The sequence below is a fragment of the Xyrauchen texanus genome, chromosome 31 (assembly GCF_025860055.1).
Source record: "Xyrauchen texanus isolate HMW12.3.18 chromosome 31, RBS_HiC_50CHRs, whole genome shotgun sequence".
Classification (NCBI taxonomy): Eukaryota; Metazoa; Chordata; class Actinopteri; order Cypriniformes; family Catostomidae; genus Xyrauchen; species Xyrauchen texanus.
In genome coordinates this window covers 18,747,737-18,972,039 of record NC_068306.1, presented here as the reverse complement: position 1 = coordinate 18,972,039, position 224,303 = coordinate 18,747,737, and the positions used below count along the sequence as shown (strand labels likewise).

At 38.9% G+C, this 224,303-nt stretch overlaps 7 protein-coding genes, 1 long non-coding RNA gene, 2 other non-coding genes and 1 pseudogene across 13 annotated transcripts; 5 read left to right on the top strand and 6 right to left on the bottom strand.

The window, feature by feature from the left end:
- Positions 1-25,857: 25,857 nt before the first annotated feature.
- LOC127624741 (serine/threonine-protein kinase TAO1-like) lies at positions 25,858-57,491 on the top strand. Of its 2 annotated transcripts, none has more exons than XM_052099596.1 (21): positions 25,858-26,111; positions 26,259-26,341; positions 35,577-35,824; positions 36,288-36,359; positions 36,987-37,088; positions 37,271-37,316; positions 37,879-37,975; positions 39,746-39,859; positions 39,948-40,039; positions 40,139-40,232; positions 40,326-40,407; positions 41,644-41,811; positions 41,959-42,159; positions 42,628-42,765; positions 45,059-45,295; positions 46,971-47,099; positions 49,119-49,322; positions 49,662-49,901; positions 50,167-50,379; positions 50,500-50,682; positions 54,223-57,491. In XM_052099596.1, the coding sequence occupies exons 3-21, from the start codon at positions 35,693-35,695 to the stop codon at positions 54,754-54,756; spliced, it is 3,078 nt and encodes a 1,025-aa protein (XP_051955556.1). In that variant the 5' UTR covers positions 25,858-26,111; positions 26,259-26,341; positions 35,577-35,692; the 3' UTR covers positions 54,757-57,491. The 2 variants fall into 2 exon arrangements, with proteins under 2 accessions (XP_051955556.1, XP_051955555.1); XM_052099595.1 differs by having other exon boundaries at positions 25,858-26,157.
- Positions 57,492-57,664: 173 nt separating this feature from the next.
- LOC127624743 (protein ABHD15-like) lies at positions 57,665-63,122 on the bottom strand. The gene is made up of 2 exons (XM_052099599.1): positions 61,787-63,122; positions 57,665-61,379 (listed from the first exon to the last, which is right to left on the bottom strand). The coding sequence occupies exons 1-2, from the start codon at positions 62,698-62,700 to the stop codon at positions 60,725-60,727; spliced, it is 1,569 nt and encodes a 522-aa protein (XP_051955559.1). The 5' UTR covers positions 62,701-63,122; the 3' UTR covers positions 57,665-60,724.
- Positions 62,462-78,156, bottom strand: LOC127624742 (coronin-6-like). 2 transcript variants are annotated; one of them, XM_052099598.1, is made up of 11 exons: positions 77,824-78,156; positions 74,961-75,160; positions 71,438-71,560; positions 69,520-69,649; positions 69,147-69,325; positions 68,586-68,705; positions 68,348-68,452; positions 68,122-68,267; positions 67,786-67,843; positions 67,342-67,569; positions 62,462-62,534 (listed from the first exon to the last, which is right to left on the bottom strand). In XM_052099598.1, exons 2-11 carry the CDS (start codon positions 75,156-75,158, stop codon positions 62,499-62,501), a joined length of 1,323 nt encoding a protein of 440 aa, XP_051955558.1. In that variant the 5' UTR covers positions 75,159-75,160; positions 77,824-78,156; the 3' UTR covers positions 62,462-62,498. The 2 variants fall into 2 exon arrangements, with proteins under 2 accessions (XP_051955558.1, XP_051955557.1); XM_052099597.1 differs by lacking the exon at positions 62,462-62,534 and adding an exon at positions 63,304-66,163 and having other exon boundaries at positions 77,824-78,153.
- Positions 78,157-78,565: 409 nt separating this feature from the next.
- LOC127625325 (protein phosphatase Slingshot homolog 1-like) lies at positions 78,566-115,281 on the bottom strand. The gene is made up of 15 exons (XM_052100562.1): positions 115,112-115,281; positions 107,223-107,266; positions 94,447-94,556; positions 94,298-94,362; positions 94,053-94,174; positions 93,880-93,945; positions 93,572-93,637; positions 93,276-93,470; positions 91,622-91,715; positions 91,396-91,524; positions 90,835-90,881; positions 90,516-90,662; positions 89,810-90,010; positions 85,969-86,854; positions 78,566-81,557 (listed from the first exon to the last, which is right to left on the bottom strand). Exons 1-15 carry the CDS (start codon positions 115,172-115,174, stop codon positions 80,289-80,291), a joined length of 3,504 nt encoding a protein of 1,167 aa, XP_051956522.1. The 5' UTR covers positions 115,175-115,281; the 3' UTR covers positions 78,566-80,288.
- A 6,174-nt stretch (positions 115,282-121,455) lies between these two features.
- LOC127625298 (nuclear speckle splicing regulatory protein 1-like) lies at positions 121,456-127,015 on the top strand (annotated as a pseudogene).
- Positions 127,016-127,488: 473 nt separating this feature from the next.
- LOC127625342 (uncharacterized) lies at positions 127,489-128,616 on the bottom strand. Its single transcript, XR_007968278.1, has 5 exons — positions 128,407-128,616; positions 128,236-128,288; positions 128,078-128,133; positions 127,846-127,884; positions 127,489-127,645 (listed from the first exon to the last, which is right to left on the bottom strand). It is a non-coding gene; the product is annotated as an uncharacterized LOC127625342 (long non-coding RNA).
- Positions 127,721-127,795, bottom strand: LOC127625575 (small nucleolar RNA SNORD65). The gene has a single exon (XR_007968310.1). It is a non-coding gene; the product is annotated as a small nucleolar RNA SNORD65 (small nucleolar RNA).
- Positions 127,958-128,031, bottom strand: LOC127625574 (small nucleolar RNA SNORD65). The gene has a single exon (XR_007968309.1). It is a non-coding gene; the product is annotated as a small nucleolar RNA SNORD65 (small nucleolar RNA).
- A 2,898-nt stretch (positions 128,617-131,514) lies between the features above and the next one.
- LOC127625117 (nuclear pore complex protein Nup98-Nup96-like) lies at positions 131,515-166,619 on the top strand. 2 transcript variants are annotated; one of them, XM_052100203.1, is made up of 33 exons: positions 131,515-131,680; positions 134,593-134,699; positions 134,795-134,893; positions 136,375-136,557; positions 136,658-136,794; positions 136,917-137,024; positions 137,187-137,370; positions 137,521-137,699; positions 137,842-137,967; positions 138,092-138,224; positions 138,370-138,462; positions 138,551-138,694; positions 143,803-143,936; positions 144,085-144,275; positions 144,378-144,497; positions 144,829-145,112; positions 145,268-145,381; positions 145,498-145,636; positions 145,740-145,917; positions 146,122-146,271; positions 147,322-147,534; positions 147,626-147,725; positions 157,287-157,704; positions 157,929-158,170; positions 158,571-158,840; positions 159,034-159,191; positions 159,287-159,427; positions 159,742-159,896; positions 160,054-160,275; positions 162,539-162,780; positions 164,558-164,712; positions 164,825-164,936; positions 165,251-166,619. In XM_052100203.1, the coding sequence occupies exons 2-33, from the start codon at positions 134,621-134,623 to the stop codon at positions 165,451-165,453; spliced, it is 5,406 nt and encodes a 1,801-aa protein (XP_051956163.1). In that variant the 5' UTR covers positions 131,515-131,680; positions 134,593-134,620; the 3' UTR covers positions 165,454-166,619. The 2 variants fall into 2 exon arrangements, with proteins under 2 accessions (XP_051956163.1, XP_051956162.1); XM_052100202.1 differs by having other exon boundaries at positions 137,842-137,979; positions 165,251-166,618.
- A 2,179-nt stretch (positions 166,620-168,798) lies between these two features.
- LOC127625401 (neuronal acetylcholine receptor subunit alpha-9) lies at positions 168,799-186,357 on the top strand. Its single transcript, XM_052100685.1, has 5 exons — positions 168,799-168,994; positions 172,652-172,797; positions 174,119-174,273; positions 176,379-176,911; positions 185,645-186,357. The coding sequence occupies exons 1-5, from the start codon at positions 168,934-168,936 to the stop codon at positions 186,346-186,348; spliced, it is 1,599 nt and encodes a 532-aa protein (XP_051956645.1). The 5' UTR covers positions 168,799-168,933; the 3' UTR covers positions 186,349-186,357.
- A 17,222-nt stretch (positions 186,358-203,579) lies between these two features.
- LOC127624881 (olfactory receptor 10C1-like) lies at positions 203,580-204,554 on the top strand. The gene has a single exon (XM_052099833.1). The coding sequence runs from the start codon at positions 203,601-203,603 to the stop codon at positions 204,552-204,554; it is 954 nt and encodes a 317-aa protein (XP_051955793.1). The 5' UTR covers positions 203,580-203,600.
- Positions 204,555-224,303: the final 19,749 nt, after the last annotated feature.

Here is a 224,303-nt window from a genome sequence, read left to right as displayed (position 1 = left end):
TTTTTGCTCTGGTCACTTCAGGGGCTAGGAAAGAACAAAGACACTTTTTTTTTCTTTTTTTTTTTTATTCCACCTTGCGGTTCAGGGCTTCCGTAGAATAGAAACCTAAAACACATTACCTGGGTTTTGATATTGAGAAGAAAGCTTAAGCTGTTATGGAATATACATATTTAAATGCTGTTTTCTAGTAGTATGTTGTTCACCTTTCACCAATTATAGTCACAACATTACAATTCCTACTGTAAATTACTGCTTAAATCAGCTATAATAAATATGAATTACTATGACCTACATTCGGTTGACCACAGGGACATGCACAGACATTTTGGGGGACAGGGACTCAAGTGAAAAAAGAGAGAGAGGGAGGAAGGTAATGCATCGGAACTTGGCAAAGTCTCATCTCCCGACCTGATATTTAGATTTTTAATTCAATAAATATATTTGTTTGACAGGGAAGCTGTGCACAAACAGGAATATATATATATATATATATATATATATATATATATATATATATATATATATATTCATTTATTTAAAAAAAATAAAGCACCCCGGAAAAAAGGCCACTTTCTCTTGAGGCAGGCGCTCAAGCCCCCCGTGATGTCTATGTGTGCACGTGCCTGGTTGACCAGTGAAATGAAAATCGATGGGAAATATTTTGAATTCGAACATCATTTCTGCATCTTAACCAGATTTCTCCACACATTGGACATGATGCAGAAACATATTGAAAACTATCTGACATGCAATACAATTCCAGATTGTCAGTTAATAATGAAAATTTTTGATTTACCTGTTTACCTTTAGCTGATTAGTGGCGATGTGAAATGGGCACAATTCTGTCACATCTGTCACACCCTGTCCAAAAAAATTATTAAATATGTACATATATTCATAATATACATTGAGTGCCATACATGAAGTGCAAAAATCTTCTCCAGATGAAGTGTATTGTAAATCCCACGTCGCAACAGGCCATTATTAGTCTAAGGGAAAGCATCAAATTGGCTTGTTTGCATTCCAGTTACTATCTTTTACTTTTGAGGTTTTAAGTTTAACTATTTAACCCTATTTATCTGTCAAAGATACCTTGCTATTCTGATGGAGGTTGTGGGGGCCGGGTAAACTGTCTACGTAAGTTTCTTTATTCTTAACACTTTTCAGTCTCACACAAAAAGGTTAGATTTTTCAGTATATCAAAAGCACACTGCTGTATACTGTACGTCTCGCTCTCTCCCGTCCGGTGGTCTGGACTGCCCTTTTATCCCTCTCCAGCTCTCACTGCAACACAAAACAGTTAGAGGTGATTTCCCACAGGTGTCACAAATGAGCATTATCATACCCTGTTTTATCATTCATCCTCATAGTCTTTTCATACTTTTCATATTTCCTGTCAAGAAACATTGACAGGCTTGCCTAAAGGAATGGAAGGCAATGAGGATTACCAATAAGAAATCTATTCAGTTGAGGTCACACTTAATCCTAGGTAATTATGGTTCTAGCTTCCCCACTGATCTGTGTAAAATTGTGTACATTGTGTGTTTTCAAAGAGTTGTTGTCTAAGAACCTCAGTTAGATACTGAATTACCTTTACATGTGTTAATCATACATGTGAACTTCATTTAGACAGACAAAGACATCAGCTGATGGGAAATTATTTTATGTTAAACACCAACATTTTATCTTGGCCATGAAGGGTTCATTTTATTGAAGAGGAATCTAATTGTGACACGTTGGCTGATTAAGCCATCTGTGAAACAAGATAAGTAGAATATTCTCCTCAAAACAAAGTCTAGGTATGCCAAAGTCTAAAAATTTGAAAGTAAGTAAAATACGGGACCAAAAATGTTAGCTAAGCACATTAATCTGTGTGTTAGTAAAAGAAAACAACTGCATTTCTTTGGCTCTGTACCTGTACTCTGCACAGTGACAATAAAGTTGAATCTTATCTTTTCCATTTCCATCAGACCGTTGCATCAGGAAAAGCACAGGATTTGACATAAATTATGATAATTCACGGGTCATCATCATTGTTATCACATCTGCTCTATTAGACCCAATTGACCCGCAGCAGCTGTTGTTCGATATTAACTTTTTTATGAAGAAATTAATTAATTAACTCTGATTGTAAACTGCTTTTTAAAATCTCCAAAGTGCTGTCAATGTGACAGACATGAGGTCAAATATGATCTAACAATGATCTTATCTGATCAAGACCACTAATATATGATATAACAGGAGGAACAGATCCCATCTGCACCTCCACAGTGTATGGACTACTGTTTGTGAAAGGATAAGTGAACAAAAATAATGTCATACTGTGGCAGCGGGGGCATTGTCAAGCATCCGTCGAGGGAGAGAGAGAGCGGTAAGGGTGCATACACCTGAGCCAAATTATGACTAACACCTGTCTCTAATTATAGTAAGATTGGGGATAGCGGCATAAAAGGACCAGATCGAGGGAGAGAGACTTGGTCGAGAACTTTACTGTAAAGATGATGAGTTATTGTGTAGCTGACAAATTATTGTGAAGCTGATGAGCTATTGTGAAGATGTAAACCAGAGAAGTGGTCAATTACAAGTTCCCTACTTGTGATCGAAGAATCCAGTTTCCAGTGTCCTTCCTTTTTACACTGATACCGCAACCCGGGATCTGATTTGAAGACGCCCCATGGAGTCCTTCCCGCTGAACGACATCATCAAGTCCCTCACCGACCTACATCACACCCACCAACAGGCTCTGCTTGAACTCCGCCAAGATCAGGAACGCCACTTCCATGAGATCCTTCGAATTCAGGCAGAGGACCGGCAGGTAATTCGGAGCCTCCTCTCCCAAGAGAAAGCTACGGCAGTGACCCCATGCAACAGCAGCCCACTGCCCCTGCCCACGAGTTGAAGATGGGGGCAGAACATAACCCTGAAGCTATCCTTGGCTATCTCAGCGGCTCCGTGATACCTGCCGGAAATGGCTGTGGGCAGGGGACTGCGACGTCGAGAGTGTGGTCGACCAAGTGGTGCTGCAACAGCTGATCCATCAGCTTCGAGAAAAGATGGCGGAGTGGGTTAAGTGCCATCGCTGGGCGTCACTGGAGGAAGTGGTCCAGCTGTCGGAAGACCATATGGCGGCCTGCCCAAGCGCATAGGAGCCCTCCCTCTCGCTCTCCCCTGCCCCTGTGTTTTCTCCTGTCTCTTTCCACTCCCATCTCCCCCCTCCCCAGGCCCTGTTCCTGCACCCCGGAGGCATGGAAACCTGCCGCTGAGGCCGGCTCCTCGTTTGCCCCAGTAACTCCCTTTCCCAGTGACTTCAGGGTCTACCCGCTCTCCCCCCCAGGCAGATGTACCTGCCCCCAAAAATGCGAGTGTAGCGCTTGGGCAGGCCTGCTGGCGTTGCGGGGATACCTGATGCACCACAGGCTGTTCCCGATTGGGCTGGAAGGTACACAATCTGGCCTGAATTTAGAAATGTATTAAAGGGAATATGCATGGATGGGTCCTGCACAAAAGCGATGAGATCTGAAATTTGCAATGCTATGGCTGGGGAGCCGGAGCAGAGGCCATCTTTGTCAGCTCCACTTCAGGATGGTGGGATGGGGGGAGAGGCTGCAGCCCGAAGGGGATTTCCCTTTGGAGCAGTCACGAGACGAAACCCTCAAGCATGCCTTCGACCAAGTGAGAGTGATCGATGGTCAACGACTCCAGCTGAGTGTCGCACTTTCATTTCAGGATGCTCAAACAAAGGAAGATACAACTCAGCTCTTAATACCGCAGAGCCGCCGGGAAATGGTGTTCCAGGCGGCTCATTATAATCCGATGGCAGGTCACTTAGGTGAAAGAAAGACACTGAACCGACCAACAGCCCGTTTTTACTGGCGCCAATGTTCGCAAGTGGTGTGAGGCATGCACGAATGTCAGCTGGAAAAATGCCCCCTTCTGCTGATCAAGGTCCCCTTCAAGAGAACTTGCATGGACATTGTTGGGCCATTACAGTGGTCAGCATGTGGACATCACTTTGTATTAGTTCTAGTGGACTATGCAATGCGATATCCAGAAGCAGTGACTCTGCGCAACATCTCAGCATACAGTGTTGTGGAGGCACTCTTCAAAATAATCTCCCGGGTGAGGATTCCGAAAGAAATCCTCAACGATCAGGGCACAACTTTTATGTCACAGACACTAAGCGAGCTTTACGAATTATTGGGCATTAAGTCAATTTGCACCAGCATTTACCATCCATAAACTGATGGCCTGGAGGAGCGATATAATAAAACCCTTAAGAATATGAGTCATACGTTTGTGCACAATGATGCTAGGAATTGGGAAAAATTGTTCGATCCCCTGTTATTTGCAGTACAGCGAGGTCCCGCAAGCCTCCTCAGGGTTTTCCCCATTCGAGCTGCTATATGGGCGGCGCCCGCGCTGCATCCTTGGTGTCATATGCCAAGCTTGGGAGGAGTGACCTTCAAACAGGAAGAATGAAATTCAAAACATTCTTGATCTTAGAGCAAAACTCCACATCCTGGTTTAACTAACACAGGAGAATTTGCTCCAAGCTCAAATACAACAGAGCCAACTGTATATCAGGGGAACTCGGCTAAGGCAGGCACAGATTTAGCAACCAGAGGCCCCTGGGCACAAAATCTTGGAGGCCCCCTCTCCACTCATTAATTAATTGTATTTTTATTTAATTTTAAATAAACACAGTTAGTGGGGTCTTGGCCCTAAAGGTCGGAGGCCCCCGGGCACCTGCCCAATCGGCCCGGTGGTAAATCTGGTCTTTGGCTTGGTCAGCACTGTATTTGACAAAGGGTTATTGGCAGATTCTCTTGACACCAACTTCCCATGAAAAATGGCTTTCTACACTCCATTCGGATTATACTAATTTGTGACACTTCCGTTGGTTTGTTTGGGGCCCCAGCCACGATTCAGCACCTCATAGACCGAATCCTCAGCTTATGGGGGTATTCGAGCTAGTGAAGACCGAGATCAGGAGTTGAGAATGGTAAGGATCATCACCTGGCATTGATTGTTTCTAACAGCTGTTTCTGATTGCCGTGAGAGTTGGAGACAGAATTAAGAGCAAGCCAGGCGCCAGTGAAGAGAGAGAGAGTCGAGCCTGCATTGTGTGTGTGTTAATGCATCAATCGTGTATGTTGGAAACTTTTGAGTTGGACAAATAAAAATTACATTTGAGTTGGAATCGCCGTCCCCCACTTACGAACTTGTTACAGTGATGCCCAGTACCGTACCACACAATTACTATTTTTAAAAAAGATTATTGGATCTGTTTATGCAAGGGATGTTGCACTGACATATAGTATATTGTGACAGCATCAGCTTCTCTTTGCCTCAATAAAAGACATACCATTCAATGGTTGTGAGGCCATTGTCCTTTTAGCATACTGATACAGTCTGAATCATTTACACATTAAAACATTTTTAAAATAGAAAAAGTTATGCCACAAATATAAACCAGAAATAATTAAGTAAATATGTGAGCAAATTTGTTATACTGACCATGATTACTACTTTAACATGTTGACAGGTCAGATTTCATTACTTCCATTTAGTATAAAAGATGCTCATGCTGGGATAACATGGAACTTTTCACTTAAAGAAGTATACGAATAATATAGTTTGTACTGTAAAATTATGTATTCAATTAGAAAAATGCTAAATTGAAGCATTTTCATTACTGTACTTAGAAATTAAAACCCAACTATACACCACTGTACATGTAGGCTACTCAAACTTATATTGACAAACTTATAATCTTATATTGCATTTTATAGTTGCCAAACAAAAGATTTACATAAAATTTTTATGTGAAATATTCCTTGGCACAATTCCTAGGAACAATGCAAAAAATGTTTGCCATCATGCAACTTTAGGGAGTATGTGGAAGGATTGCCCTGGCGACCACTAAGGGTCGCTATGTACGTTTATTGTTAGCTTGTCTTTCATTTGATTATGTGTTTTGTAGTTCTTTTCCTTGTCTTTGTTAATTGGTTCTTGTGTTTATTAGTTCCAGTTGTTCCTTGTTTTCTCATTAGTTAGTGTATTTAATCCCTGTATTCTCCTGTGTTCTATGTCAGTTCATGTCCTTTGCTGGGTGTATTTAGTGTGAGTTTCTGTTCTTATGTATTAGTATCATCTGAGCCATGTTTCATTTCACCTTTTTTTGAATAAGCTGCATTTGGATTCACACTTCTCTCTCAGAGACTCCACTAAATTACAGAAGAACTGACCACAAATGGATCCAGCAGTAAAACTCTTTTGCATCTGTCTAGGAGCTCGCCCTAGAAGCATAGAGGAATAAGTGGCTGACTTTTGTGACACCATGCCCCATGTTCTCCAGCGTTGGTCCCCATGGTCTCCAGTGTCCGCAGTTCCATCTGGATGGACTAAGCCCCTTGGCGTCCTGTGGTCTCCAGCATCGGTCCCCCGTGGTCTTCAGCATCTGTATATCCATCCGAATCCCCTACTCTGTCTAAGCCCCTTGGTGTGCCGTGGTCTATTGCGTCTGCCCCACATGGTCTTCAGTGTTCGCATATCCATCTGGATCCCCTACTCTGCCTAAGCCCCTTGGTGTCCTGCTTCCCCGTGGTCTTCAGATCCACTTGTTCTCCTCCTGTGGTCTCCTAGTCTGTCTTTTTCACCCATCGTCTTCAGCTCCACTTGTTCTCCTCTTGTTGTCTCCTGGTCTGTCTTTCCAGTGTCGGCATATCCAACTGGATGCCCTACTCCGTCTAAGCCCCTTGGTGTCCCGTGGTCTATTGCGTCTGCCCCACATGGTCTTCAGTGTTCGCATATCCATCTGGATCCCCTACTCTGCCTAAGCCCCTTGGTGTCCTGCTTCCCCGTGGTCTTCAGATCCACTTGTTCTCCTCCTGTGGTCTCCTGGTCTGTCTTTCTCACCCGTGGACATCAGCTCCACTTGATCTACTCATGTAGTTCTTTTCCTTGTCTTTGTTCTTTGGTTCTTGTGTTTATTAGTTCCATGTGAACCTTGTTTTCTCATTAGTTCTTTGTATATTTAATCCCTGTATTATCCTGTGTTCTTTGTCAGTGCTTGTCCTTTGCTGTATGTATTTAGTGTGTTTCTGATCTAGTTTTTGTACTATGTGAGCCTTGCATTTGGATCCACAATCTCGCTCTCAGGGACGCCAAAACATTACAATATGTAACCAAAAGTGTCAAAATGGATAAACATGCAAACACAGTTTCAAGTAAATATTTAAACTCCACCAACCAGACACTTACTATAGCCTATAGAAAATAGTACATTGGCTTAGACCTATCTATTTAAGTAGCTCCATTCTTACACTCCTGCTCAAACCTTAATTAGGTCCCCTGAAGCAAACTTTCTAAAGGGTTAGTTCACCCAAAAAATTAAAATTCTCTAATTTAATCATCCTGTCACGGTAAGTCGCACCCCAGATGTGTATGACAATCTTTCATCTGCTGAACACAATGGAACGCTTTTTAGAAGTGTTTCTCAACTCTTTAGGTCCATACATTGTAAGTGAATGGGTGCCAAAAGTTTGAAGCTCCAAAATCCACTTCAGGGCAAAGTAAAATTACTCCAGACAACTCTGGTGGTTAAATCCATATATTCTTAAGCGATTTGTTAGGTGTGGGTGAGAAACAGATCAATGTTTAATATATTTTCTTACTATAAATCCTCCTCCCTGCTTATTCAGTTTCCACTTCATTGTCAATTTCTCATTCTCCTTCTTGTGTTTTTGCATATTGCATCCTAATGTGCAGGGAGGAGAATGTATGACAAATGACTCAAATATGAATCTATTTCTCACCCCCACCTGTCATATCTTATCAGAGCAAATGGATTTAACCACTGGAGTCACATTAATTACTTTTATGCTCCTTTTATGTGGATTTTGGAGTTTCAAAAATTTGGCACCCATTCACTTGCACTGTGAGGATGTACAGAGCTGAAATATTCTTCTAAATATCTTAATTTGTGTTCTGCAGAAGAAAGAAAGTCACACATCTGGGATGGAATGAGGGTGAGTATATGTTGAGAGAATTTTCACTTTTGGGTGAACTATCCCTTTACTGTACTAAAATTTAGACTCATTGGCAGCAGGTCAATTGGTACCAGGTCAAGTCAATTTTATTTGTATAGCGCCTTTCACAACACACATCGTTTCAAAGCAGCTTTACAGAAGATCAGGCATTAACAGAAGATAAAACTGTAATGTCTATAATGTTGATGAATCATCGTTGTGTAATTAGATAAAATACGATTGTTAATCATGTTTAAAAATAAGTAATTCAATAATAATTTTATTAATAACCCCAGTGAGCAAGCCAAGGGCATCTGTGGCTGTTATGATGTGGGAAGCAGGAGAAAGCAAACGGGAGATTCGGATCTAAGCGCAGTACTTTATTAACAAGCAAAACAGAAATAAACAAACTCAGGAACAAACGAAAAGTCCACGATGGGAAAAAAACTAAACTCAAACACAAAAATACACACAGGTGAACACAGGTTGACAAAACATCCACGAAGGGCAGGGTTACCACGAACGAACACGAGTGACAAAGAGTAAACATCGGCACGGACATGAAACGTCAACGGTCAACCAAGGAAAGGGAAAACAGCGGGGTTTAAATAAACAGACACGATAATGACAAAATAACAAACAGGTGTGGGCAATAACACAGAGGCGGCAGTGAAGAGGATCGGGAATTGTGGGAAGTGCAGTTTATCACACACGGACAGTGAAACTCAGGGCGGACAACAGGGAAAACGTGACATGGAACGGGATGGGTGGAACGGAAAACACGGAGAAGACAACAAGGAAACGTGACAAGTGAGACAGAGAACACAGGGCAGACAACAAGGGATCGTAACAGTGGCAAGGAATACAAAACTTTTGAAGTTCATCCTGGATTAACTGCAGAAGTTCACATAGGTGCAGTTGTCCTTGTTAATTGGCTGATGAAGGGTTTTGTTGGCAATTGTTAGTCTATGCATTCCATATCAAGATCATAGTCCATCAATAGACCGAGGTGATGCAGGCAGAGATCAGGGATGTGAAACGCAGTTCAACCTGGCCTGTAATTTCGGTGAGGTTCGGAGTGGTCCATCCTAAATCCAAGGTTCAGACAATGGCATATGAAGTATCCCATGTCTTATGGTTGGAGTTGGCATCAGTTCATCCTCTGAAGTCCATCATAATAGACTGAAGTGATGTTTGGCTGGCACCGGCTGCATTTAGTCATCATCACACAGAGACACGTAGCAGTGGAGTCCAACACGAAGCAGGAATGGAGCTGGATCCAGCCAGTTCTGTGACCTCGGATAGGAGTCCCGAGGTTGAGACAGGGAAACAAACAAAATAATATAAGCATAGATGACATTCATCTAGTCTTGAAGTCTTTAGAAAACTATCCCACAGAATCACATTTTTTATTTTGTCATTCTCTTATATCATGCTAATTTTGTTTTATATTATTCTTCTGACATGCTTTCATGCACATGGCTTTATCTATTCTCTCATGCCTGTATCTGTTTAATAACTTTGCTTTGTCATAAATTATGAAGAGAACGTGAGGATACAATGGATCAAAATACTTCAGAATGTCTGGACAGGTTTGATCAGTAGCCACAGAGAGCCTTAATTTGAGGTTATTCCCAATGCAAGAGATTCCACAAATTGTCAGTCAAGTGATTATGACATCTTGGATAATCCAGAAATAGATCTTAACAAATTGAGCTTTCTAGATAATTAAAATCAAATGTTTTAATATAAGATTTTATTAACAAAGTATTTCATTACTTTAGAATCCAATTACTTCACCTTTCGTTGTGTCTTACCATTTAGAACAACTCCTTGGCTTGATCTTACTGCACCTCTATGTTGAAGTTTGTAAAGGAGAAAAATATCACCATCTACGGGATGAACCATGGATTGCTAATAATTGTAATACCAGGAGAGTGCAAATGAGACAGAGGCAGCACTCTTTCGCTCTCTCTCTCTCTCTCTCTCTCTCTCTGTGTGTGTTTTACAACACATCAAAGTTTGTATAATGCTTTATATTTCTTTATTTATAGACGTTCTTATCTTGGTAAAGTAGTACAAAATTTCACAACCTTTCTACATTAAAAAGTACTGAAAATCATTCACGGATGTGTGCCGACCCATCTATGTCAACCACAACAAAATACAAAGCTTCAACAAATCAACAAGTTCAACAAACCAGTTTTGCCTGTCTGTCGCATTTTGAAGACAGCCTGGGCATGTTTTCCAAAGGTATATATATACTAGCCATGCCACAGTATATTGTACAGGGAAGCAGAAAGTGAAAGCAAGTAAAGATTTTCGAGCATTGATCTGGGTGGTGTGTAAATTTATGAATTTGCACACTACGACTGCACAGACTCTCACTCTCTTCAGCTCTCACAGTCTACATCTTTACCACAAACCATAGATGAATTATGGACCGGGCCAATGGAGCCAGTGCCCAGGAGCCCTTGACTACCAGGGGCCTGGGGGGCCCTGGGTTGCAAGGTCTCACTGCCCATCAACTTTGAAAACAAATGTTTATGTATGCTTAAATATGTGGGCCCCAGAGCTTATACAAGGCCCCCTCAACAGGGCCCTGTGACTATGAGGGCCCCCATCCCTCTTATAAGAGCCTTTTGCCTTCCTATTTCTAATTAAATATTTTGGAGCAATTCTTTAACCTTATAACAATGCATGTATCATATTTGATACATGACTTTCTAAAGCCTCTACATCATCACAGTGTGAATGAGATTTCTACTGTCTCGTGGTGAAAGTTGTCATGCTGTGCTGAAGTAGAAGACCTTGTAAAGAACCTTTTTTAAAAATAGCTATGTGGGGATTGGGGAGTGGTCGTATATCTGTCTGTGGGCGAGGGAGAGCGGTAAGGCTCGTCACCTAGTCTGTCATTATCACTAACACCTGTGTCTTATAGTGATGGCGGAGGGATACCTGAAAAGGCAGACAGACGCATCAGTCGGCAGAAAGAGACAGCAGAGAGAGAGTTGGCTCTTAGTGACTGCTAATATTGAAGTGAACTCTCATTGACTTGTTTGAGTGATTTGGCCACAAAGAGCCCTTTCTGTTTATGTTTTTTACACTAAAAGAGTAATAAAAATACTCAAGTTGACAGTTTCCACTGCCTCCTGACCCGAAAATACAAACTTTGTTACAAGTTACCTTCATTTTTGATGCACTCATCTTTTTTTATATGAAATCTTTGCTGATTTTGATAAAGTAAAATTAAGAATAACATTTATTTTGTTATATTTCAAAATAATTATTTATTGAATTCAAGCAACATGCTTAAAATTGCATTATTTTGTAGAAACAGGTTTAAACAGGTTTAAAAATATATAATTTTCTGACTATTAATTCACATGTTAGGCTTTATATGGTTACGCTTTATTATTTGTATAAAAGTGCTGCCACAAACAACTAAACATTTCCCAATATTTTGCAGAGAAAGCAAGCAATGACCTTTGGGCTTTGTGCACAGTGATTTAGAATGAAATCTGGAAAGATTTATGAAAAGATGGTTTAGAGCTATTTAGGTGATTCTCACAAAACCTGTCAAGAAAAATTCCTCATCCTATTTTATTTCAAAATCAAATAAAACAAATAAGAAATTATATTTTGCACATAGAACATTTCTATTTCTAGGCCAGTAAGATTTTTAACATTGTGACATTATTTTTATTGTAGTTAAGCACATACTACCCCCCAATTCTAATTACAGCAATCCATTATTATTATTTTTATTTAATTGTACACTATTTAAAAAGCATAGTAGTACCTCTCCCTTGGCATTGCCTTTCGTCTTCACTGATTTTAAATAAAAATAAAATTCATCTTTTTTTTCATCTTTTTTTTTACTGTAAGTAAAAACAAGACTATATTATGGTAATGTAAGGCAGGGTGCCAATGTGTTTGCATTCAAAGGCAAAGAGCAAATGTATGATCTTTGAGAAAATCAACATATAACTTTCTCACAATCAGCAACTCTTCCTGAGGCATCACACCCCACTGAGCAAAGATTGCAAATTCACACCTCATCGTTGCCCTTCCACATCTGTCCCATTCTCTCCTCCTCATCCATTCCCCTTCAGCTCAGAATCACCTAAAAAATCAGCTAAGAGCTGTATGTAACAAAAGTCTATATCTGATGTATACAAATAATGTAACTAGTGTAACATGTTTGGTATCATTTAAAATGTCTCAGTACGTCTGGTATAGTGCTCTTATTCCCAGGTTTGTAAAACTTAATGACAACAAAGTTATAAGGTCTTTGCCAAATGCTTTATAATTCTAGACGTCTGTCCCCATCCCTGCTTGTATGTTAATGAGGTATGTCCCCAGGACTTCCAAACCTAACCACTCCCAAAATTCCCTTTGTTCATGGTTTGGGTATTTAAGGAGATGTGACACATTGCTCGGGGCTCTCTGTAGTCAGACGATCCCACAAAGTTTACTGTGTGTAATTTATATCAGGTGATTGCAATTCTAATTTCTTATGTTTTGATAAAATGTCTAACTTTGACTTATCACTGTCTAATTGGAATTGATGAATTGATTATGTTACCTGGTCAATAAATTGTCAACATTTGATTTGATTCTGACTGACTCTGACATTGTGTTTCCCAAACAGATTAAACAATTCGTATGTTACCGCAAGTCTGCGTCAGATTAGTGACGACTAATATTTGGCATCAATTCAAGTGTACTTGGTTTGCAAAGACAAAAAGGGAATTTCCGTTTAGAACAGCAAACGCTGCTTGACCAATCTAAATTCAGGTGTGTCTTACCTCTGTTTTAATTTGATGTTTCTCCAGATAAGTGTACGTGGGAAACATTTACATTTATGCATTTGGCAGACGCTTTTATCCAAAGCGACTTACAGTGCAATTATTACAGGGACAATCCCCCTGGAGCAACCTGGAGTTAAGAGCCTTGCTCAAGGGCACAATGGTGGTGGCCATGGGGTTCGAACCAGCAAACTTCTGATTAACAGCCCTGTGCTTTAGCCACTATGCCACCACCACTCCTGGAAACCACGCATGGCCAAACTTACATCTGTAATAGTGGCCGTGACCTCTACTGAAGAAAACGTTAAGTTAAATTCAAGTGTATGCAATTCCATGGGGCTATACTGAAGTATCTTTGATTGTGTATACGTGAATGTGACCGATCTCAGGTATATAGCAATTACCTCTGTTTGATGATCCAATACTGGCCGCTTGTGATCGTGAGACCCGCAGTGTAGAGAAAAACACGCGAGGACCTCAAAGCGACATAGTTTCCTAATCTGAACAGGTAAAATATAATTAAAGGAGTTAAAAAGAATAATCAAACATTCGCTCACTTTTAATGATGCTCAGATATCATTAAAACCTTTTTCATTTATGGAGTCAGATGAAATAACCAGGTAATACATAAGAGAAAATGTATTTAATTTAATCGTATTGTGTTGCGTAACAAGAAATACAGTAACGGGCAGAGACCTTCACCCGTATTATTGGAGACCGCCATTGGACCGATAAACGGGCTTACAGTAATGAGAACAATTAAAACCATGGGAGCAGTAAAGTAAAATGTCTGGATACGTTATAGAAAAGAGAATTCGGGGTAAAATGTGCTTAAAGGGATAGTTAAAACATTTATAATTTAAATTTAAATTCTTTCATCAATTACTCACCCTCATGCCATCACAGATGTGTATGATTCTCTTGCTTCTGCTGAACACAAATATATATTTTTAGAAAAATGTCTAAGCTCTGTTGGTCCATTCGATGCAAGTGAATAGGTACCAACATTTTGAGGCTCAAAAATGACATAAAGGCAGCATCAAAATAATCCATGTCTTCAGAAGCGATATGATAGGTGTGGGTGAGAAACAAATCAATGTCCTTTTTTTCTATAAATTCTCCTCCCTGACCAGAAGGTGGCGATATACACAAAGAATGTAAATGCAAGAAGAGGAAGAAAAAGAAGAATGTTACTGGCATTTGAATTGCATACTACCATATTACTCATACTGTTTCTGCCATAGACACATATGGCAGAAGTAGTAAGAGTAGTATGGGTACAGTATGCCATTCCGAACTCAGCCAAAGTGAAAGTGAATGTAGAGATTGATAATGAAAAATTATTTAAATATTGGATATGATTATTTTTATGCTGCCTTTATGTGCATTTTTCTGGCCACCATTCACTTGCATTGCGAGGACCAACAGAGCTGAGATATTCTTCTAAAAACCTTAATTTGTGTTCTGCATAAGAAAGGAAGTCATACACATCTGGGATGGCATGAGAGTGAGAAAATGATGAAAGAATTTTCATGTTTGGGTGAACTATCCCTTCAAGTGTTCTAAAAATAATGTCACAATGCAAAAAAATCTTAATGATATTCTAATTGATAATCTTAATGATAGTGATGTTCTCAATAACACAATGTGAAAAATATATAAATTATTTAAATTGCAAATTATTTATTTATTATAGAATTCCCTTGTTTTTTTTAAAAAATAAATAAATTTAAAAGACTTTAATAATAATCATAAAAAAATGCAATTTTATATTTTCCTTCAATATTGTAAAAACATGAGTGTGTTACATGATGAACATCACCACTGAAAACCATGGGAATAGTAAAAAGTCAAATGTGTTCCGAATATAATCCCACAAGGCACAAAAATAAATCAAACAAAACTTAATTTTCTTTACAAAAAATATAATTAATCTTTTTTAATATCCCAAGACATTGTCTTGACAGATTTACTTAGAATCACCCATTTGTGGTCACCATTTAAGATGCCATGATGATAATGATGATTTTGTCATAACAAATGCTCTAGTCATTTTCTGAAGACCGCTCACCTCAACTTTGTTCCAAAAGTTGTTACTTGTTATACCCCCACCCAGCTGGTAGTGAACGTGCCACCCTCATGCTGGTTGGATTGCAGTAGGAGCAGAGAGAGAGAGAGAGACTGACTTCATGGACACACAAGGAAGTAAATATATAAACAATAAATTGACAGCATGCTGAGTGACTCCAGTCAGGCTTCCTAAGCAACCAATTGGCCCGGTTGCTAGGGTGGGTATAGTCACGTTGGGTTAACCTCCTCATGGTCGCTATAATGTGGTTCTCGCTCTCGGTGAGGCACGTGGTGAGTTGTGCCTGGATGCCGCGGAGAATAGGGTGAGCCTCCACATGCACTAGGTCTTTGCAGTAACTCAACAAGCCACATGACAAGATGTGCGCATTGATGGTCTCAGACACGGAGGCAACTAAGATTTGTCCTCCGCCACTTGGATTGAGGTGGCACTACGCCACCACGAGGACTTAGAGCGCATTGGGAATTGGGCATGCCAAATTGGGGAGAAAAGTGGAGAAAATCCCCAAAAAAGAAAAGAAATAATAATAAACTGACCAATATAAATAAATAAAAAATTCTTACCTCCACAGAAATAACCATGACCATATTGTTAACAAGAATGGAAAAGACCTCCTGCAGCTCTGTCGAAGTCTGGGTCTGTACATTGTCAACGGTAGGATACAAGGAGTCACTTTAGGTAGATTAAAATTTTGCTCACCTCTTGGGAATAGCACAGTAGATTATATGATAACAGACTTACAGAACTAAACCCTCTATCCGATCACAACCAAATTACTGTGTATCTCAAAAGGACAAGAACTAACATTAGCACACAGCCCACTAAGCTGTACATCATCACAACTAAAGATGTCAATCTAGCTGTGAAAGACAGATGCATACAAATCTGCAAAACAGTCACTATTAAAAATGAAAAAACTGACAAAATTATGTACTCAAAAATGACAAAAATTGGTTTGATCAAGATTGTCAAGCAAGTCAAAAAAAGCTCAGAATGTTATCAGAAACACAGAGACACAAACAACACAGAGATTTGCCTTCTTTACTGTGAAACACTAAAACAATACAAACACTCAGAAACAAAAAAGCACAATACACTCAAAAGCAACTGACAATAATTGAGAAGTCTGTCAATATTTTTGGACAAATGGAATAATCTGAAGAAGAAAAAATAAAACTGATCATGAAGAAATTACTATCCAAAATGGAGAAATATGGGAAACCATTTTCAAACACTATTTAATAAAGAAGAAACAGATATAAATTCTAAACGGGGCAGTGGTGGCTCAGTGGTTGAGGCTCAGGGTTACTGACCAGAAGGTCGGGGTTCAAGCCCCAGCACCACTAAGATGCCACTGTTGGGCCCTTGAGCAAGGCACTTAACTCCAGGTTGCTCCGGGGGGATTGTCCCTGTAATGAGTGCACTGTAAGTTGCTTTGGATAAAAGCGTCTGCCAAAATGCATAAATGTAAATGTAAACAACATAAAATAATCAAACAATTGGAAGAACTAGAATTGGTAATTCCCTAATTCCCTGTTACTGAAAAGGAACTTAAAGACAAAATGAAAACCCTGAAGCTCAGAAAAGCATCTGGCCCAATGGGATATTGAATGAAATGCTAAAAAATACCAGCACTAAATTCCAACTGGACATTCTAAAATTATTCAGTATGGTTCTGAATGTAGCCTACAGTAGGTTACTTCCCTGCCATCTGGAATCAAGGACTGGTAACACTCATCGCAACGCCATTTTGTGGTTCGTTCTGCATAACGCAGCGGCTCATTTTAGCTTATCGCAGCACATTCGGCCCGTTTCGCGGCCGACCCACCGGACCCCTCGGTTCTCCCGATGGCCAGTCCTCCCCTGATCGACCCCCTGCTAGCTTTCTCATTGAGCTGTCACCCACATTGAGGAATGAGAATGATAGTCCTATTGTGACAAATTCTCAAAACTGTCTGTTATCATCTCAGTCACAAAGAGTAGTCGAAGAGACAACTGGGTAGGGTATCCTTGTCAAGTGTCCAACTAAGTAAAGCTCAAAACCTGACCAAGACCGATGAGGCAGATGCTGTGCCCACGAGTACTGCTATGCCCATGGATATAATAAGCCCCCCTAGCGTACAACGAGTGGTAGTCAAACATGTAGTGCGGGCTACTGATGCTGTATCAACTCAGTACTTTCCTATTTGCCTGAGGTCGTTTTCGGGGGAAAGTTCAGCTAACGAACCCGACTTTAATACTTGGAGGGCAAGCGTTGATTTTTTGCTTGATGACCCATCCATTTCTGACTTGCCCCGCACCAGAAAAATACTGGACAACCTTTTGCAACCAGCGGCTGATGTTGTAAAGCATATCGGCCCTCAATCATCTCCAGGGGTGTATTTAGAGCTGTTACAGTCTGTTTATGGGTCAGTTGAAGATGGTGATGAGTTATTGGCAAGATATATGACCCTGTTGCAAAACCAGAGGGAGAAACCCTCTAGCTACCTGCATCGGCTGCAAGTCATGCTGAGTGCGACGGAGGGGAGGCATTTCAGAAGCCGAACGTGATCGCAGCTTAGTAAAGCAGTTTTGTAGAGGGTGTTGGGATAACTGTTTGCTTGCAAATTTGCATCTTGAAGAAAGTAAGACCAACCCCCCTTCATTTGCTGAGTTAGTAGTATCTGTTAGGGCTGAGGATGACAAGTAATCTCCCAAAGAGGAGCGCATGCAAAGCCATTTAGGAATAAACAAACTCAGTTCACATCCTTTTAAGTCAAAAGCTACCGCACATCAGCTGTTCACACATGTAAATGAGGTAGAAGGTGAAACAACTGCTGAAATGGATCCGGTGAAAAAAACGATATCGGGCATTCATACGCAGTTGGCTCCTCTGAGGATGTCAGTTTCTAAGAAGGGACAGTCTTCTTGCCAGGAAATATAGGGTTCTCGTCATTAAAAGCGGAATTAAATGAGTTGAGAGCGCAAGTCCAGGCTATGGAGTCAGCCATGCCTAAAAAACTGTACACTGAGTCGAGTTTTTCAGAACTTTCAGAGCTAAGGAAGCAATTAGTTGAGTTAAAAGCTCAAATGGTTACAATGGAAGCACAGAATAGTCCAACATTAAAATCATTTAGTTCCAATGGAAATTCTGACAAGTTGCGGCCTAGACAGATTGAGTTGAATGAGTTCAAGCAGTCACCGATGAGTGGGACAGGCTTACCTCGACCGAGTCCTGGATACTGTTTTCGCTGCGGCGAAGATGGGCACATTGTTACCCACTGTGAAAATGACCCAAACCCTTCCAAAGTGACCAGAAAACGCTGTTGGTTGAGGGAGAAACAAGCCCAATGGGACTTGCAGAACCAAGTGAAATCACAGCAGTTAAACTACAAGCCGTCTCTGCTGTAGGGCATGCAGAGACGGGACTGAGTTTCAATGACCTGAACAGAATGTGAAAAACTTTGACACTTGTTCCAGAGGCAGAAGGTTACCAAGGGGGTTAATTGGTAGGGATGCACTGAAATTTCGGCCAGCGATCCACAGCAGTGCCACAACTAGCGCAGAAACACCACAACTTCAGACGTATCTAGCTGAACTACCCATTGCCAGAAGTGACAATCCCCTTGACTACTGGCGCATAAACAAAGACCGCTTTCCTTTGCTTGTGCGGATTGCGCACAGGTATTTATCGCCCAAGCAACAGCACAGAGAGTGAGAGACTGTTCAGTGCAGCATCTCATGTTCTTGATGAGCTTTCTGAGAGGAGAGACTGTCAGAAAGTTTAGCAACTTTTGTTCTTAAAGAGAAACCGGTCACTTGTAATTAAATAGAAAGTGGTCCAATTTGATGTGTATAGCAATTACATTACACTTGTTCTTCACTTGAGGATACATCTGTCGTTTACAGTTGAGGTTAGATTTAGTTCAATTTCTGCTGTTTTGAACAATAATGTTCACTTAAAGTGTATGTTTACATAAACAGAATAGAGCACTGATCTATATATATTATAGTTATATATAGATTAGTGGAATAGAGGCCCTCTGCCATTCTGTGTTCTGCCTTTTGTTTGAATTAAAATTACTGTTGCATATTTAAACTTTTTGAAAGATGCTAGCTAAGTTCATTACTTGACTGTTGTTTTGCGTATAATAGTTTTCTAAAACTTTACATTATTTGGATAATTGTTAATAAAATCTGTAAAATTTGATTTTTACAGAACTGAATGAAGAATAATATTTAATATAGTTTTAATATATTTTTTGTCCAATTTTGGTATGTTACTTTCAATAAAACTGTGAATTATTTTATTGGTTTGTAGTTTTTCAATTCAGATTCATTAAATTCATGAAATTAATGAAAAAGTATAATATTAATACAATAGGTAAAAAAAAAAAAAGAAGTAAATTTCGGTTTCGGTTTTCGGCCAAGTGCATCCTGGATTTTCGGTTTCGGCCCAGAATTTTTATTTCGGTGCATCCAGCTACATCACAGAGAACTTGGCAGTCAATGGGCCTTCCGAATTGTCTAACTTACCAGGCGGTTTAGTCATCGCCAGTGGTTTGCACACCCTGCCCAGCAAACGTTCCTTTTGTGTGCCTCTGTTGGTTAAAAATGAAACTCATGCTGACATTGTGATTTCTCCTAAGACTGTGTAAGCTGAAATGTATTCTGTTCAGCAAGTGATGGAGGTTCCTAAAAGAAGTGACTCCTCACAAGCCCGAGGGGAATCAACAGAAACACAAATAGACATTGATTTTGGTGACTCACCTTTGCCGACAGAATGGAAGAGTCGGATATCTGCCTTGCTGAATGCGATGCCTGAAGTTTTTGCCTTACATGATATGGACTATGGCCATACCGACAAGGTGAAACATTGCATTAAGCTCAGCGATGAGACTCCTTTTAAACATAGACCCAGACCGATACATCCTCAAGATGTTAGTGCAGTCAGGAGGCACTTGCAGGAGTTGTTGAATGCTGGAGTCTGAATCTCCTTTTGCCTCTCCCATTGTTGTGGTGAGGAAGAAAGATAACTCTGTGCGGCTTTGTATCGATTTCAGGAAGCTGAACGCGCAGACTATTAAGGATGCCTATGCTCTTCCAAATCTTGAAGAGGCGTTTTCGGTGCTTACGGGCTCCAAATGGTTCTCTGTTCTCGACCTGAAATCAGGATACTATCAAATCGAAATGGATGAACAGGATAAGACAAAGATGGCTTTTGTGTGTCCCATGGGTTTCTGGGAGTTTAATCGGATGCCGCAAGGGATAACAAATGCTCCCAGTACTTTTCAGCGGCTAATGGAGCGTTGTATGGGGAGCTTGAACCGGAGTGAGGTTCTGGTCTTCATCGATGATCTAATTGTATTTTCAGAAACCCTTGAGGAGCATGAACACCGTCTACTACAAGTCCTTAATCGGTTGAAAGATAATGGCTTAAAACTCTCTCCTGAGAAATGTTAATTTTTTCAGACGTCCGTACAGTATCTGGGCCATGTTGTATCCCAACATGGTGTGAGTACTGATCCAAGTAAAATAGAAGCTGTAAAAACCTGGCCGAAACCACAGAATCTAAAAGAGTGAAAGTCATTTTTAGGATTTGTCAGACATTATCGAAGATTTGTACAGGACTTTTCAAAAATTGTTAGACCCCTAAATTATATCACAGCAGGGTATCCCCCAGTTATGATGAGAACCAAGTGTAAGGAAGTAAATCGTCCCTACTTCAACCCAAAAGAGCCAATAGGGGATAGATGGACTGCTGAATGCCAACAAGCGTTTGAAACCATAGTGGATAAACTGACAACTGCTCCAATTTTGGGCTATGCTGACCCAAGCTACCTTACCTCTTGCATACTGATGCCAGCACCACCAGGCTCGGTGCTGCTTTGTATCAAGAGCAGGAGGGAAGGTTGAGAGCCCATTGCATATGCCAGTCATGGTTTGACTTGGAGTGAAGCGAAGTATCCAGCTCATAAGCTGGAGTTTTTGGCGCTGAAGTGGGCAGTCACCGTTAAATTTAGTGACTATTTGTATGGGAGCGAATTTACTGTGGTGACTGATAGTAACCCCCTAACGTACGTCCTGACTTCAGCAAAACTTGACGCCACTAGCTACAGGTGGTTGTCTAGTCTGTCCACTTTCTATTTCAAAATCCAGTATCGAGCAGGTGCTCAGAATCAGGATGCAGATGGATTGTCTTGATGTCCAAATGGTCATCTCATGGAGGATTTGGAGTTCCAGAAGGAACGGGAACGCATAAAGCAATTCACGTTAAATCATCTGGGTGAGGCTGAACAGGGACAGCAGGTTATGCTTTCTGAGGTAGTGAAAGCCATCTGTGAGAGGCATCAGATTTACCAATCTTCTCCTGTAGCCTTGGTTGAGTCCTTAGCTGTGACTACAGATGCATTACATCAAGCATTTATGGATGAGTGTGTCCATGGCCTACCTGTGATTCCTAGATTGTCTGAGAATGATTTAGTGCGTAGACAGAGGGAAGACCCTGAAATAAGGGAGGTCATTGAATACCTAGAGTCAAATAATAAACTGCTCAGTTTGAAAGGGAAGACACTGGACATGGTTTTGTGGCTTAAGGAATGGAGTAGGTTTGAAATGAGAAATGGGTTATTGTATCGGAAACTTCTGGATCATGGAAAAGTACAAAGACAGCTAGCGTTGCCTAGAGATCTCAGAGAGATGGTACTTACCTGTTTGCACAATGATATGGGTCACCTTGGAGTGGAGAGGACTCTTGACCTTCTTCATTCTCTGTTTTTTGGCCACGAATGGCCAATGCCGTGGAAAGGAAGATCAAGAATGTTAGTGGTGTGTCAGAAGAATGTCCCCAGTACAGAAGGCTGCTCCATTGGTAAACATACAGACCAACAGACCATTAGAGTTAGTCTGTATGGACTTCCTGTCAGTAGAACCCGACAGTAGCAACACGAAAGACATCTTGGTAATCACTGACCACTTCACGAAGTATGCCGTCGCAATTCCCACTCGAAATCAAAAAGCTCAGACGGTTGCCATGTGCCTTTGGGCTACACAGTCACCAAGGGCCAGATTTTGAGTCTCACACCATCCGGGAATTGTGTAAGATAGCTGGCATTCATAAAGTAAGAACAACGCCATAACATCCTAGGGGAAACCCTGTAGAGCGATTTAATAGGACACAGCTGCAAATGCTGGGTACCTTGGAGAACAAACAGAAAGCTCATTTGAAAGAGTATGTCAAGCCGCTGGTACATGCGTATAATTGCACCAGAACTGATGTTACGGGCTACTCTCCTTATGAGCTAATGTTTAGAAGGCAGCCTCGGTTGCCCCTTGATATTGCTTTTGGGATCTTAAACGATGAACCGTATCAATCTCATTCAAAATATGTAACCTCTCTAAACAATAGGTTAGAAGAAAGCTACAAATTGGCTTTGGAAAATAGCATGAAAGTAGCCGAGAGGAATAAAAAGAGGTTTGAGAGGAATGTGGTGGTTTCTGTTTTGGAAGTAGGCGATAGAGTTTTAGTCCGGAATGTCCGGTTGAGGGGAAAACAAAAACTGGCGGACAAATGGGAATCAGATGTTTACATTGTGTTAAAGAAAGTACAAGATGTTCCTGTGTATACCATTTGTCCGTACTCTGCACCGTGACCTGCTCTTACCTTGTGGGGTTTTACCCGGTGTTGAGGCAGACAAAACTACTTTACCTAAGGTGCATCAGAAATGTCAAACTGGGCCTCAGTCTTGTATGGAACATGCTGATGAGGCAGGAAATTCAAATGATGAGGAAAATTCTGAAAGTGATTCTTATTGTTTTGTACCCAGAGAAAATGTAGAAGTGGTTACTCGGTACATACCGCATGAGAGTTCTTCCCATCATTTGGGGAGTCCCCCAATCACAGACACAGTTGAGGTAGCAGGTACCAGCCAGACAAACGTCAATTCTCTGAAAGAAAAATGGCTTAAAGCTAGTGATGTAATCAGGCAATCATGTGATTGAGTGAATAAGAACTTACCTGTGAGTGATGGAGTGGGATCTGAAATTGTGGAAATTGAGCCTGGGGGATGTAGAACAAACAATGCTGTAAGAGTGTCCTGGGAGGAGGAAAGTAATGACTCATTGGATGAGTATTCTGAAACAGAAGTACTGTATCCAGTCGAGAAATTGAAGGTTGTTCAGATTGAGAATGATGACCCCAAGCCAGAGATGGTTCCTGGGGATCATCATTCAGGTGATGGGATGCCAGAAAAAGAGAACTCACTGAATGAGGGTGTTAGACGTTCTGCAAGGCAGATCAAACCCCCAAAGAAATTTCATTATCCCCATTTAGGGAATCCTTTAATTTCAGTGGTTCAGTCCTTATTACAAGGATTAAGTGCTGCCTTTACTCAATCAGAGGAAAATTCCGATTTTATTTTGAATCAGAGTGCTATGGTACCGGGCGACCCCTTGTCAGTGATGACAACACAGCCATTTGCATGCACGAGGATGTGCATAAGATCAAAGGGGGAGGGTGTAACCCTGGTTACAAAAAGTATTAAGATGTTACAAACAGTATTAAGATGGATATGTAAATGAGCAGAAGGTAATTATTTTTTATGAGCAGTAAGACAGCAAATTAAAATATGTTGTACTTTGGAGAACTGACCAATGATATTTGAGAATGGTGTTTAGCGCATTTTTCATTTCCTTAAGTAGCACGCGATTGAGTTTTTCCTTCTTTTTCACTCGGCGGAACAGAAGAGAGCAGATGTGTTTCATTGCACTCTGAAGATATTAGAAATGTTATTAGTCAAATAGCAATATTTGTTTAATATTGAAGTGATATTTATTTAGACACGATTTAACATGTGAAATGGAAGATTTAGTGTTAAAAAAAAAGAATTTTATTTAGTTGCTCAGATTGACGCAGCTGCTGAGAAGAAGCCTTGTTAACTATGGAAAGCCAGGCAGTCCAAATATACGCAAATTTTAACTGCCTGGCGCATAGCGTGTTACTAACGCATTAAACAGTTGTGTTATGAAGAACGAAAGAGTATGTAATGAGAGTGTAACTTTCAGGAGATGTTTGAGCAAAAGATTAATTGAAATCTGAGTTCTTTCGGAGTTAAAATATTCAAGTACATCAGTGGAATTGGAGAGTTAAAACTGTTATTTCATGTACTAATCTGTTGTTTAAATGTTCATATAACTGAAATGTAAAATGAAAGAGTTGCATTTAATTAATGGTGAATTTACGATATGAGGCCACAGGTAATGAACGCATGCTTCAATGTCCATATGTAAAATACAACGGCCATTTTTGATATTGTTGTGAACTGCGGTAATAGATGTTTATATATCATTAAAAAAAACACATTACTAATGATGGCTCTGTGACCTTGTATTCAAATTCAAATTCCCGTGTCCTGGAGGGAGTTGGGACTGGCGAGCCACAAGCATCTAAAATCAAGCTTTAATTGAGTGACATTGTTGTTGCCGAGTTGGACGGTAGGAAATTGAACCAACAACACATACACCTGTATTTCTCTGGTTCTTTTGGAGGATCAAAATCAGAGGAAAGACTGAGTGGGGAAAAAAAGCAATACAGTTGTTCTATGGTTTCAGCCATATTCACAAAGTTGTGAATTAAGAATTAAAAGACTGAGTCACAGAACTTATTTTAAAACTGGGAACTAAGTTTATGTAAAAAAAAAAAAAAAAAAGGGAAATCATATGTGAAATTATTCAGATTTAATTTGTGTTTCTTTTATTAGTATTGTTGTTTATGTCATTTTATTTTATTTTTATTTCCACAAATTGAAACGGGGAAACGTATTGCATATATTGAAAGAAATACCAAACAAGTGAATTTACCTGCTAAGATAAGTTTGTTTTTTGAGTAAATTTGTTATTCAAAAGTTAAACTCAAGAGGTTCATTGGAGTGGGTTCACATGTATCTCTATATATTAAAATAAAACTAATAAGAGAATAATACCTAGAAGAAATCAAATTCAAAGGGTAATACAACTGGCATTAAAAAAAAATATTCTATATATTTATTACATTTTTTACACAAACTTGTGTTTTTTTGTTCATTTTTTCTACTTCCATGTTATGCATTCCAGTAATGTGGTATAAATAAGGTTCAAATATATATATATATCAGCTGAACCTAATACAATGTCTGAGTGAGTCATTATTATTGTGAGCTCCTTATTTTCAGTAGGCGAATCTCATCTTCTGATAGAGCTGGTCCATATTCAGACCGTTTGTGTATGCAGTAAATTGTGTAAAGGGTTACAAAGAGCTGCATTTTCAAACAGAATGCACAAAACTAAACATTCACAGCACATTTAATAATTCAATAATCTGAAAAACTGCCCTTTCTGTTAAGAGAACACAAAAACTGCTGTGTGATAGCAGCACAATATGTGTCTGTCTGACACAATATGAGGAACAGTGAGCGAACTGACTTTTGTCTGTGGTTTATTTTATTTATTATAATTTTTTACCATGGCTCTTTCTTATTCTTACTAGTTGTTTCTTCTTCTTTCCTCCTATATATATATATATATATATATATATATATATATATATATATATATATATATATATATATATATATATATATATAATTTGTATTATTTAACATTACCATTATACCGTATTTGTCAATACATTGTAGATTTCTTTATTTTCTCCCTTCTTATTATATATGGTTTTGCACCGTCTTCGTCTTGCAGTCTTATTTGTATATAAAGCTCAGTATAAAGCTATTGCTTTGGCAATACGAATGTACAAATGTTTGTCATGCCAATAAAGCACTTCAAAATTAAAACTGAAACTGAGTGAGAGAGACTGCGAGAGAGAGAGCGAGAGAGAGAGGGAGTGAGAGTGAGAGATGATGAATGAAAATAAAATCACTGCCCGGCCACTCAGAGCACAACAGACGCGCTACGCATGAATAACTTTTACGGCCGGGCCGACATTGAGCTCTGTGGAGCGAAACAGAGGGACTGTCACGTCTCGGGTGTTTACAGACAGCTCTCATGGTGCTGGTTAGCGAGCTACCCACATCATTCTCCCGTGTTTTCCACGAAGGAAAGGAGGTGAAAACTACCCGCCGCCATTTTTTGGAAGTGACTGACTGGGAGTGGGGAGTTAGCTGTAAACTGGATAGATTTGAAGGGCCCCAGCTGATATCGTTTATATTCCCCGTGAGTCATCATCTTTAGCGCTGTCAGTGCCGACGGGTTGGACGCTGTAAATACACCAACTCTTCCTCAATATTCGAGCTGCCGAGGGAATAGACGCAGGAGATTGTGTTAACAAATAACTCCTGTATTCTCACTGTTTCCTCCCAGGCTAACTGGTGTGGGCTAAGTTAGCCACATTAGCACATTGAGGTTTTCTCTCGGAGTGCTCTCAAACCTGGCCTGGTGGACGGGTAAGTTCAACTACACCCTCAAACGAGCCGTTTATCTGCGCTCTTCACGACCGTGCCGATGTCTCGTTTCAGTCGTGTCGTTATTTTGTCGTACTAAGAAAACTTGGCTAACATTCCACTAACTGCTCAGCTAGCAGCACAGCTCGCTCATTTCACATACAGAAGTAGGGTTTGGGCTTTGGTCCATAACTTTTTGTGTGAAACGACCAAAATAACAATTGATTGTCATTAATGATAGGGAATTCTGCTACTAGGTAGCTAGTTTATTTTGTGCACATGACATTTCTCTTCCACCACGCAGGGTTACTATAATCGTGTATTATAGTGATTTATTAATGTAAATTAACGTTGACAGTCAAAAAATTGAGAGTCGAATATACTGTCGGGAATTTAACCAACTAGTTAAATGTTTAAACTTAGTCAACTTATATAGCCCATGTAATGCTTTGAAAGATTGAATCAAGAGTTGGGGGAATTGTACATTAGTTATGCTAAATAAATCACACTTAAGTTTAACTACGAATCCGTTATCGTCGTAATTAGTAAGACATTGTTCATGGTCGCGTATTATTACAATGACACTCTCTCTAATCCAACATCATTTTCTAAATAAAATCAAGCGAAATGGCCTTGTGTATTGTCATCATTATTTTATTAAAATATATATCAAATGGCTATTATGATAAGCAAACAGTTCGCTAAAGCCCTGTTTTATCAAATTGGGTATTCGCTGTATTAATTGCCGCTCGCCGCATTCCTCATCTCTGTGTTGACATTGCGTAACGAACACACCGGACTGGCTAACAGCCTCTGCTTTGCCCTGCACACTTCCCTAGACCTATATTACAAAGCATAATTTATTATAGTTACCTGGCCTTTTGACTATACAGCTCGCTCCTTCTCTCAATTACCCCGTGTAATAGATATTTTTTAAACACCGTCGTCTCTGATCACAGAGGCATAGCCTGAATATCGATCGTAGTAGAGCTGTTAAGGAGGACAGCGCTGCTCTTCCCTTTCTTTGTGAATGTGGATCTGCTGATCAATCGGCGTGTGTATATGTATTCATTCATGTTACATTTAACGCTTTCAAAATGTCCTACAAATGTGCAAGTTACAAATTCTCCAAGGCATATTATACTGTGATTGAAGGATGGATACGTGGCTTATAATTATCTTTTGTTCTTTGCAAGGTGCATGTGGTTGTTTTTATTCATGCTAAAATCTAACAATCATTTCTAATATAATTAACATGAATGATAAAGCTGTGCTATCCAGTGAGTTTTCAAGGATGTGATGACTACCTGAAATAACAATTTTAGGGACAAATTTAGCATGTTTTACTTGTTTACCTAAGTGGAAAATTGGCATAGGAATTATGCAACATTATATCATACCTTCCCAGACTGTCATTTTTGTACAACTATAATTTATGGTTGTTTATAGTGACCCGATGTTAATATTTATATGTTTAATTAGAAAAAATGTATGAGCCACATCTCCTAGGCAAATGCCTTCTATATTGGTGAATGTTTATAACTCACCCATATACAAATATTCAAGTTGCATATCACATAAGTGCTATGTAAGTATAAAAAAAAAACTCTAAAGGAGTTCATTTTGTGATAACCAACTGACCGTACATTGTCCCGCTTATTACATGGCTACTAACCAAATACATCAAAATAAAATATTTTGGTTCAAATTATGTAATTTGAGGATAAATCGCTGAACAGCTGAAAACAACCTTTAGTTTGCGTTGGCGTTCTGTTGTTGTTTTATTTTGTGAAAATGACCGTCTGACTCCTCATTATCCTGATTATTACAAGACTACTTGCCAAATGAACAAATAAAAGGAAACTAAACATTAATTTGAGATTAAATAATTATTTTTAGCTTACTTGTAAAGATGGTGATCCTAGTAGTAGTAAAGATGGCTTTCAGTACTTGGATGAGTGGTCTGCCATGTGGATATGCGGTTGTTACTGGGAAATATCAGGCCTCAAGATGGCGCCATTGACCAATCAGAATTGCTATTCAAGAGAGCTGTGTAATAAATGGTGGTATTGCCAAATCTACTCCGTTTAGTCTTTCAGGCAAGCATTTTCAAACTTGATTAATTGCAACATTCTCCTTTTGAGCTCAATACTTTCTGCCAACATTTTAATAATCAATTTGCACTCACAGTCACATCTTAAATGTTCTACTATACTGTAATGAAAATTGGAGTCACAGTGCTTTAAATATCAGAGATCAAAATACACCCTTAGCTAATCTATACCACAAACACATTTTTGACTACATGTCATGTTAGAATTGCATTGTATTTGCCTACCTTTAAGACTATGTTTGCACTAGTAACACAACAATTATTTCAGGCTTTTGTTTGATAATATGGCATTGCCCTGTTTAACTGTCTTGTTCCAAATATGAGTGTCAGGACAAACCACTTTGCTTTGAATGTTAACATATAAACTTCCATTTAATTGGCATGCAATGCAAATTTAATAACAATTATGAAATGCTCTTGGAGTTTAGTGACACACTGGGAAATAACAGAAATATCTGAACTTGATAAGTGTGTGAGAATGTGACCTTTGAAAAATTAAACTGTATGCCTGGACCAGGAAGGAGGAACCTTCTGTCATGAGAACAATTTAACAGCACAGATCTTGATCAATAAAGGAGAATTCCAGTAAAGGACTGTCATGCTCTTTCACACAGACAAACTCGAAAGAACAAGTCTGTTATTGTTTTGACTTCTGTTTACAGCTGAATTATGACTTCACAAGCTGAGCGAAAACATTATCTCATTAACTATTGCACTATTACTATCAAACAATAACAATGTGTAGACAGACAATGCTACCAGAACCCTTATCTTCTGAAAGTGTATTCAACCTACAAGCAAATCTAGTGCTGACTGGTTGAGGAAACATTCAATGCAAGCATGTATACAATCAGTCAGAATACCATGGATATTTAAAATGCAAATGAGGTGCACTGGAATGCCAAATAATTAACTTGAACTCTCAGCAAGTCTCCACCTTATCTTTGACTCTTCAGAGTCTGTTGTTTCTATTTTCTCTGCAATATAATGCCTTGCTCTAGTTTGTTAGATTTGGTTTCCAAACAGACCAGCAGAAAATGTTGTGTCAGTTATGAAGTAGTTTGAGAGGCTGTTTTCAAAGTGTTACTCTTTGGAAGTCTGATATTTGTCAGTCAACAATTTCTTATGCTGTTGAAATGCGCTTGCAACTTACTGTTAGAGCTGTTGGGAAGAAGTCCGTGTTCTCGGCTGCTCACAATCATCAAGCTGCATTCATTCATATAACGTGACCGTGGGCAGCTGAGTAAATTACATGCTCCAATAAAAAATATATATGATTTTTGAACACGCTTGCCTCATATTTGGCCTGAAAGATTGCAGAATGTTTCTATAAAAGCTGCTCCAATGTTGAGAAATTGACTCTGTTGGGTGGCAGTGATTTAACCGCGGTGTAAATTCCTTGCAGAGGTTAAGACCTGACAAAGCCAAACCCTAAATCCACACTGTTTATTGAAGATTAAGTGCCAACAGATCTCTCTAGCTCACTTTTAAAAAGTGTGTTGAAGGGAATTCTTACATGGCTAACCAGAGATCATGGCCAAGTTTCTGTCTGTGTCACACTAGTTAGTCTGTCTCTCCGATCTTGTGGTTTTTGCATTACATACAGGCAGCACAATGGAAAGTTGCTTAAGCAAGACTCCGTTATGATGCAAGGTACAGGTTGAGACGTAGTATGGACTGCTCGTTAAACACAATTATTTTTCACATTTCTCAAAGTTATGCCTGCTCAACCTTACTTAATGCTTTTTGTGTACAGCCACCAAGCCCATTACCCTGCAACATATAGAGGAAAGGCAGAAGTATACTTGGTGCATCTGTGATGGTGATCGCTCTGCGCACAGTATGCATGATGTAAATTTCATCATAATCCAGTCTGTGGGGCCAGATTTTCTCGACTTGCGGATGTAGTCATCGTCTGTGCATGCGCCGGCCACTGATTCTACTAAAAGAGTATCACAAAGAAGATGTAGTGGTATACGTCAAACATGTTCGTATTCGCTCGTGGTCAGAAAAGTATACTCACAAGTGCAACGTGGTCGACCAGGTGCAAGGCGATCTGGAACATGCAAAAATGAAGTATACCTGGGCCTTAAGAGCTAATTACCATATATTGTGCTGAGCAGACATTCTTCAGTTACTATAACTCTCACTTCCATTTAGATCTGAAATGCATAAAATGAAATGCAATTCTTTACATTTTTCCAATTTATCAAAGCTTAAATACAGTTTTATTTTTTTGATCACCAGCATCTATAAAATGTTAAGTGATATTTATGTATGAAAATTATGTATGCACTTGAAGTTGGATTAAAAACATTATAAATATTTTAGTAGTCTCTGGTGTATAACCAAATTCTTTATTGGTTTATGTCTGAAGTGCTGGTTTCTGTTTGGTCCCAGAGGAGCATCTTTAATGAGTAATTCAGCAATTTTTCTGAAAGGCTACATGTTATCTCCACAGAATAGGCAGATGTTATCTGATATCCCTGAAGGAAGTATTTTTTTTTTTTATGAAAAAAGTCAATGAACTCAACACAGTTAATTAGACCTGCTCAGCCAAAGTCTTATATACTGTGTGACAATATTGTGCCCTGTGGGGTTAGTTTATCTGCCCTCAAAAAAGTCATTACTAAAGTCGAAACCTTTGGGTTTATGTTGTGAAATATTGGCTGCTTTTGCAATTAGCAAATCACACAACATCATACTTAGACTGCCAAGTGTAAATAGATTTTTTTCTCTCCTTTTCTCCCCAATTTGGCATGCCTAATTCCCAATGCGATTTAGGTCCTCGTGGTAAATAGTTAATCACCTCAATCTGGGTGGCGGAGGAAGAAAATCAGTTGCCTCTGTGTCTGAGACAGTCAATCCGTGCATCTTAACACGTGGCTTGTTGAGCACGTTGTTAGGGGTATAACAGTTAAGACCCGGACCAGATATGGAGAAAGAAAACCAGGAGTCGAGAAATTCAATTAAAGAATCAAAATTTACTGAAGAATAGTTTGCAGTGAAATTGGTAGAGCCAGCGACAAAGTCTCACGAGGAGATCGAAAGCTAACTCGTACCTTACACAAAATCTTACATCAATTATACCATTTGCAAGGACGTACATTCCATTATTTTACTCCTGATTGGCTAAAAGAACATAAAGTCACAACATATAGATAGTTAAATGGCCTATCAACATTAATCAGCGCACTTGTCGTCCACGCCTGAGATTTACATCTGAAGTGACCTTGCAGATGGTCGGGCGTCTTCGAGTCGGCCTGGTGTGCATCCCTGGTTCAAAACCTAGGTAGAAGGTCAAACGCACACACAAAACACTGACGAACGACAGTCCTTCTCTGGGCACAAGAGAGCCAGAGCACACATTATCAGGCCATTTAAACCAAAACAGAGAGATAAAATATTCACTCCTCGGGCAGAGGAGAGGGTTGAAATAACATACATTTCTTCCCTAAAGAAATAATAAGAGAAAATCACACTTCTACTATTCAGGTATTATTACATAGGACTTTAAATCATATAATTAGTCATGGAAAGGTAACAATCAAACACATAATACATCTGGAACACATGTTTAACGCATTCCCCCTGATCCCCTCCCCTGAGAGGCGGAGAGCGTCACAAATAAGCTTATCCCCCAAAAGACCTTCAGCCGACGTGCAGGACAGAGAGACTCTGGAATGTTCCTAAAAGAGACTAATTAACATTCAACACACATATGATTCAAAGTATATTTCAATTATGCATAAGAAAATAGAATTAATTATGTGATCATGCAAATAGTTAATTCATCACTTTATTAAAGAAGTTAAGCAACAGAATATAGATAGATATTGATATAAAAGGATATATATATGTATTGATATATCTGAAGAGACAAGTGATTTTTGACCCTCACCCTTCAACGTTATCGTAGAGACATAGCTTGTGTGGGGGCTTCACGCTATTCTCCGTGGCGTCCAAGCACAACTCGCCACGTGCCCCACAGAGAGCGAGAACCATATTTTAGCGACCACTAAGAGGTTAACCCAACTTGACTACCTACCCTAGAAGCGGGCCAATTGGTTGCTTAGGAAGCCTGACTTGTTCTGTCAGCCAATAGTCCACCTTGCCTCATGTGAATCTGGGGGGAGACGAGGGGAGGCATTGGGAGAGGGAAAGAAAAACTTGCTCGCCAGCTCCTGGACGCGCTGTTGCCCTGTCCTCAACCACTCCTCCACCCTCTGGGGTACGCCAGCTTGCTCCTCTCCCGACGGACAGCAGTGAGTCCTACGGCCCCTGGCGGACAGAACCACTCCTCCCCTTTTCAGCAGATGGCTACAGTTCCTCTGGCTCTCGCCGGCCGGCAGAGACCCCACCGTCCCAAGGCAGACAGCCGCGGTTGCTTCCCTGGCGGATGGCAGCAGCGAGGACTGCGCGACAGCGCATCCCTCCTCCCTCCTGGGTTTCTGCGATGGGCAAGGAGGTGGCGGAAACTGGCTGAACAGTAAACATAATCATTAATGATATAAATGAACTTAAAACAACATAAAGCAAAATGGCACAGACACGCATGCTACGCAGCTGTGTGCGTCTCTCTCGAACCGGCATCTACAGCTGCCCCTTATCTCGATCAGCTTATTCAGCAATGGCCGTGCTTCATCACGGCCCGGCCCAGCCACGCCCCCCCTCCTCGTCACAAACAAAGAGTTTTAAAGGATACATGATGCGTGTTTGTTCATACAGTGTGGTCCAAAATTTCAAGCTCCAAAAAAAGGACATCAAGGCAGCAGAAAGATAAGTCATGCGTCTCAAATGGTTTAATCCATGTCTTTTAAAGTGATGAAATCTATTTTGAGTGAGAAACAGACCAAAATGTAACTGCAGATTTTTAGATTAATAGTAAAAAAGCAGCTACACGTTGGTCTGTTTCTCACCCAAAACCAATAATTTAACTTCAGAAGACATGGATTCTGTGGATTTTGGGTAAACTATTCCTTTAATTAAAAATCTCACAAATCTGGTTTATTTTAAAATTGCACAGTTTGTCATTAGCAACCATGTGAAACTGACTCTCTCATACAATGTTCCACACTACCTTTGAAGTTTTGCTGAAACAGCGGTCACATATTAGGCTATATTATTGACCACTCTCTTCATCTTGGTCTTCTAGGTGTCAAAGATTTACCCTTTGTTTTATTTTATAGCTCAAGAGGAGAAAATAAATAAAATCCAAGCCTGCCAAACCGTTACGCATTTGGTAGTCACCCTCCTCAACCTGTCTTGTGACTCTAGCTTCCTTTCTGTGTTACATTTCTGAAGTAATAGACATTACTTGCTTGAGTGTTTAAAAAAAAAGTCTTGAATAGCTAAATCTGTTGTTTACCCATAGCTGTGGTGAGCAGGATTCCTTAAGACTCTTAAGAGGAAATGTTGTTATGATTTTGTCTATGCTCTTCTCAGTAGATCTGATGACCATGTGCTAAGAAATGACAGCAGTAAAGCAGAAAATAAAAGGAGATTTATCCTACACAAATGCTTTAGTTTAATTCAGTATTGTGCCAGACACACTGGACCATTCTTCATTTTAGGGACTCTAATATTGTGCTCTCATCATATTTGAAAGCACTTTCCTTAAAAGCATAGAAAGTGGTTCACACATTTTCATGTTTGTATAAGTAAAAGTCCACTCAGATTTATGCTGCTATAGTGCCCTTGTTCAGTAGTATGGTAAAGATAGTGGAGGGATGTCTAGCACCATTCCTGCTTCGTGTTGGACTCCACTGCTACGTGTCTCTGTGTGATGATGACTAATTGCAGCCGGTGCCAGCCAAACATCACTTCAGTCTATTATGATGGACTTCAGAGGATGAACTGATGCCAACTCCAACCATAAGACATGGGATACTTCATATGCCATTGTCTGAACCTTGGATTTAGGATGGACCACTCCGAACCTCACTGAAATTACCGGCCAGGTTGAACTGCATTTCACATCCCTGATCTCTGCCTGGATCAACTCGGTCTATTGATGGACTATGATCTTGAAATGGAATGCATAGACTAACAATTGCCAACAAAAGCCTTCATCAGCAAATTAACAAGGACAATTACACCTATGTGAACTTCTGCAGTTAATCCAGGATGGACTTCAAAGACATTAGTCATTAATCTTACAGTTCAAACAAAATCGATGTTTAAACACTGACCCTTAACACTTACTTAGTTTAATAATTTTAAACCATGACTTTAACTATACATAAGTAATATTTACATTATATTCATGATGTTAGCCAGAGGGGAATTGTCCCCCACAGTGAGTCTGGTTTCTCCCAACAAGGTTATTTTTCTCCATTAATCAACATCTTATGGAGTTTTGTGTTCCTTGCCACAGTCGCTTTCAGCTTGCTCACTGGGGTTATTAATATAATTATAATTTAATTACTTTTAAACACGATTAACAATCGTATTTTATCTAATTACACAACGATGATTCGACATTATAGACATTACAGTTTTATCGTCTGTTAATGCCTGATCTTCTGTAAAGCTGCTTTGAAATGATGTGTGTTGTGAAAGGCGCTATACAAATAACATTTACTTGACTTGGATGGATTTGCCATTGAACTGTAAGAACTCCTGCATAGGTTCTGTAGTGGTCTTCACAGACACCTGTTCCCCCCCAATTTCACAGTATAGTTCAGTTACAGTATAGTTCAGTCATTCATTCTTAGGAGCGTCCATCCAGCTAATCGTCTATAATGGTTTATGAATACACCCACACTTTGACGGCTTGGTAACACATCGATTTAATTCCCTCCAAACCTGAAAAAGCCAGAAGATGCGATAAGAATGCAGCAGAACAGGTCAATGAGAAAGCTGGCAGCACGTCAGCTGTCATACTTTTAAAGCTGTTTTATTTACAGTTTATAGACAGAAAAGGTGAGGTCCTATTTGGAATCAGTATCCTGAGCTGAGGTTATGACCGTTACTGTGATCCAATTAGTTAAGAGTAGCCAGACCTTTGACTTAAACAGCTTAAATTGACAATGAGGAGCCGGGTAACTGACACAAAGCAATCAATGACAAACCACAAACCTTTCATTATTTACATGTGTGTTGACATTTGTGTTTCTACTGCAGGTTTCAATGCATATACTGCCTCCCTCTGGCAGATGAGTAACCAGCAGGGCCTGACGCGTCGCAGTCGCACAGCCAGATAGTCCTCTGGGAGTGCGGCGGGTCCCCTGGCTCGCAGCATGCCCACCACCAACCGGGCAGGGAGCCTGAAGGACCCCGATATCGCAGAGCTCTTCTTCAAGGAGGACCCCGAGAAGCTCTTCACAGACCTTCGTGAGATCGGTCATGGCAGTTTCGGTGCTGTTTATTTTGTACGTATTTCATGTGTCGTCTGTTGTTATCCATTGAGGGTCTTGAACATATGCAAATTCAACTGCGCTTGAGGTATGAACAGGGCAAAAATTTGCATGTGTACTTTAAGCAATAAAGACACAAATATCATTTTCATTTGGGGGAGAACTATTCAATATGTTAGATTAAATATTACCTAACATAAATTAGCATGGAATAAAAAGTAGCTAGTTTAAAAAAAAAAGTTTCTATATAACTCTAAGTTCTAAATTCTATTCCGACTTGTCCCAAACTTTGGTAACATGTTTGTAACTTGTTCAAAGAATTTTGAAATGTTTAAATAATTTTAAAATAAACTTCTCAGCTGTGCAAACAATTTCTTTTTTTTTTTTGTTACAAATTTCAAGAAATTTCTGTACTCTTTTCAAGTGCCAACAAAATGTTTTGTTAAATTGTGAAATATCTGATGTATTCCCTGCTCAGGCCCGAGATGTGCGGACTGCAGAGGTGGTGGCCATCAAAAAGATGTCCTATAGTGGGAAACAGTCCAATGAGGTCAGTTTTCCTGAATTCCATTGTCATTACACAGTCATGCAACTGTTGTTGTGGATTCAACAGTTCTCTGCATTTTGAGTTTTGACATTATGATTGAAATTCAATCAAGTAATGTTTTCTGTGTGCTGTCCCTTATTATAATTGGTTCAGAACCAATAACAACTGTGATATGTATACATCACAGGCAATCCAATCTCATTTCACTAACAATGGCTTGGCTCAGCATCATACAATCCTTCTTATGCAACAATTAAAAAATCCATTGCTGCAGTCACATTTAATCTCTCGTGTAACACCTCATATTGAAGCAAAGGCCATTCATAGTTTAGTGGGTGGCTGTGTTTTCCCATTTAATTTCAGATTAGCAGTAATCGTATTAGATGTAATCTATGTTTATGCTTCAGAAGCTCTTAGGACTAACTTTCTTTTTCAGACCTTTGTTAGTGAGTCGATATGTCCAGTCTGCTTGTCCATATGTGAGTCGATATGTCCATATATGTGGAAACTGATCTGCCTATTGGAATTCATTGCACACTTCGAAAGAGCTGTATATTAATGGAATGAGGGGCACTTATTTTCAAGATAATTGCTCATTTTTTGGTTTTATTTAATCTTCTCTTTACTTAGAAATGGCAGGATATCATTAAGGAAGTCAAATTCCTCCAGAGAATACAACACCCAAACAGCATAGAATATAAAGGATGCTACCTGCGGGAACACACAGCATGGGTAAGATCTCTCTCTCTCTCTCTCTCTCTCCTCTCTCTCTCTCTCTCTCCTCTCTCTCTCTCTCTCTCTCTCTCTCTCTCTGGTGAAGCATCATAATGAGTATTTCAACAACAACTGTATCCTTTGTCCATTTACCCCAACACTACTAAATATTTATGAAATATTTAATTTTCCTTCCTCAGCTTGTTATGGAGTATTGTTTGGGGTCAGCCTCTGATCTCCTTGAAGGTGAGATACCATTCTGTTTTTTATGAAACGTGTATTAATATTTTCTTCAAAAAGGTGGGTTTGCTAATTTATTTTCAAGCATCAATTATGCTCAACGCATAAGTGAATCCTGAATACTAAGCTATAATATTTTGATTTATGCTATTATATTTCAAGTTGACTGTTAGACTTAAAAGGATTATTTACCCAGCCATATGTTGTTACAAACCCCTATGACTTTCTTTCTCCATCAAACACAGAAGGAGAAAAACAAAAGACTAAATTGGTCAAAATATAACTTTTTTTTCTAAATGTTTGGAGCTATAATATCTGTACAGTCTAATCTCTTTTTCTACATTTGTTATTTTTTTCTGCACCTGTACCCAACTTGTGTTGGGATGTGCACACTTACCTGATATTTGTTTACGCGCAGACTGACAGCCACCATTTGATTTCATTGTTTGGAAAAAAGATGCAATGAAAGTGAATGGTGACCGAGACTAACATATTCTAATATCTCCTTTTAAATGATTGATTTGTCAGTTTGGTGACCATACACCCATTATTATATTTTTATCCTTAGTTCACAAAAAGCCTCTTCAGGAAATTGAGATTGCAGCAATTACCCATGGTGCTTTGCAGGGCCTTGCCTACCTTCATTCCCATAACATGATTCACAGGTTAGTGCTTTTTTCACTATCCAATTCAATTGCGTGCGTGTGTGCGTGTGTGTGTGCACCATTGAGTCTACTTGGTATTTTTTGGCTTATGAACATGCTTTGTAAATTCACTGTATCATGAGTAGTGTTTGGAATTGATAACAGTTCAAGTATTAAATCTACAGCACCACAGCAAAATAAATGGTTTTAGCTGAGCTGCCAGTCTGAATTAATTGTGATGCGTGCAAAAGACGGTGCTGCAAAATAATTCAAAGCTGTCTATTGCATTGTTCTTGCTGGCTGCACACACACAATATACCTTCTGTACGAACAGTGTAGTTCGATTCACAAACAAATGAGCCGGTTCTTGTAATGAAGCAGACAAAAAAGTGCTTCCTCAAAAGCACTTAAGAGTCATTAGCTGGTTTTCCACTATCGGGCCAGTGCGAGCCAGAGCTATTAACTGGTCAGCTGGGGCCAGTAACCTCGTACCTCGAGCTGCGAGACCAAAATTGATCAGCATTCCCTCCATTGGGCTCTCAACTAACAGCGGTTAGTTGTTAACCATTGTGCATCTTAACAGATTTGTACTGTGTCTGCAATTTTTTCAGTGGAGATGCAGGTGTGTGATGTCACACAAACATGTTGGGATCCAGAGGTGTACAAAATTAATGATAAACATTCACTTTTATTAAATAATATCAATGAGTCATAGGTCCTACAATACAAGATATTAAAGCTAGTTTAACAAATGTTTGCCGAGACCAGTGTACAAACACTGTAAATTAAACCATTTTAATGAGCGTACAACTGTAGCACAAATGTTTGTTTAGCAGCATTGTTTATCAGTTGGGTTGCTAGGAGATGTATGGAGACAGTTGAAGCCCCTGCTAAACTTACGGGAGCATTGCAGTTTTGTTTGTTTAAATGTCATCTTCTGAGCATGATGGCAATGGAATGCATTTATGGTCAGAGATATCAAGTAGGAATATCCCACATATTGAATGGAACATAGCATGAGCATCTCGCTAAATGCTGCCTCTGACATTGACCCTGCCTCAATCCCCAGTTGGCCCTCTGTGGCCCAAGGGTAATGGGCAAAGGCGCTTGCCTGTTGGCCCCGAGGAGGCACGATGAAACCCTGAAGTGACCGTGGTAATCCAACTGGCCCTGGCACACATTAGCATGCCCTCATTTGACACAACGGTTGAAACGCTATTAATATTATTAATGCAATCCCTTATCATGAGGTTTTACTGAACTTTGTTTGGATACTGCACTGCCTGTTGTTGTCAAAGAAAGCCACCCCACTTTTTTTTTTTTTTTTTTTTCTTTTCTCTCTAATTCCCAATGCTCTCATAAGTGCGTAGTGACTCTCCTCAATCTGGGTGGCGGCGGACGACTCTCAGTTGCCTCCGTGTCTGAGACCATCTATCCACGCATCCCATCACGTGGCTAGTTGGGTGCGTTACCACGGAGACATAGCGTGTGTGGAGGCTTCACAATACTCTCCACGTCATCGACGCCCAACTTGCCACACGCCCCACCGAGATTGAGAACCATTATACCATTATAGTGACCACGAGGAGGTTACCCCATGTGACTCTACCCTCCCTAGCAACCGGGCAAATTTTGGTTGCTTAGGAGACCTGGCTGAAGTCACTCAGCAATCCCTGGATTTGAACTCATGACTCCTAAGGGTGGTAGTCAGCTTATTTGCTCGCTGAGCTACCCAGGCACCCAAACCACCCCACTTTTGACTATTCTGTGTACGTCATCTTCTCTACTTAGGGATATTAAAGCTGGGAACATCCTGCTGACCGAGCCTGGACAAGTCAAACTGGCAGACTTCGGTTCTGCCTCCATCGCCTCTCCAGCCAACTCTTTTGTGGGGACACCATATTGGTATGCACACTGATTGTCTTTGTACCATATAAGAACTAAATTAACACTGCGTTGTGCATCTCTAATACAACTTTCCGCTTGCACACAGGATGGCCCCTGAAGTGATTCTAGCCATGGATGAGGGACAGTATGATGGAAAGATTGATGTCTGGTCTCTTGGTATTACCTGCATAGAACTAGGTGATGATGCACAAGTGCTGCTCTACATTAAATCAATTATGCATTTATTTAATGTTGTGAAAGGCTACGTCTTACTTTTGGTTCTCCCTGTTGCTCTAGCGGAAAGGAAGCCCCCTCTTTTTAACATGAATGCGATGAGTGCCTTATACCACATAGCGCAGAATGAGAGCCCCACGCTGCAGTCAAGTGAATGGTGATTCCTCATATACTTGTAAAAAAATCTGTTTGTATTAGTGTGCAGTCCTCAGTCATTGATTAAACCTGCCGTGTTATTCTTTATCTCCAGGACGGATTATTTGAGAAATTTTGTGGAATCTTGCCTTCAGAAAATCCCCCAAGACAGACCACACTCTGATGATTTGTTGCAGGTGTTTTCTTTAAACTTTCAAAGTTTAAAGTATAGTTCACCCACATATAAAAATTGTCTTTATTTACTCAAACTAATGTTGTTCCAAACCTTTACACTGTTACTTTTTCGGAGGAACATAACTTCTCAAAGAATCTTAACATAGATATTTTCCATACAGTTCATAGCGACCATGTTCATGTCACTCATGTGCTATAAGTCTTCTGATGCCAGACCGAAATTTAGGCCATTATTCACTGAAAATCTTCCCCTCCACCGATACACTGATATATATCATTCACATGTTTTCTTATCTACATGTGTTTGAAATCATTTACACCAATCAGTATTGATTCTCGCATTAATCATGAACAAATGCAAGTGTGCCAGTTCAAAATGACGAATGGAAAATTAAATTTGAGAGCTGCAGTGAACGGGAAGACTTTAAATTATAGGAATGTTCCGGGTTCAATACAAGTTATGCTCAGTCTTCAGCATTTGTGGCATATTCATTAATTTGGACTCATTCCTCCTTTTCTTTAAAAAGAGCTAAAATCGAGGTTGCAGTGAGGCAATTACAATCAAAGTGAATGTGGCCAATTTTTGGAGGGTTTAAACAGAAATTTGAAGTCTAAAATTTTATAAAAGCACTTGTATGAATTATTTTGTTAAAACGTGTATTATTTCAGCTGTAAGGTTGTTTAAATTGTAATTTTTACAGTTGTTTAGGGTTTGTTGACATTACATCATCATATAATATAATTGTAATATAGTTGTAAAATTGGCTATAAATTTACACAGAAAAGGTTAGTAATTTTGTCATGCTAAAATCATGTTAACAAACATCCTTTGTCTTGTGGCTATACTTTTTAAACATTGAGTATTTTATTGTTATGAAATTCCATTATAAGTGCCTCACTGTAACCCCTATTTTTGCCTTCTTTAATAAAAGAAAAAAGAAAAAGAGGAACTAGTCAAAATTACTTTTGTGGTAATCAACATTATGCCTCTAATGCCGTCGATTGAGCATAACTTCCTTTTAAAAATGAATGCTTCATTAAGAGTTTCAAAAAACCTTTTGTGTTTCACAGAAAAAATAACTGCATTTGGGTTTGGAATGACATGGTGAAAGTAAATATTGACAGATTTGTAATTTGTGGACAAACTTTGTGTCACTTTTTTTATTTTTCACAGTAATCAACGGGAATACTTTCTCCGCTAACATCCTTGTTTTCTACTTGATCTGTTGAAATCATAGCATGCCTTCATCCAGCGAGAGAGGCCAGAATCTGTCCTGATTGACTTAATTTTGCGGACAAAAGACGCTGTCCGAGAGTTGGACAACCTGCAGTACCGCAAGATGAAAAAGATCCTCTTTCAGGAGGCCCACAATGGTCCGACAACCGAGACCCAGGAGGGAGATGAGGTCAGATCTCAAACCTTTCCTAGTATAAGAATTTTAACTAGAGGTCAACAATATGGGTCAGTAATTTTAACATTGTCTGGAGGTACAGAATTGTTTTGTTGTATTTGTACTGATTGACCACTGAACATCCTTTATCTGTGTATTTAGGAGCCGGAGCATGGTGCTGGGCGTACAGGCACAGTGAGCAGTGTAGGCAGTAACCAGTCCATTCCCAGCATGTCCATCAGCGCAAGCTCTCAGAGCAGCTCTGTGAACAGCCTTCCAGATGCTGCTGATGACAAGAGTGACCTCGACCTGGAGAAGGACCACACTGTGATGTCTAACAGTTCGGTTATACATCTCAAGCCTGTATGTTTATATACCTCTTCTTAAGTTAAAGTGTCATTTTCTTTTGTTAAAATACATGTTTTAATACTTAAAATAGTCTTAACCCATCTTAATATGCAAGGAAATTTATACGAAAGCCATCTGTAGGATTATTTCCCAAACACTGTGGCTCTGTGGTGCTATCAAAACATTGCGCTGTTTAAGCATCCTGACGACAAAGCAGCAATGGCTCCGCCCAATGGCATGAATGGGGCGGGGCTATCTGTTTGTGCAACAACTGGCAAACGGGGGAGTGTTGGGGAAATCTGTTAGAAAACAATTTATTATTGCAGTTCCATTTGTTGACGCTAGTGGTGCAGAAATTACACAGCTTTAAAACTTCAGCCTTTCAAAGGTTGCTCTTCCAGTACACACCAAATCAGAGATGCTCTACATCTCAGTAAAAATCTTTATGCCTGATATACATTTTCTTGCTCTTGTGAACTTCAGGAAGGAGAGGAAGTTTACCATGAGGATCCTGAGACATGTCCTGATCCTACAGATGCCCTGGCAGCACCTGCCCAGCCCCCACAACGCAAGCACCATCGCAACCGCGAGCACTTTGCCACAATTCGCACAGCGTCTCTGGTAGGTCACTGACTCCCATTTACCTGGTGTTCTTACTTGAGTACACAGAAAAGATATATAAAAAAATATGCAAAATATTTGCTGTATTCACAAGATCTATTGTTGGGTCACTTTTGCTTAGTTTTTAATTTTTATTTGGTTAAAAAATTATTGTTTCAACACATTCCATAAGTCTTGGATTTTTGCATTTGTGTGCTTTTGAGTTGGTTTTAAATTTTATCCTAAATTCAGATTTGTTTTCTTCTTGAAAATGGGTTATCGGATCGCTATCGGATTGCATTCAACCACATAAAATGACAGGTGTAAATGCACTCAAGTAATCTGATCAAGATGGCATTAATTAAAACCACATTCAGAGTTGGTCAGGGATGGATTCTGACCACATTCAAAGGTGTAAATGCGAATGTGTTTTCGTTATCCAGATACAAACAAGTAATTAATTATATGACACTACATTCCTCCTTTGTTAAAGCATTGTGTTGCAAGTTCTTGCCTGTTTATTCTGCCATTGAAACATGAAGAACACAACAGACACTGCATGCCATCTTGCAGTCTTGTTAACCAAACAACAATGTCCCATGGATTATTGAAATACACTTGGAAAATCTTATCTCTCTCCTGTTTTAAAATCACTATATGGCTCCCATAACACTCACCTGATACCAGGCTTCTCTTGCAAGTTTCAGAAGAGAAGCATGCAGTTAAAGTCAGAAGTTTACATACACTAAGTTAACTGTGCCTTTACGCAGCTTGGAAAATTCCAGAAAATTAGGTCAAGCCTTTAGGCAATTAGCCAATTAGCTTCTTGCTAATTGGAGTCAATTTGAGGTGTACCTTTTAGATGTATTTTAAGGCCTACATTCAAACACTGTGCCTCTTTGCTTGACATCATGGGAAAATCAAAAGAAATCAGCCAAGACCTCAGAATTTGTTTTGGACCTCCACAATTCTGGTAATCCTAGGGAGCAATTTCCAAATGCCTGAAGGTACCACGTTCATCTGTACAAACAATAGTACGCAAGTATAAATCCCATGGGACCATGCAGCCATTATACCGCTCATGAAGGAGACTCATTCTGTCTCCTAGAGATGAACATAGTTTGAGTCGAAAAGTGCAAATCAATCACAGAACAACAGCAAAGGACCTTTTGAAGACGTTGGAGGAAATGGGTAGACCAGTATCTATATCCACATTAAAACTAGTCCAGTATTGGCATAACCTGAAAGACTGCTCAGCAAGAAAAAAGCCACTGCTCCAAAACTGCCATAAAAAAAGCCAGACTACAGTTTGCAAGTGCACATTGGGACAAAGATCTTACTTTTTGGAGAAATGTCCACTGGTCTGATGAAACAAAAATGGAACAGTTTGGCCATAATGACCATCGTTATGTTTGGAGGAAAAAGTGTGAGGTTTGCAAGCCGAAGAACACCATCCCAACCGTGAAGCATGTGGGTGGCAGCATCATGTTGTGGGGGTGCTTTGCTGCAGGAGGGACTGGTGTGTTTCACAAAATAGATGTCATCATGAGGAAGGAATATTATGTGGATATATTGAAGCAACATCTCAAGCTACCAAATACTAATAAAGTGAATGTAAAATTCTGACCCACTGGGAATGTGATGAAAGAAATAAAAGCTGAAAAAAATAATTCTCTCTACTATTATTCTGACATTTCACATTCTTAAACTAAAATATTGATCCTAACTGACCGAAGACAGGGAATGTTTTCCACGGTTAAATGTCAGGAATTGTGAAACTAAGTTTAAATGTATTTGGCTAGGTATATGTGAACTTCTGACTTCAACTGTATTTAGCACTTACCAAATGTAGAGCGCAAGATGGATATGATAAAAATTTGCGGTGCGAAATTTGGCTTTGGTGGCAGCCAAAATATTTTCAATGAAGAAAAATCTCTGACTGTCCAGGTGATGGAAAGCATTTTAATTATCCATCAATGTTTTAAAAAATTGTTAAAGGAGATTTTTCAGTTACCACAGCCTCTTGTAATATGCAAGTAGTTTTTTCAATTTTGCACTGGTGACTTTGATTAATCTCTATCCGATCACTGTGGAGACACATTTTACTGCAAGGTGTAAATTCAATCCAGCCATAAAAATATCCAGTTTCTATCCGGATATGAAACGCATGTTAATGCAAGGTGTAAATGCCCAGTCTCAAGTTCTTGAAATATTCAACATTCATACAAAGTTTCTTTGATGCCATCTAATCATTTTTGTTTACTCTTCCCTTTTCCTCTATTTCCTTGTATGTTTCTCCTCTTCGGTTCTTCAGGTGACACGGCAGATGCAGGAACACGAGCAGGACTCTGAGCTGAGGGAGCAGATGTCTGGTTACAAGCGCATGAGACGGCAGCACCAGAAGCACCTTATGGCTCTGGAGAACAAGCTGAAAGCAGAGATGGATGAGCACAGGCTGAGACTGGACAAAGAGCTGGAGGCCCAGAGAAACAGCTTTGCCGCAGAGATGGAAAAATTGGTGAAAAAAAACCAAACAGCCATGGAAAAAGATGTAAGCACACACAAGACATGGCATATGGTCTTCCCATACCCAAATGCACACAATTGTTGGGCAGGTTCATTAACAAAGATACTATTGATACGGTGATACTGTTTCATGGTATACCACGGTTTTAAAAAGAGACTGTTATCAAACCGTTGACATTTATAATTCACGGAATTACTGAATTTTTTTCTGTGTAAAATCCAAGTAAAGAATGAAAGATTCCATTGTAAATATCAGTTAATTTAAGAGAATTTGCATAATTTTTACACATCATATAAACGTAATCAAATAACTCTCTAAATTGCGACGTACCTCTCCTTTTTCATTGAACCGTCACTTCATTTTAAAAGCCACGTGCACTGACTGCACGGCAGAGTCTCTGACTGAAATGTCAAAGCCTGAACCTTTATTTCCCTCCGCCAAGCTGCTGAAGTATGCCGTGTCGGAATATTATGGTTATTTCTAAGACCCACAAGGCATAATCAATCTTGATGATCACACAATTTGTAAACTTTGTTGAAAAAAAGTGTAATCTTAATCAGAGCTGATCAAGATCGGATCAAGAGCGCATGTACAGGATGGGATATGTCTTTTGCACTCGTTGTTTGGTGGAATCATAGCTCAACCAGATCACCCATGAGTGATCACCCACAACAGTGGCATGAAACGCGAACACCAGCGAAGTGGTAGGTCTACTGCATCTAAACATTTGAAAGTTTTTAAATCACTTGCCAGTCACAAGTCAGACATTTGTGGATATGTGAGACAAACAGCCTATGCTGAAAATGATTAAAATTCTGTTTTTAATTCTATATATTGTGTGAAAATATGCAAAGAGCGTAGAGATGTAGGCACAAAACAGTTGAAAAATTAGTGGTTTTAACCCTTTCCCCGCAAAACACTGAATTTTCCGTGTTTTATGAAAAAACGCTTCCCCGCCAAACACGGAATTTTCCGGGTTTCCGTGTTTTAGGTGTTATACAGTAAGGAAGACCCCTCCGCATGTTTTGAAAGAGTACGCAACTCTTTGATCAAAGAAACAGACTGCGATCGTCTCAAACATGAAGAAGTGGAGTATGAGAAGCTCAAAATATCAGACGTAAACATGCCTTTTTCTCAGCTTTTTGTCTGAAATGTTGTTTTTTGACAAAACCTACCTCTGTTCAAGTCGCAATAAAAAAAGAACAAATGAAGATAAAATAAAATCGTTTTTTTTTGCCTAAAAGCAGAGGTCCAGATCTTTATTTTGATATATAGCATCTTCATATATTCATGGAAGAAAATATTCTGCGGGCCATTAAAGTTTAGCGATAATCGTCAAAAACCCTGGCGGTGGCTGGCAACTTTTTTTTAAAAACGCTGGCGGGGAAAGAGTTAATGTAATCATAAAGGGGGAGATCAAGATGACATGGGGATTTTTTTTCCTGACTAGTTTCATGGCTGACCCAATGGGTCAGGTCCCACCACAGAAATTAATACATTTTTTGATAAATATTTGTATTATGTGTCATTTTATCTTTAAAAAAAAATTATTTACAATGTTTTCAGTATGCTATAATAGCTTGCCCAATCGGGAAAGTTATAGTTCCGTCATCTGGCATGAAACTCTCTTACATTGGCAACTTTGTTGTGGAGCCTTTTGTTTGTCTTTCTTACATTTTATGAATGTTTTGCCCCGAAGGCCAAGTTATTTTCAACTGATGAGAAGAAGTTCCAACAGCACATTCAGGCCCAGCAGAAGAAAGAGCTCAGTAGCTTCCTGGAGTCACAGAAACGAGAGTACAAGCTACGCAAAGAGCAACTGAAAGAGGTATGTGCACGTAAGAAGTGTTTAGGTATAGCTTTTTGTTCGCCTAATAATTCACACTGGATAGTTCACCCAAAAAATGTAATTCCCATAATTTCACTTCATTATCACTTGCCTTGTGACCTGGTGCTCCATCATGCTGGAAAATGCATGGATCATCACCAAATTGCTCCTGGATCGTTGGGAGAAGTTGCTCTTGTAGGACATTTTGATGCCATTCTTTATTCATGGAAGTGTTTTTGGGCAGAATTGTGAGAGAGCCCACTCCCTTAGATGAAAAGCAACCCCACACATGGATGGTCTCAGGATGCTTCACTGTTGGCACGACACAGAACTCATGGTAATGTTCACCTTTTCTTCTCCGGACTATCGATTTTCCAGATGTCCCAAACAGTCGGAAGGGGGCTTCATCAGTGAAAATATCTTTGCACCAGTCTTCTGCGGTCCAATCCTTGTACTTCCTTCAGAATTTCAGTCTGTCCTTTATGTTTTTCTTGGAAAGAAGTGGCTTCTTTGCTGCCCTTCAAGACACCAGGCCATTGTCCATAAGTCTTCGCCTCACTGTGCGTGCAGATGCACTCACACCAACCTGTGGTCCTGGTGCTTGCTGGACACTGGGATGTCCTGAAGCCTCCTTCTCTCCTTGAAGTTCTTGATGATCCAGTAAATGATTCTTTCAGGTGCAATATTCTCCTTGCATGTGAGGCCATTTTGATGCAAAGCGATGATGGCTGCACGTCTTTCTTTAGAGGTAACCATTGCTAACAAAACACAGTGATTGGAAGCACTTCTTCCCTCCTTTTTTAGAAATCAGTCTGCTCTCATATTTCAAGCAGAACGATAGTGATTTCACATGACTAGTACACACTTTCCCAGGTGCTGCTGATACGATTCGTGAAATAATGTTAGCAGGTAATTTTGTGCCAAGGCCAAAAACAGTGAAATTTGGGTTTTTGTGATAGTAAATTTTTTTGGGCAATGATTTGAAATGCATCCGATCACTCTGCACAATAATCTAGAAACACTGTGAATCAACACCACAAGAACTGAAGCAGAAAACTTTGCGAAACACAAAATGTATGTCACTGCCAATACTTTTGGCCACGGCTGTACAGAGAAAAAGTAAAATTTTGGTCTGTTCTCTCAAAAAATTGACTGGATTCCTTCAGTAGACATAGACATTTTATGCACCGATCACTGCTGCTGTAAGGCCCAAATAGCTAAACATTTTATTTCTGCTTTTAACTTAGGCAGTTCCCTAACAAATTAGCCATTGTTTACTTGTCTGTGAGCTTGCTTGTGTGAATAATCCAATGTTATATCATAGATGTCCAGAACAAAATATGCCATCCAGCAGGAAAAGCATGCTAAACAAATCATCTGAATAATGTTATCAACTATCGATGATAAAACGTCATACATCACTGCAAAGGGTAGGATCTCCGCATTCTAATGACATTTAGGCAGAGATATTTGATTAAGAAATGGGGGTGGTGCATGAACTGAAAGTTAGACTGATTGTGGGGGGACTGATTAGTCCACAAAATGGTTAGCTTTTAAATTTGAGTGTGAAAAATTGCTGGTGGCAGCCCAAAAATGGTTCAGATTTTGTATTACATTTATGCGTCTTTATTTGCATTTTGGAGATTCAAAGTTCTGGTTACCATTCACATTGCATTGTGTGGACCTACAGAGCTGAGATATTCTTCTAAAAATCTTTTTTTGTGTTCTGCAGAAGATAGAAACATTGCAGCGGTTGAATGACAGGAAGAACTTTCAGCGTAGAGTTCCATGGTTTCACCAGACTTGCGCTTGGAGTCAAAAATCAGATAGTCCTGCCCACTGTCATGTGTATATGTCATTATAATGGATGCTATGCCCCTGAATGTAGCCCTAGTACTTGTAAAATAAAAACAAGTATGCTGTATAAAAGTAGACTACGATGGAAATTTTGCAACTCTGGGTAAAGAGTGTTTCTAATGCAACCTCTGCTCTCCATTATTTTTTTCACACTGTGCTCAGGAACTCAATGAGAACCAGTCCACCCCTAAGAAGGAGAAGCAGGAGTGGCTTTCAAAGCAGAAGGAGAACTTTCAGCACTACCAGGCAGAGGAGGAGGCCAACCTGCTCCGCCGACAGCGGCAATACCTGGAGCTTGAGTGTCGCCGGTTTAAACGCCGAATTGTTATTGCGAGACACAATGTGGAGCAGGACCTTGTACGGGAGGTAATGTCACTTTTCTAATGATTGGAAAATGTTTATTTTGCTCAGATTATTGTGATGAACTACACCTGTGGTTACTCTGCTAGAACACCTGTGTGAAATTGAGGGAGACTGAATCACCTTGAGAACAAGTTAAAAGTAATTGAAATAAGTGCTCAGAAAAGTGAAGTTAGGACTAGAATATTTTTTTTTCGCTGTTGCCATGTGACTCTAAGGGTGACATAGAAAGTGTCCAAATGCATCAGTAGACATAAATGTTCCCTTTCAATTGTATTGCACCTTTCGTTTCTGCTCTCCAGTTCATTTAGACATTTTAACTCTGTCTGTACTTTCTTGATTCAGGAGCTCAATAAGCGTCAGACACAGAAAGATCTTGAACACGCCATGCTGCTACGCCATCATGAATCCATGCAGGAGTTGGAGGTGAGGCAGCTGGGTACCATTCAGAAGATGCGTACAGAGCTGATCCGCTTGCAGCACCAGACGGAGCTCACCAACCAGTTGGAGTACAACAAACGCAGAGAGCGAGAGCTGCGCAGAAAACATGTCATGGAGGTCCGACAACAGCCCAAGAGTCTTAAGGTATGTGGCACAATAAAGGGCCAGTGTCTTGTGGTTATGCTGAAAAACCCTTACATTTGTTTTTTAAAGGCACTTACTCATCCTCATGTTGTTCCAAGCCAGTATGCATTTCTTTATTCTGTAGTGCATACTTTTTTGTGTGTACTAGTTTAGTGTACACTATAGAGTTAATGCAAGTAACTCTTGCATTAACTCTATAGTGTTATTTTTTTCATTTCCTGATGTTCTCATGGCTCTCGCCTGCCTCTTCTGTTATCTGTACTAGTCCAAAGAGCTGCAGATCAAGAAGCAGTTCCAAGACACATGTAAGATTCAGACACGACAGTTTAAGGCTCTGCGTAACCAACTTCTGGAGACCACACCCAAGACTGACCACAAGCTCATGCTGAAGAGATTGAAGGAGGAGCAGACCAGAAAATTAGCCATCCTCGCTGAGCAGTACGACCATTCCATCAATGACATGCTGTCCACACAAGCTGTGAGTGTCCTATCTTTACTGGAAAAGTGCTAACTATTTATGTAAATTTTACAGGTTTCAAGAATGCATTCTACATCTTTTAATGCTAAATGTAACCTCACATTCTGTCTTGCTCTTCAGTTGCGTTTGGATGAGGCTCAAGAGGCTGAGTGTCAGGTGCTAAAGATGCAGCTGCAACAGGAGCTGGAGTTACTGAATGCCTATCAGAGCAAGATCAAGATGCAGACTGACGCGCAGCACGACCGTGAGAGGAAAGAGTTGGAGCAAAGGGTCTCGCTGCGAAGAGCTCTACTTGAGCAGAAGGTATTTATCTGATAAATGTAAATCTAAGTATCCCTCTACCTGAGACCAATTTATATTTAAAGGACTGATCCCAGTTGCAGAAACACCTGAATTATAAATCTAAGGGGACTATCATTCTCATGGATCCTTTAAAAGCCCTAAAATGTCTTAAATCCAGTTTTCCAAAATTGGAGGTAATAACGTCTTTAATATTTGAAAAAAGTCTGGAATATCATTTTAAGAGGTCTTCAATTTGTGAGCGGAAATACAGTAATCATCATATGACCTAATATGATTATAAAACATAAAAATAATACAATTTAATTAAATAAATGCATTTGCTGCATCCTTCAGAGTCAAAACTTGGGACTGTTGTATTTTCTCCAAACACGTGTGGGCTTGTGGGTGTTTTCAGCTGTTGCTGAGCAGTTCGCAATCATTAGGCCTTATCGGAAATATACTTCCTTTAACTGCGAGCACTTACACAGACATGCATGCTTCGACTGCTGTGAGATACAGGATTATTTCTCTTCAGGAGTTTAGACACAGAAAAATTTATTTATTTTCCTTCATACTGAAGTTATACAAATGCAGATATCTCCTGACCACACGCATGTTTTTTGAAGTGCATTCAATGTTGTTGTTGTTGTTGTTGTTGTTTACACCTTTGTCTCCTGTTGTTTAATGGTTATTACATCTTGCAATTCTTTGTGAAATCAACAGCTCAACGATGAAAGTTGCCACCTCGTGGACCCACTTATAGACCATTTCAAGCATGTAAACAATGACGAAGGAATTAGAACGCAACTATTCCTGAAGTACTTCCGATATCATTATACATTAACACTTGCACATGAGCGTACGCCATTCTGTTATATGTCCTATTATTTGTAAGTCTATTTATACTCTAACCTTGTTTTACAGTGGGTACGGAAAGTATTCAGACCCCCTTAAATTTTTCACTCTTTGTTATATTGCAGCCATTTGCTAAAATCATTTAAGTTCATTTTTTTCCTCATTATTGTACACACAGCACCCCATATTGACAGAAAAACACAGAATTGTTGACATTTTTGCACATTTATTAAAAAAGAAAAACTGAAATATCACATGGTCCTAAGTATTCAGACCCTTTGCTGTGACACTCATATATTTAACTCAGGTGCTGTCCATTTCTTCTGATCATCCTTGAGATGGTTCTACACCTTCAATTGAGTCCAGCTGTGTTTGATTATACTGATTGGACTTGATTAGGAAAGCCACACACCTGTCTATATAAGACCTTACAGCTCACAGTGCATGTCAGAGCAAATGAGAATCATGAGGTCAAAGGAACTGCCTGAAGAGCTCAGAGACAGAATTGTGGCAAGGCACAAATCTGGCCAAGGTTACAAAAAAATGTCTGCTGCCCTTAAGGTTCATAAGAGCACAATGGCCTCCATAATCCTTAAATGGAAGACGTTTGGGACGACCAGAACCCTTCCTAGAGCTGGCCGTCTGGCCAAACTGAGCTATCGGGGGAGAAGAGCCTTGGTGAGAGAGGTAAAGAAGAACCCAAAGATCACTGTGGCTGAGCTCCAGAGATGCAGTTGGGAGATGGGAGAAAGTTGTAGTAAGTCAACCATCACTGCAGCCATCCACCAGTCTGGGCTTTATGGCAGAGTGGCCCGACGGAAGCCTCTCCTCTGTGCAAGACACATGAAAGCCCGCATGGAGTTTGCTAAAAAACACCTGAAGGACTCCAAGATGGTGATAAATAAGATTCTCTGGTCTGATGAGACCAAGATAGAACTTTTTGGCCTTAATTCTAAGCGGTATGTGTGGAGAAAACCAGGCACTGCTCATCACCTGTCCAATACAGTCTCAACAGTGAAGCATGGTGGTGGCAGCATCATGCTGTGGGGGTGTTTTTCAGCTGCAGGGACAGGACGACTGGTTGCAATCGAGGGAAAGATGAATGCGGCCAAGTACAGGGATATCCTGGACGAAAACCTTCTCCAGAGTGCTCTGGACCTCAGACTGTGCCGAAGGTTCACCTTCCAACAAGACAATGACCCTAAGCACACCGCTAAAATAACGAAGGAGTGGCTTCACAACAACTCCGGGACTGTTCTTGAATGGCCCAGCCAGAGCCCTGACTTAAACCCAATTGAGCATCTCTGGAGAGACCTGAAAATGGCTGTCCACCAACGTTTACCATCCAACCTGACAGAACTGGAGAGGATCTGCAAGGAGGAATGGCAGAGGATACCCAAATCCAGATGTGAAAAACTTGTTGCATCTGTCCCAAAAAGACTCATGGCTGTATTAGATCAAAAGGGTGCTTCTACTAAATACTGAACAAAGGGTCTGAATTCTTAGGACCATGTGATATTTCAGTTTTTCTTTTTTAATAAATGTGCAAAAATGTCAACAATTCTGTGTTTTTCTGTCAATATGGGGTGCTGTGTGTACAATAATGAGGAAAAAAAATGAACTTAAATGATTTCAGCAAATGGCTGCAATATAACAAAGAGTGAAAAATGTAAGGGGGTCTGAATACTTTCCATACCCACTGTATATTCTGTCTCATTGTAATGTTCTGTGTGCACTTGTTTCTCCTATCACCAAAATTTTTTTCTTGTGTATTTGAGAACACTTGGAAAAATGTACAATTAGTTGATATGAATATTGTTCACCTGCCAGACATAAGATGCATGCTACAGTTGTTAGCTATACATATCCAGCTGTCTTGCTTCACTGAAGCTGTATGTGCATCCATTTGTCGTTGCTTTTTCAGAGATCTAATCACTTGAATTTCCATTAGTTCCAGGCATCCAGCCACTGAACATTATGGTCCAAATTTGAATGACATTTTATGACAATCGTGTTAGTGTTGCTACCGTTAATCGTGTTAAAATCACTATGAATGAAGAACCTCCCGCTGTTGTTTTCATTCCATTCAGAAGTGATCATCCATATTCCCTTTTTAGATGCAACCATCCACTGTGAGAGCTTTGAAAGACTATAAGGTGCGGGGCTCAAAAATAAGGGTCATTCGGAACTCACTTTAAGTCAGTGTTATTGGAAAATCTGTTTGAAGTGATCTTAAAATATAACTATCATGATCGTTCTCCCTTTAAAGTGCCTTTTGGAGTGCGATATATCCCATATAAGTTCGACAACTAGCAGGAAATGTTCAAAAAACAAAATGATGTCTCTTCCTTAAACTGGCTTGAAATGGTCTGTAAGTGCAACTAATACTACACATTCAGATATGCGCAGTTAGAAAAATCAAGCCGCATGCGTTCAGTGCTCAAACACTCTGCTGATGACGAAATGTGCATCACGCATCCTTTACACAGACGCCTAGCATTCGCATATGACCAAAGTATATTTTGGGCTTTAATCTCATGATGTGTTGTAAATGCTTAAATCAGTTCTACAAAGTTAATAAGATATTTCAATTGAAACTTTGTCTGTTTTCAGATGAATAATAGTATTAATAATGCACTTGGAAGTTTGTCTAGCATGCTGGTTTGTGTGTTTTCCCTTAAAAGTATCTTTGTCTTTTCTTATTAGATTGAAGAGGAGATGGTTGCTCTTCAGAATGAGCGCTCCGAGCGCATCCGTAGTCTCTTGGAGAAACAGGCTCGGGAGAGCGAAGCTTTCGACTCTGAAAGCATGCGTCTGGGCTTCAGCACAATGGTGCTTTCCAGCTTGGCTTCGTCTGATGGCCACAGCCACAGCTTCCCTGGGGCTCAGAGTAGCTGGGGCTCCCAGCATGGTGCAAGCTCTCAGGGTTCACACTGGGGAGGTGGCTCAATCAGCGGAGGGCACCATGGTGGCAGCCAGCATGGTCACCATCACTACCACCCAGGCCAGAGCAGCTCTATCCAGCAGCCCTGGGGTCACTGCCTGTCTTCGGGCGGGCCGCCTCCCTGGGGGCACCATGGATCTGAGGGCAGTCAGCGCCAGAGTGGGGGAGGTGGTGGGCTACGGAACAGTACCCAGGTGGTAAGGCGCCCCTCAGGGGGCCGCAGTGAGCAGGGGATGAGTAGGAGCGCCAGCATCGCCTCTCAGATTTCCAATGGCTCGCACCTGTCCTTCACGTAAGACCGCCTGCTGCTCTCCCACAACACCCATCTTACAATGACCCTGAATGCCATAGGGGAAGGGATACAGGGGCACCATGGTCAAAGGAGGACCTGGAGGGTAAAAAACATTCTGCTTGCAGTCCTCTCTTTTCTACCCACTCCTTTATTTTTGTCTCCTGAAATTTTTTTTATATTCCTAGTAAGCACAAGAAGTAATCCATTGTAGTTCCACTTATAAGAATGTCAGCCAGAAGGGCATGTATAAGGTTCTGGATGGTTTTTCGTTTTGTGGTGATATGAATTAATATGATGAATTTAGAGAGGTTTCTGTTTTAGTTTGATATGATAAAGTTAGTGATGGTGAGATTGAATATATGAATGCTGTGCATTGCCTCTCACTGGTGAGAGGAAGAACTCTGGAGATTGTATGTAAGGATTTTTATCATGATCTTATTAGCAGGTAGTTTTGGCTGTTTGTTTGTTGTCAGAGAGAGTGTGTGTAGAGTATTTATCATTTCCTTCCTTAGAAATATAGATACAAAAGAAAACAATTGCAGTTATATGGAATATATACATGTGTGTATATAGACAGTATACTGTATATACAGTTGAAGCCAGAAGTTTACATACACTTAGGTTGAAGTCATTGAATCTGTGGAGTGGTTAAAAAATTAGTTTTAATGTTAGCAAACTATAGTTTTGGCAAGTTGTTTAGAACATCTACTACGTGCATGACACAAACAGACAGATTGTTTAACTTTTAATTGAATATCACAATTCCAGTGGGTCATAAGTTTACATACACTAAGTTAACTGTGCCTTTAAGTACCTTGGAAATTTCCTGAAAATGATGTCAAGCCTTTAGGCAATTAGCCAATTAGCTTCTGATAGGAGGTGTACTGAATTGGAGGTGTATTCCTCTGGATGTATTTTAAGGCCTACCTTCAAACTCAGTGCCTCTTTGCTTGACATCATGGGAAATTCTAAAGAAATCAGCCAAGACCTCAGAAAAAAGTTGTGGGAGCAATTTACAAATGGCTGAAGGTACCACGTTCATCTGTGCAAACATTAGTATGCAAGTATATACACTGTTACCACGTAGCCATCATACCGCTCTGGAAGGAAATGCATTCTGTCTCCTTGAGATGAACATAGTTTGGTACGAAAAGTCAAAAATAAATCCCAGAACAACTGCAAAGGACCTTGTGAAGATGCTGGTGGAAATTGGTAGACAAGTATCTATATCCGCAGTAAAATTAGTCCTATATCGGCATAACCTGAAAGACTGCTCAGCAAGGAAGAAGCCACTGCTTCAAAACCACCATAAAAAAGCCAGACTACAGTTTGCAAGTGCACATGGGGACAAAGATCTTACTTTTTGGATAAATGTCCTCTGGTCTAATGAAGCAAAAATTTTACTGTTTGGCCATAATGACCATCATTATGTTTGGAGGAAAAAGTGTGAGGCTTTCAAGCCGAAGAACACCATCCCAACTGTGAAGCATGTGGGTGGCAGCATCATGTTGTGGGGGTGCTTTGCTGCTGGAAGAACTGGTGTGTTTCACAAAATAGATGGCATCATGAGGAAGGAACATTATGTGGATATATTGAAGACATCGGCCAGGAAGTTAAAGCTTGGTCACAAATGGGTCTTCCAAATGGATAAAGACCCCAAGCATACCTCCAAAGCTGTGGCAAAATGGCTTAAGGACAAGAAAGTCAAGGTATTGGAGAGCAATCTCAAAGCCCTGACCTCAATACGATAGAAACTTTGTGGGCAGAACTGAAGCGTGTGCGAGCAAGGGGGCCTACAAACCTGACTCCGTTACACCAGTTCTGTCTGGAGGAATGGGACAAAATTCCAGCTACTTATTGTGAAAAGCTTGTGGATGGTTACCCAATACGTTTGCCCCAAATTAAACTATTTAAAGGCAAGGCTACCAAATACTAACAAAGTGTATTTTGTTAGTAACTTCTGACCCACTGGGAATGTGATGAAAGAGATATTAGCTGAAATTAATAATTCTCTACAATTATTCTGACATTTTTCCATTCTTAAAAAAAGGAGTGATCATAACTGAGCTAAGACAGGGAATGTTTTCTACGACTAAATGTCAGGAATTGTGAATAACTGAGTTTAAATGTATTTGGCTAAGGTGTATGTAAACTTCTGACTTCAACTGTACATGTGTGTATATATACAGTATATATACACAACACACATAGATTATATAAACTAGGTTGGATACCAGAATGTGAAAGAATCAAGCTTTTCAGTGCACTTGATTTTGTTTAGTTTAGCTTAATCTTTTAAAAATACAGAAGGTGATATTAATTAACACAAAGCACTAATGTTTTAAAATGTGTTAAACAGTATGCTTTACCTTTTTTGTGCCACAATACATATTAGCTGTGAAAATATACTGTGAAATTCCAAGACATTAGCAACCAGAATTATATATTTTGAATGATTATTTTATGATGGCTGTAATTGATAAGAATGAGTAAGGGGCCCATGTATGTCACCTTGCATTGCCATCCTTCCACAGGTCCAGATAGCCAAAAACACAAGTCTGGGTGGGGATGGAGAGTAGGGTGCCATTTTGCTTTTAAAACTTAAGAATAAAGCCTAAAATACTGTTGTTTAATCCCAGTGAATGTATTGACAAATCTTGGCCAAAAGCACATGGATGGTTTTAAGATAGGTGAGAGACAAAAGATACAATGTGGAGATATTTTAGAGGATTTGTAAACTCAGAAAATAATGTAAAAAAAAAAAATATATATATATATATATATATATATATATATATATATATATATATATATATATATATATATATATATGTGTTTTTTTTATCTTAAAGATTTGTTTTTTATTTCTTGTTTTAATTTTTTTTACTTTGGTGAAATATGACCCTCTTTTTTTTTTTTTTTTTTACGAGATTCACCTGAATAGAGTGGGGAAAAAACAGCAGGATTTTGCATATTTACATGAATGTAAAAGCATGCTGGCATACCTCCTGAATAACAGTATGGAAAGAGATGTTCCAGTATATTAATGTTAATTTTAGTCATTTGATTTAGAGATGCCAAAGTTAACAATCGCAACTATGCAAGAGAAGAATAGCCTGTCCTGTTCACTTTTGTGTTTTGACCTCTTTATTCTGCAAACTTTCATTGCAAACCTGAGCTTAATGTCACAGAAAAGCACTTTACCATCCCTTTCTAAACTTCCTCTTTATTGAACACTACAATCCCATGTGAGCAGTTCTTCTGAATCTCTGGTGCCCCCTCCTCCCCTTTCTCTGGCTGGGTTTCACAAGAGTGTGTTGTGTGGATTTTAAGGGTGGGGAGGTCTGGGTTGGGCAGGCTTGAGACCACTGAATGTTTTTGCCGGGCGGGTGGGTGCCGCTGCTGTTGTCCCTGCAATGCCTTTGTCTCTTCCACGTCCACCCCAGAGCCCTGGTGACTGCTGCCTGACCTCCACCCTCCAACTGAACACTTACCACAGCATGTAGAAAAAGTGAGAAAACTACAAGGGAAAAGGTCAGAAATAGATACTAAAACATTGTTAAGGTGGAAGGGTATATAGTCAGGAGACTGCTTTAAGTGGGATGTATAGGAACAAGTTTGTGTATATTGTATATTTAGAAATTTAAATACATGAATAAATGGACAGTCAAACCCAAGTTAAATTAGACAAAAAGGTAATTGCTTGAACGTGAAGAAAAAGAAAAAAAAACAACTTGGTTTGTAATATTGCTTATTTAAAAAGGAAAAAAATATATATATACACAGTATATACACAAAGCATATTCTCAGAGGTGTCAAGCAAAGCCAAACCCCCTGCAATTAGACTTCTCTTTATCTGGACCGTTCCATCATCATCTCTTTGCTTCTTGTGCTCTTTGCTTTCAAAGGTGTAAATTACAATATTCACCAGTTCCAGTACTCATGTTCTGTTATCTCTGAAATTGTGAAATTTCATCTTCTGAAATGTAAGTCATTTTTTTAGTTTCATTCAAAGCATGTAACTGCCAACATGCCGATCACAGAATGGATTCAAGGACCTTGGTGCAGTAGCCTTTCAGATTTAACATTCTGATTTATATTGGACTACATCCTGTTTGAGAGAGTGAATCATGCTCTTGGTCATATAGAGCACAATTGTCCTCCCTTAACCATCTTGCTTGGCACACTGCTGGTATATGCATGGAATTACAGATTACATGAATTGCCATGAAGCTTTCTCAGTCTACGACTATAAGCAACTGAGCCAGTCTTGGGCCAAATGTAACAAATTATCATGGCCATGACATCTTCTGAAACATGCCAATTATTTAGTCAGATTCTTTAAGTACTTTAATTGAATCACTGGACCCAAGGAGCAGCCATAGTCTCAAAATGTCATAACAGCAGCTTTGCTTTTTGAAAGTGACATTCAGGTCACAGTCATTCTCCTATAGTTTATGCCTGAATGACAAAGCAGGATCATACAGTATGTTTGAAGAGAGAGAGAGAGATGTGCCCATATAAAAGAGAGTCGATTTCTTTGAAAGACCTTATCATCCTTTTTATTGACCCTTTAAAGCATGAAAATAGTGGGATGAGTTATAAATGGTGGTACATCTCTTTACCTTGTGTTTACCAGTATTCCATCTGTTTTGTTTTGATGGCCATTGTCTCCTTTTTCCTGCTTCAACATTACCATAACAATCCATCTATAACCTGTATTAAAATGTATAGATTGTGAAAAAACTGAATGTTGGAGAGATTACAAAAATTGTTCTAACCAAACAAAAATAAAATCTTATAACAAGTTAATTAAATTGTACAAAACAAATCTGAAAACTTAAAGGGGACAAATGTAATGTTTTGTTTGTAATTACTCCTTTTGTTGGCAGAGGGCTACTGAACAAACAATCAACTGTAATAAAGTAATTTTAGTACATCTTGGTCCTGTTTATTTTATTTTTTTTCATTTGTAAGTTTATAAATTGTGTGCATATAAATAATGTAAACCTAAAATGTGTAGTTAATGCAAATTATTTCTTTTCTGTGCTTCTACTTCCTGATTGAGGTTCAGGTTGATTACCAGTATTGATTCCTTTGATAATTTTCAAACAAAAATCTTCAGGATAAGATAACGAATTCAAAAGCTCTTTTTTTGTGGTATTGTCTTCACTAAAACATCAATGCATGTAGTGAGTTCCCCAGCATGCTCCTAGTGATTTGTTTGTTGAAGGAAAACGTAATCACTAAAAATAGCATCTAATGGTAATCAACATGATTAAGCCCCTGCCAGTCAGTGTTTTTTGTCTATCAATAAGCATCCTCTTACTAGGAGATCCAGAACATTTTGCTCCTTCCTAATGTATACAATGAAATAAGCCCAGGTTTTCTCCTGAACAAACTGAAGAACAAAGGTGAACAAAGTTTACATTGCACTACACACAGCATCGTTTTATCATTTGTTTGTTGAGATGACTTCACATAAGGCGGTCAACTGTAGAGTCAGTCGAGTGGATGACACATCAGGAGGTAAGCTGTTGATGCTGCCTTAAATTTGATCAAGCTGGCTATGAAACTGGTTCAATAGTGTACTTTCCCTTTCAACTGTTATGCATTTTTAACGTTAATATAGTAACCCAGCTAGCAATTGTACAATTGTAAATAAAGAACATCACTTTCAAACCATACATGTAATTAGTTTTAACCAATCATCAATGCTTTTTAACTAGCCAAATTCGAACACAAGAACAATGTGTTCGTCATTTTTTTTTTCTAGTGAAGTTACAGAAGCCAAAAAGAGCTTTATCTTAATCCTTCTGTGTTGTTCTCCTCCTCACTCCTTTAAACATCAAAGGACTGATTATTTTCTCCTTTTGTTTCATATGTTTCTTAAAGACTTTTTGTGACTTTGGTAGCAGGAAGCTCACCAAATTGGAATCTCATGCTCCTAGAACACCACCTATTGCTCTCACTCAGCGAGTGTAGGATCTGTTCCAAGTAAAATCCTCTTGCTCTTCTTCAAATGTTAATATATCAGAGGGAGTTGAGATCTGTCGTCTTCGTGAACTTAAGATGGGCCTTTCTTTCTTCAACAAGGTTGATCTCCTTCTTCTGGAAAACACCGCACTGGAGCTATGCCTCAGGCTGTGAAATCCATCCTTGAACCCATTCCTCTCCTCTACTCCAATGAATTCAGCAACCACCTGGAAATATTCTAGCACTGCAGAATGACTCCAGGAAGTCGTACCTCCATGTTTATTCTCATGCATAAAGCTGCAATGACCTCCCTTGTCTGTTAGGGCCAGCAGAAAGTAAGGGCTATTTTGAAAAAGTGCTTCAGGTAGAGTGAAAATAGGTGGCACAAGAGGGTCATCTTTGCTACACAAACAGAGCACTGGCACAGCCACTTCATCTGCATCTCGCAGAGGTTCATTCCTCTCCCAGTAACTTGCCCAGTCCAGCTTAATTGATAGTCTTGAATTATCCTTTCCAGTGTGGTCCACTGTTTTGGACATGTTGTGATATGAATGCTTAGCAGTACAGAACATTAATTCTTCCATATCTTGCAAGGATTTGCAGTGTAGAATTTTTGAAACATCCATCACGGAGCTCAAAGCAGTTGCATACCTGTAGACCAGGTCAAATGTTCACAATGTTACAATGGCTTAACTTGGTTTGCTGTTTTCCATTGCTGTCACTAATTAAGTTTAGCAGGTTTTTGCATAGTCGACCGAAAGGTCCTGCTACTTTTAAATTATATGAACGTTGCTTATAAATGTTGCTTTAAACTAAAGTAATTGATGTTGGATTAGGTCATAGAGAGTTACTGCAAAGATTAGTTCCAACCCAAATCAAATGATTTGCCAAGTGATTTGCCTGTAATTATCAACTAATCCTGTATATCTTGAAAAGCTCATTCAGGTGTTTGATTAGGGGTGGAACTAAAATACGCAGGACATTCTCCTTCTAGGGCTTGACTTGAATATCTCTGACTTACAACATGCATTCGGCTGAATGTGTGCCTAATTGCCTACCTGTTTATTTGAATCTTCCGGTAAATGAGGGCCATCCAGTGATAGATCCACGGTAGTTTGTACTCAAACCAGAGTTGTCCATGAAACACAGGAGAGATGCAAGCAGCAGCCATCAGGTAGGATGATGAGCCACATTCCCCCAGATATGACAGCAGCAAGCCAGATCCGGAGCCCTCACTGATTGCCAGCAGAGTTGAGGATGGATGGTGGCTCCGCAAGTATGCTATAGCCTGCATAAGATCAGATGGATTTCCAAATTCCTGGTAGCGTGGAGTGGTCAGAGGGCAGCCACCATGACCACGACGATGGAACACTACAGGATAAAAACCCTGCTGCAAAGCCTGGTGGCACAATCTGAGCAAGTGCGGTGTCATTAGGCCCAAAGCATTGGGAATAAGAATGACAATCGCTGGATTGCTAGAGTGTAAGCCAAGAACTCTTCCTCCTGGATGAAGTACCTTTTTGGCCTGAGCCTGTTGGTCCATTAGACAAACAGCCCAGTCTAGGGCCACAATGCCTCCATCCTGGAGCAGAAGGTGGTCTCTTGTAAAGCGAACTCCTCCTTGTACTTCAGTGCCTTCCTTTGTGGGCCACATGAGATTGGTGATTATCTGAAGATGAGGGTCACTCTGAGGCCATGTTGCCAGTGGAGGCTGTGTTAAAGCATAACAGTACCTCTTCAGGTGGTTGGCCAGGGCTGTAGGTTTACAGATCAGTTTGACCTTTGCCTGCTGTTCTTCAAATGACTCTGGAACCAAGTATGGGAGTTTCAGAAGTCTACAAACCATAATCCACATACAGTGACCGAACCGTTGAACAGTTCTCTCTGCAAGGCGACGAATCCAGTTGCATTGAAGCAGAATGTTAATCAGGAACAGAATCAGAGAAGGAAGCAGGAAGAAGTAGTCCCACATTTCTATAATGTAAAAAGACTTGCTCACAAATCTCTTGCCAGCAGGCCTAAGTCAAGCTGGACAGTGAGCACTCCTTAGTACTAAGGTAAGCAATGGTTTTCTCTGCAGTGAGCAAATGGAACTCGAAAGATCTTTAAACCACATGTTCTGTCCAACTTTCACTAGTGAGTCCACCTAAATGGACTTGAACCTCCTCCGCTACACATTGTAAACATGATTGGTCCGCCCTCCCCTCCAGAAATCGATAACAATTATTTTATCCACTGACTGTTTTTAGCTATAGTAAGCAGTCTAATTACCAACTAATGGAGTTTTTTTTCTCCATTTGAGTGTCAGAGATTTGAACAATTCTTTCTGCTACTGCCATCAGACCCCAATTCAGGTGCAGTAGAGGTGGAATACATTGAAGATTGACCATTGTCAGCCCACCATCGATATCTGAAAGGTAAGAGACCTTGAGGATATTGCACCTAAACCATTCCCCTTTGCTCCTGGGTTGTTTATATACCAGAAAAGAGTTGAGGAAAGGACCTGTTGAATATGTGCACACTGCATAGGAATAAAAGATCTAGTCGCAGGCAGATAACTCATGGCAAATGGTAGGTGTGTGTATAGTTTTATCAGCAAGTGACAATGCATGCAACAATGGAAAACATTTTCGTACAAAAAAAGGTTTTATTCAAACCATAATACTCACAAATTATCCTCTACATAAAACAGAAAATAATGTCTTTTGGTTTTGTTATTGTAATTTTTCATGTTTCATGTTTTTTTTTCTAGAATATTATTTACATTTTTGAAATGTTGCACAGAAGCCACATGATTTTTAATTGTGTTGGTCAAAGCTGGAAGGGCAAGGGTGTGTAAAGTGACAGGTAATCAGCATTGTAAGAGCCAATAATGCAAGCACTCCTCACAGAAGAGGGACATTTGGGGACATGCTCTCTATGCAAACATTCTTTTGTCATTTTGTCCAGTTAGATTTGATTATTCTATTTGGATTATACAAACATGTGGAAATTAATTGTAAAAGTTTGCTCTAAAGCTATAGACAACTGGCATAAAGAAATAGTTCACACAAAAATGAAAAAGATTGTCATTATCCATTCCCCATATTTCATTCCAAAACTGTATTCTTTTTCTTCACATTTACATTAGGTTGTCAAGCTCCAAAAAGTGCAAAAAAAAGTACCAAAATAGTGGAAGTTGAAGTACCAAAATAGTCAAGTTGAAGTTGTTATTTGCTGAAAATCTTCCACCGCTCTCAAATCTCATAGCATTTAATTCAAAACATTCAAGTGTGTTGCAACATGATAAAGCATAAGACAATTTACAGCAATGCTCTTTGATGTCAAACCAGCAGCGGTGCCTTGAGGCAGGTTTGAGCATGCATGCGCAAATGAGATATAATTATGAGACTTAAAATAAAAAGTCTACTTGGAATATATCTTATGGACCACTTTTTTGGTACTTCATATTACTATAATTTTTCACATTCACTTTCATTGTATAGAAAAGAGTTGTTTGGACATTCTGCTAAACAACTAATTTTGCGGTCAACTGAAAAAGAACAAGACAACCATACAGTTTTCAAACTACATAAAGGTGAGTACATTATGTCAGAATTTTCATTTTTAGGTGAATTATTCCTTTAAGATGAAATGGCAATAACTGACGTAAAGTACTCTTACAGAGTTTCCTAATGTCCTGACAAATCATAGTCATGTCATAGATCTTACTTAGACAGAATTGATCAAATAAGTGCAACTGCAGCAACATATACTTCTATCTGATCCCAGGTCCTGGGGCCTCATGTATAAATCTCTGCTTCGATTTCTTCCTAAAAGTGTGTGTAAGCACAAAAGTCAGATTTTGCATATGCACAATACAAAATCACATTTATAAAACTATGTACGCCAGAGCCTGCGCATAGTTCCCTTATAAATCCCAGCTAGTGGAAGATTGTGCGTACACGTGCACGATTCATTCCCCACCCCGTCTCCTCCCCAAAATAACCTCATCTGCATACAATTACCACACGTGTTTCACCATCCAGACACGTGATTACTGTGTTTAACGGTACGAGAAACTGTATTGTAAGAAATAAGACTTTAAATGTCACATGTGTGCCCAAAGGTTAGATGCTGCACCATGAAGAAACATTATTTATTAAGATATTAACTTGTTTTCAAAGAATATATCTTGAATATCCCTTGGAAACTGTCTCTATCTTTGCAGACATAAATCTAACTTAAGCAATTTTGCTTCTCAGAAAACCTTTTAAGTTATTTTATTGAGAAGTTAAATATTAAGTAATGGAAACAAAACTAAAATTATTAAAATTCTTTGTGCAGAATTGTCTGCTATCATCGTATTACTAAGATTTTATATTTGACTGGTATTTTATATATATAAAAAAACAGCTGAACGGCAAATTTTCTTTTCATAATGTTTTTATCAGACTAGAATGAGGGTTTCATTGCGATGAGGGTCTTTTTTTAATTAGATACATACAAATAATATAGCCTACTATTGGCTTAACTACATACCTTTTTATTCTAAATGTGAATTAAATGAAAATCACAGTTTAAAATCTGTCTGTTCTGTTCATTATTTGTCCAGCTGGAGTCGCCAATTCACGCACACACCAGTAGAGTGCGTACGCACAGTCAAGAGTGTCCAGACTGTGCACACATATTTAAAGGCAAGTTTATTTTATATAAATCATAATATGTTCATGGGAAATTGCTCAGATGATTAATTTTGTGCATACACAACGTTTATACATCAGGCTCCAGGTCTTAACTATGAGGTATGTTCACATAGAGACTATGACTTTTAACAAACACACAAAGCTGCAGCACAATTACTTTTTTCTCCATTTCATGGTTGCAAAGCTGCAAGCATTTGTAATTCATCAAATCAAGGCGGCCTTTACCTACCTATTACAAAGTTTACATAAAGGCCTCTTGATTAACTTACAATTCCTTAAATACTTAAGGAATAGTGCTAATATTGTGTTCTACAACACAATATAACCAAATCTACTATAAAGTACCAGGAAAAACATTATTAGTGCCTATTGCTAAATTAATCTCCTTCTGCTCTGAAATGTTCCCAAAATCAGTAACTATAAGGAAACTATTAACATTTAGAAAGGCTTTGTGAAGTTAAATGGCGGTGCAGCCATGGAACTAAAGTTACAGTGTTGTTTATGATAAAACGAGTCATAGCTGGGGTGAATTGGGGTGGGATGGCCTATCAGTGCTCATAATTTATTTGTGAGGTTTAGCAGTGAATTGGGCAGTGTGCATAGGCTGAATTAGCTTTATTGATGCGGTCAGACTGTTCCATTAGTGTACTTGGAGAGCTTATTCTCTAAGTCACATATTCGCTTCTCCTGAGAAAGAACGGTGGCCTTCAGACTTTGGATCTCCTCAACAAGCTTCTCCAACAACTGAGGCTAGCGATTAAAAGAGATAGAGAATGGGGAGGAAAAAGGAAAGATGGAAAGAAAAGAGTGACAGGAGTGGTTGAGAATGGAGAGGGAGTAAAGCAAGAGTTGAATCAGGAAAAGGTAAGAACTGCTTTGCTTCTAATGAAAAGTCTATGGCACTTTCCACGAATAAGGTACAAAATTGGGTCTCAAAATTGCGTAAAAAAGGGTAGAGCTTTTTTCTTTTTCAATAAATGGACGATGAAAGGATGTGCTTAAACTCCCCAAAAAGGAAACATTTTTTGATTGTAAATCTTAGGAGGTCAAACTAAATACGATATGAGCTGTTTAAATTTCTGGGGTCTGCCAATTTTGCAGCCTTGTTACTAAAATGTGGAACATGTCGAAATACATTTTGAGACCACGATTGGTGTAATTTCTAGATCTAACATTAAGTAAACATCCAGGGTTACACATTTGGCCTAAATTAATCTGTCACTCACCTAGGGGCTAGCTAATTTGGGACCAAATGTTGGTTTGTAGTTATTGATAAAGTTTTCATGTCCAAAAATTGAAAGAAAAATATTTGTTTGATCATTTTTTTGTCTTACAGTAACTTGGGTAACCGTGTTGACAAATGCAGTCAACACTAACTTTAAAATTCAACAGTCGAAAAGGTCCAAATGATGTCACATGTTGGATGTTGTAATTTGAATAAATGTTACATTTGCAATGTAAAAATGTGGAAAATTATTTATTGAAATGAAAAGTTTTTTTTTTCTTTTTACTACAATGAATTCATCTGAATTAAGCCGCATATTAAAAGTTGAAAAGAATGAATATTGCTTCAAAAGAATATACCAAAATGATTATAGTTGTATCATTTTAATTGTGGGTACAGTTGAGAAGGTCTAGACCACTGAGCTGGAACAGGCCAAAATCACCACTTTAAAAGAAGGAAACAAATATGTGATGTTTTTAAAACTAGCTACTTATAATGTTATGTTAGACAATAGTTTAATATGTCTAATAGTTCTCATAACAAAAAACAAGGGATTTCTGCCCATTAATTTTTTTTAAAGCAATGGGACACCAAAGTGTACCATATTCACCGAAAGTGCCCTTTATCTGAAGTGAAGTGATGAAGGAACAAAAGCTTGGAAAGGAAAAAAGTAGACCAGGGATAAGCAGGATGTTGTACTCACTGGCAAACTGCTTCCTTCTACTGCAGACATGCTTCTACGTGTTGTGGGCCTGGTTTCCAGAACATTCTTCTTGGCCACCTTAAGCTCTCTGCTCTTTGGAGGAACATAACCATCTCTCATAGACACTAGTATGGGGTCTGTATCTCGTCCTTCTAACCATTCTTCAGGTTCCAGTGCTGGCTCTGGACCTGCTGTATCTGGGTACAGGTCATCCTGGAACAAGTCCGACTGGCATCACAAAAACAGGAAGAGAAAGAATCGATTGAGTGAGCAGATGTAATGAAAGCAATCTCAAATGTAATGGACAACTTCCAAACAACTTCCTCAACATATCATTTTCTGAAACAATTGTTTCCTCAAAAACAATACTCTGAAAAGCAATATTCAGAAATGTTGTTGGAATGCTGATTTAGTCATTTAACATTCAAACATTAATTTTCTTACCTTTCTGGGTACTGTCATCATGATAGGCTCACACTTTCGCTCATGGAGTTTATATAATCTATTTGAGGAGAATAAAAGGCAGTTTGTTTACAACCCCCAGTGAGCAATTTAAAGGTGACCGTGGCAACTATCTGCAGACTGGTTTTTATTTCTTGCAGCTAAAAATTAGAGCTGTCAGTATAATATAATATAATATTTGTTCTTATAGTCGACCCCCACCCCTCCCAGGCTTTATTGGTGTCCCCAGATTGAAGTTCCTCAATTGAAAACCCTACTTGCACAGATTTATGCATAAATATTCTAAATCAACCACTATAACTGATCAAACTAGCTGACCTGGCAATTTCACACTTGCTGACATCCACTCCTCTCTTGGGCATGAAGCCCATTCCTCTCTGTGGCTCCTTGCTACTGAATGTGCTGATGTAATGCACATATGGAGGCTCCTCTGTGATCTCAAAATAGCGAATACTGCTGTCGCCCTGCAGAGACAATAAAGGAGAAAAATTGGAGAAAACTTTACAGAGTATAAAACAATCAAAGATGAAACATGGAGTCATACCTTGCCACTCAGATACACAATGTTGGTGTCGGGATCATAAAAAGGCGATAAAACTCCATTACTAGTGTCCAACTCCAGTAATGCAATGGGCTCTTCAAAATTAGTCTAAAATATCAGAAATTAACACAGGAATTAAAATTTCAATCATCAGTTATTTGAAATGACAGCAGGATGTTGAAATCTAAATATGGAGATAAGATCAAAACATTAAATGAGTAAACCAATTTTGCTCATTTACCGGATCCCACAGACCAAGCTCTCTCTGGCTCATCCTGGTGAAACCTGTAGTGAAAATGTTGCCCTCTCTGGTAAAGATAGCTCTCATCGGCCGGATACCCTCATGTGGGGCGAGTCTCTCCTACAGGAGACAAAAGAAAGGTTTATTTCAGTTCAGTTCAACCACTTGAAATCCCTGTTAATCTTTACTCTAAATGTTTTCTTTTATTTTAGCATTTATATTTTTTTCCATTTTATTGTCATGGATAAAAGGAGACAGGCATGAACAAGATCAAGCTTATGTCATTTCCCGATCTAATTCATCCCTATTTGCGTCACCAGTGAAAGCACCATCTACCAGGTCATGTCTCAGAACATGTTTTAGCATGTTTTAAAGTAGTCTGTTTAATTTGTTGTTTTGTCTAGCTTTTTATAGAACACAAGAACGTGTTTGGTCTGAATGGCCCTTAAGGGATAATATCAAATAACATGATCTCTTGAGTAATTGTCACAGTTTACAAGTGCACCAGCACACGATGGGTTCTTTCGTAATACATACATAGTACAAAATCCTAATGCTTACCGCCACCACCTCGCCTTTGCGGGGATCACACACTCTGAGGTGCCGGTCCTTGCAGGTGGTGCAGAATAAGCTGCCGTTGTAGTTCCAGCTGATGTTGTAGATGAGGTCGGGATGGTCATCCATAGTGATCAGGGGTTCTCCAGTGCCCACGTTCCAGATGATGATCAGATTATCACTGCCTGTGATACAAAGCACGTGGGTCAAAAGACTTGAAACCGCTTCTAATTTGCAGAATCTCCAATGAAAAAAATTAAACCTCCATTTAGAGTCAGTTTGTCATTCAGTGATAATTTTATTTTCATCCATTCGTATTGTACTATACAGTATACAATTGTTATAAAAGAGCAGTGGCAGAAAAGAGACCAATCTTTACCTGCAGTGAGGAGTATGTTACGGGCAGTTGGGTGCCATTTTACAATGCCCACCCGTTTAGAGTGGCCCTCCAACACTACAATGGGTTCACTGATGGGACGAGAGGGGGTGTGGTCAGGGATCTGCCATACCTATGTAACAAACAAGTGTATGTTAAAGGCGTCATGACATGAGTCATCACATTTTCCTTGATCTTTTGTACATTATACTATGAAAACATACTGTAAGTTTCAGGACTGAAAACTTCCTCCTCAATAGAAAAATAACATTTATTTGAACCAGGCTCCAGAAACAGGCCATTTGGAATTTGTGATGTCACAAGAACCAAATAGATCTGCATATCTGCATAGACATCAATGCCTGTTTTTGGTCATTGCACTCTTGGCCCCGCCCACTGGTGCTCACAGTCAGTCATGCAGGTGAAGAGGAGAGAGATGGGCCTGTCGTGGGAGTTCATCTATGCCAAATGGGACTTGCACAGGACACCTTCATGTCATCTGGATTTAAACATTTTTCTACACTAGATCAATGGCTTTGACCATTATCATTCATTTCTCACCACTTTTTAAAAGACACCATGTCAAGTTCTAACTAAAAGGAGACCTCCATTCTGTTTCATTCAGCTGTGCTGTTTCTTTGCTGTTTTGAAGGCATCCTGGATCATTTTTGAACCCATATGTGCAATTTTTAGTGTTTTGTAAACATACACTAGATGGACATCTTTGATCATTTTGATGTATTTCTGGCAATGTGTGCCGCATTTTCAGAGTGCAACTTTTAAAAATGTGTCTCATTCAGAACACTTTAGAGTGGAGTGTATGTGTTTTAGCTGTTATCAGCATGGATTGCTTTTGAACCAGTTAATACACGATTAAAGCTTTACAGAGGAACTGTTATTGAATGAGCATTATTAAAGATGAGGCAGTTAAAAAGTCTTTTGGACTCAAGCAAAACAAAAGTTAAACAGTTTAATTCACAAATATTTAACTGTTTAATAGTTAATCTGCCACTGTGCTTAATGTATTCGGATGCAATGTATTGGGTTTCTTTAAAAGTCACTTTAAGTAAGCATCTGTTATAACATACACAATTATCTGCATCTGCTAAAAACAGGGTTAATAGCTATATGGAAATCTGACAAATCGAAACTTTTTTTAATTAGTGAATTAATTTAGGATATATTGTATTAATCATTATAATTTGTGTGCTGTGGTCAGTTGATACATATACTGCATGCTTATTATCATGCTTTATTTCTTATATAAGATTGCTTTACGATTTACTAATGAATCCCATTGGATGACTGAAGATAGCATGAATAAAAGCCTCATGCTGTCTTATATAAGTCACATAATTTCACACATAGGTTGATGATCTCTTTGTTTAAATGCTCTGGGGACCAGTGTACTATAAATTCCTCAAGGTCATTGAAGTGGCTTATTGTTACTGATTCAAAAAATGTTATATGAGACTCTTACCATTTGTAATGTAATACAGCTGGCAAATAAGCATAATCAGCCTACCAATTAAAGTGTTTGGGTAAACTTATAGATATATAGTGGTTTCCAGTATGCTCCTTTGGTGTCGACAGAACACGGAGGCATTGCCAGCACAGATGACAGCTGCTGTTAACTTACCTCATCTAGCAAAAGTCCTGCTTATCTGTACATCACAGGTTTATGACAGTTAACGTGCAATACTAGCTCTCACCCCGCAGCCAAACCATTAGAGCTCGTCATCACTCATCACCCTTCTTAAGACTATTGTCTCTGTGATCTTTTCCTCCAGTGTGAGTAGGTGTGCATGGAGACATGCTTCACTTGTTTTTTAAAAAATGGCAACTTAAACATATTTATTACTTCATAGTTTGTAAGTGTCAAGCAGTGGAAATGTACATGAATGACTGCCATAATGATTACCATGGCAGTGGTGTCCTCAGAGCAGCTGGCCAGGATGTTGTCATTGTGAGGACACCAGTCAATGTCCAAAACAGGCCCAGAGTGTCCAACCACTAGGGGGTAGTTTTTGTCCACTCGACCCATCTATAGGAAAATAAAAGAAGGAATGCTTATGTTGAGTATTGTTTGTAACACATACATATTGATCATCATCCATATATGGTCAAAAGATCTCTTGTGAAAATGCATTTATTCTGCATTTTTCTAATCATATAAATTTTTCTTCATTTCAAATCATATTACTAGCATAAAGATTTGAGAGAAGAGCTCAACTGAAAAATGAACATTAATTTCAACATTTCTTTATACTTGGTGTGTCCCCCTTTTGCTTTATTGACAGCAGGCACATGAGCTGTCATGAACAGCAAAACCTGGTTTTGTCAAGCAAAACTTGATCCATGTTCACCCACATGATTTGAGAATGGAAAATGTGACCTTTTGTACAAATGATGATGTCACAAATTACCTTATTTGATTAGTGACCTAGAAATGGAGCACAATCCTAAATAATTCTTATTTGATTCACATCATAACATTTCTTTGTTTTTAATTTGTCAATATCCTAAATCTCTGTTGATTTCCAGGTTTGAATTAGATTTTGAATTTGAACATGAACACAGACTTTTGGACTCCACTAAATGTGTACTTTTTGTAATCAAAAACTGATGATATTGTGGCATAGTTTATGACAAACATTCTCATCTCACAATTGTATGTCCATTAATCAGAAAGTCATGGTCCTGGTTAATGATGTAACTCATGTTTTTGTTATCCATATTCAGCTGGGGTGAACACGCGTTGGCTCTATCTGCAGCTACTCCACCTCCAGCCCCTCCTACAATCCTGGTGTTTATTTATAAACCTGTGATGAGGCTTTGAAAAGGGAGTTTTTATTTTGGCCGGCCTGAGATTGAGCACAGGGGAGATGGCTAGCTAGGTATTTATAGCATGTCTATCCAGACTCCGTGCAATGAGTCGACAGTGAAGCCATTAACTCACGAACCCTTAAAGGATCAAGACAAGTTCACAAAAAGGGATCCAATGAGGTGATAAATTGCAATGGATCAATGTGATATTTTTCAATGGGTCTGATGGTCACATGCATCAGGAATAGCTAGAACAGGAGTGCCCAAACTTTATCCTACGAAGATCCAAAATCAAGCTTCATAATGCAAGTAAATGTTACATTATATCAAACTGTATTATATTAAAATATAAAAGTTGTCCTAGTTCCCCTCCTTTATGATTGCATAAAAAACATAACTCCGCAATCTGCTTAACTAATTCAGTGAAGAGCTGTGTCAATGGAGTTTCTTTTCTTCCTCTTGTCATATATGGCAAGGTGGGCCTCTGGCCCTGGTTTGGGCATCTCCAAGCCAGAATAAACAATATGTTGTTTTGTATGTCAAATGGATGTGCACAATTGATTAGAATTCCAATACATCCAAAACAGCTGACATACATCCTTTTATCATGTATTATCCTACATCAAAATCCTATTTATATTGTATCTACTGGAACACCTACACTCACCTAAAGGATTATTAGGAACACCTGTTCAATTTCTCATTAATGCAATTATCTAATCAACCAATCACATGGCAGTTGCTTCAATGCATTTAGGGGTGTGGTCCTGGTCAAGACAATCTCCTGAACTCCAAACTGAATGTCAGAATGGGAAAGAAAGGTGATTTAAGCCATTTTGAGCGTGGCATGGTTGTTGGTGCCAGACGGGCCGGTCTGAGTATTTCACAATCTGCTCAGTTACTGGGATTTTCACGCACAACCATTTCTAGGGTTTACAAAGAATGGTGTGAAAAGGGAAAAACATCCAGTATGCGGCAGTCCTGTGGGCGAAAATGCCTTGTTGATGCTAGAGGCCAGAGGAGAATGGGCCGACTGATTCAAGCTGATAGAAGAGCAACTTTGCCTGAAATAACCACTCGTTACAACCGAGGTATGCAACTAAGCATTTGTGAAGCCACAACACGCACAACCTTGAGGCTGATGGGCTACAACAGCAGAAGACCCCACCGGGTACCACTCATCTCCACTACAAATAGGAAAAAGAGGCTACAATTTGCAAGAGCTCACCAAAATTGGACAGTTGAAAACTGGAAAAATGTTGCCTGGTCTGATGAGTCTCGATTTCTGTTGAGACATTCAGATGGTAGAGTCAGAATTTGGCGTAAACAGAATGAGAACATGGATCCATCATGCCTTGTTACCACTGTGCAGGCTGGTGGTGGTGGTGTAATGGTGTGAGGGCTGTTTTCTTGGCACACTTTAGGCCCCTTAGTGCCAATTGGGCATCGTTTAAATGCCACGGCCTACCTGAGCATTGTTTCTGACCATGTCCATCCCTTTATGGCCACCATGTACCCATCCTCTGATGGCTACTTCCAGCAGGATAATGCACCATGTTACAAAGCTCGAATCATTTCAAATTGGTTTCTTGAACATGACAATGAGTTCACTGTACTAAAATGGCCCCCACAGTCACCAGATCTCAACCCAATAGAGCATCTTTGGGATGTGGTGGAACGGGAGCTTCGTGCCCTGGATGTGCATCCCACAAATCTCCATCAACTGCAAGATGCTATCCTATCAATATGGGCCAACATTTCTAAAGAATGCTTTCAGCACCTTGTTGAATCAATGCCACGTAGAATCAAGGCAGTTCTGAAGGCGAAAGGGGGTCAAACACAGTATTAGTATGGTGTTCCTAATAATCCTTTAGGTGAGTGTATTTTAGCAAGGAGTCTATTATAGAAAAGATGTTCCTTAGTACTTGTAAATAGAGTAAAGGGCAAGATTGAGAACAAAGGCACTAGATCACAGAACTAAGATGTATATTATATGACAATATCATGTACTATATATGTTAGTCCTGTGATCTATATTAGGAAACAGGGATTTCCAAATCACATTTAAATATCCTAATTTGTGAGCTCTGGATATTTCCATGTGTGTATGTGAATGTGATGAAACACTAAGGTGCATAAGATAAGTTAACTAACATATATAAGAAACGACAAACCATTCCATTGCTACACACTCTGTTGCAGTCTGTCACAGTAGTTACAGACAGCATATGCAAGTTGTGTACCCGGTTTCTATGGAGTTCGCTTCTGTGCCCCTATGAGGGTGAAATGGAAGCCTTTTGGGGGATGGGCACCCTTACCCCCAACATCCATGTCTGAGATTCATAAATAAAGCCAAAAGACAAAGAATAGACATGATTTGTTTGGCATACTCATTGAATGTTTGACAGATATTACTCATATCAGCTTATTAGTAATTAAATTAGCTATGAATGTTTAAGACATCAGATCCCACAAATCTCCATGGGTATTCCCAACGCTTTTAACATAGCAGTATCCCAAAGCCCACCGTATAGGATCAAAAATGGTGTTGTTATACCTTGATAAGGTGCGTGTCATTGTACTGTATTTTCAGGCAGTTTAGCCCACAATCCACTTACCTTTGAAAGAGGCATAACCAAGAAAGCTCCGCCTCCACTGGACTCCACTATAACTGCCAAAAACTTTGGATTAACTGCACAGAAGGAGCTGTCCCACGTCACCTTGGAAACCCGTATATCGTCATAACTCTGCTCTGCCTTCGCCGCCTGCCCAAAAACATGCCTGAACTTACTCTGGCGCACAATGCTGCGACTCATTGCTGTGAAAAAGAGAGAGAAGATAGAAAAAGGCTGTTTAATATATACATACATGCATATAAATTACATAATTATAATATATTACATTAAGAATGATTAGCGTGCATTTGATATTAAAGCTGTTTTTGCACAGCACCTTCCAGTCTAGAGACAACTTGGTGCCCAGAAGCTAAATTTATTTAAAGAATGTAGAAAGCAACATGCCGTTTAGACTAGACACTGAACATATTCAAATGTACCTAAACTGATGCAAAGCCTGAAGACATTCACAAGCCTCAGAAGCATAATGGCTGCATTGTACATTTAAAATCTGTTCTCAATGAATCAATGCTTATAGGAATCATAAGCAAGAGCATTTGTTTTACACAGTATTACTAACATTAGACTTTTATTGCAAGATCAAAATAATTTTTAACCAAATAATGTGTTTCAAAGTCTTCAAGTCAGAAATCACTGACACACTGAATCACTGGATTTACTGAATTTACTGCTGGTGAAGCAGAAGTTTTAATCCAAACTTTATTGATGAATATCGTAACGCATTTGAATCATTATTTGATAGGCATACATTTTGGATCAGGACTAATTTGGCTGGAAAAGACTATTCTAGATATAGGTGCCTGGTCCATGGCACATTACGTTTTTAAAATGATTGTCATTTGTAGAGATTATATCTCCTCATCTTAAAAATAAATGTACTTATTAAATGTATATTTGAAGTAATAACTTGTACTGTAAAAGAGACACATGTGTGGTTGCTGAGGCACTAACCCTTATTTTAAATTCATTAAAAAAAAAAAAACATAGAAAATTGTTCAATTTATATATGTAAGTTATTATGAACCAACATTTGCAGTTAATTAAAAAATTGCTATTCAAATTGAAATATCAAATTGTATCTAAATGTTTCTTATTTTAGGAAAAAAAAATACTATATAAGTTTATAAATGAGTTTCATTTAAAAAAATCTAAAACTTTTTTTGGACTGGCACTGCTTTATTAATGTCAGTAAGAGCTTCTTTTTTATATTTGGTCCTCCTGAGACTGGCCTGTTTACACAGAACTCATCTTGTTCACACTTTAAACACATTATATTATTATTTTGGGGAGTCTTGGTTCAATAGCTCAGTTCACCTTCACATAGTAAAACAAATTTAGTTGAATAACAGCTGAAGAAACATTATAATAAAATAATTAACTATTGTGGTAAAGTACTATACATTATAGTGCCATTGTATTATATCATTTTATAAATTGTATTCTTATATATTTTACTACTTTGCCTTGTTGTCATACTAGAGAGTATTATTATATTATATTATATTATGTGGAAGCTTTGAAAGATGATTTACGCAAACAAATAGACCCACATTCTGCATCAATAACACAACAGCACCCTAAATAGCTCCTATTAAACAATACAGACAGAGCTAAAAAACTAAATTTGCAAAAAATACAAATATATATATTTAAGCAATATCACACGAGCAAGAGTGCGATATGGCCTTATATCAGCACTGCTGTGATTTGGCCGAGGCATGAGGCCGCAGGACGAGTGCAGAAGGTAATTACAGCAGTGCTGATATCGGGCCATATAGCACAATTGTGAGTGTGATATTACTTATATACAACAGTTCAATGAACAAGTACGTTTAAAAACAATAGTACAGTCATAAAAATGCATTTGTGTTTGAAACTACTTTCTTATGTGATGAATCAGAATCTGATGTTGCTGGTTCAAAACAAATGATGTGTCCAAGCCTCTGTTAGTATTTCAAAAAGTTCACTTTACATCACCAACTGGCTCATATTACACACAAAAATTATCTTTTGCCACCACCTGCTGGTTAACATATGTAATTTCAAAAATAAAGCTAGTAACTCCTAACAGATACAATTTAGTTTGGAACAGCATAAACCTGGAGTGATACACACAGAGAAGCCTCCGAGTGCTGATGCTGTCACACCATCAGTGCTCATGAAACGTCTCTCGTCCAATCAGATTCGAGGACCGGAACTAACTGTGGTGTGTGTGTGTGTGTGTGTGTGTGTGTGTGTGTATATATATATATATATATATATATATATATATATATATATATATATATATAAATATAAAGAACAGTTACCATTTACTTCAGTTTGGCAAAAACTTTTATTGATAAACACTGACATTTGTCTATGTCACATCGGCATTCAGTGTAACAGTGGTTTATTTGAGGCTTGTTCTACCCATACTAGTTAAACCGCCTTGAGAATGCAGTATTGTACACAACGCTGCTGTCCCATGTGAGAAGGCACCCTTGCTTATGTCTCAGACGCGGTCACTTTCCTAATATAGTCATGCCAAACTGCCCCATGCCACGCGTGCCCCACACCAGACGTAATCCTTTAAACGAATGAAAAAAAAAAAAATAAGAAAAGATTGTCTTCTTAAAATGAAACACTCGATACTACAACTACACGCGCACACTTGGCGTCAAACCATCAATATGCAAAGCATGCTCTACTTTGATACATTATTGTGATGTCATATGGAACCCGCCAAACAAAGTTCATGAATAAAACAGAACTTCCAAAACACGCGCGTGTCGTCACAATGCAGCAGCATTCCATACGGTCATTCAAAAGAAATGCATAACTGTCAATCAAATGAATCACTTACCTCTGTATTTTGGGAAATATACACTGATTCGATCTTAAAATATCCTCTTCCCCTTTCCCGAGTCGGTTAACCGGTCCTCTCTCGACCCCTCCGCTTTTACAAGTATTCGTTGGCGGTCTCCGTTATTCCAGGTCAGAAACCTTAGTACGGCTCGCAGAACTAATACGCGAATTCTTCTACCTACCGAGTTGCTCCTGAGCACCAAGCGAGAGAAAATAGAGATGGCTTTGAGGGGACTGGAGAGGAGGGTTTATGGGCGGGATGGGGGTTCAAGGCGATCTTGTCTATTTTAGAAACGGCTGTCGGTGTCGGACTATTTCTCTCGGTTAAGGTATAGAAACATATCTCAGTTTCTGTGGTTAAAAACAAACAATCAATCCTAGTACAGATATTTTGAGGTATTCATATGACTATCCCATTGCCGCTCGTTTATTGATAGGGTACATTTAGTTTGCTGTAGCTTTATGTTTTAGGCTATGTACTCTTAATACTACACTATGCATTTTTTGTCAGGTGCTAAAGATAAGCTAAATGTGGTAACATCTAAATTAACTTTTTTATTCAAGCCAAAATTATTTAATGTGACTGAATCAACATGACTGCAGTAGGTTGCAACCATTTAAAAAATATTTTTTAAAGTGACAGTTCACCGCAAAAATAAAATTATGTCATGATTTACTCATCCTCACAGAAGTGTGCAAGCGAATTATTTAGATTAATAAAATAGGTCCCCGTTGTGCTTTTAAAATTGTTTTAATTGTCACAGTTTAAGCATGATAAAGAGAAAATATTTTTCCAGTCTTACAATGAACAGAGAGACACATTCTGTTTTTTCTTTTTTTGCACTGTACAACATACAACATTACAAGAAACTCTAAATGCATACTCTGCAAGCATGCTTCCAGAACACACAGTTAAAAAACAAACATGTAAAACAATGGTAAAAAGTGCATATTAAAATCCCCTACATTTTTTTAAAATCTTTAACAAAACACAAAATGCTGAAGGAAGAAACTGCACCGGAATTTAAAATGGATAGAAAATGTGCGCACACCCACACTGAAGTATACATATCATACACATCCACAAAATATACATATGCACACTGAGGCCCATAAACTCTACATTCTACAAGTACCACAGAATTGACTTCATTCTCATTAGACCCACATGCATACACATAATAATCTCACATATGTAATAATTCTACACTTACATATTCATTTCAGAATGCATTTAAACATGTACTCCTCTATAGCTTTTTCAGTCCTCAACACACACACACACACACACACACACACACACACACACACACACACACACACACACACACACACACACACACACACACACACACACACACACACACACACACACACACACACACACACCCTTCATAATCTATACCAATTCAGCAGAGAGCATTTTGTTGTATCTGTTCATAAATTGATAAGTAAAGGAAAAAGTGGCAAATTTACTACCATTATTGTATGCAACAAGCAACTTGATAGACATTGTGCAAAAAGTACATCAGTCAAATGAATTTATCGTTATTCCAGAGCAGCGGATTTTCTACTCAAATGATTTGTCAAGATTTCAGGACTATTATTCTATGGACCATCAACCCTACAAAAACATTCAATCTCTTGTGTCCTAAAAAGTCAGCACACTATGAATCTTCCTTGCAATTGTAAGGCTCACTGAGGTATGCATGGCAAGTGGTTAATCAATGACTCACACTGGCAGGCATAAACACACACAGTATGTTTACATGCACATTAAAAGTTAAATTTCAGTTGGATTAAAACAATAAATCTTCTTGTAAGTGCTTCAGTCAATATTTGGGAAGTCGTACTAGCTGACTTAGATAATGCAATTGTACCTTGGCTTTGTCCAGCATACACGTTAATCAGACCACATCTGGCCTCGCCATTGTGCACATGCATATTTAACACTTCCTAAGCCATGGTCGAAAATTAAGAGGGGCTCAGGGCAAAAATGCCCCCAAAATTCAAAATGCTGGGGCAAAAAAAAAAATTAAATAAGAAAAAGCCATCTACTTTTCTGTTTTCTTCTATTTATTATTTGTAACACCTAAAACAGTTCTTAATGTTCGATTATTAATTTATAGGGTAATAGGTAATAAATTCTCAATCTTGAAAATTTGTGTTAATTAACTGATTAAAAGTAATCAAATAAGACACAATGTGTTTTAAATGGTAAGAAAAAATGCCCCAAAAAATGTAATCTAGGGGCAAATATCACCCCTTAAAAAAAGGTTAAGCTCTGACACTGTCCACAGCTGACGTTCTTCCTTCAAATTTTCGATTATGCATAGGCAAGTCATGTATACTTAAACAGATGAAGACTGTACCTAGACTACGCAAAAATCTGCTGTAGCCCGATTATAAAAGTGCATGTAAACCTACTGACTCAGACATACAGGAATAAAAACAGAGTAAAAGTCACATAGTGTGGTAAGGGTTAACGGTTTGCTTTTTTAGCCTCTGTAAGGGATGTGTTCTCCCGTACTGTTGGCGTGTTGCCACAGATATCAATGCATCCTGTGCGTTATCCCACCCCTGACACTGATTGGACGATGGGGAGAGTGGCATTGGCATGACATCACAGTCACTACGTTCTGCCTCTTCAGTCTTACAATCCTCGGTGTGTCCATGCATCATCGATCCAGAGGAAGAAACAGGTGATGTGGATGAAGAAGGGAGATCGGGATTGCAAAGGGGAACAACTCGCTTCTTTTTTGAGGTATCATCACTATAGAAATGGGGCCGTGGCTTATTGATGGAAGTAGTGAGTAAGGCGGGACTCATATCGAGCTCGCTTAGGTCAATGGGAGAGAGCTCCAATGACCCAAGCTTGGCCAATGAGGCCGATCGCTTCATCTTTGAGGGTGGTGTCAGCCCGGCCTGACGGATCCGAGCCTCCACCTCTTTGGTCCTCTCTCGCTCAGCCCGGCCCTTTCTCTGCTCCCTTCTCAACCAAGGGTGGCTAAGCCTTTTGTCTAAGAGGCCACTCAACTTCCAGAGGAACGCCCCGAGCTCTTTCAGGGTCTCCCAAGTTTCCCTCATGTCCTTAGGACAGTGACTAGAAGAACAATCTGAGTCTGTGCAACTCTCCTGCTCCGTGAATCCCTCCAGCTGAAGAACCCCAGATGAAGATGAGCTTTGCCTTGAGTGGATGAGGCTCATATCGGACCTGAAAAAGCCGGTGTGCTTGTGCTCTCCCTCCCTGAGTCTTCTCTCACTCTCACTTCCTGTTCTCTCCTCATCGGCTAAACGTTCTTCTTTCTCCATCTTCTCCACATTGTTCTGAGGCTGGTGATAGTTACTTGACACAGTGCTTGGATCAGGTGTGAGGTGTGTGTGGGGTGAGGTCTCCTCAGTTCTCTCTATGGTGCTGGTGTTGACGGGAGAGCATCGCAAGGAACACATGGGGGCCGAGGACGCCTGTGCCATTGACGAGACCTTCTGCTTGATCTTCTGCTCAAGCTCTCTAGTCGCTCGGCGCACAGTTCCCTTTGGCCAGTTGCTTTGCATGTCTTTCCCGTGATCCACCATCTCCATTTCAGCTTCCATTGATGTGTCTTGACCTAACTCCTCTTCCTCACTGCTACAGTACATAGGTTGGCTGGTAGGAGTGGGGGGAGGGGTTATAATGTGCTGTATGCACTCCATATCTGGAACTATATTATGGACTGAGACACTGCAGCTCTCCTGTAGCAAAAACAGAAAGGTATTTTTATTTGCGTTTAATATACAACTCAATTGTTTCATAACTTACATGTGAAGTGTGTAATTTCTTTGTGACTAATGGTACAAAACGTAATAGCAAAAATAGAGATTTTTTTTAATTTTCTGTACAAAACAAACAAACTGTAAAACATGATGGTAGAGTGTTCTAAGTTGCAGGAACATAGTTATGCAGTTGGTAATGTGGCCTGAGTAATTGTTAATATGTTGCTATGCAGGCACTAAGATTTTCTGAGTGGTTGCTGAAGGGTAGGGTATTATTTGTAATACTTTAGCACAGTCAACGCCATAAGCTTTCACAAACAACACACACAAACGTAGATGGTATGCGCAGACTGTATTGATAATACAATTTCCATCACAGGGAACCCAAGTATATTTAGGACTTTACTAGTGGTCACAAGTCAGAAAATCCCACCACAAGACTCAATGATATTCTGTTCCCTAAATATGGCTTGGATCCCACCTTCAATGCAAGTCTGCATTTTTTTACCCCACAATCTGCCTTGTTTGGAGCAACAGTTAGTTCCACACCAAACTCTCACCAATGGTTGGACCAGAAGTTGTCATGTCAGGCAGCTCAAACAAACAGACCAGTTTAAAGTGCCACAGTGTTAACTCTCTTTAGTAAGTCGGCCTATTAATCTAGGGTAGGAGAAAGTATTTGTATAAAAAAAAAAAAATTACACACTTCACCTTTAACTCGAATTGTGCAACTGCAGGCAACTGATCAAAACACCATGAGAGAGATGAAGGATCCCATGCAACATTTCTTATCAACAGTGGTTGGAACTCAAAACATGGTTGAGGTGAGACACGATATGGAACAGAACCTGATTTTAATGGAGTTTGACACTTACTCTTAGTAACATTATTCCCTTGCTGCGGGATGATAATATAATGTTAACACATATATATGCATAGTTTTGTTCATAATTACATTAAACTGTCTAAAATAAATACAGTATATAAAACATTCTAAAAACTAAATGCAGTGCCTTGAAAAAGTATTGAGTCCCAACCCCTTTTTCACACAACTGATTTTCACAACCTGAAACTTTTTATATATATATATATATATATATATATATATATATATATAACAATTTAAAACTGAAATGTCAAAAGTTAATAAATATTCATCCCCACACAAAAGTCATTTGGACAAGTCTCTGTAAATTGTGATGGAGCAATATTAACTCATTCCTCCTTGCAAATTGCTCAAGCTGTACAAGGTTAGTTATGTTGTGGCAGTGAACAGCAAATTTGATGTCCCTTCAGAGATGTTTGATGGGCTAAGATCAGAACACTAAGTCACTCAAGGACATCACTTTTCCTCATTTTAAGCCACTCCAGTGTTGCTTTGGCAATGTTTTGGGTTGTTGTTCTGCTGAAACACAAACTTCCTCATTAGTTTACACTTTCTGGCAGAGGTAGTAGGATTTATCCAAAATCTTCACGTATGGTGCAGCGTTCATTTTATCAAATTATCAGCGCACATAGCTTAGATTACCACACATTGCTTATTGTTTGTGCAAATAAGCTTAACTTTAGATTCTGTTTACACCAGGTATCTGTTTCGGGCAATCCCATCACAAAACATTTTGTGAGTTTATCACTTAAAAAGCATTTGGATGTTGTTAAAAACACATGTTACCACAATACATGTGTAAATGCTATTCCATCTTGATGTGTCATGGACAAGAGGGAAGGACCGCCTACTCACCTGTCAATCAACCACTGTGCTAAAACAAGAGTTTTTGATTTTACTGGTTACGTGCAGCTTTCGAAAGAAATAAATTTGAAAAAGTGCATACATATTAGGGATGTGCAAAACAACCAATTTTCATAATCGACTAGTTGTTCAGTTGTTTTAACTACTAGTTGGCGTTAAGGATAATAATGTATAATTAGGGTCCAGAATGTTCACGTGACCCCGATCAGAAACGTTTCAGGAGGTGCATATACAGACTAAGTGCAGCACTTAAACATGATAAGTAATAGATATTCAACAAAAATATAGGCTAAGTAACAACTGTATAACATTTTATTGCACAAAACTATTAATGTAGGAGAAGTAAGAAATAACAAAGGTCCAATACAGAGTGGCACAAAACTGCTTATGCGCATCCTGAACGCAAAATGGCACACTTCAATATAACCGGAGTGCTTCAGGGTGATCCTCGCCGCACATTCAAAAGCGCAGAACTGCAAGATAGTGAGGGGGGTACACATCTAGTTCTCGATATCAAGCAGTTAAATTTTTTTTTACTGCAACTTTTATTAAAGCAGTGTCAAACAGAATCAGCAAAAGACTTTTATCTGTTTAAAACACTGCACAAATGCATAAACATTACTCACAGCAGAGGATTTAATGTACGACAGTGATCATCTTAATGTGTGGTTTGAAACTTTGGTTGAAACAGCAGCGGTGCATAAATGGACAAAAGCATAAAAAGAGACAACTTCTTAGAGGTTTTACTGTGCTGACTATTTACTTTTTTTAAGCACAGCAAGCTATAATCACGCACAAACACTCTCAAGTAAAAAAAATAAATAATCTCTCAAGTAATTAGAGAATATCACCTCCCTTTAAAACCACCACCACTAAAAATATTAATGCTTGTAGTCGACCCCACAAATCGACTAGTTAGTTTTTGGAAGACTAGTCGAATAATCCATAATTCACATAAATTTGGACTCGTCCAAAAATATATCAGAGGGTTCTACTCTTAACATCACATTTGAATTTAGATTAAAATTCAAGCCTATTTGGAATAAATAGTGCAGCGATTGATTTCATGCTTTCTTTTCTTGACCTAACGTAGTGAAATCGGAACACAAGTGATCACAGGAGATGCATGTTTTAGGTGTAAAAAGCGATGCAATTTATGGATCACTTGTGGTCAGATAATCGGAGATGGATCTTAATACCAGGTGTAAACAGGACCTTAGTCTCATCAGACCACAAGACCTTCTTTCACGTCTTGTAGCATCAAAGTTTTTTAAAGGCTTCTTCTTTGGCACTCTTCCATAAAGACCATTTTTGTATAATAGCTTGAAGATTGTGCTCCTAGGGACATCATTTTCAGTGGGAGCCAATGACTTCTGTCTGACAAATGCCAGTTTAGGAGGGCGGCCTGCCATTGGCAAAGTGGCTTTGGTTCCATATTTCATCCTTTAAATAAAGGACTGAACTGAGCTCCAAGGTATGTGCAGTGCCTTTGAAACAGCCTTGTATCCTTCTCCAGATTTGTACTCCTTCACAATTATATCCCTCTTATCCCTTGTTTCGTCTTCATTTTGGCTTGTTCAGTGGTAAATCCGACCGTACATTTTGACCTTATAGAAAGGAAAAGTATGCTCATGAGGTATTTCAAAACAGAAGATCCACTAATTTCCTAAAGAGCTGGACACCATCAACAAATTGGATACATTTTTAAGTATCGGTGGGAATTCAGGCAACTCTAAAACTTTATTTCCTTAGTTATGGCACTGTCCATTGAGTAGCAGCGCAGGAAACACAGTCAGAGTATTTTAGTACAGTGTTTCGCACAAATACATACAATTAAATAAATGTCTTGAAAATAAGTTAGTTTCTTTATTAAAAAATATCTTTGACCTGAGCAAGGTTAGCCTTAAAGTTATTAAGCATATGAATATCTTTAAATGTCATTGTTTATGTTTTAGATTTTGTAAACAATTCTTTAATGGCTTTGGCCATTTCTTTTTTCATTTCCGATTTGATTTGTCATGATGTTCAACAGCTGATTTATATTTAAAAATAAACTTTAGATATATATTCAATTAGAATCTGACACAATTTTGAAAACAGAATTGGGGGCTGAATACTTTACCAAGGCACAGTAAGCTCAAGTTTATGGAGAGAATAACACATAAAGAGTACTACACTTTTGTGTATTTGTGCAAAGAAATTCAAGAAATGAAAGAAGAATTATCGCATTCTAGCTTCTTGTAGCATTATTATTATATAATATATATAGTACATGAAAAAGATTTTTGCTAAAGGGATTGTTCACCCATAAACAAATATTCTATCATTTAATTATTTTACTGTACTTCTTTTTTTCTCAATTATTTACTCACCCTCATGTCGTTTAAAACATATCTTTCTTCCGTGAAATAAAAAAGGAGATTAGGAATATTAGAACGTTCACTTTCGTTGTATTGAAAAAAGATCAATGGTGACTGAGGCTAACATTTTGCCAAACATCCACATTTGTTTTTAATGAAAATAAATTACCCCTGGTTTGAAACAACATAAGGGTGAGCAATTTTCTTTTCTTTTTCCCCCTGAGTTTTTAGTATAACTTCCGGCCTGACGGATCTGTATAACTTCTCAAAAATAACATACCTTTTTCTGCTCTTCCTCTTTAATGGGGTAGTCTGGAACTAGGCGCTTTGTCTCTACACTTGGACTTTTGTCCCGAGGTGTCTGCAGCGCTGTCTGTTCAGTCCCATGTGTTTGCCCCTCCTGAGAAAGGCCCTGAAACTTCTCTCTGGCACTGAAGAAGTCAATGTGGTCTGTGCTTAGAGTTGGGTGGGTGGTAGAAAGCCCCGCTCTGTGTAATGTGGCACTAGGTTGGTGGTCTTTGTCACTGGTGTGGCTTAGCCCTGCACAGTCCGTTTCTGTGTTAGGCACTTGCTGGCTGAGATCCTGCAGCCCTGAAGAACCCAGGGCCTGTGTGCATGGCTCAGGGGTTCTACTCCTAACATTCACAGGCAAAAGGACCATAGTACCAGGCTTCTCCAAAGGCACAAGATTGGACACCTCAGGCTGCTCTGGGAGCACTTGCTTGACCTTTGCATTTGAGAGAAGCCTGGGGGATGTGGGAGGATGGTGTATAGCGGCTGGTGGATGAGGATGACCCAACGAGACTGTCTCTGCAATAGTGACGGATGTGAGATCAGATCTGGCCTCCGGCATCATGGTGGCAGCCTTAGGTCTGGGGAGGGAAGGGTCCTTAAAGGGTTCATGGAGGTGTTCATTTGGGTCCCCCAGACCATTGTAAATATGGGTGTCTGGCCAAGGTGTGGTGTTAGGATCTGCCTGGTTATTAGTTTCTGTGATATTGGCTGAGGGTGTAAGAGTCTGCAGTAGTTCCTGTATTGAGGTTGAGGTCTGGCTGATGGTTTGGTTGCGAGAAATAGAGTGACCCAGAGACTGACACAGCGGCTCATGGTGCTCAGACAGGTCACTATCTGAGTGGGAACGCCACAACTTATTGTGCCTCTGTTTGCTATTATGGAGAAAAGAAAAAGGTAAAAAACAAAAGTATGTATATGAACGATTAAAAGAGAAAGCACTAAAAAGCCTTTTGTTTACACAACTAACCATCAACACAACAATACATATTTTTACATATTTGTTTTAAGAAAATGTGGTTGGTTTGCCTGTGCAAATGTCGGCGTGACATTACAATGTGGTGTTGTTTGGCCACCAGGGCGTTGCTATGCCATTGCTAGTGTTTTCTGGGTGGTTGCTTACTGGACAAAGTCATTAAAGCCCTGAACTTGGAGACCTGTATTCTGGTTCCTAGATATGGATTGGTATCCTCCAATGTAATTCTATGGTATTTTTTTTTTTTTTTTCTGGTTTTATTACTATTAAGATGAATGTCTGATCACAAAAAAAGCATACCTCTCCTCAATGATTTGAGGTGTCATACATGTCCAACGTACAAATTATGGGGATGAGTCAATAGCAGTGTTGGGAGTAATCTGATTACAAAACAATTTATGTAATTAAAAAAAATCTATGTATTTAAACTGTAATCTAATAACTATAATTCAAAAAGTAGTGTAAATCATTACGTTTTAAATTCTATTAATCAGATTACAGTTAGTGGCTTTCAATTAAGTTAATTAATTTTAAGTACATTACTTGGGTTAAACATTTCTAAAATGGTAATATTTATGTAAAATTTTAAACATTAATTATGTTCATGTATATGTCTGTTTGCATTTCTGGAGAAACATGCAGTGCAGAGTATATGACTTGTGTGTGCCAATTAACAAGGAGGAAACTAACATTCTTTTTAATTTATTGAGCAAAAAAACAAACTGTTCTGGGAAGTGTTTTACAAAGTAACTTCAAAGTAAATTCATTACAAATGTGATTACTTTATCAAGTAATCAGTAAACAGATTACAGTTTTATATAAGTAGTTAGTAATCACATAACATATTTCTGTAGAACAGCAAAGAGTCACAACACATGTAGCTTATTTCACACCTCTGCTCTAATCAGACATGTGAGACAGTTATAAGTGTAACAACACATTATTTACAGTGCACAGACGACAGCTTGTGATTTATCACTGCAACACGACAGTGAAATGTCAACTGCTGTATGAAGAACTACAAATTACTGACTGTCATCCTGTTTTTGTGAAATTCTTAAAGGGGCCATTAACTTGTCATGAAAAACTGAATTATGATGTTTTTAATTTTGTTGTACAATAAACCTTGACTAGCAAGTGGATTTCAGGGTAAAATATGCTACATGTGTAGAATATGACTTCTTTAAAGAATGTCACTGCTTGAGTGGTTTTGTTAGATCTAAAAATGTAAATATGCCTATTTAGATATTTCTATATGCAGAATGTGCAAAGCGCAGTGTTGATCATGCATAACCACACACACGATGTCACAACCTTACAAACGGAAGCACATCAAAGACACAGTCCTCCAGTGGAATGTGGTCGAACAGCCATTGTGACTTTTTAATGAGTACAATCAAATTACCATGTCTACCATGTCATTAAAATTTGGGTTAAAACAAGTCTGCGGTCATGAGCGTGAGTGGCATACCTGCCTGTTTAAATGTGTACGCACACAGGAATTCCAAATAAAGCATGGCTACACCAGTTTTTATCGTTAATTAAATCTAAAAAATTAAAACTAAATGCTTTTTTTTGTGTGAAATAAAAACTAACATAATAATGACTAATTTAATAGCCCAGATTAACTTTAGATTTAGTTTTTGATTCACAGTATATTATAAAATCTGATACAACCATCATTAAAATTAAATATTTAATTATATATAAATAGTAATACATTAAAATTCTATATATTTTAATAACTATGTTAAAACATGTCAATATTTTTTTAAAGTTATTGGTTAACACTTTCAAAATAAAAATACAACTAAAACAAATGCTACATGTACTGAAAAGCTAAAATTAAAGTAAAAAAAACTTGATACAAATTTAAAAAAATAAACATTAAAAGCACTAATTTCAAATAAAACAGAAATAAAAATGAATTAATAAATCCAAAACTACTATAACCCTGGACAACACAAATCTCTCAAATTTACTTAAAGCTGGCGTCACACTAGCCGACTCAAACCAACTCAATTTTGGCCAAGGGTGCACATTTACAGACTGTTTTGCCGAGCTCTCACTCTCTTCTTTCTGAGGTATGAAACACTTACAGATTAAGAAAGGTGAAGGGGTGACAGACAGACTCCCCCAACTCTCTCTCTCTCTCTCTCACTCTCGGAGTTCCCATCACATGAAACTTACCAAAATAACAACAGGAATTCCGCGTGAATATAAACAATTATAACAGTAATTTAAGATGAGATTCATGGAGTTCCTTTACCTTGTAAATGTGTGTGATTGGGTATTTATCCCCTCGAGGCTTGCCGTAGGACGTGTGTCTCCATATGCAGCCTTTACTATGTACTTGTTCAACAAACTCAAGACTGTTCTGCCTCTGCTTTATGATTTATTCGTAATTTTATTGTATGAGAACCTCAGTAAAAATGCTCGGTGACAGAATCACTATGGGTTACAATCGTTGTTTGTGATATGTAGCTGAGAGATATCACTGATGAAAACGATCAGATCAGCATGACATTTGTCAGTTCTTCAGTAAAATAAGCTCATTTGTCTCTTGACTAGACCGCAAAAGTCCAGCACAATGACTTTCTAGCAGGTTTGATCTGCTTTTCCAATTCTCAGAGCCATCAACTCAGCTGGGAGTCCCACCGGTCAAGGGATAAACGACCTTCCACTGGCAGATGCTAATCTGAGCTCTGTCTCTCATCTACTGGCTGGCAATCACATAAATAATGGTTACGCCTGAAAAAATAGCTGGAAAAATCATCTCAACAGCAACCGAAACACTAGGATCCTGCCAAATCCTTCTTAAACCAATAAGCATAAATGCAAAACAGACATTTACCTGGCCACCAGGATGCCCTGATATTCCTCCAGTTGCCTCATAAATGAAGGGTTAGGCTTTGTGACAGCCCGTCGCTCTTTAACATATTCAAAGGCCTGTTCCATATCCCAGCCATACTCCTTCATAGCATAGGCAATCACAGTGGAGGCTGAACGGCTGACTCCCATCTTACAATGCACTAGACACTTTGCTCCTGCTTTCCTGTAGGCATCAGAATAGTATTGTGTTAAAAGATAGTAGTACTAGTACTGTCATATGACATTTGTAAAACTATAAGCCAACACAAAGACTAACAATTAAACTGAATGAAGATTTTACATGAAACCAATGAGGAGAGAAAGAAATACTTTTCTGATGGAAAGCTGGCACATTGTTATTAATTAAGCCTGAAATTATGGCATGTTGGCATATACCGTGCAAAGGTATAACTGTATCAGCCGGTAGAGACATTTAAACGTTAAAACCACGGTATTTCTGTGACATGAGCAAAAAACTATAGTCTACACTGCAAACTCATATCATGCTTTGAGTAATTTTAAATGTAATTTATAGAATGAGATTTATAAGGCCAGCCCTACCGGAAATATGGTTATTTTATGCAAAGTTCTTGAAAGGCGCACATTTCAACCAAAATCTTTTTTTAATGACAGCTATCCCCAGCTTCTGACAAGTGCAAAGAAAGCATAATAAGGCTATTCACACTCACTTGGCTCTAGAAATAAACTTGTAAGTATCATTCCAGTAAGCCAGAAGGTCTGTGGCCTCTTCATCATAAACACGGATATTATGGTACTCAAACAGTCCTGGAAAGAAATTATCGATCTCCCGTGTCACATTAAGGATGTATTGCACCCTAATGTTACACACACAAAGACAGCATTAAATATCAGTATAATCATTCAAACAATATACATATTTCTAAGAAAATAAAAAGATAACATTACTGTATGACTAAAGTAGTGTGACAAAAAAATGTAGCTTCTTTTTTTGGTATTCACAGACCAGAAGATCAGAACAAAACTTACCCACTGTTTTGCAGTTCTTCCAGATTAGATGCATTCCATTCAGAACCCTGTAATTAAAACACAGTCTGACAATTACTGACAGGACATTGTAGCCCAAACATTGTAAGCAAAACTTAAAGCAATGTGATAATGTGACAAGCAGAGAGAAAATAGTTGTGCTACTATGTAACTGGAAAAAAAAACTCTAAATATAAACTAGACTTTTACAAATTCTACAGATGTATGATGCTAAGGTGATGTGTGTGGTTGCAAGGGCATTGCAATTCATTTGCCAAGGTGTTCTGAATGGTATATATTGGATCTGGTTTTTGGTGAGTTGCTTTGTGGTTGCTAAGGTGTTCCGGGTGGTCATTGGGGCACTGCTAGGTAACAATAGCAATAGCACACCTCTCCTCAACAAGCCGCATGATTTGAGGAATCATTCTTGTTCATAGCACAAACAGGATGGGTTATGTTGCAAAGTTTAATCCTTAAGATTAGTGGTTTACTCAATTCCCCAACCCCAAGTTTTAGAGCATTAGTAATAGTGATGCATAAAAATATATGAGTTAAATCCCTCACCAGGTAAACATGCTCAAATATCTCCGTTGGCCTGTCCATTTGACCCAAGATGACGATCATCTCATTATCGATGTACTCTTTAAACTCCCGTAGGTTACACACCATCTGCATTTCCAGCTCAGTGCGGATCTAAACAGGTAAAGTGCATGAGATGAATACATCTGAGATTCATCTGAATAAATGTATCCTTCAGGAGGTGATTTGTAGAATGTGTATGTATTCCCACCTCTTTTGAAGTCACATTCTCAAGGTCTTTCTGCATCATAATCTCTCTCAAACGAGTCTTTATGAGTCTCTCTGTTCTCTCTCGCTCAGTTGGCCTGTAGAAACAAAGTGAAAATGAGTTGACATTTATGTAGGTATTTTAAATCCACCAAGCCCAATGACAAAAAAGAATGAAAAGAATGAATGATGCCAAAAAAATGGCTTTTCACACCTAGCTCGTTTGGAGCATTTATTTGGAACCTGGTGCATTTTCTCCATTAGTTCGGTTCGTTTAGGCATTTAAGAACACAGCAATTGCACTCGGATCTGCACCAAAATAATTTGTCCGAGACCTCTTGGACAAGGTGGTCTCGGACGACTGCAAACGAACCCTTGAGCGGTTCACTTGTGATGAGAATGCAATCTAACCAACGAACCAACAAACCAAACAATATCCCTATAAAACCTGATTGATCTTTGCAGAAGACAGCTGTAAGTCAGCACGTCACTGTAAACATCATCAAAACATGCATATACCGGTAGCCGTTTGGAGATTTAGATATAATTGCAATTTAAAAATTTGAGTCATTTTATAATCCCTAAGGTAATTTTAGTATGATCGGTTCTCTCTTCTGGATAGCATGCTGCAGAACACAAGTAGGTTGGCATTAGCAACCTTTTGACAGATAAAATCATTGTGCTGTGTGTGTGTGTGTGTGTGTGTGTGTGTGGTGTGTGTGTGCAAGTGAGACAAGGAGAATTGTGACCACGGGAAAAGGCACTTTTCATGTTCGAGTATTGTTTATGTCAAAGTTACGCAAAATGTCATGTGAACATCGCACAGGATATAAACAAATTCATACTACGTGTGTAATTTTTACTCACATTTGCTCGCATATGAGACCCGTTTTCCCATTGTCGAATAATGTTTTTTCAGCAAATAAGCTCAACCTTGCTAACAGTATCAAACGTGACATTAAATAGCACCTTGAGCTGACCGTGCAATTGCAGAGATCTTACCTGCAATGATGCGCAATTCACGGCACATAACCAAACGCTATTCTTGCGTGCCGCGATGCGATGAGGGGGGAGTTTTCAAGTTATATCATATCTAGCATACCCATCTCAAACGGTAAGCCATTTATTCAATATGTATATGCTTAATATAACATCTACAAAACATGTACAAATATAACATGTTTATTGTTTTACAAAAACATACATTGTGTGAATGTTATCTGTGTGTTAAGAGAGGGGGCACACAAAAGGACGTTGAATGCTTGGAGTGGTACATAACTGTAAAATGTTTGATAACCATTGCAATAACTGATAGCTATTTCAGCATATGTGTACATTGGTTCCAATGTGAATTCACAAACTTGCCAGTAAATCTGTGCAAGGCAGGCAAATTTGGTAATCCCTGAGCTCTGCTAAATTAAAGCAAACCGAGAAGGGAGCCATTCTTAGCCCTCACATTGTTAACTCTCCTTTATCAATCCATTCTCAAGTATTCATCCCTCTTTCACACCAATAAATTTGTCGTATTACAGAATACACCTTCCATCTAGATCAAACGGAATGCAGAATTTTTCTGAGGCAGGAATTCTTGGGGATCCCTTTTCAGAAACAAACGAAAATAGCGCAGAAAATGTGAAAGGAAAACTCTCCATACTCACACATCAGAGAAGAGTACGGGGGAGTCTGCACGGAGGGACTGCACATCCTGCATGGCGTTCCACTCATTGATGCGGGCTTGATCGGAGGACACGCGGCTCTGGTAGTAACTCACCCAGGTCAGGAAGAGACTGCCCGGAAAGTAGTTGTGACAGTGAGCCACCTCACAGGCCTTATGAAGAGACTGCAGGGAAGACCTGATGGAAAGAGATGCTCTTGAAACATGCCACTATACTAGAAAACAGCGAACCAAGGTAACAATCAAATGTAGAGTTGAAGAGGAAACAGAAGTGCCTACCACATGGCTTGGACTGAGACTGGCTTGAATATGTGCATCTTGTTATCTGTGGACACACTGAAACCCCTGTAAAGAAGAAATAGAGATGAAATAGATAATAGATACAGAGAACATAACTAGTCTTTAGCATACCCAAAGATGCTGCTACAAACATTAGGCAGCAAAGAGAGACATCAGAGACACTATTTGTTGTGAATGGCCCCATAGAAGGTAGCTGCCTACACAACAGAAGACAGCAAGGCAGCTCCCTAGGGTTTGGTACAGAGCTAGAGAGAACTACCTGCTACAAACAGATTTGTCACACTTACCCGTCTCCATCCAGGTGAATCCGTGTGTCACTCCAAAGGGGAAGCACCATGCCTATGGAACAGGAACTTCAACACACACAAACATGATTTGTTTTTATTTGATTTGATTTACAGACCTAACAAAACAGTACAGGGATCAATTTACTCTGTCTACAACATCAACAAACACAAACCTGTCGGAGGGGTTGAAGTCCATGCCCAGAACCACACTTTCCTCTGTGTCCTGTCTGCCATTAGTGGAGACCACAACCATGTAGCGGGTGCACTGAATGAAGGCACTCTCCAACCGTACAGCCTATAGGGAGGGTAAAGAGTTCATTTAGAAATACTCAGTACATAATATATCAATAACATGACTGGATTTGAATAGATTAAGACTTCTGTACAAGTAAGTGAGTGATTGAGTGCATGTGCTTACCAGACGGATGTTGTCCTCTGGCCGCAGTAAAGTGAACATGGTCTGTAGGTGCTGCTGAAGGTCACCTGTACACATGGAAGAAAAGTGGAAAAGAGGTCAAATAATTTATGAATCAAACATATTTATGCTTTACTTTGTGTAATCCTTACCTGCATGTTTACTGCGCTGTCCTGTGATTCTTGCGGAGCAGGAAGTGGAGCCATTTCCACGTGGAAGGAAAAGGGCAGCACCTTTTACTGTTAGGAAGCTCTCACTGATGCTGTGAAGGGGAGAGAAAGAGTTTGAATAGGAATTTATATTTTAAATATTGCATTTAGTTTCTTCCAGACCAATATATTGGTTTTACCGAATTTGGAACAATCGGTTATCTAATAAAATCTATGCCAATGCTGGAGGATTCTACAGTTAGCATATTAGTTCCACAGTATAAAAGCAGAAATAATTACTCAAACCTTGAGGGGATTTGTGGAATATAAATCTTTCATCATTGACCATATTCTCCCATATTTTTATTTTCACTTCAATGCATATTTTGCAGTTTTAAACATACAATCATGTGCTCTAAACTGAAGTGTGAGCATGCTAAAAAAAAACTATATTATACAGAAATATCAGCACATACATTGTATCTACAACTTTAACTGTGAATAATAATTAAACTTATTCCTCATTAAACCTTATCTGATGAAATTTTACATCTTCTGAATACAGTATATGGGCTATAAAAAGCTTAATTTGGTAATTACTTACACACGCCATTCCAAAATAAGAGTCCCTGAAGTGTTTTGGGCTAATTTATAGTTAAAAGTGCAGCATTATGCACCAAATCTCTTATTTGTATCATGCTTAGTATTGGGATTTTGGTTGCACAACAAACTTTCCCAGGATTTTATTCATTTAAGACTCTTATCTCATGTTTGTGCTGAAAAGACTAAGTTTTTTTAACCATTCTATAAATAAAAACAATGAACCGGTTATCAACATTTTAGTTATCAATATCGACAAAATTCACAATCAGTAGACCTCTAGTTACTTCATTTAATCTATTTACATTATACTTGTTTGTTTTGCACAATTTAAAAAAATAAACAAACAAATAAACAAATTGGGAAATTCAAATATACATTGTGGTGCTAAGTTTGGGCAAAAGTTGCCACTACAATTCTGGGGTGTTCATGGCTATTAAGTTACTACGGTGTTGCTAGGGTGTTCTGGGTGGTGACCAAGTTAAAAGAGCCCACATCCAAGTCTCTATGATATTCTGGTCTCTAGATATGACCCTCCTTCAATGTAAGTCAATGTGACATTTTTGCTTATTTTATCGTCCGCCAGGCAAAAATAGTTATGTTTAAGCTTTGAAAATGCAATAATGCATAATACAGTAATGTAGAAAATTAAATGTGTAAAGCATATTTCTCAACAAGCAGTATGATTTGATGGAACACGTGGAATGAGTTTACTAGGGGGTTTGTTAATATCCCTAACTCTAAGAATGAACGATAGTAATAGTGATGTTTACCTTAGCAAGCACCACTAATGCGATTGTTACATGTCAATAAAGCACATTAGACAGAGCAAGAAAGAGAATTATCTTAATTTGTACTTCCTTGCGATAAGAAAGCAAATTATCTTTCAATTAGCCAGAAAAATACAATCAGACTAACTATGTCTATTATGTGAGAGGACCGAAATGTTATCTTTTCAATACATTCCAATGTGTTTTACATCCCGAGTGGAACTTGAGACACTAGGAATATGGGAGGATTCCTTTTTAGGGGCATTAGCTCACACACTGACAACTCTGTGCAGGACGCAAACAAGAACACTCTGTTCCAATGTGGCCCTGTTTCCCCATCACTGCGACAGCTGTGGGATCTGTGTGTGTTTCTATTCTTTGAATAATTCTAGGCAACGGATCCCCTTCAAATCAATGACATTCAAACTGTGCACACTGTTAAACAAGAGGAGAGTATGAATAGCAGAAAGATCAAAGTGAGAGAGGCACGGATTAATTTAGCCTGTGTGTGCCTGCTGTTCTGAATTATGTGCAAAACCATATGTCTTATTATGAGGGTGTTATTGAAGTATGACTTAAAAGTGTGAGAATGAATTATTGTGGGAATGTGTACATGTGACTGAGTGCATGTATGTGCAAAGTCTCTTGCATCTATTCAAGGTTCTGTTGTTGATCATGAACCGGAAATGCATTCTTTTTTATAACTACTATAAAGTAATCTATAAAAAGGCTAAAAGCTATTTAAAGCTCCAAGTCCCAGTTTTTGGATTCTGATTATGGCCTCTGAAAGGCATGAAATAAAAACTACCGTTTATTTGTGTTCATATGGTTTCCCCACATAAAATGTTTAGGCTAATAGATATGAGGTGCATTCCACTCAACAGCTCCCTCATTCCATGTCAATTCCCAAAATTCCTTCAAGTCTTGATACTCTGGGAAAAACAATTTTTAAATTGTGAAAACTATTCCCAGAATGTCCACCACAGTAACTGACAAACTCTTGAAACATGCTCCAAAACGCAGAGCTACTGCCCAAAAACATTCAGAGTAGCACATAAATAAGCCCATCATAAACATAAATTTGACATGGGTCAAGAACAGTCTAACCACACTTGAATCTCGTCGCACTGTCCATAGAAATACAAACACAGATGTTTTCAGTTCAGCAGCGGTTTATGTAAAACAGCAGGAAGAGGGAAAGATGAGATGACATGTGTACTGGTGAACCATATACTTCCACAAAGTTTTATCTGCTGACTTATATCAACCAACACAGTCTGCAGATTTTAAGAAATGTTCCAGATTCAAAAAAGTTGTTTGTCGATTCGATCTGTAATATCTATGAATACTACGTTAAAAAAATCATCTGAGGAAGCCATTTTGTTTCTTTATGTGTTGGCTCCGCCTAGCGGAAGGTAAACTATAGGTTTGGGGTTTGTTTGTTGCACTAATGGGGAATGTGGTCTAAAATGAATTGTATTCCAAAATTCAACTACCTGCTACAGTCACTCCCTATAGATGCCCTAGGCTTACCAAAGATTTTGTTATTATTTTTATGCGTTCAGTCTCAGACATTTGGCTCATTGGTTGCTTCTACCAGAGAGAGCCCCTCCCTGGTTTTGTATTGAACAGGAAGTTCTTGCCCCTATTTTGCTATTGCAAAGCCGTTCTAACAAACTAATCAGAGAAGTTAAATTACACCCCGTTACCTCGCATTTACACTCGGTATGGACAAAAGTGTCCACAGTGTTTAATTCGGACATTTATTTAAATGTTGCCTCGAGCTTATGGCTCAACCCCAAATTATGTATTAATAAGTCCCCTTTCTGCTGGTCGGAGTGTATTGTGAGGGAGGTTACTACAGTCGGTGACCTATATGAGAGTGGAATGTTGAGATCCTTTGATCAACATTTTGGGATTCCCAGATCAGTTCTTTAGATATTTACAGCTACGACACCTGCTATGTACTATTTTTGGGAGTAGCATACACCCCCCTAAAGCGGCTTTTGGAAAAGGTCTTGAGGCATCAGTGTATTACTCCCTGCTAATTCAGAGTCTGGGGATGGAGTTTCAACTTCTCTCAAGAGATTATTTGGTATTGGAGGAGGGAGAGTTATTTTTGTGTCTATAATCATGTATATATATATATATATACACTTTTATGTGACCACAGGTATGTTTGTTGGGGGTCAGGGTGGTTGTGGGGTTTAAATGTTTGATTGATTCCATATATATATTTCTTTTTTTTTTTTGCTCTTGTATATATGTTTTGAAGGAATCAATAAAAATTTTATTATTATACAAAATTATACAAATTGTGCTTCTGCTTTATAGTGTGTGTAATATGAGTGTAACGATATTGTGTGGTCTGCGCTATGCTTGAACGGAATGAATGCTTTGCATTAGCATAATGATAAAAATGTGTGTTGCATAGACTTCATGTTTATGACATGGTGGTGGAGTGATGCAGGTGTAAAACTACGCTTGTTGACTGCTTAATTTCTACAGGACAGGACACAAACACCAGGTTTATAGTTTTAACCTGTCTGGTGCCCAACAATTTGCTCTTGCTACTTTGAGTAGTTCTAACAAAACCGCTCCCGCTGTAAATTTTACTGGATTTCAAATCGACAAAGCATTTGCATAGTGTGTTTACTTCCTTAAATTAGCCAAGCATCCTTTTTTACAGGAAGCAACACAATCAGTTACCACAGTGATAAAAAGTTAAAATTGAAAGCAAAAGAATTGGAGATTGGACTGCCTGAGTGTGTGATAGAAAGAGACACACCGAGAAAGCAAGAAAAACAGAAAGAGGGTGCAGTCCAAATAATGATTTAACTTTGAGTAAATGTTGCATACTCTCATTTTAAATCTACAATATAACAATGGTAGTGTAGTATAGTAACAATTAGTAAAAATTACGCATCCGCATGGTTGCAAATAAAAATATGACAGGATGTACATCTGATTTTAGAAACAAAATGGAAACATCTTATCAAAGATGCATTTTTAATAAATGTAAAGGGTTAAGGACTAATATAAGGCAAATCAAGGGTCTTTCCACTTAATAGAAGTTATCTATAAAATAAGGAGTATTTTTAAAATGTAAACATTCTAGCTCAGGTATGCGGTTGTGACGTCGTCGACGCACATAATTGTTGACGTGCTTGCAGGTTACATTTGAAATGACAGAATTGCACATGCAATTCAACCAATTACACACCCTCACACCATCCCAGATGTGTATGACTTTCTTTAGCAGAACACAAAGAAAGATTTTTAGAAGAATATCTCAGTTCTGTAGTTCCATTCGATGCAAGTGAATGGTAATCAGATATTTGTAGTTCCAAAAATCACAAAGGAAACATGACTCCAGTGGTTAAATCCATATATTCAGAAGCAATATAATAGAGGTGGGTGAGAAACAGACCAACATGGAAGTCTTTTTTTTCTCTAAATCTTCACTTTAACTTATAGTTCAATATACTGGGCTGGGTGATATGGCCAAAATTGTTATCACGATAATCTTTTTCATATTGTTTGATATCGATTTTTATCACGATATACATTTACACATTGCACTTTTTTTTTTATTTCAAAGTTGACGGAAGAAAATATAAATTCTAAACAGTCAAAATAGTCTCTACAAAACTACACAGGGGGTCCAGAGAAGGCCAAAGCAGTGGGGTCGGCGGGATCTTTTACCAATTTTACCATCTTTTACATTTTATCAATTGAAAATGAATGTTAAAAGATCATCTGTTTGTTCTGAAGCATAGTGACAGCAGTCCAGTATTTGTTGGAATATTTTTATATTACAATTAAATATTTTTTATATTTCTTTAGATTCAGATACCCAAGTATGGGCATAGAAGCCCTTGTGACTGTGGAATGATGCTGAATGTGGGTTCAGGGGTGTCCCGAGAGAATTTAAATGTTTTTTTTTATTTTAATTTTATGTAAAAAACATTTGTATATTTTCATTAAAGTGAGAGACTAGGCTACCAACTAGTAATTTTAGTCTTTCCTTATCCATTCCAGACATCCAATTAATTTTCACAAAATCAGAACAGAAATCGATTTGTTTATTCGATTTGTTTATTATTAAAGGCTCGTAACATGCTGATTAATAAAGATACATTTAGAAGGGAAAAACATTATGGTCTAAAAGGTGCTTTGAAACCACGTTAACTCATGCAGCGCTTCATGTCTACACACATGCAGGGAAAAGAGTCAACGTGTGCGGAGCGGGATAGGGCAGAAATTATGCATGTTTGGTACTAACTAGAGAACAATATTCAAGATTACAGCGCAGAAAGATCAGAGCTGTTGTCCACATCACTGTTGTGCTGTCGCGCTCTTCATTAGAGACGATGAGAGGGCGCAACCGTTGTCATGAAGACTTGCGGTGCGGATGGAATCAATCCGGTGTCCGACGTAGCCTAATTGTTATCAAGGCAGCTAGCATTAGCAAGTTCATCCAGTCTGACACTACGTTAACACTGGCGCGTTGTGAGCGTTTTCAATTCATTCCTATGAAAGCCGAGCGTCATGCTCACAAGGTGGATCGTAGGATTGGCAGCGGTGCGGAGCAAGCTCTCTCCTAGCGCTGGGAGTGCCTTTGAGCGGATTTTGTCTGCCCCAGTGGAAACGCAGCGTGAGAAAGCCGAACTGCTTGTGTTTTAGCGACACCCAGTAAATATTGAAAATTCCTCAAAAGCTTATTGTGGATTTTCTTTATCGTGATATATATAGATAACATGTTATCGCCCAGCCCTACCTGTGACTATTTCATATAAATATACACACAATATTAAGGGTGTTTTTTTAACATGCTATTTGCAAAGAAAGTGCTAGCTAAGATCAATTCGGAAAAACATTTGTTTTCATCTGGATAATCTGGCCCCTGCAAGAAATGGACAGGGTGGGGCTTTCCCATGGGTCACGCTTGCCCTTTATCCTACCCAGCTTCCCTTGTTGTGATTGAGCTACTGACATCCTAAACCAGAGTGAAACACAAGGCCCTTGTAAACATTTAGGTTGCCTATCACCTGACTATGTGCTATGGCATTGGCAATGTATGTAAAACAGTCCAGGTTGCTGGGGTGACATGTCGACAAATTTATATTATAATCCAGATTGTAATCCATTGCCTAATTTTCTGATGTACACACATCACATACACAAATGCAAACATGAATACACAGCTATCAATTTACAAAATCAGTCTTTCCTCATATGTACAGTATAATCAATATAGAACCAAGTAGGTCAAGGTCTCTTTTGCCATAATTTACAAAGGTTTTACAAACTGGCTTTATTACCATGTCTGCTAAAGATAAAGGTACATCAGAGATATGTGGTTTGAAATTGCTAACATGCGTGAACAGAAAACGAGGACTAAAATTTCCCTGAATTTGAGCATGGATCAATATTCATATGTTTTCTACTATGGTATTGGTACAGCAATCTATAATTTGCATAGTTGTATGAAAGAGTTTGTTCAGAAATTGTGGGAATAATACATAAAATCCAAAAAATAAAAGAAAATGTGTTTGTTAATATCCAACAGTCTCTAGATCAATTTGAAAAGGATCTACCTTAGGCTGTCTCATTTGGAAGGCTACATCCTCCAGAGGTCGCATTTGTCGGCCGCATACGTCATCGAGGCTTTCTCGTTTAATTTTTTTTTTGGCCTTTCTTTTTCTTATTTTTATCTATTGTCAATGTCTTTTATGTATATACACTTACATTTATACAATTGTTAACCTTTTTTTTATTCCCAATAAAAAAAAATTATAAAAATAAATAAATGAAATGAGACGACATATGCGGCCGACAAATGCGACCTCCGGAGGACGCATCCTTCCAAACGAGACACAGCCTTAGCCTTAAGCACGCACCACTCTAGCTGATTTTTCCTGTGATTTTCAGGTGTGAGCTCCATTTACATAATCGTAGGCCAGGCACAGGGAGGCAAATCGCAAATTAGTGTCTGCCAGCGGTAGGTCATTAATCACTTGACCATCAGGACTCCCTGTTGAGTTAAAGGAATGTTCCGGGTTCAATACAAGTTAAGCTCAATCGACAGCATTTGCGGCATAATGTTGATTAACACAAAAATGTATTTTGAATCATCCCTCCTTTTCTTAAAAAAAAAGAAAGAAAAGCAGAACTCTTGGTTGGAACACTTACAATGGAAGTGAATTGGGGTCAATTTTTTTTTATGTTAAAATACTCTTCATAAGTATAGCCAAAAGACAAAGGATGTGCGTGTAAATGTGATTTTTAGTGTGATAAAATCACTTACAAACATTTTCTGTTGAAGCTAATTTTACCACATTGTTTCCATGATGATGTTATGTCAACAAACCTGGAACTCATAACATTCCTTTAAATCAATGGCTTCAAAAACTGAAAAATCACATCAGGCTAGCTTAAAAAAAATCTTTCTGTTGCCGGGGCAGTGTCTTGTGTTCTCATCACGTGACCGATGAGCTTCTTCTTTTATTGAAGAACGGACAAACCATCAAGCTGATATGAATGTTGTCATCGCACTCAGCTGCATATCATCACATACCCAACAGTAATCCATAGTGATTCTGTCACCACGTGTCTTTTCCGAAATTTTACAGATTCATTTATTAAATCCTCAAGAAAAAGTCCTCTTCTGCAAGACCGCTGAAGGTGTCCTTTGGTATCTGACATCAAGACATTAGCAGCAGATCCTTCATGTCCTGTTAGTTGCGAGGTGTATAGGGATACTTTTATGCCAACTGTTTCGAACATACTGTTTCGAACATCAAGAAACTAATAAAAATATAAACAGAGTATGAATAAAAACAATCTGATACTGAACGTTGCAAAACATTTTTAATCTATCCCCGTCTGATCCACCCTCTACACTCAATCTCTGTTTTGCTTTTAAATGCAATGCTCTACTCAACCTTCAGGTGCCCTATGGCATTAGCCCCTGTCACACATGCAACCAGGTTAATTACAGGAAAATCTTTGGGTTGCCTTTACTGGTAAATGTACCACATGCGCTATTCACATATACTACGACTTTGCGTCTTTCCCGTTTTGCAAGTAGCATTCACACATCAGCACCAAATGCCGTTAAACTCTGTGACGTTGTTTGCCAGAGATTACATCTACAAGGCTGTGCCGGACATGTAGGCTGTTTTGTATTGTTGTGCACTGGAACCTTCTGTCATCAAGACAAATTCCTTGCATGTGTAAGCATACTTGGCAATAAAGCTGATTCTGATTCTTTTTGAAAACATGGTATTATTTGTAGTATTATTTTGTATCTGAATGTATACAGTAAGAAATGTTGGTGATGTTTTAAATTTATTGGCAAATGTTTACATTTTGCAGTTGGTCGAGACTCAACGACAGCGTATGTGACGACTTCAAATAAGACCAATGAATAACAGAGAATAAATGCTGTCATTAGAATCTGAAGAAGATGCTAACTGCTGCTGAAAAGCAGTTGTGCATTTATTGCTACAAAGAAGTCTGCATGTTCCTGAAGGAGGCTGGAGATTTTATCATAGGTAACGGAATCGCTTACTGTTCCTTTAAGCTGTTGACAAATTTCTTCCTTTGCTCAGATGAAGAGAAGCACTCTAGTTTCACTATCTGACCAATTTCTTTATACACTCACCTAAAGGATTATTAGGAACATCATACTAATACTGTGTTTGACCCCCTTTCGCCTTCAGAACTGCCTTAATTCTACGTGGCATTGATTCAACAAGGTGCTGAAAGCATTCTTTAGAAATGTTGGCCCGTATTGATAGGATAGCATCTTGCAGTTGATGGAGATTTGTGGGATGCACATCCAGGGCATGAAGCTCCCGTTCCACCACATCCCAAAGATGCTCTATTGGGTTGAGATCTGGTGACTGTGGGGGCCATTTTAGTACAGTGAACTCATTGTCATGTTCAAGAAACCAATTTGAAATGATTCAAGCTTTGTGACATGGTGCATTATCCTGCTGGAAGTAGCCATCAGAGGATGGGTACATGGTGGCCATAAAGGGATGGACATGGTCAGAAACAATGCTCAGGTAGGCCGTGGCATTTAAACGATGCCCAATTGGCACTAAGGGGCCTAAAGTGTGCCAAGAAAACATCCCCCACACCATTACACCACCACCACCAGCCTGCACAGTGGTAACAAGGCATGATGGATCCATGTTCTCATTCTGTTTACGCCAAATTCTGACTCTACCATCTGAATGTCTCAACAGAAATCGAGACTCATCAGACCAGGCAACATTTTTCCAGTCTTCAACTGTCCAATTTTGGTGAGCTCTTGCAAATTGTAGCCTCTTTTTCCTATTTGTAGTGGAGATGAGTGGTACCCGGTGGGGTCTTCTACTGTTGTAGCCCATCCGCCTCAAGGTTGTGCGTGTTGTGGCTTCACAAATGCTTTGCTGCATACCTCGGTTGTAACGAATGGTTATTTCAGGCAAAGTTGCTCTTCTATTAGCTTGAATCAGTCTGCCCATTCTCCTCTGACCTCTAGCATCAACAAGGCATTTTTGCCCACAGGACTGCCGCAGACTGGATGTTTTTCCCTTTTCACACCATTCTTTGTAAACCCTAGAAATGGTTGTGCGTGAAAATCCCAGTAACTGAGCAGATTGTGAAATACTCAGACCGGCCTGTCTGGCACCAACAACCATGCCACGCTCAAAATTGCTTAAATCACCTTTCTTTCCCATTCTGACATTCAGTTTGGAGTTCAGGAGATTGTCTTGACCAGGACCACACCCCTAAATGCATTGAAGCAACTGCCAAGTGATTGGTTGATTAGATAATTGCATTAATGAGAAATTGAACAGGTGTTCCTAATAATCCTTTAGGTGAGTGTATATAGAATATACTGGCCTGTTCAAAGTACAACAAAACTCCAAGAATATGTCTACATGCCATTTAAGAAATCAATATTATTTTGGAAATAACATGACCAATAGTGAACACAAAGACATAAACCAAATAGAATTAAGCATAAATAGTAATACCAGTGGTCTGGGGTTTTCCCCAATGGAAATATATTTTTATATTAAACTGTTTTATTAACATAATTACAATAATGTAAATATGCAGGATGTAAATCTGCTGGGAGTGAAGATAAACAAGCAAATAAGCAGATTTATGTGTAGGCAATATATTTATATAATTATACAGCATATATGCAAGCCACCCATAGCCAAGGGGCCACTCTTGGGATTTTTAAATTGCAAAAAGGAAGTATTAGTTAGACACCAATTTACAAATGGTCAAATGTCATTAGTTAAAATTTTAAGAGAAATTTTAAAAGAAATCTGGGCCAATGTTTTGATATTGTTTTGATATTCTACTTTTGATTATGAAAGAAATGGGAAGTACTGCAGGAAGATCTAAAACAACAATAATTTATGGAAACCTGAGTAAAGGCGAAACTGGTTAAACCTGCTGGTTCAGTGTGTCTATGAGTCAACACAAGAGGATAGGCTGCATTGTGTTGTCTCAAAATGACTGTCAAACTTTACATTATGAAATCACTGCCTCTCAGACCTGGCCTTTTATGATGTCACTGCCTTAATGGAAATAGTTCCCATAGAAATCACAGCTGTATCTCAATGATCAGTGCATTTAAAGAGGTTTGATATTTGATTACTAATTCAATGACACCGACATATGAGAACTTCCCATTATTTGTAGTATCGATACTCTGAAATACAATGGAAGTTTACTCTGACTAATCCTCATTTTAAGGATATCCGTTTAAAACATTTCCAGGTCACATTTCAACCCCAAGTAAATATAAAAATAAGAAATACTTTTTGCCAAGAAAATAAAGCCTTTTTAACACTATTTTCATTGTAGTGCAGTAATTTTTACTATAATAGAATGATTTTTATTTAAATAAGCATACACTAAAAGCAGTACAACAAATATCATAATATAAGGAATTTACAATAAAAATAATATATATTTTTCTACTTAAGGTAATAAAGAAAAAAATATCCACACTACGTTAGTTTATTTCTTTTTTAGTAAATAATTTTTCTTACAGAAAAGATTATAATTGTCAAAATAAATTAAAATAAAATAAGATAATGGATAAATTATTTCTTTGATATAGATAGTGAATTCTTTATAGATTGTCACACCCAAGGTAATCACTTGGAAGAGTGCAGTGATTCTATTATTTTATTTTACAGTACTAGGACATGTTCTTGACAGGCTTCGTGAGATTCACCTCAAAGCTTTTTAACAGGCAAACTGCATGACATGAGCACAAGGGCTGGTGAGATCACAGTTTAAGGATAATATTTTAGCCTTTTAATTTTTAGGAGATTTTTAACACAACTACTGTGAGCTCTGACAGGGTTTCCACTCTTTTCAACCAATGATTTTCCATGATACCATAATTTCCATGCCCAAACATTTAGCCTTTCATTCTGAAAATGGTAATGAAATTACATAATCGCAAGTTTGTATGATAACAGTTCAACTGAAAACCATTTAATTTCAAATTGAATCCATTTGAACACATTGCATGAATCCTAAAATTAGTGGGGATTAGCGGCACATAATTGTCTCTAATTGATCAGGTATTCGAAAAAACATTATATATTTTAAAATCTTCACTATGTGTTTTTAATCCAGCATACGTAACGCAACGTAATAGGACAGAGCATAATAAATACAAATATTTTAACTATTATTTAAGATCTGTGATACCATCTGCTGATCATTTTATCTGGTAACATTGTTACCATAAGGGAAAGATGATTTGTTACACAATTTTATGACATTGTGAATGTAAGAGCTTTCATTAATATATTACTCCATTAAAGCATCAACATGTTGCCATTACATTAGAATTTATGGACCTTTTGACAAGGAGGAAATCCTTGCTCTAGTTACTTTGTAAAGCTTAGCTTTTGTGACATGAGCACAGAAATGAAGTCTTTTGTAACGTCTTGACATTATAAAGTGATTTATGACATTATGATAGATAGCATGTAGCAGTTATAATCAGTACAATGTTTTGCTATAGCCTCAGATCACAGCGGCCATCCATCATTCCAGTTAAAAATTGTTACAGGAAGCCTATTTAGATTACAGCATTACAGTACTATAAAGTATGCATCCAACCATCGCACAATTACAGTTTCTCATTCTCACTCATGGATTCAGTTACATCACTGGCTGAGGAACTAATGCTCAAATTCTATGTTTTGCACTGCGTGTTGTGCACTGCCCAGTGTTAACTGCATTCAAATTATGTATTATTGATGCTATCACTTCCTGACTACTGATTTTTATGACATCATGGTTCCATTGAGAAAGGCTTGAGAAACATAAAAACAAAAAAAGAATGATTTTAAAATCACATTGTCTTACCTTCTGGGCTGAGATCGGCGGTCATCTTCCCCACTGCCAGACTCCTTATGAAAAAGCAAACATAAAAGATTTATTGTTATTGGTCTGTGTCATAAAATATTAAATCTGTTTGTAACTCTAAGGCTAAACAAATAAAGAAAATGCATTCAATGAAACGGCAATGTAAATTGAATGATTAGCATAAAATCAATCATAGACATATAAATGCGTGCATAGATGTTAAACCTCCCTGTATGATCGAATGGAATTTGTTGTGTTTTTTAATGCAAATTCTTTTGCAAAGCTATGTCAGATGGCTGCCACAATAGTCCTATCTAAACAGCACAACCGCTGTGTTTTCCCATGTCACTGGACACTACTGTACAAATTGATAAACTACTCTACTATACAGGTGCAGTCATTGTTTCAAACATTTTTGTTTGGGTAAGATCCTGTTCCATCCACCCACTATTGATCTGTCAAATAAATCAAGTGGCTACAAGATGTTGTCAATGATCAATAAATTCTAGCCTTGGCTTATTAGACCATTGAGATGCTGCTCTATTTTCTAAGCATGCATGCAACTATATATTTAGGACTGTTAAAAGTAATCTTATTAAAAAAAATTCACACTAAAAATCAAATGAACATATTGATATACACCGATGAGCCAAAACATTATGACCTAATATTCTGTTGGTCCAGCACTTGCAACCAAAACAGCGCCGACCCGCCGAGGGACTCTACAAGACCCCTGAAGTTATCTGACATCAAGACATTAGCAGCAGATCCTTCATGTCCTGTTAGTTGCGAGGTGTATGGGGATATTTTTATGCCAACTGTTTCAAACATAACTTTTCAAGAAACTAATACAAATATAAACAGAGCATGAATAAAAACAATCTGATACTGAAAATAAATAAATTCAAAGGCAAATTGTACACTTAGTCTTCAAATAAACTGCATACTTTGTTAACGAAATTCTCTACTCGAGTTCGCTGATCTGGACTTATGAATGCACTTCTCACATTTTCAGTCATAATTCCAAAGTTATATTTACGCTCCTGGAATTTTCATTCGCAGTTCTGGCACAATACTCTTGTGTGGGTGGGACAAAGATGAGTTCTCATAGGCTTGTGAGATTTTAAGTGACAGTTCTTTGACCTGGAAGTAGAGTTAACCTGGAAGGGGGTTCTGGTTCAGGTTTTGCGTGTAAAAGTGTGATCATCTGTTAGCGGTTTCACAATTAATTAGTGTTTAATGATATATTTAGGCTTTTGGTTTTGTATTTTATCTGAATTTTTTCCAACGACTATTTTGTCGCGATAAGTTTTGAGGAACAACACGGACAAATGCCTTAATCGTCATCAGCAGGACAATCGAGGCAGCCTGAGGTAAGTCAGTTTAATTAAACAAGCTAATAAATAAATATATGTTATTGCTTTTCAGTCAGAGAGCTAGTCGGAGCATCCTTCAGATGACAGAGAAAATATTTTTCTGAAATAGTTTTGCATGGTCTTTTACTAATAATAATGTAGACTTCAGTAAGCATGTTTTTTACCCCCACATATACATACAAACACACACACACACACACACACACACACACACACACACACACACACACACACACACACACACACACACACACACATACACAGTACTGTGCAAAAGTTTTAGGCACTTGCAAAACATTTTGTATAGTGAGGATGTCTTAAAAAATAATAATAATGCCATCGGTATTTTTCATTTATCAATTAACATCATACAAATCCAGTAAACATAAAAGAAGCAACATCAATATTTGGTGTGACAACCTCTGCCTTCAAAACTGCACCAATTCTCCGAAGTACACCTGGACACGTGGTTGTTGGCAAACAGGATATACCAAGCTTCTTGGATAATTTGCCACAGTTTTTCTATCTATTTAAGTCTCAATTGCTTTTGCCTCTTCGTGTAATCTCAGACTGACTCGATGTTTAATGGGGGGCTCTGTGGGGCAATGCCATCTGTTGTGGGGCTCCTTGTTCTTCTGTTCTATTATATTCTATTTACAAAAGGAATGTTTAGGATTCTTACATTTATGTTTCATATTGACACACTAAAGCTGAAGATATACAGCGTTGATTATGGCACGCATTCGTTGTGGTATAGTTTCGACAACCTTATGCAATGTCACAACATTTATTTCGGTCCAGAGTTGCATAAATTTTCAGGAGAGTCAAACCACTCCGTAAAGTCTTCCCAAAGACTTTCAATAGGGTTAAGGTCAGGACTCTGTGATGGCCAATTAATGTTTGAGAATGATTCCTCATGCTCCCTGAACCACTCTTTCACAATTTAATCCCAATTAATCTTGACAACGTCATCCTGGAATATGGCCGTGCAATCAGGGAATAGAAACACCCATGTGATAACCTGGTCATTCAGTACATTCAGATAGTCAGCTGACTTCATTTTATTGCTGCATAACTTTGCTGAGCCTAGACCTGATCATTTGAAGCAACCCCATATCATCACACTGCCTCCAGAGGCTTGTACAGTGGGCAATATGCATGACGGGTGCATTGCTTCATGCGCTTTCTTTCTTACCCTGAAGCGCCCATTGCTTTGGTATAGGGTAAATCTGAACTCATCAGACCACATTACCTTTTTCCATTGCTCCACAGTCCAATATTTATGCTCCCTAGCCAATTTAAGTCATTTTTTTCCAATTAGCCTCAAAAAGTGTCTTTCTTGTGGCCACACAGCTGTTTAGTCCTAATCCTGTAAGCTCTAGTTGCATTGTGCATATGTAAGAGCTCTTACTTTCACTATTAATCATAGCCATGAGTTCTGCTCGATTTTGTTACGATGTGACTTCAAGCATTTTAGTGATCTCCGATCACAATCATTCAAGATTACTTCCGCGAAGCTGATGGCTAGGCAGTGTGTGTGTGTGTGCATATATATATATATATATATATATATATATATATATATATATATATATATATATATATATATATATATATATATATATGTGTGATTTAGATATAATGAACCATGGTTTTTACAAAAGTAACTATGGTATTACTGGTAAAACCATAGTAACCACAACATTTTTATTTTATTACTATACAGCTTTCGTTTACATTATGATTTGGGTTTGACTATGAATATCATGGTTAAAACATGGCTATTATAGTAAAATCATGGTAAATGTTGTGGTTACTATGGTTTACTACAAATACCAAAGTTCGACAATGGTTACGGTTACAAAACCAGTTAATTTATTGTAAGTGAACAAAACATAATACAATTAAAAAAAGCCCTCCCTGTCTTAAATGGGCACATTAGTGAGCAGAACTGGTTAAGGCAGATTGGTCCTGGTTTAGCTCAGTAGTTGACCTGGTTATCCTTATTATTACATTCTTGATTATATTGTGTTTACTTGTTCATTAGTTTTCAGGACATAATTTTAACCAGATTATTATATTTGTATGGATTGAGCATGCAAAGATGAAATAAGAGTTCTGTCTCATACAACATTCTTTCTTCTATGAAACACAAAAGGCAGAATGTTTGTTTCAGTACATTATTTTTCATACAATGAAAGTGAATGGGAGCAGGGGCAGTCAGTCTCAAACATTCTGCCTTTCATTTCCTTTTGTGTTCCATGAAAGAAAGTAAGTTAAGCATATAGGCTTGAAATTAAATTAGGCTATAAGAAATTACATAATTCTTATTTTTGAGGGATAAACCAATTATTTTACAATTTTTGAGAGTAGCCACATCCACATTATAGAAAATTGTTTTAGAATTATTATTATTATTATTTTTTTAATTTGTTAAAATCAGTTTGTAGTGTTTTACTACAATCTCTTTCCCTTTAACAGTTTTTCATTGCCCCTTATCAGACTAGAATCTTGCTATTCTGCACTGATTAATGAATCCTGGAGCTCCAGACTCTATTATACTGTGATATTATGCAGATGTTCTAGAGTCAAACAAACAAAATTCACAAGCAGTTACACTTTATTAGTCTACACACCGGACTCTGACTCTCTGACTCTCTCTCTCTCTTATATATATATGCTAGTCTCTGGCTATAGCATTCCATCAAATAAATGTTAATGCCTGATATTGCACTCAGTACCACATACTATAGAATGCATGATTGGAAAGGAAACTGCTTGTTACAGACACATCACTAGGAAGGACCCTTGCATCAGGCACATTCCAAGTGCACAAGCAGTTACACTTTAATAGTCTACACACCGGACTCTCTCTCTCTCCATCTATCTATATGCTAGTCTCTGGCTATAGCATTCCATCAAATAAATGTTAATGCCTGATATTGCACTCAGTAACACATACTGCAGAATGTACGCTTGGAAAGGAAACTGCTTGTTACAGATACATCACTAGGAAAGACCCTTGCATCAGGCACATTCCATTTCAAGTTCAGACTACAGTTGCTTGGCATTTCTTACATTAACATACTTTATGCTTATAGAAATACTTGAGACCACTTTGAAGATATAGAAAATTCATAATAGTGTATTTGTTGTTAACAGATATTTGAAAGTAAATATCTGTTAATCTGTTGGTTGTTTTAAAAGAAGGAATATGGAACTTAATCTCTAGACCAGACACAGGTGAGTTTTCAGGATGTTAAATTGTCAACTGATATCTGAACATTAACATGAATGTTAAAACAGTGGTCTATTACTGATGATTGAGGTTAAGGCATTTTAAATTATATTATTAATTATAATATATATATATATATATATATATATATATATATATATATATATATATATATATAATATATGTAATTATTCCAGATTAATTAAATTGTACTAGAAAGTGAAATGTACAGTTCAGGAACACTGAATAAATGCGTTGGTGCCTAATACTTTGGTGTTCTCGTGATCGTTAAATTGTAAATGGTGTAACGCATTAAAAAGCTATATGTGTATTATTTTATGTTTTGTTGTCTGTATATTATGTACAATGTGTATATTATGTAATATGTACATAATTATGTATATTAATACTGTATTATGTGCACATATTATTCTTTAAGTGTTTTGTATTCCGTAAATCTTGTACATTATCTTGTAACTATGAGATGCATTGTTGGTGGAACTGAACTAATAAAGGGATTTTACTTCCATGACAATTATAATCAAGTTAAACAATCACAACAAAATAGACGTGGGAGCAAAATACAGATTAAGTACAAAACAAGTGCCAAAATAGATCACTAAACACTAATTAATTATGAAGCCGCTAACAGATTCTCACACCTTTACAAGCAAAATCTTAACCAGAGCAAATTCTTCCGCTGCTCCAAGGTACAGTTTGTCTCTCATCGGACCACTGTTGGTAGGTACTTACCACTGCTGACCAGGAGCACTCCACAACCTTGTCGTTTCAGAGATGCTCTAAATAAAGTCATCTGGCCGTAACAATTTGGCCCTTGTCAAAGTCACTCAGGTCTTGACTCCTGCATTCAACATGTTGACTACGAAAACTGATTGTTAGCTTACCACCTAATCTACCCAGACTTTTGACATGTGCCCTTGTTAGAAGATGATCAATGTTATTCACTTCAACTGTGAGCGGTCATAATGTATTGGCTCATCAGTGTATCAGTCTATCTATCTATCCATCCATCCATCCATTCTTTCTTTTCAGATTTCCATAAGGGATATTAATTGTTGTAGGAGATGAGATAAACAGCCCTGTACTGAACTTACATTCTTAGGCTGTAAGGTTTTAAAAAGAAACAATTCACATATAAGCATCACTAGTCCAGATGGCACAGAGACAGACATGGTGAGGCATTGTATACGGACAAATTCTTAAGAGGGCTGACATGATATTCTGAAAGTTGGTGATTTGTAACCAAATTACATAACCAACATTATAAGAATCCATGAGCCAAGTCATGTTGCAATAAAGATTATACTCTAAAAGCAAGGGAAGATGGTTATTGTTTATATGAAATAGAGCCATCAGTATGATTGAGACTTGCTATGTTCAGAAATACAATGACAGGACCAATAAGGTTATAACCATCAAAGAATCATTTGAGGTCAAGCAACTCATGGCAAATATAACTCTACATAAACATGTTTTTGCATAAAGACAAATAAAAGCACTGTATTTTGCATTATGGAAATGCATCACTACATGGAATCTGTGTTTGAATCGTTTCGCTTTGAGCAGCAAGTTCGTCACAATGCAGATCTACAAAATATTTGACTATCCATTGCCTATTCAATGTATACTTATCTTCAAACACCATTTTCTTAAAATAGTAAGACTTATTCATGTTAATAAATATTAACGTTTCAGCAGTCACATGCAATATAGTAGCAAATTAAACGTAATGGTTGTAACAAAGTCTGGGTTAACCCCTAATAATAAGTGTATGAGATCAGATTTGTTGTATGCATCCAAACCTGATATTCCTTGGAAATCAAACTTGAAAAAGACTCACAAGGCAGTTTCACTTGAGACTTCTTGCAGAAAACCCATGATACAAGACCTTATATACTAGACACTCAACCAACTTGCCTTTAGGAGATAATACTAAACACTTGTCTGCTGTTACTTACCAGACACTTTTTATTCTATTTGCATTAACATCAGGTTGGAAAGTCTTATTGGATTGTGTTGTACAAGGGGAAAATCTCAGAAAGTGATATTGGCTCTCAGGTCATGGATCGATCCTACCTGAAATCGAACCTGCAACCTATGTAACACTGATCTGGATTTTACCAATGCCACATCCATATAGAATAGCTGCAGTTTTCACTTTTCAGCCACTGAATAATTTATACTTAAATAATTTATTTTATAATGGTAAGGACAGATTTCCCCAAAAAAGTGACCTACAAATGTGACTAGGTCAGGTTAATTTAAAGGAATGGTTCACCAAAAAATGAAAATTCTCTCTTCATATACCTCACCTCATGCCATCCCAGATGTGTATGATTTTCTTCTGCAGAACACAAATTAAGATTTGTTGACGAATGTCTCGGCTCTGTGGGTCCATTCAATGCAAGTGAATGGTGGCCAGAACTTTGAAGCTTCAAAAAGTGCATAAATGTACAGAGAAAAAGGAGTAAAATTTGTATCTGTTTGCACCCAAAACCAATTGGATTGCTTCAGAAGATATTGAGTAACCTAACTGGAGTTGTATGGGTTACTTTTATTATGCATTTATGTGCTTTTGGAGCTTCAAAGTTTTGGTCACCATTCACTTTATCAAACTTCAGATCTGACAAATTCCTCTAAAAATCTGAAAGTCATACACATCTGGGATGGCATGCGAGTGAGTAAATGATGAGAGAATTTTCATTTGAATGTAAAATATACCTTTAAGTAAAAAGGTGTCCCCTGCTATTCTGTCAAGATCTAGTAATTTCACTACCCAACAGAATAAAACAGAAGTGTGTTTACTATTTTTCCTCAGTTTTGAAGGGGGCATCTGTGTTTACTTCCTGGTTCCAACAGGACTTCTGTTGTAAGACCAATCAAATCGTCGCCCTTTTTAAATTTCCATATAACTATTTGATTGAACGTAAAAATGAAGCTTTAATTCATTTGGGCAATGATCACCAAACACTTCCTGGCTGTGGCATGGTATTGCTAATAACCGGTACATTTAGTTTAACAACATCTCAACGACAGGTCTATTACAGTAATATTGTCGAGCCTGAATATATGTCGTACACTCGCCTGATCTCTGATAAGCCATATGGACAATAATGTAATACCAAGTCGATATTTCACGCATGCGTGTTTCTATAGCGTCTAAGGACAAACGGACTATAGGAAACAGCGGAAATGAACCCAAAACTACCGAGACGGTGGAAGGTGTCGGAGAAAAACAAAATGATGCCACTCACCGAAACGCAAGGGCTGGATGTTGCGCTTGGAGTAGGCGACCGCTGCACAGTTACCAACGCCATTCAGGCTCCGGTAAACGGATACCTGAGAGAAACTGGCGGTGGCAAGACAGACATAATTGTGTCAGGGTTTATCAGCTGCAGCTCGACCGTTCACTACTGCTCTCTGTCGCTTCCTCTCTGCGACCAATATGCGCATGCGCATGCGCCGAAACCGCCAGCTGTCAAGATTCAGTGGCCTCGCACGAGCCACTGGTTTACTGTGTTTACAGGACAACAAGCTTGACATTATTGGTTCTTTTATGTTTGAAAACTGTTTTTTTTTTTTTTTTTTTTGCTACAGTTGTCTCATATGTTTTTGTGGTTTAGGCTACCACAAAATATAATAATAATAATAATAGTTAAACCCTGGAGTTCACTTCGGTTCAGTTTATTAATACAGGAATAAAACAAAGGAAAAGAGTACAAAACTATGTTTTCAGGCGCCCATTCAGAAGACTTGATTTTCAATTAGTTTATGTACAGGCTAAGAAAAAAGTTAAACATAAAAAAAAGAGTTTAAAAGAATGCAGTAGTGAGTAAATATGAGAGGAAAAAACGATCGAGAATATCATTTAGAATATCATTTAGAAATTGAATCATGATAAAAGCTATCAACCCTGGTTCCTTGTTTGTTCTTCTGTTAATTTATTTATTTAAAATAAAATAATTGAGATAAAATGAAAACCTGATAAATAACTCGACCAGTTAAGAATGTTTCTCACAAATACAAACAGTAGCTCTGTGTTTTCTCAGACTTTGCAAACAGGAAATGGATAGACAGACAAGCTGTGACTTTTCGGTTTTAACCACCACTCCCACATTGCTGCTTCACAAGTGCCAAGCAAGTGCAGCATGTTATTCTCAAATATGAATAGATAGTTTTCGATTTTGCTTCACTGTTTTTTTTTTTTTTATTCACATAATTCACCATGCCTTGGACCAAGACCTCTTACAAAATTCCTTGTATCAATATCAATGTGCATACTTGCCTACCCCATCATACGCCATACAAACAAACCACTAGACTGTATGGCACATGTAATTTGTCACAACAGGGCAAAAAATTGTCAAAACACGATATCTATAAGATTCTTATTATTCTAATGGTTTTGTCTGTTCTGAAAGACTATTGCCAAATAAATAAAATGCTTGCCTCCAATTTAGAAGATGATACACCGTACTTGATCTGGATGTGGCGCAATCACTGATATATATAGATCAGTGGGTGCAATGCTAAAAAGGTTTGTCGCCATCTAGTGGCAGCACGTGCAATCAGCGTGTGCGTTGACCCGTTCCAGCTATATCGTTTAATTTCATGACCATTTAAATGCATAAAATGTATCATATTGTGATGAAAAGGTATTTACTACTATAATTATTAACAAAATGCGATATCTTTTCAACATAAAAAAAATTAAGCTTCAAAGAATACGCAAATTGTATCCTTTTCCTTGATTGGGAGATTTGGCAGATGGTGAAACACTTACTATTAACACTTATGGCGCTCCAGCTTAAACTCATAAATTACTTTTTATTTGTGTTATAATTAATTTATTCAATATAGAATCAATTCCATGCCACATATATTTGCAAAAATATAAAGTTTTGCAAAACAAAAAATGTATTGAGCAAACAAAAAAAAAAAAAATTTTAAACAAAAATGAAGTATCACAAACGTAAAATAAAGTATCGAGAGAAAAAAGAAAGTTTTGCAAACAAAAATAAAGAATTGCAAAATATAAATAAAATATAGCAAAAACCAAGATGTAATTAATTGCAAAAATCAATGACTGTTGTAAAATAATCTAAAGATCTTTTATCCTTTTTTATCTCTGCAACAGATTTTTAGGCAGCAATGATTTTGCCACACATCTTTTCTTTGCAACGCTCCTTTTAATCTGCATTTCCATCACGTGTGAGCTCGTGATACCGTTTTGCCTTTGCGCTTCAATTTTCTCTGCGTTTCACTTTATGGCACTGTTTTGACGTGGGGGTGGAGTCAGGGATTGGGGCGTGTACAACGGGCTCAGTGATGCCTCTCTGGAAGTTACGTCATTAGCTTGAGACACGGATCAAACATCATGGCTGAGCACAGGCATGCAGGTGGATCTCAGGTATATAAAGTTGATTGTTTAAGGAAACTCATTTTAAAATATTCAATGGGGTATACCCGTCAAGTGAATTTTTAAGACAACGGTTTAATTTTGAAGAAAATGCCTGTACTTTTTGTCAAATTGACAGAGACGTTCTGATCATCTTTTTTCTCGTTTTTCTTCAAATACTTTTTGGGAAAATATGTCTTATTGGTTGAATCAAAGATTCACTCACTGCCCACTTTTGCTAGGAAACATGTTATGTTTGGAGTGCTGTTGGACGAGAAAAGAAATGAATTTCTTATTAATGTAATGTTGATACTGGGCACATTTTTCATTCATAAGTCCAAATGTATGAAGACGAAACCTTATTTTTCTGTATTTAAAAGAGAATTGATTTGTAATTTCTTTCCAGCGTTGGAATGTATGTAAAGTAAAAAGGCCCAGAAATTGGCTGGAATAATAAGAGACCTTGAGCTCTTAAAAGAGGAATAAAGAGACCCCTCTGTATTTGTATTTTTTATTTTATACATTTATTTATTTTAACTGATATGTGCCTTGCTTAATACTCATTTACCTGTACTTACCAATGCCATTGTAGATGTACATTCTGTTTTTTTGTTCTGTTCTTGTTCAATAAAAAAAAAAAAAAAAAATTGTTTCCTTTTATTTAATTAGCATTAAATGTGCTTTAACAGCGTTTGCTTCAGATAAAGAAGTTAGAGATCAGTTAAAGCGGTGGATTTATTAGCCATACTCGCTAACATAGCCAGCATCTGCAGTTTATTCTCTCTCGATTGATTCTTTTATTTTATAGATTATAATTGTCTATACCATAGTATGTTGTCTTCTAAAAAATGTAAACTCCATATTTAAAAATATATAAACAGATGTTACATTATCACTGTTAAAGGAGACAATAAATAGATTACAAATAAAAAGTTAAACGATCGTAACAAATAAGCATCCCAGGAAACGATCTACAAACAATAAAAGAACATCACTTATGTTAATTGTGCAAAAGCAAAACAAATTTAACAGATTGATTCATAAAGAGTAGGTGCTGATAACCTGGTTATATCCTGCTCTACTCGAGGCAGAGAAACAGCAGGAGAAAGCTGTTGTTGTTGCTGCTGACCCTGAGCTGCCTGAATATGACCGAAGCTTTGAGTCAGAACACTAATAAGATTCGTCACGACATCTGGATATTCTCTCTGCTAAATGTGACATTGCAAATCATTACATGAGATGACCTAGATACACGTACATTTACTGTGAGCATTGTAAGAACTTAAGTAGCTTGTGAACAGGTTCGTTGAGCAATGGAGGAGTCAGGAGACAGCGAAGCAGGTTTGAAATCAGCACTTTAATTTCTTTCACGAACATACTACGGTCACCGCCGTAGAAATGTAAACATAAACAAAACAATATCACACTCAGTCTGTGGAGCTTTCTGGATCCACTCCCTCTCGACACTTGGCGTCCCTTTAAATGTCTTTCTCCGTATCACTACAACAAGACACAGGTGTTAGAGATAATTACAAACCAGGTGACAAGCCTTACCGCTCTCTCTCTCTCCCGTAGACTGACACACGACCACGCCCCCATGCCACATAGCTGTATAACCAGTGACATGCGGTGATGTCTTAAAGAGGCTAGGCACTGAGTTATGAAAGCCAGATTACCTGATTTATTGTTTACGTAATAACAGTGAACGTTACGCACAAGCGCGGCATATCAAGAAATGTAAAAATCAGGATGTATATCGTGTACTCTCTCTCTCTCTCTCTCTCTATCACAGACATACGCACTCACACACACAAGCGCGTAAACAGTGAACGTTACGCACAAGCGCGGCATATCAAGAAATGTATATGTATTTTATATATGTTTTATATATAATATATACGATTTTGTTAATATATCTTCATTAGATATTATTATACAAAATTCAGTAGTCAAAACACAGAACTTATAACAGAACATAAGTTGTTTATTTTTTACAACATTATGTGCTTATTTTTTTATGTGCAATCTTCATCTTTATAACAGAAGATACAATACAACAATCCTTTACCTTTTCATTGTGGTAGGTTATATACAGCTTCCTTTGCTCGTCAAGTGCAAGGTCGATCCGAGATTTTCCAAAGATTTTCAGTGTAATTTGACACTGGATGTGAGCTGACGACTTTTCATGCTTGGTTAAAGCTGCTAGCAGGTTGTTCAAATCACAATATCCCGCTGAAGTCCAAACAGTCTGACTGGTTGAAAAAAGCAGGCAGGGATAGCAGTACAGCCGCTGATTGTTAGCACAGCCACATAGCCAATCTTTTCTTACATACCAATCAGTTTGAAATGATCGGATAATTTTTGGGCCCTTTTGCTGTTCTAGTCCATCTAAGGCTGGCGTAGACCTCCCTCTTGCAATTAACTCATATTTGGAATTAAAATCGAGCTTGGAAGTTGGCAAATGTCCAGGAATATCTCGATTTTAATTGGTCCATGTCTGATACGTAACGGAGATGATTACGGGCATAACATATTTACGTCAAAAGTCATAGCAGATTTGTGCTTTTTGCCGTACATGTTAAAGAATACAGGATCGAAGTGCGCATGCGCAACATGGGTTTTCCGCGTGTCGTCTGCAATGAATGGACCGTAAAAGCACTGCTTATTCTACCATTTGTTTTTAGTTGATTATGCGTAACTGCTACATTTGTCATCATAACGTCTAAACAATTGGAATAACACACATATTGCATATATAAATCACAAGAATAAAAAGTAAAAATACAAATACAAGTTTATTATTTAATAAACATTTTATTTTTGAATTTTGGCAGGGTAGGCAGTGCCTAGTTTGCCTACCCAGACCGCACGTCAGTGTGTATAACGCAGGGTTAAGAATATAGGGGATGTGAACATTTTATATTTCAAAACTTTATTTTTAAAGACAGAACACATGCACGTTTGTTACGATCGTTTAACTTTTTATTTGTAATCTATTTATTGTCTCCTTTAACAGTGATAATGTTACATCTAAATATGGAGTTTACATTTTTTTAGAAGACAACATACTATGGTATAGACAATTATAATCTATAAAATAAAAGAATCAATCAATAGTCCAATCAATTGAGAGAGAATAAACTGCAGATGCTGGCTATGTTAGCGAGTATGGATAATAAATCCACCGCTTTAACTGATCTCTAACTTCTTTATCTGAAGCAAATGCTGTTAAAGCACATTTAATGCTAATTAAATAAAAGGAAACAATCAACTTTATATACCTGAGATCCACCTGCATGCGTTTGCTCAGCCATGATGTTTGATCCGTGTCTCAAGCTAATGACATAACTTCCAGAGAGGCATCACTGAGTCCGTTGTACACGCCCCAATCCCCTGACTCCACCCCCACGTCAAAACAGTGCCATAAAGTGAAACGCAGAGAAAATTGAAGCGCAAAGGCAAAACGGTATCACGAGCTCACACGTGATGGAAATGCAGATTAAAAGGAGCATTGCAAAGAAAAAGATGTGTGGCAAAATCATTGCTGCCTAAAAATCTGTTGCAGAGATAAAAAAGGATAAAAGATCTTTAGATTATTTTACAACAGTCATTGATTTTTGCAATTAATTACATCTTGGTTTTTGCTATATTTTATTTATATTTTGCAATTCTTTATTTTTGTTTGCAAAACTTTCTTTTTTCTCTCGATACTTTATTTTACGTTTGTGATACTTAATTTTTGTTTTAATTTTTTTTTTTTTTTTGTTTGCTCAATACATTTTTTGTTTTGCAAAACTTTATTTTATTTTGCAATACTTTATATTTTTGCAAATATATGTGGCATGGAATTGATCCCATAATTCTACGTAAAGTATACTAACATTTTCATACATTACGAACACTCAACAGAAATCTTGCCATTTTCGGTTGTGAATTCAATTGCCGATTCACATACAACACTTATACAACAATGTATACATATAATTAGTGTGGTCATATTTAAACGTTAATACATTATATATATATATATATATATATATATATATATATATATATATATATATATATATATATATATATATATAAATAAATGTGTATTATTTATATATACATAAAAAAATAAAATTCTATTCTTAATCTTACTTTTGTTAGATGTTAAATTATCGAATCTGCGAGTCATCGAAGATTCATTAAAACAAGATGGCGACCTCCAGTAAACAGTAAGTACTCTCAAGCTCATATACTGTAATTCATACACATAGACAATATATTTCTCCTAACGGCTGATATGAAGATTGTACTTTGATAAATAGTATCTTGATAAGAATTTGTCTAGTCAAAAATTGTCCGAACTCCCAGGCTAATGCTGCTATCCCCAATACACATAGTGACATAATCGGCAACAAATAATAACATTGTACAGGCCAACACATGTTGCATTTTACATTTATTGCCTAGATAAAAAGAGAAAAATATGAAACCAGGTCTTGATTAATTGTACAAACCACAGCATGTTGAGCTGAAGATACATTAAAAATTAATGGTAACAATATGATACTTAGAAGTACTCTTATATTAATTTCAGGTATGGGCTCATTTTGCCACAGAAGAGAACATCAAAATCAGCACCTGTCATCCGCCCTTCTGAGTTTGGAGATGATTCTGATGATGAGGTGACGGCTCATATTATTGTCCTTGTCTCTTTGTCTGTAGTTCAATCAAACCTGCACAACATTGTAAAACAATAAAGTCTGTTATATCCTAGACCTCTGTTGGGGAGAGCTTGCAGAAGGAGGCAGTCAAAAAGAAGATGATGAAGCAGGTGGGGATGGAAGACGGGGTAGACAAAGAACATACATGCACAATTACAAGGTTTATGGGGTTGATAACTATGTTGTTTGTATATTTCTTCAGACACGCCTTTAGATGCAAAAGGCACTTGAGGAGGACAGCACTGTGTATGACTATGACAGTGTATACAATGATATACAGAAGCAGAGATTGGAGAGCAATAAGAAAATGCTTGGTGGCACAGAATGCAAAGTACTTTAAAATCAAGCTAAATTCTTTATCCATTCAGTACAGACAAACCAATATCAATGTTAGAGTCATTTATAGTGTAAGTCTAGTATCTGTATAGCTGTTATATTTGAGTATATTTATTATATTGCTTTGCCAAGAGATTTCGTTTTTTTCCTACTAATAGCAATTAAACATCTTTTGGCACTTTTCCACTGCATGTTACAACTCCACTCGCTCTACTTTTATGAGCTTGCTTTTCCACTGCTGTTTAGTGCCGCCTCAACATGGGTGGGATTATAGGCAGATCATCATAGTTGTGACATTTCTACTGCCGTGACATCATCTTAAACGTGACACAAAACAATATCACGACCACTAGCTGTTAGCTACTAGCTCATTGTGCTGTATAAAGTAGTTGTTGCATGGTGATTTTACACAAGTGTAACAGTTAAATTGGCCTGGTTGTTTTAGAAGCAAGCTTCCAGTAGCTGGTCAACTAAATAAAGTGAAGCTTTCAAGCAGAGTATAGAGTTAACGTACCATCCTCCATCGTGGACTCCAGCTGTGGCTGAGTCCAGGGCACTCTCCCTCCCATTGCTCGCCGGTCTAGATCGCGTCCATTTAGTCAATCCACTTCCACTTTTCCTTGATGGTTCTGTAGTCACTTTTAGTTTATTTTTTAACATTTCCTTACACTGTTGGTAGGTCTGGTGGCAGCCGTGTGCAGCTTCCTGAAAGAGACTTCCAGAGAGGAACGTCTGCACCTTGTTTATTGACCACGCTGTGGTTTTGCGCACAGCCATTTCTTTTTACAATTTGAAAGTCGCTTGAACAAATTATACTACCATCGCTGTAGCTAACTTTAAAACTAGCAGGTTGATGTCCTGTGTCACAAATCCAGTGACACTGGTAGTGACGATTCTCTCTGACAATCAGTGGTCTGCAGGGTTTTGACGTCACATTTAGTATCGGCTTGGCTCGCTTGGAACCTCAACCAAGGTGGTACTAAAAAAAGTACCAGGTACTTCGGTACAGTGGAAAACCCCAAAAAAGGGAGCGGAGTTGAGTTGTACCGTGCAGTTGAAAAGCCCCATTTATTAATTGTTTTTATAGCCCTTTACAACAATTTTAACATAAACAATCTTTTTGTTCTTTTAGCCCAAGTACGTAAACCAGCTGATCCGAGTGGTGTAGGAGAGGAAAAAGGAACAAGAGCGACGTGACGAGACGAGAGGGTGATCCAGAAGGAGAGAGACGCGGAGGGTGAGAAGTTTGCAGATAAAGAGGCTTTTGTCACTTCAGCATATCGGCAGAAGCTTAAAGAAAGACAGGAGGAGCTGGAGAGAGAAAGGAGAGAAGCAGAGTTGAAAGGTGAGGTCTTGAAATGCAATGCATTGTTGTTGTTATTATTAATGGAATGTTCTGACTTCAATACAAGTTAAGCACAATCGACAGCATTTATGGCATAATGTTGATTACCACAAAGATGAATTTAAACTCCTTTAAAAAACAAAAATCAAGGTTACAGTGAGGCACTTACAATGAAAGTGAATGTGGCCAATTTTTGGAGGGTTTAAACAGAAATTTGAAGCTCATTTATTATTTGAGCTGTAAAATTGTTTAAATCGTCATTTTAGGGTTTGTTGACATTACATTGTCATAGTAACAAAGTGGTAAAGTTGGCTATACATTTCCACAGAAAAGGTTAGTAAGTGACTATCACACTAAAGTCATGTTTACCTGCATATTAGTTATGTCTTATGGATATACTTTTGAAAAAGTGAGAATTTATACCTTTAAAAATTGGCCCCATTCACCTCCATTGTAAGTGCCTCTCTGTAACCCAGATTTTTGCTTTTTTTAAAGAAAAGGAGGGGCAAGTCAATACATTTTTGTGGTAATCAATATTATGCCACAAGTGCTGTTGATTGAGCTTAACTTGTATTGAACCCGGAATATTCCTTTAATATTAAAGAGGACATTACTGATAAATGTATTTTTCACTTTTAGCTGTCTTGGATGTGAATAAGCAGAAAGATCTCAGTGGATTTTATAGACATCTTCTCAATCAGACAGTTGGAGAGGAGGCAGTGCCTTATCGTTCTGCATTAAGGTGAGGCATACATTGGAGGCTACATTAAATATAGATGTAGGGCTGGGCAATACGGTGATGTAGTGTTGCTATGATATTCAATCTAAAGAGATTTTGCTATATCATGTATATTGCAGTATGTAAATATCATTTGTGCAGCATTTGCATATCTATCAGTGGGCAGGGCTTCACGTGGGACTAAGAGAATTGAAGAGACATGGACAGGGGTTTTTTTGGCATTGAAAATGTCAGTAAAATTCAGCAAATTCAATGACATTCATCTTATGGACATTACTTCATATGCGCTAAATTAGCTTTTTATCTTACGCATGCATCTGTTACACGTTGAGTGTTGCAGTCGCTATCTCTGGAGCACATAAATGTGCACAAGTGCAGCAGGCTTCCTGATATTTATGCTCGAGACAAGAGAGCGCAGAGCGGGATCACACGTGGTTAAGATGACAAAACTTAAGTGATACTTTTGAATTATACTAAAATTCATAGAACTGTGCTGCACTTTGTTTTTCTTTTTCTCACTTTAAAGTGCTATGGAAGAAAATCAAACAGCTAGACAGCCCAACAGTCTAACCACCACTTATGAGGTCAAAAGCAACAACACTGTTATATGTAAAATGTAGGAGTTTTTTAACTAAACATTATAATTTTTATTTTTATTCTGTTGGAATAATATTTGATATTAGGAAACAAACTGGCCATGTTTGCCTTCAGATATTCATTTAACTCTATAAAGATTAAGTGTTTATTTTTTAGGATTTTTTACTGATGTATTATTTTCTTTGTTGCATTGCTTTGAGAAGATGTTGAGTTTCTTGAGGAAAGTTTAGAATAATAATAATATTGGTCAACAACATATCCAACTGAAATGTGACTGAAATTTAACTGAAATTAAAAATAATTTAAAATTAATAGTTTTTTTTTTTTTACTTATGTTTGTCAGGTTCCAAATAAAGAAAAAATTATAAAAGCTTATAAAACTATTCATATTGTGTTTCATATAGATATAAGATTTTTGTCGTATTGCCCACCCCTACAGTATATAGATGGGTGCTAAATAAGCAGCAACTTCAAAAATAAAAGTGAGCAAAAACACCATTATGTACACATAGTGGCATCAATATCAAAGGTAAATGGTCTTTTGATATTTTGGGCCATTTTGTTTTATTAACTGTACCACATGGATGGCAGTTTATCTCTACAGTACGTGTTGAAGTTATGTAAATTGACATGTACATTTGAGAGGGTGTAAGGTGGACGAGAAGCACCACTCAAATAAAAACTATTAGGAGATATTGTAAGGCTCATTATGGCAATAGTTATTTGGGCTAAAAGAGCCAATTGCTTTTTTGATAGTTTTTCTACTTGAGAACATACATGCACATTAACTGGAACAGCCTGAAAATATTTTTATATAAGAATATATATATATATATATATACACACACACACACTGATCAGGGATTTTTATGTAAATCGATATAATATAAATAAAAGTGAGACGTTTTCTTGTTTGCATATATGCCTTTTCACTCATTTAATTGAGACACTCATGTAGACTTGATAAAATGATGAAAGAACAACCTGTTTTTTTTTAGAGAGGAGAAAGCTACAGGAGAGGTCACCAACTCCAGAATCCCCCACAAAACAAAGAGAGAATGAGGCTAAATCCCACAGTGATGAGGACCAGAGTGCCAAAAATGCAAGGTTCACCAAGGCCGCTACAAAAAGCAACCACTCAAAACGGCAATACAGACAAAAGTCTCCTCTTTCAGACAGCGAGGATGAGCGAAAAGGGAACGAAAAGAGGCCAAAGAAAGGAGTCACAAAGAAAGAGACAAGGGAAAAGAGATAGAGAAGACAAGCTCAGTCACCAAAAAGAGGACAGGAACTGCAAAAGAGACAGGGAATGAAATAGGGAGAGAGAAAATGACAGAAGCAGAGAAAGAAAGAAAGAAGACAGAGGCCAGGACCGGAAGAAAAAGAGGACAGAGATAAAGAAGACTGACATGGTAAAAGAGACAAAAGAGAAAGCAGTCCTAAAGACAGAGAACAAAACCGAAAAGAACAAGAGCGAGACAGTCAGGAGAAAATCCCAAAAGACAGTGAATGGAATCAGAAAGGAGAGCAAGAGATGGAGTGGGACAGAGATAGCCATAAAATGGACAACAAAAGGAAAAACAGGGATGAAGAAAAGCAAGAGAGAAGAGTGACAGTGATAAGGATAAAGAAAAGGCTGTGGAAGCTGAAGACAAAAGTCACACAAACCAGGAACCCAGTAAATTTGCAAAACGCAGCTGTGAACAGACTGCAAATTCAGCCAGGGACAGATATCTGGCCCGGCTGCTTGCCCGTTCTGCTGCAAAGCCGTATGTTGAAAAACAGGAAGACTATAGAAGCGATTTGAATTTGAGCTTAAGATATCTTACCACCCCTAATGCACATTGTGTTGACCTCTCCAAGACAGGTTGTAAGGGTTTAGTCAAGGCAATTAATTGGAATGCTTGCCTAAATGTTTATGACTGCATGAATGGCTAATGGGCACATTTTTTGGGAAGATATGGGTTTACAATGTTATTTTCTTGTATATTTAAATGTACAGAATGTGTTAATAAACGAATATGTTGAGAGTCATGGCACAAATTCTTGGTTACGTTGCTCGAGTACATTTTTCCCAACACTACATATCCCTTCTCTGACACACCCATTTTTCTAGGAAAAGGGTCAGTACACACTGCTCTGCTGTGACTGCCACTGGTCTCAATTTTACAATTGCTTATTACCGATCACCCATATTACAATGACTTCAGATATTACACTGTTCATTTGGACAGAGTTGATGTACAGCATCACCATTTTCTCAGAATCATGGTCCAAATCAGTGGCTTCCACTAACTAGAATGACCATTTACATTAATTGCATAATCCCCCCCCATAAAGTAAAATCTGCCCAACATCTTTGTTTTGCACAGCATTCATTGGGGTTTGGATAAAAATAGTGTAAATTAAACATGCCAAATCTCCATGTAAACGATCCCCTACATTTTATTTTATTTTTTTTTTTTAATACCTCCCCCACAAAACATGGACAGAGAAATGTGACGAAGCATTTAAATGAGAACTTTAATTGTTTTTTGAGAACGTTACACAAATACACAAGTATGAAATCCTTAAAAGGACACGCAGAGGAATTTAAATCTAAAAAGGCAGATGACTCCAAGGCTCAAGATGGTTTGTGTCCCAGTTTCCCCTTGTATAAATCTGGTGGGGAAGAAAGAACACAAAGTAGTTATTTGCAGGCCATAAATAACAGAAACCTAAAGATGTTCTTGTTCAGGTCAGAAAACCGTTAATCACCACTGGTCAATCTGCCGGTAATTCCAGCTATAATCAGTTTAGGTTTCATCATAGTATTGAGCTTGGACAATATCTCAAATAAACAATATTCCTGTATAACTCACCGAACTCAATGGGTGACGCCCTTAAAAAAAAAAAAAAACCTGAGAAGACAGACAAACTCGTATAAGTAACGGACCATAAAATGCAGCATGTTACTTTATGGTAATTTAGTGTGCTCAGAAAACCGATCATCACCACTGAAAAATCTGACGGTAATTCCAGCTATTTCAGTTTGGATTTCATCATAACAAATTATGGAAATTCTTATTAGAAGAAGTGAAGGAAAACTATTACCTGCATTTCTGGACGACATTCAGTCACTTAATTGGGGACAAAATGCAACGTGGAATCTGTGGAGCATAATTAAAATACCCTTAAAATAACCGACTTTTCAGAGACACAGAAAAGCTGTGGGATAATAATTTAGATCACGGAATGTTGCAAGAACTCACCCTTCAGATACATTACATTTGCTCAGAGCAGACGGTCACCTTCACAGAAAATCCTTTGAATGTTGAAGAAAATCGTTAATAAATAATTGACCGATAAACGCACTGGATTAAAACATAAACAAGTCACATTGCTCAAATAGATACATGTTTGGTAGTTAGGTGTTTACTTACCTTTGAGTAGTTCATCTGACCACGTGGTTACACTTCACCGTATTCAAGTTATAGAACACAAAACCTCTTTAAGACATCTAGAATAACAAACAATGAGCCAATAACGGCTTTTGTCATTATCAAAATCGTCTATCTTAACTGTTTTTGTTCCACCTATTCTTATTGTTCCACCCATTCTTATTGTGCCACCATATACCACAGAGAGCAGACCTGAAAGAACTTCCGTATGGTCGCCATGTGGCTTATATACGGATCGCTCTATGACGTATATCTTCCTCTTCTTCTGGTATTCGACAGCTGAACAGGATCCGCTAATTGCTGCACTCTATTGGCCTAATATAACTTACATCCTCAAATAATAAATTGTAAAGTTATGTTTCTGGTTAAATATAATCAAAAGCCGTTGTAGCATCTTTGTATCACATAAAATAATTTGGACTTCTCCCTACAAAAAATAAAATCGTGGTTACAGCAATGCACTTACAATGGAAATGAATGCTGCCTTTTCATATATATTAAAGTAGACACTGTTTCAAAAGTATATCCTCAAGACATGAACAGTATACGTAATTATAACGTGATTTGAGTGTGATAAAATCTCTATAACTCCATATAGATAAGGTTAGTAGGCAATTTCATCATACTAAAATCATTATAACACCTACAATGTTTATATTTTGTGTGTGTTTTAGTTAACTTCCATTGTAAGTGCCTGAAAGGGATAGTTCACCCAAAAATGAAAATTCTCTCATTATTTAATGACCCACATGCCATCCCAGATGTGTAGGATTTTCTTTCTTCTGCAGAACACAAATGAAGATAAAATAATACATCAGCTCTGTAGGTCCATACAATGCAAGTGAATGATGGCAAGGGTGAGAAACAGATCAATAAGTCATTTATTATTATTATTATATATCTCCACCTTTGACCAGCCTTGACCAGTAGGTGGCTGAATGTGAAAGCCACTTCCACACCAGAATAAGGAATGAAAGTGAAAGTGCAAATTTATAGTAAAAAAGGACTTATATATCTGTTTCTCACCCACACCTATCATATGTCCTTTTTTGGACCTTCAAATTTCTGGCCACCATTTACTTGTATTGTAAGGATATACAGAGCTGAGATATTCTTCTAAAAACCTTCATATGTGTTCTGCAAAAGACATATACATCTGATAGCATATACGGTTGAGTAAATTATGTGACAGTTTTTAATTTTGGGTGAACTGTCCGTTTAACCACGATTGTAGCTTCTTTTTTAAAAGTGCACTCAGTCATTTTTCCCTCTTTAAAACAATTATAGGCTACACCTTAAGAAATGAACATTTTGCAACATAGCCTAGGCATTAAATCATGAGCACTCACATGAGATGAAGAATCCAGTCCTCTCAATGACCTTATAAAAGCCGTTTTATTCTACATGTAGATGGTCCCCTCATGGGGTCTGCCATATTAGGATCACACGACCAGCCAAATACTGCTCGATTAATGTCAGTGTCCGCCCTGTTATTGGACACCTTCAAATGTGGATTAAATGAATCATTGTTGATAGCGAATTTCAATTTTTTTTACTGTAACTGAAAACTTTTGTGTTTTAATGATGCTACATACAGCACTCTAGGTGTAAGTCCAAGACGACATGCATTATTGGACTTTTAAATAAACGAGGGACAAGTCTAAATAATTGTTTTGTGGTAAACAACATTATGCTGTCGATTGATCTTAACTTGTATTGAACCCAGATCATTCTTTTAATCCAGTATTGGTCCCTCAAAACTGATCATGGAATGTTATCATTTTTACAATAATTTCTCTACATTCATATATTCAAGCAAATATGGTGTATCTCTCTGTTGTTCACCACAAAACCCAATGCTGCATCTCGGATATCTTCTCTATCTAAAGGCTGTGTCATAAACACAATAACTGACATCATAATTCTTAAACATTTGAAGAACTCATAAATCGTTTTGAATATGTGTAGCAATACAAACATCACACACTTTTTAATCCCTTTTAAAACATAAAATCAGACTAAAGAAACATAAATGTTAATATTTAGAAACTAAATGAACATATTAACATCAAGAAAGCTTTTGAACAGGACCTACTTATTCAGTAGTTAGGCCTAATAGTCCTGTAATAATATCTCATAAGCATTATTATTAAAATACATTTGAAACACTATATAAACCATCGCTCTTTAACTAAAAGGACATTTTGTAGATTACCTGGTTGATCCAGAACAATGCCAATGTACAGCTGCGGTCCAAACTAAACTTTGGTCAAGTACTTTATTTTACTGGAGAGCATGGGTGGACACATCCTTATGGAAAGGACTTCTGGAAAGAATTATATATAGGATTATATATACTCCATGAAAAATAAAACTTATAAAATTAACATTACTTTTATGTAAGTTATTTTGTGTAAATAATATCCATCACTCAATTAGTTAAGGCTATTATTTTTAAGATGGTATGGATTAGATGAGATGGATGATATAAAGGTGTTAATCCTTTGTGGACAATTTCATATACACAAAGGCAAGAGTACCGTTTCAAAACCCAACATTAGGCTTTTCAGTTTTGATTTAGAATTATTTTATGACTCCATGTGGTCTGCTTTAGACAAGAAAGCGATCAAAACATCTCTTTTATTAAAAATAATTATTGACTCCTTGGAAAGATAACTGTTCAAGATGTGGTGTTGTTATTTTACATGTGGAACTTTATTCATGTGCTTTAAATTTGTATTCAATTAGTCACATGTTTATTTTATGTCGCGTTATATTCCATGTACTGGTTCAAAATTCAAAATAAAAGCATTAAAAAAAGACTGTGGATTCCAAAACAAATAATTTCCTTCGTTTCAAAACAGTTATTTTATATAAAACAACCCTGATTTCGGAATCGGATACTATCACACTAATACTATTTTTACCATATGTCAGCAGAAGTAGTAAGCCAGTGTAGTACTAGTTACACTGCTACCTACCCTGTGCCTCAAGCGCCAAAGCGAATCAAAAAGAAAATAAAAGCGGAAATTATCACGTGGTACGTGATGACATCAGAGGTCTAAATATGACGCAGGTTGCCATCCGTTAGCTAGCTACGTTGTTTCCCTCCATCAACATTGAGCAGAGTCGTAAAGTCGGTTAGTTCATGTCCAAAACCGACAGCAACGGACTCAAGTTGGCCATAGAAACCGAGTCTTTCGAGTGAAGATCTGTTTACCTGACGTTTGAGAAAGGAAACGCTGCAGAATAAACGGTAAGATTAAGTAAACCAGTTTGTTAGTTTTAATGCGTTGAAACCGATTGCTAGCAGGTTAGCATTAAGCAAGTCATGTGAATTTAAAGCAAAAGTTTGGGTCATATGCCATTTATATTTATTTAAATGTCATTTCAAAATTAAACGTGTTTTAAATGTTAAATATTTGTTTATGAAATAGTAACTTTGATTTTAGCACATGACGGTTACGTTTGTTATTTTGTGGCCCTTCATGTGTTGCTTCCCAGTTGCTTGTTCAGGCTGGTTCTCTCAAGTTTAATCCGGAACAAACCAAAATATTTGTTTACGTAATGACTCATCTCGGAAAGCGGCAACCAGTTAATAATATTAAAAACTTGCCAAACCCAACAGCACCTTCACACATGCCTTAAATCCATGAATTCGTGGTACTGCACAGCTCTGGCGCCCAGCATTGTTTTCAAACGTTATGTCAAACCTGTTATTATCTACACCTCCAGAACAACAGTATGCAAGTTATTCGACAGTATCTGCAACTTGAGAATATAACTGTCATGCAACATGTTCAAGTTTGTGCTCTCTTTTTTCCTTTCGTTTTGGAACACGTTTAGAGTTGCGGTTAGATTTTTATGTAAATTAAATTGTTTCTGTTTAGTTGGATATAGTGTCCAGATAGGTATTACAACCCGATACATTTTTCTTGAGGAATATAATTACTTGTATAAAGACAATAGTTACAAATAACAAGACAAATTTCAGTAGCTTTTAGAAAATGTATGAAAATAAACTTTCTATTTCAGGTTTAAAAAAAAGTAATGAGAACATTAAATGGGTTTACTCTTCAAATATTTTTGAATGTACAATGGCAGCCAAAAGTTTGGAATAATGTAGAGATTTTGCAATTATGGAAAGCAATTGGTACTTTATTTCACCAAAGTGACACAACTGATTACAATGTATAGTCAAGACATTAATAACATGAAAAATGACTCTTCTTCAAAGAGTTCTCATCAAAATATCCTCCACGTGCAGCAATGACAGCTTTGCAGATCCTTGACACTCTAGCTATCAGTTTGTCCAGACTCGGGTGACGTTTCACCCAACTCTTCCTGTAGCACTTGCCATAGATGTGACGGTCTTGTCAGGCACTTCTCACGCACCATACAGTCTAGATGATCCCACAAAAGCTCAATGGGGTTAAGATCCATAACACTTGTTTCCAATTATCTGTTTTCCAATGTCTGTTTCTTTGCCCACTCCAACCTTTTCTTTTTGTTTTTCTGTTTCAAAAGTCACTTTTTTCTGTGCAATTCTTCCCATTTGTCCTGCACCTTTGAGTCTTCTCTTTACTGTTGTATATGAAACTGGTGTCGAGTGGGTAGAATTCAGTGAAGCTGAGGACATGTTAGGAGTCTATTTCTTAAACTAGAGACTCTGATGTACTTATCCTCTTGTTTAGTTGTACATCTGGCCTTCCACATCTCTTTCTGTCCTTGTTAGAGCCAGTTTTCTTTTGTCTTTGAAGACTGTAGCATACACCAGTGTTTCCCAACCACACTAGTGTGCTGTTAAAGGTTGTCAGGTGTGCTGTGGAAAATTATCAAATTCCACAAAATAAATAAATGCATGAAAAAAACAAATTATTTCAGGGATCCAATCTCCTCACCTTTCTGAGAAATTTGCCATTTTGAATGTGCAAAAGTGAGTGATATTTATACGCGTAACATGACTTGCGTCAGCGCTGCAGAATACATTTAAGTCTATGAAGTGATGTCACTTTACACCAAAGTGTTTTTCACACACACGTTTTTGCTTCACCAACAATATCTTTGAGAGTACTAGGCAATAGAAAAGATATATTTAAAAACTTTGAAAAATGTGAATCTTTTAATTAAATATTACCTTATCGTTTATGAATATCAGAGACTCCAGTTATTGAACTAATTTAATTTCACCAAGACAACGCTTAGGCTTAAACATAAACGAGTCATTTTATTACTTTCTGCTATCAAAGCAACTGCAAGCCTTTTTTCTCTCTTCCAAATACATGTTTTCAATGTTTATTGTGCACACGTCCCCTTTTTTTATGTGTTAAACTCCTCTGTGCCCCTCTGTGATGCTTTCTGCAACTTTTGTCATGTGGAGGGCAATGCGGTGCTTGACGCTGGGGTCAGCCTCCAGAACCAAATTAAAACTGCCATGATGAGTCATCTGTCCGAGGCAAAGATGCAAAATCTAATGACAATTGCCTCAGCATCAGTCTCCCTTGATGGGTTTTATTACGCACAGGCGAGCACCCAGTTTAAGTGCACCTGGAGGAAGGTTTAAATTGCCGATCGAGTTCTGTTCAGTTAATTTTGTGCTTGTTTTGTTCATATTTTAAACGTATTTGTTTTTTGTAATATTGTGTTGTTCATATGTCGTGTTTTAGTTGCCTCCGCTGTCACTGCTAGAATGCATAATCTGCTATATGTCCATCCTGTAAGTTCATGATTAAAGATGAAAATGTGAATGAAAATAAAACCTATAAAATGTGTTTTTTTTTTCTTTCATTAAAGTATGAAAATTAAAATGACGTGAAAATGTCATAGATAGATTGTGACGGAAATTTTACAACCCTGTCCGTCTATATGACGGACAGAGTCGTAAATACATCTAAATGATGGACAATAAGAAAGTCAAACGCAAGCACTGTATGTGACTTTTAAAAAAAAAAAAATAATAATTTTTTTTTATCATATCGTTTTTTTTACATCAGTAATGTCCTGACTATACTTCTCGATCAGTTGAAAGTCACTTGGTGAACTAAAGTACCAATTTCCTTCTGAAACAGCTAAATCTGTACATTATTCCAAACTTTTGGCCACCAGTGTATCAATAAATGGATTGATGCACAGTGTTAACTGAAGTGTATTTTGCTCTCTCATGTGTAGACCTATGCAGGCTCTTTAGCAGTGCAAGATGTTCAACAAATCTTTTGGAGCACCCTTTGGGGCAGGGACTGGAGGATTTGGGGCTTCATCGACATTTGGGCAGCAAAGTAAGTTAAATATGCTTTGTGTGTACATGAATGAGATTACCAAGAATGAATAGTGTGCAGTGGAGTGAAAACTTTGAGCAACCTTTAATCCTCAGATGCTGGGTTTGGAGCAGCAGGTGGCTTTGGTTCTTCAGCATTTGGGACAACAAACAACACAGCTGGAGGACTATTTGGAACCACTCAGAATAAGCCTGGTATGTTGACGTTTTCTGCAAATACTTTCCCTCTGAGTGCTGGATTTGTGAAGAATATCAAAGAATTTCTAATATCTAATATCATTTATCTCCTTAAGATTTTCTTTTTTTAAGATACTGGTCTTAATTTATTATGCTTTGTATAGAATATAATTTTAACATCAGACAAATTGTTTACTGACAGTATCTTATGCAGTAAACCTTGTTCTATATTTTTGGTTCAAAATGGCTAATTTACTTACCCTTAGAGGTGCAATATGTAATACATTTACTGTATTCAATTATAAAATTATCATAATATTTAATCAGAGATTTAGGAAACATGCTAAGTTGAAATACTGGCTTCTCCGAAAACAATGCTACAGCCAGTATATTCTACTTTGAAATGTCTGTTCCTGGCCCACTGGCCATTTCCCAATAATATGTTACTATTAAATATTTAGTTTATACATAGGTTTACGTCCTAACTAAGTTTAATGGTGCAACGCACATATTTAGTAGTGCGTAAATTGTGACTTGGTACCCTTTTACACCACAACTAGGCTAAGTTGTAACGTCCTTCAGATTGAGTTATAAAATGCATTTATCTCCTGACCTCCCCGTGCACGTTAACTGTTGTTGTTTCCACCTTCATCTGTTTAGTGGTCGATTACTACTAGCACTTCATGACCGCAAAGCCACCTTGTGGACCCACAAATTAGTGCAAATAATTTCAAGCACATGCACATTCTGCATGTTCAGAGTACGCATGGTTGGAAAAAGTAGGCTGCATGTGTTCAGTGCTTGAGCACTCTGCTGATGACAACATTTGTGTCACGTGTCCTGTACACAGTCACCTAGCCTTTGCGTCTGACCAAATTATACTTCAGCTTTATGCCGTCTCAAACTCGTATGACTTTCTTCAGCTGCTGAACAAAAAGGAAGCTATTTTGATAGAGATTTGGTGTAAAGTTAACACTTACAATAAGGTTCCATTTGTTAACATTAATTAAAGGGATAGTTCACCCAAAAATGAAAATTCTCTCAGTAGTTGTGTTAATCTTATTCAGTTTTGGAAGCGAAATATATACGCATGATCACATTGACGTTGTTACAACACCGAATTGATCTGTGCAAATCTACAGCACTGCAGGTTTATTAGCGAAGAATAGTTTGTTCCTTGCATGTATACCAAGCTTGATTTGTATAGGTTGTGACTCAAGTTGTGAACTCATGTTTGCTGCTGTGCTGAGTGAGTCATCTCAGTAGGTATTTGATCTTGAGATTCATTGAGCTGGTGACAAACGAATCACATTCGCTCAAAGGATTAGATCAACGTTGATTGAATCATGTAGTGACTTGCTGGGGAGACTTTATATCTGAGAATCATTGATTTGAAAGTGTTGTTTCATGATAAACACTGATTCTACACAATTACAGAAATGATTGTTCCCTTCAATGTTGTAAGTTGTCTTTTGAATTTGTTTCTGTCTGTTCTCTAGGTGGCCTTTTTGGCGCAAACACTTTTAGTCAGCCTGTCACATCTTCCACCAGTAGTGGTTTTGGGTTTGGTGCCACCAGTGGTACATCAAATAGCCTCTTTGGAAGCACCAACCCGGGCGGTGGCGGACTGTTTTCCCAGCAGAACAATGCATTTGGCACCAACAAACCTGCCACATTTGGCAGTAAGTGTAGTTATAAATTTGTTGTAAAAAAACCCATCATGAATTAAAACAATATACTTGGACTAAACTGACCTAAGTTACTGTATGATTTTCTTTACAGCGTTTGGTACCAGTACCAGTACTGGTGGATTATTTGGGACAACCAACACAGCATCCAACCCTTTTGGAGGAGCATCAGGCTCTTTGTTTGGGTCAAGTTTCACTGCTGCACCACCTGGCACAACAATCAAATTCAATGTTGGTTTAGACATGTTTATACTTAAAGTTTTCAGCATGAATGGCATCCATTATTCTGAGGTACCTGTCTTTCTTAGAAGTTCTGTTAGATTTTTTACAAAATCTTTTGTGTTGTGTAACAGCCACCAACTGGGAGTGACACAATGGTGAAGTCTGGTGTGACAGCCAACATCAACACAAAACACCAGTGCATCACTGCCATGAAGGAATATGAGAACAAATCCTTGGAGGTAGGAAGGACTCTTACATTGTTTACTTAAGCTGGCAAACACAAACCAAACGGGTTATGTTCACAACAAAGACAAAAATGTGCAACAAATAAATAAGGCTAGTGTATGAGTTTTATTGTAAAGATTTTCAAAGCTCAATAACAACTCTTTCCTTGCACTAAGGAATTGAGGTTTGAGGATTACCAGGCAGGGAGGAAGGGGCCTTCCAACCCCATGGCAGCTGGAACAGGTGGTCTCTTTGGAGCGGCAGCCACAGCCACTCCCAGCACTGGTACCGGACTCTTTGGTGCTTCCGCTCCGAACACTGGCTTCAGCTTCGGCCAGAACAAGACCGCCTTTGGCACCAGTAAATTGTTGCATCTTTTGAAATATAAAAGTCTTAAAACTCACCCAGTTTAGATTTACAGCAGCTGTTTGGGTAATCTTTTTCCAGAAAATATATGAAACTTAAGTATACTGTTTTTCCTATGTTTTGTTTTAACTGTTTGCGCTACAGGCACAGGAGCCTTTAGCACAACCACAGGAGGGTTGTTTGGCCAGCCACAGCAGCAGCAGCAACAACAGCAGCAAGGTTCCAGTCTCTTCAAACCGTTTGGCTCTGCCACCACCACCCAGAACACTGGTTTCTCCTTTGGCAACCCCAATACCATGGGCCAGCCCAATACCAGCAGCATGGTGAGTACCAGCAGGTGTTCTGCATGTCTACATCAGATCCTGTACACTATATACTTGAAATGTTCCACTTAACTGCTCTTGTCTAGCTAGGTTAAATTAACTTATCGATTCTGTGTTTAATCTAACATCTCATACAATTCAGGGTCTCTTTGGCAACACGGCTCCCTCACAGGCTGGAGGACTCTTTGGAAACACTAATACAAGTACCGCCACCGGCTTTGGCACAGGCACAGGACTTTTTGGTCAACCTAATGCCGGCTTTGGGAATGTGGGTACACAGGTGATTTCTGGAGAAGCTAAATTTTTCTTTTGAAGTCCATTGCGAGACTATTTCACCGTATTCAAATATAAGGAACCATTTTTTTCCTACTTTGGTGTCCTTTATTTTGCAGAACCTTTTTGGTAATAAGCCTGCTGGCTTTGGCACCACCACCACTAGTGCACCACCCTTTGGCACAGGCACTGGTCTCTTTGGAAATAAGCCTACACTCACTCTAGGAACTAACACAAACACATCTACCATTGGTGAGTCTTTCTTTTAATAAGTGTAGCTTATCTCCCTTTATTTGCTTCTGCCTGTATTATGTCAAAGCTTGCCAGTATATTATTATTATTCCATTCTAAGCATCAAAAAATATACTGTTATATGTACATGTTCCTGTATTTTAAGGCTTTGGTGCAACTGGTACTGGTGGGAGTCTTTTTGGGAACAAAACTGCTGCAACAGGCCTGGGAACAGGATTGGGAACATTCTTTGGAGGAGGTACAAGTTTTAGAATGTGGAATTTCTTTGTAATTTGTTTTTGTCATAATTAAAATGATAACTTACAAGTATGTTTCCATGTATGTAGCTGTAGGAACTGGGCAGACATCATTGTTTGGAAACAATCAGAACAAGCTAGGCTCCACCCTGGGGTCAGTGGGTATGTTTGGGTCTGGATGTTTCAACACTGGAGCCAGCACTCTGAATTTTGGTGCTCCTCAACAGCCTGTGGGTCAGTGCAAATAAAGAATTTCATTCCTAGAATTTGTTTGATCCATGCTACTAAGTGACTACTTTGTTAGGTACAGACAGTGGGTTGTAGAAAATTGTGCTGCTCTTTTGAACTAAAATAATTTAATACTAAATGTATATGGGGGGCCTGGGTAGCTCAGCGAGTAAACATGCTGACCACCACCCCTTGAGTTGCAATTTCGAATCTAGGGTGTGCTGAGTGACTCCTGTTTGGTCTCCTAAGCATCCAAATTGGCCCGGTTGCTAGGGAGGGTAGAGTCACATGGGGTAACCTCCTTGTGGTCACTATAATGTGTTTCTCGCTCTTGGGTGCGTGGTGAGTTGTGCTTGGATGCAGCGGAAAATAGCGTGAAGCATCCACATGCGCTATGTCTCCTTGGTAACATGCTCAACAAGCCACGTGATAATATTGGGTTGAGGGTCTCGGATGCGGAGACTACTGATATTCGTCCACCGCCACCCGGATTGAGGTGAGTCACTACGCCACCACAAGGACTTAAAAGAGCGCATTGGGGATAGGGCATTCCAAATTGGGGAGAAAAATAAAACCATTTGTGGGAGAAAATAAAAACTATATATATATATATATATTATTAGTTGAAGTCAGAAGTTTGCATACACCTTATACATTTAAACACAATTCCTGACATTTAATCATATAACAAATTCCCTGTCTTAGGTCAGTTAGGTATTTATTGTCAGAATAATAGTAATGAGTGATTTATATCAGGTTTTATTTATTTCATCACATTCCCAGTGGGTCAGAAGTTTACATTGCCTTAAAAATGTTTAACTTGGGTGAAATGTTTTGGGTAGCCTTCCACAAGCTTCTCACAATAATGCTTTTTAAGTTCTGCCCTCAAATGTTCTATTGGATTGAGGTCAGGGCTTTGTGATTGCCACTCCAACCTTGACTTTGGTATGATTTGGATCATTGTCCATTTGGAAGACCCATTTGCAACCAAGCTTTAACTTCCTGGCTGATGTCTTGAGATGTTGCTTCAATATATCCACATCTTTTTCCTTCCTCATGATGCCATTTATTTTGTGAAGTGCACCTGTCCCTCCTGCAGCAAAGCACCCCACAACATGATGCCGCCCCCCCATGCTTCACGTTTGGGATGGTGTTCTTCGGCTTCACCCTTTTTCCTCCAAGCATAAAGATGGTCATTATCGCCAAACAGTTCAAACATTTCACCAAAAATTAAGATCTTTGTTCCACTGTGCACTTGCAAACTGCAGTCTGGCTTTTTTATGGCTGTTTTGAAGCAATGGCTTCTTCCTTGGTAAGCAGCCTTTCAGGTTTTGTTGATATAGGGCTCGTTTTACTGTGGATATAGATGCTTGTCTACCTGTTTCCCCCATCTTCACATGGTCCTTCGCTGTTGATCTGGGATTGATGTTCATCTCTAAGAGACAGAATAAGTCTCCTTCCTGAGCGGTATGGTGGCTGTGTGGTCCAATGGTGTTTATACTTACATACTATTGTTTAAGATGAAAGTGGTACCTTCAGGCATTTGGAAATTGTTCCTAAGGGTGAACCAGACTTGCGGAGGTCCACAATGGTTTTTCTGAGATCTTGGCTGATTTCTTTTTCCCATGATGTTAAGCAAAGAGGCACTGATTTTCAAGATAAGCCTTAATACATCCACAAGTACACCTCCAATTAGACTATCAGAAGCTAATTGCCTAAAGGCTTGACATAATTTTCTGGAATTTTCCAAGCTGCTTCTAGATACATTTAACTTAGTGTGTTTTAACTTCTGACCAACTGAAATTGTGATTTATAGTTGGTTAAAAGTTAAACATTCTGTCTGTAAACAATTGTTGGAAAAATTACTTATGTCATGCACAAAGCAGATGTCCTAAACGTCTTGTCATAAATCTAGTTTGCTAATATGAAATCTGTGCAGTGGTTAAGTTAGTTTTATTGACTTCAACCTAAGTGTATGTAAACTTCTGACTCCAACTGTATACAGCTCTAGAAAAAATTAAGAGACCACTGCAAAATGATCAGTTTATCAGGAGTTAATATTTATAGGTATGTGTTGGAGTAAAATAAATAATTTTGTTTTATTCTATAAAGTAGACAAAATTTCTCCTAAATTCCATATAAAAATATTGTCACAAAAGATGCAGTGTTTTCAGACCTTGAGTAATGCAAAGAAAACAAGTTCATATTCATTTATAAACAACACAATACTAATGTTTTAACTTGGGAAGTGTTCAGAGATCAATATTTGGTGGAATAACCCTGATTTTCAATCACAGCTTTAATGCGTCTTGGCATGCTATCTACCGGTGTTTCACATTGCTGACTTTAAGCCACTCCTGGTGCAAAAAAATCAAGCAGCTTGGATTTGTTTGATGGCTGGTGGCCATCCATCTTCCTCTTGTTTTCAATGGGGTTCAGGTCTGGAGATTTAGCTGGGCATAACAGGTTCTTGATCTGGTGGTCCTCCATCCACACCTTGATTGACCTGGCTGTGTGTCATGGAGCATTGTCCTGCTGGAAAAAACAATCCTCAAAATTGGAAACCTTGTCAAAGCAGAAGGGAGCAAGTTTCTTCCAGGATAACCTTGTACGTCACTGTAACTGTTAAGGAATGGGCAAGGAGGAGGTGGGAACCAGCAGAACGGTCATCAACTGAAGCATAACATAAAAAATACAGACACACACACAGCGGCGCTGTGTGTCTCTGTCAAACTGTTGTCTCCTGCTGATTAGTTGACTCAGCACCTGCTGTGCACCCTCACGGCCTGACCACACCCTCCTCCTCGTCACACTCCCCGGTCCGATTCAGCCCGGGTGCCATCCGGACTGGCCAACGCCGAGAGGAGAGAGAGAGAAACTTGCTCGCCGATCTCTGGACATGCCATCGCCTGGTCCTCAGCCACTCCTCCGCCCTCTGGTTAAATCTAATTCACCATTGATAACATGTATTTAGAAGTGGCTTCCCAGCAGGACAACACCAAACCAAATACTGCCCAAATTAACCCTTAGCTAAACCCAGCCAAAAATTGTTCTTGACCAATCCTATTTTAGCAACCGTTGCCATCCACCATTTTTTTTTGTCAAGCATTTACTTTTTTCCAATGAGAGTCTATGGGAGTGATTGTTTTAAAATACATTTTTATATAAATTATCCAAAAAAAAAAGGCACCTAGATAGAACGCAGTGTTTTCTCTTTCTTAAAAAAAAAAAAAAGAATAATTTAAATCTCAAGAAGAGTATGCTATGGATTAAACTGTAAATTAACAAGCAAGGACACCTCCATTTGCTCCAAGGTAAATTTGTACTAGTAACGTCAATTACTTATGTATTTATTCAGATCTTGGTAAAGTTGATTTTATAAAATAAGATTTCACAGCATCATTGTGAGTGTGATATATGTATGACATTATGAGCAGCTCTGTTCACTTACACTAATGTAATGAGTTGTATAATCCCCCAGCAAATTATGCTTTTTTTTTTTCTTTACCAAGTAACAGTGATAATCGTCTACCTCAATTCTAATTCACAGTCTCCACAGTTTAATGAAATTACGGTGTAATTTATCATTTTCTTTCACAAAAAACATCAGATAAATATGCTATAAAATATCACTTTAGTCCAGCTCACGTAAAAATATGATTAATTCTGTTTAAAAACTGTAAAACGGTAGCCAGAGGGAGTGGAGCTTAGTGAAGTTGTGCTGTCAAATTAAAATTTGAATATTCGTTGAATTTGAGTGTGCAGGTGCAAAAACTACGCATTCGAATTTTGGATGTGTGCCATGCACTGACAAGACTTCAGACTGATTGCATTCTTGTTCTAGAAAATTAGCACAACAAATACAGCTTAATAGAAAGCATGTGTCTCTGTGTTTTTAAGGTCAAAGAAGTTCAGGAAAGGAGTTAAATTTGTCTCAAGATCCTTGTTCTATTCTGTTGTGCTTATAGTGTGAGCCGTTTCATTATCCAGTTCAGCCGAATAGCAGTACTATCTTGGAATATTAATACTATACATACAACTGTAATGAACGAAAAACACTGCTGTATCAAAATTATTAAGCCTGATTCTGGAGTAGTACCACTAAACAACTGAAAAATTATGCCTTCAGAGGCTGTATACGGAGGTAGGATAAAAAAAAAAAACTGATGGTTAAGCCATTAACTGATTAGGCAGCAAGGCATAGAACCATCTATTGAACCCCCCTCATTTGACTTTTTACTTAACGTTTGAGAATATGGACTAAAACTTTTATGTATGTGTTTTTTATTTTGTGCACTTTAGTTTAAAATGGAAAAAACTTTTCTTCTTACAGCCAGGAATGTTCTTTGCAATAATTTAATGTGGTGCAGTATGGTTCATATGTATTTATTGCACCCTCTTGTTTACTAAGGAAACAACATCTATTTAAATGTCATTCAAATCATCTGTTTAGAATTTTTGTTATTTCAGGTAAAATTTCAAAGTTAGTTTCTCAGTCCAGTTGACAGCGAAGGGTCATTTGTAAGTGCATGGCTGCATAAACAGACAGTGAGTGTGCTAGATTGGCCTGCCAGCAGTACTGACCTGTATCCAGTTGAGAATGTGTGGTGGATTATGAAGTGCACAATACTGCAACTAAGGCCCCTTACAATTGTGCAGCTAAAAACCTGCATAATGGATGAATAGGGGGAAATTCTGCTCGCTAAACTTAATCTTATTTCTTCAGTGCCCAAATGCTTTTATAAGTAGTATTTGAAGAAATTATTACACCGTAGTCAACAATTGCCTCTCCCGACTTTTTTTTGGAGTGTCTTGCAACCATCTGATTTTAAATGTGAAGTGTGTAAAATTTACACCGTAAAACATCAAATAGTGTGTTGTTATGGTGCTTTCAATATAGCACAAGGTGAATAGAATTTTCAAATCACTCCTTTTTGTTTTTACTAGCATTTTCCAAACTATCCTAACTTTTTGGAATTGGGTTTCTATCGATATTCAGAAAATATTATTTCTAATGAAAATATTATAAAATGGTGGTAAATGGAAGCATTTTTGCACCCCACTGTAGTCAGTTTTGTTAAATAAATAATTGGTGAACTATGTTTTGTTCTCAGCTCTAACTGACCAGAGTGCAGCAGCTGCTCAACAGGCTGTCCTTCAACAGCAGATCAGTGCATTGGCCTACTCACCTTTTGGGGACTCGCCTCTATTCAGAAATCCACTGTCTGACCCCAAGAAGAAAGAAGAGGTTTGAATAAAACTTATGTGGTCCATATTTGTCTAATGTTGTTTGATTTAGATCAGTGAGTGGTCTGATAAGAGATTGCTTGTTAATTGAAATATTGATTTGATATGGTGCAGTACATGCCTTGCTGACACATCATCTCCCTCATTAGCGTCTGAAGCCCACAAATCCAGCTGCTCAGAAAGCCCTGACGACCCCGACCCAATACAAACTGACCCCTCGTCCTGCCACACGTGTGCGTCCCAAAGCTCTCTCCTCCTCAGGCTCCTCCAAATCTCAGCTTTTTGATGGACTTGATGATGATGATGAACCATCTCTCAACAATGGGGCCTTCATGCCTAGGTAAGAACAGCATGTCACATACATCCATTTTTGTAATAAATGATCCAAAATGAGTGACCCTACTATACTGCACTCACTGTCGTTTGCAATATTTTGTTTTAGGAAGAGCATAAAGAAGCTTGTGTTGAAGAATCTAAACAACAGCAGTCTGTATAACAATTCTGTTAACAGAGAGACTTATGACCTGGCTTCCCCTTCAGAGTACCCACAGAACGGACTCTGGTTTGTTCACTCTAGTTCTCAGCCTTAGGTGTCAAGTAATTATTTATTTTTTAAAGTCAACATGAAATCAATATTTACTTAACATCAATTTGATTGTTTATCAATGGACAAAGGCATCTTTTTTTAGCAAAGTTGCATACAGGTCTGGCTCCATTCTTTTGTAAAAAATGTGTTCCGTTTCCTTCTGAAATGTGTCATGGAAGTAAAATAGTTTGCAAATGCAGGTTTATGTTGACTTTAAAGGTGCAATCAGTTATGCTTTTAATTATTTGGATCAATACATTGAACGATTGTGTAGCATATTAATGAAGTTGCCATTGTCACGCTTCAGTTTGAGTGTGGATGAAGGAGAGACCAGAGAAGTGACAGTGGATAGAAGTGGGGAGGATGATCTGGAGGTCTCAAAGTTTTATACCAACCCAATCACCAAACCTGTTCCACATTCCCAGCCAAGCCCCTTACTACAGGACACCATCACTGAGTTTAAAATGCGGGGAGCTTCCAGCTATCACAATGGCCTGGAAGCCAGCAGTGAGGAAATCTCTCTGGTAGAGGATTCCTTTCAAGAAGAGAGAGATGAGGAACTGGAGGCTCAAAGACTTCCTCACCCTGCTGGTACGTTTGCCTGGGTTGATATAATCAACAGGCTAGTTCCTCCAAATGTAGGCTTTGAATCTTACAAACACTGGTTAGGACTGAAGTTTCTTGCCTTTCTATCAAAGAATTGCCAGTTTGATGTGGTGTTTCTATGGTTTACTGTCCTCTCTCAGGTATAGTTCTTGACCGTGTGGGCTACTATACCATCCCAACCATGGAAGAATTGGGAAAGATGTTGAATGAGAATGGAGAATGTATTGTGGAGAACTTCACTGTTGGCAGGAAAGGTAAAAACATTTGCATGTAGCTTAACACTGGTGATTTTACAAAAAAACATCTGGTATTTCAAATATCAGTCTAATACTGTAAATCATGACTTGTTTGGTATTTATTTGTTTTGCAGGCTATGGGTCGGTTTTCTTCCCAGGTGAGGTGAACCTTACCAACATGAACCTGGATGACATTGTGTACTTCAGACGTAAGGAGATAATTGTGTACCCTGATGACAAAGACAAGCCTCTTGCGGGAGAGGGCCTCAACAGGTAATGGAGCAATTTTGTGTCCTATTCGACCACTCAAGTCGATCTCTTTCAAATCACATTTTTCCTTGTTGATTTAACTTGTGTTGTTGCTTGTAACATGCAGACGAGCAGAGGTCACTTTAGACGGTGTGTGGCCTAATGACAAGACAACATGCTCTCAGATCAAGATTCCTGAGAGATTGATTGAGATGAATTATGAGGGCCGACTGGAGGCTGCCTCACGTAAACAGGGTGCTCGCTTCCTGGAGTACCGGCCTGAAACTGGCTCTTGGGTGTTTGAGGTATACGTGCCTTTCCCCTAGCTGTCTTATAAGTATTTTTTTGTTTAATTTAGTTTTTAATGGTCAACCTTGTATCTTCTCTCACGTTATAACCACATTTTATCTGATTGCTGCTACCAAAATCTGTTTTTCATGGATGAATAAAAATCTTTTTATTAAACTAAAATCATCTTCATTTGGACCTGATGTCTCTCTCTGCTACAGGTGGCCCATTTTTCAAAATATGGCCTACAGGAATCCGATGAAGAAGAAGTTCCCCCGTCTAAGGTCGACCTGAAGAAGCTGAAGACAGGCATTCCCTCTGGGATTCAGCAGCTTCCACTGACCCAGCAGCAGATGCCACCACAGGCTCAGGTAGACTGAGGAACACACCGAGTCTGACACACATTGGTCTCTGAAGGCTACTCGAGTTCACTCATACCTACTGTGCCCCCTACAATCCAGATCAACACTGACAGTGGGGAGAGAGCAATGAGAGTTTTAGTGGTTCAAATGCTAATCTACTGTGACTCCTAGAGCTCGGAAGTTATTGCTATGCTGTGCACACATTTTAAATGCTAGGAGTTGTTTAAAAAGAGAATTATGGTGTTTATTAGGAAACTTTTATCTATGATAATATTTATTCAATAATATTTATACTCTGAAAGGTCACCTTTCTCTTGTTCTCTAGTAAAAATGTGCAGGTGCTTAGCTGGTATAAAAGCTTGAGTGTAAAATCTTGCCATAATTTCAGGAAAGTATTTGTTAAAACAAGTTTCTATAATTATTATTTTATTATTAAACACTGATAATACAAGATTAATTCTCAATACATTTTGAGTGGAGTAAACCAGCCAAGCATAAGTTTTTATTTTTTAATGATGCTTGGATTATTTTATCTTTGCCAAAAATATTAAGAATATTACTACGTAATGAGCTTTGTGCAACACATGCAAAATATTTTAGATCTTTATACTTGGTGATTTTTCAAGAGTAACTTTACATACAGAAAGTGAGAAAGGAATGGTTGATAAGTTATGATCCACAAATATGAACTTGTGGGTTTTTAGAATGTCTTAATTTTATGTCTGGTGGTGATTACAAAAGTTTTTTTTGTGTGTGTGTGTATTTCATTGATAAATAAAAGTACAATAAAGCTAAAATGTGTCCGTCAGATTCATGAGTACACAATGCTTTCAAAGCAATGTTATGAATATGCCACAGCTGGAACTTCAAAGCCTGACAAATTCTTTTCGTCAAATTTGTCAAAGTGAAATTTGATTTGTGTATTTTTTAGCTGTAATTTAACCAGAAATGTAGAAAAACATTTAGGTCTATTAAGGATTATACATGAACAATTAAAACATCATGGAACTCTGCGCACACAGATCAAGATGGAAAACCTGACTTGATATTTTTGTGTAGAGTACTGCAGTTCTTGACCTTCTCAGCCATGTGTCAGAGTTGGACAGCGACATGGCTGACATTACTCAAGAACCCCCAGTGGACAGTGTTTTGGGTGAGGAGGATGGAGAGAGCTGTAACAAACAGAGAGCTGAGGAGACTCCTGAACACGAGCCAGTTTCTGCCTCCAGTCAAATCGCTTCTTCAATGGGCATCAACCCTCATACCCTACAGGTAGAGCACACATCAACTCAATCAAATCAGTTGTCCGTAATCAGTTGTGAAAACTTCACATCCTATGATCTGTGGTTTTTATTCCACACAGATCATGAAGGCATCTCTGTTTACAGAGGATGATGAGTGTGAACCGTTTCAAGAAAATGGCTCCTCAAAAGTCCTGCTTTCTGGAATTGGCCGCACATCAAGTACGCCAGTATAATTGATGCAATTAATTTTGTCTGAGACCTGCACTTTTGGCATACTTGTGGGAAGAATACTTGAACTGTGCATGAGATATTCAAGGAATGTTCTGGGCTCAATAGAAATTAAGCTGAATTGACAGAATTTGTGGCATAATGTTGATTTTTACCATTTTTAGATTTCTCTCGTTTATTAAAAAAAAAAAAAAATTGTTCCAGCAGTCGCTTACAAAGGAAGTTAATGGGGTAAGACAATAAATGTTAAAATGGACATTGTTTCAAAAGTGCAGCCACAAGATGCAAACACTGTGTAGCATGAATTTAGGGAGATAAAATCGCTTGCTAGCCTTATCTTAGTAAAGTTACAGTATATCCAATATTACAACTTGACTCAAATCATGATGAACAGATGGTATCACACTAAAACCATGTTAACACTTATGTTTAGGTCATCTGGCTTTACTTTTAAAACCGTGTGTATTTTTTTGTAATTACGATTTATTTTATTTTTTTTCATTGATTCCTACATTAAATAAAAAACAGCAAAACATATATACATGGAATCAACATTTAAACACCACAATCCCCAACCCCTCCCTGACCCCCAACAAACATCTCTGTGGTCACATGAGTATATACACATGATTAGAGGCACACACACAAAAGTAATAATAAATATAGCTGCGAGCAGCGATGGCGGGCCCAAGCCGGTGGCACCGCCACCCCCGTGCCTTTAGGGTCGCTGTGCACGATGGGCAATAACGTAACCTCGCTTTGACCGTCGAGAAGACGTGTGCTGTAGAGCTCGCATCAGCGTGGGCTCTGCAAAAGTTCGCATGGAGGGCACATATCAACCACAAAGTATGCGTGAGCACCCTTCCGATACCTAAAATGAAAAATGAGACACCCTACGGTCTCATGGAGTTAATGGACACACGAAATAAGTACACAAGACTGAAAATTCATATGAAGTGTGCCATTTGAGACAGGGACAGTGCCTAGGACCGTGAACCACAATAGTCACATCTATGAGGTAATTCAAATGTAGATTAATTTTTGATGTCATAGGTCAATATCTTTTGCAGCACTTAAACGTGTTAATCCAGAAGGCCAGTATTTATCCGGAGGTCTCTGTTCAGGTTTATTAATGTAATTATAATTTACGCACTGCTGAAGTTTCATCGAGATCAGTTAATGTATGCAGAAGTTATAACACACTTCCTTGCTTTTAAGCTGCCTTTATGTGCTTTTTGGAGCTTCAAAGTTCATTTGCAATGTGTTCCACATTCAAACCAAAATATCTGACTTTCTGTTGGTCTGTTTGTTCACTTGAGACATAAGAGGGTGATTTAAAAGCATTTTGAAAGTGACACACTCCCTTCTGCCAGTTGGTGGCGCTATAAGTTTGTCTCACAATAGTCACATCCATGTGACACACTGCTGAAGTTTCATCGAGATCAGTTAATGTATGCAGAAGTTATAACACACTTCCTTGCTTTTATGCTGCCTTTATGTGCTTTTTGGAGCTTCAAAGTTCATTTGCAATGTGTTCCACATTCAAACCAAAATATCTGATTTTCTGTTGGTCTGTTTGTTCACTTGAGACATAAGAGGGTGATTTCAAAGCATTTTGAAAGTGACACACTTCCTTCTGCCAGTTGGTGGCGCTATAACTTTGACTCACAGTAGTCACATCCATGCGACCGGCCTCTTCCCGCAAACACACTGCTGAAGTTTCATCGAGATCAGTTAATGTATGCAGAAGTTATAACACACTCCCTTCTTTTATGTTACTTTTGATGTGCTTTTTGAGCTTCAAAGTTAATTTGAAATGTGTTCCACATTCAAACCAAAATATCTGATTTTCTGTTGGTCTGTTTGTTCACTTGAGACATAAGAGGGTGATTTCAAAGCATTTTGAAAGTGACACACTTCCTTCTGCCAGTTGGTGGCGCTATAACTTTGACTCACAGTAGTCACATCCATGCGACCGGCCTCTTCCCGCAAACACACTGCTGAAGTTTCATCGAGATCAGTTAATGTATGCAGAAGTTATAACACACTCCCTTCTTTTATGTTACTTTTGATGTGCTTTTGGAGCTTCAAAGTTAATTTGAAATGTGTTCCACATTCAAACCAAAATATCTGACTTTCTGTTGGTCTGAGCTAATGACTGTAAATTAGAAAGTTGTTCGGCCCGACGAGATCTAGAAGTGTTCCGAAGTTTCATATTATTACATGCAAGCATGTTTGATATATGGACAAGTGTTTGAATCCCATTCCAGGTGTCGCTGTCGAGCCCCCTGCCACGCCCGGGTACCAGATTCAGCCCGGCCCTGATGGCCGCGGGTTCTGACCTGTGTGCAAAGTTTCAAGAGTTTTCGAGCATGTTAAGGGCCCCAAAAGTCCCAGAAACCTTGAAAAACAATCAAAAAGCAAATGTAAACCCAACAGAGAACCCCCCCTCCCCACACACACACACACACACACACAAAAAAATTTGGCAGGCCCATTCTGTCTGTCAGACAGAGAGACACTGAGAGAAAAAACACAGAAAGGGAGGAGGAGGGGTCACTCAGAAAGAGAAAAATTAAGAAATCCACATTCAAACCACAATATCTGACTTTCTGTTGGTCGGAGCTAATGACTGTAAATTAGAAAGTTGTTCGGCTCGACGAGAACAATATACACGCCGAGTTTTGTAACTGTAGATAGAACTAACTAAGTTATAACACACTTCATGTGTCCATTTTTAGTCATAAATCAATTTCCTCGCCACGGCCAAACCGTTCGAGATATCAAAAATCCGTCCGAATGTAGCATCCTCAATGTCTTGACTTCATGCCGACCGAGTTTGGTGGCGATTGGATTCATTCTCTAGGAGGAATATATATAATTCCAGAGCACGTGTTTCCAAACAACCCATAATAGCCGACTTCCTGTTGGGCTGGCGTAAAACTTAGAGCACGAAAGTTGTTCGGCCCGACGAGACCTACAAGTGTACCGAGTTTCATATCATTACATGCAAGCATGTTTGATATATGGACAAGTGTTCGAATCCCATTCCAGGGGCGCTGTCGAGCCCCCTGCCACGCTCGGTACCTTCTTCGGTCCGACCCTGATGGCCGCGGGTTCCGACCCGTGTGCAAAGTTTCAAGAGTTTTCGAGCACGTTAAGGGCCCCAAAACCTTGAAAAACAAAAATAAAAGCATTTTCACTCCTCAGCAAAATCAGCACCCTCCCCCCAGACACAGAGAGACGTAGGGTCAGTGAGAGAGGGAGAGAAAATTCTCCAGAACATCCACATTCAAACCACGATATCTGACTTTCTGTTGGTCTGAGCTAATGACTGTAAATTAGAAAGTTGTCCGGCTCGATGAGAACAATATAATTCCTGAGTTTTGTGACTGTGGATCAAAGTGTAAAGCAACCCCCCCACTTTTGTCAAAAGGTGGCGCTACTGAGCCCCTGCACCACGCCCGTTTCTGAAACTTTGCACATGTGTACTGGCTAATAAATGTGATGTGTCTGTCGAGTTTCATGCAATTTCAAGTATGCTAAGAGTCTCAAAAGCATCAAAAAAGAATATTCGAGTTTGAAGCGTTGCCGCGTGACAGTATCGAAGATATCAATAATCCTTTCACATGTCTACATCTGCCGTGTGTTTACATTATACACCTAAAGTTTTAAGTAAATCGGGTAAAAATAAGTGGGTGATTTCAAAGCATTTTAAAAGTGACACACTTCCTTCTGCCAGTTGGTGGCGCTTATAACTTTGACTGACAATAGTCACATCCATGCGATCGGCTTCTTCCAGCGATCACGCTGCTGCGGTTTCATGGAGATCAATTAATGTATGCAGAAGTTATAACACACTTCCTGTTTCTCTTTTCGCGCCATCATTTTGTTTCCTCGCCACGGCCAAACCGTTAGAGATATCAAAAATCTGCCGGCAATTTTTCATGCTCAATGTCTTGACATCATGCTGACCGAGTTTGGTGGCGATTGGTGGAATTCTCTGGGAGGAGTATTCCAAATTTCATTGCGTACGTTTTCAAACAACCCTAAATAGACGGTTTCCTGTTGGTCTGGGGTAAAAAGTAAAAGTATGAAGGATATATGAAACGATGAGATCTATACGTGCATCGAAGTTTCATATCATTACATGCAAGCGTGTTTGAGTTATAGACCAAGTTTTCGGACCCTGTTCCAGGGGCGCTGTCGAGCCCCCTGCCACGCTCGGTACCAGCTTCAGCCCGGCCCTGACAGCCGCGGGTTCTGACCCGTGTGCAAAGTTTCAAGAGTTTTTGAGCACGCTAAGAGCCCCAAAAGTGCCCCAATAGTCGTAAAAAAAATAATAATAAATATAGCTGCAAGCAGCGATGGCGGGCCCAAGCCGGTGGCACCGCCACCCCCGTGCCTTTAGGGTTGCTGTGCACGATGGGCAATAACGTAACCTCGCTTTGACTGTCGAGAAGATGTGTGCTGTAGACCTTGCGTCAGTGTGGGCTCTGCAAAAGTGCGCATCGAGGGCACATATCAACCACAAAGTATGCGTGAGCACCCTTCTGATACCTAAAATGAAAAATGAGACACCCTACGGTCTCATGGAGTTAATGGACACATGAAATAAGTACACAAGACTGAAAATTCATATGAAGTGTGCCATTTGGGACAGGGCCTATGACCGTGAACCACAATAGTCACATCTATGAGGTAATTCAAATGTAGAATAATTTTTAATGTCATAGGATGTCATAGGCCAATATCTTTTGCAGCACTTAAATGTGTTAATCCAGAAGGCCAGTATTTATCTGGAGGTCTTTGTACAGGTTTATTAATGTAATTATAATTTACGCTTATGTGTTCCTATGATATGCAATGGAAGTACATTTTTATGTTTAATATGGGTGTATTCACAATACATAGCATACGATATCATATTTTACGATTATTTTTCATTATGTTAAGTAGATCATTAAAGTTAAGATAGTAAATGTATTTATATATTTTGTAGTAGCTAATATAACAAGCAAGTACACTGTGGGAATTATGAATTATACCAATGGAGTCGTATGGATTGCTTTTATGCTCCCATTATTATGCTGTCCTTTTTATTCATAAATTAATTTCTCGCCACGGCCAAAACGTTGGAGATATCAAAAATCCATCCGCAATGTAGCATCCTCAATGTCTTGACTTCATGCTGACCGAGTTTGGTGGCGTATTGGATTAATTCTCTAGGAGGAATATATATAATTCCAGAGCATGTGTTTCCAAACAACCTATAATAGCCGACTTCCTGTTGGGCTGGCGTAAAACTTAGAGCACGAAAGTTGTTCGGCCCGATGAGATCTAGAAGTGTTCCAAGTTTCATATTATTACATGCAAGCATGTTTGATATATGGACCAAGTTTTCAGACCCCGCTCAAGGGGCGCTGTCGAGCCCCCTGCCACGCTCGGGTACCAGCTTCAGCCCGCCCCGATGGCCGCGGGTTCTGACCCGTGTGCAAAGTTTCAAGAGTTTTTGAGCACGTTAAGGGCCCCAAAAGTCCCGGATACCTTGAAAAACAATATCTTAATGCAAATCTCACCCAACAGAAAACCCCTCTCCCTCCCCTCCCTCCCTCCCTCCCCACACACACACACACACACACACAGAATCGCAGGTCTGTCTGTCAGAGAGAGAAAAATTCAGAGAAATCCACATTCAAACCACAATATCTGACTTTCTGTTGGTCAGAGCTAATGACTGTAAATTAGAAAGTTGTTCAGCTCGACAAGAACAATATACACGCCGAGTTTTGTAACTGTAGATAGAACTAACTAAGTTATAACACACTTCATGTGTCCTTTTTTAGTCCTAAATCAATTTCCTCGCCACGGCCAAACCGTACGAGATGTCAAAAATCTGTCCGGAATGTAGCATCCTCAATGTCTTGACTTCATGCCGACCGAGTTTGGTGGCGATTGGATTCATTCTCTAGGAGAAATATATATAATTCCAGAGCATGTGTTTCCAAACAACCTATAATAGCCGACTTCCTGTTGGGCTGGCGTAAAACTTAGAGCACGAAAGTTGTTCGGCCCGATGTGATCTACAAGTGTACCGAGTTTCATATTATTACATGCAGGCATGTTTGATATACGGACAAGTGTTTGAATCCCATTCCAGGGGGCGCTGTCGAGCCCCCCTGCCACGCCCGGGTACCATCTTCGGCCCGGCCCTGATGGCCGCGGGTTCCGACCCGTGTGCAAAGTTTCAAGAGTTTTTGAGCACGTTAAGGGCCCCAAAACCTTGAAAAACAAAAATAAAAGCATTTCACTCATCAGCAAAATCAGCCCCCTCCCCCAGACACAGAGAGACGTAGGGTCAGTGGGAGAGGCAGAGAAAATTCTCCAAAAATCCACATTCAAACCAAAATATCTGACTTTCTGTTGGTCTGAGCTAATGACTGTAAATTAGAAAGTTGTCCGGCTCGATGAGAACAATATAATTACTGAGTTTTGTGACTGTGGGTTAAAGTATAAAACCAACCCCCTCACTTTTGTCAAAAGGTGGCGCTTACTGAGCCCCTGCACCACGCCCGTTTCTGAAACTTTGCACATGTCTACTGGCTAATAAATGTGATGTGTCTGTCGAGTTTCATGCAATTTCAAGTATGCTAAGAGTCTAAAAGCATCAAAAAAGAATATTCGAGTTTGAAGCATTGCCGCTGCAACAGTATCCAAGATATCAATAATCCTTTCACATGTCTACATCTGCCGTGTGTTTACATTACACACCAAAAGTTTTAAGTAAATCGGGTAAAAATAAGAGGGTGATTTCAAAGCATTTTGAAAGTGACACACTTCCTTCTGCCAGTTGGTGGCGCTATAACTTTGACTCACAATAGTCACATCCATGCGATCGGGCTCTTACAGCTGAACAAACTGCTGAAGTTTCATCGAGATCAATTAATGTATGCAGAAGTTATAACACACTTCCTGTTTCTCTTTTCACGCCATCATTTCGCTTCCTCGCCACGGCCAAACCGCTCGAGATATCAAAAATCCGCCGGCAATTTTTCATCCTCAATGTCTTGACTTCATGCTGACCGAAGTTTCGTGGCGATTGGTGGAATTCTCTAGGAGGAGTATTTCAAATTCCATTGCATGCCTTTTCCAAACAACCCTAAATAGACGATTTCCTGTTGGGCTGAGGTAAAAAGTAAAAGTATGAAGGATATATGAAACGATGAGATCTATATGTGTACCGAAGTTTCATATTATTACATGCAAGCGTGTTTGATTTATGGACCAAGTTTTCGGACCCCGTTCCAGGGGGCGCCGTCGAGCCCCCCTGCCACGCCCCGGTACCAGCTTCAGCCCGGCCCTAATGGCCGCGGGTTCTGACCCGTGTGCAAAGTTTCAAGAGTTTTCGAGCACGTTAAGAGCCCCAAAAGTGCCCCAATAGTCGTAAAAAAAATAATAATCATTGTCATCCTAACGAAAACAATAGGGCCTTGCCTTTTCAAGGCTTGGGCCCTAATAATAATAATAATCCTAACGAAAACAATAGGGTCCTACGCACTTTGTGCTTGGGCCCTAATTACATGTCCAGAAACGACAGAGATCTGCCCCCATTCCTCCATAAATTCAGTTTCCCTAGTCTTCTTAAAGACCCCTCTTCAAAGGCTTCCACATCTCCGAGCACCACTTCTGAAATGAAGGCGCTGACCTCCAACCCCTTAAAAGAATCTGTCTGGCAATCATGATGCTGGTTAGGACCCAACTCTAACTGTCTATTCTCAATATTGATGACCACCCCATTGCCCCAATTTTGAGTCTGGGGCAAAATTAAATCCAAGTGCCCAATACGTCACACACACAAGTCTCCGAACCAAAACTCCTGGATCTTAACATCTCCCCTCCTCCAATACCAAGTTTAAATCTTTCTCCCATAATCTCTTGAGAAATGTTGTAGCTCCATCCCCAAACTCAATACACTGATGCCTCATGACCTTTTCCAAAAGCAGTAATCACCACTCCCATAGTATCCACTTTAGGGGGTGTATGCTACTCCCAAAAATAGTACAGAGCAGGTGGAGCAGCAGTAAACATCTAAAGAACCGAGATCTTGGAATCCCAAAATGTTAAACCAGATTTTCAAAATATCTCAATACTTTGCTCTCATATAGGTCACCGAGTGTACTAACCTCCCTCACAATCCACTTTAACTAGCAGAATTGGGATTTATTAATACATGGTTTGGGGTTAAGCCGTAATCTCGAGGCAACATTTAAATAAATGTCCGAATTAAACACACTAGACTCTTTTGTCCATACTGTGTGTAAATGTGAAATAAAGGGTTGTAATTTAAATTCTCCGGTTAGATTGATAGAAAGGCTTTGCACTGGTGAAATAGGGGCAATAACTTCCTGTTCAGTTCAAAACCAGGAAGGGGCTCTCTCAGGTGGAAGTGACCAATGATCCAAATGTCTGAGACCGAACGCATAATAATAAAACAAAATCCTAGGTAGGCCTAGCCCACCTTTATCAGTCGGCCTATGCAGCTTACTGAAATGTAATCTGGGACGTTTCACATATTCAAATGATGGACTTTTAAATAAATTGCTTGAAATAAGAGAGGGGTGACATCTATAGGGAGTGACTGTAGCGGGTAGTTGAATTTTGAAATACAATTAATTTTAATAACATTAACCTTACCAATCATCGATAAATGTAATGAAGCCTACCTGCCCATATCACTCAACTTTTTATTAAGGGGTCAAAATTAACTCGCTAAATCACATAAATTTGCTGAGAATAAAATACCCAAATACTTAATGCCCTGTGTGGATCACTGAAAGGCACCCGGATGAAAAGCCATTATCGGGCAGTATGCTGTCAGAGCTAAAGCTTTGTATTTAGACCAATTAACTCTGTATCTCGAGAACTTAGAAAATGAATGAATAATTCTGTGGAGGCAATATTATTATTATTATTATTATTTTAATAATAAAATAATTTGTGTAAAGCAGAAGCGTATGTGCCGCACCTACCGCCATCATGCCATGAAAATCATCATCCTTTATCGCAAAACCGTGTGTATTTTAATGTTTATGGACTGGCCTCATTCACTATTATTGTAAGTGACTTACTCTAACAGCAAGTCTTATTTGCATGTGGTAATATGCTACAAAAACATATTTGACCACACAATTCTGTCAATTAAATTAATGTGAAATCTGCTTTGCTGCTTGTTTCAAATTGAAGAGGCATCACTCTGTTCATTCATGCTCCTATGCACATGTGGCACTCATGATACAGTGCTTTCAGCTGTTCACAGTACTGTATGTGTGCACTCCACACTAACTCGTGAGTTGGTCTGAGCTTGATTTGCTTTATATCTGTGGTGAAGATTGTTTATAATATGTACTCAGCACTTCAGGTTAATTTTTTTTATGTTTTATGTAATCTTATGTATCTAGCAATCGCAAAATTTGTTAATAACATTATTTTAACCAAGTCATGTAGCCATAGCTTCATGTCTGATAAACAACTTCAATGACTTTGCCCTCACAGTTGGAGGCTTGCTACAGGCCAAGTTCACCTTGGGAGGAGGGCTCTTTTCTCAGTTGACAGAGGCTCCTTTTGGGGGAATCCCTCAGAAGCTTGGTAAAACAGTTGCGTCTGAAGCTCCATGGCCGTCATTTGGCCCCTCCTTCCTGTTGCTCCCCCCTCCCCCAGAACCTATTCTACGGACTGTGGGGGCCCGCAGGCTAGGGGGGCCTGTCCCTCTGGAGAGCTCTATAACTGTGGGCAAAGGTCGTCTGCTGATGGATGCTGCTCTCTTTAAAGGCCGGTCTTTTAGAGTGGGCTGGGGGCCCAATTGGACATTGGTGCACTGTGGAGATCAAATTAGCATCACCGAAGCCATGAAGGAGCAGGCAGCGGAGATCATGGGATTTGGCTTCTTACCCAAACCAACTAAGAGCAAACAGTACGTTTTACATTTCCCGGTTCTGTGAATTATATAAACTTGCAGTTTGTCTGGTTGTCCTTAACATCCAGAAGATTTACCCTTTATAATAGGGTTAGCTTACCTATTGTAGGAAACCATAGTTCTCAAGTTAACCAGTTGTCTTCATGAGGGTTACACGATTGGCCTGCAAGTACCCAAAGTGCAGTAGAATCTTTTCTCAAAATATTTTTCCCATCTTTCAGTGATCCTGGTATGATACAAAGTCTATTTAAAGTGCTTGTGGAGCAGGTTGTGGGCCTAGAACACAAGGAATCAGCAGAGAGCCTGGCTCTATACCACAAACCACTGGAGATCGGGCTGAAGCATAGCACAATCAACACTGAGGAACCTTGTCCCTATATTCAGCCAGCAAGAGGAGTGGATGCTTTGCATGAGTATGCCGAGTGGATTGTGGAGGTCAACAAAGATACAGGAGCAGAAGATGGTATGCATTATTTTTTGTTTTACTTCATACCTCCCAGTTTCTTCTTTTAGTTTGTGTTAGCTTAGAATAAGTTTTATGAGGAAAATAGATGTTTGAATAGTTTAAGCTTAAAAAAAAAAAAACTCTTATATGCTCATTTTAATGTATTTGTTTGAAATAAACAATTCCCAGAACAGGAAAATGTATTGAAAAATCAAAGCCTTGTACTCAAAACTGTTGTATTTTTTTGAATTAGGGTGATGTTTGTGCACATAACCACAGAGATTTGAATAGAATGTGGTTCCCTATAGAGCTAAATGTTTGAGAATTCAAGAATCCCTGCAAATGGCTGTCATCTAAAAGTATTGGTAGTGATTTCAAGCGTATTTATTTAAAAAAAACTTTTGATCACTCTTTTTAGCTGGCTTAGCTCACTGGCGGCAGGTTTGGACTCTGTGTGCTGCTTTGTGGGGTCGTTTGAATGACCAGGAGGTGGAGTCTGAGCAAAATTCAGACTACCAGCAGCAGCTTGAGCGGCGTAGGAGCTTCTCACACTGGCTGTCTGAGAGCGCAGCCAGGTGCATTGAGGAGGAGGTGGGCTTGGCACTGCAGCGCAACCATGTTGAGGCCGTATTCAGTTACCTAACTGGCCACTGCATTAGTAAGGCTTGTGAACTGGCCCAGAAGAGTGGTGAGTGTACAGTTTTTCCTGTTGAGCAATGAGGAGTCCTTTTTGTGCCTTGGTTACATTTGATCATGCTAATTTAAACCTTTGATGTTGCTGCATATTTTTAATGTTTACTTTTTAGTATGTACACATTCTTTATGTTAATTTGCATTATGTACAGCAGTGTGAGTTGTTCTGATATAAAATGTCTCTGTAGGGGACCATCGGCTTTCTCTAATGCTGTCTCAGGCTGTGGGCTCTCAGTATTGTAGAGATCTTTTGGCTCTACAGCTCAGTGATTGGAACAGAATGCAGACAGACTCCTTCATAGAAGAAGAGAGATTACGAATTTTCACTCTGCTTGCAGGCAAGCCAGTAAGTAACTAAAATGCCATAAACCTGGACATCATTGCACTGAGGCTTTGGTTGTTCTTCCCACCTTAACCCTCAAGGTTTTTTTTTTTTTTAAGGTGTGGCAATCAACAGATTCCTGTATAAATGTTTGCTCTGAACTCGATTGGAAGCGGTGTGTTGCTGTTCATCTTTGGTACATGCTGCCTTCCACTGCTTCTGTATCTGATGCTCTCGCCAAATATGAAGCTGCCTTTCAGGTACCTCGCAACACACAATAGTTTTTTTTGGAAGCTATTTGTTTTATTTAGATGTGTTTTCTTCATAAGAAGTAACAATTTTATACTTAGGTTTTTTTTTTTTTTTTTTTTTATCTTTGTAGCCTATGTACAGTATATTTCTATAATACATTACATGTATTCCAATAAATGTAGTAATTAAATGACTTGCCTTGGCTACCTTTATCACTGCAAACAGTACATAGGATACTTTTAGTGATGAAATTATTAATTGGCACAAACATATCACTTCATATAATGAATTATCTGTAGTCATTAATATTTTTTTGTTGCAGGGCTCAGAGGAAGGGAAAAAGTATGCTTGCCATCCTTTACCTCCCTATGTAGATGAAATTGAGTTGTTGGGTTTGGATGAAGAAATGGAGGAGAGCGAATCCAAAAAGCAGCTCTACGATATCTGCTTCCACTTGCTCAAACTTTACAGCGATAGGTTGGTAATCAGTCTCTTCTCTGGTTTCTGGTCTTTCAGTAATTTATTATGTATTTCTAGAATCAGTACCATTCTGCTCCATACTCACCCATTAGAACCCATTTGGTAATATTTGTCTAAGTGATCTAATTCTGCTGTGCTATTTTCCCCTCATCAGACACTACAGCCTACAACAGCTACTAGATCCCAGCACAGTAACGATCGATCGTCTGGATTACCGGCTAAGCTGGCATCTGTGGAACGTGTTGCAGGCTCTGAACTACAACCACTTGTCCACCTCATGCCAGGGCTTGCTTCACACAAGCTATGCCGCCCAACTGGAGAGTGCTGGACTATGGGAGATGGCTATATTTGTGCTGCTACACATACATGACTCTGGGTTAGTGTCTCTTTTTTTAAAATATATATATTTTGCAGAAATCCTGGAGACACTGAACTGAAAATCGAAAATGTTTTTATGTTTTGTCTATCTATCTGTCTGTATACTGTATTTGTATGTTTATACTTTGAAAACGTATTTTTAGTCTGTAGCTTTTGAATAGGTCCTTGAGTAGGTTGTTGTAGGTAAATACATACCTTTTTTTATTTGTTATGTTTTATATTTATATATACAGTTGAAGTCAGAAGTTTACAAACACTTAGGTTGAAACCATTCCACAGATATCGTTTTGGCAAGTTGTTTAGGTGCATCTTTGTTTATTAAACGAGTAATGTTTCCAACAATTGTTTACAGATTGTTTCACTTTTAATTGAATATATCACAATTTCAGTGGGTCAGATATTTACATACACTAGGTTAACTGTGCCTTTTAAGCAGCTTGGAAAATTCCAGAAAATTATGTCAAGCCTTTAGACAATCAGTAAATTAGCTTCTGATAGGAGGTGTACTGAATTGGAGGTGTGCCAGTGGATGTATTTTTAGGCCTAACTTCAGACTCAGTGCCTCTTTGCTTGACATCATGGGAAAACCAAAAGAAATCAATGAAGACTTGATCTCCACAATTCTGATTCATCCTTGGGAGTCAAAAGTAACCGTCAGTATCTGGTGTGGCCACCAGCTGCATTAAGTACTGCATTGCATCTTGTCCTCGTGGACTGCACCAGATTTGCCAGTTCTTGCTGTGAGATGTTACCCCACTCTTCCACCAAGGCATTTGCAAGTTCCCAAACATTTCTAGGATGAATGGCCCTAGCCCTCACCCTCCGATCCAAATCCAATCACTCCAATGGGATTGAGATCCGGGCTCTTCGCTGGCCATGGCAGAACACTGATATTCCTGTCTTGCAGGAAATCACGCACAGAATGAGCAGTATGGCTGGTAGCATTGTCATGCTGGAGGGTCATGTCAAAATGAACCTGCAGGAAGGGTACCACATGAGGGAGGAGGATGTCTTCCCTGTAACACACAGCGTTGAGATTGCCTGCAATGACAACAAGCTCAGTCCGATGATGCTGTGACAGAGTACAGGCCTCTGTGTAATGCTCATTCCTTCAATGATAAACGTGAGTCCGACCATCACCTCTGGTGAGACAAAACCGTGTCTCATCAGTGAAGAGCACTTTTTGCCAGTCCTGTCTGGTCCAGAGAGGGTGGGTTTGTGCCCATAGGCGAAGTTGTTGCCGGTGATGTCTGTCTTACAACAGGCCTACAAACCCTCCGTCCAGCCTCTCTTAGCCTATTGCGGACAGTCTGAGCTCTGATGGAGGGATTGTGCGTTCCTGGTGTAACTTGGGCAGTTGTTGCCTCCATCCTGTACCTGTCCCACAGGTGTGATATTCGGATGCACCGATCCTGTGCAGGTGTTGTTATACTTGGTCTGCCACTGCGTGGAAGATCTGCTGTCCTTCCTGTCTCACTGTAGCTGTGTCTTAGGCATCTCACAGTACGGACATTGCAATTTATTACCCTGGCCACATCTGCAGTCCTCATGCCTCCATGCAGCATGCATAAGGCATGTTCACGCAGATGAGCAGGGACCCTGGTCATCATTCTTTTGGTGTTTTTCAGAGGTCTCTTTAGTGTCCTGTTTTTATAACTGTGACCTTAATTGCCTACAGTCTGTAAGCTGAACATTCCACAGGTGAATGTTCATTAGTTGTTTATGGATCATTGATCAAGAATGGAAAACATTGTTTAAACCCTTTACAATAAAGATCTGAAAAGGTATTTGTATTTTTACAAAATTATCTTTTAAATACAGTGTCCTGAAAAAGGGACATTTTGTTTTTTGCTGAGATATATATATATATATATATATATATATATATATATATATATATATATATATATATATATATATATATATATATATATATATATATATATATATATATACACACACACACACACATTAACTGACTTTTGCCTAAAAAGTAAATAAAGTACTTAGGAATACACAACAAAGATCTAAAGCATACCTTCTTATTCTAATAGCATTTTCTTCATGTTAGTGTTTCAACTGTTTTTCAGGTTTTATGCCAAGATTTTTTGCTATTTTTCTCTTTTTCGGTGGCCAAAATGTAGGTGCATCACTAATGTATAGTTGATGATTGAGGTGTTTGCAAATAGCAATTGTGTTTTATTGCATAACACATTGAAGAGTTTAAATGTAGATGATCTCTATTATGTGACCGTACACAGATGTAGAGAGAGTGCTGTGCGAGAGATTCTCAACTTACATTGCTCCCTGGAGGAGACTGAAGAGTCAATGGAGAAGGAGCGATTTCTTACTGAAAAGTTGCTCATCCCCATCCAGTGGATCCATCAGGCCAAGGCCATCCATGCCTGCAGAGAGGGAGACAAACACAGAGAAGCCTTGCATCTTTATAGGGCCGGCCACTGGAATCAATGCCATCAGCTGGTCATCCAGCACCTGGCCTCAGGTTGGTATGGGCCGAAAACATATTTAAAGTAAAAAAAAAATATTCTGACGTTACTTACCCACGTGTTGTTCCAAATCTGTATGACCTTCTTCCATGGAACACAAAAGGAGATGTTAGGCACTGACAACCTAACTTTTGACTTATGGTAAAAAAAAAAAAAAAAGATGCAACCAATATTCATAATATCTAAATGTTATGTTCCACAGAAGAAAGTAAGTCAAAGGTGTTTGGAACAACATGAGGGAAAATTATGTAAAAGTTTATCACATTTGTATTTTTATTTATTTTTTATTTTTAATTACAAGTAATTATACTTGCAATCAAATGAAAATAGAACAATTAATTTTCTACATAATATTGTATTATTTGTATGATATGAAGTCCTTCTATACAGAACCTCACAGCACAATACAAAAAACAACATTGGAGTTATTTTTGTCAAACATAGTGCTGCATAAGAGAGCTTCACAGATGTGAGAGATTGCTTAAATGTAATACAATTAATATTTAATTATTATTATTAGTTGTATTATTACTGTGAATATTACATAACTATACTGTCGTGAAATATTTCCATTTAAATTGAGCTTTTATTTTGGTGCAATGCATAATCTTTATATTGTACACTTAATATTATGCAAGTTTTTATCATAATTTGTGCTTTATGGTATGCTTGTGTAGGCCCTACATGTGAATAAAAGATAGGTCATTTCACTCACAAAGAACACATACAGTATAATGGAACAGTGATGCATCTTATACAAAATATTATACTCTTATTCACATTTGTATGTTTTTGACATCCATTCAGTGGCACTGCGAAGCACATATAGAGTTGCTACTGAGTGTTGGGTGTGACCCATCACAATAATCAAAATCTGAGTATATTATCCTGTTATGAAGTGATGCAACAAATTACTCTATAGCTATTCAATTATAGCATCTGTTCTGTACGATAATTTGATCAAAATTGTTGCGCTTCATTTTATTTTTTAGATGTGTAAATGCAAACTGAGCGTGCTCATCAGGCACCGATGTGCAAGTGTTTTAAGCGCTCTCTCCTACAGTGTGTCCTCAATCAAATGGTGCTAGGAAGCCCGTGAATAATTTTTCTTCTCTCAATGAAATCAGAATGAACCAATTAATTATACTTCCCAGTTCTACAGAGGATGTTCTGGAAGAGTATGTTCAGTTTCTGCATCTCAGTGCGCGCTCTATAAACAATAAAATGTTCAGCCACTTGCACAACAGCAGCTCTACCCAATAGTTTGATGTGAGGTATTGGGTTCATTTTAACAAGAACAAGTACATGAGTAAAGTATCTAACCTGATGCCAATCCTTTAATAAATGCATCATTCTTTCTGCGTGACACTTCATCCTTGGAAAGGGGTATTCAGAAGTCCCGTTGCCAGTGGATGGAGCTGATGGTGACAGCACAGAACGCACTAGTGGAGACAATGTGCTGTGAATAGTGTATTTAGTGAGTAGAATATGAATTTCATATAATTTCTCAATAGCGGGCCTAATTTTGTTCCATTTCTAAATTCTCTCACGAGTCACATCAGGGCAGTCGGAGGGCCACTTTGAACACCCCTGCACTAGGACTTAATGTGATTTTAATTTGTGCACTGAGTGACATTCGTTCGTCAGATGGAATAATTTTTTGGGTACATGAGTGCGGTATCGGATCAGGACATCCCTAATTTTCATATTTGAGTGAACTATCCCTTTAATGCCTCCCAAAAGCTAACACTCTTCTCATTCCTGTTTTCTTAGATTGCATCATTAATGATAATCATAAGTATCTCCTTGAGTTCCTGGAGGGGTTGGCAGTGCCAGAGCGCAGTGTACAGATTCAGGGCTGGGCCACATCTGGTCGTGTCTACCTGGATTACATCCATGTCATCCAGACTTTGCAAGACATCCAACAGGTATCCCATTGCTCAAGAAACTCTACTATTGCAGCTTTACATGGATAGAAGTTCAGATAATGGAGACCACTATCATATTAACTTCTTCCCTTTTTTGTGTTTAACTATATAGACTGAGAGCCCAGGTTACGAGCTGGAGCGATTACATACTGAGGTGACATCTCTATGTGGTAGGATAGAGCTCCTCCCTGGCTCTAAAGCAAAAGACAGACTTTCCCAATCAGGTCAGATGTTTGTTTGTTTTTGTTTTTTTCCCCAGTGCCTCTTAAGCTTAGAGATAGTTCACCCAGAAATGGTCAATCATTATTTAGTATGACTTCCATTTAGCACAAAAGACAGATATTTGGCAAAATGTTAAGAACTGGCAGCCTCAGTCAGCATTCACTTTTCACTTGTGTTCTATAAAACAAAGTAATACAGTTTTGGAAAAACATGAGGGTGATTTAAATACTGACCATTTTACATTTTGGGTGAACCATTCCATTTAAAACCATGTGTTGATCTGGATTTCTAACCCTGGATCTCTGTTGCTTTATAGAGATGGCCAAACGTGTGGCTAACATCCTCCGGGTGGTATTGAGTCTACAGCAGGGTGGTGAAGGCACCCCAGACCCTCGCCACATCCCTCTTTGTCAGCTCGCCCCACACATTGGACGTCTCCCCATGCCGGAGGACTACGCTTTAGAGGAACTCCGCAGCCTTACTCAGTCTTACCTGCAAGAGTATGTTGTCAGTCACTGAATATCAAGACATGGACAAAGTTTCTTAATCTGTTCTGCAGGGCTATTATGAGACTTGAGTTTGATTGACTTTCTGAACTAAAGTTATATGGCTGTTTCAGGCCATGATTGATGCATATTTAGGCACAATACTTGTAAATAAAGCATTCTCTTGTGTATTTTTTTTCATTAAATTCTAGTTTTTGTAGTCATAGACACGATTTATGTGAGTGTGTCTTTGATAATTAAAGTATCTTTTGAATACTCTTGTCGATTAATATTTTCCTTACCATTTTAGAAGGGACAGTGCCAGATTTGAGATCTTTCCATTTGTCTGTTGGGTTAAAGTTAACATCTGGTGTATTTAAAATTAAAAAATAGCATTGTGTAATGTGTTTAGTTGAGGCTACTTGTTCTCTGGCTCATAACAATTCATTCATCCTATAAAAATGGATTTGGATATTCAGTTTTTTTTTTCCCCTCAATCATGGTGTTTTTAGTCTTATTGTTATGATGTGCACACCAATGAGTTCCAGTGAACTCTGTCATGGGTTGCCTTAGTCTGTATGTTGAAGCATACATTTGTGATGTAAATGTTAAAGGTTACTAAGCCTGATTTAGGATGAGCATTGTTTTTTGGAGATTAAGCATTTGCTATAATCCAAAAAAAAATTTGTTAAAGTTTTGCTAGAATATAAATGCTATTGATATGACAGAGAATTTTATAGAAATATATTTTGGTGTTCAACAATATGTGATTGGCATTTCTTATAAAACTTTAATTAAAGTGACAGAATTTCACAACAACATTAAGTGAACCCTTAATCCTCTCAGGTTTTGTTATACACTACCGGTGTGTGTGTCTGTGTGTATATATATAAAAAAAATTATTCACATTTTAGAATAATAGTAAAGTCATCAAAACTATGGATAACATAAATGGAACCATGGGAATTAAGTTGTGACTAAACAAAATCCAAAATAAATCAAAACAGTTTTATATTTTAGAATCTTCAATGTAGTCACCCTTTGCCTAGAATTTGCAGACATGTACTCTTGACATTTTCTCCAACGTCTTGAGGTATCACCCTGGGATGCTTTTTAAACAGTATTGAAGGAGTTCCCATCTAAGTCAGGCACTTATTGGCTGCTTTTCTTGATTATTTGGTCCAAGTCATCAGTTTTTTTTATTTTATTACTTTTTAGTTTTATAATGAAATAAATTAATATGGTGGCACAATTATATTTTTGTCTACAAAAGTTATTTCAAACATTTAAGCATACGCCTTCAGATCAAAAGATTTTTAAGATCATGAGAAACATTTCAGTCAAGTGTTTCAAAACTCAGTAGTGTGTGTGTGTGTATATATATATATATATATATATATATATATATATATACACACACACACAGGCATGCAAAAGTTTGGGCACCCCTGATCAAAATGTATATTGCTGTGAATAGCTAAGCGAGTAAAAGATGGCCTGATTTCCAAAAGTCATAAAGTTAAAGATGACACATTTAATATTTTAAACAATTAAATTTTTTATATCCATCTTTTACGGTTTCAAAATAACAAAAAAGAAAAAGGGCCTGAAGCAAATGTTTGTTAAACCCTGCATGGTCAGTACTTTGTAACACCCCCTAGCAAGTATCACAGCTTGTAGAAGCTTTTTGTAGCCAGCTAAAAGTCTTTCAATTCTTGTTTGGGGGATTTTTGCCCATTCTTCCTTGCAAAAGGCTTTTAGTTCTGTGAGATTCTTAGGCTGTCTTGCAAGCACTGCTCTTTTCAGGTCTATCCACAGATTTTCGATGATGTTTAGGTCAGGGGATTGTGTCAGCTTGCACCTTTTGAGGTAGCTCCATTGTGGATTGTGAGGTTTGTTTAGGATCATTATCCTGTTGTAGAAGCAATCCTCTTTTCATCTTCAGCTTTTTTACAGATGGTGTGATGTTTGCTTCCAGAATTTGCTCATATTTAATTGAATCCATTCTTTCCTCTACCAGAGAAATTTTCCCCTGTGCCACTGGCATCAACACAAGCCCAAAGCATAATCAAACAGTAGAACAGTGTGCACCGCTACTCCAGAATCTGCTAAATCTTCCTTAAGTTCTTTTGCAGTCAAACAGGTTTTGATTTGCCTTTCTAGCAATCCCCAGTTAATAGGAACTCCACCATTCCTATTAACTGCCATATCTTAATTACATAATTAACTGAGGAAACAGCTACCTGAAAACGCTTTGCTATCTTCTTATAGCCTTCTGCTTTGTGGGTATCAATTATTTTAATTTTCAGAGTGTTAGGCAGCTGCTTAGAGGAGCCCATGGCTGCTGATTATTAGGACAAGATTTGAGGATTCAGAGTATGTATAAAGCTTTGAAATTTGCATCACCTGGCTTTTTCAAATGATGATTGTGAACAAGCCATAGCCCTAACATGCTAATTAAGGTCTGAGACCTTGGTAAAAGTGTGTGTGTGTGTATATATACATATATATAGCTAGTTGCAGTCCTCTACAGTGGTGTGCATATTTCCCTAAATTGTTTATTTTTTAAGAACATTAACCCTAGTTTGTGACAAAATGTGCTTCATAACGAAGTTTCTGTTCTTTGAATTAACTTGAATGGCTTTTATAAAACTGAATAAAATAATTTTAATTTCAGGTCCTACAAGAGAAGTTTCTCTTTGTATAAATATTAAAATAAATTAATATCCCACCCTCAGTGCTATGTATTAGCCTGTATTATTTCTGGTTCCTTTAGGTTATGCAATTTTATGCTTTATCAGCAGTAATATTTACCTCAGAAATTTCTTTATACGGTTGTCCTCATACTTAGTGTTGAGAATGTGAAGTTCACAGACACTATTTAAAGGTATAATTCATCCCAGAATGAAAATTCATAAGTAACTGATCCATGCCATCCAAGATGTCTATGAATTACTTATGATGTCTATCATATCACCTATCATATCACTTCTGAAGACATGGATTTAACCACTGGAGTCATATGGATTAATTTTATGCTGCCTGTATGTGCTTTCAGAGCTTCAAAACTTTGGAACCCTTTCACTTGCATTGTGAGGACCAACAGCTGACATATTCTTCTAAAAATCTTAATTTGTGTTCAGCAGAAGAAAGAAAGTCATACACTTCTCGGATAGCATGAGGGTAGGTAAATTATGAGAGACATTGTTTTTTTTTTTTTTTGGTGTGAACTGTTCCTTTAATATTATTTAACTAGCACACTGCTCCACACTTACACAATTTTTTTTTTTTTTTTTTTTCCTCAAGCTCGAGTATCAATACTCCAGACTCAAGCTTCACACACTGTACTCAATAGGCTGCTGGTTGTATATTTCAAGCGACACTTTGCTCTCTTGCCTCTCTTGTTGCGCGGTGTTTTTACACAGCTTCGATTGCGGGAATCTAACATCAGCAACTGCTGCATCCTGTTTCGTTAGACCGTAAGAATTTCCCTCCTTTTCATTCACGGCATAAAATGAATCCACGTAGCATTTTGGCTTCTCTTCATCTGATTATCACAATTGAGTATATTCCAGGTAAGACTATCTCAGTTTCATGAACGAGTTTATTGAGTAATGCGACGCATTTTGTTTTCTTATGTTGAACAAGGTCATAATTACAGTGTTTGATAACGTTTCATATAGTATATTAATGCTTCTTGCTTAAATGCTATTGTTATATAATCATATAATAAATAAATTGCTTTTTATATTGCAAATTTTGTTCCGCAATGTGGTGTCTGCGTGTTTTTTTTCTTCCGTTTTTTGACACAAATAAAATATAAATATGAATTATAAATATAAAACATTGTTATATTCTCATATGTGGGTAAGATTTAAGATACAAAAAAAAAAAAAAAAAAAAATATATATACGTATATATATATATATATATATATATATATATATATATATATATATATATATATATGCATTTTTAACAAATCTACAACATACTAGCCTACTTTTCTCAATTGTTCTGCATTGCTCACGTCAAGAGAGTCTGCCACTTGAAAACTGAGTATCCCTCCATGGCAAGATATTTTATACTCTTTATACCTAATAAACCCCACAGTAATCTGGAACAAATTTGTATTCAATTTGTAAAGAGACGACAACACTGATCTGACATTATCAATACATGCTCTTCAGATGTGGCATCTTCTTCCTTTATAAAAACGGTGTAATGTTTTTTTTTTTTCAGCATGAGGACAGTGCACTGGAAGCATTTTTTTTAAATGGTTTATTGCAGCTTGGCTGCTTTATGATGGATTGTCAGGATAATAAATGTTCAAAGTGGGATTGCCAAGGAGCAGGAAGAGGTATCTGACCCACTGATAAATAATTAGAGCTTACAATACCCTAGGGGCATGAGACCAGCAGTGCAGTGTCACCTGGAATTTACTTAACTTTTTCAATTATTATCATTAATAATTCAGGAAGGGGACTCCTGAGTATTAACTGTAAGTGGCTAACTTTTAGTCTTGTGTGTGTGGGAGGAATTAGGAGTTCCTTTACCTATGTTTGTGACTGAATGTATGTCAGAAATTCAGTGTGTGCTTGCTTCACAAAATAAGTTTAGCAAAATGTTTGTAATAATGGTTTGTGAATATGCAGTTGCAGTGTGATTCTATTCTGTTACATGTGCAATTACCGCATGTTCATGACATGACATCAGTTCTTTACAAAGCGACTAGTGGCCATTAAGTGGCAAGAACAGGTTATTAAAATAATTTTTCAGGTCTAATACAAGTTAAGCTCAATCAACAGCATTTGTGGCATACATTATTTCGAAAAACATACAGTGAGGCACTCATAGAGTATTCTTCATAATGCTGAAACTTTTAAAGAGCTTCTTGTTTTAGATTTGGACATGTTTTTTTAAAGATAGGTATTCTTTGCAAATCTGACTGCATTGTGGACTGTGATTTACATTCTGAATTAGCTGTAGTGATATCAAATCAAACTATCTCACAATAACATAAGGAGGTCTATAATATCTGAAAAAAGCTATTTCTGATATCATTCCTATTCATCAAAGTGGCATTTGCACAATGTGGTTTGTGTGTTTATGACTAAAACCATCTTCTCGTGTAAGTGGACATCATTTTAAACACATTTTTTCCAAAATACTGTTAATTTCTTTCTGTGTAAAACATAAATTACTGAGTGCACCTTTGAATGTAATTACATTTACTTTCTTCAGTGTAAGCAATTTATTAATTCTTCATAAATTATTTTTAACTGAGGCAGTTATTACTCATATACATCTTACCAAAATAGTTAGTGAAGCATTTGAGAGTTTTCAGAACACTTGAAATTTGGAGTCAATATCAAGCATCTTCGAAATCTTTAGACTGCAGTATCTTTGCTTACAAGAATTTGATACTTTCTGCATACTTGCTCAGTTCATGCTGCAGGACAGCAACTTTACCAGCTGGATTTCACACATCTTTTCACACCACAGCCTCCATTCTTCCCTTCGATTAGAGCCCTGTTTTGTCTGGCTCTTGGAGTGAATCGATGCAGCGGGGAAAGCGCTGACCGCACTCATCCTCATCAACACATCAGGGAACAGTCAAAAGCAATTGAGTAATTTGGATGTGGCAGTAGTTTATGCATGGGTGCACTGGAGGCCAAATATATGGACTGTTCTTTGAAAAGTTACTGCAGTATGCCTTTTCTTGGCACTTGCTGGTGCAGTCTGTTAGCCATTCCATTCATCATAACTGTGGTATCAGGTTACCCTGAGCAGTGAGCAGGCAGCCAAGTTCAATAGAGTTAATAGCCTGGAAATACAGTTTGACACCCAGCTGGTTACAAATAAGCAAATAAAGAACTGAAGGCTGTCCCCATACTTTAGTGATTCACTTTAATACATTGATAGTAACGTGTTTTAAATCTCTTGACATTGTAATGCATGGCACACTAGACTGAATTTTGTCAACAGAACTTTGAATGTTCTGCTGCTTAAATCAGTCTGTGCTTAACAGAATTCTAACCTCTGCCCCATTGACCGAAGCTGGAAGTGTTGTTGAATGCTCCAGTTTGCGGATTAAATGTCCACAGAGTGGCACCAAAAGAGAGTTGTATTTTTGTTTCTAAATGATGTAATACAGTCAACGGGAATGAATATTTTATTAACCATACACACCGGCTTAAACCCCACACCTAAACCTAACCGTCAGTGGAGTATATTTTTTATTTTAGAGCAAAAATGCAACCTACAAATCGTGAACACGATTACTTCCTGTTTCCTGTGGTACCAAAACCCATGTCTTGGGGGTTGTTCATGCTTGAATTAATTCTAAAATGTCTGATGGGGATGGCACTTGTCAGTAATTCAACTAAATGGGGTTGATTTCAGGGAACATGAACTTTCGGAAGCAACATGACAATTTCCTATCTGATAATGGGCACACAGTGTTATTGTAAAATCTGCTAGTTTTAAAGTTAAATACAACTGTCCAGAGCTCTGTATAATGCACAAGAACAAATATTTACAAATACTGTTAAAAAAGTTTGAATAGCCTACAGTATGTTGTTTTATGAATGATGGTGTGCTGGTGTTCCCACCAAGCCTCTTAACTAGCTTAAGACTTCCTTACTTAACCAGAAAGACCATCCTGGTTGACCTGCATCTTTTGCTTACTAATTGTCCTGATCTACCAGCTAGACCAGTACTAACCAGCTTCGAACAACATGGAAATTCATACTGGCCCAAGCTGGTCTTTTCAGTAGGGCAGTAATGCTGCAGTGATTATATTATGATTGTTCAAATGTCAGTGACAGTAATCAGGGGACTAGGGAAATTATTGCAGGGAATATTTTCAATTTCTCCAAGATAATTAAGCCTGTTAAATAGTTTGTGTTGTCATGGTAATTGTGCAGAATAATCATCTTTCCTGATTCTGCAGAGTGATGACATTCTGATGGACTTCTTGCTACAGTAAAATAAACAGTAAATGACTCAAATGCTTAAATGACTCTTTATCAGCCCTGAACACTCACCCAACTATTACATCGCTTGTCACCAAGCTTGTGAAGAATATGAGGACAGGCATTTTTAATCACTGTGTGTTATCTGTGCTTACACTCAGATTGCCACCATTTGAGCACCTTCATTGTTTAATCAACCTGAATGAAACAAATCAGCTTAAATTTCTCTCTCACTCTCTTCTTTCATTCCGACAGTGTGTTTGTGTGCCCAGGGGAGATATGCATACAAGCTGCTGAATGATTTATTTGTGAATTACACCAATGCATTGAGGCCCGTGGAGGACACGGACAACATCATTAACGTCACCTTGCAGATCACTCTCTCCCAGATCATTGATATGGTATGTCTCAAAGTCAATAAAACATTAATTGTCATTCTCTTTATCAGAGTGCGGTTTTGCCCAAGTTTTTTTTGTCTGAGCACAGCATAATCAAATACTCTATTTCATCTACTTTTAAATGTAAAGAAGGTTCTTATATTTTGCCTGGTGGGGCAAAAACACTGCCAGTAAATAAGAACTCTTCACTTACAAATAAGGATGTCCAAGATGATGAAAAGGAAAAATATTTTTAAAATGTAGTTTAAAACACAAGTTTCAAATTTTTGTACATGTTTAGAAATTAAATATTTATATTCATGTTGGTTTCAGAAGTTTTTGACAACAGCTGTTTTTTTATTTAATGGCTCAATTTCAAGAGGTTGGAGTAAAAGGCAAACTATGACTATGAGTTTATACATATTAATCATTATTAAAAATGTTAAAAACATACTTTTGAAGGTAAAACGTTTTATTGGTGTTATGCCAATTGAAAACCTGTACTGAAACCTTAAAATGTCAAATTATCTCATATTTTTCCAAAACTTACTGAGCTTGACACAGTGGGTGCTTCTCATTTCCTAAATTGTGCATCCTCATTACCTCGCTCCTCTGTCTTCAAGCCTGTGATCTGGAAACAAATCAAAGTCCGCTTGGATTACTCCATCCTCGTTTACTTTCCTTACATCCTTTCCTCGTTCCCTAAGCGGTAGTGCAAGGAAACGAGGAAAGGAAGCAAGAAATGGAAACGAGGATGCTCAATTTAAGACACGAGAAGCACCTAGTGATATAATTTCCTTTTTATGGGTCACATTACAAAAAAATGGCTTCCAGCATGTTGACCTGGGTGCCCATTGTACATAGGGCCACTGTTTGTTCCTGACAGGCAGCAAATACCCTAACCCCGCCCCCACCCTAATCCTAACCAGTACCCTGCCAGGAACAATGGATGGCACCTTTCTCCCATCGCGGAAATATATTCCAGTCAGTTATAATAAACACCAAAATCACAAATCAATTAAATGATTTTCTACGTAAAGCTATTGGGTCAAACACGTTTTTTCATGTTCTTCAACTTCATTGATGTTCAGTTTCTGCTTATAAAATATATATTTTTTTGGGCTGTTAAAAATGTCTAACCAACATGCCACAGTGGAAGAATGTTGCCTGAGGTTGTTCCTGACATGCTGCACAGCCTTACAGGCTCCATATGGTTAGGAAAAGGGTAGGGGGCAGAGACTGGGTTGGGGCATCTGCTACCTGACAGCAACAAATCAAGGCACTTTTGTACAGTAGGCATATATTTCTCAATATTGATACTGAAATCCACTCTTTCTTTCTCTAGGATGAAAGAAACCAGATCCTCACAACATACCTATGGATTCGTCAGGTGTGGTTTGATGCCTACCTCACCTGGAATAAGACAGACTATGATGGGCTTGATACCATCCGTATACCTAGTAGTTATGTATGGAGACCTGATATTGTCCTATATAACAAGTAGGTTGGTCTGGTATTGAGTTTCATCGATTCATCCACAACCAGTATGTCATGTTCTATCTATCACTTTGGTGTTGCCAAGGACATAGTCTGTACATGAACTGTGTGTACATCGGTGTGTCCATTTAATTGGGTTGTTATTGCTTCTCATAAGCACTGGACTACAATCTTAATGAATGGTTATATAACCATATGTGGTATTATATCAGTCTAACAGAGCTCTTCATGTTGTAGTCCAAAAAACAGATATTTTTTCTCTGTATTTTTATAATGTCAGTTTTTTATGAGTAAAATAAGATCTTTGACGTTTTGTTCTACAATGTAAATTACACACAGAGGCAAAGTTCTAGCCCAAACCTGCATTTTGAAGACGCCATGTTTTTTTTATAAACATTATGTTGCTAATAAGTTACTATATTAGAACTACTACATTTTCCCACACCATCATATTATGTCTACATGGAAATACCTGCTGCATTGGTGTCATCAAAATATTATTAAATTAATAATTCACCCAAAAATTTAAATGTTTCAAAACCATAGTGGATAGTGATTCACTTTCAAGCTTCAAAAGGGATTCAAACATATCATAATAGTAGTCTATGTGGTCACATTACAAGTCTTCAGAAGGTTTCTGTGAGCAGGGCCGTTGCTCGTAAAGGTGGGGCCTATGGTGATGTCGAATGCTCAAAGCGTTTTCTCGTCGGACAGGGGGTAGGGGCGACGGGGTTGAGAGCATTCCTGTCCCCGTCGATAGTGCTGGGCCACCCCCGCGATAGCTATCTCTCTGTCGGTAGCTATCTTTGGGGGGACCGCACTGGTTGCTCCGGGTGTGGGGGCGTACGACTGATTGCCATGGGATATTTACCAAAATACCTCTTTTTATAGTCCACAGAAGAAAGAAAATTCACATGGTTTTCAAATGACATGAGGATGAATTCGTATATGACAGAACTTTCAATTTTGGAGAACTATGCTTTTAATCCCTTTTAAGAAACACAGGGTGATTTAATTGATGATATTTTTATATACGTACAGCCGTGGCCAAAAGTATTGGCAGTGACATAAATTTTGTGTTTCGCAAAGTTTTCTGCTTCAGTTGTTGTGGTGTTGATTCACATTGTTTTTAGATTATTGTGCAGAGTGATCAGATGCATTTTAAATAATTGCAAAAAGCTTAATTGGCCAAAAAATTTACTTTATCACAAATTTCACTGTTTTTCGTTCCTGGCACAAAATGACCAGCCAACATAATTTCACTAATCATATCAACAGCACCTGGGAAAGTGTCAACAAGTACTAGTCAGGTGAAATCACTATCATTCTGCTTGGATTATAAGAGCAGACTGATTGCTATAAAAGGAAGGAAGAAGTGCTTCCAATCATTGTGTTTTGTTAGCAAAGGTTACCTCTAAAGAAAGAGGTATGCTCCTCCGTCCCCCGGAAGATGGCCGCGGCTGCTCCCTTGGGGTGGATGGTAGCGGCGAGACCTCCACTACGGCGTATCCCTCCTCCTTTCCAGGCTTCGGCACCAGTGTAAAGGGAACAATGGAAAGGAGGAGGCGAAAACCGGCTTGACAATATATAGTAAATAATATTTTAATGTAAATCTGAAACCAAAAGACACAAACACACACATAGGACGGATAGCTGCCCGTAAACGCTCTCTCTCTGTTGCACCTCTATCCGCAGTCTGCCTTTATCCCTCTCGGAGGCTTGATTAGCCAGATAAAGGACTGGGTGTGTAGAATCACAACCCGGCCCCGCCCTCCGCCCTGTCACACATATATTGTAAATTTATCTCAAGGACAAGTCATGCAGAGTTTCATGGTAAGCAAGGTTATAGAATGCAGAAATTTGGTAACTTTGACATTAAAGTATTAGCGGGATGTAGTACTCTTCTGAGAAGTGTACACTTTGTCCTACTACACTACACTATCATGACACTCTTTAAACTTCTTTTCAGCAGACTAAACATGTAGAGGTAATTAGTAATGGTACGTTTAATGAATAATACATTGTTGTAGGTTTTCAATAAGTTAAACATAGTGTTAAACACTAACCTATCATGTAGTCTTTCTTGATTTCCACCTTCTGTCCACCAGTGCAGATGATCAGTTCTCCAGCTCCATGGAGACCAATGTGGTAATCCGCTATGATGGCCAGATTATGTGGGACCAGCCAGCAATAAGCAAGAGCTCCTGCAAGGTGGATGTGTCCTTTTTCCCTTTTGATGCACAGCAGTGCCGCCTTACCTTTGGTTCTTGGACCCACAATGGCAACCAGATGGACCTTCATAATGCTCTGGACAGTGCTGATCTGGCCGACTTTGTGGAGAACGTAGAGTGGAAGGTTCTGGGTATGCCAGCTAAGAAGAACATTATTCTCTATGGCTGCTGCTCAGACCCCTATCCAGATATCACCTACACGCTTCACCTGAAGAGAAGAGCTTCCTTTTATATTTTCAATCTGCTCATACCCTGCATGATGATCTCCTTCCTTGCTCCACTGGGCTTCTACCTGCCAGCTGACTCTGGAGAGAAAGTGTCCTTAGGGGTCACAGTGTTACTGGCCCTTACGGTCTTCCAGCTGTTGGTTGCCGAAAGCATGCCTCCTTCAGAAAATGTGCCACTCATTGGTGAGAAGTAATTTATCATGTTTAGTTATACAGTTACTCCATATCATATCCAGACACAATGCGATAAATTGATAAAAGGTGTTGTTTGATATTGTTTATTTCCTATTTCTTGGAATAATGGTCTGGGCAGCCCCACCATTGTGAAATATCATTGGTCCAAAATCCTTTTCCACATAACTGAATATAAAAATGTATTATGTTCTGATTGGCTATGGTTCATGGAGCTAGAACCATGACTAAAGTATTTACATTTGAATATGGAATATAATAAAAGTTTAGACATTTTTGTGGTATATTTTATAAATTTGTATTTTTAAACACCAGACTTGTTTAGAATTTTTTAAAAGGTGGATTTAGCTGTATATATCCACACGATAAAATAACAAGTTAAAATTTTGAGATTAAGAAGAAATGCAGAACTCCAAATACAAATCTCTCAAATTTAGATATCAGAAATTCAGATCGTAAACAAAATAGGCCAAAGCTCAAGCATCCGTTTTTCACAGGGAAAGGTAGAGGTTATCAAAATAGTTGAAATTAGCTTTTTGGCCAATCACAAAGCTACCAGAATTATCTGCCGCTGTCCAATACAATAAACGGTTGAAGGGAAGTGCAAACCCCCAAAGGAAGGATGAATCTGCGCTGCTCGATTCAAAAGTGCAGCGTGTGCCAATGAACAATGTGTAGTGACTGACTTCAGCGTAAAGCAGGGTTATTTACTGACATTACCCAGTGGTTAGCAGGGGCACAATGCAGTTTTTTTTTTCTTCACTCAAACACCTTTATTGAGAGTTATAAACTTTCTCAAGCCAGATATCAGCATTAATCCTGCCTCTAATTTGAAGAAACATATCGAAGTAAATTTAATATTTCTTCTTACTAGATTCTGTGTCTATAGCGTAGTCTGAAATGTAGCTATCTATCACTGAGATTATTGGGTTGATGTGAGAGATTATTGCAATGCTATCAAAAGGGCTGGGCGATAAATGATCTAGATGTTTATCGGAAAAGAGAGAGATGTTTGAACATGTTTTATGCACAACAATAACGCTCTGTTTGCATTAAGGTAAATTTCGACCCTACATATAAACTGATTTTAATGTAATTGTTTCATACATTACGATTTAAAATGGTAATCAGTGTAATGAAAATAACTTTTTAATATTTTCATTTCTGTTATCATGTCTCCCTTTTATTTTTTGGAATCAGATTCATGTAGTGTTTATCATAGATTAGTGACGTACTTTAAAATTTGGCCTACAGTGTTCAATATAATGGGGCATACGTTTTGCAACTCGGTACTCAATACTCACTACTCATGAGTACTTTTAAATGAGCTACTCTTTTACTCTTACTTGAGTAGTTTTTAGTATATGTACTTTTACTGTACTCACACTAAAGTTTTTGGGAAGTAACAGTACTTCTACTTGAGTATGTATTTTTCAGTACTCTTTCCACCCCTGATCAAACAGAGCTGATTCTGTCTTTCCTGTAACTCCACACAGCTACAAAACTGAGACTCTGTCCAGGGGAGCAGAGGAGTTCAAGTGTACCCACACATAGAGAAATTAAAACATGGCAGATTTACAACAAAGGGTGGAGATATCAAGATTTCCACTAAATAGCCACAATTCAGAATGTTCAAAATTGAATTGCAAAATTACAACTTTTTCCCTTCACATTTTTGGCCCTTAGTTATGCTCAGGGAGTGTGCACACAGGCAACACATTAATAAGATCAACATTTTAATACAGTATATATGTATATATATATATATATATATATATATATATATATATATATATAGTCATTAACCATTTTTATTGCTTCCATATTCAAATGAAAACAAACAGCACATGTGTGGCAGGGCTCCTCGTCCCCCGGCAGATGGCCGCGGCTGCTCTGTTGGGGTGGACGGTAGTGGCGAGAACTCTACTACGGCGTATCCCTCCTCATTCCCGGGTTTCGGCACCAGTGTAAAGGGATCAATGGAAAGGAGGCGAGAACCGGCTTTACAATGTAAATAATGATTTAATATAAAACTTAAACAAAGGACAAACACACACATATGACGGACATGTCCATAAACTATCTCTCTCTCCCGCACGATCCTCTGCAGTCAACCTTTATCCCTCTCAGCGGCTTGATTAGCCTAATACGGGACTGGGTGTGTAGGATCACGACCCGGCCCCGCCCTCCGCCCTGCCACAACATGGATTACAGTGAGCAGTGCAATGGAGTAGACATGCCTGTCTCTCTTCCCCATTCAGTTTCGTTTATTTCTTTAACTACCCCACCGACTTTTTCCTGACACACTACAAAAACGAATAAGATGGCTTTTGAATAACACTATCCATTTGAAATGGCAACTAAAACAGCAAAATCATCTAAGAAAGAAGCAAACATGAGAGCAGAGGCGCCCGTTATGCCAAACGAAGTGAACATGGCGCCACTAACAGATCTGTTGGAAGAGCATAGAGCGACCTTGGTGGCCGGGTTCAAGGCTGCAATTTCAACACTAAAAGTAAAACTTGACTATGCAAGCCACAGTATCTGATCATGGACAGCGACTTACCTCGCTTGAGTCCCATGCGGAATAGCTTGGTGAGTGGGTGGAACATCTAGAAACCTCCCTTGCAGCCTTAACGGAGAGCAACGCGAGGCTTAAAGCCAAGGCCTCGGATTTAGAGGCCCGAAGCAGACATAACAACATAAGGATCATCGCCGTACCAGAGTCGATTGCTTTTTCAAGTTTTTGGTAACCAAGTACTTTCCTCCCCCTTAGAGCTGGATCGGGCACACAGATCCCTCATTGCTAAACCCAAGCCAGGGGAGAGACCAAGAGCAGTTGTGGTCCGTTTTCACCGTTACCAATCAAATGATACAGTCATTCGTGAGGCACGTAAAAAATTAGGGGAACTACAGTTTCAAGGGAAAACAATCACTATCTATGAAGATTATAGCCCCAAGGTAATGGAGCAGCGGCCTCTGTATCGTCAAGTCATAGCCGATTTGTACAAACTGGGACTTCAAACCGGCTCTTTTGTATCTGGCTAGACTCCGTATAACGACCAGAGAAGGGGCAACAAGTGGTTCACTTCGGCAGAGGAGGGCAAGCGGTATTTGGATTCTCAGTGCAGCAGTTCTTTACAACCTGATGTTGACTAACATTTGTGCCATTTGAATTATGTTTAATTGAGCCAAGGAGAGTAGGATTCTCAGCACGTTGTCTCTGAGCAACCCAATGCTGACTGACACCTGTGTTACTGGAACTATGTAAGTTGGGAGTGACTTGATCGTCTTCTCATCATCATTTGTGGGTCGCACAAAAAGATTTTTGTTTTGAGAACATAAAAACTGGGATTACTGTAGTTATAGAATACAGATTACGGTTATTTGTTCAGAAATGCATTTTCCTGCTGTTTGGTTTAGCGAATATTATTTATGCACCTGTTCTGTTTAAACAGGCCTTAGTGTCCTTGGACTGCAATATGAGTTGAATAGTTTTTGTATACCATATTTGTGACTGAACAAGTTTCATTCAAGGTGCTGTTAAAAATGCATTTTGTTACTTAAGGAAATGTAAATGTTATTTACATGCTTTGCAGTAATAATTCTAATTCCGATTTTCTCGTGGCTGGGGGTTACAATGTGTTGTTGGGGAAATATAAGGTTTGCAGTTTGAATAAGAGTAAAAAAAAAAGGAAGTCAAGGTATCCGGAGAGATACGTAACTTCTTCGTTGTAAGTTTTAAGGGAGAGCGGGGGTGAGTATAAGGGATAGTTGACTGTTGTTGGTCTTTTTATGGATCTTGTTTTCTCAGTTTTCTTGTTTCTGTGTTTTTTTTGTCTTCTCCTTCCTCTTCTATCTTTATCACTTTATTGTATTTGTTCCAGACATTTCATGGATCAGGGTACTGCAGTAGTTATACACGATTCAAATGGCTGATAGCACAACAAGATCAAATACAAATATTCGTTTTATCTCTTGGAATGTAAAGGGTTTGAATAATATTGTTAAGACCAAAAATGTTCTTTCACATTTACTGTCCCTCAGAGGAGGCATTCTTTTTTTTACAAGAAACACATCTTCGTACCTCGGATGTTTCTGGCATTAAGTATACATGGGTTGGTCACAGTTTTCACTCCAAATTTGCTGTGAAGGCAAGAAGGGCAGCGATTCTTATGCATAAGAACATTGCTTTTGAACCTGAATTAATGATCTCAGATCCAAATTGTCGTTATGTGATTGTGTCTGGAATTTTACAAACAGTCCCAGTTGTTTTAGCATGCATTTATGTCTCCAATTGAGATAATGACTTGTTTTTTGTAAAGAAAAAAAATCTGTACTCCCTAATCTTGATAGTCATCACATAATTATAGGAGGAGATTTTAATTTGTTGAAAATACAACATTGGACAGGTCTTCTTCAAAACAGAACACGTTGTCCAACTCTGCCAAACTTTTAGAGTCCTATACTAAACAGACCGGTCTGTCAGATCCCTGGAGGTCAAGGTTTCCAACTAGTAAAGTCTTCTCTTTCTTTTCACATGTTCACCGTTCATACTCGCGGATACATTTATTTTTGGGATAATAGACTGATGCACTCTGTCAATTCCTGCGACTATCATAGTATAGTCATCTCTGATCATGCCCCCACTTCTTTGGATTTAAGGTTTCCATAAGCCAGAATTTATTCTAAACAATGTAGATTTAGTTCACATTTACTTTCTGATTACAAATTCAAAGATTTCCTCACATCTCATACAAGTCTATATTTTGAAATAAATTACAATATTTCTATTAGCAGCAACACTGCTTCATTCAGAGTATAACTTACTTCTAACTCACATAGTTGAAAAGCAATTGTTGAGTGCTAGGCAGCTTCTTTTTTTTATTTGGTGAAAAGGCTGGCAAATCAATTGCATTTCAATCTCTAAAATTAAATCTTCTAAGGGTGACATAGTTTCTGACACGGAGGAAATTCATTCAATATTTAAAAAATACTATTTGTACATCTATACTGATCTCTAAAATTAAATCTTCTAAGGGTGACATAGTTTCTGACCCGGAGGAAATTAATTACATTTTTTGAAAATACTATTCGTATCTTTACTCCTTAGAATGTAACTCAAGAATTTGGACTGGCCCAAACCCCTTTGATCAACTAATTTTCCCTAGTGTTAACGATGGCTCCACAAACGATTTGGGCAGGCATGTGTCTACCACAGAAGTACAAGAGGCAATAACTTCACTTCAGAATGGCAAATCTCCTGGCCCTGATGGATTCACCATTTTATAAGACTTTCTCCTTTGTTCTAGCCCCAATTCTATAAAGAGTATATAATGAGGCATTTCTTTCAGGCCGGCTCCCAACAACCATGTCTGAGGCATCTATTTCATTGTTGCTTAAGAAAGATAAAGATTCACTACTTTGCAGTAGCTACAGGCCAAATTCTTTGTTAAATGTGGACTTTAAAATTCTATCTAAGGTTCTTGCCCTTCGCCTTCAGCAAGTGTTGCCTGCTGTTATTTCCCCTGACCAGACAGGTTTTATGATTGGGAGAGATTCTTTTTATAATACCAGAAGACCTTTTAATACTATCCTTTCCCCAAACTCTGACACTGTTGAAGTTGTATTGTCCCTCGATGCTGATAAGGCATTTGACAGTGTTGAGTGGGAGTACTTGTTTTTTATTTTAAATAAATTTGGTTTTAGCTCCAATTTGATATCATGGATTCGATTATTATACTCCTCCCCTGTAGCATCTGTCCACACCAATGCAACACATTCTAGGGCCTTTCCCCTTCATCGAGGCACACGGCAAGTTTGACCTCTTTTGCCTCTATTATTTGCCTTGTCTATTGAGCCACTGTCCATTTGGTTGCGAAGTTAGGAAAAGTTTGAGGGCATTACACGGTTTGAAACCTCTTATAAACTGTCCCTTTATGCAGACAACCTTCTTTTAGTCTCCATATAAACAATGATTTCAGCCTTTAACATTGGTTGGAATTCAGAATTTTGCAAAATGGATACATTAAAGCACCAACTAAATGATTTCCTTTTCTCCATATGTCAACAACAGATGAAATGAGGGACTTGGATATCTATAGAATAAATCTATTCTTGAATAAATAATAGCCAATATAAGATTTTGCCCCTGAATTTCTGTTAAAACAATAATGACTTTAACCTAATTTATCTTTAATCTGTTCGAGACATTTGAACTGCAGATGTTTACTTATCAGTGTAATGTCTCCTCTGTTCTTACCTGAGCTAGCACTAAAGAAAACCTCTTCACCGCATATCTTCTCAAATGGTTCAGCTTCCTGCAGGGAAAGATGCGTTTCTTGAAGAAACACTATATCATATTTCTTATAAATAACCTTCCTTCATTTTATGGGGTGCCCCAACCCATTTACATTCCATGTGAAGAGAGACAATCCACGCATATTAACATTTGACATTTTGACATATGAGAAAAATAGATAGAACTAAATTATAAAACACCATATTCCAACATTAGAGCAAAAATCAAACCCCGATCTTCCCCCAGAACCAAACAAACAGAAAAAAAGAAAAACACATGCATTAACCCCGCGCATGACATCTCCAACTGGCGCCATCCCTCTAAAATGAAATAGTCCATGTATGCCTACAAGTCCCTCCGCGACACCTTTGCCGTCGGATTGCTCAGTCCGGTGATTCTATACAAATTCTTTGAGACAGAATTACTCAACAAAATATAATCTATAAAACAAACTATATCCAATAGGCGGAATAAACACAAAGAACGTGTAGATTCTGTACCGAAGTTGTGCTCCTCTACAAAAAAACTCCAGCCGCTAGGCAGAACCAGCACTAAAATAAAAAATAAATAACATTTAAAAAAGCTGCTCCGTTTCCTCAGAGAGTCAAATCAATGTTCAGTGAGCCGGCCCATTCAACTGCTACATAAGTGCAACAAATGACCTAATCACTCCAATGTCTTGCAATAAATACTCCACAAAATAAACTCCAGCCGATAGGCGGAACCAACACAAAAAGAAACAAAAAAGGCACTCAGTACCTCGAACAGTAAATGTTCAGGCCCACTTGGCTGCAACATGAGTACCACAAAATAACTTAATCACTCCATTGACATTATGAAGTACAATGCTTGCTGTGGGCATGTCAAATTTTTATGGCCATCCTTAGCATCTATTCTGGATTTGGCCAGGAACATCAGTGCAAAAGCGACCTTCCGTTGATGTAAGAGTTTCTTGCATTCCTTGAATCAATCACATTTCTCTCTTGTTGAATTCGCAAAGTCTGGGAACAAGAAAATGCTGTGGTTTTTCCAAGAAAGCCTTCCTTTAAACCTCGCCTCATGTAACACAAGATCTTTATTGGATGATCTCAGAAATTTGGCCAGAATTGATCAGGGCCTGTCTCTCTCAGCAGATTGCCGAGCCGGAACCCTGTGAGCTTGCTCGATTTCCACCTTATGACCTGGTATGTTGAGCAGACTCAACATACCAGAAAAGAGCCCGTCCAGGAATTCCACCATATTCTGAACCTCTGCTCCCTCAGGAATTCCAACAATATGGATGTTATTTCACAGACTACGCTTCTCCATATCCTCCAGCTTCTCCCAGACGTGCTCCAAATCCGCCTTGTTTGCTAGCAGATTATCAGCTAATTCCCCCTCCGTTGACTATAGATAATTGAACCGTTTCTCGACATGCCTCACTCTTGTAACCATATCAGTGAATTTCTCCATGTTAGTGATCGACCGACATATTACAGCAAGATCTTCCAAGTCAGCAACAACCTTAGTCAGCATTGCCGACAAGTTCAACAATTCTCGCCGAATTTCTCGCACTTCACTGGCCAAATCTGCTCCCTGGTCCGTGGTTTTGAATTCTTTGACATATTGTCTGCCTAGAACTGTTATGGAACAGGGTGTATTGAATCTCACCAGTTTATGACAATAATAGTGTTAAAAATAGCAAAGCCGCAACCTCGTCACCAAGCCACGTCCGAACCTCGAACGGCGTCACGTGACTCCGACACGATTCAGTTTTAATCGTCCGGCTTTGACCATACACTGAATTGCAGCACAAGCCAAATTTACATTGTAAAAGTATTGTATTCATTACTGCTTTCATTATGACATGTGATCTCACTTAAAAACCAGTGATGTCTGCCAATTAGTCTGCCATCATTTAGCCATCACAACTGAACTGTGCTCTGTGACTACTTTTGGCTGGGTATAAATACGTCCTGGCGCTTTTATTTCCTAGCCATAAAAGCAAGTTCATGCTGTTTAAATGTTTAATCTGCTTTCTTCAGGATAACACCTCCTTAATATTTTGCTTTGCAATTAACTGGCCAACCAAAGAGATACTTTGCAATTAACCCTCAAGGCATGAAATCAATAAATATGAGATGCACATAAGCTGCTGGACCTGCCACTGTTTTAATGAGCCTTCCTAATGAAACTGTGACTGCCTACAGCTGTGCCTTTTGTTAACAACACTGTAATAATCTCACGATTGGAGTTGTTGCAATGTAGTCGATGTTAACCATTGGGATAATTCACATAAACTTTCCTCTTGAGGTCAGATAATCAATGATTCTCAAGTCACATTGTGCATATTTACAGTATAACCATCTATTCAATGCTGATAGCTTTATAATTAAGTCTTCTGTCTATAGTCCAGCAATTTTACTCTTTCTAACCCTCCACAGGGAAATATTACATTGCCACAATGACCATGGTCACAGCTTCTACTGCCTTGACCATCTTTATTATGAACATCCACCATTGTGGGCCAGAGGCCCAACCTGTTCCTGCCTGGGCACGGCGCTTTATCCTGCACTACCTGGCTCGGATTTGCTTTGTTTATGACGTGGGGCAGAGCTGCCTGACTGCCCATTCAGACAAACCTGCCCAGAAGGGAAAAAACTGCACTGTTAATGGCCAGGCCAGGGGAGAAGACTTTGCTCTGACGGTACAAGGTGTTTCAACAAGTGATGTGTGTCCATTTGAAACAAAGGACAAATTGAATGAAGATGCCAGTCCAACGTTATCTCCAGGGCCAGAAAAGGATTTTCCCAGTGGCTGGACAGATGGTACTAGTGTGAGCATTAACCATGGAGAGATGGAAGAAGCTACAGGAGGGTGTGGAGGGAGATTTGGGAATGGTGGAGATGGTGGAAAAGGATCAGTGAAGAAGAGGGAGATATTTCTTGAAGGTCAGTGTATCTGCCATCATCAAACACTCCTGAGGAATGTTGAGTATATCGCTAACTGTTACTATGACCAGAAGGCCACACAGAGACGGAGCGGGGAGTGGCGGAAAGTTGCCAAAGTCATGGATCGCTTCTTTATGTGGATATTCTTCATCATGGTCTTTCTCATGAGTTTGCTGATTATAGGGAAAGCTGTCTGAAAGGTGGAAATGAAAGGCATCAGGGGCCTCATGCATAAAGGCCACATGGAAAAGTCCACACAAATGGCAGGATTTGTATGCAGAAAAATTGTTAGCTGAACTTATAAAAAGTATTTCTAACGGAAATACTAGTGCTTACAATGCAGCAAAACAATAGTTTTTGCTAAGATTACATTTTAACCTTTGGTTCTGTCTTAATGACATACCTCATCAGATCTGCTTTGCTGTTGTTGTGACAATGTCCTGTTTTTAGTGGGCTGCACACAAAAATAAGCACAAAGTCACTGTGCAGTCTAAAAGTGGCTATACATGGTTAAATATGTGCAAGGAAGACAAGACCAATCATAATTCAGTATTAAAAAAAATTTAAGAAAAAAGACAAATCACAATTCAGAATGCAAACATTAAATTATGTCATTGCAGTCAGCATTCTGTCAGTGCAAATCAAAGGGAGGCTTTTTACTTTTACCTTACATTTCTTAAAAGTATACATTTGACAAAAATCTGTCTGAATTTCTGAAATAATTTGAATGTTGTCTTTATGTTAAGCAATTTGAGCTGAATTAATTGCAGAAGTTTAATACTTAAAGTTAGAGGTTTAGAAAAAACCCTAACCAGAAATTTTAAAGAATATCAATGGAGTTGTCTGCCTTGCAAACACTGTAAAATGAGAATTCTGCATGGCAACCAGATTAAGTCAAATAATAATAATAATTATTATTATTAATATTATTTTACACATTTTGATTTGTGCTTAGGAAGTCTCTTTGGAATGCAAAATTTTTACAAGAGGCCCCTGGAATAGTTAGGAAGGGAATTTAAAATCAGAATTTCTTTTCATTTATTTAGATACTTTATTTATTTTAATTAATCATTAATAGTATCATTTTCGGCATAGACTTTGTTTTTTTTTATAGAAAAGTAAAGTATAGGGTGCTGCCCTATAGAAGTTAGTTGTTTTTCAATTATTAGCAACATTAAACTAATGTTCCACAATATGTTTATTGACCAAAGGGAAAACAAGCAAACAGCCAACCATTTTTTTATTTTTATTTTTAAATGACAGTGAGATACACAGATTTTGTGGAATGTATTATCACTGCTCTGAATTATCAAAACTTTCACAATAAGCCATCAGGTTTGTTTTTAGTGCATAAAGAAAGAGATACATTTATTAAAAGCTTTGGAGGAGGAAGAAAACATCTGTAGCAATCTTTCTTTTTTCTTTGTTTTGATAATACATTGAGAAATTTAACTGGATTTTCAGAGAAGACTGACAAATGGAGCCAAATACACAGTAATGCTGTATGAGCCCTCTATAGCACAGAGTGTTTGAGACACATCCAACAACCTTTTTGCCCCTTACTGCACGTGAGCCTTAGTACTACTACTTGATTTGTATTAATATATTTTACAGTTGTGACCAGGGGCAGACTGGTCATCGGGAGAACCGGGACTTTTCCCGAAGACCCGGCGGCGAAATGGGGCTGAATGGGCCGTGATAAGCTGAAAAGGGCCGCTGTGTTATGCAGAACGGGCCATAAAATTGTGCCGCGAAATGCGGAAGGGGGCAGCGATATGCTGAAAAGGACAGTTTTTATGTAAAATCCTGGGCTGATTTCTCTTCCCAGTCCACCCCTGGTTGTGACCACCTGTAGCTGAAAATCATGTTGTATACTGTATGTACAATGCATTAAATGCTTAGAATTGAATTATAGTATTAGATTATGTTTAGCAATCTGTCTTTGTGTGAGACAGATTATCTTTGAATGAATCATAAAGCTAAAAATATTTGTACACTGTAAACAGTGAGTGTAATAGTGTAACAATATAACACATGCAAGTGTTGCATGGGGAAAATTTGATAAATTTGATACATTTAATGATTGACTCTAAGGGCCCTATTTTAAGAGCTCTAGTATTTAGTGCAGCATTATGCCATAAGTCATAAGCACAAAGTCAATGGGTATTTTGTATTTTCATGAAAGCATGTACTAAGTCTAGGCACAAGTGGTTTGGCAAAATCCTAAATCTGATCATAAATTTTGCTCTACATTATATGGGCTCTATTTTCATGAGGGCGCGAAGCATAATTTTATATTTTGCTATTTTCTTGATTTATTGTAAGTAAATGAAGTGGTGCAAAGCACTATTTGCTATTTTCCTGAGAAATACTGTAGGTCATTGCACTAAGGTCTTGTTCAGACTGTCACTAAAAATCGGATTTTTTGCATATCCAGATTGTATCCAGGTGAGTTTTTGATAGTCTGGACAGCAAAAAAACCCCACATGAAATTGTCTAGGATGTAACCTCCGTTCCCTGATGGAGGGAAGAAAAGACACTAGGGGTCTCTCTTGAGCGCCGAATATACCTCTGATCTATGAAAAAAGGCCAATGAGAAGTTGGCAGACAGAATTTCCATGTCCCGCCCCCGGACATACGGGTATAAAGGCGGGGAAATGCGTCTGTTTCATTCAGGATTTTTCTGAGGAGCCGGGAGGACACAACGTCTCGTTCCCTCCATCAGGGAACGGAGGTTACATCCGTAACCTTGACGTTCCCCGTCTGTCGCTCACTTCGACGTTGTGTCGAAGATGTGACACTTGGAAATTCAAATCACCGAGCCGTGTACTGCTGACACAGGAGCAGGCAGGTACTTGACGTGCCAAAACGACCAGCTGTATCAGACTGCACGTACCCTTGCCCAATGCCCCATAAAGTCGTCGGAAACCCTTATAGTTGCCCTACAGGGGAACAAGGCGACGTTTGCCAAAATGGGAACAGGCCTTTTCTCTCTATGTTTCTCGCATAGAGCCAAATGGCTGGGGCCCTTACAGGCATCATGGGAAGGGGGTCTTACCCAGTTTCCTATTCTTTCAGGGGGAAAAGACCCTGCAGAGACCACACCCGCCCAGAGATGGGAAGGTAAAAGTGGCCAAATACACCACATGGGTTTTAGGCCACATGTGGGAAGTGGCGCAGTGGTAGATCCCGCCTCTTCGGAGGGAGGAGTTGCTACAGACAAGGCGACTGGGGGCAGTGGGAACTGGGTCCACTCGTAAGGAGACCGTACCGCAGAAAAAACACAGAGGCGTAACGTCCACGTAGGAGCCCAAACCTGTGGAGCACCTATTTCAGTACAGGGTAGAAAAAAGCACACGGTATTACCTCAGCCAAGGGAAAAGGCGCTAGGTGCAAGCGATTCACCCGGTCAATCTGTTAGCATGTTACAGAGTTCAACCGGCTCGGACCTGAGAAAACATGGGACGAGACTGACTCAACTAATACCGCATAGGTATTAGGTGTTGCCCAACCCGCTTCTCTGCATATGTCTGCCAGGGAGATGCCTCTGGCCAGTGCCCATGAGGACGCAACACTCCTTGTTGAGTGTGCTCGGACCCGCAAATGGGGGGGGGGGGGCACGGCCTGGGTGCAATATGCCAATGAAATGGCTTCCACCACCCAATGGGAGAGCCTCTGTTTGGAGACAGCGTTCCCTTTCCGCTGTCCACCAAAGCAGACAGAGTGCTGCTCAGAGCATCTAAAGCTCTGCTTGCGGTCCAATTAGGTATGCAAAGCACGTACCGGACACAGCAACGAAGGGGCTGGGTCTGCCTCCTCCCAGGGCAGCACTTGCGGGTTCACGACCTGGTCTCTGAAGGGCGTGGTAGGAACCTTGGGCACGTAGCCCGGCCGTGGTCTTAGGATCACATGTGTGTCTGCTGGACCGAACTCCAGGCAAGTGTCGCTGACAGAGAACACTTGCAGGTCCCCGACCCTCTTGATGGAGGTGAGCGCGATCAGCAGGGCCGTTTTTAAGGAGAGGGCCCTGAGTCCAACTGATTGGAGCGGCTTGAAGGGGGTCTCTGAAGGCCTGAGAGGACCACTGAGAGATCCCAGGAAGGGAACAGGCTTGGCTGGGAGGGATTTAACCTCCGGGCGCCTCTTAGGAATCTGATAATCAAGTTGTGCTTACCAAAATACTTGCCGTCTACTGCGTCGTGGTTGGCTGCGATAGTAGCTACATACACCTTCAAGGTGGATGGGGACAGCCCCCCCTCCAACCTCTCCTGCAGAAATGAGAGCACTGACCTAACTACGCACCTTTGTGGGTCTTCGCCCCGAGAAGAACACCAATTCGCAAACAAGCGCCACTTTAGGGCGTAAAGTTGCCTGGTGGAAGGGGCTCTGGCTTGGTTGATCGTGTCTACAACAGTAGGTGGTAGATCAGCTAGATCTTCCGTGTCCCATCCAGGGGCCAGACATGGAGTTTCCAGAGGTCTGAGTGCGGGTGCCAGAGCGTGCCCAGTCCCTGAGAATGAAGGTCTTTCCTCAGGGGAATTTACCAGGGAGGGGCTGTCGCGAGGATTATGAGGTCCGAGAACCAAACATGTGTGGGCCAATATGGAGCCACTAGAGTGACTTGTTCCTCGTCCTCCCTGAACTTGCATAGCATCTGTGCAAGAAGGCTCACTGGGGGAAATGCGTGCTTGTGCAGCCCCGTGGGCCAGCTGTGTGCCAGTGTGTCTGCCCTGAGGGGAGCCTCTGTTCAGGCATAAAAGAGCGGGCAGTGGGAGGTTTAGCGGGAGGCGAACAGGTCTACCTGAGCCTTGCTGAACCGTTCCCAAATTAGCTGGACCGACTGGGAGTGAAGCCTCCACTCTCCACTGGGCAAGCATTGTCATGACAGCGCGTCCGCTACCACATTGAGGTTGCCGGGGATGTGAGTGGCACGAGACGACGGGCGAGTTGTGACATGTGGCGGGAGCGTACGCCGCCTTGGCGATTTATGTACGCTACTGCGGTGGTGCTGTCTGATTTGATCAAGACGTGTTTGCCCTGAACTAGTGGGAGAAACTTCCCCAGGGCAAAGAAAACAGTCAGCAACTCCAGGCAGTTGATGTGCCAGCGCAGCAGGGCCCCTTTCCAACGGCCCGCAGCTGCGTGCCTGTTGCACACGGCACCCCAACCCATTCTGGAGGTGTTGGTCGTGACCAGGACGCGTCGGGAGACCTGCTGCAAGGGGAATCCTGCCCGCAGAAAGCAGAGGTCTGTCCAGGGTTTGAATGTTTGGCGGCAGGCGGAGGATGCCATATGCCCCAGGAGCTTCTGGAAAAGTTTTAAAGGGACCGTTGTGCCTGGCCTGAAGGCATTTCAGCACTGACTGTGCGCACTCATTGGTGAGGCGCGCTGACAATGAGACTAAGTCTAACTCTGTGCTGTGGCCTTCGTGGCCCTGAGTGTGAGGTCGGTCGCTGAGCGCAGTTCCTGCAGCACATCGGGATCAGGACTACCCTCGTGCAGATCTTTAAGTGCCTTGGCCTGGTGGACTTGCAGGAGGGCCATGGCATGCAGGGCAGAAGCGGCCTGTCCGGTGGTGCTGTAGGCTTTAGGAGTTAATGATGATGTCGTCCTACAGGCCTTGGAGGGGAGTACAGGGCGACCCCGCCAGGTGGCGGCGTTCTCGGGGCACAGGTGGATCGCAACCACCCTATCCACCGCCGTCAAGGGTAGTGAGAGGATGAGCGAGGGGCTTTGTGACGAGCAGAGAGGGGCACTCTACATGCAGTCGTCAGCTCATCATGCACCTCAAGGGACCGGGGGGGCGTGGCTGTGAGTGGCGCGCAGACCCCAGGAACCAATCATCCAGCCGCGATAGCTGTGGGGAGGACGGAGGGTTCCAGCCCATCCCCAATCAGGCGGCGACCCGGGCAAGCATGTCAGACATCTGGGCGTCAACCTCAGCCTGGGCATGCTGGCACGAAGGCGGCAGCCCAGAAGAGTCCTCCGCATCAGATGCCGGACCGCTCTCCGATGCAGCGGCGAGCTCATCCAGCTCGGGGGGCTCCAGAGGATAGGCAGTCTGGCTGTGAGGCGAGACGCTGTTGCCTCGAAGTCTACGAGCGTGCCGGGGGGTGGGGGGTTCGCGGGGACATACCTGCCATCCCCGGATCGCCTCCATCGTCAGCCGCGTCGTCCTCAATCCTGTGGGAAGGAGCGACGCGGGGGCGGCTGGAGTGGCGTTCCTTCGGTTGAAGGAAAGCCGCGACCGCAACGTTGCCATGGTCATGTTTTCGCAATGAGAACATGAACCATCCACAAACGCTGCCTCGGTGTGATCGCAGCCCAGACACACGAGACAGCGCCTGTGGCCGTCTGAAGCGGAGAGCAATCTACCGCATCCAGGAACTACACAGGGGCGGAAAGGCATCTTTACAAAGACGTGTCCTGTAAAGGACGTTCAACGCCGCTGTGTATTGCTCTTTTAGAGAAAATTACTCTTTTATACAACACTCTTTTTAGTAATGTACTGTCGAAGCGCCCATGGGCAAACTGCACTGCTGTGCAGAGAAGGAGAAATCCGCTGATGTGCGCCGTAAATCCAACAGCAGATTCGTTTGTACCTAGACTTAGAGCATGCTTATATGAAAATACAAAAACTTAATGGCCATGCCCACTGACTTTGCACTTAAAACATATGGCATAGTGCTATTAAAAAAAGGTCCCTTAGTGTAAATTTTATAGTGCAGAAATGATATCTGCTGATCTTTTATTGAAAATTAAAGGCATTGGGGTATATGCAATATTATTAGTGGTGAGTTGAGTGGTTTTTATCTATTTGATGAACTTTTAGTATGAGACGTCAACTAGGCATGCACATATATCAACACTCTCCATACAAAACAGGACATTGATGGTAATCAACAAAGATAATTTATATATTTAAAAAACTAAAAGTTGTTTTTCTTGTTTTTATCATTGAATTCAAATGTATTCATGCCACATGTTGGGATCCTAAACACCAACATAGTACTGTGGACAATTATTACAATTAATCTGTAAATAACAAAAGATGGTAATAGAGCAAATCATTGTGATTCTACAGCACAATGCTGATATGTAATAGTAATTTTTTGGTCCTGTTCTCTGTAATCAGTATACAATTATCATTTAAATGTAACAAATTGTACAACTACTTCTGTACAAATTTCTGAAAAAGTATTCGGCCACTATTAGACAGGAATAAATAATAAAATTCAAAGGTTTCTACAGTGTTCCATTTTATGATGTTGCTTAGTGGGACGATTTTCATTTTCACCCAGCATGTACATCCATCAAAATCCACATCAAAGTGCAGATAACCCCTGTGATTCATAGATACATTATCTAAAAATTCCCAAAATGTTTTTACTGGATATTAAAGCCCATCACCTTCAATAATTTGTTCATTAAGGGGTGGTCTAAGATTTATGTAATTAAATTCTGTCATTACATTTGAATCCCCTTCAGTTTAGTTGACCTCAGGTAACAGGAGTGAATTAATGTTGGTAGTTACTGAACATTTAATAACTCAATCAGTCAGAAATGATAGATTTGATGTGGAGGCCTCTTTACCATAAGTCATCAAATCACAACATGAAACATTAATTATTTTCTGCACCCTACCATTTAACCTTTTGCACTGTGTGCTTTCACAGCAATTGTAAGGTTAATTAGCTCTTAGCTTCAATAAAGACCTCAAGAGGAATGGAATAGCTATAAGAACTAAATTTATATTGTACAGCACACAAATTGAGGCTTATCGAATGTGTTGCTTTGCTCATGATGGCAGAGCTTCCCTGAAACTCCCAGATAAGCCTTAAGCATTGAAATTGAAGTCAATTAAAATGTTCATTTAAATGCTAAATATGACCATTCACCTTGAGAGTTGTCTTACCACTAAGACTGCACTTTAAATCTATTGCTTTGCTAGGGAAGCTGGTCTCTGACTTTGCAGTTTGGACATGATTGCAGTGCCACGGTTCTTGCTGACTCACGAGGAGTTGTGATTTAATTAATCAACAGTGTTCATGCATGTTATGGCAGAATAGCTTTGAAGAAGGTCAGCTAGAGGATTTGTCTTCAAAAAGCAGTCTACTTGTCATGTTTGTATAGGATATGCCAATAAAATGTCAAGAAGTGAAAAGTATAAATCATTACTACCATCAATTGCTCGAAAGCACTTTTGTCCAGCAATCTTTACAACATTCTGCATGCCATTACCAGTTTAACTAATCTTATCATGTAAATGACAGTGGACAGGTTTATAGTTTATTCTTCTATGGTACAGATAATTAGTTGGATAATTTACCTAATGATGTTTAATCAATCTAATTAAAGTGCCCTTGATTTAGAATGGTCCTCAATTCAAAATCAACTATGTGCGGGATAGGCTATAGAGCATCTTATTTCGGCCTGAAGTTTTAGAAAGCCTATAAAATTTTGTGTTGAAAAGATCAATATGTTTGTTGTACCCCACCCACATTAGTGTCATAAGTGTTTGCAGTTAGGTTTATTACCTTTTTCAACACAGGATGGTGCTATAGTCATAGTGATTATTCCATGGGACATCATCCTTTATATGTGCAAAACCATTATTAATCAAGGTATAAATTAATAGATCAAGGTATAAATTAAGCCTGAAATTAAGTGTCCCCAACTGAATATCACATACAAAATAATCATTGCTCTTCATATGGTAATATATACCAAAAATATCAGTTTTATAACATATTATAGCAACTTTAATTAAAGAATAGTGAAAAATATTAGTATAAAAATTTGCTTAGTTTTTTCCACATATTTTTCACTCTAAATATAATAATTCTATTTGACTAAAAATATGTATATTCAAATATTTTATGCATCATTTGGGCTTTTTGACTGACTTTTATGGAATAGTCTGTGATAATACAATTTAAAATTAAAACATAAGAAACCTTAATTCTAATCAAGAAAAGAACTTTATGAAAATGTATAATAGTTATCAAATATTACAGTAACAACAAATGATTCAGCTCTGCTCCCAATCTTTCGGAATATGTTTATGTAGGAACATATAAAAAGAGTTGGTCTGTATTTAAGGAACTTATCAGTTTTGATTTGTCCTGTCCTATATCATGTATGTTTGCTGCAGCCAAGCAGAGTGAGAGGCCCATCCATATTGGGTAAAACGCCTCCTTCAGCCAATATCTGAACAACAAAACAGCTGCACAATAAAAGTGCTGCTTTCAGAGCACTGTGACTAACTTTGAGCATTGTGTTACACAATGTTTTTATCTGGTTGTGAAAAAACAGGGGGAAAGAATAAACAGGGGAAAGAAAAAGGAAAATGAAACAAACTATGGGAAAACATAATAAAAACAGATTTCACAGTGTATTTTAAAGAATATAAATATTTTCGAATGTCAATATAACATACAAGACTAAAACCATTTTAAGTAGTTCATTTATTTGTTAAATTTTGTGCTTTTTGAAATCTCTTTAACAAGTTCTCATTTTAAACAGCCTTTCAGAAGAACACGTTAAATTAGGCAGGCTAAAAATAATCTGTATTATCATTTAATTGACACCAATATAATGTCATACAGTGGAATGAAGGATAAAATGTCAAAACATTATATATTCATTACCTTTTTATACAAAGAAATACTGAAAAAACAGTAGCATGGCTCTACAAAAAGACAGAGGGGACTTTTATTATTATTTATGGCCTTTCCAGCCAACCCTGCTGTTGAACACAACATCACCGTGCAGCTGTGTTCGACTACAGTAACGCCCAAAAACGATCAGAAATCTAGGGGTAACCATTGATAACAAACTAAATTTCACAGACCACAAAGACAGCAAGATCATGTAGATTTACACTCTACAACATCAGGAAGATAAGACCCTTCTTATCTGAACATGCCACACAAATGCTTGTTCAGTCACTTGTCACAACTAGACTGGACTACTGTAACGCTCTCTTTGCAGGCCTCCCTGCATGTGCAATTAGACCTCTGCAAATGATCCAGAATGCAGCAGCACGTCTGGTCTTTAATGAACCAAAGAGAGCGCATGTTACACCACTCCTGGTCTCTCTCCACTGTCTACCGGTTGATGCAGGTATCAAATTCAAAACTCTGATGCTGGCATACAGAACAGTCACTGGGTCTGCTCCAACATACCTAAAATCATTTCTGCAGAGCTACACGCCCACTAGAAGCATAAGTTTGGCTACGGAACGTCGACTTGTTGTACCAACACAAATAGGCAACAAAACACTTTCTCGGACTTTCAGCTTCATCTTACCACGTTGGTGGAATGACCTCCCCAACTCCATCCGTGAAGCAGACTCACTCTCTGTCTTCAAAAAACTACTTAAAATGCATCTTTTCTAAGAGCACTTAACTAGTCACTAACAAAAAACAAAAAAAAAAACTCAAATAAACAAATAATAATAATAATTTGCACTTGTATATGTTTTGAATACTATTCTGATGCTAGTGAAACTTTGTAATATGGCACTTTTCTACCACTGTACATCCTTAAGATGATTCGCTTATGTTTTCCTCTTTTGTAAGTCACTTTGGTAAAAGCATCTGCCAAATGAATAAATGTCAATTTAAATGTACTCAAATGCTTACAGGACAGTGGATTGAAACTGAATGTAGATAAATACCATTTTAGGAAAACATAGCTACCTTTCCTTGGCCATGTTATTTCTGCAGCTGGCTTACAGCCAAACCCAAAGCATGTTCTAGCCATGACCCAAGCACCGCCGCCCCATGATGCACAATCCTTGCGCTCTTTTCTATGTCTAGCAGGCTGGTACTCAAAATCCATTCCTAAATATGCAACACTAGTGGAAATTCTTTGCATACTGCTTCGCAAATCCACTGGTTTTCATTGCTCTGATGAGACTCAAGAAGATTTCTATCGAGTGAAACAGATCATTGCTACTAGTCCAGCCCTTGCATTATTTGATCCATCGAGACCTACCATAGTTACTACAGACACATCAGATTACGACATTGGTGCCGTACTTACTCAGTGTCATGGTACAGTGGAAAAGACGGTTGCTTTTGCTTTGAGAACCCTATCTGAGTGTGAATGAAAGTATTCCATAGTGGAAAAAGAAACACATGCATACATTTGGGCAACGAAAAAATAATGTAATTTCACCCTGCGAACTGATCATAGTCAATTAACTACACTGCTGTCCACAAAAGGCACATTGGTCAGTGCGTCTCCTGTGCTTCAATTACAGAATGGAATACAAGCCAGGAAAAGACAATGTTGCCTTTCACGCCTAACTCTTCCTGTTACAGACCATAGTTTAGACCAAGTACCTGACATGGTTGCTGTGCTGTCTCCTGAATTCAGAGCAGTTACTGTGGAAGAACTGAAATCTGCATGTGAGATTTGCCCCCTTCTACAACAAGTCAGGAGTTTCATTGGAAAAGGATGGCCTCGCAATACAAAAACACTGCCATCACACCATTTCACCATCTGCGGAACAAACTAGCTATACAAGGCGGACTCATCATTCGGGGTACACATAGAGTGATCATTCCAGCTGGTATGCACTCCCAAGTTCATGCAGTTAGCTCATGCTACCCACCAAGGAATAGTGCTTTTGAAACAGAGACTTAGTGATTTAGACTGGTGGCCTGCAATGAACTGTCAAATGGAGCAGACTATAAAATCTTGCACTACCTGTCGTCAGCATGACAAAACCGCCATTACTCACACTGCACCCCTTTGCCCACACCAACATCTACCTGGGAGAAATCGATATCGTGGGACCTTTACACAATGCACCGCAAGATTGTCGCTTTGCAGTAACACTCATTGATTATTTCAGCAAATGGCCTGAAATTGCTTTTGCATCTGATGTGACAACTGAGACTGTTGTTAAGTTCTTATCCAGTGTTTTCAACCATGAAGGAACACAGCTTGAACTAGTAACTGGCAATGGTTCACAATTAGTTTCAGCTGAATTTGAGTCATTCCTTGCAAACAATGACGTTAAACACTGTCACAGTTCAGTGTACTACCCTCAAGCAAATGGTGAAATTGAATGCTTTAATAGGGCGTTTAAAGAATATCTTCAAACTGCTAACATTGAAGGAAAAGATTGGAAATCATTTGTGACTTACTATATGTATACATACAGAGCAACTCCATACACTGTGACTAAACTTTCACCTGCTGAACTCTTGCATGGTCGACAAATGAAGACAAAACTTAATGTAAAGGGTAGGTATGGCACCACCCGTTTCCCCCCACAATGTGAAACTCTCCAGTGGGGATGCACCGATTCCACTTTATCTCTTCCGACTCTGGTTCATTAGGGCGATATGGGCGATGCACTGCCAAACGGGAAAAGAAAGGGATTTATTTTTCTAACCAATTCTATCACGGCAACAGTCGTTATCAGTGTTCTAATCTAGATGTCTGATCTGCCAATCAGGCTAAAGTCGTGCTTAATATGGCCCTGCCCCTTTTGGGGCGATTTAAGTCAGATTGAAAATCGCCCCAGAAGTCTCTCATAGACTCTCATGTAAAATATATTTTTTTCAAATATCAGAGCTTTCAATACAATCTCTATAGGTTCCGGGAGGGCTTGTACTTACGCGCTTTCGTCATATGTAATGTAACCATGAACGTAACTAATTAAAAGAGCGGGTAGCAGCGTCAATCAATTCACGTACTACTGTCAAGATGGCTAGCGTTCTGTGCAACTCGATTGTCTCTTTGAAAGAAGTTCCTTTTAGTCTGCGAACAAATCAAGATAAATTGTCAACGAAACAATTAGGACCTCCCAGACAATATGTAATCATTCAACAGGTTTCTACTAAAGGGGGAAAGTCCTACACCCGAGGATTTTCCAAAAGTTGGTACGAACGAAAAACCTGGCTAGCAGGCTGCGACGTAGCCAATGCAGTCTTCTGCTACCCCTGCCTCTTTCACCCTGAAGGCGGCATGGCAGACAGCACCGCTTGGACAGCGACATGTGTAACAGAGATGCACCATCTTTCAGAAAAGATAAAGAAACATGAGCTGTCAAAGACCCACATGGATAGCTGTTTGAGATTGTCTGCTTTGGGGAGAGTGAACATTGCCACTCAACTGGATGAGGGATACAGGCGAGCTGTCCATCGCCACAACGATGAGGTTAGCAAGAACCACCACATCCTCAACCGGCTAATCCAGTGTGTGAAGTTTTGTGGAGTGTTTGAGTTAGCTTTGCAAGGCAAAGATGAAACTGAGGGCTCCACCAACCCTGGTATTTTTCTTGGACTGGTCAACTTTGTGGAACAGTTAGATGAGGTGTTTGATGAGCATCTAAAAAATGCTAAAGTTTTCAAGGGCAGATCAAAGACAATTCAAAATGAGCTACTGGAGAGTATGCTAGCGGTCGTGAGGGAACATATTGTGGAGGAGGTGAAGTCAGCGAATTTCTTAGCCATCCAAGCTGACGAGACCACGGACGGACGGTCTTTTTGCAGACGACGAGAAAGTTAAACTCATTGCGCAAGCTTACAATGGAGCCAGTGTGATGATGGGAGTGAAGGCTGGTGTGCAGCAAAAGGTGCGTGAGCATTTTAAGAATGCCCATTATGTGCATTGCTATGCGCATCAGCTGAATTTGATCATGCAGCAAGCTACTTCTCGCATCAAAAAAGTTAATATTTTCTTTTCCGATCTGAGCGGGATTGCAACTTTCTTTTCCCGGTCACCCAAACAGACCAGCATTCTTGACCAGACTGTTGCACGAAGACTGCCCAGAACTTCATCCACATGGTGGAACTTCAACAGCAGAGTCGTGAACACTGTCTACGAGAATCGAGATGACCTCATACAATGTTTTGAAGCCATCAGGACGGGTTCATTGGGTTCATTTGACCAGCCCACCAGCTACGTGAGGATTCTACATGATGAATTTCATTTTTTTCCTGTGGCTTTTCACAAAATCATGCCCCATGTCGATACTCTGTACCAGAAGCTCGACATCGATGCGGTCTTCATCAAACGTGCCCTTGACAACTTCACAAGCAGTGTGCTGGCTATAAGGTAAGATTAAACAATATAATTCGATCGTTCTCAAAGCAGAGCTTTGTCATTTGTAAATGTATGGATGAAAGGAGACTGCATTTGTGTTAGAAATTACATTATTCTCATTATATATGGCCAGTGGTGTAATCTAGCTTACTTTATAAACTGTATACTGTTCTGAACATCCAAGCTAGGTGAGACACAAAGGCTAACTTTAGGCATCCCTGCCCATTTTAGTGGAACTGAAATCTTTGTACTATACGTCGATAAATTGCATATACCTGTGCATCACATAGACTATAGTACTGTACATAGCCTAAAAACACATTGGTCTGTTTGCCTTCAGGGACTCCTCTCAACAGCAGCTGCAAGTAGCAACAGGAGCCAAAAGACCCAGAACGGCTTTGAGAGAAGAAGAGAAGCAGAGGCTGTCTGAAGAGGTCTGCAACACCATCCTGGATCACACCAAAGCAAGGTTCTCTTTAACTGGCAAGCAGATATGTTTGAAAGGTACTGCCATTCATTTCCTGATGAGGCTCTGAATGCCACTGTGAACGCATACCCCATGCTCAACAAGGCAAAGCTCAAGACAGAACTCTCTCTGATCTATGAGAATCCTGAATTCAAGGGCTGCTGTGGTGCACTGGCACTGTACCAGGTTCTCATGAGCTACAACCTCCAGGAGACATTCTCTGAGACTGTGACAATGTTGAACATCCTCATAACTACTCCCATGACAACAGCTGAAGTTGAGAGATGTTTCTCAACTTTGACACGAGTTAAGACATTCCTGCGAAATTCAATGGGCCAGGAACGTCTGAATGCACTGGCCATGCTTTCCATGGAGAGGGAACTAGTCCTCAAAATGCCTGATTTCCTGATTAACACACACACACACACACACACACACACACACACACACACACACACACACACACACACACACACACACACACACACACACACACACACACACACACACCCACACACACACCCACACACACACACACACCAAATCAGTTCACAGTTGATGTTGTTATAAATAGTTATTTTTCATTCATTCAAAAAAAAGTTATAAAAAAAAAATCTGTTCATGTTCATTTTTACAAATCTATACAATTGGCCAGAATATGGTTGTTCATATTTACAAAGCCATGCAAATAGCTGTGTTTACCTTTCTAGACATTATTTTCAAATGCTGTTTTCAGGCAAAATGTGTATCACTGTTCATGTTCATTTTCACAAATCTATACAAGAGGGCAGAATATGGAAGTCTATACAAATAGCTTATTACCAATAACTTGCATCAATGTTTTCAGTAGCCTCTATCAAAAGCTCCTGCTCGCTTGTTGTGAATTATGCTCTGGTGCACATATTTCCAATTCAACCATGAGGCCTTTTTGAAGTAAGTAATAATGTGTGTATCAGAATTATTTAGTTAAACTTGGCAGCACCTCATTCTGGTTTGGTCTTCAATGTGTAAAGCCAAGATGCACAGACCACACTAGGTCAAGCCTCACTTGTTCATTCACTTATTTGGGACAACGTTACTTTGCTTTTATTAAGTAGCACATTGGTGATATCCTACATTCCAGAAAATGTAGTTCTAAAGATCCACTTCTCTCAACAATTTGTCTACTTGTATTTTCAGCTGATATTTCATTTGTTTATGGAAATGCAGATTTTGTATGCATTGTTGAGGAATGTGAAAGAACACCCTTGATTATTTGTACTGTGATAACTTGGATTGCTTTTGTAAGCCAATACTTTTGAGATCAGTCAATAAATGCTTCTGGTATTGACTTATATGCTGCCCCCGTCTTTATGTTGTTGCTGGACATATCTTTTTAAAAATGTGTCTTGTTTAGCTATTTTACTAGTGTCTAGAAGGCATTTGATATGTGGAATGGGACTATCTTTTTAAGATTTTGGATATTTACGGGTTTGGGAATACATTTACTGGATGGATTAAGTTAGTTTATAAACAGCCATTAGCAGTACTGCAAACTATTGGATTAATTTCAGATTATATTTCTCTTGGTAGGGGAACCTGGCAAGGCAGTTCTCTCTCCCCTTTATTGTTCTGGTGTGCCCTGGAACCATTAGCAGCATTAAATTGGAAGCTCTTGCTCTGACAGCATATTTCCCACCACAGCTTTCCAACCTGGTGCCTTTCAATGGCCCAAGCAAGGCATTAGGATTTAGGCATTCTATTTCCAGCAAATTTGAGAGATATATTTCAAGTTCATTTTGACCCATAATGAAAAGGTTCTCATGTGATGTTAATAGATGGGCTTCAATACATCTGTCTATGGCAGGGAAGGTCAATATTATTAAAATGAATTGTATCCACAAACTCAATTATCTACTGCAGTCCCTTCCTCTAGAAGTTCCTCTTTCTTATTTTAAACAATTTGACATAATATCCAAGTCTTTTATTTGGAATCGTAAATGACATTTGTTGTATTTCAGTAAGTTACATAGACCAATTGACAAAGGAGCTGAGGTTTAGGCCTCCCCAAAATTTAGTTTTATTACTATGCTTTCAATTTTGTGTGCTTCTAATGAAATCTGATCACAGAATAAACAGTCAATGTAACTTTTTTATTAGTGCTTACTAGAAATTGTGCAAAATCTAAAATATTTCTTATAAATCTTTATAAATTTTTTAAAATGTCAAAATCCTAAAACTTTGTTTATTTCTGTTTATAACTGTTTATTGCCAGGTTTAAATTAGATTTAAAATTAACTGAAAACTGAACTAACTTGTCACTTGCAACTTTTAATGATGCACCTTTAGAGGCGTTGCCAAGGTTATAGATTACATCACATCATCATCGAATGAAAATTTTTAATTGGTATGATTTTTTTCTGCTCCAATGTTCTTCTTGAGACAGACAGCATTTAAAGCCCTGGCCATGTTTAATGTTAGCCACATAGGAAAACACAGGCATGAACACACTAGCCTACTGACTTTCAACTGGGTTAGAGACTCTTAACTATGATAGTGTGATGAATAATGAAAATAATTTAAAGTGCTGACTTCACTGATTTTACTCCATATTAACTGCAATTTTAAGGTAAGTGGATTTCTTTACATAAATAATGTTAAAATATACATATATTGTCTGACATTTGTAATATAAAAATATAGAAAATTATCTGGATGTTCATGGCACATTCATAGAAATTAAGAATAAAGTCTAAGTTATTTATTAATGGTAGAACTAGTACATATTGGGGTCTGCATAAACTGTGATTTCTAATGTGGGAGCAGATAATTTAATCTTAATGTTGACCTGTAATGTAAACTGCATAATATTTAGTTTGTACTGCTATTTGCATTTGTTTTCTTAGACCAGGATCTGCAGGCTTACACATCACTACAATGAACACCAGCGGGCCAGTAGAATATTTTATCCTTGATGGACTGAAGGACAAATCCATGCTTCCCATTTTCTTCACTGTCTATGTTTTTGTTCTTAGTGGAAACAGTCTGATCATTTACCTTGTTAGAACTGACCCCAAGCTTAACACCCCTATGTATTTCTTCCTTCATAATTTGTCCTTCTCTGACATTGTATACACATCAGTGACAATCCCCAACATATTATCAGTTTTTCTGACTGAGGTGAAGACCATTTCTAAAACAGGTTGCTTTGTACAGATGTACTTTTTCCTCTCAGCTTCAGTGACAGGACGTGCTTTACTGACTGTTATGGCTTATGACCGATATGTAGCAATCTGCAACCCTCTGCGGTACACAACTATCATGACCAAGCAGGTTTGTCTTCTGTTGATATTTGCATCTTGGTGTTTTGGGGCCGTCACAGTACTGCCTTCAGCTATATGGGCAACTCAGCTGCCTTATTGTGGCCCTAAAATAGTTAAGCACATGTTTTGTGATCACTCATCAGTAGTGATCCTTGCCTGTGCTGACACCAGCAAGAACAGCATTGTGGGTCTATCAGCTGCTCTCTTTGCAATTATCAGTACATTCCTCCTTATCCTAACATCATACATATGCATTGGCAAAGCTATCAGCAGAATGGGCACTGTAGAGCAGCTTAAAGCTTTAGGCACTTGCGTGTCCCACCTGATAGTGGTGTGTATCTCTTATGTGTCAGCTTTGTGTGTGTATATCTCCTATCGAGTAGCTAAATTTGACCCAGATGATCGTATAATCATCGCTGTGATGTATTCTGTGATTACACCCCTGCTGAACCCCATAATTTACAGCTTGAGGAACAAGGAGCTTCAAGATGCCTTGAAGAGAGCATTCAGCAGATTCACTGTTGCCTCAAAAACAACCAGGAAAACAGTGTCCACTATATCACTTTGAAAGCAAAGAGATTAACTAAACACATCTGTTCTTAAATGTAAATAAATGAAGTAAACATGTTATATGACATGACTGAATCAGATTTTTTAAATAATAATTTAACAGGCCTAATCTCTCCCAGAAATGTTGTACTCAATCCATGCCATTATCTAATGAAATTTGATTGCAGATGTAGCAAATTAACTATTATTTGTAATAGCAAGATTGATTGTTATTATATTTTTAATCTTTCATAAATTAAAGGGGCAATATACTTAAAGAAACACGAAGAAGAGAATTTTAATGATTTATTTTATGTTGACATTCAAATGTTACAGTATGTATTTGTGAATGATTTATATGGTTATCAATACAACTCCATGAACCGAAAGCAGCACTCTGTTCATGTCTTGGTAATTTTATTGTGTCTATTTTCCCCTTCTTCAAGGGTGTGACATGAGCTTATAGTTAAAGGTGATTTGGAATGTATTGTAACACTTTACTATAAGGTTATATTTGTTAACATTAGTTAACAATATTAGTTAAGATGAACTAACAATAAACAATACCTGTGCAGCGTTTGTTAATCTTGGTTACTGTTAAGTTCAACATATATAAATAAATTTGTTTAATCAAAGTGGCATCTGTTTACATTAGTTAATGCACAGTGAACTAACAATGAACAATTGTATTTTTATTAACTAACATTAACAAAGATTAAAAAGTGCTGTAAAAATATATTATTAATTAGATTATGATACCTAATGTATTAATGTTAACCAATGGAACCTTATTGTAAAGTGTTACCGAACGTATTTAGTGGAGGATGTGCAAAAACCTACATACATATTTTCCACAATAAGTGTGTGAAGACGATGAGTGCATTTGTTACAACTGTCCTCATGCTGGGTACTGTTGCAGCCCCTGAGACAGTAGTAACATTAAGTAAAAACACAGCTTAAAAAATGTAAAGTGTTAGTTCACACAAAAATTTTAATTCTCTAATCGTTTGCTCATCCTCATGCCATCCTATATATGTATGACTTCCTTTATTCTGCAGAAAACAAGTACAAAGAGTACATCAATTTGTTGAAGAATATCTCATCTCTTTACCGCCATCAGGATTTATGGACAGGGATTTATTCTAATAAAGAGCATTTTCTTACTCTTGATTATTTTTATTTATTAAAAAAAAAAAACACTACTGCACTGCCCTCATCCACACCCACTCCAGCACCGTCCACCACCATCCACCCATCCTTGTGTTACTCACTCACTGTTTAGGGATTCTAGTCTCTCCCTCAGTGTCCCTACTCTGCATGGTGGGGATGCTCGTCTCTTCCTCAGTTTCTGATAGAGGGTGATATCATAGGAAGGGTCTGTTTATTTTCTTGCTGACTTCAGGCCTAAAAAATAATTAGCTTTAGTAATTCCAGCAGGTTGCAATATAATTGCCTCATACAGTAAGTAGGATGGGTATCGTTAGGATTTTATCAATACTATTACTCTGATCAATACTCCTTATCAGTTTGTTTTTTATCAATTATTAAATAATTGATCAAATATATTATTTTTTAAAAGAATGTTGTTTCTAGAGTAGCAACAGTAATGTTTACAACAGCAAAGTCACTATATAAACTCAATATCTCACTGGAAACAAATCTAAAATGTCAATAAAATTATTATATCCAATGGCTGTGAAGAAAGCAGGGAAGGCTGTCATCAAGGGGCTGTGTTTGATGTCAATCAAACTGCGCACATGTGTATCAAGTGTAGGTGGACCTGTCAACGTCTTTGCTGCCTACATAGCGGCGGGAAAAATTGCGATTTATTTTTAAATTTAGATATATGTCATATAGATAGACGTCATATAAATAATTTAGACTTCTCAGCATTGGTAACGTGTCCCAAATTAACATAGCTACTCTTTGTCCCACATTTGGTTTGCTGGGATCTGGTCACCCCTAGTTGGTGTGTGTGTGTGTGTGAAGCACAGCTCCCAAACAGAGTAGAGAGGCTGCAGCAGTATGACTATAATTTACACCAAAACGTTAAAAAGAACCGTCGGAGCTTATCAATACTACGGTCTTTAATAATTTGGCCCATATAATTCCAGGTTTTGGTACCCATCCCTACTTATAAGGGCATTTATATATATATCTATTATCTTATCTAGTTAAGGGAACGTGTTAACGAAATTTAAAGGTTAAGCTAGCTAGCTGCGGTTTTATTTGCTAGTCTACACTAGCTCCTCGCTTTTGCCATGTTCAGCTTCGCCTGTCATACCTAGTGCTTCATGCTTGGCAAGAAATTTGGCCATTGCCTCTCTGCTTCTTTAGTTCACTTTTGCTCTCTGTTTTCTCGCATTTCTTTTTTGTGCCCCTGATTTTTTTGACTCTCTCTAGTCAGTCTCCGCTTTGCACAATGCACATTGTGTGTGTTCCGCACATCTGATTAAGTTAAAATGTGTTTTAAAAATTTATGTATTTATCACGCAAATACATATGCATTCTATTTTCGGTGATGTAAGTCAATAAGTAAATTGTTGTACTTGATCCCATTAAGGGTCAACTATAGACCTTTGGGTGGTTGAGCGGGTCGGCCGCTAATCACAGGGTTGGTGGTTTGATTCCTGGCCCACACAACTCCACATGCCGAAGTGTCCCTGGGCAAGACACTGAACCCCAAGTTGCTCCCAATGGCAGGCTAGTGCCTTGCATGGCAGCTCTGCTGCCATTGGTGAATGAGTGTGACTGTGAATGTGTGTGTGAATGGGACACAGTGTAAAAGCACTTTGGTAACCTCTATGGTTAATAAAAGGCGCTATATATAAGTGCAGACCATTTTACCATATGACTCCAGTGGTTTAATTGATATCTTCTAAAGTGATATGATAGGTGTGGGTGAGAAACATACATTGTCTTTTTATTTTTTTACTATAAATTTTCCTCCCTTCCCAGTAGATGGTGATATGCATGAAAAATGTGAATTGCCAAAAACAAAACAAGAATGTGAAAGTTGAGACTGACAGAAAAAAGTATTTAAATATTGATCTGTTTCTCACACATACCTATTATATTGTTTCTGAAGACATGGATTTAAGAACTGGAGCCATAAAGATTACTTTGAAGCTGCATATATGTGCTTTAGGAACTTTTACATTTTGGTACCCATTCACTTGCTTTGTGAGGAGCTGCAGAGGTGAGATAGTCTTCTAAAAACCTTTATTTGTTTTTAGCAGAAAAAGGTCATACACATCTTGTATGGCATGATGGTAAGCAAATGATGAGAGAATTTTTTTTTTTTTGGGTGAACTATTCCTTTAAAATATACTGATACATTTGATATTCTATGATTGTTTTCAAATATGTATTTCTAATACTTGCAAATGTACTAATTCTAACATGTCCGTTGGAACTCCTCTCTTGAATATGAGGCATCCTGTGACACGCTCATACAAATAACAAACAGTAGATCGGTTGTTCGAAGCCGCAACATTTTTAGAATACTTTTGCATCAATGTTGATTAGGTCATTCAAATATTAAATATTCACATTGTTACAAATGTACTCTTGTTATTTACAGTACTCATTCTGCCCTACCCACCCGTTTTTGTAATTATTTAGCATTTAGACGCCTACAATGTGTAATACTACCTAACAAAGACTACCAGAAAAATGGTGGAGAGTAGGATTTTGATCCAGCAATCAAGTTGGTTCCCTTTTGTAGATCACTCATTGCTTATGTGACGGTCTTAAAAGAGATCTGTCATTGGCTTCTTAATATCATTAATAGTATGAAATCAGTATGATTCACATAATCAAAAGAATTCATGGAACAATACATCAAATCAATTTGATTTATATAACCAAAAAGGAATTTATGGAATAAGTTAGGAAATAAATATAATTTACCCAATGAGTGAAGAATTAACATTCATTTGTTGAATAAAAATGGGATAAAAAATGCTTTCAGTTTGAAACTGAGTAGAAAAAAGTGGATGTAATTCGGATAGTTTCCTGTAGAGGGGGAACTGTGCTCTGTATGGTAATTAAAATAATGTGCTGTGTGCAGGAATCAATACACTTCCATGCGCCAAGAAAACAGCACTGTGTCCGTGATCCAGTTCTTTTAATGTTTTTTTCCCCCCCATCTTCAGGGGTGTAACACACACGTTTTTTCTCGGAAACACTTACAGGTGCTGGTCATATAATTAGAATATCATCAAAAAGTTGATTTATTTCAGTAATTCCATTCAAAAAGTGAAACTTGGATAATGTATACATTCATTCCACACAGACTGATATATTTCAAGTGTTCATTCATTTTAATTGATGATTAAAACTGACAACTAATGAAAAAACCCCAAATCAGTATCTCAGAAAATTAGAATATTGTGAAAAGGTTCAATATTGAAGACACTGGGTGCCACACTCTAATCAGCTAATTAACTCAAAACACCTGCAAAGGCCTTTAAATGGTCTCTCAGTCTAGTTCTGTAGGCTACACAATCATGGGGAAGACTGCTGACTTGACAGCTGTCCAAAAGACGACCATTGACACCTTGCACAAGGAGGGCAAGACACAAAAGGTCATTGCTAAAGAGGCTGGCTGTTCAGAGAGCTCTGTGTCCAAGCACATATATAGAGAGTCGAAGGGAAGGAAAAGATGTGGTAGAAAAAAGTGTACAAGCAATAGGGATAACCGCACCCTGGAGAGGAATGTGAAACAAAACCCATTCAAAAATGTGGGAGAGATTCACAAAGAGTGGACTGCAGCTGGAGTCATTGCTTCAAGAACCACCACGCACAGACGTATGCAAGACATGGGTTTCAGCTGTCACATTCCTTGTGTCAAGCCACTCTTGAACAAGACACGGCGTCAGAACACAAAAAGGATTGGACTGCTGCTGAGTGGTCCAAAGTTGTGTTCTCTCATGAAAGTAAATTTTGCATTTCCTTTGGAAATCAAGGTCCCAGAGTCTGGAGGAAGAGAGGAGAGGCACCGAATGTAAAGTTTCCACAGTCAGTGATGGTTTGGGGTGCCATGTCATCTGCTGGTGTTGGTCCACTGTGTTTTCTGAGGTCCAAGGTCAACGCAGCCGTCTACCAGGAAGTTTTAGAGCTCTTCATGCTTCCTGCTGCTGACCAACTTTATGGAGATGCAGATTTCATTTTCCAACAGGACTTGGCACCTGCACACAGTGCCAAAGCTACCAGTACCTGGTTTAAGGACCATGGTATCCCTGTTCTTAATTGGCCAGCAAACTCACCTGACCTTAACCCTATAGAAAATCTATGGGGTATTGTGAAGAGGAAGATGCGATACGCCAGACCCAACAATGCAGAAGAGCTGAAGGCCACTATCAGAGCAACCTGGGCTCTCATAACACCCGAGCAGTGCCACAGACTGATCGACTCCATGCCACGCCGCATTGCTGCAGTAATTCATGCAAAAGGAGCCCCAACTATGTATTGAGTATTACTTTTCATGTTCATACTTTTCAGTTGGCCAACATTTCTAAAAATCCTTTTTTTGTATTGGTCTTAAGTAATATTCTAATTTTCAGAGATACTGAATTTGGGATTTTCATTAGTTGTCAGTTTTAATCATCACAATTAAATGAAATAAACATTTGAAATATATCAATGCGTACCATATATTGTTTAATAGTGTGTAATGAATGAATATAATATCCAAGTTTCACTTTTTGAATGGAATTACAGAAATAAATCAACTTTTTGATGATATTCTAATTATATGACCAGCACCTGTATATTCTATATCTCTACTTTTAAATCGAATGGCATATATGCTAATCTTATTCTATCTGTTTTCCTGTCTCATACTCGGGACACATATCGCGAGGTTGTCAAATCCAGTTCCGGTCCAGTCCGATGTCCACTCCCACTGCTATGACACTGAATGATCCACTAATTGCAGCCTGTACCAACCAGACAGTGAGGGGCACTTCATCACTGAGTGCATCAATTCAGACTACAACGATGGACTACTGAACTACTGCCAACTCTAACCTTAAGACATTGGATACTTCACTGGCCACTTCCTGAACCTTGGACTTTGGATGGTATTCTTCACTGAAATTAACTGCCACAAGCTTGAACCTCAGACTGCAAGCCTCATGAATTACAAAACTACATGTTAACCTCAATGTTAGGATAGACTTCACCAAAATGATCTGACACAAGCTTCCAGCCAGACTGCGATACACCTCACTGACCTCCACCAGTATAATCTTGGCCATAGGATGGACAACACGCTTCTAAAATTTAAAACATAGAAATAAAGAATGCCAACAAAAGTCTTGATCAGCCAAATAATAAAGGACACTGCATCAACGTGCACTTCTACAGTTAATTCAGGATGGATTTCAAAGACATTTAGTTATTAATTTTACAGTTCATACAAAAACCCTTTTGTTTAAACAATGGCAAACGTTACCTGTTGGAGGGAACTAGACGTTGTGTCGAAGAAGCGACACTAGGGGTCTCTCTTGAGCGTCGAATATGCCTCTGATCTATGAAAAAAGGCCAATGAGAATTAGGCAGACAGTATTTGCATACCCCGCCCTCGGAAATACGGGTATTAATGCAGAGAAATATTAACAATTTGTTTTAAATTGATTCTACATTATTAATACTAATTTAGAACTATGTGTAACACAAATTATTTACTTGAAATTAACCAATTTATTTGAAAGTCAGTAACTGTAATCTGATTTAAAAATATTAAATGTCATGTCATTAATCTTAACTCATTTCATGCTTAATTGGCATACCCAAAAGTAAGATTTTATCATTCTAAAACATAAGCAATAAGGGTCAACTGCATTGTTCCAAATGAAAGAAAACAGTTAAAAATTGAAAGACAATTTATTAGGATCATGCTTAGAGTCTCTCATACTTTAACACTGCTGACAAAAAGTTATTATTAAAAATGATATTTTCAGCTGTACCAGGATAATGTGTTCATAGTACAAAGCAATCCAAAGTTATAGCATTTGGATCCATGTAGGCTATTGTGTCCTTTTATTTATCAGTGTCCAAAAACCTCTCCAAGCAGGTATTCAGATAAAAAAAAAAACACAACAAACAAAAAATATTAAAATGGAACAACTGAAAACTATGAATGCAAACATCTGAAAAATATTAAACTAATATCAACTAAATGCTAATGCTAAAATTCAGCTCTCTTTGGCATCTTATTCCATCACTCAAAAATGTGTGTTGGGTGCCCTCTTGTGCGCAGACTTTGTGTGTGCGTTCTGGTCACATTGGATAATTACATCTAAATATGGACTCACATGCTCTAGACATCCAGTGAGGACGATCTAACACATCTGTGACATGAAAGATCATGTTACAGGGAATCGATCATAGAGAAATTATTGATGCCACTATAGTTTTCATGAATTTGTCTGCTGCTAGTTGTGATATGCAATTTTCACATATAATTCTGTTTATCATACATGTGGTTCCCCGTCTGTCGCTCACTTCGACGTAGTGTCGAATAATGGCTTCAGACGGCCGTTGTCTCATGGGTCTGGGTTGCGATCACACCAAGGCAGCGTTTGTGGATGGTTCATGTTCTCACTGCGAGAACATGACCATGACAACATTGCGGTCGCGGCTCACTTTCAACAGAAAGCACGCCACTCCAGCCGCCCCCCGCATTGCTCCTTCCCACAAGATTGAGGACTGTGTGGCTGGCGATGGAGGCAATCTAGGGACGGCAGCGGGTGCAGCTCCGCCGGGTACGCCCACTCGGACCACCCGCCCCCTGGCATGCTTGTTGCTCGAGGCAACAGCGGCTCACCTTACAGCCAGTCTGCATATCCTCTAGAGCTCGAGGTGGATGAGCTTGCCGCTGCATCGGAGAATGCGGCGTCTGACGCGGATGACTCCCCTGGGCTGCCACCTTCGGGCCAGCACGCCCAGGCTGAGGCACAGATGTCCGATATGCTTGCCCGGGCCACCGCCAGCGTGGGGCTGGACTGGAACCCTCCGTCCTCCCTATAGCCATCGCGGTTGGATGACTGGTTCCTGGGGGCTTCGCGCCGCTCACAGCCCCCCGGTCCCGTTTTTCCCAGAAGTGCATGATGAGCTAACTGCCGGGTGTGCGGAGCAAGGTAAGTGCTTCGAGTCTTTCCTCTGCACCAGAGCCTCAGGACGCATCCGCGCCTCCCGATGCCATACTACCTGCTCCGCCCCGCTGCTCCGCCCTGCCGGGTACGTAAAAAAAAAATCGTCCCTTTGGTGCCCCTAGCATGAATCTTGGATGCGTTGCTTTCACTTCCCAACCCGTCACGCTGGCTGGACCGGACCATTCGACTCGGTTACGCAATTCAGTTTGCCAGGCCCCCGCCCCCCTTCGCGGGCGTCCGCTTCTCCGCAGTACACGGTGAACATGCCAAATCCTTGCGCACGGAAATCGCTACTCTTCTACTCAAAGACGCGATAGAGCCTGTCCCTCCAAACAAGATGAAGGGTTTCTACAGCCCTTCATCGTACCCAAGAAAGGCGGCGGCTTACGACCGATCTTGGACATGCAGGTTTTCAATCGGGCCTCGCACAAACTCCCGTTCAAATTGCTTACGCAAAAACACATCTTAACTTGCGTCTGGCATCTAGATTTGTTCGCAGCGGTAGACCTGAAGGACGCGTACTTTCACATCTCAATTCTGCCTCGACACGACCCTTCCTACAGTTCACGTTCGTCCTCCCCTTCAGCATGTCTCTGTCCCCTCGCGTCTTCACGAATGTCGCTCTTGCCCCGCTCCGAGAAGCCGGCATCCGCATACTCCATTACCTCGACGACTGGCTGATACTGCCCCACTCCCGAGAGTTACTATGCACTCACAGAGACCAGGTGCTCAGGCACCTCAGCCGTTTGGGGCTTCAGGTCAACAGAGAAAAGGGTGAACTCACCCCAGTTCAGAGTATCTCTTTTCTTGGCATGGAGTTAGACTCAGTCTCAATGTTAGCACGTCTCTCCAACGAGCGTGCGCAGTCAGTGCTGGACTGCTTCGCCACCTTCAGGCCAGGCACAACGGTCCCTTTAAAACTTTTCCAGAGGCTTCTGGGGCATATGGCATCCTCCGCGGCGGTCACGCCACTGGGGTTGATGCATATGAGACCACTTCAGCACTGGCTTCAGACTCGAGTCCCGAGACGAGCATGGCACAACGGCACGCACCGGGTAAAAATCACCACCGCCTGCCGGCAAACATTCAAACCCTGGACCGACCTCTGCTTTTTACGGGCAGGAGTGCCCCTGCAGCAGGTGTCCCGACGCGTCTTGGTCACGACCGATGCCTCCAGATCGGGTTGGGGTGCCGTGTGCAATGGGCACGCAGCCACAGGCCGGTGTAAAGGGGCCCTGCTGCGCTGGCACATCAACTGCCTAGAGTTGCTGACTGTTTTCTTTGCCCTGCGGAAGTTTCTCCCATTAGTTCAAGACAAATAGTCAGGTCAGACAGCACCACCACGGTAGCGTACATAAACCAGCACGTCATGACTCGCCCGTCGTCTCCTCCTTTGACGCCTGTCATTGACAACGCTGGCCCGGTGGAGAGTGGAGGCTTCACCCCCAGACGGTTCATCTGATTTGGGATCGATTTGGCAAGGCCCAGGTAGACCTGTTTGCCTCCTGAGAGACCTCCTACTGCCCGCTCTGGTATGCCCGAACAGAGGCTCCCCTTGGGGCTGACGTGCTGGCACACAGCTGGCCCTCGGGGATGCGCAAATACTTATTTCCCCCAGTGAGCCTTCTTTCACAGGTACTGTGCAAGGTCAGGGAGGACGAGGAACAAGTCAACCTAGTGGCTCCTTCCTGGCCCACCCAGGCCTGGTTCTCGGAACTCGTACTCCTCACGTCAGCCCCTCCCTGGCGAATTCCCCTGAGGATAGACCTTCTTTCTCAGGGACGGGGTACGCTCTGGCATCCACGCTCTGGCATCCATCATAGACACAATCAGCCAAGCCAGTGCTCCTATTCCTGCAGGAGAGGTTGGAGGGGAGGCTGTCCCCTTCCACCTTCAAGGTGGATGTTTCTGCTATCGCGGCTCACCACGACGCAGTAGACGGCAAGTCTCTGGGTAAGCACGACTTAATCATCAGGTTCCTAAGAGGCACCCCAAGGTTAAATCCTGATCCCCTCCTGGGATCTCTCAGTGGTCCTCACGGGCCTTCAGAGACCCCCCTTTGAGCCGCTAGAATCAGTTGGACTCAGGGCCCTCTCCCTTAAGACTGCCCTGCTGGTCGCTCTCGCCTCCATCAAGAGGGTCGGGGACCTGCAAGCGTTCTCTGTTAGTGACACTTGCTTGGAGTTCGGTCCAGCAGACACACATGTGATCCGAAGACCGTGACCGGGCTACATGCCCAAGGTTCCTACCACGCCCTTCAGAGACCAGGTAGTGAACCTGCAAGCGCTGCCCTGGGAGGAGGCAGACCCAGCCCCTTCATTGCTGTGTCCTGTACGTGCTACCTACTTGGACCGCACGCAGAGCTTTAGACATTCTGAGCAGCTGTTTGTCTGCTTTGGTGGACAGCAGAAAGGGAAAGCTGTCTCCAAACAGAGGCTTTCCCACTGGGTGGTGGATGCCATTTCATTGGCCTATCACACCCAGGCTGTGCCCCCCCCCTTCAAGGTTCTGAGCACACTCAAAAAGGAGTGTTGCGTCCTTGTGGGCACTGGCCAGGGGCATCTCCCTGGCAGACTTATGTAGAGCAGCGGGTTGGGCAACACCCAATACCTTTGCGAGATTTTACAATCTCAGTGTTGAGTCAGTATCCTCCCGTGTTTTCTCAGGTCCGAGCTGGTAGAATTCGGTAACACGCTGATGGACTGGCCGGGTGGATCACTTGCACCTAGCGCCCTTTCCCTCGGTTGAGTTAAAACTGTGCGCTTTCTCTCCCAGGAGATTCCGTATATTCGTATCCCTGGATGATTCCAATCTACTGCGGGTACTCAAATCTACCCTGTACTTGAATAGGTGCTCCACAGGTCGGGACTCCTGCTTGGACTCCTGTGTGTATTTTCCGTGGTATGGTCTCCTTGCGAGTGAACCCGTTTCTCCCTTAGGCAGTTCCAGCTGCCCTCCGGTCGCCTTGCTGTAGCAACTCTCCCCTCCTTGAGGCTGGATCTTCCACCGTGCCATGTTTCCACATGTGACCTGAATGGCCCATGTGATGTATTCGCCACTTTACCTCCCCGTCTTTGGGCAAGTGTTGTTTCCACAGGGTGTTTTGGCCCTGAAAGAATAGGAAACTGAATAAGACCCCCTTCCCACGATGTGTGTAAGGGCACCAGCCGTTTGGCTCTATGCGAGAAACATGGAGAGAAAAGAGGCCCGGCTAGGCCCGTTGCCCAAGCGTCGCCTTGTTCCCTACTTAGGGTTACCAAAAGGATTCCGACGACTTTTTATGGGGCATTGGGGAAGGGTACGTGCAGTCTGACACAACTGGTCACCTTTGCATGTAAAAAAACCTGCCCGCTCATGTCAGCAGTACACGTACACGGCTCAGCGCATGGCGTGATTTGAATTGGATGCCTAGTGTCGCTTCTTCGACACAACGTCAAAGTGAGCGACAGACGGGGAACGTCTAGGTTGCGTCTCGTTCCCTCCATCAGGGAAAGGAGGTTACATCTGTAACCTAGATGATTTCACATACTAATTCTCACATGCTTTGGTCTCAGAATGAAACAAATTTGCTCATTATATTCTTCAAATCATGACCCTTCCAAAGATATATAAAACGTGGTTGTGTGATCTTTTTGGTTCTAAATATGATTGTTTTGTTTGCATATTACAGAATTCTGAAAATGGAATAGTTCTAATTTATCAGCAAATTAAAAATCAGTATTTTAGAATTGCTTAGATCAGCTATATTCATTGTAAAGATAAAAGTCTAAGCTTTAAAACTACACCTATTTTTAACAGATCAAGCAATTGGTTGTTGAATAATACCAATATATATATATATATATATATTTTCATGATCAGGACCCCTACAGGGCTCTCCAGAGGGCTGCTCCAGGTTTATTAACAGATCATTATGCATATATTTATTAGTTTATTATGCATGCATTACTTGGTGTATTAATGAATGTGATTATAAAGTGTTACTCACATTTCTAGCGATATGAAGAAATAGAATAAAATGTATCAATTAAATGGATATTTGTTTTAACATGGTAACTTGGAAAATGGATTACATGTAATCTGGATTATGAACTCAAATTGCCAAAAGCAAGTATTTGTAATCAGATAACTTTACATTTTAAAATACCTGTAGTCAGATTACAGTTACTTTTGTATAAATTACATGATTACATATTAATCAGGCAATGGCAGTAAATGGTTCAATAATTTCTTGATTTCTAGAGATGTGTAGAGTAAAGGCAAACAAATGCCATCATGCTCCTCATTGGAAGTTAAATGATTTCGTTAAAAAGAGAGGCACCAGACAAGGCACTGCATGGAGGAAAGCCAGATTTATCATGGTGCCTACTAATGATTGGAAAATGGTAGTCAACCTTGGCCAGCAGCTGAAATTGCCTTCTGAATTTTCCATCACTTCCTTGAAGCCAGACATAGTGTTATGGTTGGTGTCTGGTAAAAAGTCATGATCTTACTATCCCATGGGAAGAGGGAATAGAGGCAACCTATGTAGAAGTTAAAATATGCTGTCCGAGTAAAGGAAAAATTTAATGGAGGACTGCCACTTACCAGGTGGCGGTCGGGTGTCAAGGATTTATGGGGACATCAACGCAGCACATTTTGAGCGACATTTTCATAGTTGAAACAGCGTAAAATGTCTCTATAGAAAATGGCAGAGGAAACTGAGAAAGGGAGCTTCTGGCAATGGTTAAGGAAGGACAAAATGTGGGGTGTGCAGAAGTGAGAATGTATGAATAGAACATTTGTTGTGTGTGGTTAGGTAATATGTGGCAGAGGGACTGGGAGTGTGTATGTGTGTGTGTGTATATATGTGTGGGGGGAGTCATTTCTGCTGACCCACTCTGTTCTTATCTGTGGTTTTCTGTAGGGGGATCGAGTGGGGGAGCGAAACTAGGCCAAGATAGCTGTTGAAGGGGTGGCTAACGCAGTCTCACCACTGGCCTCTCAGATCGCTCTCAAAATTAATCTTTTGCAGGATTGGTTTATAGATAGGCATTGGAGGACTAGTAGGCGTAAGATCACTTGTCTTTTCTAACAGAGAAGAGGTCTGGGACATAGAGTAGGACTACTAATGGGAGGGTTTATTGATCTCTTGCTGCATGTTGATCTGTAAAAGGAGGACTATCTTGACAGGAAGGCAGGGATGCAGTGGAAAGAATCTGGCCTCCAGCTGCAGGGGCGGTGGGGAGACGTCCATGACCACAACCACCAGGAGATGTTCTAGGATTAATGGGGTGAAACATCTATGATGGGTGGTTCCCAGCTGATGGCACTGTAGCTGGAGGACTGAAAGCACTGGTAGCGGTGTGGCAGGCAATAATTCCCAGCATGTTTAGACAGCTACCTGTGCACCTGATTAGCCAGGACATCAAGGCTACACCCCTAGTCCTTTTTAAGAAACACTAGGATTTAAATGACCACAGAGAATTAAGATCTGGGATTTATACTTAATCTTAAAAACAGTAATTTAACAGTAGTCCACACCTACCGTTCGAGCCGTACAGTACAATACAGTTATGATTAATCAGTGGATTTTTTATTTTTATCCTTTAATTCCATGTTCCTTCTTTCCCAGCCCCTCCCCTATTAAATTAGCATACATGGGGGATGAACGATTGCCGTGGGGCCCAAACGTGAAAGAGTAGTGCTCCGGGATGGTGGTGAAATGCCAGACTTCTACTGCAGTGGTCATACACTACAGCTTGTGATCAATGATGGTATCACTGCCAGTCAAAGGGCAATTGTGGACATTATTACAAAGTTGAGGACATGTGCGTCACACTTTAATCAGTGCAAGCGAAACCCTGGAACTCCACTTTGCACATGTTACGAAGCATGTTGGAACAGAAGCATACTCTGAATGTGTATTCAGGGGGAAATGTGAAAACATGCCCATCTGTGGATCAATGGGATAGCATTTAAAATCTGATAGAGAAACTGGGTCTAATCAAAGAAGTTACTCTTGAAATGAGCAAAGCAGAGGCCTGCCTCTTGCAATATTCCAAGTGTTACAGTGCTAAAGATGTTGCCTCAAGCAGAGGATCCCACAACCAGAGGAATCAAAACACTGACAGACAATGTTGCAGAGTTTGGAAAAGAGATTTTCAAAAATTGAGCACAGTAAATGTTTGGTGCTGGCAACACTGCTGGATCCTCACTATAGACCATAACACAGTTTAAGGTGATGTCTTTTTGTTCCTTGAACATTCCTGCTAGTTGTGCATTCCAAATAGGATAAAATCACACTTTGAAGGGAGAACAATCATGATAGTCATGTTGTAAGATTGCTTTAAACTCATCAAAATTTCCAGCAATAATTATGTAAAAAGTGAGTTCAGAATGACTATTTTTTTAGCCCTACACCTTTTAGCCTTTCAAAGCTCTCACAGCTGATGGTAAAGTCTTCGAAGTGAATAGGGATGATTACTTCTTAACAGAACGCACCCTCATCTAAACTACTATATATTTCCATCGTCTCTTGCATAAGACATTCAGTATCAACAACAGATCTGGATAAGTAATTTCAGGTAAACGTTTGAGTTAACATATTTTCCTCAAAAAACGTCAAAGCCCTATTTAAAGTATCCATTTAAGATGCCGGAAATGATGCAGGAAAACTTGAATGAGAGGTAAAACAAACAGGTGAGGTAATCCAAACACAGGTATGACATGAACAGCAAGTGCGTAAACTCCAAACAGTGTAATTAACAAAGTGCAGAGGAGCAGAAAACTCACAACAGTCTTTTGGTCCTTGAAGGAATAAATGACAAACAATGGGAGAGTCAAATGGCTGGAGGAATACATGGAGGACGAAACCTACACCAAACTCAGATGATGGGAACAAATAGCTAGTGTAGCAGGTACGGCCGGTCGAGGATAGATAGGGCGGCGGCACCAGCCGAGGGGAGATGCTCGCTGCCGATGCCGCCCTGAAAGCGACAATAAAAGAGCAGACTACGCCACCCTGTATTTAAATAATAACCCAAATCGAAAAGGGCACACAGGTTTGTTGTTTCAAGACAAGAGGGCAAGAGACGTGAATACCAAGGTACCAAATATTTTATTCATCTATACAGATTAATCATAATGGGCACTGAATGCTCATTTCTTGCTTTAAAAGTGTATTAAAATTATGAGTACCACAATCAGCTGCGTGGTTTGTAGTAGGCTTCACACACCCATTAAACATATACACTAACGCAAAAGGCTTACCAGGAAGGCTAGCCGGGGGCAGCAATTCCCCGATAAAGACACGTCACCCCTAAGTACACACACACACACACGTTGTGTTTCCATGTTTTATGGGGACTTTCCATAGACATAATGGTTTTTATACTGAACAAACTTTATATTCTATCCCCTAAACCTAACCCTACCCCTAAACCTCACAGAAAACATTCTGCATTTTTACATTTTCAAAAAACATAATTTAGTATGATTTATAAGCTGTTTTCCTCATGGGGACCGACAAAATGTCCCCACAAGGTCAAAAATTTCAGGTTTTACTATCCTTATGGGGACATTTGGTACCCACAAAGACACACACACCCCCACACACACACCCCCACACACAAAAACTAATTTTCAACATACAACACACATATGTCGGTGAAGGGCAGAGATAATGACAAGTCACCATAACAGAACCAACTTCACACAAACAATAACAAATTAAAATGGTTTCAATAAATACAAAATAACATCATCTCCAAACTCCAATGATCTCTGGGGCTCAGGATACACACAGAGGATGGATCTCACTTCTCTGTGAGGGAGTAAACAGCACTTCTGAAGCCAAAGACAGAGTTGATAATGTAAACATACAAAACAAAAATATATAACAAAACAGAAAACAAAACAGCAGCATAGTTCAGCCCTGCAGCTTCCATCCAGACAGACACCTTCTGGTGAGCAGATTAGATCAAAAGTGTTGAAACTACAGCCATAATTACAGCCGCACACACACGGCTGTATGGAACAGCTGACTGAAGGAAGGCAGCAATTGGCCAGCGGAGCTTGATACGAGCCTCGCGCAAACAAACGCTATACCGGAGAAAAGGGGGAGGCCATTAGACCATGCCACGCATCTAGGCGGCACATAGCCGCCCTAATATACCCCACGATTGCACGCTGATAGGCTATAAACGAAACCACCGAATACTAAGGGGCGGGATATAATAAAACACAGACAGATGCGCTGTTCTTATACACGCCACATAATACAAAATCGCATTAAAAAGTTAATATTATGCATAACCGGGAAAATCACGGTTACACACAAATTACAACATTACGAAGTGGGAAACTGCTACAAGACATTAGTCTGTCTCACTACAGTAGGTAGGAATGTAGGTAGGTAGGTATTGAAGTGGCTATGGAATCTGTAGTTTTAGTGTGTACATAGACGAGAAAAGACAAGTGATTGGGTATGAGAGCAGGGTTTTATGCAGTCCATGATTAGAGAACTGATGACGTGCAGGTGTGTGTAAACAACTCTGGGGAGAGTGAGTGCTGCGTGGAGTGAGGGAGAGGGAGCAGAGTGTAGCGTGGGACAGGGAGTCCAATGGATCTGTGACGATCGCCATCAGGCATTGAAAAACCCATGCCAGTCGACCCCTATTAAGGAAGTCTCCATTCAAGATGGTAACTCAAAGACAGATTTTGTGTCAAGTCTGTTTGACTGGTTAGTGTTGGTGAACCTGAAAAATATGTACATTTATGTAAAGATTGTGGCCCCTGGCCACAGGCCATTCTTTAAATTTCTTTCGAGGTTCAAGGTCCCTCCCATTTCTCTGCAGTTGCACTGGAGTGGCCCAACTGCCCTTTGTTTCTGGAACTGGTCGAGCTGCTGGATGCTCCTTCCTGGAGGTTTCCTTAGTGGAGGGATCTGCTCTCACAAGCTCGAGGCAACCTTAACTGGATCTGGCTCTAGAACTGAGTTACAAACTCAAGGATTGTAACAATCAGTGCTTGACACCTTATTGCAAGATAGGGCCTCCTTTGACAAAGTGGTCTTATGGTATGAAATGGCACCTCTTTGTGGCCTGGTGTTCCTCTCAAGGCAGGGACTCAGTTTATTGCCCTTTGCAAGTGCCAGAGGTTTAGCAAAGTCACACATGTGCAAGTCTTAAGCAAGTCCCAAGTCATTACCTTCAAGTCTGAGTCAGGTCTCAAGTCAGCAGTGCAAAGAGTCAAGCAAGACAAGTCAGTGGTTCACCTCAAGCAAGTCCTGCTAATACAAAAAAAAAAAAAAAAAAAAAAAAAAAAAGAATCAAGGAGAGAGATTTAACAAATTTAATTCCCCACAGGAATTATTAATTTTATGAATTAGACAAACATAACTACTATAAAGGAATAGTTCACACAAAAATGTAAATTCTCTCTTCCTTTACTCACCCTTATGTGTTTGACGTTCTTTCTTCTGCAGAACACAAATTAAGATTTTTAGAAGAACATCTCAGCTATGTTGGTCCATACAATGAAAGTGAATGTTACCAGAACTTTGAAGCTCCAAAAAGCACATAAAGGCAGCATAACAGTAATCCAAATGACAGCAGTGGTTAAATATATGTCATCTTAAGCAATCCAATCAGTTTTAGGTGAGAACAGACCAAAATGTAACTCCTTTTTCACTATAAATATTGACATCCACAATCACCTTGGCAATCATGATTTCAAGCTTGATTACACTTCCTATAGCACCATCTGATTTAATCGAGCTTGAAATCACGATCAAGATGTACAGTGAAAAACAAGTTACATTTTTGCCTGTTCTCCAGTGTTGGACAAGCTACTCAAATTATAAGCCCGTTTATCGGTCCAATTGGGGTCTCCAATAATACGGGTGAATGTCTCTGCGCGTTACTGTCTTTCCTTTTACACAACACAACAAGATTAAATGAAATACATTTTCTCTTATGTATTACCTCGTCATTTCATCTGACTCAATAAATGAAAAAGGTTTTAATGAGATCTGAGCATCATTAAAAGAGAGCGAATGTTTGATTATTCTTTTTAACTCTTTAATTATATTTTACCCGTTCAGATTAGGAAACTATTTCGCTTTGAGGTCCTCGCGTGTTTTTCTTTACACCGCGGGTCTCACAAGCAGCCAGTATTGGATCAAACAGAGATAATTGCTATATACCTAAGATCGGTCACATTCATGTTTACACAATCAAAGATACTCAAGTATAGCCCCCATGGAATTGCATAAACTTGAATTTAACTTAACGTTTTCTTCAGTAGAGGTCATGGCCACTATTACAGATGTAAGTTGACCAACAAACTTCTCTTATAATAGCTTTGGATTGGCCATGCGTGGTTTCCCACCTACACTTATCTGGAGAAACATCAAAATTAAAACAGAGGTAAGACACACCGAATTTAGATTGGTCAAGCAGCATTTGCTGTTCTAAACAGAAATTCCCTTTTTGCAAAACATACAGATGAAATAGAAACTCCAACTTAAAACTGAAGATGTTTCATCTGGACTATACACATACCTGGCAATAGCTATTTAAAGTGGTGAGGACACGTCTCACTCGTCTAAACCCATAACTGAATAATCATGTATCTGATAATCATTCAGTGAATACTTGGACACAACTGAGAAATTCATATTTTACCAATTTGTTTTCAGCGTGTTTGCCTGTGTGGTCATTGTTGTTGAGGAAATAAGCTCATCAACCCATGATGTTCACATGATGCTGTGATTGGTTGCTGCTGTAATCAATCACGCTATGGGTCTGTAGTCATTTGTGCATTCGATGAAAATTTAGGCAGTTTGACATGAATAAACCCCTACACAAATGTAAAAATAAAAGATAATATACTTACATTTATATTTGATACATTTGGATACCCACGTTGGGGTGGCAATAGTTTTCTTAGGATGGCATTTGCCACCCTATGCCACCTCGGTAGATACACCACTGCTTTGTTAAAATTAAAACCTGCAAGTGATGTTCCTAAAAGAAGAAAACACCCCAAATTACATTCCAACTTTTCAATAAGCATTAGACAATTTTTCAGCCTCAAACAGAATGTTAGACAAATGCAGTAAAGGAATAAACATTTTAAGATGCTTGGATGGGGTTGATTGTGGTGCAAGGAGACAAATATTAAGGAGAATATAGTCCTACTCTGCAATGATTAGACCTACAAAAGATTATGGCAGCGTACACCTCAGCTATGTTAAGAAAATTTTATGTCCTACAAGTTGTTTCGCATTTAGATACGCTAGATACAAGCATTAGTATAAATCCTAATGTGGTAGTGCCTGTAAAATAAAATGTAACAAGAAGGGGAGATGAGAGTATCAAAAGCAGACACATTTACTAACTTACTAACAAGCTCTGGTGTTTCAAACAACAATCCCCTGATTTCTCCACTCCAGCAGCGGTAACTGCAAGAGTCAGGTGTGCCCGAGCGCCTGTGAACAAGGTGGCACAGCTCACAATCATCCAATGCACATTCCAGCCATACAATACCCAGCTTATGTTGTATGGGAACACACTGGCTGGTGTGTCCCATTACCAATCAGCTCACCTAGCTACAGCACACCT

Bases quoted from the DNA above. Each gene is read 5' to 3' on its own strand.
- LOC127624741 (XM_052099596.1), top strand. From the start codon at position 35,693: ATGCCCACCACCAACCGGGCAGGGAGCCTGAAGGACCCCGATATCGCA. The intron at 45,296-46,970 runs GTAAGCACACAC...TTTGCCCCGAAG, and splicing joins AAACAGCCATGGAAAAAGAT to GCCAAGTTATTTTCAACTGA. The intron at 49,902-50,166 runs GTATGTGGCACA...TATCTGTACTAG, and splicing joins AACAGCCCAAGAGTCTTAAG to TCCAAAGAGCTGCAGATCAA.
- LOC127624743 (XM_052099599.1), bottom strand. From the start codon at position 62,700: ATGTGGGACTACTTCTTCCTGCTTCCTTCTCTGATTCTGTTCCTGATT. The intron at 61,380-61,786 runs GTAGGCAATTAG...CCTGGTCTACAG, and splicing joins CGGAAGATTCAAATAAACAG to GTATGCAACTGCTTTGAGCT.
- LOC127624742 (XM_052099597.1), bottom strand. From the start codon at position 75,158: ATGAGTCGCAGCATTGTGCGCCAGAGTAAGTTCAGGCATGTTTTTGGG. The intron at 68,706-69,146 runs GTAAGCATTAGG...TGTCTCCTGTAG, and splicing joins GCAAAGGCGAGGTGGTGGCG to GAGAGACTCGCCCCACATGA. The intron at 66,164-67,341 runs GTGAGTACAACA...TTTAATCGCTAG, and splicing joins TAGAAGGAAGCAGTTTGCCA to CCTCAGTTGTTGGAGAAGCT.
- LOC127625325 (XM_052100562.1), bottom strand. From the start codon at position 115,174: ATGGCGTTGGTAACTGTGCAGCGGTCGCCTACTCCAAGCGCAACATCC. The intron at 93,471-93,571 runs GTAGGCACTTCT...TCTTTCCATCAG, and splicing joins GTCTCAGTCCAAGCCATGTG to GTCTTCCCTGCAGTCTCTTC. The intron at 86,855-89,809 runs GTAAATGTCTGT...TCTCCATAATAG, and splicing joins CAGGGCATCCTGGTGGCCAG to CAAACAGAGGCACAATAAGT.
- LOC127625117 (XM_052100202.1), top strand. From the start codon at position 134,621: ATGTTCAACAAATCTTTTGGAGCACCCTTTGGGGCAGGGACTGGAGGA. The intron at 134,700-134,794 runs GTAAGTTAAATA...TTTAATCCTCAG, and splicing joins ATCGACATTTGGGCAGCAAA to ATGCTGGGTTTGGAGCAGCA. The intron at 158,171-158,570 runs GTATGCATTATT...CACTCTTTTTAG, and splicing joins AGATACAGGAGCAGAAGATG to CTGGCTTAGCTCACTGGCGG.
- LOC127625401 (XM_052100685.1), top strand. From the start codon at position 168,934: ATGAATCCACGTAGCATTTTGGCTTCTCTTCATCTGATTATCACAATT. The intron at 168,995-172,651 runs GTAAGACTATCT...TCATTCCGACAG, and splicing joins CACAATTGAGTATATTCCAG to TGTGTTTGTGTGCCCAGGGG. The intron at 176,912-185,644 runs GTGAGAAGTAAT...AACCCTCCACAG, and splicing joins AGAAAATGTGCCACTCATTG to GGAAATATTACATTGCCACA.
- LOC127624881 (XM_052099833.1), top strand. From the start codon at position 203,601: ATGAACACCAGCGGGCCAGTAGAATATTTTATCCTTGATGGACTGAAG.